The 288,358-nt window shown below is 46.5% G+C and overlaps 3 protein-coding genes and 1 pseudogene across 12 annotated transcripts in view; 3 read left to right on the top strand and 1 right to left on the bottom strand.

Annotated features, from left to right (window-relative positions):
* pttg1 (PTTG1 regulator of sister chromatid separation, securin) overlaps positions 1–3,704 on the bottom strand; it is a 23,825-nt gene extending 20,121 nt beyond the window's left edge. The window contains exon 1 of one of the 2 annotated variants that reach the window (XM_085995385.1): positions 3,560–3,704. The gene's annotated coding sequence lies outside the window, so the exon portion shown is untranslated. Of the gene's footprint in view, positions 463–3,559 lie in introns of those variants that run through there. The other variant, XM_085995387.1, reaches the window with a different exon arrangement.
* A 179-nt stretch (positions 3,705–3,883) lies between these two features.
* Positions 3,884–60,900, top strand: LOC147113940 (uncharacterized). Of its 5 annotated transcripts, XM_085995381.1 has the most exons (5): positions 3,956–4,440; positions 21,700–21,776; positions 37,793–37,895; positions 50,993–51,045; positions 60,524–60,900. In XM_085995381.1, the coding sequence occupies exons 1-5, from the start codon at positions 4,098–4,100 to the stop codon at positions 60,548–60,550; spliced, it is 603 nt and encodes a 200-aa protein (XP_085851507.1). In that variant the 5' UTR covers positions 3,956–4,097; the 3' UTR covers positions 60,551–60,900. The 5 variants fall into 5 exon arrangements, with proteins under 5 accessions (XP_085851506.1, XP_085851507.1, XP_085851510.1 ...); XM_085995380.1 differs by lacking the exons at positions 37,793–37,895; positions 50,993–51,045; positions 60,524–60,900 and adding exons at positions 3,884–3,948; positions 22,398–22,814 and having other exon boundaries at positions 4,031–4,440; XM_085995384.1 differs by lacking the exon at positions 37,793–37,895 and having other exon boundaries at positions 21,700–21,771.
* On the top strand, positions 51,466–55,370 carry LOC147113941 (uncharacterized; annotated as a pseudogene).
* Positions 60,901–100,961: 40,061 nt separating the features above from the next.
* nsg2 (neuronal vesicle trafficking associated 2) lies at positions 100,962–218,439 on the top strand. Of its 5 annotated transcripts, none has more exons than XM_085995378.1 (6): positions 100,962–101,514; positions 102,516–102,682; positions 103,197–103,316; positions 173,970–174,031; positions 193,597–193,707; positions 202,001–202,117. In XM_085995378.1, the coding sequence occupies exons 2-6, from the start codon at positions 102,554–102,556 to the stop codon at positions 202,032–202,034; spliced, it is 456 nt and encodes a 151-aa protein (XP_085851504.1). In that variant the 5' UTR covers positions 100,962–101,514; positions 102,516–102,553; the 3' UTR covers positions 202,035–202,117. The 5 variants fall into 5 exon arrangements, with proteins under 5 accessions (XP_085851504.1, XP_085851502.1, XP_085851501.1 ...); XM_085995376.1 differs by lacking the exon at positions 173,970–174,031 and adding an exon at positions 217,284–217,373 and having other exon boundaries at positions 100,964–101,514; positions 202,001–202,268; XM_085995375.1 differs by lacking the exon at positions 202,001–202,117 and adding an exon at positions 217,284–218,439 and having other exon boundaries at positions 100,977–101,497.
* The last annotated feature ends 69,919 nt before the right edge of the window (positions 218,440–288,358 follow it).

Raw genomic sequence — 288,358 nt, 5'->3', positions numbered from 1 at the left:
TTGTTTAAAGTGGTTTCAGGATGGTTCCATGAGCTGTTGAAGTTTTAAGAATGTGTGAAGTGGTTTCGGGATGGTTTCCTGAGCTGTTGAACTCTTACTCGATTGTAGTGAATTGTCCTCAGGCTTTGAGTTTCCTGTGGGGCCCGAGATTCTTTGTAGGTTGGCGAAGTGATTTGTTTTATGCATGTTTTTGGATGGGTCCTGTACTTTGGGTGAGGCTGTTCTTCCGTGGGTCTATTGTTAGCATGTAAAATTGTCTGATTGGGGTAACTGTAAACGTCACACAGCCCCTGACAGCTTGATTAACGCCAATACTCAAACTGTCTAACTGCAGAGGTTGATCCCATTTCTTTGTTGCAGCCTTTTTTCTTCCATTGCAGGCCCAAACAGGCCCCCTTTTAAAATGCCAAGTCTGTTTTTGACCTTGAATCTCCGTATTAGGCCCAGCATGCTGGTTATCCTCCTGAAGTTTTTAGCAAGGGTCCAAAGTCATTTTCTTTAAGGGTTTTCTTCCCTTAGGAGGCGGTCACCAAACTATGCCATCTTCTGCAGCCACAACTGGAGCTTCAAACCAGGCCATGGACAGCACTGCCTGTGGCTGTCAAGGTCACAGTGGCCCTTACCTTTTATACCATGGATCATTCCAGGCTGCAGCAAGTGACATCAGCAACATCTCCCAGTTTGCTGTTCACCTTTGTATCAAAGTCACCGAGGCTCTCCACGCCAGAAGGAACAGTTACAATACTTTCTCAATGGACACACCGAAATAGGACGAGAGCGCACTAAATTCCGCTCGCATTGCAAGCTGCTCCAGAGTCCAAGGTGCCATATTTTGCACCCACATTAACTTGCATGCTCCCCATCACCATCCTGGCATCTTTTTGATTAGAAAGGGATTCCACTCCCTCAACATCCAGCTTGTTTGCAGCACATCATGCAGGTCTGTGCCCAGTTTCCTGGAAGCAGTCATGATTCATTCTTCCTGCGCCAATCTTCTGTTCTGCCTGGGGAAGAGAGGTCTGCATATACATGTCAGCATTTTTCTGAAGAGTGAGAGTCACAGCCCAGCCCACAATATAACTGTGACTGCAGTGTACCTGCAGTCCTGGACAATATGTTGAAGAATTTTCCACTTCAAGATCAGCCACTGAGTTAAACATGGTATACACATTAAGGACATCATGAAAAGTGGTGACTTGTTTAGCTGTACACCTTGGAATCTTTACTATAAATCAATTACCTACTAATAAATATAAAAGGTTCTGAAAAACAAGTGTCTATTTTCTGATGATTTATGCTGATAGTACCATCTCCATCACATTCAAATGCTAAATCTAAATGGACATTCAGCACAAGAAAATCAAAGACTGAACTGCATCAGTCAAATCCTTACTGGCCATCAAGCTAAATGATTGGGCCAAAGTTCCAAATCATGCATGTTTGCAAGTTAGAAAGCTTGATCCATTTAGGGTCATGTTTGTTTAGACCATGCTTCTTAATGTATTTATGCTGCATGCTCAACAGTATGCATTTAAAAAAGGTATTACACCTGTCGTTTAGTAAAGTATTGTTAAACAATCCTTCCAAGTTAACTTGCTTAAGCATTTTACTCATCCCCGTTAAGTTGGTTCTTTTAAATCTGCATACCTGGCTGTCAATCCTCTATTAGTGAATTCCAGATCATGTTGAACCTGATCATTTTGTGGTTGCTGTCACCCAAGAGATCATTTCCATGTCTTGTGCGTAATCTGGGTCACTTGCTATTATTAAGCCAAGATGTTCACCTTCTCTCATGGTGTCCTTGACACACTTGGGCATGAAGTAGTCACGAATTACATTTACCAACTCGGATTCTGAATATTTGGGCAATCACAATTAATTTTAAAATATCCTCCCTGTTTTTGCATTCTCTTCTCTCTTCAGAAATAACTGTCTTCCTTCTTAGTCCGACCTTCTGTTAGCATTGCCCTTTCATATTAAAAATATCCTACCAGAGTAGTTTGTTTTGTAGTTTTATATTTCTCTTATCATCCACATTGGACTTTGAAGAAATTCAGAGGTATGATGAAAGTGAAAGATAATGCCAGTTAGGATCAATATATTTTAAAAAAGTCAAACAGTATCAGTCATTCAAAGTTAGACAACGTTACATGGAATTTGTAAATGCTTTATGTAAGTGGCTCTAATTGAAAAGGTTTTCAAAAGAAAAAAGGAACAAATCAAAAATAGTTCTTCCAATTTCCCCCATTATTTTCCCACTTTTTCCCCCTCTACTTCTGGGAACTATTACCATGGAAAAGCCCAAGTTTTCATCAGTTTCATTAGGCCAACATTTGCGATCGGAGACCTGCAAAATTTCTACGAAGATACCTGGTGGCCTGGGAAGAATGGCGGCTTGTGATCCTGGACCTCTCCAGGTCTGCGCGGGCAGAGCCCCACGTATCCCAGGGGCGCCTGCGGTTCGTAGGCGCTCCCGGGATCACATGGGCCGGCCCAACCAATAAAAGAGAAACCCCATTCATACTTTTGACAGGCCCGTACGTACAGAACTTAAAAAATACACCAACACATTAATTACATATTTAAAAATAATTAAAATGCCATTTAATTCAATATTTTAAACAAAACATTTTTTTCCCCCAAAATTAAATGCTTTTACAGGGCTAAAAATAAACTTACCCTTTCGAAGAATATTTTTCCACTTACCTTTTTGAAGAATATTTTAAATTTATAAAGTGATAAAATTTCATTTTTCTATTTTTTAAAAACTCTTATGCTGGCGTAAGAATATGACAGGCTCTTAGCGGGTGGAAGTTGTGCAAATAGCCGCAGAGGCACTTTTCTTGGGCATGCGCAGGATCTGGCAAGAGAATTCTTGACAGATCGCAAGTGCTTCGCATGCCTAAACCCGGCACTTGCACAGCCCCTACGGGCGCGTACACACCTCATATGCACTCGTGGGAGGTCGCAAAATCCGGTCCATTGATTTCAGGCTTTGGGGGGGGGGGGGGGGGAGTCCACAGCGCAACCGGTGTCGGAGCAGTGAATGACTGACCTCAACTTCAGGATTTCTGCGTTAGGATGCGCATAAACTACAACCTGAAGTTGCGGTCAGTTTTAATGGGGTAATTACGGCGAACGCTGACGGTTCATTGCTATAACCCACCACAAATTCCGGCCCGATATAGTCTGCTAACATTCACTTCCAGCACAGCAACATTCCAGCGCAGCTGCCATTTAGACCTAGTCTCACTCGTGATTTTAAAATGGGGACTAACTCAATAAAATAAGCACTGTCCCATATAGTTAAACGAAGCGACTTATTGACAAGGCGGCTAGCACCAAGGTGCCTCAAAACAACTTCCATTTTTAGATCAAAGGAATGACTTTATTTTCTCTCCACGGATGTTGCCTGGCCTGTTGAGTTTTTCCAGCATTTTCTGTTATTTCGGATTTCTAGCATCTGCAGTATTTTGCTATTGAACAACCGTCTCGTCCCTAAGTGAGAATAGGTCTAAATAAATTGTGGACTCAGTCACATATACAAATGAAAACTTACCTCTACTGGGACTAATGTAAATTTTGCTTCCAAAAACTGTCGAAGGTATTTTTTTTAACTTAAAAAGCTGTTCACGACGCTGTATTATTTACTCAGGAACAGTGCACCAGCCCGCTGGAATCAGCCTCGAGTTACCGTTTGCTTCGTTTTAAACCGGGGCCGGCGCGTGAATCCCGGCCGGCACATGGGCCAATCACAGCGCAAGTCTTTGGAATTATGCGGGACGCATGGGCCAATCACAGCGCAAATCTTTGGAACTAAGCGGGGCGCATGGGCCAATCACAGCGCAAATCTTTGGAACTAAACGGGGCGCATGGGCCAATCACAGCGCAAATCTTTGGGCGGGAAACGGGGCACGTGACTCAGGCCGGGACCGACGCGAATTTTCGGTATTTATTATCCACCTTTCGATTACATTTAAAAAAGTTTCGCAGACTTGGCATTTTCTATTAACGCCTGTGTTACCGACAGGTTATTGGTCGCTGGAGAGATTTTCTTTGAAGAGATATTTTTCTGTCTCGGAAATACCCGAGAATAAATGGCGCAGGCAGAGGAGGCGAGGGCGAAGCCCCGTGGGAAAAAAAGCCTGAGCGCCGTGTATGTTAACCGCTTCGGCAAACATTTATCGGGTACGGTGATCAAGTTCGGGGGCAAGGTTGCCAAGGAAGAGAGGAAGACCCTTCCCGTGTCACAACAGACGGCTGTGAGTTCACCCGGGGAAAGTACATGTCCGACGGCAGGCGGCGCGAAGCCGGGTCTGGATGTGGGTTTGAAAGGTCGCAGTGACATGAAAAAGGCCGCTTTCATTCCGCCGACACACCTTAAAAGCCCAGATTTGTCCCCAGAACAAGCTGACGCAGGAACACTGATGCAAAATAATGGTAGGTTTTCTGCCAAGAATACTGCTAACCTGACTCTTACCAATAAGAATACAAATCATGATTGAGTGTTCTTTTTTAACCTATTTCCTCCCTCTATTTACTACTTCGTCTTCTTAAGGTAGTTAACTCATGTTGGGGTTCAGTTCCATGGGTGCTCAGGCACCTTGGCCAAGCAGCCACATTTGAGCCCAGAGAGTGTCCGCAGGCTATTAAATCAATGGTGGATTACACTGGGGTCTGATCCTAGCGTCATCATGTGATATCCGCATACATGTATTTTTGAGCAGGGGTCACTGGATAGCAATCGGTCGCGATTTTGCCGGCGCTCAGAGGGCGGGTTTGGAGGCGGGTCCGGAGTGAAAATCTAAATGATTGACGGGCTGGTTGTGAACTCGCCGTCATCCCGCCTCCACGCAACTTTGCAAAGTGTCGGGTCAGCGAGTCCAGATCAGACCCGACACCAAGCGGCGGGAGAGGCACTTAATGCAGTTAACAGCTTGTTAACTGCCTACATAATCCCATTTTTACAGGCTCTTCCCATTTAACTACATTTTCAACGTGTTGCACATTGTGCGACAAACACGCCAGCTGATTGTGCCGGGTTCAGCAACTCGCTGAATTCTTGACGGCTGCTCCTGCAGCATAAAAGTGGACCTGTAACATGGCCGATTTTCAGATGCCAGAATTTTGTGTTTTGAGGTTTTGGAACACATTTTGCAGGTCTGTTGAGCTTGTAAGCATTTAAGCTGAGAACCATATGCACTGTGACCTCCTTGGAAATCCTTCTCTCCACATTGATGAGCGCTTATAACATCTATTCCTCAACTGAGATATATACCAGCGGAATGGGAACCATTTATACCCTCTCCGCCTGGTCCTCAGAATTGGAGGCAGACCAGCCGCCGCAGCAGCAGAACCAGGCACAACAGCAGCAGTAACAACAGGAGTGCCAACCTTCTTCTCTGCCATCTGATGCTGCACAGGGCAGAGGGCGTCAGTACAGGGCTGCAGGAGATACCACCAACGAACTTCCTCAACATGAGTGAGCAGCAGTGCCGAAGGAGGCTGAGACTTCCGCGAGAGGTAGTCACTGACATCTGCATAATGCTGCACCAGTACCTGAAGCCCAGAGGAGTGGGTGGACACTCCTTACCAGTGGCTGTTAAAGTCACCACCGCACTCAACTTCTTTGCTTCAGGGTCCTTCCAGGGATCAGCAGCAGACATCAGTGGCATCTCCCAGTTGGCGGTACACACATGCATCACGCAGGTTACCGATGCCCTCTTTGCAAAGTCGCACAAGTACATCCACTTCTTCACGGATGAAGCAAGTGTGTGCAGTTGGCTTTGCAAATATGGCAGCTTCCCAAAGGTGCAGGGTGTCATAGACTGCACACATGTGGCCATTAGGGTACCCCATCACAACCCAGCTGTATTTGTCAACCACAAGGGCTTCCACTCCCTTAACGTCCAGCTGGCGTGTAACCACAGGAAGAACGTTATGCATGTTTGCGGCAGGTTCCCTGGCAGTTACCATGACTCGTTCATCCTGCGGCAGTCTACTGTGCCTCCGCTGTTCAATTCGCCAACCCAACTTTCCGGATGGCTACTTGGAGACAAGGGCTATCCCCTGAAGATGTGGCTAATGACACCGATGAGGAGGCTGAGGAGCGCTACAATGTGAGCCACATTTCCACCAGAAGCATCATAGAGCAAACTATTGGCTTGCTTAAAATGCTATTCAGATGCCTCGACAGATCTGGTGGAGCCTACAGTACTCACCAGCCAGGGTCTCCAGAATCATCGTGGTCTGCTGTGCACTGCACAACATCGCACAGCAGCATTGCTTACCGCTGCCTGAGGAAGTGGCTCAGCGCACAGCCTCCTCCTCCTCAGAGGAGGAGGAGGATGCAGATGAGGAAGACTTTGTGGAGGCGCATGTGCCAGTTCCACCACCACTCAAGCACATTGCTGGCCATGAGGCAAGGGATGCACTAATCAATGCCAGATTTACGTAAGTTTACGCAGCAAACACATGTGGCTGGCACATGGAAATGAGTGTCTGGCCAAACTTCTTAACACACCATACAGCATCTGTACAATAAACTGGGTTCCTATCACTCTCAGCAGCATCATTACAGATGAAAGGTGCCCTGACCCCTCACTGTGACACTTCCATTTCTGAGCACACATAGGCCAACTCTTTGAATCTTTGCCATCGCATTTCTTTATTACAATTGAAATAACGATGAGAATCTTCACTTTGTATTAGATCAAAACACCCAAGTGACTACCCTTGTGACTATTTGTGTGTTAACTTTCTCTTACACGTGCTTCTACGTGGTGCTTCCCCTGTGACTTCAGCAGATGTTGAGGCACCTTGCTCACTTCCATGCTGCGCCTGCTTCGACGCCTTTGGCGGGTGTCCTCTTGGTTTGGGAGCCTGGGAGGGCTCCGCAACAGTCTGCTCCTGTGGCTGTGCAGGAATCTGGGGCTCTGACCGAGGGTTCTGCAGTGGCATGGGAGTGGGAGCGCTTGGAGAAGAGCCCACACTTCCTTGTTGTCGACCACCAACATCCCTCTCATGGGCCACCCGCACTTCACTGCTAGCAAGTAGTTGGAGAGCACATTGCTGCACATCAGTGGGACCATGAGGACCCGCCTCTGTACTGACAGTCCTCATAACGGGGATGTCCATGTACCTCTGGTTCCTCTCCTCAATAGCTGCCCATCTATCCTCCATAGCAGACCATCTATTTAGAAGAGTTACCATGTTCATTTGCGTCTGGTGATTTATGCCCTCCATGGAGGTTGCCATCCTTTCCATGGCAACACCTACATTCGCCATTGAGTGCACCACGGCATTGCCCATGTTTGAGATGGACTCCTCCATTCTCTGCACACTCGCAGTTACAGTGATTGCAAACCCTGTCAGAGATTCCTGCACTTGTTCCTGATGTTCCAGCACCGCTCTCTTTCTGAATAGTCCCAGAGGCACAACATCCACATGCAGCTGAGCAGAGCTGGGAGCGTCCTGCGCCCTCTGATGAGGATTCTCCACTGCTGTCCCTGTCTCCAGCACCTGCTGATGCTCACTTGTGAGCTGTGATACACCAGGTGACAACACTACTCTATCTCACGAATGACCCACCGAGGTGTGCGTCTCTGCGCTGGTGCTGGGGGCGCTCAATTCTGCTGACGCACCCTCAGAGATTGCAGCTTCCTCTGAGGAGTCTTCCGGCTCTTCCTCCTGGACAGTGGGAAGGGGGGCTCTTGATGGTCCTGTGGGGGAGTAACGGCATGAGTTAGACATGTGATATTAATGTAGCAGAGACATCCCATTGTGCAGATGATCAGAACTCAGTCTGTATGAACATCAGATGCCATATCAGTCACTCATGCAATCTAAATGAGAGGGTTGCAAACCTACTTTGTCACCAGCTTGCTCTACTGTGCCCGTCTCTCCATCCCGCACGTCCAACTCCTCAGCACCTCTGACGATGTCGATAGCAGCCTCCTCAGCGGTGGTCAAGTGTGCCATTGAAGGTGGCCCTCCTCCTGTCCTGCCCCTCTCCCTCTTATTGTGGGCTCTCTTCCTGCAATGAGGGACACAAGTGGAGTTTGAGCGAGAATGTTGGAGTGAGTAGAGAATCCATAGCATAAATGCTTAGAGGGAGACAAAGATGGAGGGAGCTGCCAATACCAAGGTCCCTCCCTGTGCGTTGTTAATTGTCATTGCATAACAGTGATAGCGAGGGTGAGGCTTGCACAGTAGAATGCTGGAGTGATTGTGTACATAGAGAGAGGGATGGTTAAGGGTGCAAGGGATGTAAGGGTAAGTTGGGATGTGCAGGAGTAAGTTGACAATGCAGAGTGCTGGTGACAAGAGGAGATGGGGAGCAGATTGAAGGTAAGTGTGATGTTATACTCACTTTTGCTGAGCAGAGCAGATCATTGAACCTTTTGCGGCACTGAACCCAGGTGCGTGAGCACAAAGACCTGGTGCTCACCTCCTCAGCAATTTGTATCCAGGCTGCCTTGGCAAGTGTAACCGCGCGTTCAGTTGGCTTTGCAAATATGGCAGGCTTGCCAATGCTGCAGGGCGTCATAGGCTGCACACGTGGCCCTTTGGGCACCCCATCAAAACCCAGCTAACTTTGTCAACCACAAGGGCTTCCACTCCCTCAACGTACAGCTGGTGTGTAACCACAAGAAGGAGATTTTGCATGTTTGCGCCAAGTTCTGTGGTAGTTGCCATGACTCTTCCATCCTGCGGAACTCTAGTGTTCTTCCGCTCTTCAATCCGCCAAACCAACTTAACAGATGGCTCCTTGGTGACGAGGGCTACCCCCTGAAGAAGTGGCTAATGACGCCGATCAGGAGGCCAGCTACCGAGGCTGAAGAGCGCTATAATGCCAGCCACACTTCGACTAGGTCCGTCATCGAGCAAACCATTGGCTTGTTGAAGATGTGATTCCGATGCCTTGACAGATCAGGTGGAGCCCTGTAGTATTCAGCAGCCAGGATCTCCAGAATGGTCGTGGTCTGCTGTGCACTGCACAACATGGCACAGCGTCGTTGCTTGCAGATTCCTGATGAGCAAGTGGCTCAGTTCATAGCCTCGGAGGAGGAGGAGGAGGAGGAGGAGGACCGAGCGCCGGCCTATCGACCAGCAGCAGTGGCAGCATGCGAGCACATGGCTGCCCATGATGCAAGGTATGCACTTATCCTGGCCAGATTTGCATAGGTTGTCCATGTTGGCACATGTCCTTGGCTTCATCTTAAGACATGATAGACAATGGACATGACTCTCTGGCCTCCTTTCACTCTGGCCACCAACCTGACCACACAAGTGTCGCGGAGCCCGCAGTGTGGAGCTGCCTAAGGCAAAATAACAGATGCCATCACGCCAACAGTTTGCCATCAAATCATTTTTATACTTTCAAACAGGGATGGCATTTCATCAATACACATAAACATTCACCCAAGTGGCTACCCCTGTGACTAATGGTGCTTTATTTTTCTCTTACGCATGCTCCTATGTGGTGCTCCCCCTGTGGCTTCAGCAGAAGTGGAGGCCCCTTGCTCACTTTCATGCTGCTCTTGCTTCAACACCTTTGGCGGGCATCTTTCTGGGTTTACAAGCCTGTGAGGGCTCGCCAAACCTCTGCTCCTCTTGCGGCAGTGCAGGGGCTGAGACGCCCATCTCAGTTGGGTGCAGACTCTGGTGGGGCTCTGACGAGGGCTACGCAGTGGCTTGGAGTGTGAGCACTTGGAGAGGAGCCCCAACTTCCTTGCCGTCTGCCACCAACTTCCCTCTCATGGGTCAGGTCCACCTCAGCGCTTGCAAGTGGCTTGAGAGCACCTTGCTGCACATCAAACGGGCCATGGGGACCCGTCTCTGCACTGGCAGTCCTACTCAAAAGAACTCCCATGAAGCTCTGGTTTCTCTGTTCAATAACTGCCCATCGCTCCTCCAGAGATGTCAGTCTATTCTGAACAATCACCATGTTTTCCTCACTCCGGCAACTTATTGCCTCTATGGCCGTAGCCAGCCTTTCCACGGAGGTAGCCAGCCTTTCCACGGAGGTTGCCATCCTTTCTGTGGTGCTGCGTATATGCACCATTGCCTCCCCAACGGCACTGCTCAGGTTGGAGCTGGACTCCTCCATCCTCTCCACACTCTCAGTGACCTTGGAGACAAGACCTGTCAGAGACTCCTGCTCCTGGAGTTCCAGCACCGCTCTATTTCTGGATGGACCCAGAGGCACAGGGTCCACACAGTGGAGCAGAGCTAGGAGAGTTCTGCGCCCTCCGCCGAGGACTCTCCACTGCTGTCCCTGTCTCCACCACCTGCTGATGCTCACCTGAGATGTGATACACACGGTGATAAAAAAGAGAAAGCTACAGTTCTGACTTGCAGCTTGAAGAACAATTAAAATCTGATCTCATCCAATGTTTACTTAACAACAATTAGACTTTGTGGCTTTAAAGAACATAGCTTCACTTTAGCGTCAGAATAATGTGCATTACATGGTATGACACTACTGCCCTTTTAAGATAGTATTTCATCTGTTTTACAATGAATAACACCATGGAAGATCTAGTATAATATAACAATATGTGTACACACAATTTCTGTCAGTTGCCTCCCACTTCCTATGTCACGTTTCTCTGTTACACTAAACTATGATAAATTCATTCCAGGCAAATTTGCAGCTGATTGACTCATCTGTAAATTTCTTTGAATAATCTTTTTTTAAAATGAGAAAGAAAGCCAGTCGTTTGGAATGTACAGAGAAACTTCCTCACCAACAGAAATGGATTATTAAGACAGGAGACAGAATATCTGTAGGTTGTGATTTAAAAAAAACTTACCAATCAGACTTTTTTTTTAAAAAAGGGAACAAAAACATACATTTCAAATTAGGTTCAGACTTACAGCCTGAAGAACAATTACACTCTGTGTAACCTCATTTTGCAGAGTTCCCCCATTAACAATGAAACTTTAATTGACCTAAAGTTGTATTTTTTACTTTATAGTTAGACATTGTAACCTTAAAAGGGCATAGCTGTGCCTTTGCAGCAGAATAATACATTGTGCATTATATGGTATACTAGCTGGGGTGCCCGGCGGTGCTGAGGCTTTTTTGAGGGCATGTTGTTGTTGGAAGAGAGAGAGGGAGCGACTGGGGGGAAGAGAGAGAGGGAGCGACTGGGGGGAAGTGAGAGAGGGAGCGGACTGCGGGGAAGAGAGAGAGGGAGCGACTGGGGGGAAGAGAGAGAGGAGGCGACCTGGGGGGAAGAGAGAGAGGGAGCGACTGGGGGGAAGTGAGAGAGGGAGCGACTGCGGGGAAGAGAGAGAGGGAGCGACTGGGGGAAGAGAGAGAGGAGGCGACTGGGGGGAAGAGAGAGAGCGACTGGGGGGAAGAGAGAAAGTGACGGGGAAGAGAGAGAGGGAGCGACTGGGGGGAAGAGAGAGAGGGAGCGACTGGGGGGAAGAGAGGAGAGAGCGAGTGGGGGGAAGAGAGAAAGAGAGCGAGTGGGGGGAAGAGAGAGAGCGAGGTGGGGGGAAGAGAGAGAGCGAGTGGGGGGAAGAGAGAGAGAGCGAGTGGGGGGAAGAGAGAGAGAGCGAGTGGGGGGAAGAGAGAGAGAGCGAGTGGGGGGAAGAGAGAGAGAGAGCGAGTGGGGGGAAGAGAGAGAGAGCGAGTGTGGGGAAGAGAGAGAGAGAGCGAGTGGGGGAAGAGAGAGAGAGAGCGAGTGGGGGGAAGAGAGAGAGAGAGCGAGTGGGGGGAAGAGAGAGAGAGAGCGAGTGGGGGGAAGAGAGAGAGAGAGCGAGTGGGGGGAAGAGAGAGAGAGAGCGAGTGGGGGGAAGAGAGAGATGAGAGCGAGTGGGGGGAAGAGAGAGAGAGAGCGAGTGGGGGGAAGAGAGAGAGAGAGCGAGTGGGGGGAAGAGAGAGAAGAGAGAGCGAGTGGGGGGAAGAGAGAGAGAGAGCGAGTGGGGGGAAGAGAGAGAGAGAGCGAGTGGGGGGGAAGAGAGAGAGAGAGCGAGTGGGGGGAAGAGAGAGAGAGAGCGAGTGGGGGGAAGAGAGAGAGAGAGCGAGTGGGGGGAAGAGAGAGAGAGAGCGAGTGGGGGAAGAGGAGAGAGAGAGCGAGTGGGGGGAGAGAGAGAGAGAGCGAGTGGTGGGGAAGAGAGAGAGAGAGCGAGTGGGGGAAGAGAGAGAGAGAGCGAGTGGGGGGAAGAGAGAGAGAGAGCGAGTGGGGGGAAGAGAGAGAGAGAGCGAGTGGGGGGAAGAGAGAGAGAGAGCGAGTGGGGGAAGAGAGAGAGAGAGCGAGTGGGGGGAAGAGAGAGAGAGAGCGAGTGGGGGGAAGAGAGAGAGAGAGCGAGTGGGGGGAAGAGAGAGAGAGAGCGAGTGGGGGGAAGAGAGAGAGAGAGCGAGTGGGGGGAAGAGAGAGAGAGAGCGAGTGGGGGGAAGAGAGAGAGAGAGCGAGTGGGGGGAAGAGAGAGAGAGAGCGAGTGGGGGGGAAGAGAGAGAGAGAGCGAGTGGGGGGGAAGAGAGAGAGAGAGCGAGTGGGGGAAGAGAGAGAGAGAGCGAGTGGGGGGAAGAGAGAGAGAGAGCGAGTGGGGGGAAGAGAGAGAGAGAGCGAGTGGGGGAAGAGAGAGAGAGAGAGCGAGTGGGGGGAAGAGAGAGAGAGAGCGAGTGGGGGGAAGAGAGAGAGAGAGCGAGTGGGGGGAAGAGAGAGAGAGAGAGCGAGTGGGGGGAAGAGAGAGAGAGAGCGAGTGGGGGGAAGAGAGAGAGAGAGCGAGTGGGGGGAAGAGAGAGAGAGAGCGAGTGGGGGAAGAGAGAGAGAGAGCGAGTGGGGGGAAAGAGAGAGAGCGAGCGAGTGGGGGAAGAGAGAGAGAGAGCGAGTGGGGGGAAGAGAGAGAGAGAGCGAGTGGGGGAAGAGAGAGAGAGAGCGAGTGGGGGAAGAGAGAGAGAGAGCGAGTGGGGGGAAGAGAGAGAGAGAGCGAGTGGGGGAAGAGAGAGAGAGAGCGAGTGGGGGAAGAGAGAGAGAGCGAGTGGGGGAAGAGAGAGAGAGAGCGAGTGGGGAAGAGAGAGAGAGAGCGAGTGGGGGGAAGAGAGAGAGAGAGAGCGAGTGGGGGAAGAGAGAGAGAGAGCGAGTGGGGGGAAGAGAGAGAGAGAGCGAGTGGGGGGAAGAGAGAGAGAGAGCGAGTGGGGGGAAGAGAGAGAGAGAGCGAGTGGGGGAAGAGAGAGAGAGAGCGAGTGGGGGGAAGAGAGAGAGAGCGAGTGGGGGGAAGAGAGAGAGAGAGCGAGTGGGGGGAAGAGAGAGAGAGAGCGAGTGGGGGGAAGAGAGAGAGAGAGCGAGTGGGGGGAAGAGAGAGAGAGAGCGAGTGGGGGGAAGAGAGAGAGAGAGCGAGTGGGGGGAAGAGAGAGAGAGAGCGAGTGGGGGGAAGAGAGAGAGAGAGCGAGTGGGGGGAAGAGAGAGAGAGAGCGAGTGGGGGGGAAGAGAGAGAGAGAGCGAGTGGGGGGAAGAGAGAGAGCGAGTGGGGGGGGAAGAGAGAGAGCGAGTGGGGGGGAAGAGCGAGAGCGAGTGGGGGGGAAGAGCGAGAGCGAGTGGGGGAAGAGAGAGAGCGAGTGGGGGGGAAGAGAGAGAGCGAGTGGGGGGGAAGAGAGAGAGCGAGTGGGGGGGAAGAGAGAGAGCGAGTGGGGGGGGGAAGAGAGAGAGCGAGTGGGGGGGGAAGAGAGAGAGCGTCTGGGGGGGAAGAGAGACTGGGGGGAAGAGCGAGAGAGCGAGTGGGGGGGAAGAGAGAGAGCGAGTGGGGGGAAGAGATAGAGCGAGTGGGGGGGGAAGAGAGAGAGCGAGTGGGGGGGAAGAGAGAGAGCGAGTGGGGGGGAAGAGAGAGAGCGAGTGGGGGGGGGAGAGAGAGAGAGTGACTGGGGGGGAAGAGAGAGAGTGACTGGGGGGGAAGAGAGAGAGCGTCTGGGGGGGAAGAGAGACTGGGGGGAAGAGAGACTGGGGGGAAGAGCGAGAGCGAGTGGGGGGGGGAAGAGAGAGAGCGAGTGGGGGGGAAGAGAGAGAGCGAGTGGGGGGGAAGAGAGATAGAGCGAGTGGGGGGGGAAGAGATAGAGCGAGTGGGGGGGGAAGAGAGAGAGCGAGTGGGGGGGAAGAGAGAGAGCGAGTGGGGGGGGAAGAGAGAGAGCGAGTGGGGGGGGGGAAGAGAGAGAGCGACTGGGGGGGAAGAGAGAGAGCGTCTGGGGGGGGAAGAGAGACTGGGGGGAAGAGAGACTGGGGGGAAGAGAGGGAGCGAGTGGGGGGAAGAGAGAGAGTGAGTGGGGGGAGGAGAGAGAGCGAGTGGGAGGAGGAGAGGGAGCGAGGGGGGGGAGGAGAGAGAGAGCGAGTGGGGGGAAGAGAGAGAGAGAGCGACTGGGGGGAAGAGGGAGAGAGCGACTGGGGGGAAGAGAGAGAGAGAGCGACTGGGGGGAAGAGAGAGAGAGAGCGACTGGGGGGAAGAGAGAGAGAAAGCGACTGGGGGGAAGAGAGAGAGAAAGCGACTGGGGGGAAGAGAGAGAGAAAGCGACTGGGGGGAAGAGAGAGAGAAAGCGACTGGGGGGAAGAGAGAGAAAGCGACTGGGGGGAAGAGAGAGAAAGCGACTGGGGGGAAGAGAGAGAGAGCGACTGGGGGGAAGAGAGAGAGCGACTGGGGGGAAGAGAGAGAGAGAGCGACTGGGGGGAAGAGAGAGAGAGAGCGACTGGGGGGAAGAGAGAGAGAGAGCGACTGGGGGGAAGAGAGAGAGAAAGCGACTGGGGGGAAGAGAGAGAGAGCGACTGGGGGGAAGAGAGAGAGCGACTGGGGGGAAGAGAGAGAGCGACTGGGGGAAGAGAGAGAGCGACTGGGGGGAAGAGAGAGAGCGACTGGGGGGAAAAGAGAGAAAGCGACTGGGGGGAAGAGAGAATGAGCGACTGGGGGGGAAGAGAGAGAGAGAGAGAGAGGAAAGGAGAGAGAAGGAGAGAGAGCGGAGGAGAGGGAAGGAGAGAGAGAAGGAGAGAGAGAGAGAGAGAGAGAGGGAAGGAGAGAGAGAGGGAAGGAGAGAGAGAGAGAGGGAAGGAGAGAGAGAGAGGGAAGGAGAGAGAGAGACTGGGGGGAGAGAGCGACGGGGGGGAGAGAGAGAAAGAGAGAGAGAGACTGGGAGTGTGAGAGAGAGGGAAGGAGAGAGGGAAGGAGAGAGAGAAGGAGAGAGAGAGGGAAGGAGAGAGAAGGAGAGAGAGAGGGAAGGAGAGAAGGGGAAGGAGAGAGAGAGAGGGAAGGAGAGAGAGAGAGGGAAGGAGAGAGAGAGAGGGAAGGAGAGAGAGAGAGGGAAGGAGAGAGAGAGAGAGGGAAGGAGAGAGAGAGAGAGAGAGAGGGAAGGAGAGAGAGAGAGAGAGGGAAGGAGAGAGAGAGAGAGGGAAGGAGAGAGAGAGAGGGAAGGAGAGAGAGAGAGAGGGAAGGAGAGAGAGAGAGAGGGAAGGAGAGAGAGAAGGAGAGAGAGAGAGAGAGGGAAGGAGAGAGAGGGAAGGAGAGAGAGAGAGAGGGAAGGAGAGAGAGAGAGAGAGAGGGGGAAGGAGAGAGAGAGAGAAGGAGAGAGAGAGGGGGGAAGGAGAGAGAGAGGGGGGGAAGGAGAGAGGGGGGGAAGGAGAGAGAGAGGGAAGGAGAGACTGGGGGGGAGAGAGAGAGACGGGGGAGAGAGAGAGAGACTGGGGGGAGAAGAGAGAGAGAGACGGGGAGAAGAGAGAGAGACTGGGAGTGTGAGAGAGAGAGAGAGACTGGAAGTGTGAGAGAGAGACGGAGTGTGAGAGAGAGAGATTGGGAGTGAGAGAGAGAGAGAGAGATTGGGAGTGAGAGAGAGAGAGAGAGACTGGGAATGTGTGAGAGAGAGAGACTGGGAGTGAGAGAGAGAGAGACTGGGAGTGAGAGAGAGAGAGAGAGACTGGGAGTGAGTGAGAGAGAGAGAAACTGGGAGTGAGAGAGAGAGAGACTGGGAGTGTGAGAGAGAGAGAGACTGGGAGTGTGTGAGAGAGAGACTGGGAGTGTGTGAGAGAGAGACGGAGTGAGAGAGAGAGAGACTGGGAGTGTGGGAGAGAGAGAGAGAGACTGGGAGTGTGAGAGAGAGAGAGACTGGGAGTGTGAGAGAGAGAGACTGGGAGTGTGAGACAGAGAGAGAGATTGGGAGTGTGAGAGAGAGAGAGAGAGACTGGGCCGCCGTGGCCGCTCACCTGGTGGCTTTGGGTCCGGCTCTCGGGCGGCGCGATTGACGCCGCGGGGAGCCCCAGGACCGGGCCGAAGGGGTGAAAGCCCGAGTGAGTCCCCGGGCCGCAGCCGCAAACTGAGCCGAGCCCTGATGCCGTTGGCCGAGGCGAAGACGGTGACCTGGTCGTGGAAATGAACGGCCTTCAGCAGGTTCCGGGCATTGTCTAAACTGGCGACTAAAACAAATTGATCGGCGTCCGCCTCGGGCCCAGGGGGCAGCGGCATCGCGCCGGGAATCCGCTCAACTCAAGGCCCAGGTTTCCCGGGCTGCTAGGCCGCGCCTGGCGCCGGCACAGCCGCTCGAAATGGCCGTCAAAGTAGGCGAGCCTCTGGGCGAAGGGCAGGGGATCACTTCATTTCCTACTGTTCCTAAATACAATTTAAAACTGAAATAAATTGTTCTTTTCCTTAGTTCCCTAACACACAGAAAGTGGCAAAAATAAATAAAGTTAAGAATCAAGATGGCGGCCACTCACCTCCGGTCAGAAGGATTAGGCCCGCCCACACACGCAGTGTGACGCACCGATTGGTCAACCATCAGGTCACTGAACTGTAGGATTGGTCTATCATCACGTCACTCAACTGTAGGATGGCCCGCCCGCACACGCAATGAACCCGCCCCCGTGATGCAGCGATTGGTCGACCGTCAGGTCGCTCGACTGTACAATTGGTCAACCTTCACGTCACTCAATGCTAATGAGGGGATAATGAGCGGAATTGAGGGGATAATGAGCGGAATTTTGAATGTTTTTTGGATACCGTCGGCACAATTTTTGTCTCACCGAAAAGTAAATATGCTTATGACCGTTCTGGAATCGTAAGCTTTCTTTTGATGTAACACGCGTGTAGGTACGCTCTATAACTTTTAAGTGTATAGAGCATGGACAGACAGACAGACAGAAGAGCAATTAATATATAGATAGATAGATTACTCCTCACCTTACAAAACAGCATTCAATCCAACTTACCTAGAGCAAAACCATTAGAGTGCTATTATTGTTGTAAAAATCATAGAACTCAGGCTTATACAATACATGTGACCTCTGAGTTTACCTTCTCATGAGCAACCAAAGGAATTTACTTTGAGACGTATTGGCGTTGTGTGAAGATGCTTATGGCCACCAATGTAGCAAAGATAATACAAATGTTAATCACACCATAAATGTAATGATGCAAAATACATTTACAACACAGGTATGTCAACAGTAATATTGCACACAGTTCCTGCAACCAATTTGTCGTGGTCTGCAATTTACCCCTCAAAATTCCGATCTTAAACCATTGGAAAAATATGCTGGATATCTTAGTTTTAATCCAAGTGTTCATGCAAACAGCATTTTAAGCAACTTTAAAATACTACACGAGGGATGGGTGGTTGCAGAAAATAAACCACAGACAGGATACAGGAAACTTTGTGCTATCCGGCACCGACGGGATCGAGCTGTTGCCATCTCATCAAAACTGCCGGACAAACCAGTGCTAATGTTGAAACATACGGAGATTTTGAGCTCCGTATCTGGCAACAAACCCTGTTGCTTTCAGCTTCTAAACAGTCGGCCGTACCTTGCAAGCATCTCTGTAGCTTAGCAACAGCTTCAGCGAGACCTTGCAGAGCCTGACGGGTGAAAAAAAAGCAACGAAAAGAAAAAAAACCTAACAAAATGGCTCCTGATTTTTGCCGGTGGCTCGAGCATTCCGAACAGTTAACCTCCGGATAAACCAAAGTTTCCTATAATTCACTTCTCCCTGTGGTACTCAAAAGCATGTAGCTGATGGCATTCAGTGGTTTATTTTTGTGCCAGGACAACTTTCTGACATTTGCACAGTATGAATCACTATTGACTTATTTTTTCACTGGTGAAGCAATCAAATCAGCGAGGGAGGCGACGAGTGCAGACACGCTGCTGCTCCTATAATTCTCTTTACTATTTTTCCCCCCCTGAAATTCTCATTCGTATTTCATGATTTCTGTTTCCTTCTTCCACAAATTCAAACCTTCCCTCACATTGAAGCTCTGAAACTGTGCACTGAGTAGTGAGCTACAACCAAGCCACTTCTACTTCACTTAAACAGAAACGACTTAACTCAATTTAAACCAATTAAAATGTATTTTTTATTTTATATATACAGGAAACTTTGGTTTATCCGGAGGTTAACTGTCCGGAATGCTCGATCGGCAAAATTCAGGAGTTGGTTCAGTAAGTTTTTTTTCTTTTCGTTGCTTTTTTTTCACTAGTCCGGCTCTGCAAGGTCTAGCTAAAGCTGTTGCTTAGCTACAGAGATGCTTGCAAGCTACGGCCGACTGTTTAGAAGCTGTTGCTAAGCAACAGGGTTTGTTGCTCGATACGGAGCTCAAAAGCTTCCGTATGTTTTAATATTAGCGCTGGTTTGTCCGGCAGTTTTGATGGGACGGCAACAGCTCGGTCCCGTCGGTGCCGGATAGCACAAAGTTTCCTGTAGTTTTGTTATAAACGAGACAGAATGGGACTCAGTAGCTTGCTTGCCATTTACTCTCAACATCACTGTGGTTTATTTTTCAGTTCAATTTTGCATTTTAAATATCCTTCGAAGCACCTTTCCTATAAGAAGTTTCATTTTTTTTGTCATTAAAATGTGACCATGCAGAAAGAAGAAATAAATTTGTAACAAATCAGTCTTCTGTAGCTGCATTAATAGAAGAAAATGAGCTACAAGTTAAATTTATGAAGACATAGTACAATATTAGTTGACTTTATTTTGTATATTTGTATTTAATTTTTGTCCCTCATCAGGAGTGAGACAACATCTTGAGGTCAGATTCGTGCCATGCCATGAGTGCTGTGTCCTGGTTCTGTCCGCCTATTGATAAGCATGAAGGCGGACCTCCTAGACGGTGCCGACCCTGAAAGACGACACTCTGAAGCACACTGCAGCTAGTTTCCATTGTTTTCTCAATACAATCCCCTGAAGGCCAGTGGCTAATACCTTCGCATGTGAGTCACTAATTGGTCTGGAGTCCTCTTGGTTGAGGGGATAGATGCAGAGGTTCCTGGAACTACTACTCACTCCAGTTAGTATGGTATCGTATTACATCCATCTTGGATATTGACTGAGAGGATGGCATTAAACTCGGGCAGCATCTCTGCTGAGCAGCTGCAGAAATCTGTGCCTAGCTCCAGAGCCTCAGGACCCTGAGATTTGAGTCCTGAGCCTCTGTAGCCTGGGACTGACTTCGGCAGCCCCTCTGCTCCTGCCGTCAAACTCCACTAGCACTTGTCACTCCCCCAGCACCCTCTTGCTCTGTGACTTACCAAGTTTCAAACATCTAGATTCCCCTGGATGGATTTTTCTGGGTTGGTGAGTGAAAGAGAAAGGGTGAGTGACAGCATAGTGATGAGAGGGTAACTGAGTGCCCATGAGTATTAAGCAGCCTTCTTTTCAGCCTCTGCCGCGAAGGTGACACATCCTCACTCACTCCTCCGGCTGCCTCGTCCTCTGAATCACCCAGTGCCAAATCTATCCAATTTTGCCTGGGTGAAAGATTTTGAGTGCGTGGTAGGAAAAAAGCAAGTGACACAGAGAGTAATATTAAGAGTCTGCTGGCAGAGGAACATGATGGGAGTTCTGTTTCTTTTTCTTCTCTTCATCGTCATCATCATCATTGCAATTTTCTTCTTCCTCTTTCACCCCCAACCCCCGTTGCTGAGGAAACAATTGCAGTACTATGTGGAAAGAGCAGGGGAATGGGACTAATTGGATAGTTCTTTCAAAGAGCTGGCACAGGCACGATGGACCGAATGGCCTTCTGTGCTGTATGATTCTATGAAAAGGAGCATACAAGTTAAGAATGGGTGAGCACTACCCCCATGGGATTAAAATGTCCGAAGGGGGTCGAAGCTTGTGGGTGTGCAGTGCTTCAGAGGGATGCTACGGTGACTATATAAGTGTTCAGTCACTAACCTGACACCACCACTATGCCTCCAACCTCATCCTCTCCCACAGCAAGAACAAAGCGTCTTCCCATTGGCTCTATGGCCTGCTTCTTGTAGGGAGTGAGTTCCTTAACATCAGGGATGCCCACTCCAGTGACTGGCCTCTCTTAGGTATTGCACTAGTTTGTCCTGTAATAAAGTTATGAATTAGGTGAAGGCAAGTAGAGTGTGTGCCCGGTGGCACGTAACAGCTGAAGTAAGAGATCTGGTGGCATCACACTGTTTAGGGTTTTGCATGCAAATAATTTCTATAGGGGAGTTGGATATCCATACAGTAAGATTTTCACGTAGTGCCCCCTTGACTAGAATGCATTGTGAAGGGTTAGTTGTGCAGCTGATATTTTTAGAGGGTGAAGAGTGTGCTGGTGCCCAATGGGGAAAAAAGGGAGAGTGACCACTGTTACCTTGCCTGCCCTGGTCAGGTCATTGAACTTCTGCAATGGTCAGTAGTCCTGGGGTGAGAGAGTTGGCAGTCAGTGCCACTGCCATCTCCCCCCACATAGCACAGGAGACATTTTTTGGAGGCTTCCTCCCACGGACACCCAGCAGTCTGTCTCTCCTATGCTCTATTTCATTGAGGACAGTTTGCAGGTCCGACTCATTGAAGTTGTGGGCACTTCTATTATGTTTCTGTGCCATGCCCTAGTCCCTTATTTGGCTGCCTTTGGCAGCTGTTCCTCTGGTAGACATTCTAGAAAAGTACCACAATAACATTCATGTAACATCCAATCAAGCTAGGTGACAGTCAACTTACTGAACCATTTACTTTGCTCAGTAAGTTGAACCTGCTGGTCCCCCAGCCTGCTGTTACAGTCTTCAGCCAGAACTTGCTTTTTAAAGGCTGCACTCTTAATTTTCAAGCACCCCAGTATATTACTGTTTTACATAGAATTTATGCCAGTGACTCCTGCAATGGATGTGCCGATATGCTGGCTCACAAAACACTGTTGCAAATGGTTTTGCAGACCATCGCTGGGCGCAACTCATCTCACATTGGTGCAAATGTAGCTCAATTCACTGCCTGTAAATTTGGGGCCAGATTGTATTATGGAGCACGGGGGGCAATGATTAGGATTCTTTCTCATAAGTTATTGGTAAAAATATATATATTTATTAGAGGCAATCCTTCTCCGCTCTACTGGCAGTGTTAGAGTTAATTCACAGACTAATATTCTACCATTAACAACAGAGAAACAAACAACCAGCGTACGTCTCCATTTTTTAAAAGGTCTTGTGGGTGAATTTCTATTGGGTAAATTTACGTTATTTTTCTGGGGTTTCCATGAAGTTGCGGTATACGAACAGAATACCGGTGGAAATTCACTCCTATAAGGCTCAACTGTTGCAATTCTTTGATTTGTAGAATTCCTGATCCAATCATAAAATATTTTCCAATTATATTGTTTTCAGTGCTCAAGACACCAAAAATGGTCAACATCAATAAAACTCACATAAATATAGTACATTTCCTGTGAAAAATATGTGTAATTATGTACCGCAGAGAACGCTGATGTCTTCAAGTTTCCCTTACCTGCCAACAATGATGCTGCAAAAGGCAAGAAGAAGAAGACAGGTGTGGTATGTGTTGAACTTAAATGTCTTTGTACATTTGTAAAACACTTACATTATACCACACACATTCTACTTAACCATCCAAGCAAATAGAATTGGGAGCATCAACAGGGGAGAATGGATTTTTCTCAGAGACGTAACAAGATTCTGCTGAGGGAGGTTCAGATAAAGTTGATCTGCATATGTTTGTCACCTGAACTCTGAATTTAATGGTACTGTCTTAAATTCACTAGAGATAACTCGTATCATACATATTACAGGAAACTCTCGTTTAAACGGCACCTAAATATCCGGAATTCTCTATTAACCGGCAAAATCTCGCTCCGAAAACAACACCTCAATAACCGGCGACGTTGCCGAGTCCGAGTCTCCCGCGGTGGCCGAGTTAGTCAGTGGGGGTAGTTCTCCAAACTGCCACTACTCGGCTTCTTGGCGCTGTCGGGAGTCGGAACACCTCAAAACCCCTGTAACAGGAGTCTGACTCTCCCGCGCTGCCGGTAGGCCCGGCAAACCCTCTGTCACCTCAGTGAAAGTGATATTGAGCAGTGGGTTGATGCAGATAGAGAAGTTGCTGTTGTGCATATGCTAAGTGATGATGAAATAATGGAGAATGTTTTGAATCCAAAGAAAGAAAAGGAAAGTGAGATGGAAAGTGAAGAGGATGAGATTTCTGAAGAGAAGAAGATTTCTTGGGCTAAAGCTGCAGAAGATTTTGCTTCATTCCTCAAATTTGCTGAAAGGCATCCTTGCTACTCTGCCCAAGAAGTTATGCACCTCCATATTCTGCATTCCACCTTTCTACAAAAAAGGCAAGAGTCCACTAAGCAAGCAGACATCCAGGACATGTTTAGGAAAGCTTCCAAAAGAGTTGAAGCAGTGGAAGTGCCTGAAGAATCTGTTGAAGTGCATGATCCTGATGACATGGATATTCCTGATGAGCCAGTTGACTTGGAATAAGTGTACAGTCAACCACAGTACTTTATACTGTACTGTACAGTCGTTTATAAGTTTTATGTTACTGTTAAGTAATTAAAGAGTTATGGATTACCCTCAACTGGCAGTACTGTACTTAATCAAGCATCTTCCACCATCCATTTAACACAACATTCTGTAGGTGAGTACCCAATTACTGTATAATGCACATTTCTTGATTTTTAAATTTTTCTTTGTTAAAAATAGCCTCGGTAGATAACCCTCCCCGTCATCCGGAAATTTTGATAAACCGGCAACACGCCGGTCCCGCGGTGCCGGATAAAAAAGAGTTTCCTGTAGAAGTTTTTCTTTTAAAATAATCGCTGGGAATTTCTGCGGGGGGGGCGGGGGGTTCTCCAGATTGGCTGCCGTAACTTCAGTGGAAGATTGGCAGACCCCCACAAGGAAATTCCCAGCGAACATTTTCTTACAATTGTAATGCATGTATTTATACTGTTGACATTAAAAATGTGTGCAATGAAAATTAGTTGTATTCTAGATGTTATAATGGACTTTTGTTCAGAAGAGTGATGGCTCATTCATCTTTAAGAGTACTGAACTCTTCTTCTTAGGCAGTCCCTCAGAACCGAGGATGACTTGCTTCCACATTAAAAATGAGTTCTCGGGTGACTGATGAGTCCAATGCGGGACCTACAGTCTCTGTCACAGGTGGGGCAGACGGTGGTTGAAGGGGCGGGTGGGTGGGGTGCTTGGGTTGACGTGCGCTCCGTCTGCTGTTTGCGCTTGACTTCAGCTTGCTCCCGGCAAAGAGACTCGAGGTATTCGGCGCCGTCCCAGATGCTTCTCCTCCACTTTGTACGGTCTTGGGCCAGGTGTTCCCAGGTGTCGGTGGGGATGTTGCACTTTTTCAAGGAGGCTTTGAGGGTGTCCTTGAAGCATTTCCTCTGCCCACCTGGGGCTCTCTTGCCGTGTCAGAGCTCCGAGCAGAGCGCTTGTTTTGGGAGTCTCGTATCGGGCATGCAGACAATGTGACCCGTCCATCGGAGCTGATCGAGCGTGGTCAAAGCTTCAATGCTGGGGATGTTGGCCTGAGTGAGAACACTGACGTTGGTGCGCCTATCCTGCCAATGGATTTGCAGGATCTTGTGGAGGCAGCGTTGGTGGTACCTCTTCAGTGCTTTGAGGTGCCTGCTGTACATGGTCCATGTCTCTGAGGCATACAGTAGGGCGGGTATTACTGCTGCTCTGTAGACCATGAGCTTGGTGCCGGGTTTGAGGTCCTGGTCTTCAAACACTCTCTTCCTCAGGTGACCAAAGGCTGCACTGGCACACTGAAGGCGGTGTTGGACTTCGTCATCGACGTCTGCCCTTGTTGACAGTAGGCTCCCGAGGTATGGAAAGTGGTCCACGTTGTCCAAGGCCTTGTCATGGATTTTGATAATCAGGGGACAGTACTGTGTGGCGGGGCAGGTTGGTAGAGGACCTTTGTCTTACGGATGTTTAGTGTAAGGCCCATGCTCTCGTATGCTTCGGTGAAGGTGTTAACGATGGTTTGGAGTTCGACCTCCGAGTGTGCGCAGACGCAAGCGTCGTCTGCATACTGTAATTCGATGACAGAGGAAGGGACGACCTTGGATCTAGACTGGAGGCGACGGAGGTTGAACAGTTTTCCGTTTGTTCTGTAAATTAGCTCCACTCCAGTGGGGAGCTTACTGAGGGCGAGATGGAGCATTGCCGCAAGGAAGATCGAGAAGAGTGTTGGTGCGATGACACAGCCTTGCTTGACCCGGTCCGTACATGAATTGCGTCTGTGGTGGAACCGATGATCAGGATCACGGCTTGCAAGTCGTCGTGAAGCAGGCGGAGGATGGCGACAAACTTTTGAGGGCAGCCGAATTTGAGGAGGACACTCCATAATCCCTCATGGTTGACCGTGTCAAAGGCTTTTGTGAGGTCAAAGAAGACCATGTACAGCGGTTGGTGCTGTTCCCTGCATTTAACTCCTCTAATTACCGCAATTGGACTTGTCACCTTTCTTGAAGATGGTCACAATTACGGCGTCTCTGAGATCCCCTGGCATGCTCTCCTCCTTCCAGATAAGAGAAATGAGTTCATGAATTCGTGCCAGTAGTGCTTCTCCGCCATGCTTTAGTGCCTCGCAGTGATTCCATCTGCTCCTGAGGCCTTGTTGTTCTTCAGTTGTCAGATGGCCTTTTCAACCTCATGCCGGGCTGGGGTTGTGCTGAGATGGTGGCGGGTAGCATGCTGTGGGATGGAGTTGAGGACACTCGCGTAGAAGCCAGAGTCGTGGTTAAGGAGATCTTCGAAGTGCTCCTTCCAGCGGGCACTGACTGCCTCCCTGGATTATAGAATAGAGTAACAATAGTACAGGCTTCTTTTCAACAAGGCATTTAAAACTATTATAGAAGCCTTGCAGTTCTTTGAAGTAGTGTGTGATGTAAAAAGAATATCAGTTTTGTAACCTGGAGCCTCCAGTGTTAGAAAATACACATCAGTCGGCATTTTTGTTCCAATTTGCAGATATCCTTTCACAGTAAGATCACTTCCCTTATCCAATTTTTCAGCCTTGCACTAAAATGTCACATAAGCTGACCATACTGTCAGACATGGTGCAGCAGCTCTTTGGCAGGATATCCACTGCCTTGATGTACATATAGAAACATAGAAGATAGGAGCAGGAGTAGGCCATTCGACCCCTCAAGCCTGCTCCGCCATTCAATGCGATCATGGCTGATCATCCAAATTCAGTAACCTGTCCCTGATTTCTCCCCATATCTCTTGATCCCCTTAGCCTTAAGAAATATATCTAACTCCTTCTTGAATATATTTAATGAATTGGCCTCAACTGCCTTCTGTGGTAGAGAATTCCACAGGTTCACCACTCTCTGGGTGAAGAAATTCCTCCTCACCTCAGTCCTAAATGGCTTACCCCTTAGCCTTAGACTGTGACCCCTGGTTCTGGACTCGCCCGCCATCGGGAACAGCCTTCCTGCATCTAGTCTGTCTAGTCCTGTTACAATTTTATAAGTTTCAATGAGATCATATTTTTGGAAGCTGGGCCATGAAAGCTTAAACCTCTGTCCTCTTCAGCCAAGCTAGGACCTGAACTTGTCCTCCGGCCAGCTGTCTCCTGCTCTGTCCACTACTGCCAGCTGAATGAGGACCCAGTGCAGACCCCTCTGACGTACCATCTATACCACCAGGGTGACAATTTTTGTGGTGATGCTCAGAAAAGATGGAGCGAGTGACAGTGCATCTTCCCAAGGTTGGTCCCTCGTCCTCTCTTGTGCTAGAGGGCCTGAGTCATGGAATGGGCCTAAAAAAAGGGGAGAGCAGCAAGGATCAGGATGTAAAGGGGAGGTTAAGCAGTAGTGGATGAGCAGCAGCAGGTTGCCATGCTGCCTGTATGTATGATTGCTCGAGGAAAGAGAAGACTTAAGGTGGCTGACCCTTCCCCTGATTGGGTCCTCTCCCGGTTGTTGTGACTCAGCTTGTCCTGCAAAAGGAGTGGGAGTGAGTTCGTGTGAGGCTCTTGGAGAGGATTGTGCAGATTGGTGATGCAGCTTTATATAATGGGCATGCTAAGAGGGAGAAGCATCAAGTTGTGAGCAAGATGGGGAGGTGGTCATGTGCAAGGAAATGGCTCCAGTGTGAAATAGGAAAGCAGTTAGCAGAAGAGTGAAATGCATTGCAGTTGTTACCAGCAATACTCTTTGTGCCTGTTCTGAAACCACTAGCAGCTGGTGAGTATATGATTATAATGAAAAGGAGGGGTTGTGCAGTGCATCTGAGGGGTACAGGATCTGTATCCGGGCCCTCACCTGCTTGACTAGGACCTGTCGGATATCCCGCCCTCCAAATTGGCGAGCTGTCAACATTAAATTCGCAGCTCACCTATGAGATTCAAATGATGCCTGACCATCGAAACGGTTTGAGCCTCTCACTAATGCCATTTGGGCGGCTGTTCCGATCATTCTGCATGACCCACATGATGTGCACCACACATCAAAATTGACACCTATGTGAATGTTTATTCATGTAATGTTTTACACCTAAGATGTTTACTATTACCTGTTTAGGACAATGAAATCTGCACACCACTGCACTAACTAGGGAGCTAGTTAAGGAACTAAACGCATAAGGCTACTTTTGTTGCTACTATGCTGTGGGGACTAATGTTATTATTGCTAGTTAATTTTTGGGAAGGAGTTGCATCCTGATGCTCAGCATTAATGTTATGGATAAAACAGGCCAATCCTAGTGAGGGCACTGCTGTACAGTGATATACCTATCAATTAATCCAATGAAAAGCGACGAGTTAAGAAAGTAACTATAGGTTTTTATTGGCTAAATAACAGAGCCCACCCTCGTGGGTGATCGGATCCAACAAGGAGGAATACCAGCCAGTCGACCACCTTTATACCTGGGCAGGTAGGTGGAGCCATGGGCGGAGTCAGCAGTGGTCAGCCCAGGTATAACAGTGTGACAAGAGGCGACCTCATATAGTGATACAACAGTGTGAACAGTGATAACCATAGAGTAACGATATAACAGTGATAACTATAGTGTAACGATAGTGAACGATAAAAGTGGTTTACCACATTCACCCCTTGTTTAGATTTGAGTCTGGCGGGGTGAAGTGTACTACCAGTTCTGGTATGTCAGTCTGGCCGGAGGCCTCGTAAGCCTTTCTGATCGTCGCAGCGGCGGTGTTGCGTTATCCGATGTTAATGCTGGTGTCTGCGTGGTCGGCGAAGGCTCGTGGGGTTCCGGCATGCCGTCTACCTGGGCTGGAATTGGGGGGGTGGTGGGGGGGGGGTGAAGGTGGTGTCTCCGGAGTGCCCGAGGGTGCGAGGTCTCGTAAGGAGACTGTGTCCTCCCGCCCGTCTGGGTATGCCACATAGGCATACTGGGGGTTGGCGTGCAGGAGGTCCACCCTCTCGACCAGGGGGTCCGTTTTATGGGCCCTCACGTGCTTTCGCAGCAAGACTGGCCCCGGAGAGGTCAGCCAGGTTGGTAGAGTGGTTCCCGTAGTCGACTTCCTGGGGAAAACAAACATTCGTTCATGGGGGGTGGCGTTAATGGCAGTGCAAAGTAGTGACCGGATGGAATGCAGCGCTGCCGGGAGGACTTCCTGCCAGCGGGAGGTTGGGAGGCCCTTAGACTTTAAGGCTAAGAGGACGGCCTTCCATACCGTCGCGTTCTCTCTTTCCACCTGGCCGTGCCCTCGGGGGTTGTAGCTGGTGGTCCTGCTTGCGGCAATACCTCTCGCTAGTAGGAACTGACGGAGTTCCTCGCTCATGAAGGAGGAGCCCCGGTCACTATGTATATAGTTTGGGAACCCGAACAAGGCGAAGAGGTCGTTCAGGCATTTAATGACCGTGGTACTGGTCATGTCTGGGCAGGGGAAGGCAAAAGGGAAACGGGAGTACTCATCAACAATGTTGAGGAAGTACACATTACAGTCAGAGGACGGGAGGGGCCCCTTAAAGTTGATGCTCAGGCGCTCGAAGGGGCGGGTGGCCTTGATCAGGCTTGCTCTGTCCGGCCTAAAGAAGTGCGGTTTGCACTCGGCACAGGTCTGGCAGTTCCTGGTCATGGTCCTGACCTCCTTGATGGAGTAGGGCAGGTTGCGGGCCTTAATGAAGTGGTAAAGTCTGGTGACCCCGGGGTGGCAGAGGTCGTTGTGGAGGGTCTGAAGTCTATCACTTTGCGCGCTGGCGCATGTAATTCGTGACAGAGCATCAGGGGGTTCGTTCAGCTTACCTGGCCGGCACAAGATATCATAATCATAGGTGGAGAGCTCGATTCTCCACCTCAAGATCTTGTCATTCTTGATTTTGCCCCTCAGCTTGTTATTAAACATAAAAGCGACCGAACGCTGGTCGGTGAGGAGGGTAAATCGTTTGCCTGCCAGGTAATGCCTCCAGTGTCGTACCGCCTCCACAATCGCCTGGGCCTCCTTCTCGACCGACGAGTGTTGGATCTCAGGGCCCTGTAGGGTCCTTGAGAAGAAGGCCACTGGTCTCCCCTTCTGGTTAAGGGTAGCGGCTAGGGCGAAGTCAGATGCATCGCTCTCCACTTGGAAGGGGATGGACTCATCCACTGCGTGCATTGTGGCCTTGGCAATGTCTCCCTTAATGAGGGAGAAGGCTGCGCACGCTTCCTCCGTAAGGGGGAAGGATGTGGACTTCATGAGGGGTCTAGCTTTGTCTGCATAATTGGGCACCCATTGGGCATAGTAGGCGAAGAGCCCCAGGGTTCTCTTCAGAGCCTTTGGACAGTGGGGGAGGGGTAGCTCCATGAGGGGACGCATTCTTTCGGGGTCGGGGCCGATGACTCCGTTCTCTACTACACAGCCGAGGATGGCAAGGCGCGAGGTGTTAAACACACATTTCTCCTTATTGTAGGTGAGGTTCAGCTGTTGGGCCGTACGGAGGAATCTCTCCAGATTAACGTCATGGTCCTGCCGGTCGCGGCCGCAGATGGTGACGTTATCTAGGTAGGGGAACGTGGCGTGCAGCCCGTTCTGGTCAACCATCCGGTCCATCTCCCTTTGGAAGACCGAAACCCCGTTGGTGACGCCGAAGGGAACCCTAAGGAAGTGGTAGAGGCGGCCATTCGCCTCGAAGGCGGTATACTGGCGGTCCTCAGGGCGGATAGGGAGTTGGTGGTAGGCCGACTTAAGGTCGATGGTAGAGAATACTCGGTATTGTGCGATCTGATTGACCATATCAGATATGCGGGGAAGGGGGTATGCGTCCAGCTGGGTGTACCTGTTTATGATCTGGCTGTAGTCGATGACCAGGCGGTTTTTATTGCCGGTCTTAACGACCACGACCTGGGCATGCCAGGGGCTGGTGCTCCCTTCGATGATGCCCTCCTTCAGGCGACGCTGCACCTCAGAGCTAATGAAAGCTCTGTCCCCGGCGCTGTACCGCCTGCTCTTGGTAGCGACGGGTTTGCAGTCGGGGGTGAGGTTAGCGAACAGGGAAGGTGGCGGGACCTTGAGGGTGGATAGGCCGCAGGTGTTACGCGGTGGGCGGTTTAAAATCTGCTGGTTGTCGACTGTGAGTGGGGGGAGGGGTCCGCCGTATGCTAGCGTGACGCTTTGGAGGTGGGATTGGAAGTCTAGCCCTAGTAGGACGGCAGCGCATAGCTGGGGCAGGACGAGGAGTTTAAAATTTTTATACTCCGTACCCTTAACCGACCGGGTCACAACACAGTAGCCGCTGATGTCTGTGGCGTGGGACCTCGATGCCATCGAGATCCGGTTGCGCGTTGGCTGGACAGGGCGGGAGTAGTGGCTCACCGTGTCTGGGTGGATGAAACTCTCCGTGCTTCCGCTGTCGAACAGGCAGGTCGTGGCGTGGCCGTTTACTTTGATGTCCATCATGGACTTGGACAGGTGATGCGGGCGGGCTTGGTCCAGTGTGACGGAGGCTAGTGTATAGCTGAGCGAGTTGCTGTAGTCTGCGGGTGAGGCGGTAGTCGGGTCTAGAGGCACGGTGGCGGTCGAGCGTGGTGGGTAAAATGGCGTCTCCCACGAGGTTGGACAAAATGGCGGAGAAGATGGCTGCCCCCGTAACTCACATGAGGCACTGCTGGTGTCGGTTGCCTGGATCAAAGATGGCCGCCCCCATGACTCACATGTGGGGATGCTGGCCTCTGTTGCCTTGATGGAAGATGGCCGCCCCCACAGCTCGCATGAGGCACTGCTGGCCTCTGTTGATCCCCCTCTGCAGGCCTTTGCGAAGTGGCCTTTCTTCGAGCAGGTCGTGTTTTTGGCAGGGCAGCGCGACCTCGGGTGTTTCGCCTGGCCGCAGAAGAAGCAGCCGGCGGCCCGATCGCGGGGGTCCGATGTCGGAGCCGGTACCGGGGGTGGCGGTCTCGATCGGGTCCGGGACGCCGACGCTGAGGTAGGTCCCAGGGGGGTTGCTGCGGGGGGTATTGCGGTCGGGGTTGGTCCCAAGTCCCAGGGTCGCGAGTTACAGTACCTTGAGTATGCCTCGAGGTCCCGATGGGCCACTTCTAGAGAGCGAGCGAGGGCTGCAGCTTTGTCCAGGTCGAGGTCCTTTGCTTCCAGTAGTCTTTGCCGTGAGTATTCGGACCGCAGGCCTTTCACGAAGGCATCGCGGACATTGTCTTCAGTATTTTCTGCCGCCGTTACCGCTTTAAAGTTACAGTCTCTGCCGAGTGCTTGTAGCACCCGTAAAAATTCATCCACGGGCTCTCCTGGCTGTTGCGGGCGGGATCTTAGGAGGTGTCTGGCATACATGGAATTTACCGGGCTCTGGTACTGTCTTTTCAGCCGGTTGATGGCGTCCTCGTATGTTTTAAGGTCCCGGATGAGTGCGAATACTTTAGGGCTCACTTGGGCGGTCAGAACTCTTAGCTTGGATCTCTGAGGCACGCCGGATTCTCCCAGGTAGGACTCGAAACAGCTCAGCCAGTGTTTGAAGTCGAGGGCTGAGTTTGCAGCCTGTGGGTTTAGATCCAGGTACGGTGGCCTGAGGGCTCGCAGCCAAGCTGGCTGCTGTGGCTGTTGTAGCTCGGCGTCTGGCTGGTCGTTTGGCTGCTCGCTTTGCTGCTCGCTTTGCTGCTCAGGGAACGACATTTTAAACTTTAGCCAATAAAATTGATATACCTATCAATTCATCCAATGAAGAGCGACGAGTTAAGAAAGTAACTATAGGTTTTTATTGGCTAAATAACAGAGCCCACCCTCGTGGGTGATCGGATCCAACAAGGAGGAATACCAGCCAGTCGACCACCTTTATACCTGGGCAGGTAGGTGGAGCCATGGGCGGAGTCAGCAGTGGTCAGCCCAGGTATAACAGTGTGACAAGAGGCGACCTCATATAGTGATACAACAGTGTGAACAGTGATAACCATAGAGTAACGATATAACAGTGATAACTATAGTGTAACGATAGTGAACGATAAAAGTGGTTTACCACATACAGTTTTTACTTTGTTGACAAATAAGAGTAGAGGTTACACCTTAAAGTCAGGAAGTGTGTGCATATTTCCGTCCGGAAGTGCGTCACCCGATATATTGGGTAAGGACAAACAGCAGGCGTCCTTTCCCCACACCTGAATTAGACATTGGGCCCTTTGCATATGCAAATAAGGGGGCTAACGCCTGTTTGAGGCCCCTTCTGTAAGATTGGTTTGCCATGTGGCAGCCCGCACCAGCGCCGGCTGCACTCAGGGAAACCAGCCCTAGCAATCGCCTGCAATAAAGAAGGTAAGTAACTTATCTGAACGTGGAGCCAGGAGGAGCAGGAGTGCTCCTCCACACCCCCCATTAAACGACCCAATCACTGCTCCCAACCCCCCACCCCATCGCCACCACACCTAACTCCCTCCCCGACCAATGCATCATGACCCAGGTCCCAGCCCAGCCTCCTTCTCTGACGTAGGCCCACATCCCATTCCCGACTCAGGCCCTGGCAACGCTTACCCGGGGGCTGCTGCGACTGTAGCAGCGGCCCAAACTTGGAGTTCTATTCACAGCAGGCCACATTGAAATGAGACTCGAGGCGCAATGTTTGGAGAGCCTTGGGCATACGTAGGAACATAAGATGTAGGAACAGGAGTAGGTCATTTGGCCCCTTGAGCCTGCTCTGCTACTCAATAAGATCATGGCTGATCTGATCTCAACTCCATTTCCTTGCCCGCTCCCCATAACCCGTGACTCCCTTACCATTCAAAATTCTGTCTATATCCACCTTAAATATATTCAATGACCCAGCCTCCACAGCTCTCTGGGGAAGAGAATTCCAAAGGTTCACGACCCTCTGAGAGAAGAAATTCCTCCTCATTTCCGTTTTAAATGGGTGCCCCCTTATTCTGAAATTATGCTCCCTAGTTCTAGGTTCCTCCACGAGGGAAGCATCTCTGCATCTACCCTGTCAAGACCCTTCAGAATCTTATGAGGGAAAAAATTGACTAGCGCTCTGAAAAAATTAGCACCGCCACAGCCGAAATTCATCGGTAGCGCCCCAAGACAGAAGCGGGGTGCTACTGGAAGCTCTTGGGGCGCTGAGAGGGAATATCGCGGCGCTACGTGCCGCAGTGCCATGGTATGCAGACCTTCCTCCCCTTCTTAAAGGGGAGGGGCCTTGCGCAGTGCGATCCGGGGCCCAGCTGGGCCACCAGGGATCGGAGTGCTGGCAAAAGAGCCCGGCACTCAAGAGAAGTGCTGGGCTCATGGAGTGCAGCTGGCACTCCGCGGGGTGGCTGGTCTGGAGTCCGGGGACGGCAACGGGGGCAGGTGCTGGCAGGTGGCCAGCAACAAAAATGGCCACCAGGCACCTCGCCTTTAATTAGTGCCGCCCCGGCCGCAGTTAGGTCCCCCTGACCCCGTCGGACATAGCGTCCAGCGGTAAGTCAGTGGGTGCTACTGAAGATCGCAAGCGGGGCGCTGCGCATGGCGATGACATCATTGCCGGCGGTGCAGTGCCACGGGGCGCTAACAGTTACTGCCGCCGCTAACCTCCCGCTGAATTTTGCGGGCGCTTGTTGCTTTGCGCCCCGTTAGCGCCCTAAGAGGGCCCCGGGAGGCGCAAAGCAACCGAATTTTTAGGCCTATATATTTCAATAAGATCCCCTCTCATTCTTCTAAACTCCAATGAGTATAGGCCCAACCTGCTCAACTTTCTTCATAAAACAACCTTTTCATCTCCGGAATCAACCTAGTGAACCTTCTCTGAACTGCCTCCAATGCAAGTATATCCTTCCTTAAATAAGGAGACCAAAACTGTACGCAGTACTCCAGGTGTGGTCTCACCAACGCCCTGAACCTGTCCAGGCAGTGAGGAAGACAAGTAGAAAGTAATGATGAAGGGACACCGTCACTCGATTTCACACTCGCAGCCACCAGCTCAGATACTGACAGCACGTAATGTGCAGAGTTTTGGTCTCCTTATCTGAGAAAGGACATACATGCCTTAGAGGCAGTGCAAGGAAGGTTCACTAGATTGATCCCTGGGATGAGAGGGTTGCCCTATGAGGAGAGATTGAGTAGATTGGGCCTATATTCTCTGGAGTTTAGAAGAATGAGAGGTGATCTCATTTAAACTTACAAGATTCTGAGGGGGTAGCTGCTGAGAGGTTGTTTCCCTTGGCTGGAGAGTCTAGATCTTAGGGGCATAGTCTCAAGATAAGGGGTCGGCCATTTAAGACTGAGATGAGGAATTTCTTCACTCAGAGGGTTGTGAATCTTTGGAATTCCCTACCCCAGAGAGCTGTTGATGCTGAGTCATTGGGTATATTCAAGGCTGAGATAGAAAGATTTTTGGACTCTAGGGGAATCAAGGGATATGGAGATCGGGCAGGAAAGTGGAGTTGAGGTCAGTGATCAGTCATGATCTTATTGAATGGCGGAGCAGGCTCTAGGGGCTGTATGGCCTACTCCTGCTCCTAATTCTTATGTTCTTATTTAGAGGATAGGATAAGGCGGGATCTGCATGCGGTGAGACACCGGGCACAAGTGCACAGTAGCCAGGGCTGGGGGAAAGGATAGCGCAGGTGCCAGCTCGCCGGAGGGCGACTTTGCACACTACTACTGCTGCAGAGGACTCCGAGGAGGCCTTCGATGGGCCAGGCTACAGAAAAAGGCTGATGGGTGTACACACCCAAATGCTTGGTGCACTGGGAAGCCTGCCGGAAAGCCTGCATTCAATACCAAGGAGCATGGAGGAGTCCCGCACCAACTTGGCACAGGGCTTTACGCAGAGTTTGGAGCCCATCCTTTTCAACATGGAACAGTTGGCCACCTCCATCAGCAGATCTGTGGTACCAACCATGACGCAGCATCTGACAAGCTGCAATGGAAGCTGAGACAACGTCTGAGTGCTGCAGTGGAAGCTCAGACTGCTGTCATGCAATCTCAGCTTGCTGCCATGGAAGCTCAGACTGCTGCCATCATGGCTGGATACCAGTGTGAAAAGGAGCTGCTAGGGCATCACAGCACTCCAGCAATCTGCTCTCCAACAAAGTACTAGGATTGCTGAGGTGCGCCCCATGAGAGTGGCAGTGGCTCTGTGTAGTACGAACCTGCTGTCTTCTTTCAGGATGACAGCATTCACGTTCTCACCCCTGACACTCTGCCATTGTCCTTGCTGTTGCCTGTCAGCCAGCCAGTCCAGACCAATGCAGCCCAGGCCGAGATGGTGCAATCTGCAGCTAGGCCTTCTAGGCCCAGAGTTGCTCGAGGTTATCCTCCCAAGGCCATCTGCAGTCTCCCCCACTGAAAGTTAGCAGCCTTCCACCAGCCATGATGCAACCACTGGGGTGACACCTCGTGGAGCACTCGGACAGGTAAAGGAACATGGAAGAGGCACTAAGGGAATGCACAAGGGTGAGTAGTTTATTTTGGTATGCACTATGGCATGATTTCATTTATAAATTTGGATTGGAATGTGTATTTTATGTCACCTTTCATTTTTGCATTGTGGGAAAGGATGATGTGATGTGATGGTCAGTGACAGGAAAGGTAAGAAGTATGTGACTGTTGGTGAGTGGGGAATTGGGATTGAGGTTATTGGTATCGCTCATGAATTATTTGTTCACGTAGAGCCTGGGCAGAAAGGGGCTGTCTAGGTTGCAGCCTCCCTTCCTCTTCCACCTCCTCCTCCTCGTGCTTCTGCTCCTTAGCTTCTAGCCTGATAGGTGGTGGCAAGGGCTGTTCCCGCATGATGGCAAGGTTGTGCAGTATGCAACATACCACGACAAATCTTGAGACCAGCTCAGCTGAGTGCTGCAGGGCTCCTCGAGAGCAGTCCAGGCAGTGGAAGCGTTTCTTGTGGACACCAATGGTCTGCTCTATGACATTCCTTGTGGCAGCATGGTTCTTGTTGCATGCCTGCTGTGCACATGTGCATGGATTCCATACCGGCGTCATGAGCCATGTCATGAGTGGATAACCCTTGTCGCCAAGTAGCCACCCTTTGATTTGCGGTGGTGGTTGAAATACAGCTGGTACAGAGGACTGCTGCACAATGAATGAATCGTGCCTGCTGCCAGGATACTGGGCATTGACCTGCATGTTGTGCTGCCTGTGGTCACACACCAGCTGCACATTGAGGGAGTGGAAGCCCTTTCGGTTCAGATAAATGGCCGAGTTCACATGAGGCGCTTGAAAAGCAATGTGCGTGCAGTCAGTGGCAACTTGCACCATGGGGAAATCTACAGTCCTTGCAAACCCTTGTGCCCGCTCTGCCTGTTTGTCTCTGGCAAGAGAAAAGTTATCTCTCTTTGCATAGAGAGCCTCAGTGACCTCTCTTGTGCAGCAGTGCACTGCAAACTGCGAGATGTTGCTGATATCTCCAGCAGCAGCTAGGAATGCGCCAGATGCATAGAAGTTCAGAGTTGGTCTTTGCCCTGCTCTGAGGTTGGAGTTCTGGCTGCAGCAGTTGGCAGATTTCAATCACGACCTCTTTAGTGAAGCGGTGACGTCTCAAGCATTGGTCGTTGCTGAAGTTCAGGTAAGAGAATTGCTCCCTGAACACCCTCTGCGGATATGGCCTCCTGTTGAGAGGCCCAAAAAATAAGCACTACTGAGCCCAATTTCACCCCCCAGCTGACTCTTAGGGCTGGATTTTCTCAGCCCCGAGGAGGCGGGTATGGAGGCAGGACTGCCGGGAAAGTTGTAGAATTTGGGGGCGGGTGGCAAACCCGCCCCCAAACCGCCTCCGTGCCCTCTTGCCAGGAGGCGGGAAGCCGTCCTGTCCCGGGTCCCGTCTCCTTGGAGGCGAGAAGGGATTAAAGCCTATTAACTGCCTGTTAACAGGTAGTTAACAGGCAGAACATAGGATTATCCCCATTTTTTGTCCTGAAGTGCGGGTTTCCCGACCTGGGGGAACCCCTCCGGGGTGTAGGAGGCGAATAGGATGTCTGCCAGTGGTCGGAGGGGTCTGAAAGTGCGATGTAGAGGTGAGTGATGGGTGCAAGTGTGGAGTGGTAAGTATGTGAGGTGAATGTAACGTGTTAGAAAATGTTAACTTACCTTTGTTTCTACCTACAGCCTTCAGCCGCTGTGGAGCCGGAGTCCCCGACGTCTCCATTGTAGAGATCACAGACTGGCTGTTGGATCAGAGGATGCAACAGCCAGCTGATTTCTAACACAAGAACTCATCAAACTACACAGAATGTCAGTGTTTGACAGCTTCACAGAGCTGCCAAACGATGACATTTTTTCTTTCAAAAGTTCTTGACAGATGACACGTCCTACGTTGACGTGCTCTGTCACTAACTTCCCCTGAATTGGCCTGCTGAGCCTGCCGGGCGGACTTAACAAGGTCAATCGGGAAAATCCCGCTGGTTGGCCAGAAGCTGATGGAGGCGGGACTGAAACCCGACAAGTGGGGGTCCTGCCTCCAAAAACTTCCCATTCAGAAAATCCAGCCCTTAGGGTTCATTTCCTTGCGATCATGAGGGAACAGCCCTTGCCACCACCCATCAGATGCGAAGCTAAGGAGCAGGAGCACGAGGAGGAGAAGGTGGAAGAGGAAGGGAGGCTGCAACCTCTCTACTAGTTCTCTAGTGCATCACTCAAAAGAACATTCTTTATGTATGAGCCTAGTTAGCAAGCTATTCAGTTGTGGAAAGCATCACAGCCAAGCCCAATCCTGTTCTCACCTGATATTTACATTAAATGCTATTTAGCTGGAATCACTGGACATATGTAAGGGGCAGGAACCTTTGCTGCTTCCTCCTTCCTCCCCCCACCAGGTTACCAATCGGGAACAGAAACCATGACTGATTTCCCCCCTCCCAGGGAGTTGAAATTAATTAATTATAGCACTCCAAGTGATATCAGGATTATGAATTGAGCCTATGACCACCTGGTTTCCATGGCTTATACCAGGCATTACTTTGACCTCCCATATTGTCAGGGAGCTCCTCCACTCTTTTCTAACATCAAAAACTTTAACATACATATTTTAAATTTGTTTCAGAACTAACATGCTCTACCAATCTTGCAGACTTAAACCTCTTTCCCTTCAGATACAAATTTAAATATTAACAGATTAAAATAATTTGTCTTTTTTTATATATAGCTTGGCAAGAAACGTGAGGCTTTTCGAGTCATTTGCAAAATGCTTCATGAAAATGAAATCCTCAGGGCTCGGTTGCTGACCACCTGTCAAAAAAGCACTGTAGGTCTGTATCAAAATAATTAGGCACTTGATTTACTTGAGAAGATATCTAGTAACTAATTTAGGAATGGTTGTAAACACCAGAATTGTGTTTTTGTGTAGTAGAGGTTTTCAGAACAGGTCATTTAGCATTCCTCCAATAACTGCTGCCACTCATTCCATACATAACTGCTGAAGAGATTTTGTGAGGAACTAAAGGGTGCATCAAACTTATACCAGACTCTGCCTAACTATATATTTCTAGAAGCCATAAGATTTATCACAATAGTGTTTTATACAAATAACACAAGTGAGTGATGATTGATTGCAAAATAAACCAATTGCTCCCATGTTGATATTTTTGTTTACCGTAAGATCAAATTCATAAATCATGCTTCATAAAGATATTTATGACCCACGAACATTTAGATGCACGGTTATGATTGGAATGCTACAGCTTGGCCAGCTAGTCTAATCTACAAAACTGTTTTTAATGTACACTTCAAAGTAACAAATGTTAGCAATAGATATGATCCACAATTACATAACAAAAGCATTACTTCTAAAAATAGCCAGTGAAGCTAGTTTAAAGATCAATAATCAGTTGCTGGGGAAAAGCTCCTGACCAGCAGTTATAAGTAGATATAAGTAGACTCCATGCAAAGTGTGTTGGTTACATCATAACGTTTTTTTTCTAGTAAGGATCCACCATCTATTTAGGGTTAAGACTAAGGCCGCAAAATTCGGCTCCATAGCATCCGTTTTTACGGCGCTATGAGTGCTGTTTTGGCTCCAAATGGCAATCACGCCACGCGCACACACTTCTGGTGCGGGCCACACCGGACGCCATCTTAGATAGGGCGTTTGCGTGGATGTAGGGAGCATGCACCGGAGATATGCAGAGTAGGCAGATCGTGACGTCAGTCAGCGTGCAATGCTGATTTGACGCCAGCACTGCCATTTTGAAGCTCAACGCTCCAGCTAACACTCTCTTAAGCTGCGTTCAGCAGCAGGAAGGACCCCCCACCAACGCTATTTAAAGGGATCATCAACTACTTGCAGGTTAGTTGTTGATTGATTTCTACTGGCTGTTGCTGAGTTTGTAGAAGTGTTTGGTGGTTTGTACAGTTATTTCAAGTTGCTAAAGTCTACAGGGAGTGGTATGACAGATGCTGAAAGACTTTGCCCGGACTTCAAGGATTCTGCACAGACCACTTGCTCCAAGACATGGGTGCACTAGTAGGCATTCCACTGGGCCTACAGCATGACGGGAGAATGAGCAGAGGTGACACAGAGCAGGACAAGCTGCGGGAAGGTGGAGGAGGGGGAGAAGGGCTCTCGGGAGGAAGCCATATCCACCCAGGGTGTTCAAGGAGCAATACTCCTACCAGGATGTAAGGGGAAATAAAATGCTCAAAGGATTGGGAGAGGCAGAGAGCACTAAAGTAAGAAATGGTAAGGTATTAGGTGGGGTCAAATGAAGAGAGAATACAGGATGGTCTAAGATGGGTTTACAATGTATGTATGTGAGCATACGAAGCGTAGTAAACAAGGCAAGTGAGCTGCAGGCGCAAATAGCCACATGGGAATATGATTTTGTGACAATAACTGAGACCTGGCTCAAAGAAGGGCAGGATTCAGTATTAAATATTCCTGGTTATAAGGTGTTCAGGAAAGATAGGGAAGGAAAGATAGGAGGTGGTGTGGCAGTATTGGTTAAGGAGAATGTTACAGTGCTGGAGAGGGAGGATGTCCTGGAGGGGTCAAGGACATAATCTATATGGCTAGAGTTATGAAATAATAGAGGTGCCATTACACTTCTAGATGTATTCTATAGACTACCAAATAGTGGGAAAGATATGGAGGAGCAAATTTGCAGAGAAATTGCAGAGAGGTGCAAGAACTATAAAGTAGTAATAATGGGGGACTTCAACTATCCTACTATAGACTGGGATCATAATAGTGTAAAGGGCAGAGAAGGGGTAGAATATCTGAAGTGTGTTCAGGAGAACTTTCTTGATCAGTATGTTTCCAGCCCGACGAGGGAGGAGGCATTGCTGGATCTGGTTCTGGGGAATGAGGTAGGTCAAGTGGAACAAGTGTCAGTAGGTGAAATAAGTGTCAGTAGGTGAACATTTAGGGAACATCGTATCCTAAGGTTAAGATTAGCTATGGAAAAGGACAGGGAGCAATCTATAGTAAAAATGTTTAATTGGGGAGAGGCCAATTTCAGTGGGATGAGAACAGATCTGGCCCGGGTAAACTGGAACCAAAGATTGGCAGGCAAAACTGTAATGGAACAATGGGCTGCCTTTAAAGAGGAAATAGTTCTGGTACAGTTGAGGTACATTCCCACTAGGGGGAAGACAGGGCAACTAAAGTCAGGGCTCCCTGGATGACGAAACAGATAGAGAATATGATGAAGCAGAAAAAGAACGCATATGACAGATGCCAGGTTGCAAATACATCTGAGAATCTGGCTATATATAGAAAGGTCAGAGGAGAAGTGAAAATGAAAATAAGAGGGGCAAAGAGAGGGTATGAGAATAGAATGGCAGCCAACATAAAAGGTAATCCAAAAGTCTTCTATAGGCATATAAATAGTAAAAGGGTAGTAAGAGGAGAGGTGGAGCCGATTAGGGACCAAAAAGGAGACCTACGCATAGAGGCAGAGGGCTGAGGTACTAAACAAGTAGTTTGCATCTGTCTTCACCAAGGAAGAGGATGCTGCCATAGACATAGTGAAGGAGGATGTAGTGGAGACACTTGATAGGGTAAAAATTGATAAAGAGGTATTAGAAAGGCTGGCTGTTCTTAAAGTAGATAAATCATCGGGAGCGGATGGGATGCATCCTAGGATACTGAGAGGATTGAGGGCGGAAATCGTGGCGGTACTGGCCATAATATTCCAATCCTCCGTAGATACGGGGGTGGTGCCAGAGGACTGGAGAATTGCAAATGTTACACCATTGTTCAGAAACGGGTGTAAAGATAAACCCAGCAACTACAGGCCAGTCAGTTTAACCTCGGTACTGGGAAAGATTTTAGAAATAGTAATCAGGGACAAAATTAACAGTTACTTGGATAGATGTGGATTAATTAAGGAAAGCCAGCATGGATTTATTAAAGGCAAATCGTGTTTAACTAACTTGATCGAGTGTGGTGGAGCACGAACAGAGAGACCTGGGGGTATGTGCGCACAAATTGTTGAAGGTGACAGGGCAGGCTGAGAAAGCAATTAAGGCTTACGGGATCCTGGGCTTCATAAATAGAGTACAAAAGTGTGGAAATTATGATGAACCTGTATAAAACACTGGTTTGGCCCCAACTGGAGTGCTGTGTCCAATTCTGGGCGCCACACTTTAGGAAGGATGTGAAGGCCTTAGAGAAGGTGCAGAAAAGATTTACGAGAATGATTCCAGGAATGAGGGACTTCAGTTACGTTGATAGACTGGAGAAGCTGGGGTTGTTCTCCTTGAAGCACAGACGATTGAGAGGAGATTTGATAGAGGTGTTTAAAATCCTGAGGTGTCTGGACAGAGTAGATGGAGAGAAACTGTTCCCATTGGCAGAAGGGTCAAGAACCAGAGGACACACTTTAAGGTGATTGGCAAAAGAACTAAAGGCGACTTAATAAAAAACGTATTTACGCAGCGAGTGGTTAAGATCTGGAATTCACTTCCTGAAATGGTGGTGGAGGCAGACTCAATCTTATCTTTCAAAAGGGAGTTGGATAAGTATCTGAAGGAAGAAAATTTGCAGGTCTACAGGGAAAGGGCGGGGGAGTGGGACTAGCTGAGGTGCTCTTGCAGAGAGCCGTCATGGGCCGAATGGCCTTCCGTGCTGTAACCATTCAATGATTCTACCAGAACCTCAGCGAGGAACAGTGTGTCAGACTTCTGTAGTTCACTGAGGACGTCCTCACTCCGTTTCGCTCCGGTCCTGGCTCCCTGTCCGGCCGGTTCCACGGACCCAACCGATAGAGGGACCCACGGGGATGATGCCGACACTCTGCGCTCCCCTGAAGATGACGCCCTACCTGGGGCATCGAGAGATCTGCCAGCTGCCCCACCGGATCCACTCGGGGAGGCGAGCGCTCCCTGTGGGATGGCCACCCGAGGCCAGGACGCCAGTAAATCCCCGGTTATCCAACAGGATGAAGCCAGTTCTGCGCCTGTGGGGACCCGCACTCGGAGTCACGATCTCCCCAGCCTCCCTCGGGTCGATCAGAGCAACACGGGCCCTGTCGATCCACTGGTACGGATCAAGCGGACCAGGGACCAAGACACGGTCCGGAGAGACGTGCCTTCTAGCCATAAACAAAAATCTAAGAAACTGCGGCTATTTGTGGTCCGCCTGATCCGCTAAGAGGAAGTCGTTGGACTTCCAAATCTTTTAGGCAGGAAGAATGTTATAAATCTCATCATTCATCAAGGAACTACTTGTGCAATAATGCTGGACGGCCAGCTGGTGGCGCCGTCCAAGGAGTATAAATACTCGGGCGTCAGCCCCAACTTGCCAGGGACATTTTGTAAGACAAGGAACTAGTAAAGTACAACTTGACCTCCATGTTCTGAAACAAGTTGATTAAAGCCTTGCTTTATGCTCAAACCAAGTGCGTAGTGAGTTTTATTATGTCAGGCTGCTTTGACCTGGATGGTGTCAAGCTTCTTGAGTGTTGTTGGAGCTGCACTCATCCAGGCAAGTGGAGAGTATTCCATCACACTCCTGACTTGTGCCTTGTAGATGGTGGAAAGGCTTTGGGGAATCGGGAGGTAAGACACTAGCTGCAGAATACCTAGCCTCTGACCTGCTCTTGTTGCCACAGTATTTACGTGGCTGGTCCAGTTAAGTTTCTGGTCAATGGTGACCCCTCTGGATGTTGATGGTGGGGGATTTGGCGATGGTAATGCCGTTGAATGTCAAGGGGAGGTGGTTAGACTCTTGCTTGTAGGAGATAGTCATTGTCTGGCACTTGTGTGGCGCGAATGTTACCTGTCACTTATCAGCTCAAGCCTAAACGTCGTCCAAGTCTTGCTTCATTTGGGCATGGACTGCTTCATTATCTGAGTTGTGAATGGAACTGAATTCTTCAATCTTCAGCAACATCCCCACTTCTGACCTTATGATGGAGGGAAGGTCATTGATGAAGCAGCTGAAGATGGTTGGGCCGTAGGACACTGCCCTGAGGAACTCCTGCAGCGATGTCCTGGGGCTGAGATGATTGACCTCCAACAACCACAACCATCTTCCTTTGTGCCAGTTATGACTCCAGCCTCTGCTTGCGCGCTTGAACATACAGAGGGGAAATTTTAATCTGGAGGAGCAGATTTAGGTGCGGGTGGGGGGTTAAAACCGGCAAAAATATCAACATGTCAGGAAGCCAGCGCCAACCTGCCAACTTCTGGGTTTAACTGGAGCGCGTTAGGCTGCTTGCGTGCACCGCCTTCGGAAGAGGCAGTTTGCCTATTAACATCTGTTAATCGCTGAATTAGTGATATTTCAACTCATTTTCAAATTTAATGGCGTATCCACAGGATTCCCAGGCTTCCTGAAAATCGCCAGTGATGGCAAGACGAGTGCATACTGGCAATTGAGGGTGCAGAATCAAACTCAAGGAAATACTGTAATAAATACTCAGTCCTCACAGCTGCTTTCTTACCTGCTCATGGGAAAGGATTTGTTCACAGTACTTTTTCTGAGAGTTTATTTTCTATACTTAGGAGGCTTTCCTCAAATCACATCAGGATGGGTGGCACTATGGCAGCCTTCGACTGGACCTCGGACAGGACCAATATGACCACCACCAGCACCAGCCTGCTGTTCAGAAACTGGTAGCTGAACAGCAGAGAGGGCAGCAGCAGAGAGGGGTGCAGATCGCAGGAGACACTACCCGCGAAACAGGGTCTGCAGGCAGAGGCTGAGTTTCCTTGACATGTCTGAACAGCAGTGTCTCGGGAGGCTCAGGTTGTCATGCCAGATATCTACAGCCTTCCAGCAGAAGACCTGCTCCCTGGTGGCCACTCATTGCCAGTGGCTGTCAAAGTAACCACTGCCATCTACTTTTTTGCCTCCGGATCCTTCCAGGGCTCTGTTGGAGACATATCCAGGATCTCCTAGTCTACGGCCCACAAATGCATGACAGGTGACTGATGGCTTGTTTGCCAGGGCTGGCAATTATGTCAACTTCGGCTGCGATGACGTGAATCAGAATGAGCGGATGCTCGGGTTTGCGGCTCTGGCTTGCTTCCCACAGGTTCAGGACATCATCAACTGTACACATGTGGCAATCCGGGCACCCCCAGATCACCCAGGAGTATTCGTCAACCTCAAGGGCTTCCACTCCATCAATGTGCAGCTGGTGTGCAACCACAAAAAGATATTTCTGCAGATATTTCCAGATTCCTGGGGAGCTGTCATGATGCTTTTGTGCTACAGCAGTCTATACTCCCTGACATTTCTGGACCTGCAAGTAGACTTAAGGGGTGGCTGCTATGAGACAAGGGATACCCACTTCAAACTTAGTTGATGACACCCATCAGCAACCTCACCAATGAAGCCCAACAGCACTACAGTGAATGCCATATGACCACCAGATGTGAGATCGAACAAGCCATCAGCATGCTGAAGATACGCTTCAGTTGCCTAGACAGATCTGGAGGCGCCCTTCAGTATGCACCAGCCAGGGTGTCCAAAATGGTTGTGGTGTGCTATGCGCTGCACAACATTGCAGCGAGGTTTGGACCTGCAGGAGGAACAAGGTGAAGAGCTCAGATCCTCCTTGAACGATTTGGAAGAGGAGGAAGATGATGAGGAGGAAGGTGATGAGGTCAGTGCGCCCCCAGCTCCTTACATTGCTGCCAGGAATGCCCTTATTAATGCAAGGTTCACTTAGGTTGCACCAGTGGACCCATGTCACGAGCACATGCAAAGACCACTATTCCCACCAACCCCCCCCCCCCCGCCCATGCAAAGCAATCTTGCAAACAACCAACCACCTTTTGAATATCCCCCCATTGGTCTCCATCAATTCATGTCTTTCCATTCATCATCAAACAAGCTAAAAAGCAACTTGCCACCCAGCACCCAAGAATGCACAAGATGGGAAAGTGGTGTAAAATAATAATATTTATATGTCCTAATTAAATAGTAGAAACTTAACGCAACATTTTCTCATACACCCATGCGCATCCCCTTGTGCAACTACAAAGCCTTACTCTTCCTTTTCCTACAACTCCTATGTGGTGCAACCCCTGTGGCTTGAGCAGAAGTAGAGGCAGGCTGCTTAGAACCCTGCTCTGACTGCTGAGATGCTCTTGGCCGACATCCTCTGAGTTTTGGAGCCTGTGAGAGCCCTGCCACCTGTGCAGGGGCAGACCTGGCCACTGGGAGACAAGGAAGCATGTTGGATATTGGCTGAGGCGGTAGGGGGGGAGGGTAGCGGATGAGAAATTGAAGTGCTTTGAGTGGAGACCCCACTTCCATGTCCCCTTTTGCCATCATCCCTCTTATGGTCCAGCTGCACTTCACTGCTACCACTGTGGTGGTGAGCACTTTGGTGCAGATCAGGGCAGCATTGTAAGGCCAAGGCTAAGGTATCTGTCATCCTATTTAAGGTGGCAGACATGTATGCATCCAGAGTCTGCACGGCTGTGGTCAAGGCGTGCATGGACTCATTTGATAGCTGCGTTTGATGTTCCATGGAGCTGCCACTCTATCCATGCAAGAAGACATCATCGCAATGTCCTGTGACATCAACCCACCCATGCTGGAGGTGGACTCCTCCATTCTCTCTGCAATTGTGGTCAGTGTGCTTGGAAGGCCGGTCAGTGCATCGCACATTATCTGTTGCTGCTCAATGATTCTCCTTTTCATCGACAGCCCCCAGGGTACAGCATCTGTATTAGGCTGAGCAGTGTTTGAAGAGGGCTGTGCCCTCCGATGCGGACTCTCCACTGCTGTTCCTGTCACCACCATCTGCTCTTGCTCACTTGTGAAGTGTGAGTCACCAGGTGAAAACCCAACTATCCGCCTGGGTGGTCCCACTGAAGTGTGAGTATCTGAGCTGGTGCATGGTATGTATGAGTCCTGTGTCGGCACACTCTCGGAAGGACTCAGCTCTGAGGAATCGTTGTCAACGACCTCCACCGATATCTGCTGCACTCTCTTGAAGGCCCTGTGGGCGATAAAATACATGGATTAGTCCTGGCAAGGTAAGAATATGTTGCAAATTATCATCATGGATGTGATTATATTTCACTCACTGTTGAAATCAAGTCAATATGACTGAGTACCTTATGACATTTGGATCGCTAATATTTAATTGTGCCACCGAGTAGCTGGGAGGTCTCCGTCCCCCCATCCCTGACGGTCAGCGATGCCAAAATTCCACTGATTTCCAGCACCACCTCCTCTGCGTTTGTGAATTGCGAGATGTTTGGAAGACCATCTCCAGTTCTCGCCCTCTTCCTCGTGTTCTGTGCTCTCTTCTTCAACGAGTGAAAGATCAGACCTATGAGTGAGTGTAGTGGCAAGTGTTCACCAGATGGATGGAGTGCATTTGGTGAGGGTGAGAATCAGAGAGAGGCATGAAATTGCAGAAGGATATGAGCGAGTGGCAGTGGTGGATGGATAGATAGGGAAGTGAGGAAGTGCATAGACAGTGAAGGATGAATGCACCTACAAGGTATGTGTGTGTGAGGAGTGATGTGATGCAGTAGGCTTGAGAAGGCAGAGTGAGAGGTTTGGGGGTGGTGATGTGCACAACAGGATGTAGGTGAATGTGCAACTGTACTCACATTTCCTGACCTGGTTAGGTCATTAAAGTGCTTCCTGCACTGCATCCAGGAGTGTGGTACAATGCTGACCTCCTCAGCCACCTCCAGCCATGCCTTCTTTGTTGCAGCAGCAGGTTTCTTCCTCCCGTTGCTGGAGAAGAGTATCTCACTCCTGCACTTCACTGCACCCAGCAGTGCAACAAGTGATGCATCGTTAAACCGAGGCACAGCCCTTGACTGCCCTGAATCCATGATGAAATTGCTCCCTCTCTTTGTGCAAACTCCTAACTTCTCCAAATTCCGTCTTTGGATTGGCCCCTTAAATGCTCCAATTCAATTCAATTCAATTTTATTTGTCATATATGCAGCAGACGTGTGTACTGCACAATGAAATGTTGATTTTTACGAATCCTCCCAACATTGGAATAAATATGGCATAACAATGATAAAATACTAATAGAAATACAGTAATAATAATAAATAAAACAACAGTAATAAATTATACGTTCATGAGTCTTATGGCCTGGGGGTAGAAGCTGTTTTGAAACCTGCTGGTACGAGACCGTATGCTTCGGTATCTCTTACCAGACGGGAGCAGGGCGAAGAGGTTGTGGCTGGGGTGGCTCGTGTCTTTAATGATTCTCAGGGCCTTCTCCGGCACCTCTCGGGGTAGGTATCCTGGACAGCAGGTAGTTTAATTCCTATAGTATGTTGTGCAGCTTTCACCACCATCTGTAGAGCCTTGCGGTCTGTGGCGGTGCAGTTGCCATACCAGGTAGTGATGCAGCCGGACAGGATACTCTCGATGGTGCATCGGTAAAAGTTGGTGAGAATCTGGGGGGCCATTCCAAATTTCTTCAGCCTCCTGAGGAAGAACAGGCGTTGGCATGCCTTCTTCGTTACGACGTCGATGTGATGTGACCACGTTAAGTCCTCCGTAATGAATACACCCAGGAATTTGAAGCTGCTGACCCTCTCCACCTCAGCCCCTTCGATGTAGATTGGGGTGTGTCCCTCCCCCTGCCGCTCCCTGTAGTCCACGATCATCTCCTTTGTTTTGCTGATGTTGAGGGAGAGGTTGTTGTACTTGCACCATTCTGCTAGAGCTCTTACCTCCTCCCTGTAGCCTGTCTCGTCGCCATCTGTGATCAGGCCTACAACGGTAGTGTCATCAGCAAACTTGATGATGGAGTTGGAGTTGTGCGTGGCCACGCAATTGTGAGTAAACAGGGAGTACAGAAGGGGGCTGAGCACACAACCCTGGGGAGCTCCCATGTTCAGGATCAGTGTTGAGGAGGTGTTACTGCCTATTTTCACCACCTGGGGTCTGCCCGTCAGGAAGTCCAGGATCCAGTTGCATAGGAAGGTGTTAAGTCCTAGCTCACTGAGCTTGTTGACAAGCTTGGAGGGGATAATGGTATTGAATGCTGAACTATAATCAATGAACAACATTCTCACATAGGTGTTCCTCTTATCCAGGTGTGATAAGGCAGTGTGCAGTACAGTGGCGATGGCATCATCCCTAGATCTTTTTGGGCGGTAAGCAAATTGGAGTGGGTCCAGTGTGTCAGTTAGTAAGGAGTTGATGTGGGTTTTGACCAGCCTCTCAAAGCACTTCATGATGACAGAAGTGAGTGCTATGGGGCGGTAGTCGTTTAAACAGGTTACTTTTATTTTTTGGGGGACTGGAATAACCGATGACATCTTGAAGCAGGTGTGGACTACAGACTGGTACAGTGAACGGTTGAATATATCCGTAAACATGGCTGCCAGCTGGCCAGCGCATGCTCTAAGGACACGCCCAGGGATTCCATCTGGACCAGGTGCTTTGTGGGTATTCACTCTCTTAAAAGTCTTGCTCACGTCAGCCACGGAGATTGAGAAGACCCGGTCGTCCTGAGCCGTGGGCGCCCTTGTAACAGGCCAGTTGTTGTTGGCCTCAAACCGGGCGTAAAAAGTGTTAAGCTCGTCCGGGAGAGAGGCATTGCTGGGCATGACACAGCTGGGTTTCCCTTTGTAGTCCGTAATAGATTGTAGTCCACTCCACATCCTTCGCGAATCTGAGCTATGATAGTGTGACTCCACTTTATCCGTGTATTTTTTTGTTGCATTTTTTATGGTTTTTCTTAGCTCGTACTTTGATTTCTTGTACTCATCTATGTCCCAGAGTTGAATGCGATGGACCGTGCTTTTAGCATAGCACGGATATCGCCATTTACCCATGGTTTCTGGTTGGGAAATGTTCGTACAACAATCCTCGGAACAACGTCATCTATGCACTTGTTTATGAAACTAATGACTGAATCTGTATATGTGTTGATGTCATTGTCCGAGGCATTCTGGAACATATCCCAGTCAGTGGAATCAAAACAGTCTTGTAACATAGCGTCTGATTGATCCGACCACCGTTGTAGAGATCTCATCACAGGCTTTTCCTGTTTCAGTTTCTGCCTATAGGTGGGTAGCAGCAGGATGGAGTCGTGATCTGATTTGCCGAAGGGAGGGCGGGGGAGGGCCTTGTATCCATCCTGGAACGGAGTGCAAATGTGATCTAGTGTGTTCTTGGCTCGCGTTGGGCAGGTGATATGCTGATGGTATTTAGGCAGTACTTTCTTCAGATTGGCTTTGTTGAAATCGCCAGCCACGATGAATGCAGCCTCTGGATGGGAAATTTCAAGCCTGCTAATGGTCCCATACAGCTCGTTTAGTGCCCTATTTGCGTCGGCCTGTGGTGGATCATGGATGAGAACTCTCTCGGGAGGTAGAAGGGTCGGCATTTGATCATCAGGTGTTCAAGATCGGGTGAACAAGAAGATGTAAGTAGTTCCATGTCGGAACACCAAGAATTGTTGATCATAAAGCATACTCTACCCCCTCTATTCTTCCCCGAGTCATTTGTTCGGTCTAGCCGGTGAATGTTGAATCCCTCTGGTTGACTGGCCGAAGCTGGTATCGATGGATCAAGCCAAGCCTCAGTGAAAATCAAGACGTTGCAGTTCTTAATGTCTCGCTGGAAGGTGAGCCTCCCCCTGAGTTCGTCCAGCTTATTGTCCAGTGACTGCACACTCGCCAGGAGAATACTCGGAAGGGGGGGGGGTGGTGTTCACGTCGCCTCAGCTTCACTAATGCACCTGCTCGTATGCCCCGCTTGCGCCATCGTCGCTTCCTGATCACAGGAATGAAGTCAGGTAAGCAGGTGGGAGGGTAGATGGTAGTAGCAGCAGAATCCCAGTTCGAAAAATCGGGGGTAGGTCCTATATCTCCGGACGATCTTATGTCCAGAAGTGATTGACGGTCGTAGCGGATAAGCGAAGAAACAGTACTTACAAAATTGTTTAATAATAACAAAATAATAAATAAAGTGGAAAGTTGTGGACGAGCTCGTAAAACAGCAGCTGCCCTCATGAGCCATACAGGTCGGTTAAACAGTAGAATATTTAAAAAAAAACAACTAAGCTACTAATACTAAAACTAGAATGCTAAATACTAAACAGTAGAATACTAAAAAACTAACAGTACAATATATTAAAATACAACATTAAATACATTAAATACAATCTGCAGTTGAGATTGTGTCATGCAGGTCCACACCATGCCCACTGCCGCGCATTCAGTGCCAAACCCAGAAGTAATATAATTAGGTGGCTTCGTCAAAATACCACAGACCGCCGCACTGAAAGTTTTTCCGGGTTTCCCACCCGATATCGCACCCCTCCACTTCAAATGCGCCTTGGAGTTATTATCTGGGCAAATGATGCAGGAAGATGCACATTAGTGAATGAAATTGATAGAGATGGGATAGGCTGGGGAGAAGGGATCCTTGACTTCTGGCAAATAATGGGAAAACTTGCCACATGGTCAAACCTGTCGCCGCTTTATTACTAACAAAAAAAATGAGTAAGCTCTAAAGCAGCCATGGGCAAGGGTATAGATAAAAGCCAAAAATATTGATTGAAACTAAAACAATAGTAAAAACCAAATTAATATGTAAAAAGTCACAAAAATAAATGTTTAGCACAAAATTTTTCTAAAGACTTGAAAATCCCATATATTTGGAAAATAGTTATATGCATGTACTTTTTATTGATTTTTCTGGGGTTTTGCTATGGAGTTGATGCTGTGATATTGGAAATTATTTCAACAGAATTTGACTTCAGGGTTCATCTTAACTTGGTTCAATTTTACAGATTGATAACCTAGATATATTTTTGTAATGATCACAATCTATAGTGGCATGTTTTCTATTATTTACCTCTTTACTTATTCTGTGAATAGACATTTAGCTTAATCAAATTTAAATACTGTGGTTTTAAAATATTCCATTTATTCACCTGTTTCATTGTAGTTGCAGATGAGCAAACAATATCAGAAAGCGAGAAGGGGTCTCCTAAAGCCTTGGTGAGTATTTAAAAAATTATTAAAAATCAGATGCCCATCAGCTGTTTCCTGAGTTATTTTCTAAATAACTGTAGCTGCTAATCATTTTATTTAATTATAGCAGATTTCTTTTGGTTGATTTGTTTAATCATCTTCTTTCTCTTTCGTGCTTACTGGCACATGAGACAACTCATTTCTGTCACATCCAGCAGATTGTGCTCTGGGTTGTTTCTGTAACAAAGACCCTTTTTATGTGGTTAGCCTGACTCACAACACCTACCAGAAGGACAGGCTAGATACAATGCGGGGGTGGTCGCCACTCCACCTCCATCAGACACAAGTACCCCACTGGATGTCAGCCCAGTATTCAGAAGCTGATCTTCAGTCTGATCTCCTGCTTGCTGGGGCTATGATGGGGGAGCTGCTCCACTCTTATTGGATATGTGTATCTCGTTGGAAACGGAACTCTCGTCTCCTCTTGACGGGGATGTCTGGAGTGGAACCCATAAACTTCTGATACAGAGGCGGGAATGTACCAGTGTGGCAAAGCTCACTCTGCTTTTACAAAAGCAAAATACTGCAGATGCTGGAAATCTGCAATAAAAATTGAAAGTACTGGAAATACTCAGCAGGTCAGGCAGCATCTGTGGAGAGAGAAACAGAGTTAACGGCCGGAATCTTGTTTACCTGGGTGGGTCGGGCGCGGGCGTTCGCCGTGGCAGGTCGCGACCCCATTGTTGATTCCATCCCGCTCCTGAAATTGACTGCGTTAATGGGATCTATTAAGCCCACCCTGCGCGTTACCCGGCCCTATTAAATGGTGCAGGTCTGTTGACGTCATCGATGACGCGTTTTCAGCCAGGATATTTAAAGGAGCCATGGTCACATTGCATTTGAAAGTTCATCTAGGAGTGTGCAGGCAGCACACTGCACCATTGGAGTGTGGCAAACATTTCCAGAGATGACTGCGCAGAGACAGAGGGCTGCACCCAGGTTCTTCGATGACTCCCTCCATATGCTTGTGGAGGGAGTCAGAGCATGCAGGGAGGTCCTCTTCCCTACTAATGGGAGGAAGAGACCTCCCCAGAAGACCAAAAGAGCCTGGCTCCAAATAGCTGAGGAGGTCAACAGTAGGGATATTGTGAGGAGGACCTGGGTGCAGTGCCGCAAACGTTTCAATTATCTCATTAGATCAGGAAAGGTGAGTACAAAGCCACACTCAATTTTATCCTGTTGAGGCTCTCATCACATCCTTATCACGCTGCCTTCCCAACCCTGCTCCTGCACATGCTTACTCACATCAACATACCTTGCATGTCCACTCATCCCTCTCTATCTACATACTCACATCCCCATTTGACTAGCCACCCCTCACACTCACCCTCATCCTAATACAATCATACCAACTAAAAACATACAAGGAGGCCACTTGGCATTGCCACCCCACTCCATCATAGTCTCCTTCTAAAGATATAACCCATTCATTCCTTATACTCATTCCATCACTCTCACTCAACCTTCTCTTCTTTCCCACCTTGCAGGAAATGAGAGCCCACAATAAGAGGGAAAGGGAGAGAACCGGAGGTGGAACACCATCATTGGCAACCCTAACAACAGCAGAGGAGACTGCCTTTGAAGTTTCGGGAGTCGCCGAGCAGCTGGAGGTGGGAGACGGAGAGAGGGGGACATCTCAGCAACTTGGTGACAGAATTACATATCATACAGCTACATGGCATACATCAGTCAGTCATTTGGGACTGATGTCAGCAGCCACTGAATGGTCATCTTGTGCATAATAGTATTTGTACCCATTCTTCATATGACATTTCTAACTCATCTCCTTACTCTCCCACAGGTCCATCAGGAGCACCCCCCCCCCCCCCCACTGTCCAGGTAGATGACTCCTCGCAGGAGCCTCCAGCCTCTGAGGGCGCACCATCATCAGACATAAGCGCACCCAGCACCAGCATAGATACACACACCTCGATGGGTCCCACGCGAGATAGAGTAGTGTTGTCACCTGGTGTCTCACAACTCACAAGTGAGCAAAAGGAGTTGGTGGAGACAGGGACAGCAGTGGAGACTCCTCGCCGGAGGGTGCAGGATGCTCCCAGCTCTGCTCCGCTGCATGCAGATGCTGAGCCTTAGGCCATCCAAAAAGAGGGCGTTCCTGGATTTGCAACAAGAAGTGCAGGAGCCTTTCACAGGTTTTGTGAGCTGTCTGCTAATGTTCAGAGAATGAAGGAGTCCATCTCCAACATGAGCACCACCATGTTGCAGGCGATGGCGACTGTAGGCTCTTCCATGGATAGGATGGCCACCTGCATGGAGCAGCTAATGTGCCACTCACAGGAGCACATAGTCTCTGGAGAATAGATGGCTGTCTATGGAGGATAGATGGCTATCTATGGAGAATAGTTGGAAGAGGCTAATAGACCTCTCTAGGAGGGATGTCAAAGTGGACGTGGGTCCTCATGGCCCCACTGATGTACTTCAAGGTGCTCTCCAGCTCCGTGCTAGCAGGGACATACGGGTGGCCCATGAGAGGGATGATGATGAGAGGGGACATGGAAGTGTGGGCTTCTCTCAAAGCGCTCACACTTCTCCCCCATTGCCACCCCCTCAGTCAGAGCCCCAGATGCCTCCTCGGGCAGTGATGGCCGAGTCTGCCCCTACCTTACTTGGTTGCAGGAGGAGCAGACCTTGGTGGGGACATCAGAGGCTCCAAAACCCAGAGGACGTCCGCCAAGAGTGATAAGCAGTCGCAGCTGGGAAGTGAGCAGGCTGCCTCTACCTCTGCTGAAGCCACAGGGGTAGCACCTCATAGAAGCACGCATAAGAGAAAGATGAAACACAAGTAGATTCACAAGGGTAGCCACTTGGGTGTTTTTTTCAATGTTTCTGTAAAGTTTCCATTAGTGTGATGCCAAACATAAAAATGTTTATTTTCACCACTTTCTGGTCTTGGACAAATTTGTGTGCACCTTTGGAAGTGGCTTAGTGAGTTTGAGTGAATGGTTAGACATAATGTTACCTCCAGCAATGGTAGTCAGTGTGAAAGGAATGGCTTGGTCATTGTAGGAATGCTTTATGGTGTTGCTGTGGGGTGGTGTCAACCTGGTGCAGCATGTGGCAGCCATATGGGTGTACTGCGTAAAGTTACGCAAATCTGGCCATGATGAGCCCATCCCTGGCCTCCCAGGCAGCAGTGTGCTCGGGTGCTAGTGGGATCTGGGCCGCTGGTTCCTCCAGCTCCTCCTCCTCCTCATCTTCCAGCTGATGCTCCTCTGAAGAGGCTATGCGCTCAGTGCCTTGCTCCTCATGCAGCGCTAATCCTCGCTGCTGCGCTATGTTGTGCAGGCGCAGCAGACCATGATGATTCTGGAGACCCTGGCTGGTGCGTACTGAAGGGCTCCTCCAGATCTATCAAGGCAGCTGAAACGCATTTTGAGCATGCCTATTTTCTGCTCTATGACCCATCTGGTGGAGATGTGGCTTTCATTATATCTCTCCTCGGCTTCAGTACTTGGCCTCCTCTAGGGTGTCATGAGCCATGTCTTCAGTGGATAGCCCTGGTCTCCAAGCATCCAGTTGGAAAGTCTATTTGGAGGAACGAAGAGCTGAGGGAGGGTGGGGAGGCGAAGGATAAAAGAGCCATGGCAGCTGCCAGGGAATTTGGTACACACATGCATGATGATCTTCCTATGGTTGCAGACCAGCTGCACATTGATAGAGTGGAAGACCTTGCAGTTAACAAAGACTCCTGGGTTATAATGAGGTGCCCTGATGGCCACATCTGTGCAGGCGATGATGCCCTGCACCTGTGGGAAGCCAGCCAGAGTGGCAAAGCTGAGCGCCTGCTTAGTAACACTGGCCTAATCACTGGCAAAGTTGATATAATTGGCTGACTTGTCACAGAGGGCATCGGTGACCTGTGTGATGTATCTGTGGGTGGCCGATTGCGAGATGCTGCAAATGTCTGCTGCAGATCCCTGGAAGGAGCCTGAGGCGAAGAAGTTGAGGGCGCTGGTGACTTTGACAGCCACTGGTAAGGTATGTCCACCTGCTCCTCTGGGCTACAGGTCTTGCTCCAGCAATGTGCAAATGTTTGCGACCACCTGGTCCGACAGCCTGGGCCTCCTTTGGCACTGCTGCTCAGTCATGTTGAGGAAGCTCATCCTCTGCCTGTATAGCATGTGTTGGGGGTACCGCCTCCGGCGTGGTGCAGCCCTGCATTGATGCCCTCTGTCCTGTGCAGCATCAGATGGTTGAGGAGAAGGTTGGTGGTGTTGTTGTTGGTGCTCCTGGTGTTGCTAGTGTTGGGGCTCATTGTGGTTCGATTCTGAGGACCAAGGTGAGACAGTATAAACAGCACCCATGCTGATGGAATAGATGGCAATTCAAGTAGAGATGACAGAAGCAATCTGTCAGTGGTGAGAGAGGTCCTACCAATGAGGTGACACTGGATGGTGACTTTGCTGGAAACACTTGCAGCCTCTAGAAAGCTAAATCTTTGCTGGCAATGCACTCAGCAACAGCTTCTGCCTGAGGAAAGTGATCAGCTGTAAGGTGGGAAACATAGAAGCTAGGAGCAGGAGTAGGCCATTCGGCCCCTCGAGCCTGCTCCGCCATTTAATGAGATCATGGCTGATCATCCAAATTCAGTACCCTGTCCCTGTTTTCTCCCCATATCCCTTGATCCCTTTAGCCTTAAGAAATTCCTTCTTGAATATATTTAATGAATTGGCCTCAACTGCCTTTTGTGGTAGAGAATTCCACAGTTTCACCACTCTCTGGGTGAAGAAATTCCTCCTCATATTTCTGCCCTAAATGGCTTACCCTTTAGACTGTGACCCCTGGTTCTGGACTCCCCCACCATCGGGAACATCCTTCCTGCATCTAGTCTGTCTAGTCCTGTTAGAATTTTATAAGTTTCAATGAGATCCCCTCTCATTCTTCTAAACTCCAGCGAATATAAGCCTAATTGACCCAATCTCTCCTCATACATCATTCCTGCCATCCCAGGTATCAGTCTGGTGAATCTTCGCTGCACTGTGGCAAGAATATCCTTCCTCAGATAAGGCGACCAAAACTGCACACAATACTCAAGGTGTGGTCTCACCAAGGCCCTGTACAATTGCAGCAAGACATCCTTGCTCCTGTACTTGAATCCTCTCACTATGAAGGCCAACATACCATTTGCCTTCTTAACCGCCTGCTGCACCTGCATGCCTACCTTCAGCGACTGGTGCACAAGGACACCCAGGTCTCGTTGCACTTCCCCTTCTCCCAATCTATTGCCGTTCAGATAATAATCTGCCTTCCTGTTTTTGCCACCAAAGTGGATAACCTCGCATTTATCCACATTATACTGCATCTGCCCAATCACCCAACCTGTCCAAATCATACTGGAGTTTCTCGGCATCCTCTTCACAGCACACCCACCCACCCAGCTTTGTGTCATCTGCAAACTTGGAGATATTACATCTAGTTCCCTCGTCTAGATCATTAATATATATGGTGACTAGCTGGGGTCCTAGCACCGATCCCTGCGGTACCTCACTAGTCACTGCCTGCCACTCGGAAAAAGACCCGTTTATTCCAACTCTTTGCTTCCTGTCTGCCAACCAGTTCTCTATCCAAGTCAGTACCTTACCCCCAATCCCCTGCGCTTTAACTTTGCACGCTAATCTCTTATGCGGGACCTTATTGAAAGCCTCCTGAAAGTCCAAATACACCACATCCACTGTTTCTCCCTTATCTATTCTACCAGTTCCATCCTCAAAAAATTCCAGTAGATTAGTCAAGCATGATTTACCTTTTGTAAATCCATGTTGACTTTGTCCGATCCTGTCACTGTTTTCCAAATGCTCTGCTATTACATCTTTTATAATGGACTCTAGCATTTTCCCCACTACCGATGTCAGGCTTACCGGTCTATAATTTCCCGTTTTCTCTCTACCACCTTTTTTAAATAGTGGAGTTACATTAGCTACCCTCCAATCCATGGGATCTGTGCCAGAGTCTATAGAATTTTGGGAGCTTTTATAGTACTTTTCATGCTGTCAACTAATCAGCTGGATCAATGGCCACTCAGCTCCCGCCTCAGGTTGACAGACGTGGTTCCCGAGCTGCGTGAATCCCGTGGTCATACAGGGAAATTTGAAAGGTAGGCTTAAAAAGCCGCTTAAGTGTCTAACAAGTAGCCGATAATGATTTAAATTACGTCGTCCGCCTCTGCCGTTTGGGTTGCTGCCGCGCTGACAAATGTGCCCGAGGGAAAGGCGCGTGAGGGCGGGATGACGGCGGGTTCCCGACCCGCTCCAGGATATTTCAAATTTCCCACCTGACCTGCCTCCAATTGCGCCCGCATGGACCCCAGAAAATTCCGGCCAACGTTTCAGGTTGATGACCTTTCATCAGAACTGGAAAGAGTTAGAGATTTAACTGGTTTTAAACAAGTAGAGAGGCTGGGAAAGGGGGCAGGAGAGGAAGGAACAAAAAGGAAGGTCTGTGATAGGCTGGAAAGCAGGAGTGATTAAATAACAAAAGGGATGATGGCGGAAGACAAAAGGGAGTGGTAATGGCATGAGAAACGAAACAAAAGATGGATCTACAGGAGCTGAAAATGACAAAAGCAGAACCATTACCAGTAACTGCTATCTGAAAAAATGGGAGCACTAGTTATGGTCTAAAACTGTTGAACTCAATGTTGAGTCCGGAAGGCTGTAAGGTGCCTAATCGAAAGAGGAGTTGCTGTTGCTCAATCTTCCATTAAGCGTCATTGGAACAGTGTAGGAGGCCGACGACAGAGAGGTCAGAGTGCAGTAAAGAAATAAAGTGACAAGTGACCGGAAACTCATGGTTGTGCTTGCGGAGTGAATGGATGTGTTCCGCAAAGCAATCAACCAAATTGCGTTTGGTCTCCCCAGTGTAGAGGAGACCGCAGCATGAACAGTGAATACAGTATACTAAATTGAACAAAGTACAAGTAAATCACTGTTTCATCTGGAAGGAGTGTTTGGGGCCCTGGACCGTGGCAAGGGAGGAGGTAAAAGGGCAGGTGTTGCATCGCCTATGCTTGCATAGGAAGGTGCCGTGGGAAGTGGAGTGGTTGTTGGGGGTGTTAGAGAAGTGCACCAGGGTGTCAAGGAGAACACGATCCTTTCGGAAAGCTGAAAGGGGAGTGGAGGGGAAGATATGTTTGGTGCTGACATCATGCTGGAAGTGGTGGAATTGGTGGCGGATGATCCGTTAAATGTGGAGACTGGTGGGGTGGAAGGTGAGGATAAGAGGAACCCTATTGTGCTTCTGGGAGGGAGTAGAAGGGGTGAGACCAGAATTGCGGGAAATAGGACGGACATGGTTGAAGGCCCTGTTAACCACGATGGAGGGGAATCCTCGATTGAGGAAAAAGGAAGACATATCGGAAGCACTGGTATGGAAGGTGGCATTGTCAGAACAGATGCAATGGAGTCGGAGAAACTGGGAGAATGGAATAGAGTCCTGTCAGGAAGCGAGGTGGGAGGAGGTGTAGTCAAAGTCGCTGAGGGAGTTGGTGGGCTTATAGTAGATACTGGTCGACAGCCTAGCTCCAGAAATGGAGATAGACAAGTTGAGAAAGGGAAGTGTTGGAGATGGACCATGTGAAGACGAGGGAGGGGTGGAAATTGGAAGCACAGTTGATGGAATTTTCCAGTTTGGGGCGAGAGCAGGAAGCGGTGCCGATACAGTCATCAGTGTACTGGAAAAAGAGGTGAGAGAGGGGACCTGAGTAGGACTGGAACAAAGAATGCTCCACGTATTCTATGAAAAAATAGGCATAGCTAGGACCCATACAGGTTCCCATAGCAACACCTTTTATTTGGAGGAAGTGATTGAGAGGAGGGTGAGGATGGGAACTGTTTGGGCCTCCGTTCAAGGAAGCAAAGGAGGGCCCTTAGGCTGTCCTGGTCAGGGATGGCATCACACTGGAGGTGAAGGAAATGGCGGAGGATGATCTGTTGTATATGGAGGCTGGTGTGGTGGAGGACAAGAGGAACCCTGTTGTGGTTCTGGGAGGGAGGGGAAGAGGTGAGAGCAGGAGTGTGGTTAATGGGACGGCCTCGCTCCTCCCTATCTCTAATCTCCTCCAGCCCTACAACCCTCTGAGGTATCTTCGCATCCCCGATTTTAATTGCTCCACCGTTGGCAGCCATGCCTTCAGCTGCCAAGGCCCCAAGCTCTGGGATTCCCTCCCAGCATGGTGGCATAGTGGTTAGCACTGTTGCCTCACAGCGCCAGGGACCCAGGTTCGAATCCGGCCTCGGGTGACTGTCTGTGTGGAGTTTGCACATTCTCCCTGTGTTTGCGTGGGTTTCCTCTGGGTGCTCCGGTTTCCTCCCACAGTCCAAAGATGTGCAGGTTAGGTTGATTGGCTATGATAAATTGACCCTTAGTGTTAGGGGGATTAAATATGTGGGGTTACGGGGATAGGGTGGGATATGTGTTGGTGTAGGGGTTACGGGGATCGGGTGGGATATGCGTCGGTGCAGGCTCGATGGGCCGAAATGGCCTCTATCTGCACTGTGGGGTTTCTGTGATTTCTGTGATAAACCTCTTTACATCTCTTTCCTCCTTTAAGATGCTCCTTAAAACCTACCTCTTTGACCTAGCTTTTGGAAAAGTCGCAGATGTAGGTGAGAAGAGACTGGACAAGGGGAGAAAAAGTAGAGTCGAGATAGATTTTGTTTAACTGTATTCATATGTTTTCTATGCCTTTTTGGTCTCCCTGTACAAATATGAAACCCAGTTGAAAGGGCAATCTGCTCCTAGGTTTCCATTAATATTGTTTCTCTAACCACCTGCTAGAAGTGTACGATCATCGATGAAATAATTGAAGAAGGGCAGAGACTAATACCTGGGGGGTAGTACCTCTTAGCTCCTTTTGTTTGCCAGTGCTTTTTGACTTGGACTCGGAGTGCAGAACCAGAGTATATAGGTTCAAAATTGATAAGCTTCAAGAAAAACTAGAGGTTAAAAGAAACAGCCACAGAATACTGGATATGCAAAGCCAACTCCCATTGACAGCAGCTAAAGTTGTGTCAGTTACCTCAGGCAAATATCTGGTTAGAAATGGGATATCAAGGATAAGAATCAGTTGAAATAATAAAATACTTCAGAGTGCATAATGGTTCTTGGGTTGATGGAGGGTTATCAATGTAAGGCAGTGAATTTATTTGTGGAGATGTAATACTGGATAGATATTCCATTTGATTAATTTTTTGCATTGGGGATTATTTCAGCAGAATTTTCCCTCTGGAGACAATGGAAGCAGATTTATGCTGTTTCCTATTTATGTCAAGTCTGCATGTTTTGAGTGATCTTTCATTGTCTGTTACCTGAGGCCTATAGGCCAGTGCAATACTTTGGTGTTGTTTTACCTCTAAATTTAAATTTCTATTCAGTTTTTTGCAGACCATAGACATCTTCCAGAGATAATTTTATTTGTTTTTATTAGGATGCATCGCCTTTTGGATGGGTGTAGAAATCACGAAGCTTCATACTTTTCTTCAAGGATCTAAAATTCATTGAACATACATTTTGATGAGATATGATTATTTGACATAAAAGATAAAGTAAGGTAGTTTTGTTTTGCTAACAATTCATTTAATTCTTGTACTGTAGCAAATATATATAATAAATCCTTGAAATAATTTTGATTCAAGAACTAGTTTGTCCATATTGAGAGAAATAATATTTATGAGGATAAATATTTGTAGTAATATGTGAAATTAAATGTATTGAATTTAATTTTGACAATGTTTTGCAAGATTCAGTGCGCATAAATGCAGTTCCAAATTACTATATTTCACTAACAATAAAATTACTAAAAGATCATAAAGCAGTTTGTGTTATATTAATTTAAGTACTCATCATTTTATTTAAGCTATAATGGGCTGGATTTACCTTTGCTTTATCACCCATTTTGGGGCATAATACTGAGTAAAATGGGGTAGTAATGGCTACTGCCTGAAACCTGCGACTAAAGCACTACACCTGAATTGTCCTCTGAAAAAACAGTCATTCCTTGCGGCCGATAGATCATTGTTGAGATTAACTTATCTCTGGTACTTTCAAATAATCAGGATCGACTGCAACCAATATGGTGGGTATGTTGTGTTTATTTGGAGTTTAAGGTGGATATAACACAATAGTTATACAACAAAAACATATGACCATGACAAGTAGTGGATACCGGCCCCAATTGGGCAGACGGTGGGCGTGCGCGAACAGCTCTATTTATCGTCTCACGTGTCTCTCCTGAACTGCCCAAGAGTGTTAGACTAAAGTCAGCATAGATCCACTCTCGGGAGCTCTCCACTCCACCGTCTGCGCTGGAGGCATGTCAGGTCTTTTATATTTTTATGGGTGTACCTGGGGTAGAATATGGACAAGACCATTTAACCTATAGAGGTTCCCTTAAAACAAGGTGCCCAATGGTATGCCAAGTTCTTTGTTTAAGCCAACCCTCCTGTCATCTCCCACCTTTCAGGGGTCCTCACAACCATTACACATGGTTTCTGTACTTAACCAATCATGGCCTTACAGCATGCTGAGGACTGTCTTCCCCTTGTCTCCTACTCATTTTCCAGGAAACGAAACATAAGCAGTTCCAGTAAAACGCAACTTATACATTAACCCCTTACTTGTCTCGAGCTCTAATACAATCATCTAAACATTATTATTCGCATAACCATATACATTTTAGGTACCCTTAATTTCTAACATCCCACCACATTTAGATGGGGTCAAATGAGCATGGTTAACTCCTCTGTCCCATTTTCCCCAATTCAAGGGAGGTGAAGACAGCTTTGGGGAAAAGGCAAGTGCCCTTACAGCACTGCTAATGGGCCAGGAGGAGCAGGAGTGTTTCCTCCCAGCCCACCAAGCTAACTTCTTCCCTACCATCGGATCCCCCCCCACCGCCATCGGAACCCCCCCGCCATCCAGAGGCCCTTTGGGGATCGGACCCTTTCCCCACACATCCCCCCCCCCCCCCCCGGATTGTGGATCCGACCCCCTCCGCCTCCTCTCTGGATACAGAGAGAATGTTTCCACTTGTGGGGAAAAGCATAACTAGAGGCCATCAATATAAGATAGTCACCAAGAAATCCAATAGGGAATTCAGAAGAAATTTCTTTACCCAAAGAGTGGTGAGAATGTGGAACTCACTACCACGGGGTGATTGAAGCGAATAGTATAGATGCATTTAAGGGGAGGCTGCACAAACATGAGGGAGAAGGGAATAGAGGGTTATGCTGATAGATTTAGATGAGGAAAGACAGGAGGAGGCTCGAGTGGAGCATAAGCATGGACTGGTTGGGCCGAATGGCCTGTTTCTGTGCCGTATATCCTATGTAATGTAAAACCCATCTCACTAGCCACCCCTTATACTCACCCTCATCCTAGTGTAATCATACCAACCAATAGCACACAAGGGTAGCCACTTGGGTGTTTTATCCAATGTTCATGTAAAGTTTCTGTTAATGTGCTGTCAAACATTGAAACCTTTATTTTCAACACTTTCCGTTCTGGGACAAATTTGTGTTCACCTTTGGAAGTGACTTAGTGAGTTACACTGAATGGTGAGACATTACGGTAACCCCGCAATGGTGGTGAGTGTGAAAGGAATGGCTTGGACATTGTAGGGATGCTTTATGGTGTTGGTGTGGGGTGGTGCCAACCTGGCGCATCATGTGGCAGCCAAGGTGTACAACGTCAAGTGAAGTAAATCTGGCTATGGTGAGGCCATCACTGGCGTCCCAGGCAGCAATGTGCTTGGGTGCTGATGCCCTCTGTCCTGTGCAGCATCAGGTGATTGCGGAGAAGGTTGGTATTGTTGTTGGTGCTACTGGTGTTGGGACTCATCGTGGTGGGATTCTGAGGACCAAGGTGAGATAGTATAAAGAGCACCCATGTTGATAGAATAGATGGCAGCTGAAGTAGAGATGGCAAGCATTCTGTCAATGGTGAGAGAGTTCTTTCAGTGAGTGGAAAGTGGAAAACCTGCAGAATCTGTGCTGGAAATAGACTGAGAAACAGCTTGTGGCTGTGAAAGCGATGATCTGTCAGGTGGGAGCATTTACTGTACATTTGAAGCCGTCAAGTAATCAGATGGAGCAATGGCCACTGAACTCCTGCCTCAGGTTGACAGCTGTGGTCCCCGAAAAGCGTGGTTCCCGTGGTCATGAAGTTAAAGTGGAAACTTAGGTTAAAATAATCTGTGAATGATCTGTCAACTAGATGGTAATGAGTTTAATTGGGTCGTCCGCCGCTGCCTGTTGGGTCTGCTCAGCGCTGACAGACCCGACATTGGGAAAGGTGCATTGCGGCGGGTTGACATCGGGGGCCCAACCCGCTATCAAAAAATATATAATTTCCCACCCAACCCGCCACCGATCCTGTCCGCTGACCCCCCCGCCCCGCCCTCCCCCCGCCATGAAAATTCTGGCCAAAGTCTCACTGCCAAAGACTCACTGTCTATTTCCTTCATAAGACATGTCTACATTTCCCCAGCTATCATCCAATACCCAAAAGTTGCAAGGATGTTGGATGAAAAAAGAGATCATATAGTCTTTTAAAATAAATATAAGTGCAGACAGTTCAGAGTTCTCACCGGCCTTCTCCAACAATTAGAACAATCTCTTTAAATTGAATTTTTTTTAATGACAAGGGGGAATGAATTGCTCGAACGATAGCAAAATACTGCAGATGTTGGAAATCCAAAATAACAACAGAAAATGCTGGAAAAACTCAGCAGGTCAGGCAACATCCGTGGAGAGAAATTTGAGTTGACGTTTCGGGTTGGACCCTTCTTCAAAACTGGAAAGAAAAGAAACTAGATCGAAGGCAGGGCTGCGATCGGACAAAAGAATAAAAGAAAAAAAAGAAGTAAAAGAGATTAGAAGCTAGGCGAGATGGTAATAGGCTGGGATTAGGTGTAAAGTGTACTGGCAGGGCAAAAGATAGCTGCCAGGTGTGAGAGAGAAACAAAAGGAAAGGGGGGGGGGGGGAAAGGAGTGGAACAATTACAAGAGAAAATGAAATGGGGGCCGAGCTTATGATCTGAAATTGTTGAACTCGATATTGAGTCCGGAAGGCTGCAGACTGCCTAATCGGAAGATGAGGTGCTGTTCCTCGAGTTTACGTTGAGCTTCCGTGGAACAATACAAGAGGCCAAGGACGGTGAGGTCCGAGTGGGAATGGAGCGGTGAATTAAAATGACAGGCGACCGGAAGCTCGGGGTCACCCTTACGGACTGAACGGAGGTGTTCCGCAAAGCGGTCACCCAATCTGCGTTTGGTCTCCCCAATGTAGAGGAGACCGCATCGTGAGCAGCGAATACAGTATACTAGATTGCGAGAAGTACAAGTAAATCGCTGTTTCACCTGGAAGGGGTGTTTGGGGCCCTGGACAGTGGGAAGGGGGGAGGTATAGGGGCAGGTGTTACATCTCCTCCGCTTGCACGGGAAGGTGCCAGGCGAAGAGGAAGGGCTGTTTGGGGTGATAGAGGAGTGGACTAGGGTGTCTCGGAGGGAGCGGTCCCTGCGGAATGCTGAAAGGGGAGGGGAGGGGAAGATACGTTTGGTGGTGGGATCACTTTGGAGGTAGCGGAAATGCCGGAGGATGATCCGTTGAATGTGGAGGCTGGTGGGGTGAAAGGTGAGGACAAGGGGAACCCTATCGTGGTTCCGGGAGGGAGGGGCAGGGGTGAGGGCAGAAGTGCGGGAGATAGAACTGACACGGTCGAGGGCAGTGTCAACCACAGTAGAGGGGAATCCTCGGTTGCGGAAAAAGGAAGACATGTCTGAAGCACTGGTGTGGAAGGTGGCGTCGTCGGAGCAGATACGGCGGAGGCGGAGAAACTGAGAATGGAATAGAGTCCTTACAGGAAGCGGGGTGGGAGGAAGTGTAGTCCAGGTAGCTGTGGGAGTCAGTGGGCTTGTAGTAAATATTGGTCGATAACCTATCCCCAGAGATGGAGACGGAGAAGTCGAGGAAGGGAAGGGAAGAGTCCGAGATGGACCATGTGAAGGTGAGGGAAGGGTGGAAATTGGAGGCAAAGTGAATGAAATTGTCAAGTTCGGGGCGAGAGCAGGAAACGGCACCGATACAGTCATCAATGTATCGGAAAAAGAGGTGAGGGAGAGGACCCGAGTAGGACTGGAACAAAGATTGTTCCACATAGCCCACGAAAAGGCAGGCATAGCTAGGGTCCATGCGGGTACCCATGGCAACACCTTTGATTTGGAGGAAATGAGTGGAGTTAAAGGAGAAGTTGTTCAATGTGAGAACAAGTTCAGCCAGGTGGAGGAGGGTCGTGGTGGATGGGGACTGGTCGGGCCTCTGTTCAAGGAAGAAGCGGAGCGCCCTCAGGCCATCCGGGTGGGGGATGGAGGTGTAGAGGGATTGTACGTCCATGGTGAAAAGGAAGCGGTTGGGGCCAGGAAACTGGAAACTGTTAAAGTGGCGGAGGGCGTCCGAAGAGTCGCGGATGTAGGTGGGAAGAGACTGGACAAGGGGAGAAAAGATAGAGTCAAGATAGGAAGAGATAAGTTCCGTAGGGCAAGAACAGGCTGAAACGATGGGTCTACCAGGGCAGTCCTGTTTGTGGATCTTGGGAAGGAGGTAGAAGCGGGCTGTGCGGGGTTGGGGAACTATGAGGTTGGTGGCAGTAGGGGGAAGATCTCCAGAGGAGATGACGTCAGTGACAGTCTTGGAAACGGTGGTTTGATGTTCGGTAGTGGGGTCATGATCCAGGTGGAGGTAGGAGGAGGTGTCGGAGAGTTGGCGTTCAGCTTCCGCTAGGTAGAGGTCAGTGCGCCAAACAACAACGGCACCACCCTTGTCAGCGGGTTTAATGACAATGTCAGGGTTGGATCTAAGAGAATGGAGTGCTGCAAGTTCAGAGGGAGGTAGGTTGGAGTGAGTGAGGGGAGCAGAGAAATGGAGACGGCCGATGTCACGGCGGCAGTTAGCGATGAAAAGATCTAGAGAGGGTAAGAGGCCAGGGGGAGGGGTCCAGGTAGAACGGGAATTCTGCAAGCGGGAGAAAGGGTCAGTTGTGCGGGGGGAAGACTCCTGGCCAGAGAAGTAGGAGACGAAGGCGGCGGAAAAAGAGCTCAACATCGTGCCGAGCTCGAAATTCATTGAGGTGGGGGCGTAAGGGGATGAAGCTCAGGCCTTTGCTGAGGACTGATCGTTCAGGGTCAGAGAGTGGAAGGTCAGAGGGGATAGTGAAAACGCGGCAGGGGGCCCTGCCAGTACACTTTACACCTAATCCCAGCCTATTACCATCTCGTCTAGCTTCTAATCTCTTACTTCTTTTGTTTCTTTTATTCTTTTGTCCGATCGCAGCCCTGCCTTTGATCTAGTTTCTTTTCTTTCCAGTTTTGAAGAAGGGTCCAACCCGAAACATCAACTCAAATTTCTCTCCACGGATGTTGCCTGACCTGCTGAGTTTTTCCAGCATTTTCTGTTGGAATGAATTGCTATGTGTGTTAGGCATAACATTTTGTTAAATAAAATCTGTGTCCACAGCCTCTTGCTGTATCCCTTGCTTATAGTTCCCCATGAACTGTACAAGCTGAATAATCAATAAGTGGCCTAAAAAGCCTTTAGAAGTCCAGTGAGAACTCAAGACCACAGAAGGTGCCATTTCTTCAAACCCCTAATCCCTTTGAAGATGAAAGCAACAATACTATTGTGAGATATCATACAGGAACCTGGATTTTCCATTTTAGTCGAATCGCGGTGCATTGTTGGCATGGCAGAAGTTCTACCTGCCACAGAGGTGTGCCCCTGACACCAGCCAATTTTCTGGTCTCTGGGTAATTTCCAGTATTTTGGTGTCCAGTCTCTTAGAGACCTGCCGTAGCATATTGTTTTCAATGGCCTCAGTGCAGGTGGCATAAACTTCCAATGAAATTTAACATTTTTTCAAGTCTGAGTAATTGATCATCCCTGTGCCCAGCATAGCACTACTGGATTCTAGGGATGAACAGTTGACCCAGGCTGCAGCAGATGACATCAGTCACATAAGAACATAAGAAATAGGAGCAGGAGTAGGCCAATCGGCCCCTCGAGCCTGCTCCGCCATTCAATAAGATCATGGCTGATCTGATCCTAACCGCCAATCCACTATCCCAGAACCATCTCCTGAATCTAACAGAATTAGACACACGAAATAGGAGCAGGATCAGGCTACACGGCCCCTGGGCCCGCTCCGCTACCCACAGGGCCATGACCGATCCGAACCTAGACTCATGTCCAATTTCCTGCCCGCTCCCCGTAACCTTTAATTCCCTTTACTTCTAGGAAACTGTCTATTTCTGTTTTAAATTTATGTAATGATGTAGCTTCTACAGCTTTTTGGGGCAGCATATTCCATGGACCTACCACCCTCTGAGTGAAGTAGTTCCTCCTCATCTCAGTTTTGAAAGAGCAGCCCCTTATTCTAAGACTATGCTCCCTAGTTCTAGTTTCACCCATCATCGGGAACATCCTCCCTGCATCCACCCGATCCAACCCCTTCACAATCTTATATGTTTCAATAAGATCGCCTTTCATTCTTCTGAACTCCAATGAGTAGAGTCCCAATCTACTCAACCTCTCCTCATATGTCCATCCCCTCATCCCCGGGATTAGCCGAGTGAACCTTCTTTGTACTGACTCAAGAGCAAGTATGTCCTTTCTTAAGTATGGACACCAAAACTGTACGCAGTATTCCAGGTGCGGTCTCACCAATACCTTGTACAACTGAAGCAATACCTCCCTATTTTTATATTCTATCCCCCTAGCAATGAAAGCCAACATTCCATTGGCCTTCTTAATCACTTGCTGCACCTGCATACTAACCTTTTGAGTTTCGTGCACCAGGACCCCCAGATCCCTTTGTACTTCAGTACTTTCCAGTTTCTTGCCATTAAGATAATAACTTGCTCTACTATTTTTCCTGCCAAAGTGCATAACCTCACACTTTCCAGTATTGTATTCCATCTGCCAAATCTCTGCCCACTTACTTAGCCTGTCTATGTCCCCTTGCAGGTTTTTTATGTCCTCCTCACTCACTACTTTCCCTCCCATCTTAGTATCATCTGCAAACTTTGATATGTTACACTCGGTCCCCTCCTCCAAATCGTTAATATAGATTGTAAAGAGTTGGGGACCCAGCACTGACCCCTGCGGAACACCACTAGTTACTGATTGCCAGTCTGAGAATGAACCATTTATCCCAACTCTCTGCCTTCTGTTAGATAGCCAATCCTCTATCCATGCCAGAATATTACCCCCAATCCCGTGATTTTTTATCTTAAGCAATAATCTTTTGTGTGGTACCTTGTCAAATGCCTTTTGGAAGTCTAAATACACTACGTCCACTGGTTCCCCTTTATCCACCCTATACGTTACTTCCTCAAAGAACTCCAGCAAATTTGTCAAACATGACTTCCCCTTCATAAAACCATGCTGACTTTGTCCTATTAAATTATGATTATCCAAATGTCCTGTTACTGTCTCCTTAATAATGGACTCCAAAATTTTACCTACCACAGATGTTAGGCTAACCGGTCTATAGTTTCCAGCCTTCTGTCTACTGCCCTTTTTAAATAAGGGTGTTACATTTGCAGTTTTCCAGTCTGCCGGGACCTTTGCCGAGTCCAGGGAGTTTTGGAAAATTATTACCAATGCATCCACAATCCCTACCGCCACTTCCCTCAAGACCCTAGGATGTAAGCCATCCGGTCCAGGTGATTTATCCGCCTTGAGTCCCATTATTTTACCGAGTACCACTTCCTTAGTGATTTTGATCGTGTTTAGCTCCTCCCCCCCCTTTAGCCCCTTGTTTGTCCAGTGTTGGGATATTCTTAGTGTCTTCTACTGTAAAGACTGATGTAAAATATTCATTCAGTGTTTTTGCCATCTCCATATTTCCCACCATTAATTTCCCGGTCTCACCCTCTAAGGGACCAACATTTACTTTAGCCACCCTTTTTCTTTTTATATAACTATAAAAACTCTTACTATCTGTTTTTATATTTTTTGCTAATTTACTTTCATAATCTATCTTCCCTTTCTTAATCAATCTTTTTGTTATTTTTTGCTGTCTTTTAAAGTTTTCCCAATCCTCTATCCTCCCACTAGATTTGGCTACCTTATATGCCCTTGTTTTTAGTTGAATACTATCCTTAATTTCTTTACTTAGCCACAAATGGCTGTCTTTTCTTTTACACCCTTTTCTTCTCAGTGGAATATATTTTTTTTGGAAGTTGTAAAATAACTCCTTAAATGTACACCACTGATCATGTATCGTCTTACCCTTTAATCTGTTTTCCCAATCCACTCTACTCAATTCCACTCTCATACCTTCATAGTCTCCTTTATTCAAGCTTAGCACGCTTGTTTGAGATCCAACCTACTCACCCTCTAATTGAATATGGAATTCAACCATGTTATGGTCACTCATTCCAAGGGGATCCTTTACTAGGGCATTTTTAATTAATCCCGTCTCGTTACACAGGACCAGATCTAAGGTTGCTTGCCCCCTGGTCGGTTCAGTTACATACTGCTCAAGAAACCCATCCCTAATACACTCAATGAACTCATCCTCAAGGCAGCCCTGCCCAATTTGATTTGTCCAATTAATATGATAGTTAAAATCCCCCATAATTATAGATGTTCCCTTATTACAAGCCTCAACTATTTCCTGATTGATACTCCGTCCAACAGAGTTGCCACTGTTCGGCGGCCTATAGACTACGCCCACTTTTATACCCCGCTCTGCCGCTCAGGATTCCCACCGACGCTGTGAGGCCTTACCTGGTCTCTGGGGACTTTTATACCCCGCCCTGCCGCTCAGGATTCCCACCGACGCTGTGAGGCCTTACCTGGTCTCTGGGGACTTTTATACCCCGCTCTGCCGCTCAGGATTCCCGCCGATGCTGTGAGGCCTTACCTGGTCTCTGGGACTTTTATAGTGTTTTTTTCCCCTTATTATTCCTTACCTCCACCCAAACTGTTTCATTATCCAGATCTTTTGACCCAATATCATTTCTCTGTATTACAGTGATTCCTTCCTTTATTTACATAGCCACCCCACCTCCCCTTCCTTCCTGCCTGTCCTTCCTGATCGTTAAATAACCTGGTATGTTTAATTCCCAGGCATTGTCACCCTGCAGCCATGTTTCTGTAATGGCCACAAGATCATACCCATATGTAGTTATTTGTGCCATTAACTCGTCTATTTTGTTACGAATGCTACGTGCATTCAGATAGAGAACTTTCAAAGATGTTTTGTGACACTTAGTTCCTGCTTTTGCCCTTTTTATTACTTTACCTTTTACTCCATACCTTCTGCCCCTTCCTGACACGCTCTGGTTTTTAATTTCCCCACTGCTACCTAAGTCTATGACCTTCTCTGTTGTCATTTTTATTATTTGCTCTCTAGGAACCTCCCCCCCACTAGTTAGTTTAAAGCCCTCTCTACAGCCCTAGTTATATGATCCGCCAGGACTCTAGTCCCAGCACTGGCCAAGTGAAGCCCGTCCCGACGGAACAGCTCCCTCCTGCCCCAGTACTGGTGCCAGTGTCCCAGGAAGCAAAACCCATTTCTCCCACACCAGTCTTTGAGCCACGCATTTAACTCTCTAATTTTATTTGTCCTAGCCAAATTCGCTCGTGGCTCAGGTAATAATCCAGAGATTATTACCCTTGTGGTTCTGCTTTTTAATTTGGCCCCTAGCTGCTCAAACTCCCTCAGCAGAACCTCCTTCCTTGTCCTAACTATGTCGTTGGTACCAACATGGACCACGACAACTGGATCCTCCCCCTCCCACTCCAAGTTTCTCTCCAGCCCAGAGGAGATGTCCTTAATCCTGGCACCAGGTAGGCAACACAGCCTTCGGGCCTCTCGCTCTCGGCTGCAAAGAACTCTATCTATCCCCCTAACGATACTATCCCCTACCACTACAACATTTCTTTTAACTCCCCCCACTTGAATGGCCCCCTGCTCCACGGTTCTGTGGCCAGGTTGCTCATCCTCCCTGCAGTCCCTGCTCCTGTCCCCACAGGGAGTAAGAGCCTCGAACCTGTTGGACAAGTGCAGGGGCTGCGGCTCCTCCAACACTACCTCCTGGATCCCCGTACCTGCCTCACTTCTAGTCACACCATCCTGACCCTGGCCACGGACTACATCTGCATTAATTAATCTAATTGGTGTGACTACCTCGTGATACACAGAGTCCAGGTAACTCTCCCCCTCCCTGATGTGTCTCAGTATTTGAAGCTCGGACTCCAGCTCTTCAACACGGAGCCGGAATTCCTCGAGCAGCCAACACTTACTGCAAATGTGATCACCGTGAGCATCAATGGTGTTCACCAGCTCCCACATATTGCAGCAGCAACACATCGCCTGATCTCCCATTCTATGTAATTAATTAAATTTATTAATATTATTCTTAAATATCCTCTGCCCCGATTCTAGATGGTGAATATCACACCTTAGAAACTATAAACCAAAGAGATTTAAGCTTAAAAGGGAGAAATACTTACCAACCAATCACTTACCCGCTTTCTGGTGACGTCACACTTGGATTACTTTTTACCTCTCTCCTTCCAGACTGGAGATTGGAGATTGGTAAACCTTACCTGGTCTCTGGGGACTTTTATAGCCCCGCTCTGCCGCTCAGGATTCCCGCCGACGCTGTGAGGCCTTACCTGGTCTCTGGGGACTTTTATAGCCCCGCTCTGCCGCTCAGGATTCCCGCCGACGCTGTGAGGCCTTACCTGGTCTCTGGGGACTTTTATAGCCCTGCTCTGCCGCCCAGGATTCCCGCCGACGCTGTGAGGCCTTACCTGGTCTCTGGGGACTTTTATAGCCCCGCTCTGCCGCTCGAGATTCCCGCCGACGCTGTGAGGCCTTACCTGGTCTCTGGGGACTTTTATACCCCGCTCTGCCGCTCAGGATTCCCACCGACGCTGTGAGGCCTTACCTGGTCTCTGGGGACTTTTATACCCCGCCCTGCCGCTCAGGATTCCCACCGACGCTGTGAGGCCTTACCTGGTCTCTGGGGACTTTTATACCCCGCTCTGCCGCTCAGGATTCCCGCCGACGCTGTGAGGCCTTACCTGGTCCCTGGGACTTTTATAGCCCCGCTCTGCCGCTCAGGATTCCCGCCGACGCTGTGAGGCCTTACCTGGTCTCTGGGGACTTTTATACCCCGCTCTGCCGCTCAGGTTTCCCGCCGACGCTGTGAGGCCTTACCTGGTCTCTGGGGACTTTTATACCCCGCTCTGCCGCTCAGGTTTCCCGCCGACGCTGTGAGGCCTTACCTGGTCTCTGGGGACTTTTATACCCCGCTCTGCCGCTCAGGATTCCCGCCGACGCAGAAAATGCTGGAAAAACTCAGCAGGCCAGGCAACATCCGTGGAGAGAAAATAGAGTCAACGTTTCAGGTTGAAACCCTTTGTGTTTTCAGACGATGGCATAGGTCAGTCTTCAGACCATGCCTGCATAAAGCAGGTCGCTGATGCCATCTTTGCCATGGCCAATAATTTTATTACATTCCCCATGGATACCAGTAGTCAGCAGGAAACAGCCGTAGAGTTTGCTGTCATAGCAGGCTTCCCACAAGTTCAGGCTGTGCTTGACTGCACCATTGTACCCACGAGGGTGCCCCACAATCAGCCAGCAGCCTTCATGAATAGGAAAGGCTACCACTCCATTTGGGTTCAACTGATGAGCAAACACCACCAGCAAATCATGCAAGTCTGCCTCGTTCCTTACACCAATGTCACAATTCCAGCCTTTGGCCACTAGGTGGCTCTGCATAAAAAATGTATGTCTTACAATTGCACCATTGGGCCACTTGAGCTGGATCTGTATCAAAATTCTGAACTCGTTCTGCCCCCTTGGTCTACACTTTGTTTTCTGTTTCCAGGTCAGTATTATGGTCACTTGCACTGAAGTTAAAATTCTACCTGTGAAACCCCTAGCTGCTGTGGTGCATTACAGAGTCAGATTTGAAGTTATACAGCCACTTCAACTGCTCCACAGCAAAGCAAAAGTGGTAGTGTGACTGCAGCCTAAAAGGAAGTGTTGCATTTTTATGGATTGAAAAATAATTTTATGGGTTATTTGAAGAAGTCTGGAATTACTGGTGTGAAAAAAATAAACAACGAAATCCTTAACCTGGTTTATCAAAAATGAGTAAATTTCATCAGATTTATAAGTGATTGAATAGGATGCTACAGTTGACTTTTTATGAAACAATTAATCAACTGTAGTTTCCAAATAAATTGTCTTCGCTCTCCAACCCTTCCCCACAGTTTTATTTTAATCACAAGACTTCTCCCTCCTTGTCCTATTCAACTGGAAGACAGGGTAGCTGCTACTACTTGTGTTTCGTGATCAGCTGACACGATTATTTCCCTTATGCTGTGAAACTATTATATTATTGTGACGTGCTGTGCTTGACATATTGAAGAAATGTATTCAGTGCTGGCAGAAAGGCTTTGGCTTTACCAACTATAACCATCTAGTTTGGAAGCTAGCACTTGAACTGCTCAATCGATGGGCTAGCTTTAGTTTTAACTATAATTATTAATGCAGAGCTACTCAGTGCAGTAACAGCTCCAACAAATGCTTTGAAATACTAAACAAATAGATACATAAAAATATAACTTGGTTTCCAGTTTTAGGTTTAAACCAATAAATCCCTATGAACTAATAATTAGGAAGTTGATGGCCTAGAAATTGGATTGCCCCCCAAAAACGGGCACAGGGATCGCGATGCGTGTTCACCCTGTGCCCACTGAAAGGAATGTGGGCAGCACATGGCCTTTGTGCTGCCTGCTAACTATAATGATTGTGGTGTTAGCTGCTGAGTGGCTGAATGCTCAGCAGGGGGCCCAAGTTTGTGTGAGAGTAGCACCAATGAAAGTTAGCCTGCACTTCTTAATGGCAGTTTGCACCTCTTAAAGGGGAGGTGCATTCTACCTGCAATAGTGCTTTGAACTGGCTGCGGAAAAACAACTGATGTCACAACAGGGGAGAGAGTGTGTACTAAGGTTCTCGGATGCAGCACTGGAGGCAGGAAGTGGATAGGAGGAGAGAGGTCCTATTTCTACAGGGATCAAGGGGGCCCTCCAGGCAAAATCAAAAATGTTAATGGGAGCAGATAGCCATAGCTGTCAATGTCAGTAGTGTCACCCTGAGGACCTGGCTGTAGTGCAAGAAGAAGTTTAATGACCTCACATGAGTAGTTACGGTCAGTGAATTTATCTTCAAATGCTATGTCCAGTAACGTAACCAGTGTGCTACCATTTCCACCACTAATTGCGCCACTAGCCTTAGACACTCCTCAATTCACCTAACCCCTATCACTCACCTACAAACAAGCTCTATCAATCAGCCCTCATACCTAACATTCATATGCTTCACCTCACCCTCACACACTTAGCACTGCTGCAAGCCTCACACTCACAGCTTGAATACACTGGCAGCTATTCAACCATGGGAGCCACATCAGCCAAACAGATTGCACGACACTCACTGACGCACTCCCCTCTATCTTCGAGGACAAGGTGGCGCACAACCAGAGGCAGCAAAAGCAAACCCGAGTGGGACAGATGCGCCTACCAAACCCCCACGGAGGAGACGGTACTGGTCATTATTGGGATGGCCATTGCTGAGCCCATGGCCAGCGGTGGGGCTGAAGCAATCCAAGGTGATGGTATTCTCATATCTAATCCTCACATCCCACTTACCCCCCATCCCACTATCTCTTCTGACTTACAAGCTGCAGATGGTGTAAGCATGCACCTCTTGCTTTCCTCCCTCCCCTCACCACAACCTTACGCTTGTGCTTTTCTCCTTTCAGATAGCCAAGAACTGCAACCTGACCACACACTGGTGGAGGAGCAGGAAGACAGTGACCATGAAGACACGGTGCCATTTGATTTCACACTCCCTGCCACCAGCTCAGATACTGACACTCTGCGTACTTTAGAGGATAGCTTAGATACGGATCTGCACGTTGTGAGACACCGGACACAAGTGGCCTGCAGCCAGGGCAGGGAGAAAGGGTAGTGCAGGTGCCAGCTCCTCAGAGGGCGAGGTCGCACACAAGTTCTGCTGCACAGGACTCAGATGAGGACTTCGATGGGGTAGCCTACAGAAGAGGGCTGATGGGTATGCACAATGAAATGCTAGGTGCATTGGCAGGCCTGCCAGAAAGCCTGCGTGCAATGTCACGGAGCATGGAGGAGTCCAGCACAAACCTTGTACAGGGCTTTGCGCAGAGCTTGGAGCCCATGATTTCCAGCATGGAATTGATGGCCAACTCCATTGCCGCACTTGTGGACCCAACCATGATGCAGGGTCTGATTGCCAATGTCTCAGCGTTCATTGGAGCACAGCCGGAAGCGAGCCAACGTCTGAGTGCTACAGTGGAAACTCAGACTTCTGTCACGCAAGCGCAGACTGCTCTTATGCAGGCTCAGCTTGCTGCCACGCAAGCTCAGATTGCTGCTATCATAGCTGCATTTACCAGCGTTGAAAGGGGTTTGCAGAGTTTCTCAGCATTCCAGCAATCTGTCCTCCAACAGATTATTAGGATTGCTGAGAAGCTACCCCGGGGAAGTGGCAGTGGCTCCGTGGAGCACAAACCTGCTTTCCTCTCTCAGGATGACAGCATTTGTGCTCCCACCATTGCCAGTGCCCTTGCTGTTACCTGTCAGCCAGCCAGCCCAGACTGCTGATGCCCATGCTGAGGTGGTGCAGTCTACAGGCAGGCCTTCTAGGCCCACAACTGCTCGGGATTGTCCTCCAAGGCCATCTGCTGTCTCCCCCACTGAATGTCAGCAGCCTTCCACCAGCCATGCTGCAGCCACTGAGGTAGCACTTTGTAGGAGTGCAAGGACAGGCAAAGGCACACGTTAGACTTGCACTAAGGGAATGCACAAGGATGATTTAAAAAAAAACTTTTATGTAATACTGCATGGATTGATGTATAAAGTTGGATTGGAATGTTTGTTTTGTGGTGGCTTTCATTTCAGCATTGTGGCCAAGATGGTCCATATCAGGGGGATGGTCAGGTGTGTGACAACTGGTAATTGTGGAATTGGGGTTGCATTCATTGGAACCGCGGTGGATGAGTCGATCGCGAACAGCCCAGGCAGAAAGGGGCTGTCTGGGTTGCCTTCTCCCTTCCACTTCCTCCTCTTCCGCTTCGTTCTCCTCCTATTCCTCCTCCTCCTCAGCTGGTCGCCGTATGTCTGGTGGCAAGGGCTGTGCCCTCACCATGGCGAGGTTGTAGAGCATGTAGCAGATCACGACGAATCTTGAGACGCACTCTGCTGAGTACTGCAGGGCTCCTCCAGAGTGGTCCAGGCAGCAGAACTGTTGCTTCAGCACCCCAATGGTTTGCTCTATGATGTTTCATGTGGCAGCATGGCTCTCATTGTATGCATGCTGGCCACATGTGGTTGGGTTGTTGAGCAGGGTCATGAGCCAGGTGGTCAAGGGATAGCCCAGCAGACAGCCTCTGGTTTGATGTGGTGGCTCAAAGACTGAGGGAACAGCGGACTGGTGCAGAATAAAAGCATCATGATTGCTGCCAGGACACTGGGCATTCACCATCATGATATGCTGAGCATGGTCGCACACCAACTGCACATTCAACGAGTGGAAACCTTTGCGGTTGCGGTACATCTCAGCATTTAGATGTGATGCCCACAAAGCCATGTACGTGTAGTTGATGGCGCCCTGCACCATGTGGAAGCCCGCTATCCTGGCAAAGCCATGTGCATGCTCCGCCTGCTTCTCTCTGTTCAGAGAGATAATAAAAAAACTCCCCTCTCCTGGCATAAAGAGCTTCTGTCACCTCTCTTATGCAGCAGTGGACATCGAACTGGGAGATGTTACAGATGTTGTCTGCTCCAGCCTGGAAGGATCCCAATGTAAAGAAATTCAGGGCCACGGTCACCTTGCCCTGGTGTAAGGTTGCAGGTCTGGTTGCAAGAGGTGGCAGAGTTCTGTGAGGGTCTCCTTTTGTAACGTGCAGGCGCTTCACACACTGCTCCTGACTCAGATGAGGTAAGAGAATTACTCTCAGAAGACCCTAGGTGGGTAAGGCCCTCTGTTGAGAGCCCTTCTCCCCCTCTTCCTCTCTATGCAAGCAGCTTGTCCTCTTTTCTGCCTCTGCGTCATCTCCCTGTCATGCTGCAAGCCAAGGGGGATGAGAACTAGAGCACCCATGACTGGGAGCAAGTGGTCTGACCAGAACCCTTGAAGTCAGAAGCAAGGCCTTCTCCACGCAGCACCACTCCCTGTCACCTCACAAACTTTAAACAACTTTGGAAAGCTCCAAACAGTTCCACAAACTTACACAGAGCCAATAGAAATCAACAAGCAACTAACCTTAGAGTAGTTGCTGATCCCTTTAAATAACGCTGGCAAGGTTCAGACAGGACGTTAGCTCCAACGTCGATGACGAAAATGGCAGCGCTGCCGTCAAATCAGCATTGCACGCTGATTGATGTCACATTCTCCACACCCTGCATACTTCCAGCGCACGCTCCTAGTGGCTGCCCTACCCCCCTCGCCAAGATGGCGTCCGGCGCAGCACGCACCACAATTTTTGGCATAAAACGGCACCTGTAGCTCCCAAAAATGGTGCCAAATTTTTCGCCCAATATTTATTCTGATAACACCAATAAGACAATGAAAATAAGAAAAGATTAAAATAATCTTAGCAACGTATTTGCCTGTGGTACCTATGTTTTGCACATTAAATTTATGAGAACGGGGATCATTTTGACTTTGGGCGATAGTATAAATTGTGCGATATCAGCTCAGTCTCAGCTTAAACAACTCTCATGATTTCTGTATTAACTTCAATGGAATTAAAAATCAGGAGAGGTGTTTAACGATGGCCAAACCAATATTGTACATTATCGCCCAAAGTCAAAATTACCCCAATAACTCTCCAAAGTAAAATTATTTTTATTTAGCTCAACAGCAATATAAAGCAAGCATCATTCTATAAAATCAAACCAAACTGCCCAATCACGGATGAAACAACAATGCTTTACTTTGTGTTGCTGCACCCAACTTTATCTTTTAACAAGAGAAAATGGAAATCAATAATAAAACATGGATTTACTGCAACCAAAAAATGATCAAGAAAACACAAGTAAACTATATGTCAGTCAGGTTTTCATTTGTTAATACAGTGAATTTCTGTAAAAATTGTAACTGATTTTAACAATTTTCTCAACACTGACGAGAGGAGGATAAAAGGAGCGCGGAGAGGAAGCCTGGGGCTGGAGCTGAGCGGCTGACCTGCGAGAGGCACAGAGCCAGTGAGAGGAACTCAACACAGGAGTGACGTCAGAATTCAGAAATGACGTCGGCACAAGGGAGCTGATTGGTGAGTAGCTGGTGGGTATTTTCTGTTAAGTTTTTTGTTAAGTTTTAAGTGTATTTCTGCTAAGTAGTTCATAGCCTATTACTAGAGGGAGAGAGCTGATTGGTGAGTAGCTGGTGAGTGTTCTTTATTAAGTTTTTAAGTTTATTTCTGTCAAGGTAGTTCATAGTATATTATATAGAGGTATGACAGGGCAGCTCAGCCCCGTGGAATGCACATCCTGTGCCATGTGGGAAGTCCTGGACGCTTCTTGTGGCCTGGACGACCACGTGTGCAGGAAGTGTCGCCAGCTACAGCAGCTCGAGCTCTGGGTTTCGGAGCTTGAGCGGCGGCTGGAGTCACTGCAGTGCATCCGCGAAGCTGAGAGTTACGTGGATAGCAAGTTTCTGGAGGTGGTCACCCCACAGCTTAAGAGTGTGCAGGCAGAGAGGGAATGGGTTACCGCCAAATAGAAGAGGAGGACCAGACAGGTAGTGCAGGAGTCCCCTGAGTGCACCTCGCTCGCTAACCAGTATTCAGTTCTGGATACTGATGAGGGCGAATGGTTCCTCTGGGGAGTGCAGCCAGAGCCAAGTCCACGGCATCATGGGTGGCTCAGTTGCATAGGTGGGGAAGAAGAAGAGTGGAAGAGCAATAGTGGTAGGGGATTCAATAGTTAGGGGAATAGACAGGCGTTTCTGCGGCCGTAGACGTGACTCCAGGATAGTATGTTGCTTCCCTGATGCCAGGGCCAAGGATGTCACTGAACGGCTGCAGGACATTCTGAGGGGGGAGGCTGAACAGCCAGAGGTCGTGGTCCACATCGGTACCAACGATATAAGTGGAAAGAAGGATGAGGTCTTGTAGGCAGATTTTAGGGAGCTAGGAAAGAGATTAAAAAGCAGGACCTCAAAGGTAGTAATCTCCGGATTACTCCCGGTGCCACGTGCTAGTGAGTACAGAAACAGGAGGATAGAGCAGATGAATGCATGGCTGGAGAGATGGTGCAGGAGGGAGGGCATTAGATTCCTGAGGCATTGAGACCGTTTCTGGGGGAGGTGGGACCTGTACAAGCCGGACGGGTTGCACCTCAACAGGACCGGAACCAATATCCTTGCGGTGGGGTTTGCTAGTGCTGTTGGCGAGGGTTTAACTAGCTTGATAGAGGGATGGGAACCTGAGAGTAGATTCAGAAGGGAGAGAAGCAAAGCTGGAAATGGAAGGCAGAAAATTAGTAAGCGAGTTTGGTAGGCAGAGGAAACAAAGGCTAGAAAATAGACAAGGGAGTTTGGCAGTGCTAAATGGTATATACTTCAACGCAAGGAGTCTAGGGAATAAAGCAGATGAGCTGAGGGCACTGATAGACATGTGGGAGTATGACATTATAGCTACTGTATTACTGAGACATGGCTGAAAGAAGGGCAGGAATGGCAGTTCAACATTCCTGGTTACATGGTTTTCAGACGAGATAGGAGGATAAAAAAGGATGGGGGGTCGCAATATTGATTAAATAATCAATTAAAGCTGTGAGGAGGGAGGATATCTTAGAAGGATTATCAAATAAGGCCATATGGGTTGAACTGAAAAACAAAAAAAGGGTAATCACAAGGGAAAAGGGAGTGTACTATAGACCTCCGAACAGTCAGAGGGAGATAGAAGAGGAAACATGTAGGCAAATTTCTGAGACGTGTGAAAATAAGGCAGTAATAGTAGAGGATTTCAACTTCCCTAATATTAACTGGGATAAAATTAGTGTGAAAGGCATAGAGGGAGCAGAATTCTTCAAATGCATTCAAGAGAACCTTTTTAGCCAGTACGTAGCAAGCCCAACAAGAGAGGGCGTGGTTCTGGACCTAGTTTTAGGGAATGAAGCTGGGCAGGTGGAAAGGGTATCAGTGGGAGAGCATATTGGTGGTAGTGATCATAATTCAGTTAGATTTAGGGTAGTTATGGAAAAGGACAAGGATGGACCAGGAATAAAAGTTCTTAATTGGGGAAAAGCTAATTTTACTAAGCTGAGAGCTGATTTAGCCAAAGTGGACTGGAGACAGAAACCTGAAGGTAAATCAGTATCAGAGCAGTGGGAGGCATTCAAAGAGGAGATAGTGAGGGTTCAGAGCAGTATGTTCCCTTAAAGAAAAAGGGTGGGACTAACAAATCTAGAGCTCCCTTGATGTCAAGGGGCATACAGGGTAGGATAAAGAAAAAAGGGAAGCTTATGACAGATACCGAGGACTCAATACTGCAGAAAGCCGAGAGGAGTATAGAAAGTGCAGGGGTGAAATCAAAAAGGAAATTAAGAAAACAAAGAGAGGGCATGAAAAAATATTGGCAAGTAAAATCAAAGAAAACCCAAAGATGTTTTATAAATACATTAAGAGCAAGAGGATAACTAAAGTAGGGCCTATTAGGGACCAGAAAGGTAACCTGTGTGTGGAAGTGGAAGACATGGGTATGGTTCTTAATGAATACTTTGGGGTCAATTTTAACTCAGGTGCGGGGAATTGTCGGGTTCCCCGAATTTGGTGTTTCCCACACGAATCTAAATGGGTCTGTGAGATTGATGCAATTTTAACTCAATTGGCCAATTGATTTCCAACGTGTGGGAACCCTTGGCAATTGAGTATTTCCAGTCAGAAAGTCGCATAATATGACGTCATTATTGCTGCTGCATTTAGGGTCTGCAACAAGCCTTACTTCTTCTGCAGGCTGCCAACCTTTTGGCATTTGCTGATACACTGAGCTGGAAGCAGAATGGCAAGAGAAAGACCGAGGTCTGCACCCCGTTTTGACGATGTTGCCCTGCAGGCTTTAGTGGAGGGAGCAAGATCTCACAAGGAGGTGCTCTTCCCTTCATCAGGGAGGAAAATGCCTCCCCAGCAGACAAAGGCTGCGTGGCTGCAAATGGCAGAGGAGGTCAACTCCTTATCGGCTACCCGCAGAACCTGGATACAGTGCAGGAAGAGATTTCATGACCTTCAGCACACTGGAAAAGTGAGTATGAAGTACCCATCACTCTCAATCTGATCTCCATTGCCTCTCCTCACCAGCACTCAGCTTTAGCAATCTCTTCCTGCACATCCCACTTGGCACTGACATCCATGCACCCTTACCCATTCCCTCTCTATGCTCACATTCACCTAACTATTTGATTATGCAGCCCTCACACTCCCTATCACTCTGATGCTATGAAAACAACTGACAACACACAGGGAGGGCCCTTGGCCTTGCCACCTCACTCCATCTTTGTCTCCTTCTAAGCACCTATGCTATGGATTCTCTACACTCACTCCTTCATTCTCACTCAAACTCCACTTGTCTTCCTCATTGCAGGAAAAGAGAGCTCACAATAAAAGAGAACGAGTGAGGACAGGAGGAGGGCCACCCTCAGTAGCCCACCTCACCCCCTGGGAGGAGGCGGGCCTGGAGATTGTAGGACTGGAGGATGAGGCGCAAGTGGGGGACGGACATACGGGTGCATCACAGCAAGCTGGTGACAGAATAGTTTTCCATCCCTCTCATTGACATTGCATGAGTCGCTGATAATGATTCTGAAGCTATAACAGATGGACCTATGATCATCTGCAATATGCAATGTGCATGTAACCTTGACCTCACATCTCTAACTCTTTCCTTCACTCCCCCACAGGACCATCGAGAGCCACTGTCCCCATTGTCCAGGAGGAAGAGCCTGAGCTTCCAGACTCCTCAGAGGAATCTGCAACCTCTGAGGGCGCAGCATCAGCAGAATTCAGCGCACCCAGCACCAGCGCAGACACTCACACCTCGGTGGGACCTTCGGGACATAGAGTAGTGTTGTCACCTGGTGTATCACAGCTCACAAGTGAGCATCAGCAGATTGTGGAGACAGGGACAGCAGTGGAGAGTGCTAGTCAGAGGGTGCAGGACACTGCCAGCTTGGCTCAGCTGCATGTCGACCCTCTGCCTCTGGGTCCATCCATAAGATCAGCGGGGCTGGAACTCCAGGAACAGATGCAGGAGTCTCTGGCAGGTTTTGTCTCCAGGGTCGATGTGAGTGCGGAGCGAATGGAGGAGTCCATAGTGAACATGAGCAGAGCCTTTGTGGAGTCATTGGCGCATGAACGCATCACCATGGAAAGGATGGCAACCTCCATGGAGGAGATAAGTCACCAGGGTATGGAAAACATGGTGAGTGTTCATAATAGAATGACATCTCTTGAGGAGCGATGGGCATCTATTGAACAGAGAAACCAGACCTTCATGGAAGTCCTTCTGAGTAGGACTGCCAGTGCAGATACGGGTCCCCATGGCCCCCTGATGTGCAGCAAGGTGCTCTCAAGCCACTTCCAAGCGCTGGCCCCTTTTGGCCTGTGCAGCTTCAGGTGGGTGAGCAGCAGCCTGGCGCTCATGTTGCTGCTGCTGTTGTTCCTGGTTCTGCTGGTGCCGCGGCTGGTGTTCGAGCTCATCTAATGCCCAGAAGGGAAGGAAATAAATGGCTCCCATGCTTCTGGTATATGCCTCCGTTGAGGAAGCGCTGAGTGAAGGTGGCGAGCGGGGTTTCCCAGGAGGTCATACTGGAGATGTGTGTGAGGCTCCAACCTTCCACAGGTGTGGTTAAGCCTGGTAAAAGTTGCCCCAGGCCTGAAACAACAAAGTCCTGCCACCTGCAAATGACTGATCAAATCTCCTCTTTAATGGTTGACCTGCAGCTGATAGTCAGCAAGCCAATAGTGCTCACGCCAGGTTTCACAGGCGTGATCCCCACCAGGCGTGTTTTACGTGGGAAAAGGGTTAAACAGGCAAGGGCCTGTTAAAATGGGATTATAAAGGCCAATTAGTGCTGTTTAAGGGCCCTAAAGACCAGTCCTGCCTGTTGCAGGCGGGACTGATTCGGGACCATCAGACACGCCTGGGTTAAAATGGCTAGGTGTTGGGAACCAGGCGGGGGTGGGGGGGGTCCCGACCCCCAGGTTTTGCGATTTTAACCCCCCACACGCCTCAAAGCCTGCCTGACGGCTGAGTTAAAATTAAATTTGTGTCTGTTTTTACAAAAGAGAGAGATGATGCAGACATTACAATCAGGGAGGAGGAGTGTGAAATATTAGATGAAATAAACATAGTGAAAGAGGAAGTATTAAGCGGCTTAGCATCTTTGAAAGTGGATAAATACCTAGGCCCGGATGAAATGTATCCCAGACTGTTAAGAGAAGTAAGAGAGGAAATAGCAGAGGCTCTGACCATCATTTTCCAATCCTCTCTGGCTACAGGTGTGGTGCCGGAGGACTGGAGGATTGCTAACATGGTACCGTTGTTTAAAAAGGGAGAAAAGGATAGACCGAGTAATTACAGGCCAGTCAGCCTAACCTCAGTGGTGGGAAAATTATTGGAAAAAATTCTGAGGGAGAGGATAAATCTTCATTTAGAAAGACACGGATTAATCAGGGACAGCATGGATTTGTTAAGGGAAGGTCGTGTCTGACTAACTTGATTGAATTTTTTGAGGAGGTAACAAGGAGGGTCAATGAGGGTGATGCGTTTGATGTAGGCTATATGGATCCTAGCAAGGCTTTTGATAAGGTCCCGCATGGTAGACTATTCATGAAAGTAAAAGCCTATGGGATCCAAGGCAAAGTGGCAAATTGGATCCAAAATTGGCTCAGATGCAGGAAACAAAGGGTAATGGTCGAAGGGTGTTTTTGTGACTGGAAGGCTGTTTCCAGTGGGGTTCCATAGGGCTGAGTACTGGGTCCTTTGCTTTTTGTGGTATATGTCAATGATTTGGACTTGAATGTAGGAAGTATGATTAAGAAGTTTGCAGATGATACAAAAATTGGACGTGTGGTTGATAATGAAGAAGAAAGCTGCAGACTGCAGGAAGATATCAATGGACTGGTCAGGTGGGCAGAACAGTGGCAAATGGAATTCAATCTGTAGAAGTGTGAGGTAATGCATTTGGGGAGGGCTAACAAGGCATGGGAATACACTATAAATAGTAGGACACTGAGAAGTGCAGAAGATCAGAGGAACCTTGGAGTGCATGTCCACAGATCCCTGAAGGTATCAGGCCAGGTAGATAAGGTGGTTAAGAAGGCATACGGGATACTTGCCTTTATTAGGTGAGGCATAGAATATAAGAGCGGGGAGGTTATGTGAAGAGAAAAAGATTGGTGAAGTCAAGCGTAGGTCCCTTGCAGTCAGAATCAGGGGAATTTATAATGGGGAACAAAGAAATGGAGGACCAATTAAATACACACTTTGGTTCTGTCTTCACAAAGGAGGACACAAATAACCTCCCAGAGATGTCGGGGAACATAGGGTCTAATGAGAGGGGGGAATTGAATGAAATCAGTATTTGTAGGGAAATGGTGTTAGGGAAATTGACGGGATTGAATCCCCAGGGCCTGATGATCTATATCCTAGGGTACTTAAGGAAGTGGCCCTAGAAATAGTAGATGCATTGCTGGTCATCTTCCAAAATTCTATAGACTCTGGAACAGTACCCATGGATTGGAGGGTAGCTAATGTAACCCCACTATTTAAAAAAGGTGGTAGAGAGAAAATGGGGAATTATAGACTGGTAAGCCTGACATCGGTAGTGGGGAAAATGCTAGAGTCCATTATAAAAGATGTAATAACAGAGCACTTGGAAAACAGTGACAGGATCGGACAAAGTCAGCATGGATTTACAAAAGGTAAATCATGCTTGACTAATCTACTGGAATTTTTTGAGGATGTAACTGGTAGAATAGATAAGGGAGAACCAGTGGATGTGGTGTATTTGGACTTTAGAAGGCTTTCGATAAGGTCCCGCATAAGAGATTAGCGTGCAAAGTTAAAGCACATGGGATTGGGGGTAAGGTACTGTCTTGGATAGAGAACTGGTTGGCAGACTGGAAGCAGAGTTGGAATAAACGAGTCTTTTTCCGAGTGGCAGGCAGTGACTAGTGGGGTACCGCAGGGATCGGTGCTAGGACCCCAGATATTCACAATATGTAGAAATGATCTAGACAGGGGAACTAGATGTAATATCTCCATGTTTGCAGACAACACAAAGCTGGGTGGGCGTGTGTGCTGTGACGAGGATGCAGTGAAACTCCAGTATGATTTGGACAGGTTGGGTGATTCGGCAGATGCATGGTTATCCACTTTGGTGGCAATAACAGGAAGGCAGATTATTATCTGAACGGCAATAGATTGGGAGAACGGGAAGTGCAATGAAACCTGGGTGTCCTTGTGCACCAGTCGCTGAAAGTAAGCATGCAGGTGCAGCAGGCGGTTAAGAAGGCAAATGGTATGTTGGCCTTCATAGCGAGAGGATTCGAGTACAGGAGCAAAGATGTCTTGCTGCAGTTGTACAGGGCCTTGGTGAGACCACATCTTGAATATTGTAAACAGTTTTGGTCACCTTATCTGAGGAAGGATGTTCTTGCCATGGAGGGAGTGCAGCAAAGATTCACCAGACTGATACCTGGGATAGCAGGAATGACGTATGAGGAGAGATTGAGTCGATTAGGCTTATATTCGCTAGAGTTTATAAGAATGAGAGGGGATCTCATTGAAACTTATAAAATTCTAACAGGACTAGACAGACTAGATGCAGGAAGGATGTTCCTGATGGTCAGGGAGTCCAGAACCAGGGGTCACAGTCTAAGGATAAGGGGTAAGCCATTTAGGACTGAGATGAGGAGGAATTTCTTCACCCAGAGAGTGGTGAACCTGTGGAATTCTCTACCACACAAGGCAGTTGAGGCCAATTCATTAAATATATTCAAGAAGGAGTTAGTTATATTTCTTAAGGCTAAAGGGATCAAGGGATATGGGGAGAAAGCAGGAACAGGTACTGAATTTGGATGATCAGCCATGATCTCGTTAAATGGCGGAACAGGCTTGAGGGGCCGAATGGCCTATTCCTGCTCCTATCTTCTATGTTTCTATGCTTGAACTGTATAAAACACTTGTTAGGCTGCAGGTAGAATACTGCGTGCAGTTCTGGTCACCACATTACAGGAATGATGTGATTGCACTAGAGGGGGTGGAGAGGAGATTTACGAGAATGTTGCCTGGGCTGGGGAATTTTAGCTATGAGGAAAGATTGGATAGACTGGGGTTGTTTTCTTTGGAACAGAGGAGGCTGAGGGGAGACCTAATTGAGGTGTATAAAATTATGAGGGGCCTAGATAGAGTGGATAGGAAGGACCTCTTTCCCTTTGCAGAAGGGTCAATAGCCAGGAGGCATAGATTTAAAGTAATTGGTCAGAAGTTTAGAGGGTGTTTGAGGAGAAATATTTTCACCCAGAGGGTGGTGGGCATCTGGAACTCACTGCGTGAAATGGTGGTAGAGGCAGAAACCCTCATCACATTTAAAAAGTACTTGGATATGCACTTGAAGTGCCATAACCTACAAGGCTACGGACCAAGTGCTGGAAAGTGGGATTAGGGTGATTGGCTGGCATGGAGAAGATGGGTCGAATGGCCTCCTTCTGTGCTGTAAATTTCTATGATATGATTATCAGAAGTATGTGCAAATACAGTTTAAAGTATGCTGCAGGAAAAATGTAATTTACTTGGGAAAATATGTGGTATTTGCAATATTGAATAGCGTCATACTCATATTTATACTCAGGCAATTAAATGAATAAAGGTAGATGATTTATTGAAGGTGTAACCAACACCATTCATTGAATGAAATTCTCCCCATCTTACAGAAAATAAACCAGTTGTAAATCCTTCAGGGAAGGTTTTCCAAATGCCTTTTCCTTTAAGGGTTTGTCACATAGTCCTATCACATGACTTATTCATTCTGTGGCCTATATAGCAGCCCATACCATCTGTTATCAGTTGTTTTCAGCTAGCTGAGGCCAAAATGCAGCATTGCCAATTTAAGCACAAACTCAAATGTGTAAATTTTTCTCTCTCTTTAGAGATTTCTTTATTTTTGAAATGTGACATTTGATTTTTGTTTTTCAAATAAACCCTTTTGTCCCATGTTGAAAATGGTTATCTGAATTCTCTCTGCCATAGGGTAAAAGCTTTATTCTGTTTCTTGTTATGACTTTTTTTATGCAGAAATTCAATCATCATAGTATGTATTTCAGCTCAAATCATAATCCAGAAGAGCAGAATGTATGACATTTGCTTTGTGAAGAACTTAATTTGAAGAATGTGGACTAAGAATGTCTTGAATGAACAGAATTGACTTATTAATTTGTTCTATTGAAAATTATTGCCAACTACGACACTGATTTGACTGCTCAATTACTTGAAGCACCATGAATATAGCTAACAGTGTTCTGTCCAGTCTGCTATTCAAACCTTTCATGAAGACACACACCAATAAATTATGTTCATTCCACTCTTGGCTTTTTCAAATTACATCACATGGCTATCCGCAGAAGTGGAATCATCAGCAGGGGAGCCCAGGATAATTTGGAATTAGGGGCACAATACTGACTGGTCTGTTTGTAAGATGGAAATCTCTTCTACTTTGTCTTTACTCCAATGACCGAGTATGCTATTGGACACAATTTAGCAGCCTTCTATGTAAAATATTGTATTTACAACTGATTTATTTAGTGAGAATGCTTAGCAAACTTTTGGGGGAAAATTCAGTTGCATTGTACCTCTTGTTAGTGCCCTAAAAGGGCGCTAATGGGATGCAAAGCAACTAGCTCCTGGGTGCAGCGATGTTTGCGCCGCTCACGAAATTGACCAGACATTTTGTGGTGGCAGTAAACACTACCGCCACGATCTCCTGCGCCGGCAGATCATGACGTTAATCGAGCATGCAACGCCCTGGTGGCGCCCCGGACCAGATATTGAGTGGCGCCCCCTGCCTTACCGCCTGCCGCTAGCAATGACAGGTTGAGGGGAGCGTTTTGCAGTTGGGAAGGGACTGGGGGAGCGCTATTTAAAGGTGGCCACTTCCTGCCTTTTTTTGTCGGCGACATTTTTGCACCACGCATTCTGAGAGACAGAGAGAGACTTCTGGAGAGATTCAGTGCTGTGTGAAGGAGTTTTGGGTACTGAGCAGCACTTTGCAGGTTCATTTTGATTTGACCTTCCTTGCATCGATTTAGAAGAGACTATGGGGGCTGCACTCTGAGCTCTTTCCCTGGGCCTCTCCATTGTTCTTTCCAGCAGATTTGATGTACAGGTTTCTCCAGACCGAGATTCAAGGCTGCAATGAGCAGGGTGTGGATGGAGAGCAAGATCGACCCTTTCAGAACTGGCCGGCGCCAGTGTGTCTGTGTTCCATTGCTGACGGACATCACATGAGCTTTGCCAGCGTTCTGAGGTAGTGCCTCGCTCCTCGACCTTAGCACCTTAAGAGAGGTGTGTAGTGCCTGATTTAGCGCTCCAATCACCTCCAGGGGCAATAGAAGCCAAGTTTGCAGTCAGAGGCGAAAATTTGCGCCAGGCGCTAAACTTTGCGCCCGGCCGATAATTGCGCCCCAAACAGAGCGATACCGAATTTCTCCCCCTCTGCATTTTAAATATAAATTTTCTTAGAATTCCAATATCCAATTCCGTTATAGTAAAAAAAAGCTTTGTGATCTCCATAAGTGTGAATTTTGTATCTCTTTAAGGTCCACTTTCCACAATCTAAAGAATTTTCCTTTACATTTTATTTGTCTGAATCCTTTAAAGTGATTGTATCTATTGCTAATTATGTGTTACAAACATCTACATTGATTTTTTTCAAAGGCTTACAAGTTCTGTTCACTTAAAATGTAGGAGATAACCAATTACAACAATATTCTGGAACTACTGATGTTTATATGTTCTTGATACCTAGCTTCCTGTCCATTGTGACTTCATTATAATCACATGCAAAAAAAACTAATCATTTATATATATAGTAAAATTATTTTTGCATCTTGTAATTATTTGAAATAATGTATTGATGTTTAAAAGTATACTATTCTTAAACACTACTGTACTCCATGAGCCAGGGAAACATTAAGTACACCTTACTAATATGAATGAATTACTTCTGAAATGAAGAGAATGGGGAGAATGAGGATAACATATAAATATCTGAGCATTTTTTTTTCTTCTTAGGCAGTCCCTCGGAACTGAGGATGACTTGCTTCCACATTAAAAATGAGTTCTCAGCTGACTGATTAGTCCAATGCTGGACCTACAGTCTCTGTCACAGGTGGGGCAGACAGTGGTTGAAGGGGTGGGTGGGTGGGGTGCTTGTGTTGACGTGTGCTCCTTGCGCTGCCTGCGCTTGGCTTCCGCTTGCTCCCGGCGAAGAGACTCGAGGTGTTCGGCGCCTTCCCGGATGCTTCTCCTCCACTTTGTGCGGTCTTGGGCCAGGGATTCCCAGCTGTCGGTGGGGATGTTACACTTTTTCAAGGTGGCTTTGAGGGTGTCCTTGAAGCATTTCCTCTGCCCACTTGGGGCTCTCTTGCCGTGCCGGAGCTCCGAGTAGAGCGCTTGTTTTGGGAGTCTCGTATCGGGCATGCAGACAATGTGATCCGTCCATCGGAGCTGATTGAGCGTGGTCAGAGCTTCGATGCTGGGGATGTTGGCCTGAGCAAGAACACTGACGTTGGTGCGCCTATCCTGCCAATGGATTTGCAGGATCTTGCGGAGGCAGCGTTGGTGGTACCTCTCCAGTGCTTTGAGGTGCCTGCTGTACATGGTCCATGTCTCTGAGGCATACAGCAGGGCAGGTATCACTGCTGCCCTGTAGACCATGAGCTTAGTGCCAGGTTTGAGGTCCTGGTCTTCAAACACTCTCTTCCTCAGGCGACCGAAGGCTGCACTGCACACTGAAGGCGGTGTTGGACTTCATCGTTGACGTCTGCCCTTGTTGACAGTAGGCTCCTGAGGTATGGAGAGTGGCCCATGTTGTCCAAGGCCTTGTCGTGGATTTTGATAATCGGGGGGCAGCACTGTGTGGCGGGGGCAGGTTGGTAGAGGACCTTTGTCTTACTGATGTTTAGTGTAAGGCCCATGCTCTCGTATGCTTCGGTGAAGGTGTTTACGATGGTTTGGAGTTCGACCTCCGAGTGAGCGCAGACGCAAGCATCGTCTGCATACTGTAATTCGACGACAGAGGATGGGACGACCTTGGATCTGGACTGGAGGCAACAGAGGTTGAACAGTTTCCCGTTTGTTCTGTAAATTAGCTCCACTCCAGTGGGGAGCTTATTGAGGGTGAGATGGAGCATTGCAGCAAGGAAGATTGAGAAGAGCGTTGGTGCAATGACACAGCCTTGCTTGACCCCGGTTCATACATGAATTGTGTCTGTGGTGGAACCATTGGTCAGGATCACGGCTTGCATGTCATCGTGAAGCAGGCGGAGGATAGTGACAAACTTTTGAGGGCAGCCGAATTTGAGGTGGACACTCCATAATCCCTCATGGTTGACAGTGTCGAAGGCCTTTGTGAGATCAAAGAAGGCCATGTACAGTGGTTGGTGCTGTTCCCTGCATTTCTCTTGTAATTGACGTGCGGTAAAGATCATGTCCATTGTGCCTTTTAGTGGGCGGAATCCGCATTCCGACTCTGGGAGGAGCTCTTCGGCCACTGGGAGAAGGCGATTGAGGAGGATTCTTGCGATGACTTTCCCTGTGGCAGATAGCAGGGAAACTCCTCTAATTACCGCAATTGGACTTGTCACCTTTCTTGAAGATGGTCACAATTACGGCGTCTCTGAGATCCCCTGGCCTGCTCTCCTCCTTCCAGATAAGAGAAATGAGTTCATGAATTCGTGCCAGTAGTGCTTCTCCGCCATGCTTTAGTGCCTCGACGGGGATTCCATCTGTTCCTGAGGCCTTGTTGTTCTGAAGTTGTCGGATGGCCTTTTCAACCTCATGCCGGGCTGGGGTTGTGCTGAGATGGTGACGGGTACCATGTTATGGGATGGAGTTGAGGACACTCATGTCGAAGACAGAGTCATGGTTAAGGAGATCTTCGAAGTGCTCCTTCCAGTGGGCACTGACTGCTTCCCTGTCCTTGATGAGTACCTCTCTGTTCTTGGCCCGCAGTGGGGAAGGGCCTTGGGTGCTTGGGCTGTAGATGGTCTCGACTGCGCTAAAGAATCCATGCACGTCGTGGTTGTCGGCTAGCTGCTGGATCTCCTGCGCTTTCGCCACCCACCATCTGTTCTTTAGGTCGCGAGTTTTTTGTTGGACCTCGGCCTTCAGGCTTCTGTAGAGCTGCTTTCTTGCTCTCGAGTTCTGTTGCTGTTTCCAGATCAGAAATGCCTTGCGCTTGCAGCTTATTAGCTCCTGGATCTCCTGGTCATTCTCGTCGAACCAGTCTTGGTGTTTCCTGGTTGAGTGACCGAGCGTCCCTTCACAGGTGCTGATTATGGAGGCCTTGAGTGCAGACCAGATGCTGTGGGCAGTCTGTGTCTCTGCATCACTGGGAGTTGTCAGGTTGTTTGTGAGGCGCAGGCTGAATAGGGCTTTCTTAGCAGGGTCTTTGAGTGCTCCAGCATTAATTTTCCTGCGGCATTGTTTCTGTTGCCGCCGCTGTTTTGGGGCTACATTGATGGAGATGACAGAGCGGATTAGGCGGTGGTCTGTCCAGCAGTCATCAGCTCCTGTCATGGCGCGGGTGATGCGGACGTCCTTGCGGTCCCTCACTCGGACGATGACGTAGTCCAACAGATGCCAGTGCTTGGAATGAGGGTGGTGCCATGAAGCCTTGTACTTGTCTCTCTGACGGAACAAGGTGTTAGTTATGATGAGGCCATGTTCTAAGCATTTCGACAGGAGGAAGGTACCATTGGAGTTGGCTTTCCCTACCCCCTCTCTGCCGATCACACCTCTCCAGAGGTCTGTGTCCTTTCCAACTCTGGCGTTGAAGTCGCCAAGGAGGATCAGCTTGTCGCCCGTTGGGACTCGGGACAGGGCTTGTTCGAGGCTGGAGTAGAATTCCTCTTTGGTCTCGCCTGTGGCTTCCAGTGTTGGGGCGTACGCACTGATGACCGTCGCGCACTGGTTTCGGGCTAGGGTGAGTCGAAGAGTCATGAGGCGCTCGTTTATACCACTAGTGGAGTCTCTGAGACGCCCGACCAGTTCATTTTTTATGGCGAAGCCTACCCCATGGAGGTGGCGTTCTTCTTCGGGTTTACCTTTCCAGAAAAAGGTGTAACCACCGCCTTGTTGCTTGAGCTGGCCTTCCCCTGCCCGTCGGGTCTCACTTAGGGCGGCGATGTCAATGTCGAAGCGTCTGAGCTCCCGGGCAATGATAGCAGTACGGCGTTCCGGTCTGTCACTGTTGGGGTTGTCCATGAGGGTCCTGACATTCCAGATCCTGAACTTCATTTTTATTCAGCTGCTGTTTATGTTAAGTAAATTTTATAAATTCTACTTTCTGTTTGTGTAGATTGTGGTTTCATATGTAGCTTGGTAGATCAGCAATCCAGAGGAGTCCCAGTTAGTTATGACCCAGTTAAGCTGTAAGTTTGCTAGAAAATTGAACCTGGTATACAACCTGGTAGGCCGCAAGCCTACATTTCGTTGTACTGCACTTGTGCACTAACAATGACAATAAAAGTTGATTTGATTTGATTTGATTTGATTCACCTGTGAATCAATTGCAGAATTTTCACATGTAAGAAATCACACAACACCAGGTTATAGTCCAACAGCTTTATTTGAAATCACAAGCTTTCGGAGCGCTGCTCCTTCGTCAGGTGAAGTGGAGAGATGCATAAAAACACAGCTTATATAGTCAGAGAATAATGTCTTTGATGTAATGTTTTCCTGACTGACCTGTTTGGACACCATTTACACCTTTGATTGCTGTGATTATCTCTCTGCCGAGGTGTGATAAATGGCAGTTAGAAAGATTACCTGTAAACATCTGACATTATTCTCTGACTATATAAGCTGTGTTTTTATGCATCTCTCCACTTCACCTGACGAAGGAGCAGCGCTCCGAAAGCTTGTGATTTCAAATAAAGCTGTTGGACTATAACCTGGTGTTGTGTGATTTCTTACATTTGTCCACCCCAGTCCAACACCGGCATCTCCACACCAGAATTTTCATAGCTATTGAAACAAACTATGTTGTTTAAGGTGCAATGCATTTTATTGATGTACACTATTCCAAGGCATGTGTGCGTGCACAATATATCATACAGTGACACTGATACTCAGAAACGTCATTATGTTGGCCGACCTATCTGTTTTCCTGTGTTCAACAAAGAAACAGAACCTATAGTACTTTTAAGATTTACAGGGAAAAAAGTTATTTGTGCTCAGAAGAGTAAATATTAACATAATCTAATGAGAATGTTGCCATTGGTGAGTCTGTTTTTTTTTTACCATAAATGTGTATTTAAAAGCAGTGATTTATTGTTTCCAGACACTACATTCAAATAAACTTGGCACTGGACTGCACAACTAGATTTCTGTTTCCATTCAAAACATCAAGCTTCCACCTGAAGACAACGAGGGGCTAAATTGGATAGCCCCCGAAAATGGGTGTGGGGATCGGGATGCACAATTAACCCACACCCATTGATTGCAATGCAAGCAGCATGCCAACTTTGTGCAGCCTGCTCATTTGAATGATCTCTGCGTCCAACCAACACTAAACGCCCTGTTGATAGGCTGGACACATCAACAAGGGGCCAATATCGTGAGAGGCTAACACTACTTAAAGCTAGCCTGTACTGCTAAAAGCTTTGTTCACACACTTGTGGACCCAACCTTGATGTAACATCTGATGTCAGCTGCCATTGCAGCACAAGCAGCAGCCACCCAATGTCTGTGTGTTGCAGTGGAAGCTCAGACTTCTGTCATGCAAGGTCAGCTTGCTACTATGCAAGCTCAGACTGCTGCCATCATGGCTGTGGATTACAGTACAAAGGAGCTTGCAGGAAGTCACAGCAGTCCAGTAGTCTGTTCTCCAACAGATTAGTAGAATTGCTGAGGTGCCGCCCCAGGGGAGTGGCAGTGGCTCCACGGAGGACGAACCTGCTGTCCTCTCAGGATGACAGCATTTATCCTGCCACTCTGCCAGTGCCCTGCTGTTGCCTGTCAGCCAGCCTGCCCAGATTGCTGCCGCCCATGCCAAGATGGTAGTCGCCAGCTGGGCAGCTGCTGAAGGTCGTCCTCCAAGGCCATTTGCAGTCTTCTCCACTGAAAGTTAGCAGCCTTCCACCAGCCATGCTGCAGCCACTGGGGTAGCATTAGGACAGGCAAGTGCACATGGAAGGCAGGCACTAAGGGAATGCACAAGGGTGATTAGTTGATTTTTGTATTCAATATGGCATTTCATTTCTAAATTTGGTTTGGAATGTTTATTTTGTGGTGGCTTTTATTTTTGTATTGTGGCTAAGCGGAAGCGGTGATGACCATTGACAGGGAAGGTAGGGCATGGGACTGTTGGTGAATGGTGAATTGGGGTTGCAGTTACTGGTATCTCACTCGGATGAATCCTTTGCGGACAGCCCAGCCAGAAAGGGGCTGCCTCCTCCCTTCCTCTTCCTCCTCTTCCTCTTCTTCCTTCCCCCCTCATTCTCCTGCTCCTCAGCTGCTCACCATATAGCTGGTGGTAAGGGCTGTGCCCTCATGATGGCGAGATTGTGCAGCATGCAGCAGACCACCACGAATCTTGACACTCACTCTGCCAAGTACTGCAGGGCTCCTCCAGTGCGGTCCAGGCAGTGGTAGCGATGTTTCAGCACACCAGTAGTCTGCTGTATCACATTTGGTGCGGCAGCATGGCTTTCATTGTATGCATGCTGCGCACGTGTGCATGGGTTACGCACTGGAGTCATCAGCCCTGTTGTCAATGGATAGCCCTCTTTGCACAGCAGCCACCCCTTGGTTTGCCATGGTGGTTCAAATGTAACTGGCACAGTGGACTGCCGAAGAATGAAGGCATCATGACTGCTGCAAGCATACTGGACATTGACTACGTACGGTCACACACCAGTTGGACATTGAGGGAGTGAAATCCCTTTCGGTTCTGGTATAGGGCAGAGTTGACATGCCGTACCTGCAAAGCGATATGCGTGCAGTCAATGGCACCCTGCACCATAGGGATACCTGCAATCCTAGCTAAGCCATGAGCTCGCTCCGCCTGCTTGTCTCTGGCAAGAGAGAATGAAATGTAGTTAGCTCTCTTTAAATAGAGAGCCTCAGTGACCTCCCTTGCGCAAATTCCCTTGCACATCAGTCAGTGGACATCAAACTGAGATTTTGCAAATATCTCCAGCTCCAGCCTGGAAGGAGCCAGACACGGTCATCTTCACAGCCACTGGTAAAGTGGTCCTTGCCCTTATCTGAGTTTGCATTTGTGGCTGCAGCAACTGGCAGATTTCAGTGAGGACATCCTTACTGAAGTGCAGACATCTGACACCTTGGCCGGAATTTTCCCTACATGAGCAGGTCTGGTGTGGGCGATCGACATGGCGGATTGCGAGCCGGTTCCGGGTTCCATCCTGCTCCACAAAATGACTTTACGTCAATAGGGCCTTTTAAGCCCATCCTGCGTGTGACCTGGCCCAATTAAATGATGCGGGTCTGGTGACATCATCGATGACACGTTTTTCAGCCAGGATATTTAAAGGAGTCATGGCCACATTGCATTTGAAGGTTCATCTAGGATAGTGCAGTCACTGCACTGAACAATTTCACTGCTGCCCAGACCAGCAAAGATGACTGCAATGTGATAATGACCAGATAATCTGTTTTTGTTATGTTGATTGAGGGATAAATATTGGCCAGGACACCAGAGATAACTCTCCTGCTCTTCTTCAAAATAGTACCATGGGATCTTTTACATCCACCTGAGAGAGTAGACGGGGCCTCAGTTTAACATCTTATCTGAAAGACAGCACACTCCAACAGTGCAGCACTCCCTCAGCACTGCACTGGAGTGTCAGCCTAGATTTATATGCTCACATCCCTGGAGTGGGACTTGAACCCAAAACCTTCTTGACTCAGAGGCGAGTGTGTCACCCACTGAGCCACAGCTGACACTACATATCTAAATCATCTCTTTACTCTCCCACAGGTCCATCAAGAGCCACCCCCCCCCCACCACACACACTCCCACTGTCCAGGAGCAAGAGGAAGACGACTCCTCAGAGGAGCCTCCAGCCTCTGAGGACATACCATCAACAGACAGAAGATGCACGCCTCGGTGGGTCCCTCGCGAGATATAGTGTTGTCACCTGGTATCTCACAAATCACAACCAAGCAAGAGCAGATGGTGGAGTCAGGGACAGCAGTGGAGAATCCTCATCAGAGGGTGCAGGACTATCCCAGCTCTGCTCAGCAGCATACAGATGCTGAGCCTTGGGGGCCATCCAGAAAGAGGGTGATCCTGGAGCTGCAGAAATAAGTGCAGGAGGCTCTGATGAGTTTTGTGAGTGCAATGTCTGCAAATATTCAGAGAATGGAGGAGTCCATCTCCAACATGAGTACCACCGTATCGCAGGCGATGGGGACTGTAGGCTCCTCCATGGATAGGATAGCCACCTACATGGAACAGCTAATGTGGCACTCACAGAGGCACATGGTCTCTATGGAGCATAGATGGCTATGGAGGATAGATGGTTATCTATGGAGAATAGATGACAGAGGCTCATAGACCTCCTCTCTCGGAGAGATGCCAATGTAGACTTGGGTCCTCATGGCCCCACTGCTGTGCAGCAAGATGCTCTCCAGCTCCTTGCTAGCAGGGAAGTGCGGGTGACCCATGAGAGGGATGATGGTGAGAGGGGACATGGAAGTGTGGGCTCCTCAAAGTGCTCACACTTCTTCCCTATTGCCTCCTCAATCAGATGCCTCCCTGGACAGCGATGGCTGAGCCTGCCCCTGCACAGTCGCAGAAGGAGCAGACTTTGGTGGGGCCATCAGAGGCTACAAAACCCAGAGGATGACTGCCAAAAGTGTCTAAGCAGTCGCAGCAGGGAAGTGAACAGGCTGCCTCTACCTCTGCTGAAGCCACATGGGTAGCACTATGTAGAAACATGCAGAAGAGAAAGATGCCACATGAGTAGATTCACAAAGGTAGACACTTGGGTGTTTTATTCAATGTTAATGTGAAGTTTCAGTTAATGTCATGTGAACCATAAATTTCTTTATTTTCAAAACTTTCCGGTCTTGGACATATTTGTGTGCACCTTTGGAAGTGATTTAGTTAGGTGGAGTAAAGGGTCAGACATATCGTTACCTCCAGCAATAGTGGTGACTGTGAAAGGAATGGATTGCTTTGTAGGGATGCTTTATGGTGTGACTGTGGGATGTTGCCAACCTGGCGAAGCATGTGGCAGCCATACTGCATAAAGTTAAGTAAATCTGGCCATGATGAGGCCATCCCCGGCCTCCCAGGCAGCAATGTGCTTGAATGCTGGTGCCTTCTGCACTGTAGGTTCCTCCAGCTTTTGCTCCTCCTCATCTTCCAGCTGATGCTTCTCCTCCTCCTCCTGCTCTTTCTCCTCCTCTGAAGAGGCTGTGCGCTCAGTGTTTTGTTCCTCATGCAGCGCTAATCCTCATTGCTGCAATATGTTGTGCAGGGCGTAGCAGACCACGACGATTCTGGAGACCCTAGCTGGTGCATACTGAAGTGCTCCTCCAGATCTGTCAAGGCATCTAAAGTGCATTTTGAGCATTCCTATTGTCTGCTCTATGACCCATCTGGTTGAGATGTGGCTTTCATTATATCTCTCCTTGGTCTCAGTACTTGACATCCTCAAGGGTGTTATGAGCCACGTCTTCAGTGGATAGCCCTTGTCTCCAAGCATCCAGCCAGAAAGTCTGTTTGGAGGTGCGAAGAGCTGAGGGAGGCTGGACTGGCAAAGGATGAAAAAGTCATGGCAGCTGCCAGGGAATTTGTCACACACATGCATGATGATCTCCTATGGTTGCAGACCAGTTGCACATTAAGGGAGTGGAAGCCTTTGCAGTTGAATCCTGGGTTATAATGGGGTGCCCTGATGGCCACATGTGTGCAGTCAATGATGCCCTGCACCCGTGGGAAGCCAGGCAGAGTGGAAAAGCCGAGCGCCCATTCAGTAACACTGGCTTCATCAGTGGCAAAGTTGATATAATTGGCTGACTTGTCAAAGAGGGCATCGGTGATGTGTGATGCATCTGTGGGCAGCCAACTACGAGATGCTGCAAATGTCTGAAGCAGCCTGAGGCAAAGAAGTTGAGCGCGCTGGTGACTGACAACCACTGGTAAGGCATCTCCACCCACTCCTCTGGGCTACAGGCATTGCTCCAAAAATGTGAAAATGTCTGCGATGACCTGGCGCGATATTCTGAACCTCCTTTGGCACTGCTGCTCAGTCATGTTAAGGAAGCTCATCCTCTGCCTGTATACCCTGTGTTGCGGGTATCACCTCCAGCGCAGTGCAGCCCTGCGCTGATGCCCTCTGTCCTGTGCAGCATCAGGACATTGACAACAAGGTTGGTGGTGCTGGTGTTGGTGCTGCTGGTGTGCCTGGTGTTGGGGCTCATCGTGGTGAGATTCTGAGGACCAAGGTGAGACAGTCTAAATGGCACCCATGCTGGTGGAATAGATGGCAGGTCAAGTAGAGATGACAGACACAATCTGTCAATGGTGAGAGAGTTTTTCCAATGAGGACACTGAATGGAGACTTTGCTGGAAAGACTTGCAGCCTGCAGAAAGCGCAATCTGTGCTGGGAACGCAGTCAGCAACAGCCTCTGCCTGAGGAAAGTGATCAGCTGTGAGGTGGGAGCTTTTATACTACAATTTGATGCTGTCAACTAATCAACTGGATCAATGGCCATTGAACTCCCACCTCAGGTTGACAGACATGGTTCCCGAGCAGCGTGGGTCCCGTGGGCATCCAGTGAAATTGGAAAGGGAAGGTTAAAAAGACTCCTAACGGTCTGACAACAAGCTAATAATCCTTTAAATTGGGACACCCGCCTCTGCTGGTCAGGTTACTGCTGCGCTAACAGACTTGCCCAAGGGAAAGGCACGTGGGGGTGGGATCCACTCCAAGAAATGTCAACTTTCCAACCCAACCCGCCTCCGATCGCACCCGCATGGACCCTGGAGAATTACGGCCATTGTTCCTTGCTGAGGTTCAGGTTGGAGAATTGCTCCCTGAGCACCCTGGGTGGATATGACCTCCTTCCTCTTTTGGCACATTGTCCTGCTCTGCATGGCCTCTGCTCATTCTCCAAATCATGCTGTATTCCAAGGGTACTGCCTACTAGTGCACCCATGTCTGGGAGCAACAGATTTGTGCAGAAGCCTTGAAGTTAGCAAAAAGTCCTCCAGCACCTGCCACACCACTCCCTGTAGACTTTTGCAACTTGAAACAACTACAGAAAGCACCAAACACTTGTAGAATCATAGCAACAGCCAGAAGAAATCAACTAGCAAGTAACCGGTAAGTAGTTGATGATCCCTTTTAATTGAGCTGGTGGGGGTCCTTCCTGATGCTGAACATGTGTTCAGTTCTACGAGGTTAAGTGAAGGCGTTGGTTGGAGTGTTGAGTTCCAAAATAGCACCGTTGGCGTCAAATCAGCATTGCACGCTGATTGACATCATGATCTGCCTGCTCTGCATACTTCCAGCGGATGTTCACTGTACATGTGCTAATGCCTGCACCAATATGGCGCTGGTGCGATTTTCCCCACAAGTGTGCGCGCACACCATGGACGGAATTTTGGAGCTCTAAGGGCACTTGTAGTGCCCAAAAACAGGTGCTAATGAGCCCAATTTCTCGCCGAACCACCTTAAAAGGCAGTTTCTTTCCAAATCTTTATGTGCACAATGAAACCTGTCTACAAGAACATTTGGGACGATCTTAAAATGCTCTTGATGAAAAGTTGGTTCCTGTGCAGTTTAAACACTGAGCGGTCAATGCATTGCTTGGAATTTCAGATGTTCTTCGTACAGATGGCCAGATTGAATATGCAGATGTCTATGCAGTACCAAATCGGTTTATGCTTGTCACAAGTTTATATAGGAATTGGAGTAGGCATAAACCTATTTAAGTACCCCATATACATCTGAAATTTACATAAATATATATAAAATGTAAAATGTTTTTCTTTTTGATTTAATATCTGAAAAATGGTAAAATTCTTGCCAGGTGAGCTAACATTACAGCCATGGAGCGATGGAGACAAAAGTCCAAACTTAGACAGGTCAGGGCAGGATGAGATTGTGGCTTCAGTTGTGATGCCTGTTGAGGATGAGTATGAATTGAAAAGATTGCTAATTAAGGACTCCACATCCTTAGACATATAAGGATGTAAAAAGTGGACTTGTGTCTGTGTATATTAACTTTTGGCATCACTTTCACATTTTGAAGAGGAGGAGGGGGTGGGGAGGGGAGGTGCAGTTTTATGTTTCAAACATAGGACTGGTGGTTAGCCAAAAGTAAAACTTGGTTAGATCTCAATATTCACTGGCTTCCGGGTCACTGCTGAATTCTAGTCAAGCCTTCACTTGGGCGAACAACTATTAGTTGCCATCATGTGCCCTCTATGAAAGAAATACCTTGTTCTGCTTTCAGCTGGTTGAAGCTGTAAGTCAGTCTCAAAAAATAAATGGGTGGCGATGCATACGTTGTTATTTGGGGCATTAGAGTTTATTTACCACTTATTTTGCCCTAATTTATTATTCTTACTTCACTAAACCTGTATTTCCCTCTTTTTTTCCTAATTGTTTAATATCCCCAAAACAGGGTAGGTCGTTGCAATTATTCTGAAGCAACACACCGTGACAATTTAGAAAAGTTTTCTTTTAAACATTTAAGGAAACGAGGACTCTCACTAAACTACAGTTTTGAAATATTGTGATTTTTTAAATTAAAAAAGACAGTAATTGTTTAGATACATTTAGTCGCAGAGTTTTTTGCTAGTAAATGCAGTAGGCGGCGTTGTTTGTACAATGCAGAGTGGAGCATTAAGGGCTCTGGGTTGGACGTCAGTATCCCGCAGCGCACGGAGCTTTCACTTTCAGCTCCAAACCTGCTCAGTCTGCGGCAGGAGCGCTCTCTGGTCAGAATCTACTGCAAAATCCTCCCTTACCAAAACGCCATCTTGTGACATCAGGTGCTTTTTGTAAAGGTAAAATCACCTATTCTGTAAGTATAAATCAAAGGAGCATAAGAGTAAAACCACTTTACACATTTTCTCGTACGTACTTCGGACGGTCCGGTTTTCAACGGACGTCACGTATCTCCAAAAAGAGAACATTCGATTGGCATTTCCAACGTGTATGGTGTTTGAGTAATAAGTTAATCCGCGTTAAAATATATTGTAACGGCTGGCGTTGACCTATTGCAGAACAATAGCATTTTTTATTTGTGATTAATAATCGTCGTGTTGCAAATGAGGCAAGTATAAATGATAACACCGCGGACGCCGGATCAGAGCAGGTGCTGTGCTGATGGTACGGCACCAAGGACAACAGAAAAATGGCTATGGGATGTGCTCATCCACTTTATGCGTGTTTTTAAAAAATACTTTGGGAAAGGGGAGGCATGCGTGTTTGTTCTCCTTGCCATCCTATTGGAAATGTAATTCTCAACAATTCTTCAAGTTGTGAGGAATCTTAACGTGAAATCTTTAAGGCGATGTATCGATAACAATGCAGTCATCGCATGGAGTGCAGCTCCCCAGAAACGAAAATGCGAATGCTGCTTTCCATTTTACTTCGTAAACATCATACGGGGAACGAAATGAATTCAATAGTGCATTTTTTCGCTATTAATATTCAAATGCACATAATCCTGTTATCTATATTCCTATATAGAATATTCCTATCTTGTTTTTTACACTGGCTGACACCTATCAGTTTTGAGTCTGGGACGCATCTGTGATGTTGCAGTGACTGTGAGGGTTAAATTATATTGTTTTATTTAACATATGGTGCTTTATAAATCGCTTTGGGATTTATCACAGTATGAGCACGAAAGGGGTCTATTAGTATTCCAACCTCGTTCTTGCCAAATCCTGTATGATGGCATTGTACTGAATTCACAGCGTGGACTAAAAAGGAGATGCTCTTGGAAGATTTTCTTTTCTGAAGGCTCTTTCTTCCCTGTGTCAAAACACTGTCCCCTTCTCTTTTTTGTTGTTGCAGGTTTTGGAAAGCACGTTAAGCAACCATCCTCGTGAATAATGGTGAAGCTGGGGAGTAACTTGAATGAAAAAAATACCAAGCAATCTTGTAGTGATGATAATTTTCACACCGTCCCCTTGATCACACCCTTGGATGTGAATCATCTGCAGTTCCCTGCTCCAGACAAGGTACTGGACTACTTCAGTCAACTCACTGGTAAAACTGAAACAATACGTCCGCTTTAATGACACTACAAACACACACAGCATTTGAGCCAAAGGTATTCTTTCACGAATAGTTATTTATTTTGACATTCACAATATATAGAAAGAATAAAACATTTTCCGGGAGTTTATTTTGACTATTTAGCTATTCCAAGTAGCCACGGACGTGTTCAATTTTTCCGGGGCTGCTACGGGTCAATCAAAAGTTAAGTAAAGATTAATGTAAATTGACTGAAACAACACATCAGGTTATTAGGTGCTGACCCCAATGAATAAACAGTGGAAGAACGCGTCTGCAGAAGGGAAAGAGGTGGGGCAGGAGGGTGTGGATTAAAGATAAATTTGCAGAATATATTATAATACGCGGTGCATTTCTACTACGGCATAATTTTACATTTAATTAAATATTTTCAGTAATTGTTACGACTAACCTTACAGGTTAGAGAGACCGACACGCCCTGATTTTCTTGTCTCATAGGTTGTGGTGAAAACGAGAACCGAATTCCAGTCAGATCAAAAGAACAAAGGGAAGCTGCGGGTACCGAAAATAGCTGAATTCACAATCAGCTTCAACGACGGGGTATCCGAAAGGCTCAAGGTAAAGCTTTAAGCACTTGTTCATTTTATTGTTAGGCGGTAAATCCGAAAACATATTTTAACGCAATATCCATTATCTTCGGCTCAGTGTGAGGATTAAGTACACAACTAATCGAACAGTCTTATTATTATAATTTGCAATCAAAGGAACGTATTTAACACAGTGCAGTAACTTGGCTAGAGCAATTTTCTTTTTACTTTTTCAGAATCAAACACATTCGGTATATTTTTAAAAATAAAACTGAAGGATGTATCTCGCTTCCTATAATGATAGCCTTTTAACACCAACTTAAAAAATTACAGTCCTATTAATGAGAAAATGTTCACAGTTTTGACATGTATCAAAGTTATTTAAAATGCACTATAAAATATACAGAGTAATAATTTAAATATATTAGCTATCAGATAGAACCATTTATATTTTAAATGGATTGAGGTGGTTTCATATAGTCTGGAGATATAACCAATGGATTAAAATAAAATTAATATTTCACTTGCAATTGGTATCTAGGAAATGTACGATAAGCATGGGAGTGTATTCAGTCATTTCTTTTCATAGATTAAGTATTACAAAGTAGTATGAATTCTAATCAAGCACAAAGCAGGTAGGTCACACAATGCATATTTTAAAATGAACTAGTTATGCATGCAGACTAATGCCAGCGGGGATCTGGCATCCAGTATTCTCTTCGAAGGGCAGGAAATTACCCTGCTTGCTTCCTGTTTACCCCAGAGGGCCAGCTTATTGGTACTACATCCAGAAATAAATATTGTGGCAAAGCAACATGACTAATAATAAAAAACAAAAACAAACAGAAAATTGCTTTGAGTTTCTTTTGGACCAATACCAGTATAAGTTAGAAAATATTTGTACATATTCACCTTTTTTCTGCAAATTCTGCTGGCTTTCAAGTATCACTCGCCACTTTTGGAATTTAGTGTGAATCCCATTGTCTTCAAGTGATGATTATAGGCAGCTGGTCTCTGAATACAGGTTTACGTCAGAATCATTGTTATTGATACTGATATTGGTCACTAGAGCCAGGTAATCATACTGTGCAAGAAGTCTCTTGAGACAGGTTTCGCTATAGCTGCATTTCACCTAAATCTAGTTTTTTAAAGTTTAGAGCTGGATTCAAATTTTATTAGCTGCACATGGAATCTGTATTGCAGGTACATGAAGAGCCAAGATTATTGTTTCTACCTCCTTTTCAAATACCTTTATTTTGCTAATGTCAGATCAGTTAAAGCCATTCCTTACAGACGGATTAGTACTCAACAGGGATTTGAATCCAGTTTCAAGGGCATACTCAAGTTGTCTGTTTCAACTACTCTTTGAAGATACTGCCCTAACTTCCAGTATGAGGCTAAAGCAAGCAAGAAAAAAATCTGGACTTGGACATAATGAAATTTGCATTCCCGATAGGAATAAATATGGTCCAGGATAGTCTCAGACCTGCCTGAGGAATCCATACTGTTTATAAATGAGTCACTATTGTCATGTCAAGGAGTAGCACTACAATATTTTCCACAACAAAATAGAATTGCAAGCATTTCCCAAAACCACCAAGAACAGTTGTTAGTGCTAATGAATAACTTCAGCTAATTAGAGTCCAGATATGTGATTGAACACTAAAAGGTAGATTATTGTCATGGATACAGTAAAAAAAACAAAGTGGTGACTGAAACACATATCTAATGGGATATCATAATACACTTAGCTAGATGAATCCTATTTGCCTTGACATAATTTTATTAACTGTCTCAATGTGTAAAAATAATGCTACCTTCATGACACTGTCATTGAAATTAATCTGATTATAGAAACAACAAATTTGGGAACACAGGAGCAAGTCATATAACAAATACTTGTGCATAAACAATATATTGCACACAGCATAACAAGCAAACACACTGTGTTCTATGTTCCTTGCCTAATGTATTATATTGATTATATTATATAAAAGTTGTATTTATTTAGATCCACGATTAGTAATGGGAGTGCTTCATGCAGTTTGAAAAACTGCTAAGTAAAATCATGTAAAATATAATTTAGAAAACATTTGATATAAAACGGGAGCTGGCACACTAGAGTCCCTCTGTTTACTAAAGGTTACTGCATAAAAATTAAATATCACTCATTCGACTGGACATTTATTCTCAACATCTCTGCCCTTAATATGCTGCTTTGTTGTAGATTTCTTATTTTCAGTACAGACTATCTGGATATATCATTTTCTCATCTTTGCATATATTTTGTTAATGAGAGTGAGATGGAAAACATAATTGTCAACTTATGCTCTGATGTCAAATTGAACATGAAACCCCCCTATACATTCTAAATGATATACATTTTTCATGTTTATTTAAAAAATGTTATTACAAATGACTACATTCATAGGGTGTATTTGAGGTGCAATAAAACCTGTAATGAGCCGTGAAATGACTAGTACAGCTACATTTCGTTAATAAATTCTTCTTTATCCTGCAGCTGACTTACTGGATAGTTTTGATTCTCACATCACCAACTTAATGCAGAGGCAGGGATAACTTTCTTAAATGCACAGGTACACTAGTTGGATTAAAGTGTATATAACTAAAACTTCTGCATCTAGTGCTCATTCATAGAATGCGAGAAAGCAATACGTCTGCGTGTCCAGACGGCACAAAGTAAATTTACGTGCCAAATTTCACACAAAGCATGCTCTATTGATTTCTTTCTGTCCTTCTTGCACACTGGATAATGCAGCTCTCATAAGACATCTATTGATGCTGCTACCAGGCCTGTCCCACTCATAGAAACCTAGGATTTGCATGCTGCTCTGTTGCAGAGTTCTTACTGTTTGGCATAGGATTTCTTCTTTGGGCCTGAAGCATGGTGTGACCTCATTGCAGGTTTCACTGTTGGGCCCAACCTGACAAGATCTTATGAAATCTGGCAGTAGTGGCTCCAGGTCCTGGCCTCCTTTTTTCTCAGGCTAGATAGCACAGTGTCAAGTGCTCCAACTCTGCTCCTGGCATCATTCCAGAGGAGTAGGTCCTGATGCAGATTTCCGCTGAGAATGTTCATGCAATGTTGTTATACAGTTAGCCATACCAGCCACAGTTCATCGCCAGAAATTGAAGTTGCATGATTAATAAAAACTTCACAAAGAACTGATTATCTATATTTTTAAATTTTGGTTATTGACCTTTTGTAATAGTACAAAACATTAAATTTGTTGAATAAAATGGAACATTTATATTTTATCTATGTCACTATACTAAAATTCAAAATAGATTGCAGTGACATCAGTAACAATAATAGAGATGTAATAATAGCTAAAGAAAGAAAAAAACTTGCATTCATATATAATGCCTTTCATGACCTCCGGATCTCTCAAAGGGCTGGATTTTGCGGGGGGTCAGCGGTTGCGATCGGTGGTGGGTCGGGTGGGAAAGTTTTTTTTTCCCAGCGGGTCGGGACTCCGCTGTGAACCCACCGCCACGCACCTTTACCAAATGTCAGGTCTGTCAGCGCTGAGCAGACCCGATACGTAGCGACGGGAGAGGCAATTAAAATAACTAGTGGCTTGTTTACAGCCACTTATCAATTTTTTTCCCAGCTTTTTGGATTTGACAGGTCGCCCACCGGTTTCTCGCTGTGCCTAGACCTCGTCTGTGAAGCTGAGGTGGGAGGTCAGTGGCCATTGAATCAGCTGATGAGTTGACAGCTTCAAATGTCAAGTCAAAGCTCCCAGCTGATTGAGATCTGTTCCCTTAACCACTTGCTTCTCTAAACTGCATTTCCACTACAGATTCAGGATGCTGTAAGTCTTTACACAAGTCTCCATCTAGTCTAACCTCATTACCTCTCCCACCATTGCCAGATCGCTTCTGTCATCTCTACTTCACCTGCCATCTATTCCATCAGCATGGGTGCCCTTGAAACTCTCTCGCCTTGGTCCTCAGTATCCCACCACAATCAGCCCCAACAGCAGCACCACCAGGCACACCAGCAGCACCAACAATAACACCAACCTTCTCTGCAATCAAGTGATGCTGCACAGGACAGAGGGCATTAGCACCCGACCACATTGCTGCCCGGGAGGCCAGGGATGGTCTCACCATGGCCAGATCAACCAACATCCACTGTAAGCCCACTGACTCCCACAGCTACCTGGACTACACTTCCTCCCACCCCGCTTCCTGTAAGGACTCTATTCCATTCTCCCAGTTTCTCCGTCTCCACCATATCTGTTCTGATGATGCCACCTTCCATACTAGTGCTTCTGATATGTCTTCCTTTTTCCTCAACCGAGGATTCCTCTCTACCGTGGTTGACATGGCCCTAATCCATGTCCATTCCGTTTGCCGCACTTCTGCTCTCACCCATTCCCCTCCCAGAACCATGATAGGGTTCCCCTTGTCCTCACCTTTCACCCCACCAGCCTCCACATTCAACGGATCATCCTGCACCATTTCCGCCACCTCCAGTGTGATCCCACCACCAAACACATCTTCCCCATCCCCCCTTTCAGCATTCCGAAGGGACCACTCCTTCCTCGATGCCCTGGTCCACTCCTCTATCACCCCAACACTCCTTCCCCTTCGCCCAGCACCTTCCCGTGCAAGCGCAGGAGATGCAACACCTGCCCTTTTACCTCCACCCTTCCCACTGTCCAGGGCCCCAAACACTCCTTCCAGGTGAAACAGCGATTTACTTGTACTTCTTACAATTTAGTATACTGTATTCGCTGCTCACGCTGCGGTCTCCTCTACATTGGGGAGATCAAATGCAGATTGGGTGACCACTTTGTGAAACACCTCCATTCAGTCCGTAAGCGTGACCCTGAGCTTCCGGTCGCCTGCCATTTTAATTCTCCGCTCCACTCCCACTCTGATCTCTCTGTCCTTGGCCTCTTACAGTGTTCCAATGAAGCTCAGCGTAAGCTTGAGGAACAGCACCTCATCTTTCGATTAGGCATTTTGCAGCCTTCTGGACTCAATATCAAGTTCAACAATTTCAGACTATAACCTCGGCCCCTATATTTTTTTTCCCCTTTTTTTCTCACATGGTAGCTGTTGATGATTCTGCCATCGCCATTTACACCTCATCGAGAGCCATCTTTTGTTTCTTAACTTGTCCCATTACCTTCTCTTTTTGCCTTGCACCATCATCCCTTTTGTCAGTCAATCTCTCCTGCCTTCCAGCCTATCACTGTCCCTCCCTTTGTTCTTTCCTCCCCTCCTCCCTGTCCCTGCCCCACACTTACTTCTCTAACCTTTTCCAGGTCCGACGAAGGGTCCGCGACTCGAAACGCTAACTCTGTTTCTCTCTCCTCGATACTGAGTGCTTCATAGAAACATAAAAGATAGGAGCAGGAGTAGGCCATTCGGCCCCTCGAGCCTGCTCCGCCATTTAATGAGATCATGGCTGATCATCCAAATTCAGTACCCTGTCCCTGCTTTCTCCCCATATCCCTTGATCCCTTTAGCCTTAAGAAATATATCTAACTCCTTCTTGAATATATATAATGAATTGGCCTCAACTGCCTTGTGTGGTAGCGAATTCCACAGGTTCACCACTCTCTGGGTGAAGAAATTCCTCCTCATCTCTGTCCTAAATGGCTTACCCCTTAACTTTAGACTGTGACCCCTGGTTCTGGACTCCCCGACCATTGGGAACATCCTTCCTGCATCTAGTCTGTCTAGTCCTGTTAGAATTTTATAAGTTTCAATGAGATCCTCTCTCATTCTTCTAAACTCCAGCGAGTATAAGCACAATCGACCCAATCTCTCCTCATACCTCATTCCTGCCATCCCAGGTATCAGTCTGGTGAATCTTCGCTGCACTCCCTCCATGGTAAGAACATCCTTCCTCAGATAAGGCGACCAAAACTGCACACAATACTCAAGGTGTGGTCTCACCAAGGCCCTGTACAACTGCAGCAAGACATCCTTGTTCCTGTACTCGAATCCTCTCACTATGAAGGCCAACATACCATTTGCCTTCTTAACCGCCTGCTGCACCTGCATGCTTACCTTCAGCGACTGGTGCACAAGGACACCCAGGTCTCGTTGCACTTCCCCTTCTCCCAATCTATTGCCGTTCAGATAATAATCTGCCTTCCTGTTTTTGCCACCAAAGTGGATAACCTCGCATTAATCCACATTATACTGCATCTGCCATGCTTCTGCCCAATCACCCAACCTGTCCAAATCATACTGGAGTTTCTCGGCATCCACCTCAGAGCACACACGCCCACCCAGCTTTGTGTCATCTGCAAACTTGGAGATATTACATCTAGTTCCGTCGTCTAGAAGAGAGTTGTTGCAGGCTCAGTGTGTGCACTGTTCTCAGTATCCTGGGATGCAGCAATTCAATTTTATCAGCCAACAGGAAAAGTGTTTCTTTTCAGCTTTTAATGATCAATTTGGTTGATTTTCCAAATTAGTTGTAAAAAGGTAGAGGACAAATTTCAACAGCTTCATTCAGGTAGAAATTGACTTTTTTTTAACTGCAAAGTAGTTGTTGGAGAGAGAGGGAAAAGGAAAGAGAGAAACAAACAGAAACAACTAAAGATCACTTCATATACAGAGAGCATTGATTGCACACCTGTGTTTACTTTGTTTTTCATCAAATTCCAAAATAATCGACTTATTTTTACTCAGTGAAAAAATTAAGTTATATCTTTATGTATGACAATATTTCAGCTGTGTGTTTTAGAAAATTATTTGAACACAAATCGGAGGGTGAATTTAAGAAGGTTTTCAGTTAAAGTTTCAAGTAAAACCTATTGGCCTAGAAATTCAGTTGCGTGCGCCAGCCGTTAGCGCCTTAGGAGGAGTAGATCTCGAGCGCTAGGCACTTAGCGGCCGGGCGCAGCGCGATCTGCGCCTACGCCCAACTTCAGTAGACATTTAGCGCCGGCGCAAAGTGTTTGCGCGCGCTCAGCTGCGCGCGCAGATTATGACGTCATTTCCTCGTGCAACGCCCTTTGTGCGCCCCAATCCGGAACTTCAGTCGCGCCCGCCCAATGTGGGCGTGGCGGTCCTAAGAACTGTGAACTGGAATGCAGCAGAGGCCATGCGGGCCGCGGGGGGCGCAAATTAAAGGGCACTTACCCTGAACTATAAAGGCCAGCCATTTTGCAGCAATCACTCTTGTGCAACGGATTTATGGACAGAGACCAAGGAAGAGAGCATACTGCTTTGGCCCAACATAGGAGAGGTATTTTTGGCTTCAGGCCAGAGCTTGGTAATTCGCCTTCATTGTGAGGTCATTGTTTGCCAGTATATTATGGGGGCTGCATGGGGTGCCAACCCTCAGTTTCAGCATTATGTGCGAAGGGCTCGCAGACGCTGTGTGAGAGGGGCAGCCCTGGCTAGACGCAGAGGGGGCAACAGGCGTCGGCAACGTAGGCCTTACCCACTCAGGAAATACCGCCAGCAGGTGTCCTATCTCACCATGCCTGCCGCGCAGTGTGTTAGGAGGCTGCGCTTCAGAAGGGAGGTGGTTGCAGAGATCTGCCAGCTGCTTCACAGAGATCTGCGTCCACAGCTGAGGTGCAGGACGTCTCTGTCGGTGGAAGTGAAGGTCACGGTGGCTCTGAACTTCTATGCAAGCGGCTCCTTCCAAGCCGCTGTTGGGGACATTGCTAACATATCCCAGTTCGCCGTGCATTGCTGCATCCGCCAGGTGACCAATGCCCCTTTCAGAAGGAGACACCAATTCATCTCCTTCCCCATGACCCTGGAGAAGCAGCAGCAGCGTGCAGTGGGATTTGCGAGAATAGCGGGCTTCCCCATGGTGCAGGGCGCCATTGACTGCACGCATGTGGCTTTGCGGGCACCTATCGACAATGCCGAGGATTACCGCAACCGGAAGGGCTACCATTCCCTCAATGTACAGCTGGTGTGTGACCACAGGCAGCGCATCCTAGCTGTCAATGCCCGCTTTCCAGGCAGCAGCCACGATGCATTTATCCTGCGACAGACTACTGTGGCTGACATGTTCCAGGCACAGCCTCCCCCAAGAGGATGGCTTATCGGGGACAAAGGCTATCCTTTGTGTACCTGGCTCATGGCCCCGCTCCGCACGCCCAGGACCCCTGCTGAGGAGGCATACAACGAAAGCCATCAAGCCACTAGGAACATCATAGAACAAACGATTGGCATCCTCAAGCAACGGTTCTGCTGCCTGGATCGTTCCGGAGGATCTCTGCAGTATTCGCCGGAGAGTCTCCCAGGTCGTGGTCGTTTGCTGCATGCTGCACAACCTGGCTATCCGCAGGACTCAGGCACTGCCACCTCACGCTGGAGCACCACCTCAGGAGGAGGAGCAGGAGGAGCATGAGGAGGAGGAGGAGGAGGAGGAGGAGTACCAGCCCAGGAGGGAGGCACAAGGTCCAAGGGCCGCCCGTCGGCGGCTTATTGAACGTCACTTCTAGGCCCCCTGTCAGGGAATGGCATGTGGAAATGAAGGGACCTGAATGCAGCCGCTCCGCAAGCCCTCAGCCGGTTAAGGCAACAACCACTTCAAACATCAAACATGGACAAGCTGAATAAATAAAATGCTTTATTGAACAAACTCAGGGCCCTTCCCACATGAAACCCAAAAACAGACAACACACCCAAAAAACAGTCACACACATGACTCACTCCCACAACCTGGGGAGGAATAACAAAACATTTCCACAAAAATGGCCTTCATCCTCGGCCTTACAAAAACAACCATCCCCATAAACAAAACAACCATCCCCATATAAAAACACATTTGCCCACACCCTCTACTTTGTGACCCGCGAGGGCGATTCCTTGACCAGCCTTTTGCGGCCCCTGGCCACCCTGCTGCTCCTCCTCAAAGTGTGCCCAGTGGCTGCTGCAAGGCTGGGGGAAGGCTCCTGAGGGGCACATGGCGTGACGGCAGATGCCCTTGGGGGTCGCCCTAGACGAGCTCTGGCCCTCGAGGGGCCGGCTGGTGACTGCTGCAGCTGTGGCTGGGCAGCAGCAGTCTCTCCAGCAGCTCGTCGCAGCTCCACTGGGGGAGTGGCAGTGGCGGCTGCAGGAATGGGGGCAAGCTGGCTGATGGCAGGCGCTTGCTGCTCGCCTGAGACACTGGCACTCGCCCGGGCCAGCACTGCAGCATGCGCAGCAATCTGCTGAAGGACAGACCGCTGTGCTGCTGCAGCGCGGCGGGTGCCCTGGCGATGCCTGTCTGACACAGCGAGTGTGGCAGCAGTGAGTGCCCGTACTGCCCTGGTCTGTGCCCGCATCAGACCAGCCAGTGACTGCACGGCACCACTGATCACCTGGCCACTTGCTGCGTGAGCTGCCCCGAATTCCGCCCAACTCGCTGCCTGTGCTGCCCCAAATTCGGCCCGACTCGCGGACTGTTCTGCCCCGAATTCGGCCCGACTCGCGGCCTGTGCTGCCCCGAATTCGGACCGACTCGCGGCGTGTGCTGCTTCGAATTGCTCGAAACTCCTGGCCTGTGAGGCGCCGAAATCGGCCACACTATGAGCCAGGGACTCGATGGCCTCAGGCAACCGTGCCACAACCTCCATGAGCTCGGTGTGCCGGCGATCCGAGTCCACAGACATTTGATCGAGGAGGCGCACCTCCTTGGCGAGGACCGTCTCCGGACTGGAGGCCGGACTCTCCCTCTGGGGAGAAGGCCGCCGAGCTGGCCGACCCTTCCCGCGTTGCTGGATGCCACTGGGCCCAGCAACTACACTCCCCTGCGACCCTTCCCCCCTCTGGGAAGAAGGCCGCCGAGCTGCCCGACCCTTCCCGCGTTGCTGCACGTCACTGGGCACAGGAGCTACACTCCCCTGCGACACTTCCCCCTGGCTCTCCTCCAGGGAAGACGTGTCCCCTCCATTGGCATCCCCTGGCGCGGCTGAGGGTTCCCCTGATGGGCCGCCTTCCTCTTCCTCTTCCTCCTCCTCCTCCTCCTCTTCCGAGGGGCTATCACTGGCAGCTTCAGGGACCTCCTCCTCACCATCTGAAAGCAGGAAGGCACAAGAGTAGCTTTAGAGTGAGGAGAGGGCGTCAGCGAGGGAGGCATGAGTGGTGGCATTCAGCGCATTGGTCGGACAGTGGCAAAGGATGTAGATCTGAAGCGCAAGTGGGACGAGAGAGGTCCAAAAGGTGATGTCCTTACCATTGGTGCCCAGAACAGGGTCGGCATCTCCAGATGCAACGGGGCCAATCACCCGGGCACCCATGAGGCTACCCACGCGCTCTTCAAGGTCACTGAGCTGCTGGATCTGGGGACGGCCTCCCCCGGTCACAGTCCGGCTCTTCTGATTGTGTGCCAGCTTGGCCTGCAAGAGAAAGGACGGCCTCTAAGTACAGTGTGCTGCCCTGACCTTGTGTGCACTGCCTCCCATGGTCGAATAGCTTGGCCAGTGTGGTGCCCAGATCTTGTGTGCACTGCCTCCCATGGTCGAATAGCTTGGCCAGTGTGGTGCCCAGATCTTGCGTGCACTGCCTCCCATGGTCGAATAGCTTGGCCAGTGTGTAAAGTGCAGAATGTGCAATTGATGTTCATGCCAGTCCCATAGCTGCTGGATGAGGGCTGGCCATTAGGGCTTTTAGGTCCTTTTGCCCATAATGTGAGGTGCACATGCAAGGATGAGGAGGACACTGGAAAGGGGACTCACCCTGACAATCCTTGTGAGGTCATTGAACTTTTTCCGGCATTGGACCTGGGGACCTCGCTGTTGGATGTGACCCTGTGGGCGACCTCCCTCCAGGCTTTCCTGTAGACGCTGGTGGCAGGCTTCTTGCCACTGTCCGGGAACAAGAGTTTGCGTCTCCTCTCCAAAGCCCTAACCAGCACCCTCAAATCATGGCCAGTGAAGCGCTGCGCTCGTTCACGGGCCTTCTGCATCTTTCCCGGCGCTATTTCTGTTCAGCAGTAGTGTTTAGGCCTAGCTGGAGGGCTGCAGTGTCCAGGGCGCGGCAGCAGACGAACTCGACCCTTCCCCCTTTAAGAGCTGGCCGGCGCCAGGGTGTCTGCTGTCAATCAAGAAATGACCGCACCTGCGCTGCGCCCGGCCTCGGCGGTTTAGCTCAGCACCGCCGGCTTTGCACCTAAAGGTAGTTGTGTAACGCCAGTTTTAGCGATCGAGCAAACTCTTAGGGCGAAGCTACTGAATATCGGCGAAGTGGCCTCGACTTTGCGCCGGGCGCAAACTTTAGCGGCCGCCCGACTTTTCCGCCCCAAAAGTGGCTATACTGAATTTCTAGGCCATTGACTTTTATACTTTAGAAAGCATATCAAACTGATAAAGGCAAAAGCTTACAGAGACATACAGACAGCGAGACACTAAACACACGTTCTGTCTATTGTTTCCAGTTACAATTCCAAAACCAAATCACTGCTTGCATAAGATGTGTTTATACATTTGCATTAAGTAAGGTAACAACTAATTTACTTTTTGATTCTGGAGAGTGAAATCTCAAGATACCAATGTAAACCAAAAATGTTGAATTTTTTATATGTGCAAAATGATTTTTTCTATTAAAATTAGTAGAGCCAATTTTAACTCAGTCCACCTGGCGGGAACGGGACAGTACTACCATTAAAATTGGAGTGCTGCACTTACCACCCCATTCCCACTCTGATCCCGCCCACCAACATTTTGCCTGGGATCTTCACAAGGGTGACCCAGGTGGTCACCTGAAACAGGCAGGAGCCTCATTAAAATGTACAAATCAGGATCCTATGATGTACATTGGATCTTGATTGCAGTGTCAAGGTACAAGTGGGTAGAACGTGCACAGTGCATACTCTGTGCTTTTGTACCGGGTGGTGAGTGGGTTAGCCTCAAATGGACTGCTGGAGGCTGCTCACAAAACCGGGCAGGAAATGTCTAATTTCTTTTTTGGTGAGGCAAGAGGCTCCTTCTGGGCTAAAAAAAAAATCTGTACCGTTGTCAGCTTGTCCGAGGCCTTCCCTGCGTCGGGATTGCCTGCTGCTTCCCCAGACTCCAACTGTTGGCTGGCTCAGCATGGGATCCGGTTGATGTTCTGTCCTTCCAGGACCGGCGAGCTGCAGTGGGGCAGCCGTTTGGTGTGCTCAGCTTGCTGGCAAAATGTAAGTGGGGACTGGGTGTCTAAATGTTTACTTGACAGCAGTTAGATTTTGTAACCTTAAAGGGAGACACACCTGCATTTACCATTGTATAGAACTCCTGACCTTATAAACCATGCAGTGATATGACTTACAGTGATGAATGCCGTGGGAGACTCACTAATAAAATATTAAAAAGGTGCATCGGCACATGCAGGCATCACACTCCAGATGTCACATTTCAGATGTTACAATTTGTTACAGAAAGAAAGAAGGAAGAAAGACTTGAATTTATATAGCGCCTTTCACGGACACTGGACGTCCCAAAGCACTTTACAGCCAATGAAGTACTTCTCTGAAGTGTAGTCACTGTTGTAATGTAGGAAACGCGGCTGCCAATTTGCGCACAGCAAGTTCCCACAAACAGCAATGTGATAATGACCAGATAATCTGCTTTAGAAGTTGTTTGAGGGATAGATATTGGCTAGGACACTGGGAATAACTCCCCTGCTCTTCTTCGAAATAGTGCCATGGGATCTTTTATGCCCACCTGGGAGAGCCTTGGTTTAGTGTCTCATCCGACAGATGCGAAACAATATTAAACGGGTGCTTCTGATCTGCATTCTGAAATTGGCAAAAATATTCTAATCTGCACAGTTCCCTGATGAAACAACAATTAATCCCCAAGTAATCTCAGGCAGTGTTCATTTATAACAATTGTAGTCCGAAAGAGACAGGCCAGTTTAAAGGCTCCATCTTAGCGGCAGAATAATACTTTGTGCATTACATTAAAAAACAACATACCATTTAATTTACAGTGACACATCATTTGATAATCAATGACACGGGAGATCCGCTAGTATATATAAAAAAGTCCTACATCCACTGCACGTCTGACACACTTCGGATATCACACTTGAGATATCACACTTCGGATATCACACTTGAGATATCACACTTCGGATATCACACTTGAGATATCACACTTCGGATATCACACTTGAGATATCACACTTCGGATATCACACTTGAGATATCACACTTCGGATATCACACTTGAGATATCGCACTTCGGATATCACACTTGAGATATCACACTTCGGATATCACACTTGAGATATCACACTTGAGATATCACACTTGAGATATCACACTTCGGATATCACACTTGAGATATCACACTTCGGATATCACACTTGAGATATCACACTTGAGATATCACACTTCGGATATCACACTTCGGGTATCACACTTGAGATATCACACTTGAGATATCACACTTGAGATATCACACTTTGGATATCACACTTCGGATATCACACTTTGGATATCACACTTGAGATATCACACTTGAGATATCACACTTTGGATATCACACTTCGGATATCACACTTGAGATATCACACTTGAGATATCACACTTCGGATATCACACTTGAGATATCACACTTCGGATATCACACTTGAGATATCACACTTGAGATATCACACTTGAGATATCACACTTTGGATATCACACTTGAGATATCACACTTGAGATATCACACTTTGGATATCACACTTCGGATATCACACTTGAGATATCACACTTGAGATATCACACTTCGGATATCACACTTGAGATATCACACTTCGGATATCACACTTGAGATATCACACTTGAGATATCACACTTGAGATATCACACTTCGGATATCACACTTGAGATATCACACTTCGGATATCACACTTGAGATATCACACTTGAGATATCACACTTCGGATATCACACTTCGGATATCACACTTGAGATATCACACTTGAGATATCACACTTGAGATATCACACTTCGGATATCACACTTGAGATATCACACTTGAGATATCACACTTCGGATATCACACTTCGGATATCACACTTGAGATATCACACTTGAGATATCACACTTGAGATATCACACTTCGGATATCACACTTGAGATATCACACTTGAGATATCACACTTCAAAGGGTCAAATATATTAAAAAAGAGAAAATAAAAGCCTGTACTTTCTGCTCTTTTTTTCTCACCGTGGGGAGTGGCTTTGATGTTTACCAAGGAGCTACTAATCTATCAAAAAACAATAATTGCCTCGAATTGACTTCAGGATGTCTCTATTTACAGCAGTAGAGCTATGACCTCAATGAGACAGGCTAGATCACATACATATCTACCTTTACTGCAGAATAATATGTTGTGTGTTACGTGGTATAATGTTTCTTCCTTTATAAAACAGCAAATCCTCCAACTTACAGTGAGCAATGCCATGAGAGATTTGATAGTATAAATAAATTTGATATAAAGGGGGTGAAATTCAACTTTGATGGGAGCATAAAATGGGCAGTACACACCCCACCCAATTTTCCTTTTCATTGACTTCAATGGGCAGGAAAATCAGGCAGCGTATTTAACACGCAGCCGATCCACCCGTTTCACGCCCCTGCCAAAGTTTCACTCCCAAATACTCTACCAATATTGCATGGTTCAACTTTGAACTGTTTAACATTACACTGATTTCCTGTATGGATTTCTCTTAACTATAGTGTTGACTGAACCATTCTATTCCTAAGAAACTTTTGTTATTTTGAATTGAAAATTACCAATTTTAGTCTTATTCCCAAGGAATGGGTCACTGTATGGTATTGTATTATATAGTATATATATATTATATAACAGGATACTCCTACTATTATAAAACAATATATCCTCCGTTTGCCATGAACAAAGTCATGTGTGAACTATTAGTATATACATCTGTAAGACAAAGGTCCTCTACCAACCTGCCCCCGCCACACAGTGCTGCCCCCCGATTATCAAAATCCACGACAAGGCCTTGGACAACGTGGACCACTTTCCATACCTCGGGAGCCTACTGTCAACAAGGGCAGACGTCGATGACGAAGTCCAACACCGCCTTCAGTGTGCCAGTGCAGCCTTCGGTCGCCTGAGGAAGAGAGTGTTTGAAGACCAGGACCTCAAACCCGGCACTAAGCTCATGATCTACAGGGCAGCAGTGATACCTGCCCTGCTGTATGCCTCAGAGACATGGACCATGTACAGCAGTCACCTTAAAGCACTGGAGAGGTACCACCAACGCTGCCTCCGCAACATCCTGCAAATCCATTGGCAGGATAGGCACACCAACGTCAGTGTTCTTGCTCAGGCTAAAAGCCCCAGCATCGAAGCTCTGACCACGCTCAATCAGCTCCGATGGACGGGTCACATTGTCCGCATGCCCGATACGAGACTCCCAAAACAAGTGCTCTACTCGGAGCTCCGACACGGCAAGAGAGCCCCAGGTGGGCAGAGGAAACGCTTCAAGGACACCCTCAAAGCCTCCTTGAAAAAGTGTAACATCCCCACCAACACCTGGGAATCCCTGGCCCAAGGCCGGACAAAGTGGAGGAGAAGCATCCGGGAAGGTGCCGAACACCTCGAGTCTCTTCGCCGTGAGCAAGCGGAAGCCAAGCGCAAGGAGCGCACGTCAACCCAAGCACCCCACCCACCCGCCCCTTCAACCACCGTCTGCCCCACCTGTGACAGAGACTGTAGGTCCCGCATTGGACTAATCAGCCACCTGCGAGCTCATTTTTAATGTGGAAGCAAGTCATCCTCAGTTCCGAGGGACTGCCTAAGAAGAAGAAGATTAGTATATATTAGAAATAGATTATTTTATTATATATATATATATATAGACATTACCATATCCTCAATGTATGAAAAATAGTTTTTGCCAATAGCTAATTACCTTATCTTATCCAGCATAATTACAGAAAATTCAGCAGGAAAGAGGCAACATCCATGAATGCCAGATAATTATTACTACTTGATGTTATTAATTAACAGTTTTAGGGAATAAGAAAATATATATGAAGCCCATCCATCATACTTCAGGTCTCACACTTTGCCAGACAAGCACATTTCTGTGTCACACATAAAAAGTACAAATACAGAGAAAGAAAACAGCCCTTCTTTTGCCAGTTTCAGAGAAATTTCCTGAGCAATAGAGCATACCGTCTGATTCACCTCAGCATCTGCTTACCAGTAATTAACCCCTAATTGACCTCAAACTATGTCTCTTCACGATAATTAGACCATGTAGCGTTAAAGAAACACACCAGATACATACAGCTCTACCTTTAGGAATTGAATAATGCATTGTCCATTACATGGTATGTTGCTTCTATTGTTAGAAACAGTGTTACCCCTGAGCAACACCATGAGAGATTGACTAAATACTGTCTGGTAATAAGATGTAACCATCAATGATTTTGACTATGTTGTCAAAACAAATATTTGTTTTAACTCCTGTTTTGTTTTCCACTGGTTAGCAATATTTTAGCTATTTACGAAGACCTGATTACAACAATTTTTCAGACTTGTTACTCACTAGAAAAGTGTTTGAGGACTGTGGACATATTTTACATGTATGATAGAAATAAGCATTCATTATGTTCATCATATTCACAAAAACATTAGTATGCGATGGAGGAGGGATGAATTGGCTATGTACATGCTTTTATATATTTGTGAAAATAAATTTTCTGATGGGGTAATAAAGAAGCCTTTTTAAAATGATAACTATAAGCTGCAGTTTTAGATAGGTTCCACAACCCAATAATATTTTATTGTGCATTCGAAGGTGAGCCCCTCACAGAATTTAAGTCCTATAATAGCTTAATCTGACAGTAGAGAACCACTATTTACATTCAAAGCATACAATTACACATTTGGATTTTCTGTTCTAATTATTTGATTCATTATTTAAATTTGAACAGAGTCCTTCCTCAACAAAGCGAGTAATCGTTTATGGCTATTTGTGGCTGTAATAAACCTGAGACAATCCTCAGTAATGGCTGAAGTAAATTGGACTATTTTGGTCAGTGGAATCAAATGGGTTATTTTGATAAATTACTGTGGTATGGAAAGAAGGCAAGAATTTTACGGTAACTGATCGTTGAATACAATTGTGTACATATAATGAAACTATTTGGCAAAATCTGAGGTAAATTGTAAGTGAGCTATAATGTAGCATCTATGGCCTAGAAATTCGGTTGGCTTTGCGCCCAGTTTTCGCCCAAAGAGGGCTTTTGCGCCACTTGCTAAACTTCCCCCGATATTCAGCGGTGCGGTAATGGCGGCGTTAGCCAGTAGTGCTGCGCCGCCACCGATGACGTCATCGGTGTGCGCAGTGCCCCGCTACTGGCCCGACCGCCATATTGAGTTGCGGCCGCCTCTTCCGCGGCGGCCGCAAACAGCGACCAGAAAACGGGGCCTACCTGATGCGGTAGTGGGGTGAGTTAAGGCGGATGTGTGGCCGGCCGCTTTTTTGGCGGCCGCCTGCCCGCACCTCCTTCCCTGGCCTCCTCCACCACCCCCCCGCGGCATTGCCGGCTGTTTTCCGGGAGCCCGGCAGTTCTCCGTGGTGCCGGGCTCATTTGCCGGCACTAGCGAGCGGCGATCGCGCTGTTGCAGGCACCTCCCCCTTAAGAGAGGGAGGAAGGCCTGCAGTACCACAGCCTGCCGCTCCGCAGCGGGTGGCGCTGCGGCACTTAGCGCGCCGATATTCAGTTTCAGCGCCCCAAGCGGGGGCGTCGAAACCCTTGATTTGCGGCCGCCTTCGACTTGGGGCGCTGAAACTGAATATCCGGCGGGCGCAAGTGGCTCCGCGCGCAGCGGTAATTTCTGGGCGCAAGCGAGCTGGCCGCCCCAAAGTCAATTTCTAGCCCTATAAATGCAAAAATATTTTTCTTTTAAGGATGTTTAGTTTGGCTCAGTGGGAGTACTCTCACGTCTGAGTCGGAAGACTTATGGGTTTTAAGACCCACTAGTGTTTGAGTACATGATCCAAACTAGAAGGTAATTGGCTGGCAGATTCTAATGAAAAGGAAACAAAAGGAGGATTAATTTTTTCAGTGCCGCATTGAATAACTAATGCTGAGACATTCAAATTTGAATCACAAAATTTGGCAAGTGATACCTTGCAGTGGGGGTATTGAACTAATAGGTGGTCCACTGATAATAATATTAATAGAATTATCTAAAATTTCAGAGCAAATGTTTTGTTAAAAATTATGTTTTACTTATGAACTTCACTATCAGTAGAAGATGCCTAATCACTGGAAAACAGTTGCAGCAGGGCTAATTCATCAGTTTAAAGTAAATCACAGACAGATTAAAAATAGCAATAAGCAAAAAAAAGCACAAAAAATATACCAGATTTAAAAAGGTAACGTGAGCAGGAAGTCATAGAAGCCTCTGTCCACCTGACCTCTCAGTGTGGCTACATCTTCTCGGTTTCTTCTCTCCATTATTTCCTGTGATGTTTCCTTCCTTGGTTTACAAGCCTGTGCAATCAAGATTAGTCAGAAAATGCTGGAAGCAGAGAGCAAGTCAGCCAGCATCTGTGGAGAGAACAGACAAGTTGACGTTTTGTTTACACATCCGCCTTCAGAACTGTAATAAGAGGTAGACAGGTGTATTAATACAATCTGAATAATGGCAGTGAGGGAAGTATATACTTAAAAATATATCTATGTATTATCCCCTTTTTGTGATTGTATTAATTTGCCTGTCTGTCTCATGTTTCAGTTCTGAAGAAGGTTCTGCACCCAAAATGCTAACTTGTCTATTCTCTCCACAGGTGCTGACTGACCTCTTCTGTATTTACAGCCTTTTGTGTGTGTGTGTGTGGGTCAGATTTCCAGCATCTACAGTATTTTGATTTTTATATGGTTACTCAGAGTTGTGATAAAAAGAAAAAAAACCCTGCAAATTCTGAAATACAAGCAGATAATGCTAGAAATATGCATCAGGTGCATAAGCATCTGTAAAGAGAAAATGTGGGTTAACATTTTGGGTGTAAACCCTTTATCAGGGGTCATAAAACCTGAACCTATATTCTTTACAGATGTTGATGGACTCAAATTGGATTTTGAATATTTTCTGTTTTTATTTTAGTCAGCGTTACACTTTTTACCTTTGTATACTATTTCCACAGGAGTAATCCTTTTGGCTTAAAGGTTTGTAAAAATGATTCTCGTACTCCTTGCCCCACTTGATGGAATGTCTCATCATTACTGATGTATATCTCTACCTGGCTGCCTGTGCTACTCTTTACAGAATTTATATTGCATTTTGGTATTTCACACCTAATACAAGTCTATTAACAGAACATTTACTTTGACCTTTCAGAAAATCCTCTTAATCCCCTTTTTATTTCCTTTTCATCTCATGTGCATTAGAATCCACCAGCCTCATAGCAGATCGTTTAATACATTCCAATTCAGTTATTGTGGTATGCAGGTAGCCAGATTTGCATCTCCATTCAGACATATAATGGCCAGAAAGCCACCACTTTAAATAAGCAACAGGTCCAGTTTTCAGTAGAAATCAAGCTGCCCTTTCCACCATGGAATTTCCATGTGGCTGCCCTTTTATTTTTCATTAAATGAGAATTCAATTTACTAACTATACCCAATAATTCTATTGATTGTTGACAGCTAATTTGTGGCTAAACCACATCAACATACATCAAACTCCCAGGGACTACTCACTTCAGTTATTAGACTAAGTATGCCTGTGTGACTTGATAATGACTGGTTCATATAATTCAGTTTTCATTTCCATGGCTACAAGCTTCATTTGAAGTGAGTAACCATTTCATCATACGTCCTGATCCATTTACGATGATCTTAAGTTCTGAACCTCATTGCTGGTTGATACATGGTGGCCTATCCATCTTCTATGCTAGACAAATCATTCTGTGGTTCTTCCTATATAAATGGATTTCTTTTTCATTGTAGTCAATCCATTTAGGTGACTAAATTTCTCTCTGGTGAGATTTTGCATGGAAATGCACAGTTGAGAAGAACTGGGAAACAAAGAGGAATGTTTCTTTATACAACAGTAATGATTAAACCAGAAACTTTGTGCATTCCTAATTAGTTATGTTTTACCTTACAATGGGCTCTGAATTCTGGCAAAATTCTCACATCTTTTACTGTATTTGAAACCTGGGATTTTTCTATCTACAGCTGTTTAATATGTGAAAGCAAATAATAGGGATTAACAATTTTATTGGTTTTCTGGGTTTTCATTCATAAAATAGTGAGATTATAAATATGGACTCTAACTTTTGTTAAAATATGCATTTCTACATATAGCATAACCTTAAATTATATTTGCAACAGTAATCTATTTAGTTATGTATAACATTTTGTTTTGCATGAATTATAATAACTCATGGATGTATACATTAAATGGTAGAATAGTTGCACACTCATTCTATTCAGTTACATAAATTACTGGTAGTGTTGTGCAGTTCAGTTGAAACAACAAGGTCCATAATTCATTGATGATATTGGTAAATACATTTGTTTCCACTTCTAATTTAGAATGCTGTTGATCAATAATGATAATTTAAAGTGGTATATTTACAGTCTCATAGGACTCCAGCCAGGAACTGTCTTATGTGGTTTGCCTGCACACAATATCAGGCATTAAGCCAGATTATAATGTCTGGAGGATCTGGTTACATATTGTATATGGCATGTTTCATGAAGCTTACAATCTCTGATCCTTGAATAGAATGGAGACAGTACAGTAGATTCATTTGCCTCGAGCTTTCAATTCATTTCAACCTTTCTCTTGTACAGAATAATCACAGTTTCACAGCGACTCTATTATTACATCAAAGGCTAATTGTTTTAGTGAGAAAATTACTACACTTAATTTACCTTTTTGAGAGATAGTTACTAAAGCATCATGGAATTATCAAACCTTGAAACAGAATTGTTAGTTTAATGTTGTTAGATTTAAATCTAAAGTTGCAAGCAGCTTCATTTAGTATTTGATAATAACAGAAGAACTGTGTTAAGAGCAGATAGGGCCGATTTTCTGGGGTATAGCACCCAGAATTCCCTGAACGGATGGTGCAGCACACCAGAAAAAGAAACAGAGACATGAAACACCAAGGGGTAATTTTAACCCACCCAGGATGGGCGGGACAGTGTCGTTGTGGCGGGGTGGGGGGGGGGGGGGGCGGCGGTGGTGTTAAATTGTTAAAAATGGGATACCCGAACCCAACCCGCCGCGAATGCGCCTACTTCCGGTTTAACCAGCATGGTTTTGGGGTCGGAAAGTAATCCGCTTTTGAGAGGCAGGTGGGTAATTATAATATTTAAATGTGGCTCCATGTCTCAGATTTTGTCAGCAATTTGCATTTAATGTCTCCAGCTTGGGTTTCCCGGGGCTTGGGAAACCTGGCAGCTAAAGGGAGGCAGGAGCTGCCAGATCCAGCTGGCAATGCTTTTCCAGCACTGCATGTGGGCCAGGAGGAACAGGACTGTTCCCCACCCCCACCTCCCCCAGCACCCCAAGCAAACCTCCTGCGATCTCTGCCTACTCATGTTCGGCTGATACCCCTCACCCCCCATCCCCCGGTGCTTAGCTGAAACACGCCTCCCCTACGGTTGGCCAACCTCCTCCCCCCGCCCCGTGATTGGCCAACTCCCCTGTGATTTCTATTTCTTCCCCCACCCTGTAATCACCCTCCTGTGATTTCTCTCCCCCACAATCCGATCTCCCCTTCGCAATCTTTCCCTCGTGATCTTTCCCCTGCGAACTCACCCCGTGATCTCTCCCCATTATCTCCCCCACAGCGACCTCTCACCCATGCGATCCCTCCCTCCTTGCGATCTCTTCCTCCATGATCTCCCGCACTGCGATCTCGGCCCCCCCCCCCCCACCCAGCGATCTCTCTCCCTCCCTCCTATCTACCGTGCTCCGAGCCCTCCCCACCCGCACCCCCGACGACCCTAGTCTGTATGCAGAATGCCCATTAAAATGATTAAACACAGACAAACACTGTGGCTGGGATTTTCCTTACCTCGGTGGGTCCGGTGCGGGTGATATCGGTGGCGGGTTGTATCCCGCTGCTGGCTCCATCCTGCTGCCTAAAATGAATTTACATTGATAGGACTTGCTAAGCCTACCCAGCATGCTTTCCGACCCAATTAGAGGAAGCGGGTCTGGTGACGTCATTCATGATGCGTCAACAGCCGGTTTCCTTAAAGAGACCATGGCCAACTTTCTTTTAACATTTGTGCTGTCAGTGTTCTACAGCATTGAGGTGCTGCAAACACGGACAATCACTGCACAGAGGTGCAGGGCTGCACCCAGGTGCTCCCATGTCTCCCTCCATATGCTTATGGAGGGAGCCAGAGCACGCAGGGAGGTCTTCTTCCCTTCCGATAGGCGGAAGACACCTCCCCAGGAGACCAAAACAATGTGGTTGCACATTGCACAAGAGGGCACAAGCAGGGATGTGGTCAGGAGGACTTGGGTGCAGTGGCGCAAACCTTTCAATGATCTTATTAGATCATGAAACATTAGTACAAAGCCACACTCAACCTCATCCTGCTGTGCCGCTCATCAACTTAAGAACTTAAGAACTTAAGAAATAGGAGCAGGAGTAGGCCATTTGGCCCTTTGAGCATGCTCTGCCATTCAATAAGATCGTGGCTGATCTTCTACCTTGTCTCCACTTTCCTGCACTATCCCCATATCCCTTGATTCCCTTAATATTAAAAAATGTATCGATCTCTGTCTTGAATATACTCAACGACTGAGCCTCCACAGCCCTCTGGGGTAGAGAATTCCAAAGATTCACCACCCTCTGAGTGAAGAAATTTCTCCTCGTCTCAGTCCTAAATGGCTGACCCCTTATTCTGAGACTGTGACCCCTGGTTCTAGACTCCCCAGCAAGGGGAAACATCCTCCCTGCATCTACCCTGTCAAGCCCTATAAGAATTTTGTATGTTTCAGTGAGCTCTCCTCTCATTCTTCTAAACTCTAGAGAATATAGGCCTAGTCTACTCAATCTCTCCTCATAGGACAATCCCCCCATCCCAGGAACCAGTCTGGTGAACCTTCGTTGCACTCCCTCTATGGCAAGTATATCCTTCCTTAGGTAAGGAGACCAAAACTGTACACAATACTCCAGGTGTGGTCTCACCAGGGCCCTATATAATTGTAGTAAGACGTCTTTACTCTTATACTCAAATCCTCTTGTAATAAAGGCCAACATACCATTTGCTTTCCTAATTGCTTGCTGTACCTGCATATTAACTATCAGTGATTCGTGTACAAGGACACCCAGGTCCCTCTGAACACCAACATTTCCCAATCTCTCACCATTTAAAAAATACTCTGCTTTTCTATTTTTCCTACCAAATTGGATAACTTCACATCCCCATCACTCTGTCTTTCCTACCCTACTCCTGCACATCCTTACTCACACCAACTTACCTTGCACCTCCATCCACCCCTCTCTATCTACATTATCACTTCCCCATCTCAGTAGCCACCTCTCACACTCACCCACATTCTAGTGCAATCATACCAACTAACAACACACAAGTTTAGCCACGTGGGTGTTTTATGCAATGTTCATGTGAAGTTTCTGTTAATGTGCTGTCAAACATTGAAATCTTTATTTTCAACAATTTGGGTTCTTGGTCAGATTTGTGTGCACCTATGGAAGTGGCTTAGTGAGTTGCAGTGAATAGCGAGATATAATGATACCCCCCGCAGTGGTGATGAGTGTAAAAGGAATGGCTTGGTCATTGTAGGGATGCTTTATGGTGTTGGTGTGGGGTGGTGCCAACCTGGCGCATCATGTGGCAGCCAGAGTGTACAGCGTAAAGTTAAGTAAATCTGACCATGATAAGTTCACCCTTGGCCCGGGTGCTGATGCCCTCTGTCCTGTGCAGCATCAGGTGATTGTGAAGAAGGTTGGTGTTGTTGTTGGTGCTGCTGGTGTGCCTGGTGCTGTTGGTGTTGGGGCTCATCGTGGTAGAATTCTGAGGACCACAGTGAGACAGTATAAATGGCACCCATGTTGATGGACTAGATGGCAGGTGATGTACAGATGACAGAAGTGATCTGTGAATGGTGAGAGAGGTAATGAGGTGAGACTGGATGGAGACTTTTGGAAAGACTTGCAGCATGCTGAATCTGTTGTGGAAATGCAGCGAGGAACAGCTTGTGGCTGAGGAAAGCGATGATCTGTCAGGTGGGAGCTTTTACTGTACATTTGAAGCTGTCAAGGAATCAGCTGGAGCAATGGCCACTGAATGAACTCCCACCTCAGGTTGACCGATGTGGTCATCGAACAACGTGGTTCCCATGGCCATGCAGGTAAAGTTAAAAAGTAAGGTAAAAAAGCCTGTTGCGCATCTGGTAAGTACATTATAATGAGTTTAATTGGGTCGCCCGCCGCTGCCTGTCAGGTCTGCTCAATGCTGACAGACCCGACATTGGGAAAGGCGTGTTGCGGCGGGTTGACAGCGGGTTCCCGACCCGCTGTCAAAATAAAACACTTACCCACCCGACCCGCCACCGATCGCACCCACTGACACTCCGGAAAATTCCGGCCCTCGGTTGGGAATCCAGCAAAGCAGGAGCCTCTTTTGTGGTGTTTAATAGAGCTTTGAAAACCACTTTGGGGTTTATCGCTAAATCCAGTATTGGATCCAGAAGATGGTGCAAATTACCCCAGAAACCATGGACGCCTTATGACGAGCTCTAAGGGAAAACGGGGACTTTCAAATTATTTAATGATCAATATCTGTCAAGTTGAAACAACCAAATTCCTGTCGAATGTAGGAGATAGGCTGAGTAATAACTTCAAAGGTAAACTGGTACAGCAGTGCTTAGAACATTTTTATTAAGTTTAATAATTTTTCTAAACTAACAAGAAAAATATGTTGTGCTGCAACTGACGAAGGTAGCACATAACTAGCTGAAAACAACTCAGTCACAAATGGAATTTGAGTCATTGGGCACAGATTCTATAATTATTCCTTAACTCTTCCTAATGCTGTGTAGTTAAAGATGGATGAATCTTTATGGCTGGAATTTTGAGGAGGAAGGTGCGACAGTGGCAGGGTGGCCCCGAGGTGGTCGGGAAACCCAGGAGGCCAGTTTCCTGCAGGCCTTGCCGACTTTAACGGCAGGGCCTGATTTGTATGTGAGGCCTTGGTTTCCCGCCCGCAGCCAGCCAGATTGAGAGGCTGTCTGGCTGCAGGAGGGTAGGCTGCGGCTGCACAGAGGAGAGAGGGAGGGTTTGTGTGGGGGCCGGGCCATGAAATGGATGATCAGGGTGGGTGGGTAGAGGATCGGGGGTCGGGTTGTGCCGTTTGCTGTTTGTAGTGTACATTAATGATTTAGATATGAATGTAGGAGGTATGATCAGTACGTTCGCAGATGACACGAAAATTGGTGGAGTGGTAAATAGCGAGGAGGGAAGCCTCAGGCTACAGGATGATATAGACAGGTTGGTTAGATGGGCAGAACAGAGGCAAATGGAATTTAACCCTGAAAAGTGTAAGGTGATGCATTTTGGGAGGACTAACAAGGCAAGGGAATACACAATGAATGGTAGGAGCCTAGGAAGGACAGAGGATCAGAGGGACCTTGGTGTGCATGTACATAGATCCCTGAAGGCAGCAGGACAGGTAGATAAGGTAGTTAAAAAGGCATATGGGATACTTGCCTTAATTAGCCGAGGCATAGAATATAAGAGCAGGGAGGTTAAGATGGAGCTGTACAAAACGCTAGTTAGGCCACAGCTGGAATACTGTATGCAGTTCTGGTCACCACACTATAGGAAGGATGTAATTGCATTGGAGAGGGTGCAGAGGAGATTCACCAGGATGTTACCTGGGCTGGAGCGCTTCAGCTATGAAGAGAGACTGGACAGGCTGGGGTTGTTTTCCTTAGAGCAGAGAAGGCTGAGGGGGGACCTGATTGAGGTGTACAAAATTATGAGGGGTATAGGTAGAAAGGAACTTCTCCCTTTAGTAGAGAGGTCAATAACCAGGGGGCATAGTTTCAAGATAAGGGGCAGGAGGTTTAGAGGGGATTTGAGGAAAAACATTTTCACCCAGAGGGTGGTTGGAATCTGGAACTCACTGCTTGAAAGGGTGGTAGAGGCAGGAACCCTCACAACATTCAAGCAGCATTTAGATGAGCACTTGAAACGCCATAGCATACAAGGCTACGGACCAAGTGCTGGAAAATGGGAATAGAATAGACAGGGCTTGATGGCCGGCGCGGACACGATGGGCTGAAGGGCCTCTTTCTGTGCTGTATAACTCTATGACTCTATGGGCTGGATTTTAATTCAGGAGCGGGCTGGGGTCGTATAATCCGCATTTCATGTTATCCACCCGAATCTAAATCGATGTGGGAGATTGATGTGATTTTAACTTAATTGGCCAATTGAGTTCTAATGTGTGGGAACCCATGGCAAATGAGTTTTTCCAGTCTGAAAGTCACCTCTGATGACGCCATCATTGCTGCTGCATTTAAGGTCTGCAACAAGCCTTGCTTCTTCTGCAGACTGCCAACCTTTTGGCCGTTCATACTACAGGGACCTGGAGGCAGAATGACCAGCGAGAGACCTAGGTCTGCTCCCAGGTTTGATGACGTCTTGCAGGCTTTAGTTGAGGGAGCAAGAGCTCATAAAGAAGTGCTCTTCCCTTCTTCAGGGAAGAAGAAGCCTCCCCAGCAGACCAAGGCTGTGTGGATCCAGGTGGCAGAGGAGGTCAACTCATTATCAGTAACCCGCAGAACCTGGATTCAGTGCAGGAAGAGATCTCATGACCTGTGCACTGGAAAAGTGAGTATGAATTTCCCATCACCCTCAATCTGATCCCCATTTCCTTTCCTCACCAGCACTCAGCTTTAGCAATCTCTTCCTCCACACCCCACTTGACACTGACATCCATGCACCCTTACCCATTCCCTCTCTATGGTCACATTCACCTAACTATTCGACTATGCAGCCCTCACACTCCCTATCACTGTGATGCTATGAAAACAACTGACAACACACAGGGAGGGCCCTTGGTCTTGCCACCTCACTCCATCTTTGTCTCCTTCTAAGCATCTATGCTATGGAATCTCTACACTCACTCCTTCATTCTCACTCAACCTCCACTTGTCTCCCTCATTGCAGGAAAAGAGAGCTCACAATAAGCGAGAAAGAGCGAGGACAGGAGGAGGTCCACCCTCAGTAGCCCATCTCACCCCCTGGGAGGAGGCAGTCCTGGAGATCGTAGGAGTGGAGGAAGATGCGCAAGTGGGGGACGGACAGAGCAAGCTGGTGACAGAATAGTTTTCCATCTCTCTCATTGACATTGCATGAGTCGCTGATAATGATTCTGAAGCTCTAACAGATGGACTTATGATCATCTGCAATATGCAATGTGCATGTAACCTTGGCATCACATCTCTGACTCTTTCCTTCACTCCCCCACAGGACCATTGCAAGCACCCGTCCCCACTAACCAGGAGGAAGAGCATGAGCCTCAAGACTCCTCAGAGGAAGCAGAGGGCGCAGCGTCAGCAGAATTCAGCGCACCAGCACCAGCGCAGACACTCACACCTCAGAGGGACCGTCGGGAAGTTGGTGGCAGACATCAAGCATGTGGGGGCCCCTCTCCAAGCACTCAGTAGTGTTGTCACCTGGTGTATCACAGCTGACAAGTGAGCATCAGCAAATTGTGGAGATAGGGACAGCAGTGGAGAGTCCTAGTCGGAGGGCGCAGGACTCTGCCAGCTCGGCTCAGCTGCATGTCGACCCTCTGCCGCTGGGTCCATCCATAAGATCAGGGGTGCTGGAACTCCAGGAACTGATGCAGGAGTCTCTGACAAGTTTTGTCTCCAGGGTCGCTGCGAGTGTGGAGCGAATGGAGGAGTCCATAGCGAACATGAGCAGAGCCTTTGTGGAGTCATTGGCGCATGAACGCATCACCATGGAAAGGATGGCAAGCTCCATGGAGGTGATAAGTCGCCAGAGTGCAGAAAACATGGTGAGTGTTCAGAATAGAATGACATCTCTGGAGGAGCGATGGTCATCTATTGAACAGAGAAACCAGACCTTCATGGAAGTCCTTTTGAGTAGGACTGCCATTGCAGATACGGGTCCCCATGGCCCCCCTGATGTGCAGCAAGGTGCTCTCAAACCACTTGCAAGTGCTGAGGGGGACCTGACCCATGAGAGGGAAGTTGGTGGCAGATATCAAGGAAGTGGGGGCTCCTCTCCAAGCGCTCACACTTCCATGCTACTGCAGAGCCCTCGGTCAGAGCCCCACCAGAGTCCACACCCAACTGAGATCGGCGTCTCAACCCCTGCACAGTCGCAGGAGCAGCAGACTATTGCCAAGCCCTCACAGGTTCGCAACCCCAGAGGACGCCCACCAAAGGTGTCGAGACAGGAGCAGCAGGAAAGTGAGCAAGGGGCCTCCACATCTGCTGAAGCCACAGGGGAAGCACCACGTAGGAGCATGCGTAAGGGAAAGATACTGCACAAATAGTCACAAGGGTAGTCACTTGGGTGAAATTTGATGTTTTCTGTGAAAAAGCCATCAGAAGAATAATGTAAATAAAAAATCTGATGGCTACTGATGTAGTTGTGGTGTGTGTCATTTTGTGGATGGGACTTTCACATTGAGGGCTTAGGATTACTTGCAATTGTCAGTATGGTGGTCAGATTGCTAGGAATCCACTGGCCCTTGGCCATTGTCGATGCTCAGGTAAGAAGCTGCGAGGCAAAAGTAATTGATTGGCTAGGCTAAGCAAATCTGACCAAGATGAGTGCGTTCCTTGCATCCCGGGCAGCAATGTTCTCGCGTACTGCTGCCGCTGGTTGATGGGCCTCTGCAAGATGTTCGTTTTCGCTCTCCTCCTCCTCCCCCTCATCTGAGGAGGATATGTGAGGAGCCACTTGGTCCTCAGGAATCTGCAAGCCACGACGCTGTGCCATGTTGTGAAGTGCACAGCAAACCACGACGATTCTGGGGATCCTGGCTGCTGAGTACTGTAGGGCTCCACCTGATCTATCCAGGCATCTGAAGCGCATCTTCAGCAAACTGATGGTTTGCTCGATTATGGCTCTGGTGGAAATGTGGCTGGAGTTGTAGCTCTACTCAGCTTCGTTGGATGGGCTCCTCAACGGTGTAATTAGCCACGTCTTCAGGGGATAACCCTTGTCTCCAAGTAGCCATCCGTTAAGTTGGTCTGGCAGACAGAATAGCGGAGGCACACTAGACTGGCGCAGTATGAAGGAGTCATGGCAACTGCCAGGGTACTTGGCACAAACATGCAAAATCTCCTTCTTGTGGTCACACACCAGCTGTACGTTGAGGGAGTGTAAGCCCTTGCGGTTGACAAAAATACCTGGATTGCGATGGGGTGCCTTAAGGGCCACATGTGTGCAGTCAGCAAAGCCCTGCACCCTTGGAAAGCCTGCCAGATTAGCTAATCCAACCGCACGCGCCGTGACACTTGCTTGATCCTTGGTGAAATGGATGTGATTGTGCACGATGGCAAAGAGGGCATCAGTTACCCGCGTGATGCAAGTGTGTGTGGCCGCCAGGGAGAGGCCGCTGATGTCTGCTGCTGCTCCCTGGAATGAGCCTGAGGCAAAAAAGTTGAGTGTGGTGGTGACTTTGACAGCCACTGGTAAGGGTTGTCCACCTGGTCCTCTGGCCTGCAGGTCTTGTTGCAGCATTGCGCAGATGTCACCCACTACCTCTCGCGAAAGTCGGAGCCGCCGTTGGCACTGCTGCTCAGACATTTTGAGGTAGCTGACCTTGTGTCTGTAGACCCTGTTTGGGGGGTATCTCCTGCGCCAACGGGCTTCCATGCGCTGGCCCCTTCTGGCCTGTGCAGCTTCAGGTGGGTGAGCAGCAGCTTGGCACTCCTGTTGCTGCTGCTGCTGTTGGTGCTGCTGCTGTTGGTGCTGCTGCTGTTCCTGGTTCTGCTGGTGCCGTGGCTGGTCTTCATCCTCATCTAATGTCCAGAAGGGAAGGAAATAAATGGCTCCCATGCTTCTGGTATATGCCTCAGTTGAGGAAGCGCTCAGTGAAGGTGGCGAGAGGGGTTTCCCAGGAGGTCACACTGGAGATGGGTGTCAGGCTCCAATCTTCCACAGCTGTGGTTATGCCTTCTAAAAGATCCCCCAGACCTGAGACAACAAAGTCCTGCCACCTGCAAATGATGGCTGATCAAATCTCCTCTTTAATGGTTGACCTGCAGCTGATAGTCAGCAATCCAATTGTGCTCCCACCAGGTTTCACCGCCGTGTTTCAGAACAGGCGTGTTTCACGTGGGAAAAGGGTTAAAATCGCAAAGGTCTTTCAAAATGGCATTATAAAGTCAATTTAGTGCTTGTTAAGGGCCTTAACGGCCTATCCTACCTCTTGGAGGCGGGACGGAGACGGGACCATTAGACATGAATTAATGAAAATTGCTTGGAGGTGGGATGGATGCGGCGTTGGGCCCGCCCGCCAGTTTTTGCAATTTTAACCCCCCACACGCCTCCAATCCCGCCTCCATGGCCCAATGAAAATCCTGCCCTGACTCTAAATGGATCGGCGGGGGCGGGTTGGTGGGGTGTGGGGTATAGGATCAGCGGTCGGGCCGGTCTGTTAATTGGATCGGTGAGGGGGAGGGGGGTGCGGTTGGTGGGGTGTTGGGTATAGGATCGGTGGTTGGGCCGGACCGTTAAATGGATCGGCGGGGGCCGGGGCGGGGGGGGGGTTTGTTGGTGGGGTGTGGGGTATAGGATCGGTGGTCGGGCCGGTCCGTTAAATGGATCGGCGGGGGCCGGGGGGGTGCTGCTGGTGGGTGGTGGGGTATAGGATCGGGGGTCAAGCCGGTCCATTAAATGGATCGGCAGGGGGTGGGGGCGGTTGGTGGGGGGTGGGGTATAGGATCGGTGGTCAGGCCGGTCCGTTAAATGGATCGGTGGGGGCCGGTGGGGGGTGGGTGGTGTTGGTGGGTGTGGGGTATAGGATTGGGGGTCGGGCCGGTCCGTTCAATGGATCAGCGGGGGGTGGGGGTGGGGGGGGGAGCGGTTGGTGGGGGGTGGGGTATAGGATCGGGGGCCGGGCCGGTCCGTTAAATGGATGATCAGGGTGGGTGGGTAGAGGATCGAGGGTCAGGTCGTGCCGTTAAATGGATCGGCGGGGACGGGGGGGGGCGGTGTTGGTGGGGTGTGGGGTATAGGATCGGGGGTCGGGCCGTTCCGTTAAATGGATCGGCGGGGGCGGGGGGGGTGCTTGGTGGGGGTTGGGGTATAGGATCGGGGGTCGGGCCGGTCCGTTAAATGGATCAGCAGTTGGGGGTGGGTGGGGGGTGGGCGGCGTGGTTGGTGGGCTGTGGGTTATAGGATCGGAGGTCGGGCCGGTCTGGTCCGTTAAATGGATCGGCGGGCGGCCGGTCCGTTAAATGGATCGGTGGGGGCGTGTGCGGTTGTTGGGGGGTGGGGTAAAGTATCGGGGATCAGGCCGGTCCGTTAAAAGCATCGGCGGGGGGCGGGGTGGGGGTGTTGGTGAGTGGTGGGGTGTAGGATCGGGGGTCAGGCCGGTCCGTTAAATGGATCGGCGGAGGAGCCAGGCAAAGGGTCGGGGAAAGGAAAGAGGATCGGGGTCGGGTGATAGGTGAGGGGCGGATCGGAATCGGGGGGAGGTGAAGGGAAGATTGTGGTTGGCCACCGGAGGATCGGGACCAGCCTCAGCATCATCGCTGGGGGGGTTGGAATGCCTGGGTTTGTTGATCGGCGGCCTCGTGAGGGGGTCTTCTCTCACGGGGGGTGGATTAGGCAGGGACCCTGGATCCAGGAGGTAGATTTAAAGGCACTTACCTCCTGGATCCAGCAGTCCCCATCTTGCTGTAACTGCCGGGTTTCACGAATTGTGTGAAACCAGTCTACATGCAGTTAAAAACAAAATGCAGGTTAAAAAAGAGGCTTCCAGCCTCATTATGATATTTAAATTGACGTTCCGACCCTTGGGAGCGGTTGGTCGCCACCAACCCCCCCCCCACTCCACTGTCACACCTCCATTAAAACCAGCAGATCGGGAATCCCATTTTTAACAAGTTAGCTACCTCCACGCTCCAAACCCACCTGCTTTTTAAGGTTAAAATTCCCCCCTGGCTGCCAATTTTCACACAGCAAGGAACCTCAAATAGTATGGAGATGAATTACCAGACAACCTATTTTTAGTGGTATTGGTTGAGGGATAAATATTGACCAACACACCAGGAGAGCTCCCCTGCTCTTCTTCAAATAGTGCCACGGGACCTTTTACATCCACCTAAGAGGGCAGACGGGACCTCGGTTCAACAACTCATCCAAAAAATGACACCCCTGTCAATACTTAATTGAAGTGTCAGCTTGGATTATGCACTCAAGTCCTGGAATGGGATTATGAACCCCTGACCTTCAAGCACTGAGGCCATGCGGTTACTATTGGGTTAATATCTAGTGATAAATGGAGAATGCTGAATGAGGAAAGTAAGACTGCCTACCTTATAGGGTCATCTACATCCCTTGAATAGGAAGCATCCTTTGCTAAGCCATCCTCTCAGGCATAACAGGGGGTTCACATAATGTTTTGTTATGTTAGCCTGTGTGTTATATGCCAAAATAACTGCTGCTGAATCACATGAAAGGGCCTTTCATACTGTGTGGGATTGGAGAGTAAAAAAAGAAAGGTTGAACTTTCTTTTATATAGCACCTTTCATGACCTCAGGATGTCCCAAAGTACTTCACAGCCAATGAAGTACTTTTGAAATGTAGTCACTGTTGTAATGTAGGAAAACAAGGCAGCCAATTTGTGCACAGCAAGGCTCCACAAATAGTAATGACATAAATGACCAATTAGACTGTTTTAGTGATGTTGGTTTAGGGATAAATATTGGCCCTAACAGCAGGAGAACACCCCTGCACTTCTTTGAATAATGCTTGGGATCTTTTACATCCACCTGAGAGGGCAGACGGGACCTCGGTTTAACATCTCATCTGAAAGTGTGGCATTGATCATCACTGCCTGACATCACCCATTATATGGTTTTTTCAAAACATTTCATCAGTTTGCTCAACCGCAGTAGTTTACAGAGGATGCTTTATGTTAGAAGAATGAAGAAAACCCTACAAGATAGGTGATCTTTTTTGGTGAAATTTATACTCATTGAGGTGATGAATGCCAATGTTGAAGGCTGACACATTTTTGGTAAACAATGAACAAATAGAAGCTGGTGGATAAATGTTCCACTATTCTTCCCCAACAAATTGCCTAAACTGGAGCCTCAGAAGAACATCCACTTGTGCTCGAGAAGGAGGCTTGAGTGGAGCATAAACTCCAGCATGGACTGGTTGGGCCAAATGGCCTCCTTCTGTGCTGTATATTCTATGTAATTCTATGTGCTCCTGTGTGAGTATTTTTAATTCCCACACCAGCTGTTCTTGTGACCTCTCTTACTGGGACTGCTGAATTGTGTGTGGACTTGCGCCTAGTAGGAACTGGCTTGAGACTGTGAAAACCCATTATATCCAGGATCCTCACAGCTATTACAGATAGGAAAGTTTCATCCCATTCGTTTGGGTTGAATTTGAATGTAGATCTTAGCGGTAAACACTGTAATGCTCCATTACGTAATGCAGCTGTACTTCTCTACAAATAATTACAAACAAAACTCTTAAAAGAATCCACAGATGTTCAAGCAGCTGGCTGTTTTATTTATTGCAGATATAGACTTGGCAAAACATATAAAAGAAACTCAGTGAGGATGGAACAAGGAATACATATTTTAAATTGCATACACTAAAAAAGAATTTGTCGTAATGTATAAGAATATTTTTAGAATTAAAGTGGTGGTAATGATTTTATTCTTGTTAATGTTCAAAATATCAATTAACTCTCAGCACTTATTAAAATGTAGATATAATGAAAAAGTGTTAATTAAAATAGGCTCAAAGGGTAACTTACTGCACTGCCAATTATGCCCTGTTTTTGCTGTAGTTTGGAAACTATATAGCTTGCCACTTATCATAGAATCATACAATCTCACAGGACAGAAGGAGGCTATTTGGCCCATTGCGCCTATGCTGGCTCTTTGGAAAAAGCTATCCAATTAGTCCCACTTCATAGCTCTTTTCTCATAGCCCTGCAAATTTTTCCTTTCAAGTATATACCCAATTCCCTTTTACTATTGAAAACTATTTTCCATAGTATTGCATAGTACTTACAACACAGAAACTGGCCATTCGGCCCAACAGGTCCATGTCGGTGTTTATGCTCCATATGAGCCTCCTCCCACCCTCCTTCATCTAACCCCACCAACATAGCCTTCCATTCCTTTCTCACTCATGTGCTTATCTAGCTTCCCCTTAAATGCATCTATGCTATTCGCTTCAACTACTCCTTGTGGTAGCAAGTTCCACATTCTCACCACTCTCTGTGTGAAGAAGTTTCTCCTGAATTCCCGATTGGAATTTATGTGACTATCTTATATTTATGGCTCCTAGTTCTGGTCTTGCCCGCAAGTGGAAGCATCTTCTCTATGTCTACCCTATCAAAACCTTTCATAATCTTAAAGACCTCTAGCAGGTCACCCCTCCGTCTTCTCTTTTCTGGAGAAAAGAGCCCCAGCCTGTTCAATCTTTCTTGATAGTTAACCTCTGAGTTCTGGTATTATTCTAGTAAATCTTTTTTGCACCTTCTCCAGTGCCTCTATATCCTTTCTATAATATGAAGACCAGAACTGTTCACAATACTCCAAGTGTGATCTAACCAAGGTTCTGTACAAGTTTAACATAACTTCTCTGCTTTTCAATTATATCCCTCTAGAAATAAACCCCAGTGCTTTGTTTTTTTATGGCCTTATTAAATTGCGTTGCTACTTTATTGATTTGTGTACCTGCACCCCTAGATCCCTTTGCTCCTCTACCCCATTTAGACACTTAGGGGGCGAAATTCCCCTCGATTGCACCTCCGGTGGGAGGCACTAATGGGCGCAAATGGCTTTCCCCCCCCCCCCCACCCCAAGGCGATAACCGCACCTCTTACGAAATTCTGTGGGAGGTTAGCGGCGGCACTACCGGGTATCGCCCCAGTCTTCTGTGCCCGGAGATCATGACATCATCTCCGGATGCAGTGCCCCAGTAGCGCCTCGGGAGAAAAATTCCCCCTCGCGCTTCGCAGCAGCGCCGGGCGATGTTACCGACTGCTGTAGGGATCGCGAACAGTGAGGCCGGCCGCTCGTGGGGCGCCATTTAAAGAGAAAAAAAATGCAGAGCTCACAGCGGGGAGCCCTTCCCTTTAATTGAGGGAAGAGCCCCTGTAAGGTGGCAGCACCACGTGTGGCCCTGCTGAGCACATCGCCCCGGATTGGGACATTCCCCGCCTCTTATGCTTCAAGAGGCAAGTGAAGTGCTTGATGTAGCGCTCCACTTCTCTCTTGGAGCAAAAAATGGGAATTTCTCAAATGTTTGAAAAGGTTTGCGCCTGGTGCTAACTTTTCAAACATTTTTGACTTAGTACCCCAAATGGCCCTCTAAGGGAATTTCTCCCCTTTATTTTCCAAGGAGAATGTGACCTTCTTATTCTTCATACCAAAATGTACCCCTTCATACTTATCTATATTGAAGTTTATTTGCCAATTACACACCCATTCTGCAAGTTTATTAATGTCTTCCTGTATTTTGTTGCAGTCCTCCTCTGTATTAACTGCACCCCAATTTTGAAATTGGACTTCCGATTCCCGTGTCCAAATTGTTTATGTAAATGGTGAACAACAGTAGTCCTAGCACCGATCCCTGTGGAACAGCACTTCCCACCTTTTGCCAGTCTGTGTAACTGCCTTTAACCCCTACTCTCTGTTTTGTAGCCAGCTTGCTATCCATTTTACTACTTGTTCCCTGACTCCACATGTTCTGACCTTAGTCATGAGTCTACCTTAGCATTTATATAGCGCCTTTCAAGACCTCAGGATGCCCCAAAGCATTTTACAGCCAATTACGCACTTTTGACGTGTAGTCACTGTTGTAATGTAAGAAACACAGCCGTCAATTTGCACACAGGAAGCTCCCACATACAGCAATGAGCTAATGACAGAATAATCTGTTTTAGTGATTTTGGTTGAGGAATAAATATTAGCCAGGACACCAGTGATAACTTCCTTGCTCTTTAAAATTGTGCCATGGGATCTTTTACGCCCACCTGAAAGGGTAGACGGGGCCTCGGTTTAACGTCTCCTCCAAAAGATGGTACCTTCGACAGTGCAGCACTCTCTCAGTACTGCACTGGAGTGTCAGCTAGATCTTGTGCTCAAGTCTCTGAAGTGCAACTCGAACCCACAACCTTCTGACTCAGAGGCGAAAGTGCTACCTGTGAACGATGGCTGACATCAGAGTCAGGTCCTGACCTTACTCTGGAACTTGAGTAGGCAATCTCCCACTGTTTAGGCTTAACACAGGATGAAGTAAAATTCCAGAAGTGTCAAGTCGGATTTAAAAAGTGCTCAGGAGACCCACTGGAGGCTGAGCTGCCAGTTCCGAGTTTTACTGCTATCACTGCAATGTTGCCCAGAGGAGATAGCTCTATGTATGAGCATCTGCAGTTAATGCTGTTTGAATTTTGATGTTAACAAAGATCTGAGGGGCCAGTTGGCTCTCTGATAGGACTGAAAAAATCAAAAATGACGTTTAATATATTCCTATGTGGTCCACTATATTGAAGCTGGTACACATCCAAGATGAGGCTACTTGCTGAAATTGATTTCACATTGCACGCCTAAGTTTGATTTGGGCCACTTCATATCCAAGTTACACTGCACAGTTCATGCCAATGTAAAACCACCTTGTAACAATAGAAAATACATTGTGTAACTCGCACATAACAGAGCTGCTATCATTGGTGATCTGCAGAACCTGATTTGCAATGAAACTGCAATTGTCTTGCATTTGCCCGCACCAGGAAAACGCCTAGTAAATGAAAGTATGTTACTGGTTATTCTGAAAGCATCACAAATAGTGAACTTCAAAGGACAAGAACTTCACAGTGTATGATGTTATTTGTGAGTCATACATATAAAAGTGCTTCTGACCTGAGAAATATAAAAGGATATTTTATTACCAATTTTAAATTGGTTGCTGCACAAAAATCTGAACACTAGTAAATGTGTCAGTAATAATAGTACTTTAATCATTGAAATTAGATAAAAGGAATTCTGAATTATAATATGTGGTCAAATTTAATCGACAGTTTTATGAATTGCACACATCCAATTATTATTTAAGCATAATGCTCAACATTTAGATTAATACGAAATTCTGTGTACAATTTCAGCCAGAAAGCAGATTTTAATGTTTGTTTTTTAAAAAAGCTTATGTAATTTATTTTGTGATATTTGGTAAATTTAGAAACTGTATAAATATTAAAGAGCCAACTGGCCTGTCAGCAGGTTTATAATCTGCAACGCCAGTCCAGTCTCTAAATGTCAACTTGACTCATGTGAGCTCTCTAATGGAAGACTGTCTGAGCTATAACTATTAATTTAGCTTTTTATCAATAGAGTGAGAGCTGTAGCACTTACACTGAATAGATGTAATTGCAGTTCAGAAGTAATACTCTAAAACATTATGAGGTCTGTTCACTATACCAATATTTGAAATGATTTTTAAGGTCTGTTGTGTGTCTTTTTAACTATGAGTTCAGCAATAGTACTTTGTAACATCACAAAGATATACACTTTTAAGTCTATTCAAAGAGCATTCTTTTAAAAATATATTCCTTAATTATATGTCAGCTACCAAGTAAAAATATTTGGCAAAGAATTTCAGGTGTTGTCCTGAAGAATAAAAACAAAAAATAACCGTACTCCACCTTCAGTGTGACCTTTGGGAACCACTTTATTTTATAACAAGACATGCAACATTGTGAACAGAATATAATATAACATGAAAAATTATAATTTTCACCATAATACAAAGAAGGACCTGAAAATTACGAACCCCTACAGCCTCCACCAAAAAATGGATACCAAAGCATCTTCAGACATAAGCCATTCCAGTAGATTAGAGAAAGCAGTTTTCAGAAGTTTAATGGTTGTTCGAGCTGCAAGGAAGCTAGGTTTTGATTCTTTAACAGTAAGATGCACACAGCTCTCATACTCTTTTTGCAGTACTCACCCATTCTCAAGCTGTTATCTGCAGGAAACTTCACATCTCGTGTCCTTGTTTATATCATATTTTCTCTACACGTTACATTGATGGTTCAGCAAGTTTATCTAGTGAGTTCTTGAACCACATACACCAGTAAGTTCCCAGGTTTGATTCCTGAGTGTGGTGGATTAGCTGATTTAAGATGGGACAGTGATATAAGTGCCTAATTGGCCACAATGCCTCTAGGTTACAGAGGGGAATGTCAGCCAGAATCCTTATTTCTGATTGTTATCCAGTATGCCCTGCTTGGACATGCACTTACGGATAAAGATAGGATCAGGCTTGGGTATGATCTTTCTCCATAGTTGAATAGCTTGTCAGCACTCACAAAATGATGCAGGACTGTATAAAATAATCTAGTGAAGCTACAACAAGAGGCTACCTGCATGCTAAACACCAAATGAAGCAGTCTATAGATTGAGCTAAGCAATCCCACAACCAACAGATCAGAGCAAAGCTCTGTAAGTCCTAACATATCCAGTCAAGAATGGTGGTGGAAACTTAGACAACTAAAGGAGGAAGCTCCATGCGCATTATTATTCTCAACCATACTGGAGCACAGCACATGAGTGTGAGAGACAAGGGTGAAATGTTTGCAATTGTCTTCAGCCAAAATGCCGAGTGGATGATCCTACTCAGCCTCCTCCCGAGGTCCTCACCATTACAGATGCCAGGTTCCAGCCAAATTGATTAATTCCACATAACATTAAGAAGCAATTGAATGTACTGGGCACAAGGAAGGCTATGAGCCCATTGTGGCTGTAGCATTTAAGATTTGCACACCAGAACTAGCTATGCCCCAGCCAAGCATTTCTAGTGCAACAATATCACTGACATCTACCCAGCAATGTAGACAATTTTCCAGGTATGTTCTATCTAAAAAAGGAAGAAAAATCTAATCTGGGCAATTACCACCCTTCCAGCCTCCTCCCAATCATAAGCAAAGTGATGGAAGGAGTTATCAGTAGTGTCATCAAATTGCACCTACTCACCAGTAGCCTGTTCACTGATGTTCAGTTTGGGTTTGCCAGAATCACTCAGCTCCTCCTCATCAGAGCCTTGGTGCAGACATGGACACAAAGGCTGAATGCCAGAGGAGAGGTGAGATTAGCTCCCTTTTTTTTGTCTTATAACACTCCTGTGAAGTGCCTTGAGATGTTTTACTACGTTAAAGGTGCTATGTAAATACAAGTTGTTGTTGATATTGTTGAGATCAAGGCAGCATTTGACCGAGTTTGGCACCAAGGAGTCCTAGCAAAAGTGACGTCAGTGGAGTCAAAGGAAAAACTCTCCAGCTGTTGGATCTATACCTGCCACACAGGAATATGGTTGAGGATGTTGGAGGAAAATTATCACAGTCTCAGGATATCACTGCAGGAGTTCCTCATGGTAGTGTCCTGTGCCCAAGCATCTTCATAAGAACATAAGAGCATAAGGATTAGGAGCAGGAGTAGACCATACATCCCCTTGAGCCTGCTCTGCAATTCAATGAGATCATGGCTGATCTTCAGCCTCAACTAAACTTTCCCGCCCGATCCCCATATCCCTTGATTCCCCTAGAGTCCAAAAATCTATCTATCCCAGCCTTGATTGTACTCAATGACTCAGCATCCACAGCCCTTCCAGATAGAGATTTCCAAAGATTCACAACCCTGTGAGTGAAGAAATTCCATCTCATCTCAGTCTTAAATGGCCAACCCCTTATCCTGAGACTATGCCCCCTAGTTCTAGACTCTCCAGCCAGGGGAAACAACCTCTCAGCATCTACTCTGTCAATCCCTCTCAGAATCTTATATGTTTCAATGAGATCACCTCTCATTCTTCTTAATTCCAGAGAGTATAGGCCCAATCTACTCAATCTCTCCTCAAAGGACAACCCTCTCACCCCAGGGATCAATCTAGTGAACCTTTGTTTCACCGCCTCTAAGCCAAGTATGTCCTTTCTCAGATAAGGAGACCAAAACTGTGCATAGTACTCCAGGTGTGGTTTCACCAAAGCCCTGTACAATTGTAGTAAGACTTCCTTTTTGTACTCCAACTCCCTTGTAATAAAGGCCAACATGCCATTTGCCTTCCAATTGCTTGCTGTACCTGTATGCAAATTTTCTGTGTTTCCTGTATGAACTTTATGCTACTTTATCAATGATCTTCCCTCTATCAGAGTTCAGGAGTGGGCCTGTTTGCTGATAAATCCACAGTGTTTAGCTTCATTCACAACCCTCTGATAATGGCAGTCCCATGGCAGTCTATAGCAGGACTTGGACAATATCCAGACTTGAACTGACAAATGGCAGGTAATTGTACCACAGACGTGCCAGATAATGAGCATTTTCAAAAAGAGAAAGCTTAACCATCTCCTCTTGACCATCAATGGCGCCAGCTTTGCTGAATTCCCTAAGATCAACATCTTGGTAGTTACTAATGATCAGAAGCTGAACTGAACTGGCCATATCAACAACATGGCTATAAGAGCTGGGCAGAGGGAAGCACTCTTACAATGAGTGGCTCACTTTCTGACACCTCACAGCTTATCCACCATCTAGAAAGCTCCAGTCAGGAGTGTGATGGAATACTAACCATACATTAGTGCAGCCTTTGGCAACTATGACTAACCTTTCACAATCACAACCACCTTTGTGTCAGGTATGACTCAAGGCTTCCCCTTGAGAACCAGTGAGACTAGATTTGCTACAGCTTCTTGATGCCATATTTGGTCAAATGGTGCCTTGATATTAAGAAAGACTTGCATTTACATAGCGCCTTTCATGACCTCTTTTGAAATGTAGTCACTGAAGGAAATGTGGCAACCAAGTTACACACAGCAAGGTCCCACAAACCACAATTAGCAGCTCACCTGTTCAGGGTGTTGGGTGCGGGATAAATGTTGGTTAAGGCACCAGGAGAACGCTCCTTCAAATATTGCAGTGGGATCTTTAACGTCCACCTGAGGGGCCTCAGTTTAACACATCAGAAAAACGGCACCTCTGACAGTGCAGCACCCACTCAGTACTGAACTGAAGTGCCAGCCTAGATTATGTGCTTAAGTCTCTGGAGTGGCACTTGAACCCACAACCTTCTGACTCAGAGGCAAGAGTGCTACCACTGAACCAAGGCTGACACCAGGGGAGAGACCCTCACCTCTCCTCTGGCATTCAGCTCTTTTGTCCATGTATCAAAACTGTGATGAGGTTTATAGCTGAGTCATCTTGGCGGAAGCTAAACTGAGTCTCACTGAGCAGGTTATTGGTGAGTAGGTGTTATTACAATAATAAGCATAAGTAAAAAGTTAGTTCAGAATTGAGATTAGATATTGTAAATTTGCTTAGTCATTTTTTTCTGCAGGAGCTGTAGGGCCCAGGAGACCAGAAAGGGGAGAAAATAAAAATTAAAGGAATTGGAGGATCGCATACTCCTAAAAAAAAATACAATACGAGTCATTATAAAGCAATAATACAGTATTGGGTGTTGAGATGGCAGTTATAAAGTGCTCAAGCTTCACTATCACAGTTGCTTTGTAATCACTCTAGGCTACCTATTATTCTCTGTCCTTGTTGCAGTACGAATTTGTGATTTGTTTTCCATAATTCACAGTTATCGTGACATGGATTTTATTCAAGTTGCTTAATTTGTTTTCTAGCTTGAAATGTGTGTTTTTTTTAATGTTATGGGTGTGCATCATTGGTAATCAGTGATACATTGCATGCTCAGCTTGTGTTTGTTTAATTTGTTGAAATCAGAGAGTTCCATGGAGGAGAGTGGTGGGCAGGATAGAGAAATTAAGTGGGGCCACCAGGGATCGGGAGTGCCGGCAAACGGGCCCGGCACTCAAGAGGTCGCAGATAGGCCCCCCTGACCCTGTCGGACATAGCGTCCGGCGGTAGGTCGGGGGGCACCAGCCAATACTACAACTGGGGCGCAAGCGGGGCGCTGCGCACGCCGATGACGTCATCGCCGGCGGCGCATCGCCACGTGGCGCTAACGGTTGTTTTTAATCCTGTCATATGCTTTCATAATTGATTGGTTTTACACCCTTCAGTCAATTGAAAGGCCAAGCAGAGGGAAATAACATCAGAACGGAGGCTTGCTTGACTACTAGTTGTTTCCATGTAACCTTTGCTCAAGAACTGGATAAACCCTGAGTGAATAACAGTATTAACCTGTTATCACAAGAGTATGACAAGAATGTGAGTACCTCAGTAACCATGCTAACACTAATGCTAATGATCTTATTAATGAAAGCTGTGACCGCTATATTCACGTAACAATACCTTTGATGTAGCAAATTGTTTTGCTTGTATTTGTTTTTGCTTTTAAAGTGGGATTGGTTCCTCCCAATTTCCCCCTCTCAGGAGCTGGATTAACATTCTTAGCTGTTACTTGATTTGTTAGGTGCTGTCAAAACAGTTCAGAAGCACAAAATGAGCATTATTGCAGATGAATCCTAATGGACCAAGTCCCCCCAGTAAGGTAAACACAATTTCACAGAATTAACTCACCCATTTGGAAAATGAAAAAAATTATCATTTTTTATTCAATGCCATTAAAAAATGTAAAAAAGACATGATTAACACCCTAGCTTCTTAAAATGGAAAATATTTCCCATATGTCTAATCATTAGTACAGTATTATTCAGTAGCTCTAGCATTACATTTTTGGGGTTTTAGACTCATGCAAGTCCAGGTAGATAAAGTCATAAAAAAAGGTCAGTAGCATTTGGCCTTCTTAAATAAGTTGTTAAACAGCAAAGGTGGAGATAGCTGATGAAACCAGTAAAAACCGGGAGATAATCTGAAACTGACAGTTTTTATTCCTTTTTTGCTCTGCTTTCCATTTGCTAGCCAGAAAGGGGAGCGGAGTTCATAATTTTTTTTCAAAAATCTGCTGTTGCTTATTAAGGGATTATTAATCAGCTTTCAGAGAAAGCTGCAGCAGTGTTTCACTGGGAGCAATTAAATGGCCTGGTGCGGGAAGCTCACCCGCTGAACTGGAGTTAATTCAATGATAAAGCAGCTAACCTCTTTGGCACAGTATCTGTTCAACATGGATTTTGCTGCAATTGTTACATTGGCCCAGAAATTCAGGTCGGGGGCTTCCCGCGGGTGTAAGCCCCCGACCTGCACTTAACCTAGCGCGCCTGCCGTGTGCTGTGGGCCCCCGTGGGATTCCGATCCTGGGCCTGCTCCAACTGCCGGCGCGTAGTGCTTGCGTATCCTAGGGGCGCAGTTAGTTCGATGCGTCCCCTGGGATCACGTGGGCCATGGGGAGCCAATCGGAGCAGGGAATGCTCCATTCATAAGTTTGACAGGAAGAGCTGTCAAAACTTATAAATACTACGGGCCCCAAAACATCACTAAATCTTCAAATAAATTTTTTAAAAATCACATTTTAAAAATAAACTATAAATTACATGAAATAACTATTTTAAACAATAATTTAAATTTTTGAAAAAAATAAATTTATTTTCTAATGGGGCTAAAAATAAACTTACCTTGCTTTAAAGTATTTAAAAATAATAAACCTGTGGAAAAAATGTTTTAATTTTAATAAATTCACCACTTACCTTGTAAAAAGCAGGCCTTATGCCTGCTTTTTAAATCTGTAACTTCTGCAGACTTACCCTCCCGGGAAAACCTGCATAAAAAACTAAGTTCGATGTGCACGCGCAGCCTCTCCTACGCACACGTTCGACCTCTTAACCCCTGCTGTCAGGGGAACGGAAGTGCCGGTTTCCCGCGCATGCGCAGTGCATGCAGGAAACCGGCACTTCCATTGGGCCTATGGGTGAGTACCCAGCGCGTACTCACCCGTGGAGACCCTAGTTTCTGGGCCAATATTAACTGGTTCAATGTCGATGTTAGTGGGAGAGGGCTAACTGGGAGTGTGGGTTTAACCAGAGACTAAGAACCTACCCCACCAACTGCCACTAGTGCTTTTAGACAGCTTGTTGCACTGCGCTAACTGCCACTTTAATCAGTTGAGCAGTGCTCTGCCCATGGGCACTTTTAATGGATGATCAGTCAACTGTTTAAAATCACACTGGGCTGCTTTGCCATATATTTCATTTTCCCTCATTAGAAATTAGAAATCTCAAGGTTCTGTTTTTTTAACTAAATCATTATAGATAGAAAGAAGTCCAGAACTAATCAAAAATTAATTTAACTATGTCTCCAACATGAAATACATATCAGACAAATACACAATTTTATGAAACTGCAATTGCAATTTAATCTTTCTGCCTGAGTTCCAAACTCAGAGATTTACTACACACATAAGAACTTATAGATTGAAACCAATCTTTTGAAATCCATAAATGACTGTGTAAGTGAATTAGGCCATACAAATTTACTGCTGTGGTTAAATTTCTACAATTTCCCTCTCTCAGGAGCTGGATTAACATTCTTAGCTGTTACTTGATTTGTTAGGTGCTGTCAAAACAGTTCAGAAGTGCAAAATGAGCATTATTGCAGATGAATCCTAATGGATCAAGTTCCCCCAGTAAGGTAAACAAAATTTCACAGAATTAACTCACCCATTCGGAAAATGAAAAAAATTATCATTTTTTATTCAATGCCATTAAAAAATGTAAAAAAGACATGATTAACACCCTAGCTTCTTAAAATGGAAAATATTTCCCATATGTCTAATCATTTGTATTATTCAGTAGCTCTAGCATTACATTTCTGGGGTTTTAGACTCATGTAAGTCCAGGTAGATAAAGTCATAAAAAAAGGTCAGTAGCATTTGGCCTTCTTAAATAAGAGCATTGAGTGCAAGAGAAAAGAGATAAAGATAAATTTGTACAAGGCAGTAATCATGCATGCAGTTTTGGACACCCCATTGTATAGGAATATAGGAAAAGGGGTAGGCCAGTCCTCCTCTCAAGCCTGTTCCACCATTCTGTTATATCATGGCTGATCTATAGCTCAACTCCATTTACCCATCTTTGCTCTTGATACCCTTACTGAACAAAAATCTATCGATCTCAGTCTTGAAAATTTCAATTGATCCAGAATCCACAGCTTTTTGGGGGAGCAAGTTCCAGGTTTCCCCAACCGTTTGTATGAAGAAGTGCTTTCTGACTTCGCTCCTAATTGGCCCAGCTCTAATTTTACAATTATGCCCCCTTGTTCTAGATTTCCCCAAAGGTAATAGTTTCTCTCTATCTACCCTGTCAAATGCCTTTATCATTTTAAAGACCTCGATTAGATCACCCCTGAACCTTCTAAATCCAGGGGAATACAAATGGAGTTTAAGCATCCTGTCCTCATACTTTAACCCTTTAAGTCCCAGTATCATTCTGGTGAATTTGCAGTCAAGGCTAATATATCTTTCTCGAAATGGGGTGCCCAAAACTGAACACAGTACTCTTGATGGGGTCTGACCAAGGTTTTGTACAACTAAAACATAACTTTCAAACCCTTTGAGATAAAGGCCAACATTTGATTGCTTTTGTACCTGCACAGTAGCATTTAGTGATTTGTGTACAAGGATGCCTAAATCCCTTTGTTCCTCTACGGCTCATAATTTCTCCCCATTAAGAAAATATTCTGATTTGGCTTTCTCAGATCCAAAGTGGATCATACTGATCACCTCACACTTCCCCACATTGAACTCCATCTGCCATAGTTTTGCCCACTCACTTAATCTGACTTTGTCCCATTGTAACTTTCTGCTACACCACTTACTATGCCTCCTAATTTAGTGGCATTTGCAAACTCTCTATTCCTTCATCCAAGTCATTAACATATATCATCTAATAAAGCTAAGCCCTAGTACAGATCCCTGGGGAACACCACTTGTCACATCCTGCCAATCAGAGAACGATCACATTATCCCTACTCTGTCTCCTACCTCCCAACCAATTACCTCCAATTCCATGTCCTTTTATTTTTACTGATAATCTCTTGTGCAGAACCTTATCAAATGCCTTCTTGTAGTCCATATAGGCAATATACATAGACACTCCCTTATCTAACATGCCAATGACCTCCTCAAAAAATTAAACGATATTAGTCAGACAATACTTACCCTTGACAAATCCTTGCTGACTCTCTTTGATCAGTTTATACCTCCTCAAGTGCTTAATCACTGTCCCTGATAGATTCCAGTAACTTTCCCACAACGGATGTAAAACTGACAGCTCTGTAGTTACGTGGTTTCTCCTTCCCTCCTTTCTTAAATAATGGAGTGACATTTGCAATTTTCCAATCCAAGGGCACAATTCTTGAATCTAGAACGGTTTAGAAAATTATGTCCAGCACATGTGTAATTTCTTCCCCTTTTTTTAATATCCTGGGGTGGAAAACATGAGGTCCTAGAGAACTGTCTATCTTAAGTCCCATTAAGTGAATTACTTATATGACATTCACTAAGTTCTTCCCTATGACTTATTTTTAGGTTCCCTTGTATCACTTGTATTTTGTCCTCTTTGCCGTGAAAATGGATACAAAGTATTCATTTAATAAGTCTACCATTTCCTTATTCTCCATTATAGGGGATAATTTTAACTCCCAAAAACAGGTGGGTTTGGGTCAGGTGGGAAGTTAAAATATTAAGGCCACGATTTTGCCTACCGAGGCAGGCTAAGTGCGGCCGAGGTAGGTGGCGGACTGCGACCCCGCTCCCGGTTCCATCGCGCTCTGTTGAAGTGATTTCGCCCTGATTGGGCTTGTTAAGCCTGCCCTGCGAGGTTCCCGGCCAATTTAAAGGAAGCAGGTCTGATGATGTCATTTGATGTCAAGTTTTTATAATGGTTACTGCATCATACTCTTTAAGCTGAATTTGAGCTTAAATTTGAAATATAGACAGAACGTTAAAGCCATTAAGAGCCTACAATGGAGATTCACCAGGATGTCACTGGGAATAAGAAACTATAGTTATGAGAAAAGATGTAAAATAGTGGGACTATTTCAACTGTAGCAGAGAAAACTATGAGGAAGTTTAATGAAGGTTTTTTAAAATTATGAAGGGCTTTGATCGGGTGAATAGGGAAAGGCTATTTCCTCTGGTTGGGAAGTTAGTGATGATGGATCAGCAAATTAAAATTGTCACTAATGGAGAAATTTCTTTATGCAGAGAGCATGGTATGCTTTTTCACAGGCAGCGGTTAAGGCAGAGACTATTGCATCCTTTGAGGAAAAAAATGATTAAATATTTGAAGCAAAAGAAGATGTAGCTAGCGATTTGGGGCGAGAGTAGGGGAGTGGATCGCTCTAGCAAAGAACTGGCAGTGACACGATGGGCTGAATGGCTCCTTAAGTGCTTTCAGCCTCTATGGTTCTATGATATTTGTAATGATATCAGCAAATAGTGATGATATTTGTCTGTGTTTGATTACTTATGCCTTACAGCATATTTGTCTGTGTTTTTGATTACTTGTGCCTGACCAGCAGAGGTCATGTGAGAGACAAGCAGTCCAGAGGAGTTTTACTTTCAGTTTCATTCTAGATGCATCACAGCATAGTGTGTTCTGTAAAAAGCTGTAGAAAGTCTTGAACAAGACTTTAGATTAAACAACATTCTCTTTCAGAAATGAGTCTTTATTGAACCCAAAAAGAAATCAAAACATGATGTCAGAAGTGGCTGAAAGAGAAAAAATCTGAAGTTAGCAACTTGATGGGACAGTGAAAGCAGTTGTGGCAAGTAAGCGAAATCAGCTCTCCACATATTAGCAAGCCAGAAGAGAACATCGTTGCTTACCATTAGAGAATAGCTAACGAAGTGAAAGAATGGAAGGTTTACACCCACCGGCGACGCTTCAATTGACAGGTAATGTGGCTGAAAATTGGAGGAGATTCAAACAACGTGTAGGGTTGTATTTATCAGCAATCGGAGCTGACGATAAAAGTAATAAAAAGAAATCGTCACTGTTTTTACATGTCGTGGGTGATGAAGCGCTCGAGGTGTATAATAACTTCACATTTGATGTTGATGGAGACAAAATGAAGCTAGATAAAATAATGGAACAGTTTGAGGCCTACTGCATACCTAAATGCAACGTGACCTTTGAGAGGCACAAATTTTTCACATGTGTACAGAAAGTCGGCGAGACTATTGATCAGTATGTGACTGAACTGAGAAACCGGAGCAAATCGTGTGAATTTGGGGGACTCAAAGACTCGCTGATAAAAGACAGACTGGTGTGTGGTATTCCAGATAATGGTCTAAGGGAAAGACTGCTACGAGAGCAAGATCTAGACCTGGGAACAGCCATAGCACTGTGTAGGGCTACAGAGACTGTGAAGTTGCAGGCAAAGGAGCTGTTCAGTGACAGTAGCTGCAACGTGGCTGCAGTGAGAAAGAACGGATACAAACCGTTTAACAAAGAGAGCGCCAATGTGAAAAAAGAGACGTGGCCAGCAAACGACAATGAAAGGGACAATCGGAAGTCATGTAGTCAATGCGGTACACAGCATCCACCAAGAAAGTGTCCAGCATATGGTAAAACATGCAATAGATGCAACAAAAACAACCATTATGCCCGTTGCTGTAAGAACCAAGCGCAACAAAGCAAGGTCCATACAGTAGATGAAAGCGAGATAGAGGAATTCAATGTAGATGTTGTGTCTGAAAACAAAAAAGAAAGAGACTGGATATTGACACTAAAAGTGAATGACATACACATTCCATTTAAATTGGATACTGGAGCACAAGTTAATGTGATATCAGAGACCGATTTTAAGAGAATTAGACCCAGACCAAAGTTACATGGAATACAAGTGAAAGTGACCGGATACTCAGGTACTGATATACCAGTGAAAGGAAAATGCATTGTCAAAGTAACACACAAGGACAGAGAGCACACGCTAGCATTAATCGTGGTGCCAAAGGATGTGCAAGCCATACTAGGGTTAAAAGCCTGTGAGAGACTGAACCTGGTAAAGAGAGTCCTCGTTGTGGAAAGCGAAGGAGAGACAGTCTATGATGAACTCATGAAAGAGTACAAAGACCTATTTAAGGGTCGAGGCTGCATTCCAGGAGAACACACGATCAGAGTAGATAAAAGTATGACACCGGTCATACATCCATGCAGAAAAGTTCCGTTTGCTCTTCAAAAGCAACTGAAGGCAGAGTTGGACAGGATGGAAAGCCTGAACGTGATTCAGAAGATAGATGAGCCAACTGAGTGGGTGAGTTCCCTCGTCGTAGTGGACAAAAAGAATGGAAAGCTCAGAATTTGCCTGGATCCAAGAGATCTAAACAGAGCAATAAAGAGAGAGCACTTCAAGCTTCCTACACGTGAGGAAATCATGGCACAGTTTGCAAATGCAAAATATTTCAGCAAGTTAGATGCGTCCTCAGGATTTTGGCAGATGAAGCTGGACGAAGCAAGTTCAAGACTGTGCACGTTCAACACTCCATTTGGCAGATACAGATTCCTAAGGTTACCATTTGGCATTGCCTCAGCTCCTGAAGTGTATCACAAGACTATCCATATGATCTATGAGCACCTGGAGGGAGTTGATACATCAATGGATGACATCATAGTATGGGGAACCACGAGAACTGAGCATGACGAGAGACTGAAAAAAGTGCTGGAAGCAACAAGGAAAACAAACCTGAAGCTGAATAGAGAGAAATGCCAGCTCGGGGTGACAGAACTGACATTCGTGGGAGATATCCTTAGCAGTGAGGGCATCAGACCAGATCCCAGAAAGGTGTCCGCCATTGAGAATATGCCAAGGCCACAATGCAAAAAGGACGTGCAGAGGTTTAATGGAATGATCAACTACATGGGTAAATTCATATCCAACCTCTCAGAAAAAATAGCGCCACTGAGAAGACTAACTGAAAAGAACATAGAATGGGAATGGAATCATGAGCATGAGAAGTAATGGAGCGATCTAAAGAAACTGCTCACAGAGGAACCAGTTCTGAGGTTTTATGACCCAGCGAGACCCATCAAGATATCATCAGATGCATCACAGAGTGGGCTCGGTGCCGTTCTTCTGCAACAATATGACTACTGGCAACCTATTGCATATGCATCGCGCTCAATGACAGACGCGGAGACGCAATATGCTCAAATAGAAAAGGAACTGCTCAGCATCACATATGCCTGTGAAAGATTTCACCAGTTTGTGGCAGGACAAGCAATCAGTGTAGAGACTGACCATAAGCCCTTGATTTCATTGTTCCAAAAGCCACTGAATAGCTGTCCGCTTAGAATACAAAGAATGATGATCAGGCTGCAACGCTATACACTGAAAGTTGCGTACACACCGGGTAAGCTGATGTATACAGCAGACACGTTGTCCAGAGCTGTTGACCCAAGTGAGCCCGCAAACACCACAATGGATGAAAAAGTGAATGCCTATGTGGACATGATCACAAGTGCACTGCCCATAGCAGATGCAAAAATTGAGCTCATAAAGACTGAGACAAACAAAGATGAAACAATGAGACGACTGAGAAAAAGCATGTTGGATGGATGGCCCAACATGAAGCAAGACTACTCACCTGATATAGCAGAGTACTGGAACTGCAGGACGGAACTATCAGTGGTCGAAGACATCATCTACAAAGGAAGTAAAATAGTTATCCCAAAGAGTCTGAGAAGAGAGATGCTAAAAAAGATCCATGGAGGACATCTGGGAATCGAAAAGTGTAAGAAAAGAGCACGAGAGGTGATGTACTGGCCACGAATCAACCAAGATGTGACAAATGAGGTGTCAAACTGCACAATATGCCTGAAATATCGAGCAAGCAATCCGGTAGAACCACTAAAGCCACACCCAGCACCAGACAGACCTTACCAGAAGGTAGGCGCTGACCTATTCGTATGTCAAGGGAAGGACTATCTTGTCGTCACAGACTATTACTCCCTGTATCCAGAGGTTTGTAGACTGTACACCACCACTGCAGAAGCTGTGATAAGAAGTATGAAAGCCATATTCTCCAGACATGGCGTGGCAAGCGAGGTCTTCACAGACAACGGACCCCAGTTTAACAATGCAAATTTCCGACACTTTGCCAAAGAGTGGGACTTTGTCCACACAACGTCAAGTCCTCACTATCCACAGTCCAATGGACTAGTGGAAAAATCGGTCCAGACAGTGAAAAGACTGATGTACAAGGCAAAAGACAGTGGAACTGACTTCTACCAAAGCATGCTTGTATACCGCACAACGCCGCTCAAGTGTGGTATGTCACCAGCCCAACTCCTGATGGGACGTCGGCTAAGGTCAAACCTACCCATCCCGGAGAACCTCCTGAAAACAAAAGAGGCGGAGAAAGTGAGGAAGTTCAAAGAGCAACAGAAAGAAAAGCAAAAGTACTACTATGACAGAGGAACACAAAACCTACCTGAACTCCACACTGGTGACCAAGTAAGGTTGAAAGACAAAACAAACACATGGACTCAGAAGGGAACTGTCCTGAGTGAAGTTCAACCAAGATCATACACCATTCAGACAGATGAGGGTGCTGTTCTGAGAAGAAATCGTCGAGATCTTCTCATGGGACCAGCCACAGCAGGTCAAGAGACTGATACTGGTGAACAACCTGATCACACAGCTGAGAACCAATCATCTGAGGCAACAACTCAGATTCAAGGACAATCAATCAGAAAATCCTCAAGACACGTGAAGCCTCCTGAGAGACTCATTGAGCAAATTTAAGGACTATTGTTAAAGAAGGAAGTAATGTTATCTTATTCTTTCTTCAAGTTCTAGTGTATTGACATATTTCATGTGAACACACAAAGCAAGGGTAAAAAACCTTGATCATGATAATGATAATGTAAGTTCATTAAATGTTGTTAGTTAAAAGTAAAATACTTTTGTTTTAAGAAAGGGAGATGTAATGATATCAGCAAATAGTGATGATATTTGTCTGTGTTTGATTACTTATGCCTTACAGCATATTTGTCTGTGTTTTTGATTACTTGTGCCTGACCAGCAGAGGTCATGTGAGAGACAAGCAGTCCAGAGGAGTTTTACTTTCAGTTTCATTCTAGATGCATCACAGCATAGTGTGTTCTGTAAAAAGCTGTAGAAAGTCTTGAACAAGACTTTAGATTAAACAACATTCTCTTTCAGAAAGGAGTCTTTATTGAACCCAAAAAGAAATCAAAACAATATTGATTTCCATTGGATTAGACTTCATGGAATTATATAATTTATTGTCAAAACCATTTTGAGTCTCATTGTTTTTGTATCTATTTAATATGACAGGTATAATATTATTTTACTTTATTCAGGACCTACCAAGAAATAATTTTTAAAATTCCTATTGAGAAGGTAGCATGCTATAGAAAATTTATTGCAATGCTGCTGTAAAATCAGTGCCATGGTGCCAATGTTCTGGTAGAATTAATTGTTCAATTCTGGAAATATGTCATATTTCACATATCAATCAAGTACCACATGAATACCAGGATTGTGCAGTAAAAAACATTTAATCTGAATACTACTGTTAGAATCAGTTAGGTTCTCAAAGACTGGATGGAGAAGAAGTTTTCCAATGGGGAGGGGGAGATAATTAGGGTAAAATCTGGTTCTGCCTTTAAATTCCAGTAAGGGGCAGGGTGAGTGGCGGAGGAGGGGTGGGTGGTGGGGGGGAGGGGCGGTGGCAAGAGCAAATCTTCTGCCTGCACCCCTCCACCCCATGTCAAAGGGGCATATCTGGCAGGAGTTACTGAGCTACCCCAGGAAGTTCACCCAGTATATCCTGGGCAGGCCACAGCTGAGAACTGGTGTGAGACCCACTGAGGTCCCTGGAAAGGCACCAAACTCTCAGTAATCAAAGGTAACTGATTCTGGAGGGGATTGATTATAATTTTTTTTTAAATGGTTCCATTGCTTCTATTGAGAGCCAAAGATGAAAAATACTCATCTCTTTGTTGGGCCCACCCTGGGCCTTCTCTCCTGTCCTGAGAGCTGTATAGCGCTGCTCTAATCTTCTGGGCCAATGTTGTAGAGGCCGCTGAGGGGGCAGGCTGGCGGGCACAGGCCTGAGCATTAGGCCGATCTGTGGGGCAGGCTAGTGGGCACAGGCCTGAATATTAGGCTGATCTGTGGGGCAGGCTAGCGGGCACAGGCCTGAGCATTAGGCCGATCTGTGGGGCAGGCTGGCGGGCACAGGCCTGAGCATTAGGCTGATCTGTGGGGCAGGCTGGCGAGTGCAGGCCTGAGCATTAGGCTGATCTGTGGGGCAGGCTGGCGAGTGCAGGCCTGAGCATTAGGCCGATCTGTGGGGCAGGCTGGTGAGTGCAGGCCTGAGCATTAGACCGATCTGTGGGGCAGGCTAGCGGGCACAGACCTGAGTAGCAGGCCGCGTTTTCGGAATGGGAGTCTGGGTGTGAGGACCAGACTCAGGCCCTGCAGTCGTGGGGCAGGGGCTTCAAGGCGCCGGCTGAAGTTTTGGCCTGTTTGTGCTGCATGTGTTTGGGGAGAAGGTCAGGAGATCGGAGCATAGAGAGGAAAGGGGGATTGAAGTGGGGAGGGGAGAGGACAGGGGATCGGGGGGGTGGGGGGAGAGGAGAGGACAGGAGAGAGGGGGAGCAAAGAGTGAGGAGGGTGGGAGAGAGAGGAGCTCAGAGACACGGCAGAGAGCAGCTCGGAGGTGGGGGAGAGAGGAGCTTGGAGATGGGGGAGAGAGGAGCTCAGCGGTGGGGGAGAGAGGAGCTCGGAGGTGGGGAAGAGCGGAGCTTGGAGGTGGGGGAGAGAGGAGCTTGGAGCTAGGGGAGAGAGGTGCTTAGAGGAGGAAGCTCGCGGGGGAGGTCAGGAACTATGGCGGGGGAGGAGAAGGTCAGAGACTCGGGGAGAGAAGGTCAGGAGCTTGGGGGGGGTGAAGTTCAAGAACGGGGAGAGTAGGTCAGGAACTCAGGATGGAGAAGGTCAGGACTTCGGGGTGGAGAAGGTCAGGAGCTCGGGGGTCAGAAGGTTGGATACACATACGGACCCCACACACACGGACCCTCCACTCATAGAGCCCACACATATGAACCCCACAAACATGGACTCTACACATGCACCCACACACCCGCACACCACACACACGGACCCCACACACACGAACCCCACACACTCAGCCCCTTCATTCGGAAGTAAGGAATTTTTATCACTTCCAGAAAGAAAAAAAAGATAAACTCCAAAGAATTAACTAATCCACTCATTAGAGTATAAAGCCTTTTATTGTACCAGCCAAAGACAACTATAATTACAATTGCACTATATTATTAACAGAGGATCTTCACAAAGCTAACTATACTTCCACATTCTGTAGTCTGGCAAGACTGGATCAAATTACACATTGCAAGGTTGTCTACAGCAGGCAGGATCAAATTACACATTCCAGGCAAACTGTTGGGTGTGTCTGGTGTTGCAAATAGATGCAGTTGGAATTTGGGGATTTGCGTCTTCGTGTCTGGGAGTTCCGTTCTGCTGCAACTTCAATGACCCTTTATTCTTTACTACCCTACCATCATAATCTGGTTAGCTTTTAATTTCTTTCCTCATTTTATTTCATAATCCTAACACAGAACAGAAAATTTTACACATTGAACAACCTGAGGTGCTCAGTGGGCATTTATATTGATTTGTTTGGGTATACATGATGGTTCAATTCCATCATGCAGTTTAAAACAGGAATAACCAAGGTCCTGTGGGAAATCAAACTTCACTATTACCCTGTGCCTTTGGGAATAAAACAAATACTGTATAGATTATAGTATCAGTCACCAACCTATCAGTTTTGATAAATGGAAAGCTAGAGACTATTATTGGAAAAATAATTTCAATAAATTAAATATATAAATATATCACAGAATCACAGAAACCCCACAGTGCAGATAGAGGCCATTTCGGCCCATCGAGCCTGCACCGACACATATCCCACCCGATCCCCGTAACCCCTACACCAACACATATCCCACCCTATCCCCGTAACCCCACGTATTTAATCCCCCTAACACTAAGGGTCAATTTATCATAGCCAATCAACCTAACCCGCATATCTTTGGACTGTGGGAGGAAACCGGAGAAACCTACGCAAACACGGACAGTCACCCGAGGCCGGATTCGAACCCGGGTCCCTGGCGCTGACAACAGTGCTAACCACTATGCCACTGTGCTGCCCCTATATTATATATATATAATTGCAATTTAGAGATAATAAAGATGATATAGAAATTTTAAAAATCAGGTTGACAATATTCAGCTATTTCTGGTAATTATGTTTTTAATTGGCTGCATGGTACTTTGTGAAGAAACAGTAAGATGTACTCAATGGCCTTTTCTCAACACGGAAGCATGAGATTTTCTCCCATGACAAGGCCAATAGGATGAGATCATTGAGTTTCTGTGAAATGGTCAGTATTACATTTTTCAATAGTAAGACTAATTTGATAAGGAATCCTGATCAGTAAGACAGAGATTGGCACATGCATTTTATTTATTGTACCTACTTGCAGAACAATAATATAAAATCTTATTTGAAAAATCCCAAACGCATTTCCACAAAGACCATCCACTGACAGTAAATGAATAGAGTAATTAACCCTTATTGCATCAGCAGCTGAAACCTTTATTTATGGCCACTCAAATGAGCAAATGTAAATTATTTTGGAACCATAACAGATGTGTAGCAGTGTGAAAAAAACAACTGGATGAAGACTACTAACAAGGTAATGTTTTTGCTTGCGCAGATGCAGCCATTTTTTGCCTAAAATATATTTTCTGAAATATACTTTTATTTTATATTTTCAGCTTATAGTATCAAGGAATAAAATATAATGATCAGCTATACAAATAATGGCAGAGGTTATCACCTCTGTTCATTTAAAATTGCCTTGTTCATCTGTATCTGGCTGTGTGTGACATACGTGTCTATAATGAGGATTGATAAAAGTGGTTGAGTAAGAGAAAGACTTGGGTGTGATACTTGACCAAACTTTGAAAACCTTGTTCTATTGTGCAGGAACAATTGCCAGTCAGATAGAACACTGGGGCTGTAAGCAGATCCGTAGATCAAGGGAGCATAATTACATTATATTGGTGTCCATTAGGTTAAGAGATCTTCTTCCCCTTCACTTTCCTCTGACCCCCCTTCTCCCAATCTCACCCCCTGCGCGTTTTCACTATCCCCTCTGACCTTCCCCTCTCAGACCCCAAACGATCAGTCCTCAGCAAAGGCCTGAGCTTCATCCCCTTATGCCCCCACCTCAATGAACTTCGAGCTCGGCACGATGTTGAGCTCTTTTTCCGCCGCCTTCATCTCCGTGCCCACTTCTTTGGCCAGGAGTCTTCCCCTCGCACGGCTGACCCTTTCTCCCGCATTCAGAATTCTCGTTCTACCTGGACCCCTCCCTCTGGTCTCTTACCCTCTCTAGATCTTTTCATTGCTAACTGCCGCCGTGACATCGGCCGTCTCCATTTCTCTGCTCTCCTCAGTCACTCCAACCTACCTCCCTCTGAACTTGCAGTACTCCATTCTCTCAGATCCAACCCCGACATTGTCATTAAACCTGTTGACAAGGGTGGTGCTGTTGTTGTTTGGCACATCGACCTCTACCTAGCGGAAGCTGAACGCCAACTTTCCGACACCACCTCCTATCTCCACCTGGACCATGACCCCACTACTGAACATCAAACCACCGTTTCCAAGACTGTCACTGACCTCATCTCCTCTGGAGATCTTCTCCCCACGGCCACCAACCTCATAGTTCCCCAACCCCGCACAGCCCGCTTCTACCTCCTTCCCAAGATTCACAAACAGGACTGCCCTGGTAGACCCATTGTTTCAGCCTGTTCTTGCTCCACGGAACTTATCTCTTCCTATCTCGACTCTATCTTTTCTCCCCTTGTCCAGTCTCTTCCCACCTACACCTGTGACTCTTCTGACGCCCTCCGCCACTTTAACAGTTTCCAGTTTCCTGGCCCCAACCGGCTCCTTTTCACCATGGACGTACAATCCCTCTACACCTCCATCCCCCACCAGGATGGCCCGAGGGCGCTCCGCTTCTTCCTTGAACAGAGGCCCAACCAGTCCCCATCCACCACGACCCTCCTCCGCCTGGCTGAGCTTGTTCTCACATTGAACAACTTCTCCTTTGACTCCACTCATTTCCTCCAAATTAAAGGTGTTGCTATGGGTACCCGCATGGGTCCTAGCTATGCCTGCCTTTTCGTGGGATATGTGGAACACTCTTTGTTCTAGTCCTACTCGGGTCCCCTCCCTCACCTCTTTTTCAGGTACATTGATGACTGTATTGGTGCCGCTTCCTGCTCTCGCCCTGAACTAGACAATTTCATTCACTTTGCCTCCAATTTCCACCCTTCCCTCACCTTCACATGGTCCATCTCCGACTCTTCTCTTCCCTTCCTCGACTTCTCCGTCTCCATCTCTGGGGATAGGTTATTGACCAACATTCACTACAAGCCCACTGACTCCCACAGCTACCTGGACTACACTTCCTCCCACCCCGCCTCCTGTAAGGACTCTATTCCATTCTCCCAGTTTCTCCGTCTCCGCCGCATCTGCTCCGACGATGCCACCTTCCACACCAATGCTTCCGACATGTCTTCCTTTTTCCTCAACCGAGGATTCCCCTCTACCATGGTTGACACAGCCCTCGACCGCGTCCATTCTATCTCCCACACTTCTGCCCTCACCCCTGCCCCTCCCTCCCGGAACCACGATAGGGTTCCCCTTGTCCTCACCTTTCACCCCACCAGCCTCCACATTCAACGGATCATCCTCCGCAATTTTCATCACCTCCAACGTGATCCCACCACCAAACGCATCTTCCCCTCCCCTCCCCTTTCAGCATTCCATAGGGACCGCTCCCTCCAAGACACCCTAGTCCACTCCTCTATCACCCCCAGCACCCCTTCCCCTTCGCCTGGCACCTTCCCGTGCAAGCGCAGGAGATGCAACACCTGCCCATATACCTCCCCCCTTCCCACTCTTCAGGGCCCCAAACACCCCTTCCAGGTGAAACAGTGATTTACTTGTACTTCTTGCAATCTAGTATACTGTATTCGCTGCTCACGATGTGGTCTCCTCTACATTGGGGAGACCAAATGCCGATTGGGTGACCGCTTTCCGGAACACCTCCGTTCAGTCCGTAAGGGTGACCCCGAGCTTCCGGTTGCCTGTCATTTCAATTTACCGTTCCTTTCCCACTCAGACCTCACCGTCTGCGGCCTCTTGCATTGTTCCACAGAAGCTCAGCGTAAACTCGAGGAACAGCACCTCATCTTCCGATTAGGCACTTTACAGCCTTCCGGGCTCAATATCGAGTTCAACAATTTCAGATCATAACCTCGGCCCCTATTATATTTTTATATTTTTTATCCACACTTTTAGTTTGTGCCTTTTCCCTTTTTTTTATCTCTCTCCCACATGGCAGCTGTCTTTCACTCTGCCGGCGCATTTCACACTTCATTTAGAGCCATTGTTTGTTTCTTTACCTGTCCTATTACTATCTCGTCTCACCTTGAATATCTCTTAATGTCTCTTCTTTCATCCCCTCCCCTATTTCCCAGCCCTCAAACTGCCTTTTAATCGGTTTCATTTCCTGCCCTTTTTTTCTCAGTTCTGTAGAAGGGTTTCGACCCGAAACGTTGACTCTGTTTCTCTCTCCACGGATGTTGCCTGGCCTGCTGAGTTTTTCCAGCGTTTTCTGTTGTTATTTCGGATTTCCAGCATCCACGGTGTTTTGCTATCGGTTAAGAGGTCTGCCTGATGTGTACACTGACATGAATCTTGTCATTCATGTGGAAATGACTTATGAAATAATACTGGGCGGCCTGCTGGTGGCGCTGTCCAGGGAGAGTATAAATACTCGGGCATGGGCCCAGCTTGCTCAGGGCATTCTTTAACAGGAACGAGTGAAGGACACAACTAGACTTCCATGTTGTAAAACAGTTGATTAAAGCTTTGTTTAATGCTTAGACCAAGTGCCTATTAGTTTTCTTACATCATACACTATTCCACATTACAACAATGGCACGGGACATTCATTAATGAGTTCCGCATTAATGAATGGCAGTGGCAGTGGAGTGCTTAGTTCCACAAAGGATTTTTAAAATGTTTATGATACTGCTTAGTGCTTGTTGCTATGCAAACTAAAAAAAAAATGTGGAAGTAAACAGGGAGCATGAGATTTATCCTGTGAATGGTGCATATGTATCAGATCCTATCAAGATTATATGTATCAAACCCTACGAATAGAAGATGTGGAAGCAATATTAGCACTCTAAAATGGTTTGATCCAGTTTGACGACTGTATTTATGAAAAGACATAGAGCTATTGGAAAGAGTTTAATGAAGGGCAGAAAGGAATGCTCCATGTTTTAGATCTGATGTACAAAAAAGGGCTTGATTTTCCTTGTTAGGAAAAAATAAAACTGCTGAAAGTATTTAAAATCATAAAATGAATGAATCAATAAAGTAAATGCATAAAAACTCTATGCAACATGAGGGAAAGAAAATGATTGTAAGCTGAGAAGACATGAAACCAAATATAGTTTAAGGAATAACTTTTTCATATGAGTGGTTTAAATAGTTTGTTTTTATCTTGTTCCATCTTGAAGTAGTTTATTTACAGGGATCAAATTCTTGGAATTCTCTAAACATCCCTTGAGCGGGCTTATACCAATTTATTTCAGCCTGAAGGCTGCCTGCCTGCATCAGAAGAAGGCAGTCAGCAGCAAGATACGTCCGGGGGTGGGGAGGTGGGGATTGTAGGGTCTTATGGCTCTGGAGGATAGGGAGCCTGGGGCAGCAAAGGTCTGGACTTTTTTTTGTGGGGCCTGAAGGAGCACTGTTGCTCCTTCGGGCCCCACTAAGGAACATTTTTTAACTTACCGAGTGGGCCTCATTGGCTGCCTGACAGGTTTACTCAGGAGCTGGTTAAAATTCCATTGGGGTCCCATGTACATCAGGAGATTCCGAGTTACATTGATCAATGAGGCTGTTGCCGGAGTCAGGCAGGAGCCTTATCTGCCACCGAACCAGTGGTGTTAAAATTGCAGATTGGCGGGAACAGAGCAGGAAATGGAGTTGCTCAATTTTAACCGCTCCCCCACTCCATTCCCGCTGATCAGGGAGTGTTAAAATCGCACCTTAAGTGTGGCTAATAGCAGAGCAAACATTTTCTTGAATTCAGTCCTTGGAGCAAATTGAAGATTTGCTTCAGTACACATAGTAATGGTATTTTCTCTTATCACACTGGCCATGCTGCTAGAGACCGGAGTGGGGGGGGAAATTTGGTATAGCCCATTTTGGGGCACTAACCTCACCGGGGCGCTAATTGTAGTGCCCAGAAAAAGTTAGCGCCCCACCTCGTAAATTCAGTAGTATTGCTGCAAGAAGGAGGTGGAGCGCTACTGGAAGCGCTGCACCTCCTTCTTGGGGCGCTACTACTCAATATCGTGGCGCTACATGCAGCAGCGCCACACGTGGCGGCACGTAGCGCCGCGTCATTGCAGGCCTCCTCCCCTGATTAAAGGGGAGGGGCCTAATGCTGCGCGCGCCAGGGCCCTATCGAACCACCGGGGAACGGGGTGCTGTGGAAACAGCCTGGCGCTCAAGAGGAGTGCTGGGCTGACCGATCGCGGCCAGCACCCCGCATACAAATGTGAAAGGGGGCAGGGGCTGGCAGTCGGTTAAAAATAAAAATGGCCGCTCGACACCTGCCCATTAAATTGTGCCGCCACCCGCTACCGCTGCTGCAAAACCGCCCCCCTGATCCTGTCGCACATATCGCCTGCCGATAGGTCAGGGGGCGCAAGGGAAGTTTGGGGCCGGGGCGCAAATGGGGTGTTGCACATGGCGATGATGTCATCATCGCCGGCGCAGCATAGCGGGGTGCTACCGGCTCCCGCCGCCACCAACCTTCCGCTGAATGTCACGGGAGGCGTTAGCGGTGCCGCGCCCGGGCGCTCGGACATTTGCGCCCCAAGAGGCGCAAAGCAACCCAATTTCTAGCCCCTGGTGTTATGACAAACAGAGGGAGTAGTCCAATTGAGAGAGACGAATCATCTACCTTAGTGCTAGAATCCCTTAACTTTTCATTTCAATAATTGACCAAAGTAAATGTGAGGCTTTGATACAGCAGACCCCTATTACAACACAACAGCCTCAAATAAATTAAAATATATATTCTTAGTGGATTATTGAGTTCTCTGAGGACAGGAGTTTTAAATATTTGGTGGAAAGAGACGTTTTATTTATTTTTCAATTGTTTTTCCTTTTGAAGGTGGTAACTCATGGGCTGGTATTCACTGCTATGATCCCGCACACTGCATGTAAATAGTAGAGGGGAGTGGGGGGCAGGGCTTGGGACCCCAGAGGATTTCCTTCCTTTCTGCCCCACTTGCAGTTGCTTTCTGGAGCAGACCGGGAGAAAGTCGTAGGCCTGGGGATGTGTCAATAATGACTTTGAGGTCCCTCCATAGAGGCAGAGGGCTTTGTAGCAGCCTCCTGTCCTTCCACGCTTGGTTGCAACCCTTTCCCCCTAAAAGCCCTTCAAAGAGCCAGCATAGGCACGATGGGCTGAGTGGCTTCCTTCTGTGCTGTATGATTCTATAATTAGCCTTCATTGGGACAGCTGGTGTGATCTTCAGGACAATTCTGCCCAATTAAAGTTCCTGCTGCAGCACTGTCGATATTTTGTGAATCCCGCTGGGAGCCCACCCTGCATCTCTAGTGAGTTCCAACCAAGGGAAATGAGTTGAGGTTGGAGTGGATTTGGAGGGACAAGTGGAAGTCCAGCCAGAAGAAGATAATCCCTCCCATGGTTTCATGGATGCTACCATCATTCTAGTAGTCTGCCCAAGTGGCATTCTTCGTAGCCGAGAAATTGCTGGCAACATAAGGAATTACACTGGATGGACATTGAGCATTACGTGCTAGCAACTTTGGGAGTCTGACATTTACCACAATGTCTGTTCAGAAATGGCTATTGAGCTTGCTGTAATATAGAACTTGTATCATTCTTTAGTCTTGTCGAGCTCATTACTTCCAGGATAATCGCACATCTCTAACTATAAAAAGTAGGTGTTGCAGGTGAGGCAGAATCTTACATATCAGGATTATAAAGAAAACTGCAGCAGTTTCACATAGTTTGTGCAGACGAAAAGTTCACAACAATGGGGATTGCTATGAATATTCTCCTTTCACTTGAATTAGCAGATGAGGACGAGCAGGAGCAAAGAAGGGCTAACAGAGATGTCAAATGGGGCCAAAGGGTTATGCCTACATTAATAGCCTACATACCAGGTTATAAGGTCTACAGGAAATGGTAGAGGGGGAGGAGTAGCCATAGTGATTAGAGATGAAATTACTTCAATGATAAGAGAGGATTTAAAGAGAGGTAAGCAGGCATTGGAGACCTTATGGGTTGAATTAAGAAATAGGAAAGGATTTAAGACTGTAGCGGGAGTTGTGTATAGGCCCCCTGGTAGCAGCTGTGAAGAGCTAGATTGTATAAATGCAGAGATTACACAAGCATGTAACAAAGGCAGAGTGGTGTTAATGGGGTATTTTAACTTTTATATAGATTGGGATAAGCAGACTAACACATGTCAGAAAGGTAATGAATTTCTTGAGTGTGTTCGAGATAGTTTTCTGCAACAATATGTCCCAGAATCAACAAGGGGGCATGCCATATTAGATCTAGTAATGAGTAGTGATCCAGATTTAGTTAATAGCCAAATGGTGCATGGACATTTATCTAATAGCGATCATAAAATGATCGAGTTCAACGTTGAAAGGGAGAAATGCGAAACAGCTACTGAGATTGGGTAAGGCTGACTTCAGTGCAATGAAACAGAGACTGTCCACAGTAAACTGGGGAAATCTATTAATGGGTAAAATGACCGAAGATCAGTGGGAGGTGTTCAAAAAGAATTTAAGGTGATACAGAACCAGTTTATACCCCTAAGGGTCAAGTACTCTACTTTCCAAAAAAGCCATAGATGACTAAAGAGGTAAGAGGCAACATAAAACTAAAAGAAAAAACATACAAAAATGCAAAAAATGGCACAGATCCTGGCAAATGGGAAATATATAAAGAACAGCAAAGGATGACAACACAGACAGTAAGAGCTACAAAAAGGGAGTATGAAAAGAAACTTGCAAGGGATATCAAAATCAACACAAATTTTTAAAATAATTATATTAGGAAAAATTGGGTGGTTAGGAGCAATGTTGGCCCCTAGAAAACTGACAACGGTGATATTGTCAATGATAATAAGGAAATGGCAGACATGTTGAATAATTACTTTATGTCAGTATTTACAGTAGAGGAAGATGATAACATGCCTGAAATCCCAAGGAAAATAATACTGATTCAGGGACAGGGACTCAACAAAATTAATGTAAGCAAAATAACAGTAATGAAGAAAATAATGACACTAAAGAGTAACAAATTCTCAGGACCAGATGGTTTCCATCCCAGGGTTTTAAAGGAAGTAAGTGGACACATTGCAGATGCCCTAACTATAATCTTCCAAAGTTCTCTCAATTCAGGAGCCATTCCTTTAGATTGGAAAATTGTGCATGTTACTCCGCTTTTTAAGAATGGTGAGAGAGGGAAACCAAGGAATTATAGACCAGTTAGCCTAACATCTGTTGTCGGGAAATTACTAGCGTCTATAATTAAGGATAGTGTTACTGAACATCTTGAAAATGTTCAGCTGATCAGAGAGAGCCCAGCATGGATTTGTGAAAGGTAGATCATGCCTGACGAACCTGATTGATTTTTTTTGAAGAGGTGACTAAAGTAGTGGACAGGGGAATGTCTATGGATGTTATTTATATGGATTTCCAGAAGGCATGTGATAAAGTTCCTTGTAAGAGACTGTTGACTAAGGTTGAAGCTCATGGAATTGAAGGCAAATTATTGACCTGGTTAGGAAATTGGCTGAGCAGTAGGAGGCAGAGAGTAGGGATAAGGGGCAGGTACTCTAATTGGCAGGATGTGACTAGTGGTGTCCCACAGGGATCTGCGTTGGGGCCTCAACTATTCACAGTATTTATTAACGACTTAGATGATGGGATAGAAAGCCACATATCCAAATTTACTGATGACACAAAGATAGGCAGCACTATAGGCAGTGTAGATGAAAGCATAAAAGAGATATTAATAGATTAAGTTAATGGGCAAAACTGTGGCAAATGGATTTCAATGCTGGCAAATACGAGGTCATCCACTTTGGACCTAAATGGATAGAACAGGGTATTTTCTAAATGGTCAAAAGCTAAAAACAGTGGCGGTCCAAAGAGACTTGGGGGTCCAGGTACATAGAGACATAGAGTCATAATGGCACAGAAGGAGGCCATTCAGCCCATCGAGTTTGTGCTGGTTCTCTGTAGAGCAATCCAGTCAGTCCCATTCCCCCGCTCTATCCCCGTAGCCCTGCAAGTTTATTTCCCTCAAGTGCCTATCCAGTCTCCCCTAGATGATTAAAATGCCACGACCAGCTACAGAAAATAATCAAAAAGGCTAATGGAATGCTTGCCTTTATATCTAGAGGATTAGAATACAAGGGGGTAGAAGTTATGCTGCAGCTATACTAAACCTTGATAGACCACACCTGGAGTATTGAGAGCAGTTCTGGGCACCACACCTTAGGAAGATTATATTGGCCTTGGAGGGAGTGCTGCGTAGATTTACCAGGGTTAAATTAGGAGGAGAGATTACACAAACTGGGGTTGTATTCCCTGGAATTTAGAATGTTAAAGGGTGATTTGATCAAAGTTTTCAAGATATTAAGGGGAACAGATAGGGTAGATAGAGAGAAACTATTTCTGCTGGTTGGGGAGTTTAGGACTAGAGGGCATAGTCTAAAAATTAGAGCCAAACCTTTCAGGAGTGAATTGGCTAGGATGGATTGGGGAACGTTACTTAATGGGTTGATGGTGGATAGGCAATAGCAAACATTTAAAGATTGCATGGATGAACTACAGAATTTGTTCAACCCTGTTTGGCATAAAAATAAAACAAAAGAGGTGACTCAACCGGGACTAACAAGGAAAATTAGGGATAGCATAAGATCCAAGGAGAGGATGTATAAATTGGCCAGAAAAAGCAGCAAACCTGAGGATTGGGAGCAGTTTAGGATTCAGCAAAGGAGGACAAAGGGATTAATTAAGAGGGGGAAAATAGAATGAGAGTAAGTTTTCAGGGAACATAAAAACTCACTGTAAAAGCTTCTATAGATATGTGAAGAGAAAAAGATTAGTGAAGTCAAGCATAGGTCCCTTGCAGTTAGAATCAGGGGAATTTATAATGGGGAACAAAGAAATGGCCGACCAATTAAATACATACTTTGGTTCTGTCTTCACAAAGGAGGACACAAATAACCTTCCAGCGATGTCGGGGAACATAGGGTCTAATGAGAGGGAGGAATTGAATTAAATCAGTATTTGTAGGGAAATGGTGTTAGGGAAATTGACGGCATTGAAGGCTGATAAATCGCCAGGGCCTGATAATCTACATCCTAGGGTACTTAAGGAAGTGGCCCTAGAAATAGTAGATGCATTGCTGGTCATTTTCCAAAATTCTATAGACTCTGGAATAGTTCCCATGGATTGGAGGGTAGCTAATGTAACCCCACTATTTAAAAAAGGTGGTAGAGAGAAAACGGGGAATTATAGACCTGTAAGCCCGACATTAGTAGTGGGGAAAATGCTAGAGTCCATTATAAAAGATGTAATAGCAGAGCACTTGGAAAACAGTGAGAGGATCGGACAAAGTCAACATGGATTTACAAAAGGTAAATCATGCTTGACTAATCTACTGGAATTTTTTGAGGATGTAGCTGGTAGAATAGATAAGGGCGAACCAGTGGATGTGGTGTATTTGGACTTTCAGAAGACTTTCGATAAGGTCCCGCATAAGAGATTGGCGTGCAAAGTTAAGGCACATGGGATAGGGGTAAGGTACTAAATTGGATAGAGAACTGGTTGGCAGACAGGAAACAAAGAGTTGGAATAAACGGGTCTTTTTCCGAGTGGCAGGCAGTGACTAGTGGGTACCGCAGGGATCCGTTCTAGGACCCCAGCTATTCACAATATATATTACTGATCTAGACGACGGAACTAGATGTAATATCTCCAGGTTTGCAAACGACACAAAGCTGGGTGGGCGTGTGTGCTGTGAGGAGGATGCAGAGAAACTCCAGTATGATTTGGACAGGTTGGGTGATTGGGCAGATGCATGGCAGATGCAGTATAATGTGGATAAATGTGAGGTTATCCACTTTGGTGGCAAAACAGGAAGACAGATTATTATCTGAACAGCAATAGATTGGGAAAAGGGGAAGTGCAACGAGACCTGGGTGTCCTTGTGCACCAGTCGCTGAAGGTAAGCATGCAGGTGCAGCAGGCGGTTAAGAAGGCAAATGGTATGTTGGCCTTCATAGCGAGAGGATTCAAGTACAGGAGCAAGGATGTCTTGCTGCAGTTGTACAGGGCCTTGGTGAGACCACACCTTGAGTATTGTGTGCAGTTTTGGTAGCCTTATCTGAGGAAGGATGTTCTTGCCATGGAGGGAATGCAGCGAAGATTCACTAGACTGATACCTGGGATGGCAAGAATGACGTATGAAGAGAGATTGGGTCGATTAGGCTTATATTCATTAGAGTTTATAAGAATGAGAGGGGATCGCATTGAAACGTATAAAATTCTAACAGGACTATACAGACTAGATGCAGGAAGGCTGTTCCCGATGGCAGGGGAGTCCAGAACCAGGGGTCACTGACTAAGGATAAGGGGTAAGCCATTTAGGACTGAGATGAGGAGGAATTTCTTCATCCAGAGAGTGGTGAACCTGTGGAATTCTCTACCACAGAAGGCAGTTGAGGGCAAGTTATTAAATATATTCAAGAAGGAGTTAGATATATTTCGTAAGGCTAAAGAGATATGGGGAGAAAGCAGGGACAGGGTACTGAATTTGGATGATCAGCCATGATGTCATTAAATGGCAGAACAGGCTCGAGGGGCCGAATGGCCTACTCCTGCTCCTATCTTCTATGTTTCTATGTTTTCTATGAAATTAGGACACACTTCTACACACAAAGGGTGGTAGAAGTTTGGAATTCTCTTCTGCAAACAGCAGTTGATGCAAGATCAATTGTTAATTTTAAATCGGAGATTGATAGATTTTTGTTAACCAAAGGTATTAAGGGATACAGACCAAAGGTGGGTTTATGGAGTTAGGTTGCTGATCAGCCATGATCTCATTAAATGGGGGAACAGGCTCCTATGTTCCGATGTTCCGAATAAGGGTTCTACTTCGCCAATGAACGGCAGATCTTTGACCACCAGTACTGCATTATTTTGAGTCAATCATCTGTGCTAGGCTTATGAAGGTGAAGAGTGACTGAAAGAATGGCTCCTCAGACACCAAGGCTACCCTCTGCAGCAGTCTCCAATGATACCCTTATGGAAGCCATAGATAGAAGCAAAGTGCAGATACACTAAGGCCAATGCAACCACTAGGATGATTATTGAGTTTATCACTTGCATCTCAAAGCAGCGTTTCACATTCCTGGCTGGATTTGGGATAGCCTAACAGTACTGGCCTCCCCCACTGTCTCCAAGATCATTGTTGCAAGCTGCATAACTTCGGTATGCAAAGATACCTAACCATGGAAGAGGACAAGGCCTAACTGAAATCAAAGCCATGCAAGAAGTAAACACTGACCACTAGGCATTAGCTCCTGAAATATCAGTCCAGTCAGGAAGAGTGTTGCTCCAGGTGCTTACTCAAGATATATTTAGCTAAGTGCTTGAGCTAGCCCTTTAGTTATCAGCCTTGGCTAAGTTAGCATTCTTGCCTCTGACTCAGAAGGTCGTGGGTTGAAGCTTCCCCCCAAGACTTGAGCACATAATCTAGGCTGACACTTCAGTGCAGTAGTGGGGGAGTGCTGCACTGTCAGATGTGTTGCTTTTCTGAGGAGATGTTAAACCGAGGCCCTGTCTGCCCTTTCAGGCGGGTGTAAAAGATCCCATGGCACTATTTCAAAGAAGAGCATGAGAGTTCTCCCTGGTGTCCTGGCCAATATTTATCCCTCAACTGACGTCACTAAATCAGATTATCTTGGTCATTTATCTATTGCTGTTTGTGGGACCTTGCTGTGCATTTCCTACAATACAGGGTGTCCTGCAGTCGTGAAAGGTGCTATATAAATGCAAGTTCTTTTCATTCTTTAAAGAAACCTCCTGTCTACATGTTCACAATGAAGTGGCCCTTATTGTGTGCAATCACAAAATATATGGACAAAGTTCAAATTCAGTGCAACCAATTTATTACCCTACTCTGTATGATGTGTCAGGGATGCTACCCCCTTTTCCCATGTTGTTGGCATATTCAGTGTGACCCAATCCCTAACCCATGACTTCTAAGTACTTCCCCTCTACAAGAACTACATGTGTTGTCTGGCTGCAGGATTTCAGTGACAGCTGGTTGTCATTCAGGCAGGCCCGTACCGTCATGTGCTAGTTCATGAAATAGTCCTGTAACTGATTCAGTAACGTCTGCTGGTCCCCTGGTTGGCCTGCTTTCTGGCACATCTGCTGTCATATCCACAAGGATACTGTTCGGCTGGTTGTGGCATCACCCTGAGATACAGCAGTTTCACCTGTGCCTGCTCCAGCTATGAATATGTTGCTGGGCACTCCCTCTACCAGTCCACAAATCTGTCTAGGAATAAATCTCTGGGCAACAACAAGGCCTGTGACTTCCTGCTTCAAAGTTCTCTCAGTCCAATCTGAACCTGAACAAGAGAGCCTTTTGTGGATTGGAGTCCAAGGCCAGTTTAGTAGCAGCCTGGTTATCTGTGAGAGATGGTGCCACTGGATTTAGGACCTGTGCTACTGAGGGTTGTGCAGCAGATGCCCTTGGAGTTGTCACGCTATCCTTGTTAGACTGAACTGCAGACAGCCATTCATCTATGACCGCACAAAGCTACCTAGTGGACTTCTGCACACTCCTGGCCCAGCCTTGTATTTTGAACAGACTCAAATGACTGTTGAAGATTATCCTGCTCCTTTTATAAGCTTACACTGTGAGCTCAGAATTCCAAGTCTCTTCAGCCGTGGTGTGAATTGTGATGGTTCACCGGGAGCAAGTGCCTGCTCCTCATCTGCCAGCACCACTTGCTGCTTCTCAATCATGAACAGTGACTCACTTGCAAGCTTACTTACTTACCCTTTGCATGCGGCTTATTGCTACTTATATCCTTTGAATGCCATTTATGGCATTATTTCCCCAGCACTTATTGTTTGCATAGTGCTCAATGTACTATTTTCCAACACTTACTCTTTAAATGGGCATTTACTGCACAACTTCTCAGTGCTTACATTTTGCACAGCAGTAACTAGTATTTTTTCAAGCTACAAATTTCAAATGGCCACTAGCACAGATCAAATCCACTGCTTCTGCTTAAACATTATTTTATGTTCAATTAATCATGGTGACCAGTATTGGGGCAATTATATAACATGTACTCCAAAGTGCAAAGCTTTTTACAATGGGCAGGATTTTCATTGAGTCGTGGAGGCGGGATTGGAGGCGTGTGGGGGGTTAAAATCTTGAAATCGGGGAGCATGAACCCATCCCGCCCCCAACCCGCCTCCATGCCAGTTTCAAAGGAGGCGGGTACCCGACCCGCACTGGGACCTGCCTCCCCGAGACAGGAAGGGGATTAGTACCAATTAACTGCCTGTTAACAGGTAGTTAACAGGCAGTTTTTAGCCTAATCCCTATTTTCATTCTTGAAGTGTGGGATTCCCGACAACTCCAAACCACGCCAAGTTAGCAAGGCGGGCCATCGGGTTGAAGGGCTTGGAGGGGTTGAGATGTCCAGTGTTCAGGTGAGTGATGGGTGCATGAATGCAGAGGTAAGTGTGTTTGGTGTGTTTATAGTGTTTAAAGAAGTTTTACTTACCTTTACAGCCTTCCTTCCTTCAGGTCTCGGGAGTCCCTCATCTCACCAGCACAGAAAGCAGAACGGCCGTAATCTATCAAAAATTGCAGCATTCAGCTTTCTGTTCCGGAGAGATCTCTAAATCATCCTGAGAGGAAGGAATTAACTTATAGTACAGATTGTCAGTGTTTGACAGCTTCAAACGGCTGTGAAATGCTGATATTTCATCTGTCAAAAGGTCTTGACAGATGAAATGTCAATCTGTGACGACACCTGTTGCCGGGTGGCCCTTAATTGGCCTGCTGAGCCCGCCCAGCGGGCTCAGCAAGGTCAATCAAGTCAAAATCACGTGGGTTGGCTACAACTCAATGGAGGCGGGACTACAACCCCGAAAGTTGTAGTCCCGCCTCCTCAATGAAAATCCAGCCCAATGAGTCTGCGGTGGGAATTAAAATAACTTAGTGTCATGATCAAATTTATATCTAGAATCTGTATACTTAAACTCCACCTACAGCATGAAATATATTTGTAGATGCTTCACTAAATTGGGGGGTTAGTCCAGCTTGGTTTTTTTCGGTTTACTCTCATTTTCTTTCTCCTTTTCTGAAGGTGGTGACTCATGCTGTGGAATGGTTAGATGGGTTCTGGCAGCCTTCCAGTATCTCACTCAGGTGACCATTCTTCACATGTGACTCTATACATAGAGTGTTGGCAGGCTATTCTTTCATTTGGGGACATTACAGTGAAGCCCAATACTATCCTCACCTGACACTCACACACAAACTTTCCAGCAGGGTCAACAAGTAATTATCAGGAGTGGGAAATCTGGCTAGTTATATTTTCCCTCCCCAAGTCTCAGGGAATTGAGATTAATGTAATAACACCACTAAGACCAGCTAACTCTGCACGGATCAGTGACTGAACCTGGGAATGTCCTGGTCAGTACCACACCAAGCAATGCATTTACCCACTGAGCCAACACAAGAACTCAGTCCAGCTTGTTTTTATTGCGGACTGAAAAGATTCACTGAAAAGTTACCTTTCTGTTTGTGCATTAATTTGTAATTGTGACAAATAGCTCACATATTAAATGCATAATTGGTAGAAAAACTTACCTCAATATATACCTCAATTATAAACTTATAAAATTCTAACAGGACTAGACAGACTAGATGCAGGAAGGATGTTCCTGATGGTCGGGGAGTCCAGAACCAGGGGTCACAGTCTAAGGATAAGGGGTAAGCCATTTAGGACAGAGATGAGGAGGAATTTCTTCACCCAGAGAGTGGTGAACCTGTGGAATTCTCTACCACAGAAGGCAGTAGAGGCTAATTCATTAAATATATTCAAGAAGGAGTTGGATATATTTCTTAAGGCTAAAGGGATCAAGGGATATGGGGAGAAAGCAGGGACAGGGTACTGAATTTGGATGATCAGCCATGATCGCATTGAATGGCGGAGCAGGCTTGAGGGGCCGAATGGCCTACTCCTGCTCCTATCTTCTATGTTTCTATATGTAATGCTAACTAAAAGTCTGAAATTTATTGAGAGTTTGTCATAATTTCTAACAGTTCTAAAATAAAGAAACATCTGAGGGTCAGCAATGCTGCTGGAAGTGCAGTGGGATGGGACTTCCAGCCCCATGTCTGCTGTACCCCTACTTCTGCCAGAATCTGATCCTTCATCATGCACACGTACTTTGCACTGGGTGCAGTGGATGTGGAATTGGCAGGATTTTTGACAGATGATGCTCTCCTGCCAATCCTGCCTCTTCTGATGACATTTGATGGAACTTCCTAATGTTCAAAAAAAAGGGGTGGGGATCTGGCAGAACCAACCAAGTCTTGTCCCAAATTGTTTTAATTCTGCAGAAAATAGTTCACCAACAGCAGCTACAGAGCATCATTGTTGTGACGTTGCATTGTAGCAGTGATGGAGTTGACACACATGCACTTGTGTTGGTGATCCAGTTGTCTAAGGCAGGAGTTTACTTTTGACATGTAGCAAAACAGAAGTGACTGAGGTCATTGCAAAGAGCTGCAATGCTGTAGAATTAACAAAGGAAAAATGCTTGCAGATTAACTGAGAAATAGCTTGCAGATAGGCAGCACCGAACTATGCCTCTACTTGTGGTCTGAACTACCCCAGCTTATATATTAAATGCAAATTTTGTTTTGAAGACTATTGAAAACATTTACTGTGTTGATGACAAATTAAAAAATCTGGTTGAACAAAAGCAACTGCTACAAAATAGAGGCTGTACTCTATTGAATAGACTGTATGTGGGCAGTCACAGAAAACAGCAGATAAATAGAAAATTGTGAGATCCAACAAGATATTTAGTGCACACAGGTGGCTGAAGAAAGAGGAAAATAATGAGGTTATTCGTTTTAACAGTTCACCATTCTGTGGTATTGGATAATACAGTATTATTTATTTTCTCTTATCCGCGCACTGCTTACCCTCTGGTACTGCTCTTTAAAGACTATTCTCGTGCAAGCCTTGACAGTAAATATCAGTGGGCCATTCGACCACTGGAGACATTATAGCTGAGTTCAATCCTCTCCTCATCCCAGAGCCACACACACTGTTAAGTCTGTGTGTTATATTGAGAATTACTACACAGACCACAAGAGTAAACTTTAACAGGTCTTTACTGGTTGAAGGTCAGGGCGGAACTGCCCAATAAATCATTACACAGCACTTATATACCGGTGTGGTCACCGTCGGTATTACAGTATACAGCAGCCAAGATAAAGTAGTGCAACTCTTAAAATAGTTCTCTTAAAGGTGGAACGGTTACTAAATAGTTCTCTTAAAGGTGGAACGGTTACATACACTACACATACATTCTCTCAGCAGGGATTGCTGAATAGTGTTCAAGAGTGGGAAGCCTGGCTCAGTGACCCTTCCCTAACCCAGGGTCACTGAGGCCATTTGTAGCACCTTACCACGAGCTGAGATGAGCTACTTCAGCACAGATTGGGGATTAAACCGAGCACCTACCTGGTCAGCAACTCACTGGTTAAACTTATGACCTATTGAGCAGCAATGAATTTTTACTTTTAATTTATCTCCCTATTCCTTTCTGACTGCTATTTCTGCTGCCAACCTTCCTGATACATGGCCGTCCTGTTAATGAAGCTTTTACTTTGCCAAACCAAAAAAGGTGATAATTATACAGTGATAATAACAGTATGGTGTAGTATTCCTCAGAAAAGTATGTAGCTGGACTGATTTTCAGCACAATCATTATTAAATAAGTCAATCATTTTTTAAAGTAATAACTTGTACAATTCTGTGGAAACCTGGATTATGTTGTTTATTAGGAGGGCATTGCAAATACTTCCTTTTCAAAAAGTGTCACCATAAAAAAAGCAGAAAATATTAGAAAATATTAGAACTGTGCCAGCAGAAAAAATATAAAAATGACCATACTTCTGCTTACCATCTTCTGATGAGCTTTAGTGATATGATGTTCCATGATAACAGTGTATCCAACCACACAGTGAAAACTGTGAGTGATGAATCAAAATTGGATCAATAAACCATTACTGAATAGATCAATAGAGGAGAGTCCTTGCTTCCACTTCGTTGATTTGGATGAATTAGAAAGGAGGATAAGAAAAGAATAACACATTATAGCAGAACTGTTACAGTGACTGCAAGAGGAGCTTAATATTTCTGTTGAATTCTATGGGAAGCAATACATGGGGTGCTTATAGTTATCAAAACATATGCACCTGTTATCACACATGAAGGCCGTGATTTTCTCAATCGATGCGGCTTGGGAGCAGGTCAGGTGGCTTTCGGGTTCCAGTCCCACTCCCAACTACATCCGGCCCACAGACGTGATTTTACGTCAGTTGGCCTTGTTAAGCCCGCCCTGTGGGCTTGCCGGCCAATTAAGACAAAGCCGATCAAATGTCGTCATTTGATGACGCGTCATCTGCTGGTTTTCTTAAAGGGACCATGCACAATATTTGTTTGACAGCTGATTGCTCAGTGTTTGACAGCATTGAGGTGCTGCAAACACTGACAATCACTGTACAAAGGTGAGCTCTTGCACCCAGGCTCTCCAGTGACTCCCTCCTTAGGCTAGAACAGATGGCAGCTGCATGTGAGGTTACAGAAGCGATCTGTCACTGGTGAGAGAGGTTCTCCCAATTTGAGGTGGTACTACACATACAATTCAAAACTTGTTAACTACAGAAAAGTGTAATGCATTAAAAATGATTTCCCCAACATTTTCTTACCTCTGAAACTCACCAGTGCACCATTGGATCCTTCAATCCACTTCTGCAGCTGTCATCAATGCAGAAACATTACAGCAGACTCACAACATGCCACACTTACCTAGCGCACTGTCCGGATGTCGGGAAGCCTGAAGTAGAAGTGTCAAAATTGAAAAACAGGCAGTTAAGTGGCAAGAATCCTCTTCCCTTAGCTAGGTGTTGGGTCCATGCGTAAATCGGGGACCCGACACTTGGGAAGATTGATTGGAGGCGGGTTGACAGCGGGTTTCCTGCCCGCTGTCAATCTTTGCGATTTTGCCGGATGTCCCGCCTCCAAACCCGCCCCCTGAATGCTGGCAAAATTCCAGCCGAAGTGTGTGCAAGTCTCTATATGCTTGTTAGAATTGCATGCTACTGGAGCGTGAATTTTGGGTTAGCCAATAATTAGTTGGCTGTCCAGTTTTTAGACAGGTATGTGCATGAAAATTTTGCTTAAAATGTGGCACCAAGCAGGAACATAAAATGCAAGACGCATTTATATACAGGTAGTGCCTTTCACAACCTTAGGACATCCCAAAGTGTTTTACAGCCAATTAAGTATTTTTTGAAGTGTATTCACTGTTGTAATGTAGGAAACAAAGTAGCCAATTAGAGCACAGCGAGGTCCCACAAACAATGTGATAATGACCAGATAATCTGTTTTTAGATGTTGGTTAAGGGATAAATATTGACCAGGACTTTGAGGAGAACTCCTCTGCTCTTCTACAAATAGTGCCATGAGATCTTTTACATTCACCTGAGAGGCCTCGGACAGTGTAGCACTCCCTCAGTGCCTAGATTTTGTGCTTAAGTCCCTGGAGTGGGATTATGAAAGAAACCATGCATTCTAGGGTGATCACTGGCCAGCATAGGCAGACTGTCTGACCCCACCAAATCCTGTTTGCAAGGACTCTTGCATGTGTCTGGCAGCGACCATAAGGTACTGGCTTCACAAGATCTGGGTCAGCAGAGAGCCAGATGGAGAGCAGTGTCATTTGCAGCTAGGAGACCTGTAGCTACCACACAGAATATGCCTGGCATAGCCAGTGACAGTACTGGACAGTGGTGGCCTCCAATCTAACTCAATCTCCTTGCAGGCATGCTGCAATGCTGACCTATGGGGATGGTACCATTGAGTTGCAAAGAGTGTCACCCTCTTGCAATGATTTTATGCAGCATAACCTGATGTAATAAAACTCACTACGCACTTGGTTTGAATATAAAGCAAGGCTTTAATCAACTTGTTTCAGAACATGGAGGTCTAGTTGTACTTCACTAGTTCCTGTCTTACAAAATGTCCCTGGGCAAGCTGGGCCCACGCCCGAGTATTTATACTCCTTGGACGGCGCCACCAGCTGGCCGTCCAGTGTTATTGCATGAGTTGTTTCGTTATGATGATGAGATTTATAACATTCTTCCTGTCTAAAAGATTTGGAAGTCCGACAACTTCCTCCTAACGGATTAGGCGGACCACAAATAGCCGCAGTCTTTTAGATCTTTGTTTATGGCTGGAAGGCATGTCTCCCCGGACCATGTCTTGGTCCCGGGCCGCTTGAGCCGTACCGGTGGATCGACAGGGCCCGTATTGCCCTGATCGACCCGAGGGAGGGTGGGCAGATCGTGACTCCGGGTGCGGGTCCCCACAGGCGCAGAGCTGGCTTCATCTTGTTTGATAGCCGGGGATTGACCGGCGTCCTGGCCTCGGGTGGCCATCCCACGGGGAGCGCGTGGCCCCCCGAATGGATCCGGTGGGGCAGCCAGCAGATCTCATGATGTCCCAGGTAGGGCGTCATCTTCAAGGGAGCGCAGAGTGTCGGCATCATCACCGTGGGTCCCTCTATCAGTTGGGTCCGCAGGACCGGCTGGACAGGGAGCCAGATCCCGGAGCGAAACGGTGGACTCCCGGCCATCAGGGTACCTCACGTGTGCATACGTGGGATTAACGTCTGTGAGTTCTACCTCGTCGACGAGGGGATCGTTTTTAGAAGAACGGACGAATCTTCGGAGCAGCACGGGGCCGGGAGCTGCCAACCATGATGGTAGGGATGTCCCATGAGTGGAGCGACGCTGGAACCTGAAGAATCGCTCGTGAGGCGTGACATTGGTGGACGTAGAAAGAAGAGACTTGATGGAATGTAACACGTCAGGGAGCATAGTTTCCCACTGCTGGTCTGGTAGGTTGTGTGACCTTAGTGCAAGATGAACAGCGTTCCAAATGATAGCGTTGTATCTCTCAACCTGTTCGTTACCGATGGGATGGTACAGCGTTGTTTTACTTGTGGCGATTCCCCATTGGGAAAGATAACTTTTGAGTTCGCTTGACATGAAGGAGGGACCCCGATCAGAGTGGATGAAATTGGCCGCACCGCAAAGGGAAAAGTCTTGATCAAGGCATTTGATCACTGTGGAAGTAAGCATATTGGGACAGGGGAAAGCAAAGGGAAAGCGTGAATATTCGACCACCATAGTAAGTAAGTAGGTGTTTCGCGTTGAGGAAGGCAATGGCCCTTTAAAGTCAATGTTGAGTCGCTGCATAGGCTGCATAGCGTGTATGAGCGAGGCATCCAATGGATGGAAGAATTGCGGTTTTAGTTCCGCACAAATTCTACAGGAGGAGCATATTCTTTTCACATCTTCCGTAGAAAATGGGAGATTTTTAGATCGCACAAAGTGCAACATATGGGTAACGCCAGGATGGCATAAGTCAGTATGAAGATCCGCAAGAGTCGAAGTTGACATAGAAGAGCAGAATACCCGTGTGAGGGTATCCGGGGCCACATTCTCTTTGCCGGGTCGATAATGTATGGTGTATCCAAAGGTGGCCAATTCTATCCTCCAGAGTTGTATTTTGTTATTCTTGATCTTAGTGCGTTTCCGGTTATCCAGCATAAAGGCCACGGAGCGCTGATCGGTTATAAGTGTGAAATGGCGACGAGCGAGAAAATGACTCCATTTACGTACAGCTTCGATGATGGCCGTAGCCTCCTTCTCGACAGGAGGATAATGGAGCTCACTACCCTGCAAAGTTCTGGACAGAAATGCAACGGGTCGACCACCTTGATTCAAGGTAGCAGAAATCGCCACATCCGATGCATCGCACTTGACCACAAAAGGAAGATTTTCATCAGTGGAACGAAGCAGCGCCAGAGACCCGGGTTCGAATCCAGCCTCGGGCGACTGTCTGTGTGGAGTTTGCACATTCTCCCCGTGTTTGCGTGGGTTTTCTCCGGGTGCTCCGGTTTCCTCCCACAGTCCAAAGATGTGCAGGTTAGGTTGATTGGCTATGATAAATTGACCCTTAGTGTTAGGGGGATTAAATACGTGGGGTTACGGGGATATGTGTCGGTGCAGGCTCGATGGGCCGAAATGGCCTCTATCTGCACTGTGGGGCTTCTGTGATTCTGTGAAGCGTGGCTTTTTCCAGTTGTCGCTTGAGGAGGTTGAAAGCTGAAATAGCCATTGCCTCCAATGGAAATGACTTTGCGTGAAGCAGGGGCTGGATCTTGTCGGAGAAGTGGGGTATCCATTTCGCATAATAGGCAAACATACCGAGTGCCCGACGAAGAGAGCCGAGATTCGTAGTGGGAGGGAGCTCCTGAAGCGGACGAAGTCGCTCCGGATCTGGTTTGATGACACCGTTGCCCACCCAGTAGCCAAGGATGTTGACTGATGGTACTGATTTCACTGATTTGGACTCATTTAAGGTTAAGTTGCGACGACGGAGAACATCAAAAAATGTCTGGAGATTGGCATCATGCTCCTTCTGCTCATGACCAGCAATGGTGATATTATCCAGATATGGAAAAGTGTCCGTTAAGTTCTCCTGTTTGACTAGGCTATCCATTGCCCGTTGAAAGACAGCCACCTCATTGGTGACCCCAAATGGAAGGCGTCAAAACTGGTAAAACCGACCATTGGCCTCAAAGGCCGTATACTTTTTGTCAGCGTCCTTTAACGGTACTTGATGATATGCGCTCTTTAAATCAAAAGTTGAAAATACCTTGTAGTTGGCAAGGTTATTGACCATGTCATCGATGCGTGGTAGTGGGTAGGCATCCAGGCCGGTATACTGGTTAATAGTTTGCGAGTAATCGATGCAAAGACGTTTCTTGTGTTGCTTCAGAGGATTTTTAACAACAACAACTTGAGCCCGCCAAGAAGATGAACATGGCTCAATGATACCGTCAGCTAGAAGGCGAGAGATTTCTGCCTTGATAAAGGATCGATCATCTTGGCTGAAACGTCATGATTTAGTGACTATGGGCTTACATCGGGGGGAAAGATTGGCAAACAAGGAGGGCTCGTCGAGCAAAGCCGCCGAAAGCGCACAAAACAGTACTTTGGAAATAGTAAGCTCTGGCTTTGACCCTCCAAACTTGAAAGTGAGTCTTTTGTGTTGTTTCTGGAAATCCTGTCCCAGGAGCACATCACTGCATAGGTTTTTGAGCACCCCGAGCCGGGTGGAGAAATAAGTGCGGCCATTGAAAATAAGGTCGACAAGACAAAAGCCGGAAGAATTGGTGGTCAGTGTCGTCAGAGCCATTGCAATTTCCCTGTCCGAGGGGTAAATAAGCAGTTTTAACTTACTGACAGCCCGCTCACTAATGAAGTTGTCAGAGCTGCATGAGTCGATTAGTGCGCTCAAAATGTGTCCATTTACCGAAACCTTCGTGGCTGCATGGGACAGGCTTTGGGGAAAAACAGCTGTGATGGGAGGAGTGGCAGTTTTACCCTTGACAGCTGTAACCTTAGTAGTGGCTATTGGGGGAGGAGCAGTTTTATAGATAGTAGCTGCAAAACTAACATGAGCTCTCGACCGGTATACCTTAGAAAAGTGGCTTTTCTTACTAACAGAGGCTCTTGACTGGCATACCTTAGAAAAGTGACCTTTCTTGCTGCAATGATTGCAGGTTGCGTTACGAGCAGGACAAAATTTCCTATAATGGAATGCACCTCCACAGAAGAAACACTTCCTTCCAGATTGCCAAGATGCCTCTAGGGCAGGGTCATCATCAGTGAAGGTTTCTAGGGTAGGGTTGTCATCAGCCAGGTTGGAGTCGTCATCCGTGAGGGCTTCCGCCCGAGGCCTATCGAAGGAGTTACTAAAAGTGATAGCAGCAGCCCGTGCACATGTTGAAAGATAGGTATCTGCATTCCTCCTTGCTAAGTCCGAGAACATGCCTGGTCATAGGCAGCCTGTAACTTGAGGGTTTTATTCTCCAACAGACGCTGACATATGAAGGGAGACGCAATCCCATTAATAAAGGAATCATGAATTAACTCCTCCTGGTACTGCTCAGCTGTAACAGCTTTAAGATTACAATCTTTGCTGAGCCTGCAAAGCTTCTGAAGGAATTTGTCAAGTGATTCCCCAGGTTGTTGTCAAGTTGTGGCCAGTAGATGCCGAGCAAAAATTTCATTTGGGGACTTGACATATAGCTGCTGTAGTATTTGGATAGCGGCATCATAGTCTACACAATCTTCGATATAATCAAACACATGAGGGGATACATAATTAGCAAGTCTTTGTAACTTGCTAGGAACATTCTCACCACACTCCTCAAGGAAGTTGCTAAAGGTACAATACCAGTGTTTCCATACCTTAGCAGCTGTAAGTGAATTCGGGTCCAGGTCGAGACGGGCGGGTCTGAGTAGTTTCTCCATGATAGACCAATTACTTGTCTGAGTTCCCTTCTACGGTTTGAGTCATAGCTGGCTGTTCCCGAAATCTCCCAAAGCGTGGAGTCGATATCAAGTTGATTAAATTGACGTAATAAAACTCACTACGCACTTGGTTGAGTATAAAGCACGGCTTTAATCAACTTGTTTCAGAACATGGAGGTCTAGTTGTACTTCACTAGTTCCTGTCGTACAAAATGTCCCTGAGCAAGCTGGGCCCACGCCCGAGTATTTATACTCCTTGGACGGTGCCACCAGCTGGCCGTCCAGTGTTATTTCATGAGTAGTTTCTTTATGATGATGAGATTTATAACATTACCTGCACTTCAACTATCATTAAACAGGGCTATACTCACATATCTGCACATTAGGTTTCTTTATCTTTCTTTTGGCTGTTGCTTCTTATTTACCCCCTCCCCCCTCCCCCCGTTAGCCATAGAGAAGACTACAAATGGGTTGGGTACCTTTTGAGCCTTTCTAAGCCTGGAAAGGATGCATCTGAGAGGTGATCTTACAGTATGTCCACTCCCTTTATATGTAACTCTATTAATAAACAACTTTTATGTCCATCCCTCATTACAGTCAAACTTTGTGTATCCCCAGCACATATATATATTGAAAATAAACTTACCCATCCCCTCTCAAAAAGCATGGAAGCAATGTACTAATGGGTACTTAGAATTGAAAATCCTTACTAATAGAGCTATCTTTCCCTTTAAAAATCCTTATAATTTTCAATAAATTTGTACTTGGCCAATTAATAATGATCTAAAGGGACTGTATTTAGGAATAGTCCAATCCATGAGAGGGCAAAGATTTCAAATATGACCTCCTTTACAATGATTTCTCAAAAGTGTGTACATAATTGACAGTCATTTAAATAGCTTTACAGATAATAATAATATAACAGGAGCTTACCTCCATAATATAAAGAGTTTATTTACTCAGCTTCTACTCATGCCATAGACCTGCTCAACTAATACCTTTACAATGCTTGTGGATTATAGATTGCCAGATTTAGTACTGTAAGCACAGGAAATTACTAGAGTCTATAATTAAGGATAGAGTGACTGAACACCTTGAAAATTTTCAGCTGATCAGAGAAAGCCAGCATGAATTTGTAAAGGGTAGGTCATGCCTGATGAACGTGATTGAATTTTTGAAGAGGTGACTAAAGTAGTGGACAGGGGAATTTCTATGGATGTTATTTATATGGACTTCCGGAAAGCATTTGATAAAGTCCCTCATAAGAGTGTTAGCTAAAGTTGAAGCTCATGGACTTGAAGGCAAATTATTGACCTGGTTAGGAAATTGGCTGAGCGGCAGGAGAGAGAGAGTAAGGATAATGGGCAGGTGCTCTATTTGGCAGGCTGTGCCTAGTGGTGTCTCGCAAGAATCTGTGTTGGGGTCTCAACTATTCACAGTATTTATTAATGACTTAGATGATGGGATAGAAAGCCACATATCCAAGTTTGCCGATGACACAAAGATAGGCGGCATTGTAGGCAGTGTAAATGGAAGTATAAAATTACAAAGTGATATTAATAGATTATAAGTGAATGGACAAAACTGTGGCAAATGGATTTCAATGTAAGCAAATGTGAGGTCATCCACTTTGGACCTAAAAAGGATAGAACAGGATACTTTCTAAATGGTGAAAAGCTAAAAACAGTGGAGCTCCATTGACATTTTAATGATAATAGATCATTAAAATGTCATGGACAGGTACAGAAAATAATCAAAAAGGCCTTGGAGTGAAGTTAAGAAACACATCTACACGCAAAGGGTGGTAGAAGTTTGGAACTATCTTTCATAAATAGCAATTGATGCTAGGTCAATTGTTAATTTTAAATCTGAGTTTGATAGATTTTTGTTAACCAAAGGTATTAAGGGATATGGGCAAAAGGCGGTATATGGAGTTAGATCACAGAGCAGCCATGATTTCATTGAATGGCAGAACAGGCTTGAGGAGCTAAATGGCCTACTCCTGTTCCTATGTTCCTAAACACAGGAAACAAATCTACAGACACCAGTTTCCTGGAATATGAACTAAACAAGAGTAGTATAAAAGCAGCTATCCTTACACAGCTAATTATGCATTAGAGTATTTGTTACTAAAGACTACTCTCTGGGAGACATTCACAGTATATTTCCCTTTGATATCATTATACTCCTTTAGGAAAAAGATTTTGTCTGGCATTGTCTAACTTCTTTGTGACCCAGTTCTTTATTTACTGAGTCTCCATTTTGACAGTCTAAGGCTGTTCAAGTCTCTTGGGCGACTTATTTTCCTTGATGACAAATTTGGATAAACAGGAAAGCATAGAGCATTGTAACTTGAGATAAAAGTCAATAACAGTTTGCAATGTAAGATGACAACTGTTGTAACATTAATAATATTTATTATTATTTAATCTATACATCAATTAACTACTCTAGTTACCAATGTGGGAGATTGACTTCTTGGTTTCTCTGTGCAGATGTGTTTCCAATAGCCACAGGATGTTATCTTCATAGTTGATAATTGATGAACTACTAATGGATAAAAATAAATCCTCAAGTAAAAATTTCAGAGAATCATGATTGCAATAGTAGTTAAAGCAGCATTTCACAGGGTACATTTTCACCTCCAGCACGCCCAGAGCAGAGTTTCACAAACTGAGGATGCATATCATGAATTTCAATACGTGCTACTACCGATTTTTCTGCTGTGAATGCGTATAAAACTTTGGCGGATGTGTACCTGAATTGGCAATACCTGCTTCTGGCATGTAAAATGCTCACTGGTATTTCTCATGCTGAAAATATACCCTTTTTTTTACCATGGTATCCAACCTCTTTGTTATTTGTACTGCAACAGGAAAGAAAAATACAAGAGGAATTTTTTAGGACATTATAAAACTTTGTGTCAGGGCCTACAGTGACCTGGCACCAATCCAGTGTTTGAGTTTTCTCTGGAATTTTGGGGGCGAAATTCCACGGGAGGTTAGCGGCGGCACTACCGGGTATCACCCCGATTTTCTGCGCTTGGAGATCATGACGTCATCTCAGAGTGCAGCGCCCCGGTAGCGCCTCGGGAGAAAAATTTGCACTCACGCCCCGCAGCAGCGCCGGGCGATGTTACCGACTGCTGCAGCGTGGTGCCCTTCCCTTTGATGCAGGGAAGAGCCCCTGCAACGCGGCAGCGTGGCCACTTGTGGCACTGCTGAGTACATCGCCCCGCATCAGGACATCCCCCGCCTCTTGCGCTCTAAGAGGCCAGTGGAGTGCTTGATTTAATGCTCCACTTCCCTCTTGGAGCAAAAAGAAGGAATTTAACAAATGTTTGAAAAGGTTAGCGCCTGTTGCTAACTTTCCAAACATTTTTCACTTAGCGCCCCAAACGGCCCTCCAGGGGAATTTCTCCCCCTTTATGTTTTGTTGGTAAGGAAGATAGTAATGTTTTAATGAAGCCCTTTGCACCATATGGTATTGCTGAATCAGATAATATAATCCCATCGTACTTACTTCTTCCACTCAAAACATAAAAGCTTTGTGTTATCTCCTGCCTTGTATTGTGACTTGTGTTTGAACTCATGATAAGCCCAGGCTATATTGAGTACCTCCAGTGGTTAAAGAAGTGGAATTTATTGAGAAGCGTACTCATGCTTTTTAAAATTACTTTATTACCCTTTATTATTTTTACATTCCTGTAATGATGACTAGAGAACTGGACAAACCCCCTAGACTAAGGTTCACATTCCCCCACCTAGCATTACGGGATTTTTACAAAATAGCATGTCATTTCAAAGTTTGCTAGTAATGCACATAATTTTTTAAAAATCCTTTGTAAATTTATGGATTTTAAAAGCATTAAATTTCAAACGAACATGCTTGAATCATCAAATTCACTGCATTATAAGTGCACTAGTAGAAACATTTAATGTAATGCCCCAGCTACGGTGGTTGGGATGCATTGTCTGATAATTAAAGTAAAACCCTTCATTGGAAATGAATTGTACCTTCCATGACCTATAAGTGGTAATATTATATTTAGTGCTATAAATGCCATATACTCACTCCCCATTACTTTCTGTTTAATTTCCTCCTCTCTCCATCATAAAGCTGACTCTCACATCCTCCTCTAGTTTCCAAACCTATACTCAGAGACAGCCTTAGGTAACTCACCCTCTGTTAAATGCATAGGATGAGAAGAGGTGCTGCCGCATCTACTACACATCATTACCCCTCCATTATCCTTAAACAGAGCATTCTCAAGTTGAAACTGCCTGCAAGTTGTCATTGAGCTGCTGACACTCTGCTTTTGCACTGTGGCATGGTAACAGCATTGTTCACACCCAAATCACTCCAACAATAACTCATTTACTGACAGAAAGAAATACATGCACCATTCTGGTACCACCAGCTTTGTCTGGTTCAATCTTTATCAGCATATCTGCTTTACTGAGCACACTGCACAGTACATGAGAGCACACACAGAAGTTATTTCTTGTACCACAGTCAACAGTGATTCCAACAGGCTCACCATTCCTGAGCATTTCAGCTCAAGTGTACTGATTAAAGCTTGGATGCTATCCTGCATTTTTAAGAGCTGTTTCAATTTGTTGGGTGGAAAGTCTATTCACCCTGCTAGTTATGGCGACCTTGACCTTGGTGATTTTGCTGTAATGTAAATTTGATGGTGCTGGTTCTGTTAGAAGAGTGAAGAACCAATTCAAGATGTTATCTCTACCTTCACTAATGAATAAGGCATGCTCCTCCTGAGTACAAACATCTGAACCTTTGCATGAAGATACCAAAAGCTTGCTTGATGAGCACCCTAATTTTGACATGTGATTTGGTGTAGTGCTGTTGTGCTTCTGTATGGAAGTTGAGCACATGAATTAAATAGCCAGGGTTGCAGTGATTATAACCTACATCCCAGTAGCCAGTCTTCAGTCTTTCTCTTGTCCTCAAATAAAGTGAACAAGTTCATGTACCTTAAGGTAAAAAAACCGTGGCTGCTGTCAGTGAAAATGAGAATTGGACTTGAAGCAATCATAGGCATGTCTCATGCAATATCTGGGCATTGATCGAATGGAACTGCGTATGGTTAATATATATCACTGCTGGTTTGGTGTATCTGTTAGCCTTCTGATTGTAAGGGGTCGTTTTAACGAGTTTGTGGTGTGCGAGATCGGTTTTTGATTTCACACTGCTCGTGAGCGGTTCCGAAGCGCTCCCCCCTCACCAGTTCTAGACACTGGGCTTATTGCCAGACCACCTTGATGTGTTGGCCCAACTTGTGACTCGGAAGACAAATGGATCAGGTGAGACAAGGTAAGTTTTAAATCAAAGGTATCTTTATTTTTAAGGAGAATAAAACATAGAGAATGAAGAAACAATGCAGACAAAAAATCATGAACACGCCTCTCAATGGGAACTAAAATTTAACACACAAGAGTTACTTTGACTATCATAATACATCAATTCTAGATCAGCGATATAATAAAACGGGGGTGGAGAAAGCGCACGGCACAACGAAGGATGAATAACACTCCCGAATTACAAAGCCCTTAATATTAAAAACCCTCCCGTCTAAAGTATACCTCAACTAGATCAGCTAGGTGGAGTTGGGCCTTTATGCTCACCAGGGTTTAAAAAAAAACTGTCCTTGACCTTGGTGCTCCTGTATCGTCCGGGATCTCCAATCTTCCTTATGGGACCGGCTCCTGAACCTGCTCTCCTGCTCGAACTTGTAGGCCCTCCGTGCTCCTCGAACCGTAATCGAACCTCTCCACTTGCTCTGCCTTTTGACCTCGTGTCTGTGTGAAACTGTTTTTTTAATGTCTCTTTTCCCCCAACAGTTATACTGTTTTCTTGGCCTTATCTTGGCGCCAAATCAGGGGTTTTCTTTTGTTAAAGTAATGGGCAGGCTGCTTTGACAAAAGCGGGTACTTTATTTTAATGTCTTGTAAATGAAACTAATGGGATCTGTCCTGTGTCCCTCTGAGTTTGGTACAGATAATAGGTTTTGTCTGTGCTCTGCGATTTCAGAGATGGGTTTGCGTTTTGCTAGCAATTAACACACCTTGAGGTGTAAATACTTTTGTTTTGACTTCGTTACTACTATAACCATTTTACCATATCAATTGCAGTCAGTTCTGGAATCTTCTAATCGGTGGCGACTCAGGTTTCTTTAAGATACTGTAGTGGTATGTCCTTCTGAAATGAGTCATGTGATCTGCCAACTCCATCTTGTGTTCATAAAATGTGGCCATTTCAGGGGTTTTACAATGTAGACTGTATTTTCCTGGATTTTTGCAAATCCTACATGATACAGAGCTTGAGTCATATTCCTGAGTCAACAGCTATCTGCATAATAACTGACTCTGATATACAGAGGAAAACTGTTAAATAATTAATGATTTTGCCAAGTACAGTAATGTTATTCACTTAACCATTCTTTTCTTTTTATCAGTTTAAACTGTAGCATCAAGTTTGGCAAGAGGCTAACAATGGAATCCAAACTGGATAGTTTCTGCATTTCACCCTGAAATCCTCACCGGGTAACAGAACTTTCTCACACGTTTATGCAAAGAGAAAAAGATGGGTCTTGGTGTTCTTATGTGGGCCAGTCATCTTTCATTCCCGCTGTGAGGATTGCTTTTGTACATAGATGTCTTCAATGGCTGTGAGACTGGTTAAAAATAAATATTAGATGATATGGAGATGCCTGAACATTTACACTGAACCTAGCATAGTGTAATATGGCTGTGGGGCCACTTCTTGGAGATAGTCTTGTTTCGGTACCACGCTATTACTAGTAGAGCATTCCTGTTCCTTCTGGCCCCACAAAAAATCTCCACTAAAAAGTTCTGGACTGTTTTTGGAGTGGCCTCCAGTGGTCACTTTAAGGATCGCTAGTTAGGCTGCTCACCACCTGGTGCAAATGGTACCAGGTGGTGTGCGGCGCACAACTGATGTAGGACCCCGATTTACAGGCTTGCCTGAAAGTTGCATCAGGTGAGCCTTGGGCGTCCATGAGGTGGCTGAGGTGCTGCCCCTCTCCCCAATTTTCCACTGCCAGCTGCCCCTTTTTCAGGTGAGGGAAAGGTGGGTGACAGTTGAAAATTGCCCCCCATATATCGGTAAGACATTATGAATATTTGTTACGATCGAAACAAATGAAAGTTTTTTCTTGCATTCGTCAAACTTTCCCAGTGACAAAATATCCCAATAGTGTGTATGGATTGTTTAGCAAGAATTCTTTAGACAATACCTTGTATTTTATTAATGAATACACAGTCCCTGACAAAATTAAGAATAACAATGAATCTAATGATTCACACTCTACATAAAAATAAACCTTGCTGAAGAAACAATATATTTTAAACATGTTTTTCTTTTCCTGTGTTGACCTTGGTGGATATGCAGATATTGGAGGCTATGTCCTTTAGTCCTGTTTGATAAATAAACTTATTTATCCATCAGATATGGACCAAATCACAGATCTCGCTCCTTGGCACTGACAGCACAAAGTGGTTGATAGGTTGTGCTTAGCCGTTCTAAATGTCATCAGTGTCAGCTGATAGTTCCTAAAGGATGCTGACCTCTTAGATCTTTGCTGCTGACCTTTTACAACTTCTGTTAAATGTGTGGGGAAAAAACAGACTGAGGCACATTTTGTCTGTTACCTATTTTATTTCTAAAGCGCATCTCACTGTAAAAAGTGACATTTGTTATGTATATTTGATGTGTTTTTTTTTCTCAGTTACTGTCCAATGATGTTGTCAGAAAGAATCTATGAATGTGTTGGAAATGGAGCCTCCAGAGTCATTTTCCAAATGTCTGTGCTCTGTGAAAAATACTTAGGTTATCACTGCCAATGAGGACAACGTGTTAAAAATTAACAACAGTTCAATTTTGAAATACTGAATAACATCAATAAATTATAAATCCAGACCAAGTGCCACACAAAGTATAGGAAGTAATTTTGAAGTGTTTCCTTTTGGATGTCCAGGTTACACCAAGCATTTCAACTGGGAAATAACTGGCTGTTTTCTAACGACAGCATGTATACTCACACGGGTGTACTTTCTTAGCTCAGTAAACATTAGTGTTGCCTATATTTTTAAACGTAGAAACAAATAATTTTATTTAAAACATTCATGTTTGTTCCTGAGCACAAAAAGACCAAGAAAGAGCATTTAGCAGCTCCACACAGACACTGCAGTAATCAGAGCATGACAAATTAAACATTCTAGCTCCAGACAGGGAAATGATTCTAGTCTCCATTTTTTAATTCGTGAGAAATAGCATCTCACCCTCACCATTCCTCACCCTCAGATCCTGCAGGTGACCCACTTATACTCACATTTTACAACTGCTGGGGCCAATGGAAGACAGACACATTAGTGGCCTATCTATTCAAAGATGAAACACATCAACTTGAAACTGAAATAATGGGTGGATCTTCTAAAATGGCTGCTGCACTATCCCAATATTTTGGGGGTGGAGCCTGTGGCAAATCACCTAAACTCAAATGCGGAATTCCATTTTGAGCGTTGCTGACAGTGATCTAGAATGGAGCCAGTTTGTAGATGCTTATTGCCACAGAAATCACTTCTTCTGTACCAGCCAGGTTTAATTTGCCTGATGGTGGTGTGTTCCACTACCAGGTTTCTTCTATCCCCTCCATTTTTTTCCAACCTGTCCTGAAGACGGTTACTTTTGTTGTAGTATGGTTTCATAGACACCAATGGCCTTGCCTGAGTGTTCCTTTTTCATATGTAAGCCAGTAATGAGGGTTGATTTTAACTCCATGCCTCTGCCGAAAAGGTGGCCTGGAAGGGTTAAATATCTGCAGCATGCCACTCACCTACATGCCATTCTCACACCATTTTATCAGGCCCATTAGGGCAGCAGCAGAGGTACCTCAGGCAGACAAGGGCCTCGTTTAAAGGCAGAAGTTGGGGTCTGATTTTATTCAGGCCCCGATGAGACTTTTACACGCAGTCATGCATATGGTGCCGCCCTTGCTAGGGAACCTGGTGCCACACAGGAGCAGGCCTGGTAGAGGGTCAAGAAGGTAAGTTAATTACATTTTTTAACATTTCCTTGTGGCCAGCAAGACCAGGACTGCTCCACCGGGCCACACAAGAAAACCTTGGGCCTCTCCTGTCCTGTGCTTCCTCCACCCCAACCCCGACCATGATCGGGTTCGGCCTCCTCGTCGACGCACTTACCTCACTGCCAGTGACCTTTCCTGCGGGTTCCTGGTGGCGGTCCCCTGCCACGCTCAGGCCCGCTGGCTTCTATGTCATCCCAGTACGTTTGGGCGGGAATCAGTCCTGGTGAATGGTTATTAAGTCCAGGAGTTAAAATGGCCCAGGCCTCACAGCAGTGAGTCGGGGTGCGCCTACTGCTCAACCCCCCTGGTCCCATGCTCATAACATTGGGGCTATGGAATCTATTTAGAAGGGGATTAGTGTAGTGCTTCCCCACAGTATTAGAGCCTGAATGATTGTTTCCACTCTTTAGTAATTTTTGAAAATTAAGGTGACATTATTGACAATGTTTACCGTAAGTCCAGGAGTATGAGCTGATGTACACTGTCTGTGAATTTTGGCTTCACTTAGATTTACCTGAGTTATGGTACTGAGCCGCTTGATTAACTGGTGGAATCCGCGCAAGCATTGGCATCTCAAGCTTCAGCCATACATGAAATTCTAGAATTAGGTGATGTTTTGAGATTAGGTATGACCAAAGTTACTTAAAAATGTGACCAGTGGCATTTTAATGAATAAGTGACAGCTGTCGACTCTGCACTTTTGTCAAAATTGACATATATATCCTCAGTTTGAAGTATGCAAATCCTTTACATGCCTCACAGCAAAATCATTTACTAGAAATAATCATCTTATGAAAAGCTCTTTCGTAGCATCTTGCTGCTTACTGATGCAGATGGGAATAAACACAGTCTGGTGTGACTTGACAATCAAAACCTCAAATATTATAATATAAGAAAGTTAAAGTTGCAAACAGCTTGCCACTGGGCATGATTGAATTCCAGTAATTGTTAGCAACTAAATATTTCTCCAAGAAGCCTCAGATTACTGTTGGATTGTTATTTGGCACTTGGGAGATCTTTGTATTGAACAATCTATAAAATGTAAATATATGAGTCATGTAAACTGTTAAAATTGTTAAATGGAATTGGAAGATGTTTGTGAACATAACCAATATAATTATTGAGAATTTATAAGTTGATCATATGGGCTTCATTTTTTCTTGTGTTGCAGGTTACCATTCTCATTTTTCTTGCTCTTGCATTTCTTGCCTGTATCGTGTTCCTCGTGGTATACAAAGCCTTCACCTATGATCACAGTTGCCCAGATGGATTTGTGTACAAGGTAAGGGTTGGAAAAAAAAAGAGACTCCTTCCATCAGCACATTGAATTTGTGGAATAAACTAATCTTACTTTACAAATTTATAACTGATAGAATTTGAAGTAATTAGCAGAGCAATGGCTTGTCATTAGTCATAATTTCATCATGACTTACATCATTTGCTGGCCCAAATGTGGCATAGAATAGGTATGAAAATGTGAATTTTTATCAGAGCAGCTTGTATCATTACTGATATTACAGAGTAAATTAGAAGGGATGTGTGGGCAAGGTTCCAGGCAAGAGGGTGTTACTTTCATTGGAAGCAGAAATATACTTGTACATTTTTCAGCTCAAAGCAGATTTTCAGTGAATCGAATGTAATCATGGATTTGGTTATGCATTTACAGAGTTATGCTACAAGTTTGATTTTGTTTATCAAAAAGTTTTAAAGTTTTGAAAGTAAAGTGAATGGCCAAAAATGTTGGCATGGAAACTCCTAGGTTCTCAATGGTGTAGCGTAAGAGTGGTGGGACGAGATTTATGTGCACCAGAATCCAAGAAGGCTGACCCCAGCAGAAACCCCAAGATCAGCTAACTTCCATAGAGCTGGTGCGACAAGGGTGTGTCAGTAGGGGACCAGATACACTGGGGGAGGGTGGACAAAAGAAGATATTCCTTATTTAAAGGGCTGTATACAGTTAAAGGACTGAGAAGGCCCTTAGAAAAGGGAGTGAAATAGCTGCTTCAACAGAAGGGAAAAGGCATGCATTTGTTTTCTCCGAGGTTGATGTGGAAGTGCTACTGTCTAAATTAGAGAACTAAGGGATGCCATTGTTGGAATACCAAGGAAGAAGCCATCACATGCAGCAACACAGTTCATTTGGATAGAGTGGGTGTGGCTTTCAGTGGGACTGCTGAAAAAGATGCTGAAGAATAAGATAATGCTGTCCCCTCTACCTTTGGCAACACTAGTGACCTCTCACCCACCATGTCAATCGTCCTTGCCCTTTCACTCTGCAGCTTAGAGACAACCACTGCAGTGTAGATGAGGAACGTGTAATGTATTAGCACATGGTTTGTCACATGGTTTAGTATGAGCATGCTCAGTTCGCTCTGGCCTAGTAAACAAGCACCTTGACTAGCAGCTCACGGTGTCGCTGTCCTTCATTTGTTCTACCCACATATATTACATTTTTAGCGATGAGAATGGGATCCCATAGCCATTTTTAGGGATCATGGAAGGACACAGTGTTCAACCTTCGAGTGGAAAAGTTTAAGGTGAATTTGTGACACCTAAACTGAATTTTTTGCGATGTTTTACTGTTAATGCTGATGCAGAATTGTCTGTGCTTCGCCTTCGTGTGTATGTATACACAGCAACAGTAGTATTGATTCTCACAGGTACACAGGTAGTGTGCTGAGTCACTGGTCAACAGGATCAGGACAATCATGGCAACGTCTACGGGATTCATCGGAAGCCTTGTCACGTACGACTGAGCTCACGAACCATTCAGTTCTTACATTGAGCAGGTGGAGATGTTTTTTACGGCCAATAACATTATTGAGACCGAAGGTGCAGATGAGAATGTTCAAGCTCAAATTAAAGTAATTTGTGAACATAAAAAAGCAATTTTTCTAATGGAGATCGGGCCAGATATTTACGGAACTTTGACAAACTTACTCGCACCAGGGCAAGCAAAGGATGCGTCGTTTGAAGACATTGTCGAAAAACTCGAGGACCATTTCGACCCAAAATCATTAGAAATAGCAGAGAGCTATAAGTTTGGTGCCAGAAACTAAAAACAAAGTGAAACCATCAGTGAGTACATGGTAGCTCTTCAGAACCTGTCTTTTCATTGTAACTTCGGCACATTTTTGGATTGTGCATTGTGAGATAAGTTTGTGTGTGGATTGGTGGATGGGCTCACACAATCCAAGTTAAACACTCCGAACCTAACGTTTGACATAGCATGCAAAATTGCCCTATCTATGGAGATGGTGTCTAAGAATGCTAGGGAGCTCCATCCAACTAAAGTGACTAGTGCAGCTGAGATCTACAGTCACAAAGCCACCACTGAACCTAAAGCTGTGAGACCAAGTCAAAAGCACGCCGGTGAGAGCAGTTCAGTAAATTGTTATTGCTGAAATGGAAATCACTCACCACAGTCCTGCCAATACAGAAATGTGAAGTGTTTTCACTGCCAGAAGCAAGGCCATATTTCAACAGCTTGCAGAGCTAGATCGAAAGCAGGAATTAAGAACCATTCTAGAGGCAATGCAAAGCAGTGACCGAAAAAGGGAGGAATTCACAATATTGAAGTGAAGACACTGATGTTGAAGAACTAGGCATCTATAGTATCTATGTCATTTGCGGCAACACTAGCAGTTGTGAAAAAGACTTCCATACAAAACTTTTGATCAATGACCAATATATTGATATGTGTATTGATACAACGGTGGACTGCTCTATCATGAGTAAGTTTAATCAAATACCACTTACAAAGAGTACCGTAGAGTTAAAAGCTTTACTTTGGAGAAATCCTAGAGCCATGTGGACAAATGGAATGTACAGTTCAGCTCAATGGCCAGTCAGTAATGTTGCCTATTATTGTAGCGAGCTACAACAACAGGCCAACTCTCATGTGCAAAGACTGGTTGAGAAAGTTAAAACTAAATGGAAAAACATCTTCAGTGTAGATGCTTCAAAGAAGCAACTCGACACAATGCTGAACAAGTATAAAAGCATGTTCTCAGGCAATTATGAGAGCATCACTATGTCGTGCATATCCGCATCAAGTCGAACATGAAGCCTGTCATTGTAAGGCAAGGCCGGTCCCCTATGTGTTGAAAAGTTAGGTGGAGGAAGAACTAGAAAAACTGAGAGAGAACAGAATGCTAGTAAAAACTGACAAAAGTGAATGGGCTACCCTGATTGTGGTAGTGCCTAAAGCAGTCAAAACTGTACGCTTGTGTGGTGACTACAAAGTTGCTATCAACCAAGCAGTTGACGATGAGCAGTATCCGTTACATACATCGCACGATTTGTATGCAGCACTCTCTGGGTCAGAGGTTTTCTCTAAGCTTGACCTGTCGCACGCTTACGCTCAGCTGAATGCTGACGAAGAGAGTCAACAGTATTTCACTATCAACACACAAGGGACTGTACTCATACACCAAGCTGCCGTATGGTGTAAAGTCCTCCCCCAAAATCTTCCAGGCTATGATGGATAAGATTTTGCAAGGAATTCCAAATTGCTTATGCAATCAAGTTGATGTGCTGATCGCAACAAGCAGCGAGGAAGAAAATCTAGAAGTGTTAGAGTTAATGCTTCAAAGGTTGAATTCCCACAATGCCAGATTGAAAAGGAGCAAATGTGATTTTGTGCAGGCTGAGGTTGTGTACCTTGGTCTGAAAATTGATGCAAATGGCTTTCAACCAGTTAAGTAAAAGGTTGATGCTATCATCAATGCTCCAAAGCCACAGAACGTGCCTGAGTTAAGATTTTTCCTTGGAATGGTCCAGTACTACACACGTTTCTTACGTGTGTTAGCGACCATGTTAGCTCCATTGCCCGAGCTCCTCAAGAAGGATATCCAGTGGAAGTGGACGAAAGCGCAACAGGAAGCTTACGATGCTTGTAAGAGAATTCCCTCTAGCTATGCTCTACTTGTGCACTAAGACACAGAGTGTGAGCTTAAGTTAGTGTGTGATGCTTCTAGCTAAGGTGTGCGAGCTTTCATAAGCCACATAATGGATGACGGCCAAGAGAAACCAAACTCGTTCACATTGTGAACCCTCACAAAGAGCGAAAGAAACTACGCGCAAATTGAAACTCGCCATAGTGTTTGGAATCAAGAAATTCCAACAGTTCCTGATCAGCAGAAAGTTTACCCTGATAACCGATCACAAACCACTCCTAGCAATATTGGGACCCAAATCTGCCATCCCTGCAATGGCCGCATCAAGAATGCAACGTTGTGCAGTGTTGTTGTCACAATGGGGCAGTAATTCCTCCCCAAACGCGTGAGTACGGAAGGGGTACTCACGTGTCTGGCCGGAGGAAATGCCGGTTTTCAGCATGCACAGCGCATGCGCTGAAAACCGGCATTTCCTCTCCTCTAACCCAAGAGGTGAAGTGGCTAGCGCGTGCGCTGTAGGGGGCAGTGTGTGCGTCTTGGATTTCCTCTGTTCTGGGGGATTTGCGCATGTCTAAAGGCCTCCGGTCTTTACGCTTGTAAAAAGCACACGTAAGTATTTATTTTTACAGGTAAGTGGTGTTTTAGTGTAATTTAGAAAAAAAATTTCCACAGGTTTATTATTTTAAGGAATCTACAATAAGGTAAGTTTAGTTTTAGACCCTTTTTATTAAAAATTTATTTTTTTCAAAAAAAAAAATTATTGTTTAAATTATTTTTTTAAACTTATTTATACTTAATTTAATGATTGGGATGTTTTTTAAATTTTTATTTAAAGTTTAAATAATGTTTTGGGCCCCCGTAGTTTTCATGAGTTTGACAGTTCTTACTCTCAAACTCATGAATGAACCTTCCCCTCCCCTGATTGGTTGTACAGTGCTCACCTGATCCCAGCCGGCACATCGCACTAACTACGCCGCTGGATCAGGTAAGCACTGCGCGCTGACATCTGAACCGGGCCTGTGACAGGAAATGCAAACAGGCCCGGGCTTCAGATGTCAGCGCGCAGGGTGAGTGCACATCGGGGGCTTGCACGCGCGGCAAGCCCCCGACACCAAGTTCTGGGCCAATATGATTACATGATTGAATATTGCACTTCAAAGCAAAACGCAATCGCAGATGCCTTGTCCAGGTTGCCACATGAAGACTCGTGTTGGGAGCGAAGGAGTCGGCAGCTCCTCGGTGGGAGGCTCGGAGGTCGAACCGGTAGGAGGGGAGGCGGCCAGCGGACCGAGGGCGGGAAAAGCAGGCCCTGGAAGGTCGGACACCGCGGGAGGCTTGGAGGTCAGACCGAGTGGAAGGAGAGCCAGGGAGAAGCAGGCCCCGGGACGTCGGTACCATGGCGGCTGAAGATTGTCGGGCAGGAATGCGGGAAAGGCGGAGCGAGGCGAGAGTGGACCCTATTGTGATGGCGCCGATGAAGATGGCTGCCGTCCTTGCGGGCTCCGTGCATACCAGGCAGCTAAGTGTCCTTTGCTGCTTGGTGCGCTCGGCTCGTTAAGAAAAAAGCATTTCACTGACTGGATTTCACTTGTTGTATTTGGTTATGTGACAAATAAAAAATAAAAATTGAAATTGAAGGTGCTATTTTCACACTAAGTGCAGTTGACAAAGACTTTCTTGTGAATGCAACTGAGATTGCAAATGAGACTCAAAAGGACTCAGTACTGAAAAGAGTGTATGAAAACACCTTGAATGGATGGACTGATCAGTGTCTGGACACAGTTGAAACCATTCCATAACTATCATACTGAATTGTCTTGTGAGCAAGGTTGTATGAAGTGGGGAAACAGAGTGGTGGCACCTACTTCTTTGAGAGATAGAATTCTGGCTGAACTTCATACTGAACATCCAGGGATCATCAGTATGAAATCAATTGCAAGAAGCTTTTTTTACTGGCCTGGATTGGTCAGTGATCTTGGATCACTTGTCAGCAAATGCAGCGTTCACCAAAATTGCAGAAAAAAACCACCCAAAACTCCACTACAACCCTGGTCATGGCCAAGTAGACCTTTTTAGAGAGTACATGTAGACTTCTGTGAGAAAGCAAATGATTATTTCCTGGTACTTGTAGATAGTCACGCAAAGTGGATTGAAGTGAAACACATGGGTTCAAATACTACAACTTGTTGTGTATGTAATATGTATGTTACTTTAAACCTATGGCCAGGGCAGCACTACTTTGTAGGGCGTAGTGATACCGTAGTACCACTCCTGGCCATAGGGGTATAAATAGTACTGTGGGTACTGATCTCCCCTCAGTTCCCGCCTGTTGGTATGAAGTAAAGACCGAAGTTGAACCTTCCAAGCTGTCTCCTCATTATTGTATTAAGTATAGTCACATGCTTTACACTGGCGACGAGTTACGTTCGAACTCACCAGTACACGGTGCAACAAGGATCGGTAGCAGTACGGAGAGAGAAGGAGAGAAGCTTCTTACCAGCCAGCCTGCGGAGTCCAGCGTCGACCGAAGGAGGCCGCCCAGTTCGGGAGGAGCGGCAGCAACGGAGCGAGAGAGAGAGGTTTCCAGTGGAGGCTGCAGCAGCTGAGAGAAGAGGCTGAACGGGCGCTCCAGACACGGGGCAAAAGTCCACCCAGGGCCAGGTAAACTGCAATCCTTCCCGGGGAACGCGAGCTGCAAGGGCCAGAACGGGCAGGCGATCTGGGGAACAAACGGAGCCACGAGGACTAGCGGGCCACGAGAGGGGAAGGTCGTTGTAATAGCGGCGGTGGCAATAACGGGAGCTGCAAGAAAAAAAAAAATAACGATGCTGGAGAGAGGTCGTTGACAGCAGAGGGAGAAAAGGCGGGAAAAGCGCCATCTAGTGGACAAAGGGGCAACGTTTTTCTCTTCAGCAGTTTAACATTAAAAAAAAAACACAGCGCCATCTAGTGGACAAAAGGGGAAAAGTTTTTCTCTTCAGCAGTTTAAAATAAAAACAAACGCCATCTAGTGGAAAAAGGTGGGAAAACCTCTTCAGCAGTTTTAAAATGTCCAGAGAAGCTTGGTTGTCAGAATTTGTTGCGGACACAGAAGAATGGGACGCATATGTCGAAAGGCATGAACTTTATTGCGTAGTAAACAAGGTGAAAGATGACGAAAAGGCAGCAACCTTATTAAATTCTATGGGGGCAAAAACATATGGTCTGCTGAGGAATCTTCTTACTCCAGAAAAGCCAGCAGACAAAACGTATACCCAAATTGTTGATACGTTAAAGGAACATTTAAACCCTAAGCCACCATTTATAGCGGAAAGGTACCGCTTCTACAGACGCGACCAAAGGAATGATGAGTCGCAGGCAGCCTATTTGGCTGAGCTCAGACGGTTGTCCAAACATTGCCAGTTTGGAGCCTTTTTGGCGGAAGCAATCAGAGACAGATTTGTCTGTGGCATGTTAAATGAGAGTACACGAAAACGGTTGCTGGCCAAGAAACAGCTCAGCCTAGATCAGGCGATGGAAATAGCATCGGCACATGAAGCAGCAGCACAGGGTGCTGCTCAAATACGACAAAACACAACCGGCTATGACACCCATGAGGTGACATTTCACAAAGGTAAATGCTACCGTTGTGGCAAAACCACCCACGACCAAAGTAATTGTTGGTTTCGTGATAAAATATGCCGGCAGTGTGGGAAAAAGGGGCATATAGCGAAAGTTTGTCGGTCGGGTACGAAACCCAATAGTGGGGGCAATCCGAGCAGTACCAAGGCAAGGACAAAAATACATAAGATATCTGACAGTAGCTCAGATGAGTCACAGGAAGGCACAAAAGCAGAGCCTAAAGGTCTGGGATGTCTCAAGTTATATGGTGTAGACAAAACGGAGGACCACAGCACAATGTGGGTTAAAATGAAGGTAGCAGGCGTCGAAGTTAATATGGAGCTGGACACGGGTTCAGCCCTATCAGTAATTAATGAACAAGATTATAACAGGCTGTTCAAACGCATTCCCTTAAAGGATACCGAAATCAAATTAAAAACATATACGGGACAAAAAGTTTACCCGAAGGGAAAAATGCAAGTAACAGTTAAATACAACGGCAGAAAAGTGCCAGGACTTTATTTATACATCCTACCAAACGGTGGACCACCACTTTTGGGTAGGGAATGGATAAGAAAAATCCATTTCGACTGGAAGTCAATACACGAGATAAAAGTAGAAACCACCAAGGATGATACAACCATTACAAGCAGGCTGTCGAAAATATTGGCAAAAACGCCAGAGGTGTTCCAACAAGGGCTGGGGACCTTAAAGGACATTAGAGCAAAAATAACTATTGCTCAAGACGCAAACCCCAAGTTTTGTAAGGCCAGACCGGTGCCTTACGCCATTCGGCCAGCTGTGGAAGCAGAACTGGATGCCTTAGAGAGTGCAGGTGTCCTTACAAAGATTGAGTGGAGTGAGTGGGCCACGCCCATCGTCCCAGTTATAAAGAAATCTGCAAATAACACACCGGGGGAACCAAAGAAGGTTCGCATTTGCGGGGATTTTAAGATAACTATTAACCCAGTCCTGCACAAGGTACAGTATCCGCTGCCGTGGATAGAGGACATATTCGCATCATTAGCTGGGGGTAGACACGTTACGAAGATTGACCTTTGTCAAGCTTATTTACAGATGGAGGTGGAGCAGGACTCGAAAAAGCTCCTAACGATTAACACACACAAGGGATTGTACCAGTACAATCGCCTGGCATTTGGTGTGGCGTCCGCCCCAGCAATATGGCAGAGGACCATGGAACAGGTCCTACAGGGCATTCCAGGAACGCAGTGCTACCTGGATGATATCCTGGTGACAGGACAAACGGATAACGACCACCTCGCTAACCTGGAGCGAGTACTTCTACGGTTGCAACAATACGGACTCAGGGCGAACAAGCAGAAATGTGAGTTTTTCCAGGAACGTATCTCATACTATGGTCACATTATAGATAAGGAAGGCCTGCATAAGTCCCCAGAAAAGATCGAGGCAGTAGTGAAGGCCCCGCCCCCTGAGAATGTATCTCAGTTACGATCATTCTTAGGCCTTATAAACTATTACCATAAGTTCCTCCTGAACTTATCGTCCATTTTACATCCACTAAATTCATTGCTGCAAAAGGGAGTCTCCTGGAATTGGGACGAAGCGTGTGAGGCTGCTTTTAAAAAGGGTAAACAACTCATTACATCAAAGGAAGTGCTCGCACACTTTGACCCAAAAATGCCAATCAGGTTGGCATGTGACGCCTCCCCGTATGGTATAGGGGCAGTGTTGTCACACAAATTTCCCAATGGGACGGACAGGCCAATAGCATTTGCCTCAAGGTCGTTAACTACAGCCGAAAGAAACTGCGCACAAATTGACAGGGAGGCCCTCAGTCTGGTGTGGGGTGTAAAAAAATTCCACCACTATCTACATGGGCAACGTTTCACACTACTGACGGATCATCAACCGTTGGTGTCCATATTTAATCCAACAAAAGGGGTGCCCCTGATGACGGCCCAAAGGCTACAGAGATGGTCACTGTTCTTAGGAGCACACCAGTACCTTATCGAATATAAGGGTACCAAACAGCATGGCAATGCGGATGGCCTGTCGCGGCTACCATTGCCTGCCGAGATCGAAGAGATAGTACAGGACCCCGTGGAAATATATCATACGGCTGTTATGGAACACTTGCCCATCACCAGCCAATGTATCGAGCGGGAAACACAGAACGACCCAACACTGGCAAGGGTTTACGAATTGACCGTGAAAGGCTGGCCGGCACAGGGTGACACATCATTGCCGGCGTTTTCGGCAAGGAAAGACCAGTTGTCTGTCTGCCGGGGCACATTGATGTGCGGAGCCAGGGTGGTGGTCCCTCAAAAATTACAACATAAAGTGTTGCGGGACTTACACGAAGGTCATCTGGGGGGTGTCAAAATGAAAAGCCTCGCCAGAGCCTACGTCTGGTGGCCCGGCATTGACAGGGACATCGAGGAAGTAGCAAAAGCATGCCAAGGGTGCCAGATGGTACAGAACGTGCCACCCCAAGCCCCACTACATCCGTGGGAGTGGCCCTCAACGCCGTGGCAAAGGATCCACGTGGACTTCGCTGGGCCCTTCCTGGATGCGATGTTCCTTATTGTAGTGGACGCCCACTCAAAATGGCCGGAGGTCATAAAGATGTCATCAACGACAGCCGAAAAGACAGTCGCAGCCTTAAGGACCATTTTTGCCCGAAACGGGGTGCCCGAGCAAGTCTGTTCGGACAATGGGCCACAATTTGTGGCAGAAGAATTTCAAGCATTCCTAAAAAGGAATGGAGTGCGACATTATACGTCCGCACCATATCATCCGGCTACAAATGGGCTGGCAGAGCGATTTGTACAGACTTTTAAAAAGGCCATCAAGGCGATGGGGGAGGAAAGGTTGCCACTACAACACAAGGTGGACAATTTCCTATTCGCGTACCGTAATGCTGCACATACGGTGACCAACCAGGCCCCCGCCGTCATGTTCTTTAATAGAAGGTTAAGGTCGCGCCTCGAATTGCTCAGACCAAACATCCGGAGAGATGTGGAAAACCGAGTATTTCGTAGGGCTCCTGACAGACAGACACGGAGCTTCGAGGTGGGGCAGCAAGTGTTGGCCCATGATTATAGAAATGAAAAGTGGCGGTCTGGTACGATAAAGGCCCGCCAGGGACCCTTGATGTACACAGTGGATACAGGGGACGGCATAATCAGACGACATGCTGATCAACTTGTGGAGTCCAGAAACCCAACTGATTCACTACCTCAAACGTCTCAGCACATTGTTCCAGCGGAATCACGGCCCAGCTCGTCGCTACAGAAATCTCAGGATTGCGAGGAGTTCATCACTCCAGTGAGCTCCACGGCACAGGATGTGCCATCAGACACCGACGACTCCAGCGATGAAGTGGTGACGGAAGTACCGCCGCCTACACCGAGACCGACTAGAGAAAGACGTTATCCTAGTCGAGACAGGAGGCCTACTCAGAGACTGAATCTATAACATGTTTCTTTTTATATATATATATAGGTAGACAACTCTGATGTAAATATGTTATGTATGTTGTGTTACCAAATGTTATTAGCCCTAGTTATGGTGCATCTGTTGATTTAATTGCACGGGTACGTTTTAATTAAAAGGGGAGGAATGTTGTGTATGTAATATGTATGTTACTTTAAACCTATGGCCAGGGCAGCACTACTTTGTAGGGCGTAGTGATACCGTAGTACCACTCCTGGCCATAGGGGTATAAATAGTACTGTGGGTACTGATCTCCCCTCAGTTCCCGCCTGTTGGTATGAAGTAAAGACCGAAGTTGAACCTTCCAAGCTGTCTCCTCATTATTGTATTAAGTATAGTCACATACTTTACACAACTGAATGTACAATAGATGAGTTGAGGTCTATCTTTGCATGTCATGGCTTACCTGAAGAGTTTGTATTTGACAATGGCCCTCAGTTCCCTTCTGCTCTATTCCAAGAGTTCATGAAATGGAATGGTATCAAACACTCTCTTGTTCCACCATATCATCCAACTTCAAACAGAGCAGCCGAAATGTCAATCAGAATAGTAAAAGAAGCTCTCAAAAGGCAAGTGTTGCAAGGTTGGTCAAGACTCAGCATGAAGCAAGGTTTGGCAAATTTCTTGCTGAAGTACAGAAGTACAGAACTACTCCGCACACTACAACTGGATATACCCCAGCAGAACTCTTGATGAAGAGGAGATTGAGAACACGATTGAGTCTTGTTGAACCAAATTTGGCCTCAAGAGTTTAACAGAAACAGTTGAGTCAGAAACATTATTATGACAGCAATTAGAAAGAATGCAGTTTCAGACAAAACGAGTGTGTTTGTGTTCTCAATCCCCCTGGCAAATAGAGGTCACACAAGTGGGATGTAGGAACCATAATAGAGGTTGGTGGAACCAAGAGATATTTGGTTGAAATTGGTGACAACATCCGAAGTGTTCATGTAGATCAAATGAACTCTGCTAGAGATGAACCAAGACGTGATCCTGAACCGCTTGATCATGAACACATACATGAGTTTGACTCAGTTCAGACTTCAGTAACTGAAGTACCAGGTTCAAAGAAATCTGAAATAGAAACAGGATCATCTTTGAGTTCGGAATCAAAACAAAACAACCCGAAAACTGGTTCAACACTAAAACCTTCTTTAAGGCTCCACAAACCTGTTATTAAACTGGATTTGTAGTTCATTTAAAAGAGAAAAGCCAGGAGTTTTTGTTATGTGGTACATATAATGCTGGGAAAGGTGGGACCATAGTTTTGTTGTATTTGAGAGGCGAATACATATATTTTTTAAAGGGGAGAGCAGTGTTATGTATTATCACATGGTTTGTCACATGGTTTAGTATGAGCATGCTCAGTTCGCTCTGGCCTAGTAAACAAGCACCTTGACTAGCAACTCATCGTGTCTCTGTCTTTCATTTGTTCTACCCACATATATTACAGAATGGATACATGGTGAGACATAGTGCACAAGGAAGTCATAGGAAGTAGAGTCTGATGTAGTTGAGCAGAGGGGTAACACATGTCATCCCTTAGCTGTAGAGCACACGGATGATGATCTCAGGGATCCTGCCAAAAGTGAAGGATCCTAGCAGAGCATCAGACACATATGACCTCTGGATAGTGGTGGAATCCACTGCCCTGCTGTGCACCAACATCCGGGGTGAGGTTCAACTCATTGCAGAGCAGTCTGGAGTAAGTGGCATCTGCAAAAGCATCTGCAAACCTTCCATTGTTTCATGAGAGATCCAGGCAAGCCAGTCAACTCAATGTGGTGGCACTGAATGAAGGTCTGCAAGTCTTATGCAATTGTCTGGAGAGGTTAGTCAACTGGATTGCAAAGCATACAGGGCAGCATCTTGGAGGGACTAGAGGATATTCGGTTGACTCTCAGGGATTTAAGGATCTTGCTGATTTCATGAGGTTTGTTCTCCCTTTGATCATTGGTAACCAGAATCCTGTTCCCAGTACCAGTGGGGAAGCTGGTGTGCATGCCTCAGAGGCTGCTTACTCTCATGTTAACACAAAGGAGCACTCCATCAGCTCCAGTAGAAACTTCCATCTCTGCATGACCAAGCTTTGATGAGTTGACACTTCCAAATAATAGTGCTATATTCACATGTGAAGTTGAACCAAATGAGTCTGTCTAGCAGCCATTGCCATCTTCACCTGCATCTTGTACTTCATGGGTTGGATCTACAGCATAAGCCAGGTTATCAGCAGGCGTTCTGGTATCATCCATGGACATCTGCCTGATGATAACATGGTAAGGTAGCATATTTTCCTGACTGCAAAGTTGTAAAGCACACAACATGCTACCTTAGTTTGTGAAGCAGTGTTGAGCATGCCTGGACCTATCCAGACATTGGAATCTTCCTTCAAGCATCCCAATGGCTTGCACAATTCTTATCCTTGTCTTCATGTGTGCTTCACTGTAGTAGTACTCCTCTGCAGCACTGGTGGTCCTACAAAGAGGTATCATGAGCCATGGGAATAGTAGGTATGCCTTGTCACCCAGCAGCCACCCTAACTCTTGCCTCTGCTGTTGAAATAAAACTTGGACACTGGTCTGACAAAGTATGAAAGCATCATGTCAGCTCCCAGCATGCTATGAATTCACGTGCAAGGAGCTGTACCTATCATCGTAAATGAGCTGCATATTTAGGGAATGGTAGTTTTTGCAGTTTATGTAAATATGGGGGTTTACATTTGGGCACACCATGACACATGGGATCATTAACCCTGACAATCTTGGGGAATTTGGCAACTCTGAGAAATTTGATTGGGAGCACTGTTAAAATTGTATAAACTGAGATGCCCTGGCAAAGATGGCATTGGTGAATTGTCTTATAGAGGAGTGCATAGTTGGCTAATCTGGAAAAAGTCCCTTGGGACTCCCTGGGATCAGCCTGTGGCATAAAAGTTGAGAGCTATGGTCACTCTCCCTGCCACAATCAGAGCTGTTAATGCTGTGGAACTTAGTTGCAGATCTGCCTGCAGCAACAAACAGAGTTACTGTAAAGTATCAAGACTGAAGCACAGCCTCCTGAGACAGAACTCCTGGGAAAGGTCTTGCAAAGTGTGCCTAAGTCTACACATGCTGCTGGATGGGAGGTGCTAGAATAGTCTGGATGTCCTCTGGTGCTGCCTGATTAATCTGGCTTCACTCACAGCCTCCTCCTGCTCCTCTCCCTGCAGCATGTAGATCATGTAAAGTGGGACTTCCAATGGGAAGCCCATTGTGCAGCCTTCAGATCTTAACTCAGTAATGCTCTTGAAATACAATGCTTTCCATGGACTATGCAGAATGTAGAGGAAGGCTTTCTCCCCCAATACCTGAAGTGAGTCCCAAGATTTGGTCAAAAGTCTGCACAAGGAATGTCAGTTCAGCAGTATTCCTTTAACTGGTACTTCCACCTTGATGAACAGTGGTGCACATTCCCACAGGTGTATGGGAAGGCAGAAGTCATGGAATTTACAACGGGTGACTCTCATCTCCTAATTCTGTCATTTGCGTGTGGCTGCCACTGTGATTGCGGGTGTTTCTTCAGCAGTCTTTGAAACTCAATGGAATTTATACTGGGGTGCTTCTGCAGCAGAGACCCAGTGTACGTTGGGACTGTCAAAAATTCCTGCCCCGCAAAGGTGCAATTGCCAACTTCCATACTCCCTGTAATGATATCAGCAAATAGTGATGATATTTGTCTGTGTTTGATTACTTATGCCTTACAGCATATTTGTCTGTGTTTTTGATTACTTGTGCCTGACCAGCAGAGGTCATGTGAGAGACAAGCAGTCCAGAGGAGTTTTACTTTCAGTTTCATTCTAGATGCATCACAGCATAGTGTGTTCTGTAAAAAGCTGTAGAAAGTCTTGAACAAGACTTTAGATTAAACAACATTCTCTTTCAGAAATGAGTCTTTATTGAACCCAAAAAGAAATCAAAACATGATGTCAGAAGTGGCTGAAAGAGAAAAAATCTGAAGTTAGCAACTTGATGGGACAGTGAAAGCAGTTGTGGCAAGTAAGCGAAATCAGCTCTCCACATATTAGCAAGCCAGAAGAGAACATCGTTGCTTACCATTAGAGAATAGCTAACGAAGTGAAAAAATGGAAGGTTTACACCCACCGGCGACGCTTCAATTGACAGGTAATGTGGCTGAAAATTGGAGGAGATTCAAACAACGTGTAGGGTTGTATTTATCAGCAATCGGAGCTGACGATAAAAGTAATAAACAGAAATCGTCCGTGTTTTTACATGTAGTGGGTGATGCAGTGCTGGAGGTATATAATAATTTCATATTTGCCGTTGATGGAGACAAAATGAAGCTAGATAAAATAATGGAACAGTTTGAGGCCTACTGTATACCTAAACGCAACGTGACCTTTGAGAGGCACAAATTTTTCACATGTGTACAGAAAATCGGTGAGACTATTGATCAGTATGTGACTGAACTGAGAAACTGGAGCAAATCGTGTGAATTTGGGGGACTCACAGACTCGCTGATAAAAGACAGACTGGTGTGTGGTATTCGAGATAATGGTCTAAGGGAAAGACTGCTAAGAGAGCAAGATCTAGACCTGGGAACAGCCATAGCACTGTGTAGGGTTACAGAGACTGTGAAGTTGCAGGCAAAGGAGCTGTTCAGTGACAGTAGCTGCAACGTGGATGCAGTGAGAAAGAACGGATACAAACCGTTTAACAAAGAGAGCGCCAATGTGAAAAAAGAGACGTGGCCAGCAAACGAAAATGAAAGGGACAATCGGAAGTCATGTAGTCGATGCGGTACACAGCATCCACCAAGAAAGTGTCCAGCATATGGTAAAACTTGCTATAGTTGCAACAAGAACAACCATTATGCCCATTGCTGTAAGAACCAAGCGCAACAAAGCAAGGTCCATACAGTAGATGAAAGCGACATAGAGGAATTCTATGTAGACGTTGTGTCTGGAAACAAAAGAGAAGAAAGAGACTGGATGTTGACACTAAAAGTGAACGATATACACATTCCATTTAAATTGGATACTGGAGCATAAGTTAATGTGATATCAGAGACCGATTTTAAGAGAATTAGACCCAGACCAAAGTTACATGGAATACAAGTGAAAGTGACCGGATACTCAGGTACTGATATACCAGTGAAAGGAAAATGCATTGTCAAAGTAACACACAAGGACAGAGAGCACACGCTAGCATTAATCATGGTGCCAAAGGAAGTGCAAGCCATACTAGGTTTAAAAGCCTGTGAGAGACTGAACCTGGTAAAGAGAGTCCTCGTTGTGGAAAGCGAAAGAGAGACAGTCTATGATGAACTGAATGTTGCGTACACACCGGGTAAGCTGATGTATACAGCAGACACGTTGTCCAGAGCTGTTGACCCAAGTGAGCCCGCAAACACCACAATGGATGAAAAAGTGAACGCCTATGTGGACATGATCACAAGTGCACTGCCCATAGCAGATGCAAAAATGGAGCTCATAAAGACTGAGACAAACAAAGATGAAACAATGAGACGACTGAGAAAAAGCATCTTGGATGGATGGCCCAACATGAAGCAAGACTGCTCACCTGATATAGCAGAGTACTGGAACTGCAGGGCGGAACTATCAGTGGTCGAAGACATCATCTACAAAGGAAGTAAAATAGTTATCCCAAAGAGTCTGAGAAGAGAGATGCTAAAAAAGATCCATGGAGGACATCTGGGAATCGAAAAGTGTAAGAAAAGAGCATGAGAGGTGATGTACTGGCCACGAATCAACCAAGATGTGACAAATGAGGTGTCAAACTGCACAATATGCCTGAAATATCGAGCAAGCAATCCGGTAGAACCACTAAAGCCACACCCAGCACCAGACAGACCTTACCAGAAGGTAGGCGCTGACCTATTCGTATGTCAAGGGAAGGACTATCTTGTCGTCACAGACTATTACTCCCTGTATCCAGAGGTTTGTAGACTGTACACCACCACTGCAGAAGCTGTGATAAGAAGTATGAAAGCCATATTCTCCAGACATGGCGTGGCAAGCGAGGTCTTCACAGACAACGGACCCCAGTTTAACAATGCAAATTTCCGACACTTTGCCAAAGAGTGGGACTTTGTCCACACAACGTCAAGTCCTCACTATCCACAGTCCAATGGACTAGTGGAAAAATCGGTCCAGACAGTGAAAAGACTGATGTACAAGGCAAAAGACAGTGGAACTGACTTCTACCGAAGCATGCTTCTATACCGCACAACGCCGCTCGAGTGTGGTATGTCACCAGCCCAACTCCTGATGGGACGTCGGCTAAGGTCAAACCTACCCATCCCGGAGAACCTCCTGAAAACAAAAGAGGGGGAGAAAGTGAGGAAGTTCAAAGAGCAACAGAAAGAAAAGCAAAAGTACTACTATGACAGAGGAACACAAAACCTACCTGAACTCCACACTGGTGACCAAGTAAGGTTGAAAGACAAAACAAACACATGGACTCAGAAGGGAACTGTCCTGAGTGAAGTTCAACCAAGATCATACACCATTCAGACAGATGAGGGTGCTGTTCTGAGAAGAAATCGTCGAGATCTTCTCATGGGACCAGCCACAGCAGGTCAAGAGACTGATACTGGTGAACAACCTGCTCACACAGCTGAGAACCAATCATCTGAGGCAACAACTCAGATTCAAGGACAATCAATCAGAAAATCCTCAAGACACGTGAAGCCTCCTGAGAGACTCATTGAGCAAATTTAAGGACTATTGTTAAAGAAGGAAGTAATGTTATCTTATTCTTTCTTCAAGTTCTAGTGTATTGACATATTTCATGTGAACACACAAAGCAAGGGTAAAAAACCTTGATCATGATAATGATAATGTAAGTTCATTAAATGTTGTTAGTTAAAAGTAAAATACTTTTGTTTTAAGAAAGGGAGATGTAATGATATCAGCAAATAGTGATGATATTTGTCTGTGTTTGATTACTTATGCCTTACAGCATATGTGTCTGTGTTTTTGATTACTTGTGCCTGACCAGCAGAGGTCATGTGAGAGACAAGCAGTCCAGAGGAGTTTTACTTTCAGTTTCATTCTAGATGCATCACAGCATGGTGTGTTCTGTAAAAAGCTGTAGAAAGTCTTGAACAAGACTTTAGATTAAACAACATTCTCTTTCAGACATGAGTCTTTATTGAACCCAAAAAGAAATCAAAACACTCCCCAACCCAGGAATTTCTAGATTTGCTGCTTGTCAATCTCAAGCTCTCACTCAAACTTACAACTCTTTTGTTGCATGTCCATAATTTAGTAGGGTGTGTATTAAAGATGTAACATACAATTGAAAACTTTGCCACACTGACATCTAACAACGGCATCACACTGCAATTCATTGTAACACTACGTGATGCATGGTTAGTTACTAACACCTAGATTGGCTTACAGGTTGGCTACATGTCTTGTCACTGTACATGTGCTCCTTCAATTTGCAGCATCTGAAGGCTACTTTTCTGTATAACAAGATGATGCATAATTCAAGCCACAATCCTGACCTGGAGAAATGCCTCCCAGGTAAAATATAGGAGGTGAAGGCACAGCTCCAACATGCCCGATTAAGTCTGGGATGGACTGTAGACCCACATACATGGGTAACAGCGGATTCCTTCAGCTCGCCTCTAATACTAACCGACGTCCCTTTCATCATTCGTCTGCAAGTCCTCATTCTCCTCAAGGTTCCCGAGGACAAGAGAAATTTCCAGAGTAGTGCCCATCATAACATTTCAGGTTAATCAAAGTGTTATATTCCCTGTAATAAAACATGAACCTGAGTGATGCATGAAAATCTGACTTCTGGTATTTTCTAACCCATTCCCCATTCTGGTTGTACCTACATGTGAGCGGTGCTTTGCAAAAATTATCCTATATTTCTTTCTTAAATAGGCAGACTGTGCCTGTAGGAAAACAGACACTGATAAAACAATTCCCTTTGATCACTTTGATGGCAAGGAACAAGTCTGCAGGTGATAGATAATATGTGCAGCTTGACAAGACAGGGACAAAGATGATTTTATTCTCTCTGGTTCTTTCTGCTGAGGCATCAGGAATATTCATGATACAGTGTAAAAACCATGCAGGAGAAAAATATACTAAGGAAATTGTAATTTCCAGCTGTTACCTTCTAGGGTGTAAAGAGCGTTAACATCTCTGTTTGCTTACTTCAAAAAAAGTGGCTTTATGTAAAAGAAGCCCCTTAACATAAAATTGCAGTTTTGGCTAAAAAGCAAAGAATTCTGTGGGCAAACCAAAATTCATGTTTTCTACATACAATATCTCACCTTGAAGATCAATGAAAGAGAGAAAACTGATGGTTCCATTCAAATGGTCGGTCAGAAATAGCAAGGAACACCTTTCTGAAAAAGGTATATTAGGAACATAGAAATATTAACTCCTTGTGGCTTGATTCTAGTTATATTTTTAGGTATTATGCTTGTTGACTATCTTGTTCTTTCTTTTTGGTTCTGCATATTATTTCACTTGCAACTAAATTTGACCAGCAGTTTTAGTTTGCACGCATCTTTCTCCAGATTCTCTCCGATCTCCCCTCATGACCTCTCTGCACTCACCTTGTCCATGAGACCCACTCCCTGCTCCCTCGACTCTATTCCCACTAAACTGCTGACCACCCAACTTGCTTTTCTGGCTCCCATGTTAGCTGATATTGTTAACAGTTCTCTGACCTCAGGTACTGTTCCGGTCTCCTTCAAATCTGCCGTCATCACCCCTCTCAAAAAAACAACCCTTGACCCCTCCATCCTTGCAAACTACCGCCCCATCTCCAACCTCCCTTTCCTCTCCAAAGCCCTTGAATGTGTTCTCACCTCCCAAATCCTTGCCCATCTGTGATAAATCCATGTAGTGAGACAAGGACTCAAAGAGGCGATATTGTAGAATTAACACAAGTACTTTATTAACAAACAGAGTAACAAACATCATGCCTGCATCCTGGCATTTCACCTTTGCTGACCTTGACAGGAAGCAAACCTCTGACCTTAACAGGAAGCAAACCTCTGACCTTAGCAGCAGCATTGGTTACAGCACCACCTGGTGGATAACCTTAATCATAACATCCCAGATTACTATACCATCTTTCCCGGAACTCCATGTTTGAATCCCTCCAATCAGGTTTCCGCCCTGCCGCAGTACCGAAACAGCTCTCATCAAAGTCACAAGTTACATCCTATGTGACTATGACAAAGGTAAACTATTCGTCCTCGTCCTCCTCAACCTGTCTACAGCCTTTGACACGTTTGACCACTCCATCCTCCTCCAATGCCTCTCCACCGTCATCCAGCTGTGTGGGACTGCACTCGCCTGGTTCCATTCGTATCTATCTAATCGTAGTCAGAAAATCACCTGCAATGGCTTCTCTTCCCACTCCCACATCGTTACCTCTGGGGTCCCCCTATCCTTGGTCCCCTCCTATTTCTCATCTACATGCTGCCCCTTGGTGACATCATCTGAAAACACAGTATCAGTTTCCACATGTATGCTGATGACACCCAGTTCTACTTCACCACCACTTCTCTCGACCCCTCCATGGTCTCTAAATTGTCAGACTACTTGTCCGACATCCAGTTCTGGATGAGCAGCAATTTTTTCCAATTAAATATTTGGAAGACCAAAGCCTTTGTCTTTGGTCCTCGCCACAAACTCCGTTCCTAAGCCATTGACTCCATTCCTCTCCCTAGCATCTGTCTGAGGCTGAACCAGACTGTTTGCAACCTTGGTGTCATTTTTGACCCTGAAATGAGAATCCGACCACATTTCCGCGCCATAACTAAGACCGCCTATTTCCACTTCCGTAACATCGTCTGTCTCTGCCCCTGCCTCAGCTCATCTGCTGCTGAAACCCTTGTCCATGCCTTTGTTACCTCTAGACTTGACTATTCCAATGCATTCCAAGCTGGCCTCCCACGTTCTACCCTATGTAAACTTGAGGTCATCCAAAACTCGACTGTCTGTGTCCTAACTCGCACCAAGTCCCGTTCACCCATCACCCCTGTGCTCGCTGACCTACATTGGCTCCCGGTTAAGCAACACCTCAATTTTAAAATTCTCATCCTTGTTTTCAGATCCCTCCGTGCCCTCGCCCCTCCCTATCTCTGTAATCTCCTCCAGCCCTGCAACCTTCCGAGATATCTGTGCTCCTCTAATTCTGCCCTCTTGAGCATCCCTGATTTTAATTGCTCAACCTTTGGTGGTGGTACCTTCAGCTGCCTAGGATCTAAGCTCTGGAATTCCCTCCCTAAACCTCTCCACCTATCTACCTCTCTTTCTTCCTTTAAGATGCTCCTTAAAACCTACCTCTTTGACCAAGCTTTTGGTCATCTGCCCTAATTTCTCCTTATGTGGCTCGATGTCAATTTTTTTGCCTTATAACACTCCTGTGAAGCACCTTGGGACATTTTGCTATGTTAAAGGCGCTATATAAGTACAAGTTGTTATTGTATTGGTTTGCCAATGTGCTTTTTCCACCTTTGAAGATAATGGGAGAACATGGTGGTCATATCATTTATTTACCAGTAAGTAGTTTGTTATAACTGGAGTCAGATGTTTTATGCCGAATGGCCTACTCCTGCTCCTATCTTCTATGTTTCTATGCATAAGGGACTTGGTCTACTTATGGAACAACCTGAACTGCAACAGTGTGTGCCAAAAGATTAACAATTGTTGTGTAATTGCTTAAGTTTAATGAGTGATCGTCAATAGCTGAATACTGGGAAATGACATTGCTCCAACTGCCGGCGCGCTGTGCTTGCGTATCCTAGGGGCGCAGTTAGTTCGAAGCGTCCCCTGGGATCACGTGGGCCATGGAGAGCCAATGGTAGCAGGGAATCTGTATTCATAGATTTGACAGGAAGACCTGTCAAATCTATGAATAGAGTTCGGCCCCAAAACATAACTAAAACTTCAAATAACTTTTTTTTAAAAATCACATTTTTAAAATAACTATAAATTACATAAAATAATTATTTTAAACAATAATTTAAATTTTTGAAAAAGTTAATTACAGTTTTTAACGGCTAAAAATAAACTTACCTTTCTTTAAAGTATTTAAAAATAATAAACCTGTGGAAAAAATGTTTTAATTTAACTTAATTCACCACTTACCTTGTTAAATACAGGCCTTGCGATGGCTTTTTACAAGCGTAGCTCCTGGAGACTTACCCTCCCGGAAAAACCTGCAAAAAAAATGGAAGTTCCAGGCGTATGCGCTGCCTCTCCGGTGCACGCGTTCGACCTGTGAACCCCTTCCTTCAAGGGAACGGAAGTTCCGGTTTCCCGCACATGCGCAGTGCATGCACGAAACCGGCACTTTCGTTGGGCCTACACGTGAGTACCCAGTGCGTACTCACCCGTGGGGACCCGAAGTTCTGACCCCTGCGGCCCAGGATCGGAATCCCACTCGGGCCCACAGCATAATGGCCGGCGCACTAGGTAAGTGCAGGTCGGAGGCTTGCACCCGTGGGAAGCCTCTGACCCGAATTTCTGGGCCATTATCAATAAAATTATAATTTAAAATTCATTTTGCCATATAGCCTGGTTTGTTAATATAATAATGTGTATATATTTGATGTTTAACATTTTATTCCAGTATTGTATAATTGAACAAGGATCACAGCTGCCTAACTGCCTGATTATCAGCTAAAATGATTTTTAATTCAATAGTTTACCTCATGCTGATTCAGAGCAATTATATGCTACACTTCCCATATGCTTAATCACATTTAATTCTTGTTGATTTTACATCATTGAATTATGTCATTCCAAATTAAACTAGCCTGAAAATTCAGCAATGTTATTTAGCTGAATTAAGTGATGTTGTCACCCTCAATGGCCTCTGGGAATACATAGGAAAATCAAAAGAATAGTGGGTGCATAGTTGCATTTATGGATGGCAAGTGAGTAATAAAAACTATTTCTCTGCAAAATTCTGTTTCCCTTTGACAATTACTGAGTGGACTTTCCAACCTATAGTGTCCTTTTCTTTGATCAGCATCAGGATGCAATAATTTTGCCTGCCAAATTATTAAAAATAAAACCATTTTGTGTCACATGCATTGGGAGTACAGGGTTGCAGTAGCCTAGTTGTTCTGGTACTGAGGTCATAAGTTCAAATCCCACCATGGTGAGTTGTGAAATTGGATTAAATTGGATTAAATCTGCTAATTTGTGGGCTAGTACCAGAAAAAATATCCATGTAAGCTGTCACATTGTTGTAAAAACCCAATTGGTTCACTGATGTCCTTCAGCAAAGGGAGCCTGCTACGCCTACCTATGAAACTCTGGAATCTGACACTATTGTGAGAGCACCATCATTACAGGAATCGCAGTGGTTCAAAAAGAAGGCCCACCACCACTTTTCAGGGCAACTGGGGATGTGCAATATTGTGGCCTTGCTAGTGTCACCCACATCCCAAAATTAAATAAAGCGACATGAAATCGTAACTCTTGGGTACAAATGAACTATGCATCAAGTCCATATTCTGAATCACCATTGCTTATACTGTAAATATAAGTAAAAAACATGCCACTCAAGTACAGTAGAGAAGCTTTTGATAGCTAGCTGACTTGAGTCATGTTGTCTTTGCACCTTCCTTTGTTGCAATGTATATATGACTACCTCATATAATCAGTCAAAATAATTAACAAGGGGCTCCACTCTCAGCTCAAACGTGATTTTCTCCATGGCTACGGCATTCCAACAGGCAGTATTTTAACTAGATTGCAGGGGTGGGGAAGTACAGATCCATAAATTAATTTTACTTCAAGCCTAGTTAGTTATTTTGGATTTTTTTAAAACTAAGCAAGCAATGCTAATTTTATTTTATTTTTTCTTGGCAGCATAAACGCTGTATACCAGCATCTCTTGAAGCCTACTACTCAGCACAAGACTCTACTTCCCGAGGGCGATTCTACACAGTCATCAGCCATTACAGCTTGGCTAAACAAACCACCTCCCGGTCAGTTTCTCCATGGCTGCCTGCTGCATCCGCTGAGAAACCAGCAGAACATGATTCAAAATCCTCAAGCAGTGATAGTCACTGAGCAACTTACCCGGGGTGACGTTTTTCAAAACATAAAACCAAGTGAAAGGTGTTAAGGTTGCTAATAATGGACTGTTGTAGCAGTTCCAAAAAGAAGCAGTATTTGGATTATACAATAGTTGTTTCTTTTGTCCCTTGTCCTTGTTGATTTGTAATTGATTCTGAAGTTTTTTTGTACAAAGGCATGTTTGGTGTTGCTGCACTTCACATTATAAACTCATTTTTAAATAGGCAACTTGAAGAAATCTGTCTTCGATGACTTTGTTCTTATTGTTTAATTGAATTTCAAAAATAACCTTCACAAAGTGTTCAGTGAGCTCTCTCCCGAAGACAGAGGCGGTGCACATTTATTCATTCTTTGAAATAGAGCATTTCCCGCATGAGCAGTTTATGTGCATGCAATTTTGCACGTTTAGCTGACGTGTACAGTTATAATCATATGATGTTGTCACCCTCAATGGCTGCACTTTTCTAGAAGTAAAACAGATAAGATAAGCGTATGTAATACAGCCATTGGTTGAAGAGCAGTTGATAACATATATTTCTCCTATACCTGCGGACACCTAGGTGCTCTGTAGTTCCTGCATACTAGAGTAATGCTTATGCTTGGAAAGGGATCGAGTGATTAACTGCTGTACATATGAATTCCTGATATTAAGGGATGCAGTATGGGGATTTATACATTAGATTTCACATGAATTATCAGATTTGTAGCTGAAGCTTGGTAGAGAATTGTAATGATTAGTATTTAACACAAGTGCAGAACTATCTTTCTCATGTTTTCACATGTAATATTTCATTGTCAATTGTGTTGATTTTCAGCTAATGTAAAAAACGGAATCATTTATAACTCCTTGTGGTGTATTTTTGTCACTATCTAGCAGAAACTAAAGTATTTTTGGTTGTGTTTCTTGGGGTTTTTCCGATAAAGAAATAAAGCTAGATGTGTCTGACATTTTCAATCGTTTTTTTTAATTTTTGTTGGATTTCCTGCTGATCACAAATAAAACAGAACAAGCAAACATTTTATTATCCACTTTTATTAGCTATAACCTTTATTGAGTTAATGCTCCCTTCTATGCACAATGTTACGATCACTATCTGCATTGTTGCAATGCCATTTATTTTATACTTGTATATGACTATAGTTACACCAATCTGTTGAATTCCTCTCCATAATACCTTGCATTGGTGGAAACAAGAATATGCAATAGGATCAAAGTCTAGGAATACATCAAATGGAAGGGGCTGGTGTTAGTGCTGAAAAAAGTAATTACTCTTAATTTCCACACCAGTTAATTTCTGGCCGTCGGACACCAGAAGAACATAACGGGAAGAGGCTGTGCTAGACAGCGTTCTTGATGAACCCTTAATAAACCCTTCAAATACAAATGCCGATAATAAACACTCTTCTTAAAATGCAGTTAACAAATATAATTTATTTGTGCTTGTAAAACAAACAGAAAAAATGCTTCCAAATGATTTGATTACAATGGCCCAGAAATTCGGGTCGTGGGCTTCCCGCGAGTGCAAGCCCCCGACCTGCACTTACCTTGCGCGCCGGCAGTTGAGCTCTAGGGCCCCGTGGAATTCCGCTCCGGGGCCTGGCCCAGCTGCTGGCGCACTATGCTTGCATGTCCCAGGGGTGTAGTTAGTGCGATGCGTCCCCTGGGATCACGTGAGCCATGGGCAGCCAATCGGAGGAGGGAAAAGCCCATTCATAAGATTGACAGGAAGACCTGTGAAAACTTATGAATACTACAGGCCCCAAAATAGCAGTAAACCTTCAAATAAATTTTTAAAAAACATCACACTTTTTAAATAAACTATAAATTACATTAAGTAACTTTTAAACAATAATTTAAATTTTTGAAAAAATAATTTTATAAAAAAAGGGGCTAAAAATAAACTTACCTTGCTTTAAAGTATTTAAAAATAATAAACCTGTGGAAAAAATGTTTTAATTTTAATTAATTGACCACTTACATTGTAAAAAGCAGGCCTTACGCCTGCTTTTTAAATGTGTAAATCCTGTAGGCTTAACCTCGCGTGAAAACCTGCAACCTTCCTGCGCACACGTTCGACCTCTGAACCTCTTCGTTCAGAGGATCGGAAGTGCCGGTTTCCCGCGCATGCGCTGTGCATACAGGAAACCGGCATTTCCATTCGGCCTACAGGTGAGCACCCCGTGCGTACTCACCCGTGGAGAGCCGGATTTCTGGGCCAATATTAAGGAAAAAGCAATACCAAAATCTGACCTATTCCACTGCATTTAACAGTTTATCAAAACAAAGTAATGCTTTTGAATAGATGGTGGAATTATGGTTGTACAATTTAAAATCTAAATACTAAAAGCATAACGAGAGGCATTTATTCAAAGGCAAAATATGGTCTGCATTTTTTTCTAGTTTTGTACTTCCAATTCATCCCTCTCGCCTCATTTGTTGTGGGAAGCAGTCGGGCAGTTCTGTCTTCAGACAGAATGTTTTATATTTCATATTCTATTTGTTGGCCTATGGTGTTAGGAACACCTTCAATCATGGAGCACCTGCTGACAGTATTGTTTCTTTAGTGGACCTGCAGATTTCATTAAGTAGTTCTGACAGCGCTTCCATCCCTTGGACCTCAATAATTGCATTCATCATGCAAGCAATTTCTTCTCAGCTCTTTTCTTCCTCTGTGGGGAGTTGTGGGATGGTAGACAGCCACAAATAGCTTTTATGTTGTGAAGAACATCTCCAATTAGTAGTGTAGCTCTGTAACCTCAAAATATTTCATTGCTAACACTTGCTTTCGTTACAGTTTGTGCCATTAAATAAATGTCCCTCTGGACCCCATAGTGCTGGACCATTAAAATTAGACCCATGTATCATTAACATCTTGCTTGCATACCATTTCCTCAAGTTTTTTCTCTATATAATGGGTGGCGTAATAAGATGCAGCTGGAAACAAGCACAGTTAGGACAAATGTCTGGTGGCGGACTGGTTCCTCGAAAGGGCGTGGGAATTGTCTTGTAAAAGAGCGGCGGCAATTCGAGAGGGGGAGGGGTGACATTGCGCAAAAACGCAAACATTTACTCCACATAAAATATTTTGTTCTTAATTTGCTCAACTCAATGGGCCAGAAATTCGGGTCGGAGGCTTCCCGTTGGTGCAAGCCCCCGACCTGCACTTACCTAGCGTGCCGGCCGTTGTGCTGTGGGCCTGCGTGGGATTCCGATCCTGGGCCTCCTCCAGCTGCCAGCGCGCAGTGCTTCCGTATCCCAGGGGTGCAGTTAGTTTGATGCATCACCTGAGATCACGTGGGCCATGGAGAGCCAATCGTAGCAGGGAATCTCTATTCATAGATTTGACAGGAAGACCCATCAAATCTATGAACAGCGTTCGGTACCAAAACATAACTAAAACTTCAAATAAAGTTAAACAAAAACATCACATTTTTAAAATAACTAAATTACATAAAATAACTATTTTAAACAATACATTTTTGAAAAAATTAATTACAGTTTTTAACGGGGCTAAAAATAAACTGACCTTTAAAGTATTTAAAAATAATAAACCTGTGGAAAAAATGTTTTAATTTTACTTAATTCACCACTTGTTAAAAGCAGGCCTTGCGACTGCTTTTTAAAAGCGCAGCTGCTGGAGACTTACCCTCCCGGAGAAACCTGTAAAAATAACGGAAGTTCCAGGCGTACGCGCTGCCTCTCCGGTGCACGCATTCGGCCTGTGAACCCCTTCCTTTAAGGGAACGGAGGTTCCAGTTTCCTGCGCATACGCAGTGCATGCACGAAACCGGCACTTTCGTTGGCCCTACGCGTGAGTACCCAGCACGTACTCACCCATGGGGTCCCGAATTTCTGGCCCTATATTAAAATAAACATTACAAATTGTGGAAAGATGAACATTCCAACATAAGAAAATGCATTTCATCCAACCAATAAAAACCATCTCAGTTCAGCACTGTTCCCTGCAGTTATGCACAAAATTTGTTGATTGTCAATGTTTATCATGAAGTATTTTTCCACGCACATCATCATGGCATCCTCTAATGTCCATCAGTTAGGGAACATCAAACGGCCATGCCGATTCTGTTAATTTCAAGAAACATCGTTCAGAAGTTACCTGAGTTAGAGACAAATGAGGAGATGGAAGAGGGACCATTAAAATGGAGTGACCTCCCGCCGTGACCCTGCCGATTGCAATTTTATATTGCATATGCCAAGGACAGTCGCCCAAAGCTAGCAGGGTCCTTGTTTAAATTGCAGCTGGGGTCCTGATGAAGAATATTGACTGCAATATTAATCACAGGCCTGTGTGGGAAGCCCTTATGGAGCTGGGGCCTGCAGAGGCCCAGCAAGCTAAGGTTTTAGAAAGTTTTTGTAGTTTCCTTGTGGGTGAGGAGGAACAGGCATGCTCCTCTGCTCCATAATCTTGAGCCCTCCCCTGCCTTGGGCTTCAAATGGGCCTTGCACTGATCCTCACTATTTTCCCTGAGTTTCGACCAGTTAAGAGCTACATTGCCCATTGAAGGCAAAAAATATAAATTTTTGAGACCCTCCTGCAGTTTATCTCCCGCAGTTTCACAAGTGTATTCGCAGGAGGAGTATACCCATCATTGGCAAGTTTCAGAGTTTCCGCCTAATTCTGTGGATCAAATAGAGTCATCCCTGTAAACAGCTCTCTATGCTTCAAGAATCGACTTGGAAGACTAGACAAGACAGTATCCCTGATTAGATTGAAGCATTCAGTTTGATACTTGTCAATACCATTTTGTCGAGCTTCAGAGCGGACAATTTTGTAGTATTTCTTTCTTGGAGCAAACTCGGTTTCTTGTAAACTCTTTTCAGCTACAGAGTCGGCATCTTGGTCATCCAGAAATTGAAATGCTTGCTCAACAAAAGTATCAGCACATTCGTCTGTGAAGATGCCTCTCAGCCCATGGAGCGGCCCTTGGATCCTAGTTCAGTAATTCTCTTGAAGTACAATATCTGATTTTCACAGATAATGCAGATTCTAGGGGAAGGCTTCCTAAGTAGAAAAGTGAAAAACATTTTGCAATACCTGCAATGAGTCCCAACATATGGCCAAAAGTCTCCACAGGCAATTTCTGTTGAGCACTGTTTTTCCACCTTGATGAATGGGTTCTGGTAAAATGCACCTTGTAAATAGTGCTGAACCTTCTCAAGGGTGGATGCTCAGGTGGAAGTCATGGAATTTCAGATGGGTGACGTCATCCCATCCCAATTCCATCATTTGTATTGAGTGTGCGGGTGCCTTTTCAGTGTGTTCATGCTGGGGTGCTTCGCCAGTGGAACCCTGGTGTACATTCCTGTCCTTGTAAAGATATAATAATTGCTCACTGACGGCCTCCTCCAACCCAGGAATTTCAGGGCCATAGAGTCTAGCTAAACATGTTCCCCTAAATGATCCTATGTAACTACTGCAATGAGAAGTTGTGTTCTCTGAGGATGTTGCAGTCCATGGGGGAGAAATTCAGTATCGGCCCGTTTGGGACGCAATTATCGGCCAGGCACAAAGTTTAGCGCCTGGCGCTAATTATCGCCTCCGACTGCAAACTTGGCTTCTATCGCCCCTGGAGGTGATTGAAGCGCTAAATCAGGTGCTACACACCTCTCTTAAGGCGCTAACGCTGAGGAGTGAGGCGCTACCTCAGAGCGCTGGCGAAGCTCATGTGATGTCAGTCAGCAATGGAACACAGACACAATGGCGCCGGCCAGTTCTTAAAGGGGAGGGTTGATCTTGCTGTCCATCCACACTTTGCTCATTGCAGCCTTGAAACTCAGCCTGGAGGGGCCTGTGCATCAAATCTGCTGGAAAGAACAATGGAGAGGACCCAGGGAAAGAGCTCAGAGTGCAGCCCCATAGTCTTCTAAATCGATGCAAAGAAGGTCAAATCAAAATGAAGCTGCAAAGTGCTGCTCAGTACCCAAAACTCCTTCACACAGCGTTGAATCTCTCCAGGAGTCTCTCTCCCTCTCAGAATGTGTGGTGCAAAAATGTCACAGACAAAAAAAGGCAGGAAGCGGTCGCCTTTAAATAGCGTTCCCCCAGTCCATTCCCGACTGCAAAACGTGCCCCTCAACCTGTCATTGCTAGCGGCAGGCGGAAAGGCAGGGGGCGCCACTCAATATCCGGTCCAGGGCACTACCAGGGCGTTGCACGCTCGACTGACGTCACAATCTGTGGGCGCAGGAGATCGTGGCGGTAGTGTTTAGCGCTGCCGCAAAATGTTTGGTCAATTTTGCGAGCGGCGCAAACATTGCCGCCCCGGGCGCTAGTTGCTTTGCGACCCTAATGGGAGGCGCAAAGCAACTGAATTTTTCCCCACATTGGTTTACACAAACTATCTCTTGTGTATTAGCACTAAATCATAGGGTATAATTACAAGTTTGCATCATAGCGCAAGACGGTAGAAATTCAACCAGATTCGTGCTGAGCTGGGGTTAGCACAAATGAAGCTCAGTGCACCTTGTAGCAAATGCTACAAATGTTACTTCGTTCCTTCAAACAGAAGGCATGGTACAAATTTTAGTGAAAAAAAATGCACTTGGATTTTGATTCACAGAGTCAGCAATTGATTAATGAGAAAGTGATTAATAAGAATTCATTTTATAAGACAAAAACTTGCTTGATTTAAAAAAAATCTTACTGTTAACCTATTCAAATAAATTGAATTAAAAATATGAGTTATATTGCAAAATGGCACCATTTATATTGATTCAGAATAATTCTATTAGCCTAGAAATTACAATTGCCAATATTATGACAATCTTTGTCTGTTGCTTTAGTGTAGACACTAACCCATTTCAAATAAGCAGATAAGCCTCAGTTAAAGTAGCAGAAGAGGAATGCCATATAAATGTGTTAAGTGTTTGCTTGGTAATATTGTCAACAATAATTTCTAGGCTACAGTCAGCTGTTATATTAAATTGAGGAATATTTATAGAACGCTTTGCAAACTATCAAATGTTAAAATACTGACACAAGTATGAAGTAAATTAAAACAAATAAATTTGGTGCATCTTCTTAAAGCAATTACATTAAGTCGAACACACAGGCCGGAATTTTCCTTGCCTAGGCGGGTCGGGTGCATGTGGGCTGCATGGCGGGTCGGAACCACGTTCTTCTTATCATCCCACTCCTCAGGTCTACTTTTAGTTAAGAGCTTATTAAGGCAGGCCTGCGCGTTTCCCGGCCCTATTAAATGGTGTGTGTCTGATGACGTCATCAATGGCTCATATTTAAAGCAGCCTTGGCCACATTGCATTTAAAGGTTCATCTAGGAGTGTGCAGGGAGGATATATCACCATCTGTTATTGCTTAAACTTGCAAAGATGGCTTCAGAAAGACAGAGGGCTGCACCCAGGTTTTCCGATGACTCCCTACATATTCTTGTGGAGGGAGAGCATGCAGGGAGGTCCTCTTCCCTGCTGATGGGCGGAAGAGACCTCCCCAGGAGACAAAAAGAGTCTGGCTCCAAATTGCAGAGGAGGTGAACAGCAGGGATGTGTTGAGGCGGACCTGGGTGCAGTGCTGGAAGCGTTTCAATGATCTCATGGGATCAGGAAAGGTGAGTGCAAAGCCACACTCACCTTCACCCTGCTGTGCTTGTCATCACATCCCCATCACTCTGCCTTCCCAAGCCTACTCCTGCACATCATTACTCACATCAACATACCTTGCACGTCCACCTATCCCTCTCTCTCTATCTACATACTCACATCCCCATCTGACTAGCTACCCCTCACACTCACCCTCATCATAATGCAATCATACCAACTGACAACACACAAGGAGGCCACTTGGCATCGGCACCCCAATCCATCATAGTCACCCTCTACAGATGTAACCCACACATTCCTTACACTCATACCATCACTCTCACTCAACCTTCTCTCCCTCCTTGCAGGAGAAATGAGCCCACAATAACAGGGAGAGGGAGAGAACTGGAGGTAGCCCTCCATCATTCACCACATCGACAGCAGCAGAGGAGGTTGCCCTGGAGGTGTCAGGAGTTGTGGAGCTGCTGGTGGTGGGAGACGGAGAGAGGGGGAACTCCCAGCAACCTGGTGACTGAATTACATCTCATAGAGCCACATGGCATACAGCAGTCACTCATATGGGGATTGATGTCAGCTGCCATTGAATGGTCATCATGTGCATAATGGTATTGTTACCCATTCTTAATATAACATTTCTAAATCATCTCTTTACTCTCCCACAGGTCCATCAAGAGCACCCCCCTCCCCGCACCCCCCCCCCCCCACTGTCCAGCCGGAGGAGGAAGATGACTTCTCAGAGGAGCCTCCAGCCTTTGAGGGAGCACCGTCACCAGACCTAAGTGCACCCAGCACCAGCGCAGATACGCACACCTCGGTGGGTCTTATGCGGCATAGAGTAATGTTGTCATCTGGTGTCTCACAAGTCACAAGTGAGCAAGAGGAGATGTTGGAGACAGGGACAGCAGTGGAGACTCCTTGCTGGAGGGTGCAGGATGCTCCCAGCTCTGCTCAGGCGCATGCAGATGCTGAGCCTCGGGAGCCATCGACAAAGAGGTTGATCCTGGAGGTGCAGGAAGAAGTGCAGGAGGCTATGACAGGTTTTGCGCTCGCAATGTCTGCAAATGTACAGAGAATGGAGGAGTCCATCTCCAACATGAGCACCACCATGTCACAGGTGATGGGCAAGATATGCTCTTCCTCTTCTTCTTAGGCAGTCCCTCGGAACCGAGGATGACTTGCGCCAACATTAAAAATGAGCTCGCAGGTGACTGATTAGTCCAATGCGGGACCTACAGTCTCTGTCACAGGTGGGGCAGATGGTGGTTGAAGGGGCGGGTGGGTGGGGTGCTTGGGTTGATGTGCGCTCCTTGCGCTGCCTGCGCTTGGCTTCCGCTTGCTCCCGGCGAAGAGACTCGAGGTGTTCAGCGCCTTCCCGGATGCTTCTCCTCCACTTTGTGCGGTCTTGGGCCAGGGATTCCCAGGTGTCGGTGGGGATGTTACACTTTTTCAAGGAGGCTTTGAGGGTGTCCTTGAAGCGTTTCCTCTGCCCACCTGGGGCTCTCTTGCCGTGCTGGAGCTCCGAGTAGAGCGCTTGTTTTGGGAGTCTCGTATCGGGCATGCGGACAATGTGACCCGTCCATCGGAGCTGATTGAGCGTGGTCAGAGCTTTGATGCTGGGGATGTTGGCCTGAGCAAGAACACTGACATTGGTGCGCCTATCCTGCCAATGGATTTGCAGGATCTTGCGAAGGCAGCATCGGTGGTACCTCTCCAGTGCTTTGAGGTGCCTGCTGTACATGGTCCATGTCTCTGAGGCATACAGCAGGGCAGGTATCACTGCTGCCCTGTAGACCATGAGCTTAGTGCCAGGTTTGAGGTCCTGGTCTTCAAACACTCTCTTCCTCAGGCGACCGAAGGCTGCACTGGCACACTGAAGGTGGTGTTGGACTTCGTCGTCGACGTCTGCCCTTGTTGACAGTAGGCTCCTGAGGTATGGAAAGTGGTCCACTTTGTCCAAGGCCTTGTCGTGGATTTTGATAATTGGGAGGCAGCACTGTGTGGCAGGGGCAGGTTCGTAGAGGACCTTTGTCTTACGGATGTTTAGTGTAAGGCCCATGCTCTCGTATGCTTCGGTGAAGGTGTTTACGATGGTTTGGAGTTCGACCTCCGAGTGACTGCAGACGCAAGCATCATCTGCATACTGTAATTCGACGACAGAGGATGGGACGACCTTGGATCTGGATTGGAGGCAACGGAGGTTGAACAGTTTCCCGTTTGTTCTGTAAATTAGCTCCACTCCAGTGGGGAGCTTACTGAGGGTGAGATGGAGCATTGCAGCAAGGAAGATTGAGAAGAGCGTTGGTGCGATGACACAGCCTTGCTTGACCCTGGTTCGTACATGAATTGGGTCTGTGGTGGAACCGTTGGTCAGGATCATGGCTTGCATGTCGTCGTGAAGCATAGTGACAAACCTTTGAGGGCAGCCGAATTTGAGGAGGACACTCATAATCCTCATGGTTGACATTGTCGAAGGCCTTTGTGAGATCAAAGAAGGCCATGTACAGTGGTTGGTGCTGTTCCCTGCATTTCTCTTGTACTTCACGTGCGGTGAAGATCATGTCCATTGTGCCCCTTAGTGGGCGGAATCCGCATTGCGACTCTGGGAGGAGCTCTTCGGCCACTGGGAGAAGGCGATTGAGGAGGATTCTTGTGATGACTTTCCCTGTGGCAGATAGCAGGGATTTGTCACCTTTCTTGAAGATGGTCACAATTACGGCATCTCTGAGATCCCCTGGCATGCTCTCCTCCTTCCAGATAAGAGAAATGAGTTCATGAATTCGTGCCAGTAGTGCTTCTCCGCCATGCTTTAGTGCCTCGGCAGGGATTCCATCTGCTCCTGAGGCCTTGTTGTTCTTCAGTTGTCGGATGGCCTTTTCAACCCCATGCCGGGCTGGGGTTGTGCTGAGATGGTGGCGGGTAGCATGCTGTGGGATGGAGTTGAGGACACTCATGTCAAAGGCAGAGTTGTGGTTAAGGAGATCTTCGAAGTGCTCCTTCCAGCGGGCATTGACTGCTTCCCTGTCCTTGATGAGTACCTCTCCATTCTTGGCCCGCAGTGGGGAAGGGCCTTGGGTGCTTGGGCCGTAGGTGGTCTTGACTGTGCTGAAGAATCCACGCATGTCATGGTTGTCGGCTAGCTGCTGGATCTCCTGCGCTTTCTCCACCCACCATCTGTTCTTTAGGTTGCAAGTTTTTTGTTGGACCTCGGCCTTCAGGCTTCTGTAGAGCTGCTTTCTTGCTCTCGAGTTCTGTTGCTGTTTCCAGATCAGAAATGCCTTGCGCTTGCAGCTTATTAGCTCCTGGATCTCCTGGTCATTCTCGTCGAACCAGTCTTGGTGTTTCCTGGTTGAGTGACCGAGCGTCTCTTCACATGTGCTGATTATGGAGGCCTTGAGTGCAGACCAGACGCTGTGGGCAAAATATGCTCTTCCATGGAAAGGATGGCCACCTACATGGAGCAGCTAATGCGCCACTCACATGAGCACATGCTAGCTGTGGACAACAGATGGCAGAGGCTCATGGACCTCCGGTCTAGGAGGGATGTAAATGTAGATTTGGGTCCTCACAGCCCCACTGCTGTGCAGCAAGGTGCTCTCCAGCTCCTTGCTAGCAGGGAAGTGTGGATGGCCCATGAGAGGGATGATGGTGAGAGGGGACATGGAAGTGGGGGCTCTTCTCAAAACGCTCACACTTTTCCCCCATTGCCCCCACCCCTGCTTCAGTCAGAGCCCCAGATGCCTCCTCAGATCGCAATGGCCGAGTCTGCCCCAGCACAGTCGCAGGAGCAGCAGACTTTGGCAGGGCCATCACTGGCTCCAAAACCCAGAGGACGTCCGCCAATAGTGACTACACAGTCGCAGCAGGGAAGTGAGCAGGCTGCCTCTACCTCTGCTGAGGCCACAGGGGTTGCACCTCGTAGACGCACGGGTAAATGATAGACCAGTTAGCATGACATCAGTTGTAGGGAAAATGCTCAAATCTATTATTAGGGTCGTGGTAGCAGGGCACTTAGAAAATCATAATATGATTGGGCAGAGTCAACATGGATTTATGAAAGGGAACTCGTGTTTGACAAATCTGTTAGAGATTTTGAGGTTGTAACTAACAGGGTAATAAGGGGGAATCAGTGGATGTGGTGTATTTGGATTTTCAAAAAGCATTCGATAAGGCTCCACACAAGAGATTATTAAACAAAATTAGGGCTCATGGGTTTGGGGGTAATATATTAACATGGATTGAGGATTGCTTAACAGACAGAAAATAGAGAGTAGGAATAAATGGGACATTTTTAGGTTGGCAGGCTGTTACTAGTGAGGTACTGCAAGGATCAGTGCTTGGGCCTCATCTATTTACAATCTGTATCAATGGCTTAGGTGAGGGGACCAAGTGTAATGTATCTAAGTTTTCTGATGATACAAAGCTGGGTGGGAAATTAAGTTGTGAGGAGGACGCAAAGCGGCTGCAAAGGGATATAGACAGGCTAAGTGAGTGGGCAAGAACATGGCAGATGGCATATAATGTGGAGAAATGTGAAGTTATTCACGTTGGTAGGAATTTTTTTTAAATGGTATGAGATTGGGAAATGTTGGTATTCAGAGGGACCTGGGTGTCCTTGTACACGAATCACAGAAAGTTAACATGCAGTTACAGCAAGCAATTGGGAAAACAAATGTTAGGTAGCCTTTATTACAAAAGGATTGGAGTGTAAGTATAAAGACATCTTACTGCAATTATATAGGGCCTTGGTGAGACCACAACTGGAGTATTGTGTACAGTTTTGGTCTCTTTACCTAAGGAAGGATATACTTGCTTTAGAGGGAGTGCAACAAAGGTTCACTAGACTGATTCCTGGGATGGGGGGATTGTTCTACATGGAGAGATTGAGTAGACTAGGCCTATATTCCCCAGAGTTTAGAAGAACGAGAGGTGATCCCATTGAAAAGTATAAAATTCTTAAGAGGTTTGACAGGGTAGATGCTGGGAGGATATTTCCCCTGGCTGGGGAGTCTAGAACTAAGGGTCACAGTCTCAGAATAAGGGATTGACCATTTAGAACTAAGATGTGGCGAAATTTCTTCACTCAAAGGGTTGTGAACCTTTGGAGTTTTCTACCCCAGAGAGGATGCTCAGTCATTGAGTATGTTCAAGGCAGAGATCGATAGATTTTTGGATACTAAGGGAAGCAAGGGATATAAGGTTAGGGCGGGAAAGTGGAGTTGAAGTAGATGATCAGCCATGATCTCATTGAATGGCAGAGCAGGCTCAAAGGGCCAAATGGCCTACTCCTGCTCCTATTTCTTATGTTCTTATGAATGCAGTGTGTACTAGGGATGGGCAATAATGATGATCTTGCCAGCAACGCCCACATCCTGAGAATGAATTAAAGAAACACAGGCATTTCTTTGTACACAATATGATCTTGTGGCCATTACAGAAACATGGCTGCAGGGTGACAATGCCTGGGAAGTAAACATACCAGGTTATTTAACGATCAGGAAGGACAGGCAGGAAGGAAGGGGAGGTGGGGTGGCTATGTTAATAAAGGAAGGAATCACTGTAATACAGAGAAATGATATTGGGTCAAAAGATCAGGATAATGAAACAGTTTGGGTGGAGGTAAGGAATAATAAGGGGAAAAAAACACTAGTGGGCGTAGTCTATAGGCCTCCGAACAGTGGCAACTCTGTTGGATGGAGTATCAATCAGGAAATAGTTGAGGCTTGTAATAAGGGAACATCTATAATTATGGGGGATTTCAACTATCATATTAATTGGACAAATCAAATTGGGCAGAGCAGCCTTGAGGATGAGTTCATTGAGTGTATTAGGGATGGGTTTCTTGAGCAGTATGTAACTGAACCGACCAGGGGGCAAGCAACCTTAGATCTGGTCCTGTGTAACGAGACGGGATTAATTAAAAATGTCCTAGTAAAGGATCCCCTTGGAATGAGTGACCATAACATGGTTGAATTCCATATTCAATTAGAGGGTGAGAAGGTTGGATCTCAAACAAGCGTGCTAAGCTTGAATAAAGGAGACTATGAAGGTATGAGAGTGGAATTGAGTAGAGTGGATTGGGAAAATAGATTAAAGGGTAAGACGATACATGATCAGTGGTGTACATTCAAGGAGTTATTTTACAACTTCCAAAAAAAATATATTCCACTGAGAAGAAAAGGGTGTAAAAGAAAAGACAGCCATCCGTGGCTAAGTAAAGAAATTAAGGATAGTATTTGACTAAAAACAAGGACATATAAGGTAGCCAAATCTAGTGGGAGGATAGAGGATTGGGAAAACTTTAAAAGACAGCAAAAAATAACAAAAAGATTGATTAAGAAAGGGAAGATAGATTGTGAAAGTAAATTAGCAAAAAATATAAAAACAGATAGTAAGAGTTTTTATAGTTATATAAAAAGAAAAAGGGTGGCTAAAGTAAATGTTGGTCCCTTAGAGGATGAGACCGGGAAATTAATGGTGGGAAATATGGAGATGGCAAAAACACTGAATGAATATTTTACATCAGTCTTTACAGTAGAAGACACTAAGAATATCCCAACGCTGGACAAATGGGGCTAAAGGGGGGGAGGAGCTAAACACGATCAAAATCACTAAGGAAGTGGTACTCGGTAAAATAATGGGACTCAAGGCGGATAAATCAGCTGGACCTGATGGCTTACATCCTAGGGTCTTGAGGGAAGTGGCGGTAGGGATTGTGGATGCATTGGTAATAATTTTCCAAAACTCCCTGGACTCGGCAAAGCTCCCGGCAGACTGGAAAACTGCTAATGTAACACGCTTATTTAAAAAGGGCAGTAGACAGAAGGCTGGAAACTATAGACCGGTTAGCCTAACATCTGTGGTAGGTAAAATTTTGGAGTCCATTATTAAGGAGACAGTAACAGGACATTTGGATAATCATAATTTAATAGGACAAAGTCAGCATGGTTTTATGAAGGGGAATCATGTTTGACAAATTTGCTGGAGTTCTTTGAGGAAGTAACGTATAGGGTGGATAAAGGGGAACCAGTGGACGTAGTGTATTCAGACTTCCAAAAGGCATTTGACAAGGTGCCACACAAAAGATTATTGCTTAAGATAAAAAATCACGGGATTGGGGGTAATATTCTGGCATGGATAGAGGATTGGCTATCTAACAGAAGGCAGAGAGTTGGGATAAATGGTTCATTCTCAGACTGGCAATCAGTAACTAGTGGTGTTCCGCAGGGGTCAGTGCTGGGTTCCCAACTCTTTACAATCTATATTAACGATTTGGAGGAGGGGACCGAGTGTAACATATCAAAGTTTGCAGATGATACTAAGATGGGAGGGAAAGTAGTGAGTGAGGAGGACATAAAAAACCTGCAAGGGGACATCGACAGGCTAAGTAAGTGGGCAGAGATTTGGCAGATGGAATACAATACTGGAAAGTGTGAGGTTATGCACTTTGGCAGGAAAAATCGTAGAGCAAGTTATTATCTTAATGGCAAGAAACTGGAAAGTACTGAAGTACAAAGGGATCTGGGGGTCCTGGTGCACGAAACTCAAAAGGTTAGTATGCAGGTGCAGCAAGTGATTAAGAAGGCCAATGGAATGTTGGCTTTCATTGCTAGGGGGATAGAATATAAAAATAGGGAGGTATTGCTTCAGTTGTACAAGGTATTGGTGAGGCCGCACCTGGAATACTGCGTACAGTTTTGGTGTCCATACTTAAGAAAGGACATACTTGCTCTTGAGTCAGTACAAAGAAGGTTCACTCGGTTAATCCCGGGGATGAGGGGATGGACATATGAGGAGAGGTTGAGTAGATTGGGACTCTACTCATTGGAGTTCAGAAGAATGAGAGGCGATCTTATTGAAACATATAAGATTGTGAAGGGGTCGGATCGGGTGGATGCGTGGAAGATGTTCCCGATGATGGGTGAAACTAGAACTAGGGGGCATAGTCTTAGAATAAGGGGCTGCTCTTTCAAAACTGAGATGAGGAGGAACTACTTCACTCAGAGGGTGGTAGGTCCATGGAATATGCTGCCCCAAAAAGCTGTAGAAGCTACATCATTACATAAATTTAAAACAGAAATAGACAGTTTCCTAGAAGTAAAGGGAATTAAGGGTTACGGGGAGCGGGCAGGAATTTGGACATGAGCCTAGGTTCGGATCGGTCATGGCCCTGTGGGTAGCGGAGCGGGCCCAGGGGCCGTGTAGCCTGATCCTGCTCCTATTTCGTGTGTCTAATTCTGTTAGATTCAGGAGATGGTTCTGTGATAGTGGATTGGCGGTTAGGATCAGATCAGCCATGATCTTATTGAATGGTGGAGCAGGCTCGAGGGGCCGATTGGTCTACTCCTGCTCCTATTTCTTATGTTCTTATGTTCTTATGTAATATAGTTAAGAGTAAAACAAACTCATTTGTCATCACAGACGGTATAAGATCTCTTAGAGTATGGATAAAGATAAAAAATGATTATGATTGGTTTTGTTTTCCATCAGAGCAGCTTCTGTGAAACCCAAAACTCTTGAACAGTAACGGAAAATCAAGATAATTGATATTCTTAAAAATAATAGCACACATACATACACCTGAAATTAGGGCCTCTGGAAAACCACAGGTTCATTTTTGGGGGCTTTTATAAATTCAATCAGTGCAGCGCCCTCCGCATGTACCATGAATTTACAATCTGTGACCTCTTTGCTATGTGCCCAGGACGAAGTTTACTCTGAGTTTGCACACCTCCCTTGTAGCAAGTCTCTTCGCAGCTTCATTCACTGTGTGGGTGGAACAATGATTTACTGGCCCGTGAATCAGTGTTGGACACAAGATTTTACCACCAATACTTTTTCCCTGCCATCAATTTGTGGAATAATATCACAGGATTGTTTATGTTTCATGTTGCCATCCCTCGTGTTAAATCCAGGAACATTCCTGTACCAGAGAAACACATTTCGGTTGAGTTAGTCTGCAGTTTAGTCCAGGTTTAATGGAGCTCAGGAAAATGATACCTACTTTTTTAAAGCAAGATTCATAATTGCACTTGATATTACCTGGTGCTAATAAAAACAAGTCATGCTTTTTATATTCATGAGTGTTGTTGGAGCTGCACTCATCCAGGCAAGAGGAGAGTATTCCATCACACTCCTTACTTGTGCCTTGTAGATGGTGGAAAAGCTTTGGGGAGTCAGGAGGTGAGACACTCGCCGCAGAATATCTAGCCTCTGGGCTGCTCTTGTTGCCACAGTTTTTATGTGGCTGGTCCAGTTAAGTTTCTGGTCAATGGTGGCCCCCAGGATGTTGATGGTGGGGAATTCGGTGATGGTAATGCCGTTGAATGTCAAGGGGCGGTGGTTAGACTCTCGCTTGTTGGAGATAGTCATTGCCTGGCACTTGTGTGGTGCGAATGTTACCTGCTACTTACCAGCCCAAGCCTGAATGTCGTCCAGGTCTTGTTGCATGCGGGCATGGACTGCTTCATTATCTGAGGAGTTGCAAATGGCATTGAACACCGTGCAGTCATCAGCAAACATCCCCATTTCTGACCTTATGTTGGCGGGAAGATCATTGATGAAGCAGCTGAAGATGGTTGGGTCTAGGACACTGCCCTGAGGAACTCCTGCAGTGATGTCCTGGGGCTGTGATGATTGACCTCCAACCACCACACCCATCTTCCTTTGTGCTAGGTATGACTCTAGCCAGTGGAGATTTTCCCCCCGATTCCCATTGACTTCAGTTTTACTAGGGCTCCTTGATGAAGTCACTCTCACCTCACTTCTGGAATTCAGCTCTTTTGTCCATGTTTGGACCAAGGCTGTAATGAGATCTGGAGCCGAGTGGTCCTGGTGGAACCCAAACTGGGCATCAGTGAGCAAGTTATTGGTGAGTAAGTGCCGCTTGATAGCACTGTCGATGACACTTTGCTGATGATTGAGAGTAGACTGATGGGACAGTAATAGACTGGATTGGATTTGTCCTGCTTTTTGTGGACAGGACATACATGGGCAGTTTTCCACATTGTCAGGTAGATGTCAGTGTTGTAGCTATACTGGAATAGCTTGGCTAGAGGCGTGGCTAGTTCTGGAGCACAAGCCTTCAGCACGACAGCTGGGATGTTGTCAGGGCCCATAGCCTTTGCTGTATCTAGTGCGCTCAGCCGTTTCTTGATATCACGAGGAGTGAATTGAATTGGCTGAAGACTGAGTTCTGTGATGGCGGGGACCGCAGGAGGAAGCCGATATGCATCATCCACTCGGCACTTCTGGCTGAAGATAGTTGCAAATGCTTCAGCCTTGTCTTTTGCACTGGAGGCCTTCCAACCACTAGTATACGTTGGATTATATACATAGTACCATAATGTTACTCATTGAGTTTTTTTTTGTTTTAACTTTAGTGCAATGACACAAATGTTCTTTGCATCACTGCTAACATATTTTGAGATTCTGTACTGAAAGAAATAGTGGGTTTGTTCCAGCTTAATCAAAAAGAGTATATATATCTCTTCATTAGCAGCAATGTTGGAAAGGAAGGTGGGAAAAATAGGATAATAAGAACATAAGAACATAAGAATTAGGGGCAGGAGTAGGCCATACGGCCCCTCGAGCCTGCTCCGTCATTCAATAAGATCATGGCTGATCTTCGACTTCAACTCCACTTTCCCACTTGATCTCCATATCCCTTGATTCCCCTAGGGGGTGATTTTCTGACGTCGGAGGAGGCGGTTTGGAGGCGGGAAAATCAGATTCAAAGAGGTTGGGTTCGGAATCCACCTCCAACCCGCCTCCGCGGGATTTTGCCGGTGCCGGTTTTGGAGGTCGGGAAACGCTCCCGCCTCCAGCTGGCCATTGCGCTATTAAAGATCCTTAAATGCTTGTTAAGGGCCTCTCTAAGCCTATTTTGAGAGGCCCTCGTGATTTTTCCAGCTTTTTGGCATGATTCATGCACCTCCTAAACCAAGCCAGGTAAACCTGGCGGGTTGACTTGTGGGTGGCCTCCTCACTGCTGCAGGTCGAACAAGACATCGTTTATTGCAGCAAGGATTACTTGCAGGTGCCAGACCTTGGCTTTAAAAGCACTGTTAGAAGGCCTTCCGAAGTCGGAGGCGCTGCAGCTTGACTCCATCAATTGTGGGACCTCCTTGGAAGATCCTCTCCCCGCTTGCAATGAGCGCTTCCCCAAAGGAGGCATCTACAAGCAGCATGGTAAACATTCATTTTCTTTCTGCATGGACCTCAGATGAGGATGAGGAGGAGGAGGAGGATCTGGAGGAAGAAGAGGAGGAGGTTAGAGCGCCGGTGTATCGACCAGCGGCAGCAGCAGCACGTGAGCACATGACTGCCCGGGATACAAGGGATGAACTTATCGTGGCCAGATTTGCATAGGTGGCCCAAGTTGGCACATGTCCTTGGCTCCATCCTAGGACATCTTTGACAATGGACGTGACTCTCTGGCCTCCTTTCACTCAGGCCACCAACCTGATAACGCAAGTGTGGCGGTGTCCGCAATGTGGAGCTGCCTAAGGCAAAAGAACAGATGGCATAATGCCAACATTTGGCTTCAAATCATTTTAATGCTTTCCAACAGGGATGGCATTTCGTCAATACACAGAAACAGTCTCCCAATCTGCACACAGATCTGGAGGTTATATCCCTTGCCAGCTGTACCCATACAGCCTTGGTTTCTTCGGCAGGCCTCTTCCTCCGAGATGAGTGGAAGAGCACCTCCATGCTAGCTGTCACCCCCTCCAACAACATTTGCAGCGCCTCATCCAAGAGCCTCGAATAGGCCCTTACCTTGGAATTGGACATAGTGGTTTCTCAAAAGATGTAGTTGGTGCAGGAGACGCAGAAATGCTGTGGAATGAGCCAAGGGAGCAAGAAGCCATAAAATCAGTCTGGAAAAGTGCTGTCAACAGAGGCAAGTTCCAGTCCCAAAACACTAATTGATCAAGGGCATCCCACACCTCTGAAATCAAGTGGCCAATCATGGGAAAATTGCAAATTTTTGAAACCTATCAGTGGAGGCAGGTTTCATACCCACCCAAACTGACTGAAACCCGCCTCCATCTTGCCTCCAGTGGGAAAATCGCCCCCTTAGAGTCCAAAAATCTATCTATCTCATTCTTGAATAAGAAAGAAAGACATGCATTTATACAGCGCCTTTCACGACCACCAGACATCTGAAAGCGCTTTACAGCCAATGAAGTACTTTTTTTTTGGAGTGTAGTCACCGTTGTAATGTGGGAAACGCTGCAGCCAATTTGCGCACAGCAAGCTCCCACAAACAGCAATGAGATAATGACCAGATAATCAGTTTTTGTTACGCTGATTAAGGGATAAATATTGGCCAGGACACCGGGGATAACTCCCCTGTTCTTCTTCGAAATAGTGCCATGGGATCTTTTACATCCACCTGAGCGAGCAGACAGGGCCTCGGTTTAATGTATCATCTGAAAGACGGCACCTCAGACAGTGCAGCACTCCCTCAGCACCGCACTGGAGTGTCAGCCTAGCTTTATGTGCTCAAGTCCCTGGAGTGGGACTTGAACCCACAACCTTCTGACTTGGAGGCGAGTGTGCTGCCCACTTTTTTTTAATATATATTATTTATTGAACATTAAAAACATTTACAACATCGTGATCATTCCATTGTATCATACAAATCCATTCCGTCGCTCTGCACAGCCATTCCTCCACCACATATTAACATCAAAATCTGAAGTTTAATTTGTCTCCTGTAACATATATTAATCGATTGTACTTTAAAAATTGATTGTAAAATACTATCTTTAAATTCCTTTCTGAATAAAACATCCACAGAGCCTTATAATGACCTTTTAGTTTATATTTAAAATACTCTTTTAGATTTATTCTCCTCCCCTTAAAAAACAGAGCATTCCTTCTTTGCACAATCACAAATCTAACCAAACTGAACATTAAATTAATTACCGCTCCGCTAGACTCGGCTGGACTCTCCTGCAATCCCCATTGTTAAATCTGTGAGTTGTTCAAGTAATTAATACTCAGACTTAATCAGTAACAATAAAACAGGTCTTTACTGGTTGGAGGTAGGGACTATACTGAATACAAGATTACTGCACAGTGCTTATATACCAGTGTGTTCACCCCCGGTACTACGTCTACAGCAGCCTGAGAAAGTAGTACATCTCTTAAGGTGGAACAGGCTTAAGCTCTCTTAAGGTGGAACAGGTTACATACACAACACCCATCTCAAAATTAAGTCCCACGGGATTCCCATTCTCGCTCTTCGGTCCCCACCCAGCAAAGAAACCTCACACAACTGTCGAGCATAGTACTTAAAATCATTTAACTGCGGACATAATGCCAGTAAATGGGACAGAGTCTTATCCCATGTCCCACACACTGGGCAAGTTGCCACCTCCACTCGCCCAATCTTACATAAGTCTGTCATGGTAAAAATCTGGTTATGAGCCAATTTGAAATCCAGTTCAATCCACTCTGACATTTAAAATTCGTTCACACTCCCTTCCAAATCCTGTTGAAGTCCAGCTGTGGGTATATACTTTGCCAAAACTCCTGACCAGCAGGTGTCTTGAATCTCCATTCACTAAATACCCCATAGAAATTTTGAGTATTACAGTTGTCAAATTGGATCAACTCCTCCCCTTTCTCCAGCAGAAAGCTTGGAAAAGCAGGATGCATTTTACTTCCTTTGGAGATTTGTGCACTTATTTATTCCATCCAGTCCTGTGGCATTGACCTCACAATCTTCTCATACATAATTGCTTTTTCCTCTACCTCCTGATCCTGCTCCCAAACCATGTCCCTCACTACCACTTCCGGCAGCCAACCTGGAATTATCTCATATAATACATCTTTCACATATATAATACCAGCTTTAATAAATGCTTGATTAAATAATACCTCTCCTTCAATGTTGACCCACCTGTTCAAAAATAAGGGCTGTTCTAAAAATTCCTCAGCACCCTTGGGCATAAACTGCACACTTTTTAAAAATTGGGCCCAAGTTCTACAACCCCCTTATAAAATCTAGGGAGAGGTTTAATCGATTTCAGAAACATATTATTGTATTCCATATACAATATCCCCTGCCCTCCTATCCCACGTTGTTTAAAAAAATGTTCAAAACAACTCTTCCAAAAACTTGTATTTAACTTTTGAAAAAGTCTCTTCACCCATTTGATTCTAAAGGATTTTTTCTTCAAATCAGTATCTGGGAAATTGAGTCCTCCCTGATTTCTCTGTCCAATGATGGTATTGTAAGCAACCAAGGCTGGTTTTCCTTCCCATAAAAACTTCACACAAGCCTCTCGGATGGACTTTTCCACCCACTCAGGAATATCCTCCGCCGTCAATAAGTACCATAGAAAGATAGCAGGAGAGCAGACACCACTGTCACTCTTCCTTGCACTTTCAACCACCTTCTTTCCCATCTTCCCAAAATCTCTTTAATTTTCATAACCATCAGTTCCCAATTTAATTGATCCACTTCATCCCTGTCTTTCTTGTACCCCATATGCACCCCAGAACTTCCAAAACCTCCACCACCTTAAAGGGACTTTCCTCCAACCATTCCCCCCTACCCCTTCCTGCAACCAGGCATTGGGACTTACTATAATTCACTCTGGCTCCTGAAGCTCTGCAATATTCCTCCACTACATCCATAGCTTTCCTCACTGACTCCCCATTTCTCAATGTTTAGGTTGTGTCATCTGCATATTGGTGTATCACTGACACCTGCCCGGAATTGGGAACCACAATCCCGACTACACCTTGTTCCTTTCGCATCATGTAACCTAATGGTTCTGCTACCAATGTGTACAACAATGGGGACAGGGTACAACCCTGTTTCACTGACCTCTGCATTGGAAAATACTTAGATATAAAACCATTACATTTAACACAGCTAAATATGTTTGAATAAAAAATCCTTATCCATGAAATTTTTCCCGAAACCAAATGCTTCCAAAACCATCAATGAAAACTCATGAGAGACCCTATCAAAGGCTTTCTCTTGATCTATCTTTAACACATTAGCCTCCCTCCCACTCTCTTCCATGAGCTCTACTGCATCTCGGATTGAGACCACAGAGTCTGTGATGTCCCGGTCTATGACTCCATAGGACTGAGGGGGCAAAACTATCTGCGGCATCACCTCCTTCATATGATTTGCCATAGCCCTTGCCAAGATCTTATAATCCACATTTAATAATGTGATGGGCCTCCAATTCTTTAGATCCCTTCTATCCCCTTTATTTTTATATAAGCTAAGCTTATGACACCTCTCCTCATCGATGGGGCCAGGCTTCCCTCAATTTTAATCTCCTTAAAAACCTCAAAGAGCAATGGACTTAAAATCTCTAAAAATCCTTTATAAAATTCTGCACTTAGTCCATCGGACCCTGAGCTTTTCCCCCTCTTCATTCCACTTATTGCTACTTTTATTTCCGCTAATCCCACTTCTTTGTCACACATGCTTCTGTCATCCCCCTTTAAACCCCCTTCAATAAAAGCACTAACCTTTTCCATCGCCAAATTGGAAATGTCTTCTTTTGTATATAACTCTTGATAAAAGCTACTAGCCACCTCAAAAATCTTCCCAACTTTCATTAAGGATCTTCTCCCCAACCTTCAACTCTCCAATTAATGATAATTTCTGTTGCAGCTTCTCTTGCTCTAGAAAATATCTAGTGCATCTTTCTCCCTCTAATGAATCTTTAGCTTTGGCACGGAGAATGGCCCCCTTGCATTTTTCAGCTTGCAATAATTCCCACTCTTCCTCTAAAACCACCCACTTAGTCTCTGCTCCCTTATCCCCTCCATCAACTGCTTTACAGATATCTATAAACCTTTTGTTTATATTCTCTTTTCGATGTGGGTTAGCTGCTGCTCTCTCTTTCCCATAAATTACAAAAAAACTTTTATCTCATATTTGAAATTGCCCCACCAAACTCTTCTTTCTTTCAAGAATAAAGGTTCCTTCCGAGCATTCTTTATTTATTATATATATTTTTTTATTTGCTCATGGGATGTGGGCATCGCTGGCAAGACCAGCATTTATTGCCCATCCCTAGTTACCCTTGAGAAGGTGGTGGTGAGCTGCCTTCTTGAACCGCTGCAGTCCGTGTGGTGATAGTACTCCCACAGTGCTGTTAGGTAGGGAGTTCCAAGATTTTGATGAAGCGACGATGAAGGATCGACAATATACTTCTAAGTCAGGATGGTGTGTGACTTGGAGGGGAACTTGGAGGTGGTGGTGTTCCCATGCACCTGCTACCTTTGTCCTTCTAGGTGGAAGAGGTCGTGGGTTTGGGAGGTGCTGCCGAAGAAGCCTTGGCGAGTTGCTGCAGTGCATCTTGTAGATGGTACACACTGCAGCCACGGTACGCCGGTGGTGGAGGTAGTGAATGTTTAAAGTAGTGGATGGGGTGCCAATCAAGCGGGCTGCTTTGTCCTGGATGGTGTCGAGCTTCTTGAGTGTTGTTGCAGCTGCACTCATCCAGGCAAGTGGAGTGTATTCCATCACACTCCTTACTTGTGCCTTGTAGATGGTGGAAAGGCTATGGGGAGTCAGGAGATGAGACACTCGCCACAGGATACCTAGCCTCTGACCTGCTCTTGTTGCCACAGTATTTATGTGGCTGGTCCAGTTACGTTTCTGGTTAATGGTGACCGCTAGGATGTTGATAGTGGGGGATTTGGCGATGGTAATGTCATTGAATGCCAAGGGGAGGTGGTTAGCCTCTCGCTTGTTGGAGATAGTAATTGCCTGGCACTTCTGTGGCGCGAATGTTACCTGCCACTTATCAGCCCAAGCCTGTGGGCATGGACTGCTTCATTATTTGAGGAGTTGTGAATGGCGCTGAACACTGTGCAGTCATCAGCTAACATCCCCATTTCTGACCTTATGTTGGAGGAAAGGTCATTGATGAAGCAGCTGAAGATGGTTGGGCCTAGGACACTGCTCTGAGGAACTCCTGCAGTGATGTCCTGGGGCTGTGATGATTGACCTTCAACCATCACAACTATCTTCCTTTGTGCTAGATATGACTCCAGCCAGTGGAGCGTTTTCCCCCTGATTCCCATTGACTTCAGTTTTACTAGGGCTCCTTGATGCCAGACCCGGTCAAATGCTGCCTTGATGTTAAGGGCAGTCACTCTCACCTCACCTCTGAAATTCAGCTCCTTTGTCCATATTTGGACCAAGGCTGTAATGAGGTCGGGGGCCGAGTGGTCTTGGCGGAATCCAAACTGGGCATCAGTGAGCAGGTTATTGGTGAGGAAGTGCCACTTGATAGCACTGTTGATGACACCTTCCATCACTTTGCTGTTGATTGAGAATAGACTGATGGGGCGGTAATTGGCCGGGTTGGATTTGTCCTGCTTTTTGTGGACCGGACATACCTGGGCAGTTTTCCATATTGTCAGATAGATGCCAGTGTTGTAGCTGTACTGGAACAGCTTGGCTTGAGGCGTGGCTAGTTCTGGAGCACAAGTCTTCAGCACGATAGCTGGGATGTTGTCAGAGCCCACAGCCTTTGCTGTAGCCAGTGCACTCAGCCATTTCTTGATATCATGTGGAGTGAATCGAATTGGCTGAAGACTGGCTTCTGTGATGGTGGGGACCTCGGGAGTAGGCCGATATGGATCATCCACTAGGCACTTCTGGCTGAAGTTGGTTGCAAATGCTTCAGCCTTGTCTTTTGCACTCATGTGATGGATTCCACCACATTGAGGATGGGGATATTCATGGAGCCTCCTCCTCCCCCCGTTAGTTGTTTAATGGTCCACCACCTTTCACGACTGGATGTGGCAGGACTGCAGAGCTTTGATCTGATCCGTTGATTGTGGGACCGCTTAGCCCTGTCGATAGCATGCTGCTTCCGCTTTTTAGCATGCATGTAGTCCTGTGTTGCAGCTTCCCCAGGTTGGCACTTCATTTTCAGGTATGCCTGGTGCTGCTCCTGGCATGTTCTTCTACACTTCTTATTGAACAAGGGTTGATCCCCTAGCTTGATGGCCATGGTAGAGTGAGGGATATGCCGGGCCATGAGGTTACAGTTTGTGGTGGAATACAATTCTGCTGCTGCTGATGGCCCACAGCGCCTCATGGATGCCCTGTTTTGAGCTGCTAGATCTGTTCTGAATCTATCCCATTTAGCATGGTGGTAGTGCCACACAACACGATGGAGGGTGTTCTCAGTGTGAAGACAGGACTTCGTCTCCACAATGACTGTGCGGTCGTCACTGCTACCAATGCTGTCATGGACAGATGCATCTGCAACAGGTAGATTGGTGAGGAGTGTAGGGGGTGGTGGGTTGGCATGTGCGCCCAGTCAGTTATGCCCCTGACTGTGAGCGGTTCGAATCGCTCCCACGCCCCTGGGTTCTTGACACCGGACACAGAAACTCTCCTTCCCTGACCCTCTGCTCGGCCACCTCGTTGGTGCTTTGGTTACCCTCCCACCTGGTAGGGAGGGATCCCAAATCTATGGCCAAAGGTTTGGCCATTTCCCCAGCCTGCTCATTCCCTGTAGATCCCATTAAGCTAAATGGGACCTTGTTAGACCTGGGTGGATTGGTCGGGTCTTCTGAATGGACCACTGTGCTGGAAGCTCCAGTGTCCACCGAATAGCTCCCCCGCACTGTCTCCACCCGCATCTTAACACAGGACCTGCTCCCCTCGTTATTTTCAAGGGGACACAGGTCGACAGGCTGCGCTGGTTCTAATCAGGGCTGTGGGTTGGATGGGGCTGACGGGGTCAGAGCACCGGTAGCGGCTGCTACTCTCCCGTGGCCAGTCAATATGGACCTCATGGCGTCCAAAAATGACTCGACCTCTGCGGGAGGGATTCCTACCCGCGCCTTTTGGGCTGGGGCTGTGGAATTCTTTCCCTTGTTATCTTTCCAAGGGTTTTTGCAATCCTCCTGCCAGTGACCATCCTTCCCGCACCCGTAACAATTTGTCTTTGCGTTGGTGGGGCGGGGGGGGGGGCGTTATTCCCTTCCTGGTGCCAATCTTTCCTACCCGGTCCAGGTTTTACCTCATGCACCTTCCCCTTAGGTGGGTGTGCATCGGTTCCCCTACCGTTCTTATAGGCTAGGGTCAGCTGCCTGATCACCGTAAGTCTGGTGGTCTGGGGGTTTCTGGGGTCGAACCAGACTTCTGCCTTGGCCCGGACCTGTGGCAAGCTGTTCGCCACCAGGCAACGGAGCCAATGGGCCAGGAGATCCCCGTTCAGGAACCCCCGGTTTGGCGTCCCCGGACAGGCCCTCCGGTACACCGGCCACAGCCGGTCCGCGAAAGCCTGCGGGGTTTCCCTTGGGAGCTGGACCGTCTTCTCCACGCGGGAGAAAGGACTTCCCCCATTCATCCCCATGGCCTCCAGAACTGCATCTCTAAACTCCTCATACCCGCTCTGCCCCCTTTTACACTCGTCAGAGAGCGATTGGAGGAGACTACTCTCCAGGGAGAATAACAGCATCTTGGCCTGCTCAGCGCCATCGCAGTCATTGACGCTGGCTGCCTGCTCTATGTCCTGAAGTGGATTGAGGGGTCTCCCTTTTCGGAGAGCTTCGGGATGTGGTTGACCATAGCCCTAAGCTGTTGGGTGTTAAATGGTAATACGAATTGGTTTTGGAGGGGTCCCTCATCGTCGCCATTGACGGGTGGGCCGAACCTCCGATGCCGTGCTGGGCACATCGGTCCTGGCTCCGACTTCTCTGGCGGGGGTTGCCCTACCTCCGCTTCCACCTCCGGCTCCACGCCTGGCTCCACCTCCCCTTGCTGCCAGACCTCGCTGAAACTTGGCGCTACGGGTGGTGGTCGTGAGATTTCCTCTCTCTCAACCGGGTCGTCCCTGGGCACTACCGGTGACGTTGGAACTGTCCTCCCCTCGTTCCCCATAAAATCCGCCTGACCTGCCTTTGGGCTTATGAGGCATACCATGCCTTTTGCCTTCTGGAGGGCCCGGCTCAGATTTTCTATCTGCTCTTTACAGGGGCCGTGGTCTGCCTCCTCAAAGCCCTGTTCGCTCGCTAGCTTGTAAGCTGCCTTTACCTCCTGTACTTTCTCTTCCTGTTCCCTAATCTGCCTTGCTAAGTGGGCGTTCTTCTCCCGCAACCTTAGCTCATTTCCCTTGGCCTCGGTGACTTGGCACTGTAGGTATTCCAACTGGGCCTTGTGTTCTCCCATTAAATGCACTCTCTCCTGATTCAAGGCCTGCAAAGCTATGAATAACTTCTCCCCTGCTAGAGCCTTATCCTGGATCTCCAGGGCTGACTCCCTTAACTCGACTGCCTGTGCTGCAACGAGCCTGTCCAAAAGCTGGACCTGCTTTTTGAAACACATCAGCCAAACTGCCTTCTCTAAGGACTTCTTGTGTTCCTTTCCCTCTGTCCACTTAGCTGCTGCATCTACCGGACGCCCAGCCCTTAACAGAGTGGTGATCCACTTCTTAGTGAGATTCACCTTGTTAAACACATAATCAGAAATCCTTTCCTCCATCATGGTTTGCTCATCCGAACCATTGTCTACTGTATCGCAACCCTGTTGCCTGAGTCCTGCCGCGGTCGCCATTTTCTGTAGGGGGTGGCGGGTTGGCGCGTGCGCCCAGTCAGTTATGCCCCTGACTGTCTGTGAGTGGTTCGAATTGCTCCCACGCCCCTGGGTTCTAGACACCGGACTTAGGTACAGGCGGCGATACAGAAAACTCGAGTAGACAAGTGGTTTGGATGTAAGAAAACCAAGATTTTATTAAAACAGAAAATAAAACAGTCTTATGAGAAGTCACTATTATAAAATACAGGCAAATACAAAATAACTATACTTATACAGGGAATGAGGAACACACGGCACATCGAGGGAAAACAAACTGCATTAACAATCCCCTTATCCTTATCCCACCCCCTATACCTAACTAGATTAAGCTATGAGGGGCCAGAATTCATGCTCACCAATCCAAAGCAAAAGCCAGCTGTTTTGAGGTTTGGTCTTCTGTCCTTTTAGGTACCTTGTCACCACGTGGTCTCAGGGGCGCGGTGCTGGAGCTGCTGCTGCGACACACCTTTCTTCTCCTCAGCTACCGTCGTCGTCTCGTCGCGATGGGTTCTCTTCTTCTTCTCCCTCGGGCGGTCATCGGCGGTAACGTTGTGCCTATAGGGCAGTTGGCAGTCTTAACTGCTTAGATTTTCATACCCAAGCGTCAAAATGCCAGTATATTCGTTGTGGCGTAGACACCTGTGTTTTCGCAGTGCTCAACAAGATGTTCGTCTCACCAAGCGCCAGCTTATAACCATGCGCTTGGCCTCATCAATACGTTTTTCGCTGCCCTGTTCTGCTCTTATCGAGTTGTTACCTTCTTCTTTGTCTCTTTTCGTCTTGTCTCATTCGGTTACTATACAAGTCCTGGGCTGCCCACTCAGTTTCGTCTCGTCCCCTTTTTGCGGCCTGGGTGTCCTGGATTACTATGGACTCGGGTCTCGTTCCCCTCCAATGCAATTGGTATGGTGTCCTTAACTGTTGAAAGTCTGCTACGGGGAGCAAGGAGAGAACCCGTCACGAGGCCAGGCACGAGTACGGGCGGCGGCAGCCCAAGAGGCCGGAGCCACGAGAGCAGGAGCAAGGGCAAGAGCAAGAGAACAAGAGAGAGATTGCTACCCGGGGCCTGCAGTTATACTCCTTTTGATAAACCCTTATCTGCGCGCCAAATCAGGTTAGTTCATTGTTTCAATTTTGGCGGGCTGTTTTAAATGATCATAGCAATCTAAGTTAACTGGACTTAGATGGCCGTTTATCGCACCTAATGGCCTGATGTCCGGGCTGTATTGCCTTTAATGCATTTTAATCGGCCTGTCCAGCCTTGATGGCTCCCATAAGCTGTTTCCGATTATTTAGGCGGACAAACTAATGGCCTCAAGTATAGGCCTAACTGGTTTTGATCTGTCTACGATCTGGCATAATGCATAGTCAATGTTTGCTGTCTGGCTTCCAAAACACAAAGTCCTTTTTCACAGAAACTGCATTTTAAGTTTCGATTTCCCCAAAGCTGCTTATGCTGCTACAGAGTCCAAGCTTTTTAAAATCTTGCAGGCTTTTGGTCACGAGGTACGGACGCCATCTTTTGGGTACCCTTTGTTTAAAATGCCCATGCAGGGTCCCTTTTATTAATAACCTTGGGGGAAATGTGGGAATTTTGCAAATCTTACAGGAGAAGGTCAAGTAGGTTTTTCCCTTGTGTTGGTTCACTTACCACCTGTCGCAGGTCCAGACTGGCAGTTATGTCCTTCAGGACTCGGGCAGTAGTGGTGCTACTGAGCCACTCTTGGTGATGGACATTGAAGTCCCCACCCAGAGTACATTCTGTGGCCTTGCTACTCTCAGTGCTTCCTCCAAGTGGTGTTCAAGATGGAGGAGTACTGATTCATCAGCTGAGGGAGGGCGGTAGGTGGTAATCAGCAGAAGGTTTCCTTGCCCATGCTTGACGTGAAGCCATGAGACTTTATGGGGTCCGGAGTCAATGTTGAGGACTCCCAGGGCCACTCCTTCCCGACTGTATACCATTGTGACACCACCCCTGGTGGGTCTGTCCTGCCGGTGGGACAGGACATATCCAGGGATGATGATGGAGGAGTTTGGGACATTGGCTGAAAGTGAGTATGACTTCTGTGAGTATGACTATGTCAGGCTATTGCTTGCCTTGTCTGTGGACAGCTCTCCCAATTTTGGCACAAGTCCCCAGGTGTTGGTGAGGAGGACATTGCAGGGTCGATGGGCTGTGTGTGCTGTTGCCGTGTCCGTAGCCGGTGCTGATGCCCCATCTGCTTTCATTCTTATTGGCCCAGAAATTCGGGTCTCCACGGGTGAGTACGCCGGGGTACTCACCCGTAAGCCCAATGGAAGTGTCGGTTTCCTGCATGCACTGCGCATGCGTGGGAAACCGGCATTTCCATTCCCCTGAAAGGAGGGGTTAAGAGGTCGAACGTGTACGCAGGAGAGGCTGCGCGTGTGCATCGAACTTATGTTATTTTTGCAGGTTTTCCTGGGAGGGTAAGTCTGCAGAAGTTACACATTTAAAAAGCAGGCATAAGGCCTGCTTTTTACAAGGTAAGTGGTGAATTAACTAAAATGAAAACATTTTTTCCACAGGTTTATTATTTTTAAATACTTTAAAGCAAGGTAAGTTTATTTTTAGCCCCGTTAGAAAATAAAATTATTTTTTTCAAAAATTTAAATTATTGTTTAAAATAGTTATTTCATGTAACTTATAGTTTATTTAAAAAATGTGATTAAAAAGAAAAATATTTGAAGATTTAGTGATGTTTTGGGGCCGTAGTATTTATAAGTTTTGACAGCTCTTCCTGTCAATTTTATGAATGGAGCATTCCCTGCTCTGATTGGCTCCCCATTGCCCACGTGATCCCAGGGGACGCATCGAACTAACTGCGCCCCTGGGATACGCAAGCACTGCGTGCCGGCAGCTGGAGCAGGCCCAGGATCGGAATTCCACGTGGGCCCACAGTTCAACGGCCGGCGCGCAAGGTAAGTGCAGGTCGGGGGCTTACACCCGCGGGAAGCCTCCGACCCAAATTTCTGGGCCATTATTTTGTTTTGCAGCAGTTTGTACAACTGAGTGACTTGCTGGGCCATTTCAGAGGACAATTAAGAGTCAACCACATTGCTGTGGGGTCTGGAGTCACATATAGGCCAGCCCAGGTAAAAGAACATTAGTGAATCAGATGGGTTTTTACAACAATCCAATAGTTGCATGGTCACCATTATTGAGACTAGCAATTATTCCAGATTTATTGAATTAACTGAATTTAAATTCCCCAACTGCATTTTGGGATTTGAACTCATATCTCTGAGATCATTAGTCCAGGCCTCTGAACTACTAGCCCAGTGACATTACCACTACACTACCATTCCCTTCTTTTTCAGCTCTTTCTTTCAGGTTTTGATTGTTTAAAATCCACACCCCCTAGACCGATATTAACTCTGCTGTTCCTAATTCTAAGAACCAAAGCTGAGTGGTCACTAAAAATACTTTTTTGTAATAAATCTCCTTCACCTCAGAACTTAACCCTTCCCGCATTAACACAAAATCTATTCGGCTCTGTTTTAAAATATCATCCACCCAACCTCTTCTGGAGAACTCCCTTTTTATGGGGTTCCGATCCCTCCATAAGTCTCTCAAATTTAAATTTGCCATCATTTTTACAATCATCCCTCTGGAGTTATCAACCTTAAAGGTCATCTGGGCTGAAATGCCCATCCGAGATAAAAAATACATTAAAATCCCCCACTATACAAGGGTTTTCCACCTCCGCCACTTCAGTGAATAACCACCGAAAAAACTTGTGACGTTTGCAATGGTCGTTTGGTGCATAGATATTAAAGATATCGCAATTAAATTCCTCCATTTTTACCTTAACCATAAAAATCTCCCCTCAGTGTCCCTGTTCACCAAGTCACCCCTCTACGGCTATTGTTTGCACAACTTGCAAACACCTCTCCCTTCCAAACCTTCTAAACTCATTCTAGGATATCCTCATGCCAAAAGGTTTCTTGCAGATACAACGGGCTAGATTTTTCCAACCTTGGCGAGTTCGAGGCGGGCGACGTCCATGGCGCGTGGGGACCCCACATCTTTCTCGATCCTGGCCTTCAACAAGATTTTCCATTGATGGGGCTGGTTAAGCCCGCCCTGCGAGGTTCCCGGCCAATTAATAGTAAGCGTGTCTCATGACATCATTTGATGACGTGTCATCAGCCAGTTTCCTTAAAGGGACCATGTCAACAATCATTTTGACAGTTGTGCTGTCAGTGTTCTGCAGCATTGAGATGTCAGAAGCGATCGGCTTATCCGTCCTCCTGCCCCTCACTAACCTTTCCCTTTCCACACAATGCCAACACACCCCCCACTTCCATGTCTCTGTTCCCCCCTCTGACTCCTCACTCTCGAGCTCTTCTGTAACCTCCCGTCCCTGCCCTAGGAGACCAAGGCAGCCTGGCTACAGATAGCAGAGGAGGTCACAAGCAGGTGTGTGGTGATGCGGACCTGGGTTCAGCGCCGCAAGCGCTTTAATGATCTTCTAAGGTCAGGAAAAGTGAGTATAATGCCACACTTACATTCATGCTGCTGCGCCTGTTATCACATCCCCATCACTCAGTATTCCCAGCCTTACTCCTGCACATCACTACTCAATGCAACATCCCTTGCACCTTCACCCATCCCTCTCTATCTATCTAAATTATCACATCCCCATCTTACTGTGCACCCCTCACACACACCCTCATACTAATGCACCATAATATGATTGAATTTTACATTAAGTTTGACAGTGATGTAGTACAATCTGAAATGAAGGTCTTCAATCTAAACAGAGGAAACTACAAAGGTATGAGAGACAAGTTGACCATGGTAGATTGGGAGACTAGACTAAAAGGTATGACTAACATTCTAGGAAATAATGCATAATTTGCAACAAACATATATTCCTCTAGGACATAAAAACCCAAAAGGAAAAGTGATCCAACCATGGCTAACAAAAGAAATTAAAGCTAGTATTCAGTCAAAGGAGGAAGCTAATAAAGCTGCCGGAAAAAGCGGTCATCCTGAGTATTTAGATCTTTTTAGAAATCAGCAAAGGGGTACCAAGAAATTGATAAAGAAAGGGAAAATGGAATATGAGCATAAACTAGCGAAAAATATAAAAATGGATTGTAAAAGCTTCTATAGGTATGTGAAAAGGAAAAGACTGGCGAAGGTAAATGTAGGTCCTTTACAGTCAGAGATGGGAGAATTTGTAATGGGGAATGAGGAAATGGCAGAGAAATTAAATAAATACTTTGTTTCTGTCTTCACGGAGGAAAATACAAGAAACCTCCCTGAAATACGAGAAAACCAAGGGTGTGGCGAGAATGAGGATCTTAAAGAAATTATTATTAGTAAAAAAAATACTAGCTAAATTAATGTGACTAAAAGTCGATAAATCCCAAGGTCCGGATGACCTACATCTTAGGGAATTTGAAAGAGGTGGCCATTGGGAAAGTGGATGCACTGGTTGTAATCTTCCAAATTCTATAGATTCTGGAATGGTTCCTGCAAATTGGAGGATAGTAAATGTAACCCCGCTATATAAGAAAGGAGGGAGAGAGAAAACGGGGAACTACAGACCTGTTAGCCTCACATCAGTAGTTGGGAAAATGCTGGAATCTATTATAAAGGATGCAATAACTGGGCACTTAGAAACTAATACTAAGATTGGGCAGAGTCAAAATGGATTTATGAAAGGGAAATCCTGTTTAACAAATCTATTGGAGTTCTTTGAGGATGTAACTAGTGGAGTAGACAAAGGGGAACTGGTAGATGTGGTGTATTTGGATTTTCAGAAGGCCTTCGATAAGATCCCACAAAAGAGGTTAGTGAAGAAAATTAGGGCACATGGAATTGGGGGTAATATACTAGCATGGATTGAGAATTGGTTAACAGTCAGAAAACAAAGAGTAGGGATAAACGAGTCTTTTTCAGGACAGCAGGCTGTATCTAGTGGGGTACCGCAAGGATCAGTGCTTGGGCCCCAGCTATTCACAATCTATATCAATGATTTGGATGAGGGGACTAAATGTAACATTTCCAAATTTGCTGATGATACAAAGCTAGGTGGTAGTGTCAGTTGTGAAGAGGATGTAAAGAGGCTTCAAGGGGACCTTGACAGGCTCAGTGAGTGGGCGAGAACATGGCAGATGGAATATAATGTGGATAAATGTGAAGTTATCCATCACGGTAGAAAAAACAGAAAGGCAGAGTATTTCCTAAATGGTGAAAGATTGGGGAATGCAGATGCTCAAAGGAACCTGGGTGTCCTTGTACATGAGTCACTGAAAGTGAATGTGCAGGTGCAACAAGCCATTAGGAAGGCAAATGGTATGCTGGCCTTCATTACAAGAGGATTTGAGTACAGGAGTAAAGAAGTCTTACTCCAATATGGAGTAAGTAAGTCTTACTTACTATATGGCCTTGGTGCGATCACACCTGGAGTACTGTGTACAATTTTTGTCTCCTTACCTAAGGAAGGATATACTTGCCATAGAGGAAGTGCAATGAAAGCTCACGAGATTGATTCCTGGGATGGCGGGACTGTCGTATGAGAAGAGATTGAGTAAACTAGGCCTGTATTCTCTTGAATTCAGAAGAATGAGAGGGGATCTCATTGAAGCATATAAAATTATTACAGGGCTTGATAGGGTGGATGCTGGGAGAATATTTCCCTTGGCTGGGGAGTTTAGAACCAGGGGCCACAGCCTCGGGATAAAGGATAGGCCATTCAGGACTGAGATGAGAAGAAATTTCTTCACACAGAGGGTGGTGAATCTTTGGAATTCTCTACCCCAGAGGGCTGTGGAGGCTCAGTCATTGGGTATATTCAAAACAGAAGTCGATAGATTACTGACTAGCAAGGGCATCAAGGGATATGGCGATAGGGCCGGTGAATAGAATTGAGGCAGAAGATCAGCCATGATCTCATTGAATGGTGGAGCAGGCTCGAAGGGCCAAATGGCCTACTCCTGCTCTTATTTCTTATGTTCTTAATGCAATTACACCAACTAATAACACTAAAGGAGGCAGCTTGTTATTCCCACCCACTCCATCATAGTCTCCTTCTAAAGATCTAACCCATCCATTCCTTACACTCATTCCATCACTCTCACTCAACTTTCTCTTCTTTCCCTCCTTGCAGGAAAAGAGAGCCCACAATAAGAGGGAGAGAATGGGACATGGCCCTCAATCCATCGCAATTCTCACAAGTGCAGAGGAGGCAGCCCTCAAAATAAGTGGAGCGGTGGGCCAGCTGGATATGGCGGATGGAGAGGGGGGCTCATCAGAACAACCTGGTGGCAGAATCATTTTCCATACACCTACATGGCATTCATCAGTCATTCATATGGGAGCTGATTGTGAGGGAATACGCCATATTTCAAAAAGATACGCCATAATATGAACAGAATACTGATATTATTAATATATGATATACTGGGTTTAAAAATCTAAAGCCTTGGAGACACAGGCTGCAAACAGAAATACAGGCTTCTGAGATAAAGATCAGTTGCTTAACAAAGTTGTAAAAAACAAACAAGCTTTGAAATGGGAATTAGTTAAATATACTAAAACAATTACCCTATTGAAATGGCAGTTTGGCGCTTCCGAAAGGTCTAGAGTTTGGAGGGAACACCATGAAAATGCCCAGTTTAAGGTGTTACCAGCTAACACATTGAACAGAAACACAAACATTAAAAGAGGCATGTGCCTTTGAAAGGATGACATCAAGTAAAAGAAACACCTGCTGATCAAATAGTTTTTATGTTAAACTTGGAAGACAGGAACCACGATTAATTATGCAACCAATTGAGATAGCTAGAAATGCATGAACCACCCTAGTTGAAGTGTCTTTAATATATACATAGTAAATATGATACCAACAAGAACACTTTGAAGATATGACTTCAATAGATGCACCAAGCAATTACATTGTGTTTGTATTGAATTTGGAACACCATGGAGTCACAATGTCTGCTAAAAACCAGTAAAGCCAATATTAAGAATTGAATGAAAGAATTTTGTAAGAATGGCATCAAACAGAAACCCTAGCTGTCATATTGTTTTTATGATGGTTTTTAGATTAGAGACATAATTATGCATGCAATAGTTGAATTGACAGTAAGATAGAAAGCATTCAAAAGAGAGAATGAATAAGACAATTAGCTGACATCAGCAGAGAACTTCAAAGAATAAATCACTGCAAAAAGGGTATAAAAATAAGAGCTTTTCAAACAGAAAGTCAGAACTCGCTGAACAGGCCAAGCATTTCTCAACTTCACAGGCACGCTCTGTAAGTTTTTAACTAAAAGTCTCGGGTAATCAAAGTAATTGATTTTGGTGGCTAATCTGGATTTAGAAATAAGTAAGAAATGTAGAAATGTAACGAAGTAAAGATTTGAAATAAGGATCACTGAGAAATAAGAAATGTAAGCTATCTGTGTTTTGAATTGTTAATGTTGCGACTGATTCAACAGCTGTTAAATGAATGTCGGCTCTTAAATAAAACTATATGGGGGAAAAATTCAGTTGGTAGTGCCTCCCGTTAGCACCTTAAGAGGGCGCTAAGTGGGGCGCAAAGCAACTAGCACCCGGGCGCGGCGATATCTGCGCCTCTCACGAAATTGAGCGGACATTTTGCGGTGGCGCTAAACAATACCGCCCGATCTCCTGCGCACACAGATCTTGACGTCATTCGAGAGTGCAACGCCCTTGTGATGTCCCGGACTGCAAATTGAGTGGTGCCCCCCTCCTTTCCACCTGGCGCAACCAATGACAGGTTGACTGGAACGCTTCCCAGTCACTGTGGGGCTGGGGGGGGGCGTGCGCTATTTAAAGGGGCGTCTTCCTGGCTTTTGTGTGGTAGCCATTTTTGCACCACTTGTTCTGAGAGAGAGAGAGAGATTTTAAAAGAGACAAAGAGAGAAAGAGAGACTTCTGCATTGAGTCAACGCTGTCTGAGGTAGTTTTGGCTTCTGACCATAACTTTGCAGGTACTTTGCTTTTTGACCCTCATAACATTGATTGCCTAGATACTACGGGGGCTGCAATGGATGGGAACGTCGTCCTTCTCCATCACATTCGGAGGGCACAGAGACGCAGAGAGAGAGTGGCAATCATGGCCAGACGGAGGAGGGCCAACAGGCCTCTGTACAGGAGACCTTACCCTCCCAGGGTTTTTCGCCAACAGTTCTCCTACATTAATATGTCTGAGGAGCAGTGTTTGCGAAGGCTGCGCTTCAGCAAGGAGGTGGTCACTGAGCTCTGCCACCTGCTTCAGCCAGATCTGCAGCCTCAACTGAGGAGTAGGATGTCTCTGTCAGTGGCAGTGAAGATAACAGTGGCTCTTAACTTTTATGCCACCGGCTCATTTCAATCATCTACTGGGGACATCGCCAATATCTCCCAGTTCGTGGTGCATTGCTGCATCCATCAGGTAACAAATGCCCTCTTTAAAAGGAGACGAGAGTACATCTCTTTCCCCATGACCCCGGACAAGCAGCAAGAATGCGCAATGGGCTTTGCGATGATAGCGGGCTTCCCCATGGTGCAGGGTGCCATTGACTGCACGCATGTGGCTTTGCGTGCACCGCAAGAGAATGCCGAGGATTTCCGCAACCGAAAGGGCTTCCATTCCTTAAACGTCCAGTTGGTCTATGACCACAGACAGCTGATACTCGCTGTCAATGCCCACTTTCCTGGCAGCAGCCATGATGCCTTCATCCTGCACCAGACTTCTGTGGCAGACCTTTTCCAGGCACCCAGGAGGTTGGCTTCTTGGGGACAAGCGATATCCTTTGTGCACCTGGCTGATGACATCGCTCCGTACGCCCAGCACCCCTGCTGAGCTACGATAAAATGAGAGCCATCAAGCTACCAGGAACATCGTTGAGCACACAATCGGCGTGCTCAAGCAATGGTTCCACTGTCTGGACCATTCTGGAGGAGCCATTCAGTACATAAGAACATAAGAAATAGGAGCAGGAGTAGGCCAATCGGCCCCTCGAGCCTGCTCCACCATTCAATAAGATCATGGCTGATCTGATCCTAACCTCAAATCTACTATCACTCTCCATCCCACCCGAACCCATGTGATCTCCCGGGAGAGGTGAAAAACCAGATAAAAAACCCAATGGCCAACTTGGGAGAAAAAATCTGGGTAGTTCCTCTCCGACCCATCTAGGCGATCGAAACTCGTCCAGGAGATCACTCTGTCCCTATATTTTCTACAGTACTTACCTTCTGTAAAAGGTGATCTCCACCCCAGCCAGGAACAGGAATAGAACCATCTCCTGAAATCTAACACAGAATTAGAACACCAGAAGTAGGAGCAGAACCAGGCTACACGGCCCCTGGGCCTGCTCCGCTACCCACAGGGCCATGACCATTCCGAACCTAGACTCATGTCCAATTTCCTGCCCGCTCCCCGTAACCCTTAATTCCCTTTACTTCTAGGAAACTATCTATTTCTGTTTTAAATTTATTTAATGATGTAGCTTCCACAGCTTTCTGGGGCAGCAAATTCCACAAACCTACTACCCTCTGAGTGAAGAAGTTTCTCCTCATCTCAGTTTTGAAAGAGCAGCCCCTTATTCTAAGATTATGCCCCCTAGTTCTAGTTTCCCCCGTCATTGGGAACATCCTCACCGCATCCACCCGATCAAGCCCCTTCACAATCTTATATGTTTCAATAAGATCGCCTCTCAGTCTTCTGAACTCCAATGAGTAGAGCCCCAATCTACTGAACCTCTCCTCATATGTCCACCCCCTCATCCCCGGGATTAACCGAGTGAACCTTCTTTGTACTGACTCAAGAGCAAGTATGTCTTTTCTTAAGTATGGACACCAAAACTGTATGCAGTATTCCAGGTGCGGTCTCACCAATACCTTGTACAACTGCAGCAATACCTCCCTGTTTTTATATTCTATCCCCCTAGCAATAAAAGCCAACATTCCATTGGCCTTCTTGATCACTTGCTGCACCTGCATACTAACCTTTTGAGTTTCGTGCACCAGGACCCCCAGATCCCTTTGTACTACAGTACTTTCCAGTTTCTTGCCATTAAGATAATAACTTGCTCTATGATTTTTCCTACCAAAGTGCATAACCTCACACTTTCCAGTATTGTATTCCATCTGCCAAATCTCTGCCCACTTACTTAGCCTGTCTATGTCCCTTTGCAGGTTTTTTATGTCCTCCTCACTCACTACTTTCCCTCCCATCTTTGTATCATCTGCAAACTTTGATATGTTACACTTGGTCCCCTCCTCCAAATCGTTAATATAGATTGTAAAGAGTTGGGGACCCAGCACTGACCCCTGCGGAACACCACTTGTTACTGATTGCCAGTCTGAGAATGAACCATTTATCCCAACTCTCTGCTTTCTGTTAGATAGCCAATCCTCCACCCACACCAGAATATTACCCCCAATCCCGTGATTTTTTATCTTGAGCAATAATCTTTTGTGTGGCACCTTGTCAAATGCCTTTTGGAAGTCCAAATACACTACGTCCACTGGTTCCCCTTTATCCACCCTGTATGTTACATCATTAAAGAACTCAAGCAAATTTGTCAAACATGACTTTCCCTTCATAAAACCATGCTGAGTTTGTCCTATTAAATTATGTTTATCCAAATGTCCCGTTACTGTCTCCTTAATAATGGACTCTAAAATTTTACCAACCACAGATGTTAGGCTAACAGGTCTATATTTTACAGTCTTCTGCCTACTACCCTTTTTAAATAAGGGTGTTACATTAGCAGTTTTCCAATCTGCCGGGACCTTTGCTGAGTCCAGGGAGTTTTGGAAAATTTTTCCCAATGCATCCACAATCTCTACTGCCACTTCCCTCAAGACCCTAGGATGTAAGCCATCAGGTCCAGGGGATTTATCCGCCTGGAGTCCCATTATTTTACCAAATACCACTTCCTTAGTGATTTTAATCGTATTTAGCTCCTCCCCCCCGAGCGAGTCTCCCACTTCATTGTTGTGTGCTGCATGCATTGGAGCACCAGCAGAGGAGGAGGAAGAGGAGGAGGAAGATGAGGAGGATGATCATCAGCAGCACCAAGGCGGGAGGGAGGCACACAATGTACAAAGTGGAAGGGCCGTCCATCAAAGGCTCATAGCAGGTCGCTTCTAGGCCCCCTCTGAGGAAATAGCTTCTGCCATTCAAACAACCTGAATGAAACCATCCCGCAACCCCTAAGCCAGTCAAGGCAACAATGATTGCAAAGACCAAACATGTACATTTTGAATACAGACACTTCTTTATTTGACAAACTCTGTGAGTCTCATTTCCGCATGACAAACTAATGGACAGAAACACAAGAAAATCAGTCATTAACATAACTGGCTCTCACAACCTGGAGACAATGTCCAAAACAGTTACAAAAATTTGACCACGAACCTCGGCCTTCAATAAAACAATGAAAAACATTTGTCACACCTCCTACTTTTTGCCCTTCGAGGGTGATCTCCTTCCCTTGCGAAATTCCCCCCTTCCCACCCTGCAGCTCCTCCGTCATGGGACCCCAGTGGCTGGAGCAAGGCTGGGGGAAGGCTGCTGATTGTCACAAACTGAGACTGCAGATGCCCTTGAAGGACGGCCTGGACCAGCTCTGGGCCTGGAGGGCCCGGCTGCTGACTGCACAAAATCTGCATTGGCGGCAGCAGTCTGTCCTAAAGGTGATGGCAACTGCAGTGGAGAAGTGCCAGTGGTGGCAGCAGGAATGCTGTCATCTTGAGAGAGGACAGCAACTCCCTGCTCAATCGACACACTGACATTCCCAAGGGGCAGCACTTCAGCATCCGGAGCAATCTGATGGAGCACAGATTGCTGGCCTGCTGCGGCGCGGTGAGAGCCCCGGGGAAATGTGCTCGATCCAGCGAGGGTGGCAGCAGTCAGTGCTCGCGTGGCCTCAATCTGCGTCTGCATGAGACCAGCCACTAACTGCATTGCAGCACTAAGCATTTGCGTGGCAGCCGCCTGTGCTACACTGAAGTGCTCCACATTCCTTGCCAGTGATTCAATGGATTCGGGCACCCTTGCCACTGCAGCCATGAGCTCAGTGTGCCTGTGCTCCGCCTGGGCGCTCATTTCAGCGAGGACCCGCTCCTCCTCTGCGTCCAGTGCAGCAGGACTCGAAGCCATACTCTCTCTCCAGGGAGAAGGCCCCCGAGCTTCCCTACCCCCATTGCGTTGCTGCAGCCCGCTGGGTCCTGGAGCTTCACCATCATCAGACCATTCCCCCCTGCTCCCCTCCAGGGAAGGAGTGTCCCCAGTATGGGCATGGGCTGCCTCGGTGGAGGGTGGCGCTAATGCTCCGGCTTCCTCTTCCTCCTTGCCTGCAGCTTCACTTCCACTGGCAGCTTGAGGGCCCGTCTCCTCACCTGGTGAATCACCATCTGAAAGCAGGGAGGTGCAAGAGTGGCTTTAGCGTGAGGACAGGGAGGCTGCAAGGGAGGCATGAGTGCAGCAATTTAGTGATTTGGATTGAAAGTGTTAAAGGCTGCTGTTGTGAGGAACAAGTGGAAGGAGAGAGGACAAAAAGGTAATGACCTTACCGTTGCTGTCCAGAACGGGGTCGGCGTCTCCAGTGGTGACGGGACCAATCACCCGGCTTGCCACAATCCTGTGGACGCGCTCCTCGAGGTCGCTGAGGGGTTGCAGCTGAGGCCGCACGCCACCGGTCCGTTGCTGCTGTCTCCTATTATGAGACAGCTTGGCCTGCACGAAAAAGGACGGCGTCTGAGTAAATATGCAGCCATGGTCTTGCCTGAAATGCCTCCCATGGTTGAATAGCCCTTACTGTATGCAGCCATGGTCTTGCCTGAAATGCCTCCCATAGTTGAATAGCCCTTACTGTATGCAGCCATGGTCTTGCCTGAAATGCCTGCCATAGTTGAATAGCCCTTACTGTATGCAGCCATGATCTTGCCTGAAATGCCTCCCGTAGTTGAATAGCCCTTACTGTATGCAAAGTGTGGAATGTGCGTGTGTGTTTGATGAAAGGGCCATAGCTGTTGGCTGAGTGTTTGGTATTGGGGCTTTTAAGACCCCCTGGCCATAAAGTGAGGTTGAGATGGAGGGATGGAGAGGTTTTGAAAAAAAGGCACTCACCCTGACGACCTGAGTGAGGTCGTTGAACTTTTTCCTACATTGGGTATGGGTCCTAGGCACCATGCTGCTTGAGGAGACTCTATGAGCCACCTCCCTCCATACTCTTATGTACTCGCGTGGCAAAGGCCTCCTGCCACTCTCTGGGTACAGAATGGATCTTTTGTGCTCCACCGCGCCAACCAGAGCCTCCAAGGCCCGCTCGCAGAAGCGCTGTGCTCGCTCCCTGGCCCTCTCCATAGTGTTTGGCTGCTAGGTTTAGCCACAGGTCTGCCCAGGCCGAGATTCAAGGCTCCAATGAGCAGGGTGTGGCTGCAGAGCAAGATCGACCCTCCCCTTTAAGAACTGACCGGCACCAGTGTGTCTGTGTTCAATCGCTAACTGACAGCACCTGTGCTGCACCCGCGCTCTGAGGTAGCGCCTCGCTCCTCGGCCTTAACGCCTTAAGAGAGGTGTGTAGCGCCTGATTTAGCGCTCCAATCACCTCCAGGGGCAATAAAAGCCAAGTTTGCTGTTGGAGGCGATAATTAGCACCAGGGGCTAAACTTTGCGCCCGGCCGATAACGGCGCCCCAAACGGGCGATACTGAATTTTTCCCCCTATATTTTTAGAATTGTCTCAAAGAGTAACTCACGAACCCAATTTCTGTACACTCTTTTTTAAGGAGTTGCAGAATTCTGGGGGTTATTCTGGACCCTCATAATATCCAGAAGGTTACAGTCTAGTTAAACTTATTAAAAGTGCTATCTGGAGGACGGTAACACCTTCAGCCGTCCCTTTCCTTAACGGAGAGATAGCCCGAACCTTTAGACCCATTTAAGCGTCTTATGGAATTCGGCTATCTCTAACTTAAGCTGAAGGTGAAAATCTGGGGAATACGCCTGGTCTGGGGTAGCCCGAAAGGGCTAGGACTTGTAATTGTCCCTTCATGATGTCAAGAGAAAATGAATGCTCATCATGTGCATAATGGTACCTCTATGCAATCGACATATCATATATCTAACTGATGTCTTTACTCTCCAACAGGTCCATCAAGATCTCCCCACCACTGTCCAGGAGAAAGAGCAAGAGGACTTCTCAGAGGAGCCTCGCAGGAGGAGCACACTTTGGTGGGGCCCACACAGGCTCCAAAACCCAGAGGATGACCACCAAAGGCATCTAAGCAGATGCAGCATGGAATTGAGGAGGCTGCCTCTACCCCTGCTGACGCCACAGGGGTAGCAGCACATACAAACACTTGAAAAAGAAAGATGCCACACAAATAGAGTCACAAGGGTAGTCACTTGGGTGTTTCCTTCAATGTTATTGTCAAGTTTATGTTAAATTAATTTTCTGTATTAAATCATTTAATTCTGAAACTTTGCGGTCCTTGCTAAATGTGTGTGCACAATTCGAAGTGGCAATGTGAATGGTCAGGGCTAATTTAATGTCTAGCAATGGTCATGACAGTGAAAAGAAAGGACTGGTCATTGTAGGGATGCTTTATGCTATTGCTGTGGGCTGATGCCAATCTGCCTACACATGTACCAGTCACATGTCTGTGTTGCATGAAGTTAACTAAATCTGGTCATAACGAGGCGATCCCTGGCCTCACGGGCAGCAATGTGGTCGTGTACTGGTGCCATTTGGACCGCCGTCTCCTCCAGGTCTTCCTCATCCTCATCTTCAACTTCATGCTCCTCCTCCTCCTCTGAAGAGGCTGTGCGCTCTGCACCTTGTTCCTCATGCAGCACTAATCCTTGCTGCTGCGCTATGTTGTGCAGGGCGCAGCAGACCACTACGATTTTGGAGACCCTGGTTGGTGTGTACTGAAGGGCTCCTCCAGATTTGTCCAGGCATCTGAAGCGCATTTTGAGCATACCTATTGTCTGCTCTGTGACACGTCTGGTGGAGATGTGGCTTTGATTGTAATGTTCCTCAGCCTTGTTTGTTGGCCTCCTCAAAGATGTCATGAGCCACGTCTTTAGTGGATAGCTGAGGGACAGTGGACTGGCTCAGCTCCCAGGGAACTTGGCGCACACATGAATGATGATCTTCCTATGGTTGCAGACCAGCTGTAGATTGAGGGAGTGGAAGCCCTTGCTGGGTTCTGATGAGGTGCCCTGATGGCCACATGTGTGCAGCCGATGACGCCTTGCACCCATAGGAAGCCAGCCAGAGCCACAAAGCTGAGCACACGCTCCGCAACATTGGTTTCATCAGTGGCAAAGTTAATATAATTGGCAGACTTGTCAAAGAGGGCATTGGTGACCTGTGTGATGCATCTGTGGGTGGCTGGCTGCGAGATGCCACAAATGTCTGCTGCAGATGCCTGGAAGGAGCCTGAGGAGTACTGGCAAGGTGTGTCCACCTGTTCCTCTGGGCTGCAGCTCTTGCTCTAGCAATCTGCAAATGTCCGCGACGACCTGGCGTGATAGTCTGAGCCTCCTTTGGCACTGCTGCTCAGTTATGTTGAGGAAGCTCATCCTCTGCCTGTATACCCTGTGTTGGGGGTATCGCCTCTGGTGCGGTGCAGCCCTGCGCTGCTGCCCTTGGCCCTGTGCAGCATCAGGTGGTTGAGGAGAAGGTTGGTGCTCTTGATGTTGTTGTTGCTGCTGGTGTGCCTGGTTCCGCTGGTATTGGGCTGATTGTGGTCAGATTCTGAGGACCAAGGTGAGAGAGTGTAAACCGTACCCATTCTGATGTAATAGATGGCAGGTGAAGTTGAGATGACAGAAGCAAATCTGTCAATGGTGAGAGAGGTTGTTCCAATGAAGTGACAATGGATACAGAGTTTACTCCAAACACTTGCAACCTGCATAAAGCGCAATCTGTCTTCCAAATACAGTAAGCAACAGTTTATGAGCTTGGAAAGTGAACAGCCGTGAGATGGGAGCTCTTATACCACTTTTGCAGCTGTCAAGTAATCAGATAATTCCATGCTGAATCCAAACACGACCTGCTGAGCTGACATGATCCCCGAGCAGCATGTAGCCTGTGAGTGACCTTGTAAAATTTAAAGGTGAGCTCAAAATAGTTTTTAAGTGCCTGGTAACAAGCTCTTAATCATCTAAATTGCTTCCCCTGCTGCTTGGTGTCAGGTCTGTTCTGCGATGACAGACCCGACATCTGGGAAACTAGAGTGGTGATGGGTTGACAGCGGGTTCCCTACCCGCTGTCAAAAACATTTTTTTCCCACCCGACCCGCCACCAAATGCGCCCGCCGACCCCCCAAAAAATTACCTCCTCTGTTTTTCTATTCTTTATACCAAAGCGAATAACCTCATATTTCCCCACATTATACTCCATCTGCCACCTTATTGCCCACTCACTTAACCTGTCTATATCCCTTTGCAGGCTCTTTGTGTCCTCCTCACAGCTTACTTTCCCACCTAGCTTTGTATCATCAGCAAACTTGTATACATTACACTCAGTCCCTTCATCTAATTCACTAATATAGATTGTAAATAGCTGAAGCTCAAGCACTGATCCCTGCGGCACCCCACTAGTTACAGCCTGCCAACCTGAAAATGACCCGTTTATCCCTACTCTCTGTTTTCTGTACACTAACCAAATCTATTTTCTGGTGGAAAAATACCTTTGAAAGCTATGAACTGCATTCGGGTCCTTCAGACATACATCCACAGCCTGTGAATGATGTGAAAGCTGGACAGAAATTGGAAATGCAGTCTTCAAAATAAAAAGAGATGAAGCAGATAGCAGCACAACAACATGAAAGGTTTGCTAAGGAGAAAACTGTTGACAAGTGGAAATCACATCTGCCATTGGAGGGGAAATCATCATCCTGTAGGAGTCTACGTACTCCTAGCAAAAAATACTGAACTCGGAGAGGTTCAACAGAAAAGGTTTAATTCTTGAGACTGCATGTTGAACACAAAATGGCGTCAGAGCCTACACCAAGCATGACTGCCTTTCATCAGTCCACAGCTTCGACTGCTCCTCCCCCGCTCTGGGCTTAACTATGTTGCAGATCGAGTTTCTTAAAGGTGTGATCCTTCTTAAAGGCATGACGCCTGATTTATAATCTACGGACCGAAAAGCGGATTGTGTCCTTTCTGTGGTCGGTACGCCACACAGCTCCCCCCAGAATCCACTAGTAGGGAGTGTATGAACCGGCGTGGCGGCTTGATGGCACGGCCAGAACGGCTCTTGGCGGTTGGTGTCGGGAACGGGGCGGTCGGATGTGTCGGGCTCTTAGGCGGTCTGCCCCGCGGTGGGGGTTGGCCCACTTGAACGGGTTCGTTGGGCTCTAGGTGCGCCAGCTTGAGCCGGTCAATCGACACCTTGTCAGTTCTGCCGCCCAATTCGAGGAGGAAGAACTTGTTCCCCGTCTGGAGTACCTTGTAGGGTCCGTCGTATGGGGGCCGTAGAGGTCCTCGGTGGGCGTCATGGCGCACGAAAACAAATTTGGCCATGTGCAGGCTAGGTGGTACGCGGGTTGCTGGTTCGCCGTGCTGGCCGGTGGGTACCGGAGCAAACTGTTGTGCTCGGTTGGCGAAAGCGCGGCGTTGCTGGTCAGCCGACCAGGGGGTGGTGGTGGTGGGCAGGAACTCTCCGGGTACGCGCAGCGGCTGGCCGTACATGAGTTCCGCCGCCGAGGCTTGCAGGTCTTCCTTGACCGCGGAGCGTAGGCCAAGTAGCACCCACGGGAGGTGGTCGATCCAAGCCTCGTCTTCGAGGCTGGCGCGGAGGGACGCCTTCATGGACCTGTGGAATCGCTCGCACAGTCTGTTGGCTTGGGGGTGGTAAGCCGTGGTGCGGTGAACGGCCACCCCGAGGTTTCGGGCGATGGCGGCCCACAGATCAGAGGTGAACTGCGGGCCTCTATCCGACGCCATGTCGGAGGGGACGCCGAACCGAGCGACCCAGGTACCGATGAACGCCCTCGCGATGTTGGCGGTGGTGGTGGACGTCAGTGGAATGGCCTCGGGCCAGCGGGTGGTACGGTCCACGATTGTCAGCAGGTGCGTGTGACCTTGTGATGGCGGCAGGGGGTCGACGAGGTCGATGTGGACCTGGTCAAACCTTCTTTCTGGCACGGTGAACTCCTCGAGTGGGGCTTTGATGTGCTGGTGGATTTTGGCACGCTGGCAAGCTATGCAGGATCTGGACCAGACGCGCACATCTTTGCACAGGCCACGCCAGACAAATCGGTTGGCCACCAGTCTAATGGACGCGCGGGTGCCGGGGTGTGAGAGGCCGTGGACGATGTCGAACACCCGTTTTCGCCAGGACGCCGGGACTACGGGGCGGGGTTGCGCCAAGGAGGTGTCGCATTTGACTGTGACGGCGGACATGCCACAGGCGACGTCGGTCAGTCGCAGCCCTGGGAGGGTTGTGGGCGCGGAGAGCAGATCGGGGTCGGTGCGTTGCTCCGCTGCCAGTTGAGCATAGTCCACTGCCAGGTGGGCGCCGTGGATGGCGGGGTGGGATAGGCAATCGGCCACCACGTTGTCTCGACCGGAGACGTGCCGGATGTCCGTGGTGAATTCGGACACCGCGGCAAGCTGGCGTTGTTGCCTGGCTGACCACGGGTCCGCAGATTTCGCCATTGCGAATGTCAGGGGTTTGTGGTCGACAAACGTGGTGAAGGGGCGGCCCTCCAGAAGAAATCTAAAATGGCGGACTGCCAGGTGCAGTGCGAGGAGCTCGCGGTCAAAGGCGCTGTATTTGGCCTCCAGGGGGCGCAGTTGGTGGCTGAAAAAGGCCAGCGGTTGCCAGGCCCCGTTGACCCACTGTTCGTACATGGCGCCGACCGCGTGGTCGGAGGCGTCCGTGGTGAGGGCCACCCTGGCGTTGAGCTGTGGGTGAGCGAGCATGGTGGCGTCGGCGAGCGCCTTTTTGGTCGAGTCGAAAGCGGTCAACATGTCCGCCGACCACTCGATCGCCATTCTGTCTTTCTTACCCCGGAGGGCTTCGTATAGGGGCCGCAGGAGGGAGGCCGCTCCGGGAATGAAGCGGTTGTAAAAGTTGATCATCCCCAAGAACTCCTGGAGGCCTTTGATGGTGGTAGGCCGGGGGAACTGCTGGACGGCTTGCACCTTGGCAGGCAGGGGAATGGCTCCATCCTGCATGATGTGGTGGCCGAGGAATTCGATCCTGCTGAGGCCGAATTGGCACTTGGCTGGGCTGATGATGAGCCCGTGCTCACTGAGCCGCTGGAACAGGGTGTGGAGGTGCTCGATGTGTTCCTGCTTGGAGGAACTAGCTACCAGGATATCATCCAGGTAGACAAAGAGGAACTTCAGGTCCCGGAGGACCGAGTCCATGAGCCGCTGGAAGGCCTGGGCCGCGTTTTTGAGGCCGAAGGGCATTCGGAAGAACTTGAATAGCCCAAAAGGGGTGATTATGGCCGTCTTGGGAACGTCCGTGGGGTGGACTGGCACCTGATGGTAACCGCACACCAGGTCGACTTTGGAGAAGACTGAGCGGCCGGCCAGTCTAGCCGAGAAGTCTTGAATGTGTGGTATGTGGTACTGATCCGGCGTGGTGGTGTCGTTTAGGCGCCGGTAGTCCCCGCAGGGGCGCCATCCCCCGTCGGGTTTGGTGACGATGTGGAGTGGGGAGGCCCAGGGGCTGTTGGAGCGGCGGATGATGCCGAGCTGTTCCATTGTGGCGAACTCGGCCCGCGCGATCTCCAGCTTGGCCGGGTCCAGCCTGCGGGCGTGGGCATACACCGGTGGGCCTGTGGTGGGGATGAAGTGTTCTACCCTGTGCTTAGCAACCTTCGCAGAGAAGGTCAGGTTGGTGAAGGCTGGGAACTCAGCCAGGAGTGCCGAGTAGTCATCCGTTGAGCAGGCGCGGCACTGCCACGCCATTTCAGCGGGTTGGGGGGGGGCCATGGCACCTGGGATAGGTGACATGGTGTTCATGTCCATGAGGCGGCGCCGAGGCATGTCGACCAACAGGCCGTGGGCGCACAGGAAATCCGCACCGAAGAGCGGGGAGAGCACCTTGGCGGTGATAAACTCCCAGTGGTAGCGGCGGCCTGCGAGGTCGATGGTGACGGTGTGGGTGCCGTACGTCCGGATGTCGGTGCCGTTGGCGGCAGCCAGCGCAGGGCCGCGGCCGCCTCGCTGGATCTCGAGGGCGGACGCGGGGATGATGCTACGCTGCGCGCCCGTGTCGCATAGGAAATGGCGTCCGGAGGCGCTGTCTGTAACGTACAGCAACGCGCCTGCTTGCCCCACGGCCATCGTGTAGGCCGGTGTGGGGGCGGTTGGAAACGTGCAGGGATGGCTGCAGCGGCGTGTCCGTGCGCCAAACCGGGTATGGAAGTAGCAGTAGCCCTGGGTCGGAGGGCTTGGGGGATGTGGGGGCCTGGGGGGCCTCGTGGCCGAGCTGTGTGGCCGCGCGATAGAGGGTGGAGCACGCGCCGACGCTGCGGAGGCCAGGTCGGGGGTGATGGCGTGGTTGGAGCCGGCGGACAGGAGCTTATCGGCTTCGTCGGCCAGGACCTCGAGGTCCGTGTGGCTGGACCCCACGATCGCCGGGCGGATGCTGGGAGGTAGTTGGCGGATAAAGAGCGTGCGGAAGAGGGAGCCGGGCGGTTTCTTGTCGGTCAGAGCAAGCATGTGTGAGAGCAAGTCTGACGGCGTGGAGTCACCGAGGCCCGGGAGGTCGAGGAGGTGGCAGTTGCGCAAAAATTGGGAGGCTGTGAATTTTTTAAGGAGCGCGGCCTTGAGATGTGCGTACTTGCCTTCCTCTGAAGGGTTTTGTAGTATTGTCCAGACTTTCATGATTGTGGAGCTGCCCAGGGAGGCGAGGAGGTAGTCGTACATCGTTGCGTCGGCGGTGATGCCGCGGAGTCGGAATTGCGATTCGGGTAATAGGGTAATAATAGTGGGGGATTTCAACTTCCCCAATATAAATTGGGACAGTCAGAGTGTGAAAGGCTTAGAGGGTGCAGAATTCTTAAAGTGCATCCAGGAGAGCTTTTTGAGCCAACATGTAGAAAGTCCTACAAGAGAGGGGGCGGTAGTGGACCTAATTCTGGGGAATGTAGCCGGGCAAGTGGTGGAAGTGTCAGTAGGAGAGCATTTTGGCGACAGTGACTATAATTCGGTGAGATTTAAGGTGGTCATGGAAAAAGACAAAGACGGCCCGGAAATAAGGGTTCTAAATTGGGGGAAGGCCGATTTTAATATGATAAGGCAGGATCTGGCCAAAGTGGACTGGGAGCAGCTGCTTATAGGAAAATCCACATCAAAACAGTGGGAGACTTTCAGAAGGGAAATAGAGAGAGTACAACGCCAACATGTTCCTGTAAAGGTCAAGGGTGGGACCAACAAGCAAAGGGAACCTTGGATGACAAGGGATATACAAAAATGCATTAGAACTAAGAGGGGGGCTTTTGGCAGTTACAAAAGACTAAAGACAGAAGAAGCCCTAGAGGAGTATAAAAAGTGCAGGGGCATACTTAAAAAAGAAATTAGGAGGGCGAGGAGGGGCCATGAAATAACACTGGCGAGCAAAATAAAGGAAAATCCTAAGATGTTTTATAAGTATATTAAGGGCAAGAGGATAACCAGGGAAAGGGTAGGGCCCATTAGGGACCAAAGTGGCAATCTGTGTGTAGAGCCAGAGGATGTAGGCGGGGTTTTAAATGAATTTTTTGCATCTGTGTTCACTATGGAGAAAGACGATGCAGACATAGAAATCGGGCAAGGGGACTGTGACATACTTGAACATATTAGCATCGAGAGGGAGGAGGTGCTAGCGGTTTTAGCGGGCCAAAAAGTGGATAAATCCCCAGGCCCGGACGAGATGTATCCCAGGCTGCTGTGGGAGGCAAGGGAGGAGATTGCAGGGGCTCTGACACTAATTTTCAGAACCTCTCTGGCCACAGGGGATGTACCAGAGGACTGGAGAACAGCTAACGTAGTACCATTATTCAAGAAGGGTAGCAGGGATAAACCAGGGAATTACAGGCCAGTGAGTCGAACATCTGTGGTAGGGAAATTATTGGAAAAAATTCTGAGGGACAAAATTAATCTCCACTTGGAGAGGCAAGGATTAATCGGGGATAGTCAGCATGGCTTTGTCAAGGGTAAATCATGTCTAACAAATCTGATCGAATTTTTCGAGGGGGTGACTAGTGGGGTGGATGAGGGAAATGCTGTGGATGTGGTGTACATGGACTTCAGTAAAGCTTTTGACAAAGTCCCGCATAGGAGACTGGTCAAGAAGGTAAGAGCCCATGGGATCCAGGGTGCCTTGGCGCGTTGGATCCTAAACTGGCTGAGTGGCAGGAGGCAGAGGGTGATGGTCGAAGGTTGCTTTTGTGACTGGAAGCCTGTGTCCAGTGGGGTACCTCAGGGATCGGTGCTGGGTCCCTTATTGTTTGTGATCTACATAAATGATTTGGATGAAAATGTAAAAGGTATGATCAGTAAGTTCGCAGATGACACGAAAATTGGTGGGGTGGTAAATTGCGAGGAGGAAAGCCTCCGGCTACAGGACGATATAAACGGGTTGGTCAGATGGGCGGAAAAGTGGCAAATGGAATTTAACCCTGAAAAGTGCGAGGTGATGCATTTTGGACGGACAAATAAGGCAAGGGAATACACAATGAGTGGTAGGACCCTAGGAAGTACAGAGGGTCAGAGGGACCTTGGTGTACATGTACATAGATCCCTGAAGGCAGCGGAGCAGGTAGATAAGGTGGTTAAAAAGGCATATGGGATACTTGCCTTCATTAGCCGAGGCATAGAATATAAGAGCAGGGAGGTTATGATGGAGCTGTACAAAACGCTGGTGAGGCCACAGCTGGAGTACTGTGTGCAGTTCTGGTCGCCTCACTATAGGAAGGATGTGATTGCTTTGGAGAGGGTGCAGAGAAGATTCACCAGGATGTTACCTGGGATGGAGCACCTCAGCTATGAAGAGAGGCTGGACAGGCTGGAGTTGTTTTCCTTGGAGCAGAGAAGGCTGAGGGGGGACCTGATTGAGGTGTACAAAATAATGAGGGGCATAGATAGGGTAGATAAAGAGGAACTTTTCCCCTTAGTGGGGGGGTCAATAACAAGGGGGCATAGATTCAGGGTAAGGGGCAGGAGATTTAGAGGGGATTTGAGGAGGAACTTTTTCACCCAGAGGGTGGTTGGAATGTGGAACTCAATGCCTGAAAGGGTGGTGGAGGCAGGAACCCTCACAACATTCAAGAAGCACTTGGATGAGCACTTGAAATGCCATTGCATACAAGGCTATGGACCAAATGCTGGAAAATGGGATTAGACTGGACAGGGATGGATGGGCGGCGCAGACACGATGGGCCGAAGGGCCTCTTTCTGTGCTGTAAAACTCTATGACTCTATGGCTTGAAGGAACCAGGCGGTGGCTAGGTTCTCCCAGAACTCCGGCAGCTTCAATGAAACTGCGTTTGTGTCAGCCATGGTTATGCTTAGGAGTCGTCCTGAGCGTCGGGGTCACCAATGTAGGAGTCTACGTACTCCTAGCAAAAAATACTGAACTCGGAGAGGTTCAACAGAAAAGGTTTAATTCTTGAGACTGCATGTTGAACACAAAATGGCGTCAGAGCCTACACCAAGTCCGACTGCCTTTCATCAGTCCACAGCTTCGACTGCTCCTCCCCTGCTCTGGGCTTAACTATGTTGCAGATCGAGTTTCTTAAAGGAGTGATCCTTCTTAAAGGCATGACGCCTGATTTATAGTCTACGGACCGAAAAGCGGATTGTGTCCTTTCTGTGGTCGGTATGCCACAATCCTAAAAAAGCCTTTTGTTGAGCCACTGAGGAAGATTCTGCCAGTGCTCAGAGGGCGGGTTTGGCGGCGGGTCAGAGGTTAAATTTGATTTGATTGATGGCGAGTTCCGATCCCACCGTCAACCTGCCTCCAAACAGCTTTCCCAAGTGTCGGGTCCCCGATTTGCGCATGGACCCGACACCTAGCGGCGGGAAGCAGATTAAAGGCAATTACCTGCCTATTAACAGGTACTTGCCAGTAGCTTTCAGCCTGTTTTTGGATTTTCCCACTTCTGGGTCGGGTTTCCCATCATCCGGACACCACGCTGGGTAAGTGTGGCGTGTTGTGAGTCTGCTGTAATGTTTGTGGAATGATGACAGCTGCAGAAGTGGTGTGAAGGATCCAATGTTGCACATGGTGAGCTTCAGAGCAAAGAAAATGTTAGTTACTGCATTTTTTAAACATTTACAGATTTCTTTAGCTTACAAGTTTTTAAATCGATGTCCAGTGCCACCTTATTGGGAGAACCTCTCTCACCAGTGACAGATCACTTCTGTCTCCTCACCTGCAGCTGCCATCTATTCCAGCCTATGGAGGGAATCATTGGAGAACCTGGGTGCAAGAGGTCACCTTTGTGCAGTGCTAGTCCATGTTTTCAGCACCTCAATGCTGTGAAACCCTGAGAAATCAACTGTCAAAATAAAATTGTGCGTGGTTGCTTTAAGGAAACCGGCAGATGACACGTCATCAAATGACATCATCAGACCCGCTTCCTGTTAATTGGCCGGCAAGCCCACAGGGTGGGCTTAACAAGGTCAATCAAGGTAAAATCACGTCTGTGGAGCGGTAACAGCTGGGGACGGGACTGGAAGCCGGAAACCAGCTGTCCCGCACCCAACCCGACACCGATGACAAAATCGCGGCCCGTGTCTGTGAAAGATACTGGTATATCTAAATTTAAAGGCCAATTCACATTTCTATGATTTTCTGTGTTAATGTAGTAATGAGTACCTAATTTGCCACATGTAAATATTCTTGTAAAATTATTATGCTCTTGAACTTGAGCAGCAATATTTGAGTAGAGCACTGATATCATAAAAGAACAGGCAACTAGTGCTCACTCCACATGCTTATACATCAAGGTGGGATCATCATCACCACCAACTTGGCAAGAGGAACTGCCCACATGCTTGGCTGTGATTGAAAAACTACTTGCAGGGGAAGGAAGGGAGCACGAGCGCCATTATGGTACCTCCTGCACATGGCTGGTAAGGTGTAGATGGGAAGCATGCTTATTACAGGGCATTGTTACAAGGTACGACTGTCTCCTATAACCTTGGCTGTCCTGGAAGTATAGTGAACTTCTTTTGACACTGAGTAGCCTTGCAGAGATTGTTAGAGATGGCATTCATTGTCAAGGCCATCTCCTGCCACTGGGCCCACGTCTTACAAAAGAAATTACACATATATAAAAACTTTACATATGTGTGCACTTCCAGTCTGCCCAACACACTTCAGATGTTGTTTGCAATGTACAGAAAGACTCTAGGAGCAGAAAGTATGAGGGTCACAGTGTTTGCAGGCTCTTAAATAAACTTCCCACAAACATAGTCAGGGGTTTGATCTCAAGCCTGAATACTAATTAACCTTCGAATGAGCTTACCCAGTGTTTGCTTAATATCATTTGGACACTGTCATCTTAAAGGGACATACTACCACACAGCAGAATACCACTTTGTGTTTTGCATGGTACAATGTTCCTGTCCTTATCAAACAACACATCCTCTAACTTACTGTGAGCAGTACTATGCTAGATTTACTAATAATCATAATAAAATAACTCCTGACTGAGAGTCCAGCCCTTTACCTAATCTCAAGACTTTGATGACTCCATAAGCAACTTTTGCTTTGGTTTCACAGTTTATGAGCATGTTAGAATGTATCTCTAATTTAATTGACCTTAAGTCCACAGATAGGCCAAACATGAACATACTTACACCTTCATGTACCATAATAAATATTGTTGAAATGATTTACTTTTACAACAAACTGTACCCCTTAACAAACCTTCAATAGTGTTGTGTATGTACCTTTAAGAGAATAACTGGTCTCAGACTGCAGTACCGGCAGTGACCACCCCTGTATAAAAGGCGCTAGAGAGCCTCTGTTGGTTAGTTTCGTTTATGCCTTTCACCAGTAAAGACTTGTTTGTTTCTCTCCTGCTAGTCCGTGTCTCAATCATTCACGGACTTAACACTGGCGACGAGTTAGAAACGAACTTACCTGCAACTCAGCAGCAGCTCTGACGACGTTGTTGAAGGTCGGAGCCAGAAGAAAGAAAAAAAAATAGGCCATTGAAACTCGAGAAACGGGCGTCGACCGTCAATCATCGATTTCAAAATTTGCAGGAGAGACTGTCCAGAGCCAGGCTGGGTTCCTCGGTCCGTGGTTTCCCAGCTAATCGGGCTGGTGGCAGGTAGTGCTCTGATCCTTCCTGGGCTGCAACGGGGCCGGGCAGCGAGTCGGGAAGCAAGGAGAGAGAGAGAGGGTGGAGCATACAGGGCGCGGCCGGTGTTTCGAAGCTGGGCAGCGTTCGGACCTCAGAAGAGGGAGGGAAGTGTTCCAGAGGGTCCGCTCCACGACGGGAGAATAATAAAAGAAAAAGAATACGCGCAAGAAACCGTGGAAAGCAGCGCTAACAACAGCGGGGAAGAAGGAAAAGCGCGGGAGGCGCCATTTTAGATTTGCAAGATGCCGAAGACTGGCTGTATCACTGCTTTTGATAATACATTAGAGGACTGGACCACGTATGTGGAAAGAGTCGAGGTATATTTCGAGGCAAATGAAATAGCGGAGGGGAAAAAGGCATCAATATTGCTAAACGTAATGGGCGCTAGAACGTACGGCCTATTGCGGGATCTGATTACTCCAGCCAAACCGAAGGCGAAGAGTTTTAACGAAATTGTTGCTGTTCTACAGGAGCACTTAAACCCTGCACCGCTGTTGATAGCAGAAAGATTTAAATTCCACAGGAGAACTTAGCACAAAGATGAGAGCAATGCTGAGTATCTTACGGAACTACGCAAGCTATCAAAGCACTGCCAGTTCGGAGCAGGACTGGCAGATACCCTACGGGACAAATTTGTCTGTGGACTCCTGAGTGAAGGAACACAGAAGAAGTTACTCGCAGAAAAAGAGCTGACGCTAGATAAGGCTTTCAGCGTGGCAGTATCGTATGAAGCAGCAGCCAGGGGAGCTGCATAAATTCAACAAAAACCACAGGAATACGGCACCCACGAAATGACACGGGGATTTGCAAAATGTTATCGCTGCGGCAGAACTAACCATGACTGGAAGGACTGCTGGTCCAAAGACAAAATATGCAGACAATGCGGGAAGATTGGACACATTGCATGAGTTTGTAGGTCTGGGAAGAAGACCAGCGACAACAAAAAGGCTACTAAGGAACCGTACAAGAAAGTACAAAAGATGACGGACAGTAGTTCCGAAGACCAGATGAGTGATAGTGAATCCGAGAACAGGAGATTAAGCTGTCTCAAACTTCACAATGTAATCGCAAAAGAGGATCACTGAACCATTTGGGTCACCCTCACGATAGCAGGGTCCCAAGTTAAAATGGAATTGGATACAGGATCAGCGCTAACCGTCATAAATCGACGAGACTATGAGTGGCTATTTTCACACATACCCTTGAGAGAGACATCCATCGTCTTGACGACATATACGGGGCAAAAAGTTTACCCCAGAGGAAAAATAAGGGTGCCTGTCGAATACAATGGCAAGAAAATACGGAAATTGTATCTCTACATACTGCCAAATGGTGGACAACCGTTATTGGGACGGGAATGGATCAGGAAGATAAACTTAGATTGGCATTCCATTCATGCAATGATGGTGGACGGTAAAAAAGATGAAGACGTCACTCCTGGACGATTGTCAACAATCTTAGCTAACGCCAAAGAGGTATTTCAACAAGAACCGGGCACGCTTAAAGGCGTAACCGCCTCGTTAAAAATAGAAGAGAATGCAGTTCCCAAGTTTTTCAAAGCGAGACCGGTACCATATGCAATTCGTCCAGCCGTCGAGGCAGAGCTGGAGAATCTGGAGAAGGCGGGCGTGTTGTCTAAGGTCGACTGGAGCGAGTGGGCGACACCCATCGTTCCTGTCATGAAGAAAACGTTAAGCAATAAGTCCGGAGAGTCAAGGAAGATTCGCATCTGTGGGGATTTCAAGGTGACGGTGAACCCTGTCCTTCACACAGTACAATATCCTCTTCCAAGGATAGAAGACATCTTCGCCTCACTGTCTGGAGGGAAGCGTTTTGCAAAAATTGACCGAGCACAAGCATATTTGCAGATGGAGGTTGAAGAGTCCTCTAGGAAGTACCTCACGATAAACACTCACAAAGGTCTTTACCAGTATCATCGATTGGTATTCGGAGTAGCATCGGCTCCGGCGATATGGCAAAGAGCGATGGAACAAGTCCTGCAAGGGATTCCGGGGACTCAGTGTTACTTGGACGACATCCTTGTAACAGATGAAGATGACAGTGAACACCTTAACAACCTAGAACAGGTGCTCACTAGACTACGGGAACATGGGCTGCGAGCCAACCGCCCCAAGTGCGAATTTTTTAAGAAACAGATATCGTATTGTGGCCACGTGATTGATGAAGAGGGGTTACATAAGTCCCCTGAAAAAATTGAAGTGGTTGTTAAGGCCCCAGCGCCTGAAAATGTGTCGCAACTGAGGTCATTCCTCGGGTTGGTGAATTACTATCATAAGTTTTTGCCGAATTTGTCGACAATTCTGCATCCACTGAACGCCCTGCTACGAACGGGGGTAGCATGGAAATGGAGCGATGATTGTAAACGTGCTTTTCAGAAGAGTAAGGACTTAATCACTTCAAGGGAAGTATTGGCTCACTACAACCCAGCACTGCCAATCAGGCTGGCGTGTGATGCGTCTCCCTACGGCATTGGGACGGTACTGTCACATAAATTCCTTGATGGTTTGGAGAGGCCGATAGCTTTTGCGCCACGCTCGTTAACTTCTGCCGAGCGTAACTACGCTCAGATTGACAGAGAGGCCCTCAGCCTAGTGTGGGGGGTGAAGAAGTTCAATCACTATCTGCACGGTCAAAAATTTACTCTACTAACCGATCATCAACCTCTTGTCTCCATTTTCAACCCTCAGAAGGGCGTACCGATAATGACAGCACAACGGCTGCAGAGATGGTCCCTTTTCCTAGGGGCACACCAATATGACATCGAGTACAGGGGAACTAAACAGCATGGAAATGCTGATGGATTGTCACATCTACTGTTGCCGACGGTGGAAGAAGAAGACCTTGCAGTGGATCCAATGGAGTTATTCCACTCGACCATAGTCGAATGTCTCCCTGTGGCGAATGCAAACATAGAAAAGGAAACACGGAATGACCCGATACTATCATGGGTCTATGATTTAACGGTGAAGGGATGGCCAGCACATGGCGAACCACTGCTGCCAGCATTTTCGCCAAGAAGAGAACAGCTGTCAGTGTGCAGAGGAACCTTGATGTGTGGATCCAGAGTAGTAATTCCACCTAAGTTGACGGATAGAGTGCTCAATGAGCTTCATGAGGGTCATCTGGGTGGGGTAAAAATGAAGAGCTTAGCCAGAGCGTTTGTGTGGTGGCCGGGAATCGATAGAGAAATCGAAGAGATGACCAAGAGCTGTGCAGGATGCCAGAAGGTCCAAAACGCCCCACCACAAGCTCCTCTGCATCCATGGGAGTGGCCCTCATCTCCATGGCAAAGGGTGCACATTGATTTTGCTGGTCCCTTCATGGACTCGATGTTTTTAATTGCGGTGGATGCACATTCAAAGTGGCCAGAGGTAATAAAAATGTCCTCAACAACCACGGAAAAAACTATCACAGTTTTACGAACCATATTCGCCAGGAATGGGCTGCCTGAACAGATTTGCTCTGACAATGGACCACAGTTTGTGTCTGAAGAGTTCCGGAGGTTCTTATAGAACAATGGTGTTAAGCATTACACATCTGCCCCATATCATCCAGCCACTAATGGATTGGCCGTGAGGTTTGTCCAAACATTCAAGAAGGCTATCAAGGCAATGTGTAATGAAGATATACCCCTACAACACAAGGTGGACAACTTCTTGTTTGCCTACCGGAATGCGACACATGCGGTTACCAACCAAACTCCAGCCATGATGTTCTTCAATCGAAGACTACGATGCCGCTTGGATTTGGTTAAGCCAAACGTCCGAAGAGATGTGGCGAACAGGCAGTTTCAGAATATGAATGAAAGGCCGACCAGGAGTTTTAAGATAGGTCAACCAGTTTTGGCCCGGGACTACCGCACTGAGAAATGGCAGCCAGGAACGATTTGTACACGACAAGGACCTCTCATGTATACCGTGGACGTTGGGGAGAGCATTGTAAGACACCATGCTGACCAGATTCTAGAGTCACTGGAAAACGTCAACTCCACACCACGATCTGATACACCTGGTAATGAAATCGACGTTCCAATTGCAGCTACCGCAGAACCGGTAATATTGGAAGCAGATGAACCAAACAACGACATTGATTCCGACTCAACATTGCCAGAAGAACCTGATACTCCAAAGAGGCGTTATCCAGACAGAATCAGGAAGCCTCCTCAAAGACTGAACTTATAATTGCTTAAACTTAACCAATGTATCTAGCAACAGTAATTGTGATTGTAATTCGTTATCATTAGTTGTTAAATGAATGTTATGTACTGTTTATCTAAAAGGGGAGGAATTGTTGTGTATGTACCTTTAAGAGAATAACTGGTCTCAGACTGCAGTACCGGCAGTGACCACCCCTGTATAAAAGGCGCTAGAGAGCCTCTGTTGGTTAGTTTTGTTTATGCCTTTCACCAGTAAAGACTTGTTTGTTTCTCTCCTGCTAGTCTGTGTCTCAATCATTCACGGACTTAACAAATAGCAGCACTGATTTACTGAATAATTCTGGTCTTGCGCATTAATGGTCATAAATTTATAATTCATGTTTTTTTCTTTTCATGCAAAACAGTGAAATCATTGCTGGAAATCCTGATCAGATGACAGATGTGTGTACTGATAATCTTGGCATGCTGTCCGTTAATTGCCAGCCAAGAAAAAATCCCTGAACTGTAACTATTATAATCAAACTACTTGAAATGTTTGTTGCACATTCTAGTATGAGATGATTCAGAAAAACAGGACTTTCAAAATGTACCACAAAGACTCTTCAGGTTTATAAGTTATTGAAAGCTTCTGCCAACCCAAGCACATAGCACCAGATCGTATTTATTATGCGCTATTCAATTTTGTAGTTGAGACATACCAGCTGTTATATTGTCACAAAGGATGTTCTGCAGGAATTAACAGTTTATGTAGCAGCTCTGCCAAAGTGTAAAACAATGCCATCAATAAAACTTGCATGGCAAGGAGCAGGGTAGACTCTCAGTAATCACCCTGAAGCCTTCAAATATTTTGTCATCACTCAGTTTTTGGAGATGACCCCATTTGTGTTGTAAGAATTCCTCCATTCAGCAATACATCTTGCCTTTTCCTCCAACATTATTTAATAGTGTGCCATTTTTTCCCTAATGACAGATATCTGAACGTTAACTCTGTTTCTGTCTCCACAGATGCTGCCTGACCTGCTGAGTATTTCCAGCATTTTCTGTTGTTATTTCAGATTTCCAGCATCCGCAGTATTTTGCTATTGTATCTGAACAGTCTACCTTCCTTTCAACAGTTTTGCAGAACCAACACTCTCAGTTTGTCATTTTCATCTGGTAGCATTTTCCTTCATTAGCTTTAATATCTGTACATGCTTTGTTCCATTTTTCTAACACTATCAAACTAAACAAGTAACATCTTACAATAAAAACAGAAAATGCTGGAATTACTCAGCAGGTCAGGCAACATCTGTGGCGAAACAGAGTTAACGTTTCAGGTCGATGACCCTTCGATAGCAGTTCTGACGAAGGGTCATTGACCTGAAATGTTAACTCTGTTTCTCTCTCCACAGATGCTGCCTGACCTGCTGAGTATTTCCAACATTTTCTGTTTTTATTTCAGATTTCCAGCATCCGCAGTATTTTGCTTTTGTACATCTTACAATAGTTCCTTGTTTAATACTGCCTCTCCCCTAACACAGATCTTATTGATCATGTCTTCCTTTTTTACAATATATAGCCCTGATTTTGTCAGTATAGCAAAATCAGTTTTGCATTGATCTGTGGTATAAGCAAACCAGCTCCAGCAACAGGAAAGGCTGACCACACTGCATTTTGAAAGCTAAATACCTCCCCTTAATCTCTATATGCTCCCTGTTCAGGTTGCAAACATGCTGTTTGGTTTGGAGGCACAAAACATAGCAAGCTAGCAGCTCTTAAAGGGTAATAGCAAAATACTGCAGATATTGGAAATCTGAAATGAAAACAGAAAATGCTGGAAAGGTAAAGTGCTGTTCCTCAAGTTTCATTTGAACAGTGTAGGAGTCTAAGGACAGAGGTCAGAGTGGGAGTGAACTCAATATTAAGGCCAAGGGATGAGGTGCTGTTGCTGTCACTCCCACTTTTCCCTGACTCTGCACTTGCTTAAAAGCTGTTCATCTCTAACATCTGCCACTTCTGATGAAAGGTCATTGACCTGAAATAATGGCCTCAATTTTAACCCTGCTGACTGGAGAGAGAGGATTGGGGGATTAAAATATCAAGAATGAACAACCCGACACCAACTCGACCCCATTTCCGCCCACTTAAAATTTAACAAACACAAATCAGGCCATCAATGAGTCTCCCGCAAAAGACAGGTGGGGGTCTAATTAACATTTAAAAGTCACGGCCCAATGACATCATCAGTGCTGCGACTTATATTTAACAGTGAGTGCATGGGAGGCGCGCTGTGGGATTCCTGGCAACAGGTCTGAGGTGGGAGGTGCTGACTGGCTAAGGTAAGTGTTGTGTATTTTGAATATTGCATTTGAATTGTCCCACATAGCTTACTGTAGTTGTGATGTGCAATGCACTATGGGAAATAGAGTGCATTAAATTGAAGAGATTCTTCTGGAAGTAATGGCTGTTAACTGAACTCTATGGGCTAGATTTTCAGTATAGACAGTTTTGGGGCGCTAAGCTTAGCGCCCGCCCGAAGTTATCGCCCGCCCCAAAGTAGCGCCCCGTTGCCGGAAATTCAGTGGCTTCGCCCTAAGAGGTTGGTGGAGCGCTAAAAGAGGCGTTCCACTAGTATCTTTAGGCGCTAAGCCGGCGGTGGAGAGCGCAACACCCGAGCTCGGGCGCAGCGCACGGCAGACACTCTGGTGCCAGTGAGCTCTTAAAGGGGAAGGGTGCATGTATTTTTTTCAAATGCAAAGTCTGGGGAGAAACGAGGAGGAGGAGGAGGAGGAGGAGGAGGAGGAGGAGGAGGAGGAGGAGGAATGATTGGTGCCCGGAAACATAAATAGACCGTTCAGAACAACACACAGCTTACTTCCACACAACATGCAGAGTGCCTTTTGTACGAGTGCCCTTTAATTTGCGCTCCCCAGGGTGTGTTGCGTTCCATTTTACAAACGCTCTGGACGCCAGGCGCACAATGGGGCGGTCCGACTGAAGTTTGGATTCGGGGCGGCCAAAGGGCGTTGCACGAGGATGTGACGTCATTTTCTGCGCGCGCATCCGGGCGGCCGCTAAACTTTGCGCCGGCGCTAACGGGCAACTTAATTTGGGGCGGGGCGCAAACTGCGCTGCGCCCAGGCGCTACACGCATAGCGCCCGAAAATCACTTCTCTTAAGGCGCTAACTGCTGGCGCAAGCAACTGAAAATCTAGCCCTATCTCCTGCGTACTCTTTTAATTGTTATACAAGCAAGGTTAATAAACTCTTGAAATTTAACAAAAGTGGCGACGAGGACGTCTGAACTTACGTGGCTCTGCTGTGCGGAAGATAGTCGGGTTTTACGTGTTTAAAACTGTTATTTTTGCCGTGGACAGTTAATTAAAGTGAGGCTGGCTCGAGAATAAAGGAGCTTGCAATGGCGGGAAGACGAGATGGCGTATAAGGTACCAACGACTTGAAGAAGGGGAGGAAAAGCAGTGAGTAAATCGGGAAGGACATTTATTCAACCGTGAAACGATCTGTGATAACTGATAGTGATTTTAGTTGAGTCCAACATTGGAAGGATCCTTAGTGAATGATAATTAGGAGCCTGAGAGAAGGAAAATGGCTGGAATTATCGGTAACATTGGACCGTTTGATGAGAATGTCGAACAATGGAGCTCATACACAGAACAATTTGAATACTTCACACAAGCAAATGACATTGGAGGGAACAAAGTAGTACCTACATTGTTAAGTGTGATGGGACCAAAGACTTTTAATCTTTTGCATACTTTAGTGCATCCAGATAAACCAGGGACTAAACAATATAGCGACATTGTGGAGATACTAAAAGGGCATTTTTCACCCAAACCCCTAGTCATAACTGAGAGGTTTAGGTTCCACAGGCGTAACCAGGAAGAAGGAGAAACAGTGACCATGTTTGTAGCTGCACTAAAAAGACTATCAGAGCACTGTGAGTTTAATGACGTGCTAAATGATACTATAAGAGACAGGCTAGTGTGTGGTATGAGAACTGAAGCCATACAGAAGAGACTATTAACGGAGAGTAATCTGACACTACAAAAGGCCATTGAAATCAGTATTTCCATGGAATTGGCAGCTAAGGAAGCTCAACAGTTGGGTGCAACAGAAAAAGTGCACAAAGTAAGAACAGAGAGCCAAGGGCCATGTTTCCGTAATGGCAAAATGGGGCATCTTGCGTCTGCATGCTGGTGTGTGGACATGGATTGCCACAGCTGTGGTAAAAAGGGACATATTCAGTGCGCATGCAGAAATAAAAAGGACACAGAGAAAACGTCAAAGACGGAAGGAAGAAAAAAAACATTCAGACAAAAGACAAAGAAGCATGTCCGCTCTGTAGAACAGGACAAAACAGGGGCAAGTGACACTTCAGAGGAGGAACTATCACTGAACGTGCTGACTGTAGCTGGAGATTCACATGGCTACTGGGTCTCACCCTTGCTAGAGGAGCAGCCTGTGCGAATGCAGATCGATACCGGGGCAGCAGTATCTCTTATGTCAGAGGCAGTCTACAAAAAGACATTAAAGCACCTTCCACTTCAGCCAGCTAACATAGCGTTAAAGACATATACCGGTGAAAGAGTAACTGTGAGAGGTATCACTGAGGTCACAGTTCAGTTGAATGGACAAACTAGGAAGTTACCACTCTACGTAGTTAAAGGAGACTACCCCTCCCTGCTGGGACGTTCGTGGATGGAGAGAATAAAATTAGACTGGTCATCAGTCTACATGATATCACACAATGATCCAGGCTTACCCGCCATCTTAAAGAAACATGCAGAAGTCTTTAATGGAGAACTGGGTAGCATGAAAGATATTACTGTGAAGCTTCGTATTAAGCAGGATAGCAAACCCAAGTTCATGAAGGCACAACCCGTACCTGATGCCATCAGACCAAAAGTCGAGGCTGACTTAGAAGCCCTAGTTGAAAGCGGAGTACTAGAACCAGTCAGCGTGAGTGAATGGGCAACACCCATCGTACCAGTGCTCAAGAAAGGGGGTGGAGTTAGGATATGTGGAGATTTTAAAGTAACTGTTAACCCTGTATTGTCAGTGGAGCAATATCCGCTTCCCCATATTGATGATTTGTTTGCGGGACTTGCTGGGGACCAGAAGTTTAGCACAATCGACCTCTGTCAAGCCTACCTGCAAATGCATGTGGATGAACAGTCATGAGAAATGCTGACTATTGTGACGCACAAGGGCCTATTTAGGTATCGTCGACTTCCTTTCGGAATTACATCAGCTCCAGCGCTTTTCCAATGTGCTATGGACCAGATCCTTAGTGGATTACCTGGAGTCCAGTGCTACTTAGATGACATCTTAGTTACTGGGTGTGATGACCAAGACCATCTGCGTAACTTGGACGCAACGCTACAGAGACTGAGGGATTATGGACTCAGAGTTCGCAGGTATAAATGTGATTTTTTTCAGGCATCAGTTGAGTACCTCGGTCATGTGATCGATGCCACAGGCCTTCACAAGGCACCGTCCAAGACCAAGGCAATCATGGATGCCCCAGCACCTGAAAATATCAGCCAGCTGCGTTCTTTTCTAAGGTTACTGAACTACTATGGACGGTTCATACTGAACCTAGCCTCGATGCTGAGGCCACTGCATTGGTTGTTATGTAAAGACAAGAAGTGGGAATGGACTAACAAGTGCCAGGAGGCGTTCATGACAGCAAAGGACACGCTCCTGAAGTCAGAGGCTTTGACGCATTTTGACCCTTCACTACCAATACAGTTAGCTTGTGATGCATCGTCATATGGGGTGGGAGCGGTCGTTTTTCATATCATGCCAAACGGAGAGGAGAAGCCGATAGCATTCGCATCTAGGACTAACTATGCCCAAATAGAACGAGAAGCACTGAGCATCGTTTTTGGCGTTTGCAAGTTTTACCAATATTTGTACGGGAGACAGTTCACCCTACTAACAGATCACCGCCCTCTCACGACCATCTTCGGGCCACATACAGGGATTCCGTCACTTGCTGCGAGCAGAGTGCAAAGGTGGGTGCTGCTGTTGTCTGCACACACCTTTGACATTAGATATCGCAAGTCTGACCTGCACGGCAACGCCGACAGTCTTTCCAGATTGCCGCTGCCTGTCACCAAGCCTATGACGAGTAGCATGGACATCTGCTATTTTAGGCAGGTGGAGAATGTGCCTGATACTTCGACACAGGTCCGGCGAAACACCAGAAACGACCCAGCGTTGGCTGCAGTGCTGGACATTATCATCAGGGGCAAGCTTGACAGCGATGACCCAAACCTGAAACCATATCTCTTAAGGAGAAACGAACTGTCGGTGCAGTCTGGATGTTTGCTGTGGGGGAGGAGAGTGGTTATTCCATCATCGCTACGGAAATCAGTGTTACAGCAACTACACTCCGGACACTGCGGAATGGTTCGTATGAAAGAAATAGCGAGGAGCTACTTCTGGTGGCCGGGTATGATGGACAGATTGAGGACAAAGCTAAAACCTGTTCCTCATGTCAGAGAGTTCGTAATGTGCCACAGCTTGCACCTCTTCACCCCTGGGACTTTCCGGAGGAAGCATGGCACCACATTCATGTGGACTTTGCAGGTCCATTCGAGGAGAGAATGTTCCTGGTGGCTGTTGACGCGCACAGTAAGTGGCCATAGGTTGTTATAATGAGGTCCACCACCGCTGAGAAGACCATCGAGAAGTTAGGTGAGCTGTTCAGCCGATTTGGATCTCCGATGCAACTTGTCTCAGACAACAGTCCACAGTGGGTGTCACAAGAAATGGCTACATTCCTGCAGGTGAATGGCGTACAACATACCAGGGCTGCACCATACCACCCTGTGACCAATGGTCTAGCTGAGAGGTTTGTTCAGACCATGAAAGACTCTCTAAAGGCATCGCAAGGCCAGGGAACACTTCATCAGCGCCTGAATAGTTTCCTGTTGAGTTACAGGAACATACCACATGCGACCACAAAAGCATCACCTGCCACTCTACTGCTCAAAAGAGAGCTACGAACCAACTTCGACCTGCTGAAACTGCCAAAGGTGAAAGACGTGGTACAGTATCAGCAGGACAAGCAGATCAAGCGACGTGAACAACGCTCCAAAGACAGAGTTTCCAGTCCAGGTGAACATGTGTTGGCACGGAACTACAGTGGTGGACCTAAGTGGGTTCCTGCTACTGTCATTGCACCGACTGGTCCAGTATCCTACACTGTACAGACACCCGAGGACATTGTCTGGAAGAGACACACCGATCAGCTTCTACGAAGTGCAGCAACACCCACTGAACCACCAGCAGCAGTTTATCTGCCATTGGGTGACGCTGTGGGTCATCCGCCTTCTACACCAAAAGGCTCACCTTCTGAGGAAGCAGCCGCTTCAGCCCCTATCTCATCAGCAAGGGAGACCTGTATACAGGCACCTCAGCCGCCTACACCTATGGTGACGTCACCTGTGAGAGACAATGAACTGGAGAGCCAGGTTGACCTCCGGTATCCTACCAGAGAGCGGCGGGCCCCTATACGTTTGAACTTATAGTTCAGAGACTTACCCTTTATCTGGGGCAGAATAATCCCCATGGGTATAACAGGTTATTGTGTTTTTAAAATTTTGTGGTTCTATTGGGACATCTAATGTAAGAGGGGAGGAGATGTTGTGTATTTTGAATGTTGTATTTGAATTGTCCCACATAGCTTACTGTAGTTGTGATGTGCAATGCACTATGGGAAATAGAGTGCATTAAGTTGAAGAGATTCTTCTGGAAGTAATGGCTGTTAACTGAACTCTGTCTCCTGCGTACTCTTTTAATTGTTATATAAGCAAGGTTAATAAACTCTTGAGATTTAACAGTAAGTGCTGAAGGTCAGCTGCTTTAAGCACGCCTTGTGGGCCATGAGGAGCAGGTGTGCTTCCTCAGGCCTCACAAGGAGGCCTTCGGCCTCCCCCAGCCTGGATCATGGCCCCGATGTTTGCTCTCCCGATGGCTGCCCCGTTGTCATCGCTCCCCCCATCTCCCAATGGCGACCCGGTTGTTCTATCCTCTACTGACTGCCGGGGATCATCCCCATGGGTCCCCGGCTACAGCCTCCTGCTGCCTGTTTGTGCTCTTGCCAGGCAGTCAATTTAGCTGGATACTGGGCAGCAGGCAATTTAAATAATCGTCAGGGCCTCCATGACCCCAGCCTTGCTGGGTTTTCCCCCTGCTGCTGCACTCACTCGCACCCTTTCCATCTGCCCGTTAATATCGGAGCCATTCACTAAGATCTGACCTGACCTGCTGACTGTTTCCAATAATTTTCTGTTTGTAGCTCTTAAAAGGCTGCGGGTTACTATTAAATGTTAGAGGTCAAGTATTCCTTGTAAAAATGAGTACACTAATCACAGTGAAAAGAATCCGGCACTTAACATGGAATTGGGCCATTTCTGCACTCCTGAATCTGCCCTCCTCAGCCATTCATACATCACTATGGGGACAGCCATCCTCCTACATTGTTAGTTCAACCAGTATTGCAGCAGTAATTAGCAAGATTTAAGGAAACTGTGGATTAGCAAACTGAAGGCTCAGTAAAAAGGCAGAAACAAGAAATAAATAAAAACACGCATAAAAGATGTTCAGCACTGGTAAAAATAAACTAGAAATAAACAGAAACGGAAACAACAACAATCTTGACTTTAAGAAGCATTCCAAAGGAGGTCAGGCTTGTTTGGCAGTCATTATATGGGCAAGCTAAGTGCTGAGGTTGGGACCTTGCCCAAATTTGAGAAATTTAGCATGAAACCTCATTTGCCCAAATTTACAATTTAAATGAGGCTCACACAGGCCTGCAGCGCAGCCTCATTCAGTTCTTCAGAACTACAGGAAACAGAGAGTAGTGGTGAATGGTTGTTTTTCAGACTGGAGGAAGGTATACAGTGGTGTTCTCCAGGGGTCGCTTCTAGGACCACTGTTTTTCTTGATATATATTAATGACTTGGATGTGGGTGTACAGGGTACAATTTCAAAATTTGCAGATGACCCAAAACTTGGAAGTATAGTGAACAGTGAGGAGGAGAGTGATAGACTTCAGGAAGACATAGACAGGCTGGTGAAATGGGCGGACATGTGGCAGATGAAATTTAATGCAGAAAAGAGTGAAGTGATACATTTTGGTAGAAAGAATGAGGAGAGGATATATAAACTAAATGGTACAATCCTAAAGGGAGTGCACGAACAGAGAGACCTAGGGGTATGTGTGCACAAATTGTTGAAGGTGGCAGGGCAGGTTGAGAAAGCAGTTTAAAAAGGCTTACGGGATCCGAGTACAAAAGTGTGGAAAATATGATGAGCCTGTATAAAACACTGGTTCGGCCCCAGCTGGAGTACTGTGTCCAATTCTGGGCACCACACTTTAGGAAGAATGTGAAGGCCTTAGAGAGGGTGCAGAAAAGATTTACAAGAATGATTCCAGGGATGAGGGACTTCAGTTACGCTGATAGACTGGAGAAGTTGGGATTGTTCTCCTTGGAGCAGAGAAGTTTGAGAGGAAACTTGACAGAGGTGTTCAAAATCATGAGGGGTCTGGACAGAGTAGATAGAGAGAAACTGTTGCCAATGGCAGTAGGGTCAAGAACCAGAGGACACAGATTTATGCTAATTGCCTTTTGCCTTTGGTTCATTTGCCAATGTAAGAAAAAACTTTTTTACGCAGTGAGTGGTTAAGATCTGGAATGCACTGCCTCAAAGGGTGGTGGAGGTAGACTCAATCTTATCTTTCAAAAGGGAGTTGGATAAGTATTTGATGGAAAAAATTTGTAGGGTTACGGGTGTTAGATCTGTGATTCTGAGAGTATGATGTTTTTCAATAACCACATGGATGCTGTAAATTAACAATCAACAGGTATTTACTGGAGTAGGGTAGTCTAAAGACTGACAGTACAGAGGCATGCTCAAGGCTTAGATACAGGTGTGGTCACTGCCGGTACTACAGTATACAGGAGCTGTAAAAGTAGTTCTCTCTTAAAGGTACATACACTACAATTCCTCCCCTTTTAGATTAGTAGTACCTATAATATTCAAATAACAATTAACACTTTAACATGTACATTAAACAACAATAGTCCATTTATAGATTCAGTTTTTGGGGCGGCTTCCTGATCCTTTCGGGATAGCGCCTTTCCTGAGGTTCTTGTTCTTGGTGCGGAGGCGATTCTGGCCCCTTTTCATCGGTTAGTTCATCGGGTTCCACTGCTACTGGTTCGGAGGTAGATGCTACCGGTATGTCGGGTTCATTCCCAGGTACACAAGACATGGGATTGACTCGTTCCTGTGACGCTAAGATCTGATCAACGTGGCGTCTCACAATGTTCTCCCCGACATCCACTGTGTACATTAATGGCCCCTGCCTTGTGCATATCGTCCCGGGTTGCCATTTCTCTGTTCGGTAGTCACGGGCCAAGACTGGTTGTCCTACGTTGAAGCTCCTTGTCGGCTTCTCATTGATGTGCTGGAATTGTTTATCCTCAACATTTCTTCGCACATTTGGTCTGAGCAAGTCCAGACGAGATCTCAACCTTCGGTTAAAGAACATCATGGCCGGGGTCTGGTTGGTAACTGCATGTGTCGCGTTTCGGTAGGCTAATAAGAAATTGTCCACCTTATGCTGTAGTGGAATTTCATCGTCACACATGGCCTTTATCGCCTTCTTAAAGATTTGTACGAACCTCTCAGCCAATCCATTTGTGGCTGGATAATACGGGGCGGATGTGTAATGCCTTACCCCATTCCTTCTCATAAATTTTCGAAACTCTTCGGACACAAACTGTGGTCCATTATCAGAGCAAATCTGCTCTGGCAAGCCGTTTCTGGCAAATATGTTCCGTAGGACTGCAATCGTTTTCTCTGTAGTGGTTGAGGACATTTTTATCACCTCAGGCCACTTCGAATGAGCATCCACTGCTATTAAGAACATTGAGTCCATGAATGGACCAGCGAAATCAATATGCACCCGTTGCCATGGAGAGGAGGGCCACTCCCATGGGCGTAGAGGGGCATGTGGTGGTGCATTTTGGACCTTCTGGCATCCTGAGCAGCTATTGGTTAGGTCTTCGATTTGTTGATCGATTCCCGGCCACCACACCACACTCCCCCCAGATGGCCTTCATGTAGCTCATTTAGCACTCTCTCCCTTAACTTGGGTGGAATCACCACTC

This window comes from Somniosus microcephalus, chromosome 8, assembly GCF_052327205.1.
Source record: "Somniosus microcephalus isolate GS21.2 chromosome 8, FLI_Smic_1.0, whole genome shotgun sequence".
In the NCBI taxonomy this organism is placed as follows: domain Eukaryota; kingdom Metazoa; phylum Chordata; class Chondrichthyes; order Squaliformes; family Somniosidae; genus Somniosus; species Somniosus microcephalus.
This window is presented reverse-complemented; position numbering and strand designations above follow the sequence as displayed.

Bases quoted from the DNA above. Each gene is read 5' to 3' on its own strand.
- LOC147113940 (XM_085995380.1), top strand. From the start codon at position 4,098: ATGGCGCAGGCAGAGGAGGCGAGGGCGAAGCCCCGTGGGAAAAAAAGC. The intron at 4,441-21,699 runs GTAGGTTTTCTG...TATGTACCGCAG, and splicing joins AACACTGATGCAAAATAATG to AGAACGCTGATGTCTTCAAG. The intron at 21,777-22,397 runs GTATGTGTTGAA...TTGAATCCAAAG, and splicing joins AGAAGAAGAAGACAGGTGTG to AAAGAAAAGGAAAGTGAGAT.
- nsg2 (XM_085995375.1), top strand. From the start codon at position 102,554: ATGGTGAAGCTGGGGAGTAACTTGAATGAAAAAAATACCAAGCAATCT. The intron at 174,032-193,596 runs GTGACCATTCTT...CTTGTGTTGCAG, and splicing joins CCTTCCAGTATCTCACTCAG to GTTACCATTCTCATTTTTCT. The intron at 193,708-217,283 runs GTAAGGGTTGGA...TTTTCTTGGCAG, and splicing joins CAGATGGATTTGTGTACAAG to CATAAACGCTGTATACCAGC.